Raw genomic sequence first — 204,434 nt, 5'->3', positions numbered from 1 at the left:
CAACTGTGAAGCAACCAAATGAAATGTAGTGAAAGAAATTGCTCAGGTCCATTTGAGAATGCTCTCCGTTTTACAGTGTGGTGTCCTGGGAGCATGTGCTTGCAGGGAGCAGGAAATGTCTCTTGCTGTGTTTGCATGGTGCCTGCAGCTATGAGGCCTCACCTGAGTGACAGTCATGATACTGACAACCAGACTGCCACCTCATCCAATTCAGTCTGACATTAATGGGGAATTCATTCTTATTATTGTTATTATTATAACAGTAATATTATCATGGGTTATAACAGTAAAATTACAGTGCTCAGAGGGGCATTCAGTCCCCTGGGGGCCTGGGCCAAGACAGCTTTTTTCCAGGTATTTTAAGAGACCCATTTGTACATGACAAGTGGTCCTGCTGCCAGGTAGTGCCACTTTGGCAGGTGTCCAACCACTTTGCTGTTCCTAGGAAACTCCTTCTGGTTTTGGGTTTGAATCAAGGTTGAATTTCCTTTTTCACAGGCACAGCAGTGTGCTGCTGTAAGGAGAGAAAATATGGCCAAGAAGTGTAACCAGAAAAACATTAACGCAAGTTTTCTCTGAAGCAAGCCCACTTCAAGATCTAGGATAACATTATCAAGTAAGGGTCAGTTACAAGGAATCAAAATTGCTACTCAGGAAGAATCCTGAACCATGGCTGGAGTAACCAAGTATTTTTGGTTAGAGTTTGAACTCTTAAGAAGAATCCCAAGAAGACTTTTAGTTTAATGCAGAAAATTAACATAGTATAAGCTTTGAATAAAGAGGAAGTATGACTGGTGCACAAATGTCTGCTCCTTTTTAAGAACACATTTGCATATTGATGAAGGAAGCACAACTCTGCAGGGAACTTCCATGGAAAGCATCCTTCAGAGGTGTAGGTTCAGCTAGAAATATATGTGTTGTTCCATCTTGTTGAACAAGATGATCAAATCAGGCGTATGTTTGATTCCATTTGAATGATTACATTAAAGGTAAGGTGTCTTCAGTGAGTCTGTTAACTAGGGTTCTTCATTCTGGATTTCCAGGCAAAAATGTAGCCACAGGGAGATCCATCTCAGGGGTTCATCATAGTCCAAAGAGTCTCAATCTGTTCATATCATTACTACTGTCAGCACAGTTTACCTAGGTGATTACAAGTTCCTTTGTGTATTTGTCTTATCATGCAGGTTTATGTTATTTTTCTTCATGTGGTACCTTTTTCATTGAGGGCAATGACTAAGTCTTCCCTAGGAATGTGTTAGGATGTTTTTACCAGAAGAGATTACTCCTTCCCCCAAGCTCTTGAAGAAGGGGGCACCAATGTGATCACTACAAGGCAGAGTTTAGAGCATGAAAGAACCTGTGTCATGGTTGTGGTATCTGAAATGGTTTGCTGTAAATGCTATAGATCCTTCTCCCCACATCTGTCAAAGCTGCCTTTGACTGTTCCTTGTGTTCTGGCTTTTTGGCTGAGACCCAGTCCCTTTTGCAGCTGGGGGTGCTCTGGGGTTGCACATGCAAGCCTGTGGGAGCTGTTGGACATGTGGGCTCTGCACTAGGAAAGTCACCAGGGGTAGTGTTTCCAGGTGCTGACCTGCCTGCTCTGCAAAATCACTAACACAGCTATGGCCCAAGGCAGCTGCAGTCTTCCTGCAACTCCCCCAGCACAGCTGAAGAGCTGACCGGGGTCAGATGATGCTCCTAAGGGCAGTGGGATGCTATCAGCCAGCTTTAGAGGGCAAGAGGCTTTCCTAGCACGGGGTTGGGCAGTTTCTTGCCAGCTGGAGTTCTCAGATTCAGCAAACTGCTCCAGGCATGGTTAATTTACTAGCACAGACATGGGCGCAGAGCCAGCAGGGGCTGGAAAATTGGGCTCACCCCAAAGTGATGGGTGTGTATACTGCAATGTCTCTGTGCTGTTGTCCTCTGGCCATAAGATAATACAAACACAGCGTTTGTGCAGTAGCTGTTTAGGAAAGCATGATGCTGAGCTCTGCTGTAGGGGTTGTGGGAGCATCTCTGGGGGCTCCCAGAGGTTTGGCCGCCAGGTCTGGGAGCCAGCTCTGCGCTGGTGCAGCCACAGGCAGCCCCTTCCCCGTGGAGACCCTAGGGGCAGGCTCCCAGACACTGCAGGGCCAAACCCTGGCCAGGGGAGCTGCTCCTTACTGAAGCTCCCGCCTTGCCCCTGCCTGAGCTGCAGCTCCCCACAGCTGTGTGCCCGGCCAGGGATCCCTCTCAGCCACCACCACCTGCGGGCTGATGTCCCAGCCTGGCCTGTCCCCATCCCTGGGGATCCACACACATCCAAGGCTGCGGCTGTCCCTGGCTGCCTCCCACCTTCTGCCCTGACCTAAATATGGTGTTTTACTTTAAATTAAGGTCAGGTTGAAACGATTTATTGGCAATGCTCCAAAGTAAAATGGAATCAGTACATATTTTCACTGCCATTTGGCAAATCTACTGTAAGTGACTGTGATTCCCTATTTGTTATTAACAGGATTTGGACTAAATAAGTGCCATAACATGATTTGCCCTAATGAAGTTTTTCCATACATGATGCATTTGTGGCAAAAGTAATGATGAGATAGGAAAGAAAGTAACTTCAAGAGAGCACAGATTTCCTTTAAACAAAGAAAAGACAATGCAGGAGGGTATTTCAAAATTATTACTAATCCCTTAAATAAACACTCAGACTTGTCAGAGCGGGGTAAAACTGCAGCAGTGAGAATACTGTGAATGCTGAGATCAAGCCCTGCTTGCTGGCTGAGCAGGAGGGCTAAGTCACCAGGGATACAAATAAACTGTGGGTCCCATGTCACGTTACAGTCTTTGACATGACTTCCCTTATGGCTTCCAAACACTCTGGTAATGCTGTAAACTAAAAATTGCTGAATTATCAGGTGTGAAACTATGGTTGCACAAAAACAAATGAGTATTTGGAGACTCTCTAAAATGAGTGGGATTCTCTTCACAAACATCTCACTACAACTATAATTACTATAGCTACTCAGTATTGCCATTTAAAATCTCTAAAACAGAACATTAACTACTTTTGCTTAGGTTTCCCAATGAATTGTATAGCTTTTTATGTTTTATGGCTGGCTTAGTGGTTTTGATCACCTGGATTTGATGAGATTAGTGTTATGAACGTAGTGCATGTCTTCCAGATTTTGAATTGCTTTCCATAGCTTGCGTTTGGCACCATTAAAGTACTTTGAGATATAAATTATTTATGTAAAGGGAAAATTCACTTTGCACTGTAACCTCAGATTTTAGCAGAGGGGTAAGCACGACCTCCCATGAGAAAATGCTCAGGAAAGGCTGAAGAGCTGAGCTGAGCATGCAGAGAGCATCACTGTGCCCCCAAAACTGACTTGCCTTAATATGCCAAATTCATACCATAGGATGCGTGAGGGCTCTCCTAGGATTAATAAATTCTTCTCTAATATGGTAATGTGACATCACCAGCTGATTCGGGTATCCTTGTGATCAGTTAGTAGGTTTAAAGAAGACTAAATCTCTTTCTTCTTGTCCAGCGAAGTTATGCCTTAAAAAACATGGGCATGTCAGTGAGGCTGGTTATAAAGGGTCTGTACCAGAAATGGTCCTTTCCTCTTGGAAAGGAGAAAAATAAAACTTGGAAGTACACAGAATCTGAAGCACCAGTTACCCTCATTTTTCTGTGTTAGCTTTGTCTATTCAAGCAGTGTTCTTAGCACATAAATCAAATGCCACTTATCCTTAAAAAAAGAAATAACCAAGTGAACGTTCTCACATGTGTGGGCATGGACCCAAGCTGGCTTCTCCCACTGGAGTTCAAGGAGGGAACAGCTGTGTAAGGACACCAGTAAGCACAGGGAGAGAAGTTGTTCCCTTTAAAGCTCGGCATATGCACCTGCAGCATCCCTTGCTAGAGCCAAGAAGTTAGGTTGAAGGTGTTTCCTCAGCCAGCTGTACAGCAGGGCAAAGTACCTTCCATACTGAATCCTCTTTTTAATTTCATGTTCCCAACCGAAATATTTCTATATAACCTCCTGAAAGATAATTCACCAAAAAGAGTCAGTCTTACTCATATCAAGGTATGCCATGAGAACCATACTGACATCAATAGGATGTATTGTAACACTCAGCAGAAGCAAAACAGGCAGAATTTTGGCTTTCAAGGTATAATAATTGGTTAAGAAACTGTCATTACCTTCTTTGGGTACAGGATCAGCCTGTCAATAACTCCAGTACTTCTGTCTCATTTTCATAGAACATCAGGAAGAAAAGTACTACATAGCATAAGCGAGGATGGCAAAAACTGATGAGGGAAAAAAAGGGAAAAGAAATACAGAGCATTTCCCCACACAGCCAAATGCTCAGGTTGGTGTCACTCCCTGGGTGTACTTTGTAAAAGTATTTTTCTCTCTCAGCAAACAAAACAAGCCCTAGTACATTTAACGTTAGTGATGCTGTAGTAGAGATGTAACAAGGCTTACAAGGAGCGGTGATAACTTTTATCAGACAGACATTACAAGGGCGAAAAAAGCTGAAGAAGCTGCCAGGCAAACATGCTCCTTTTAAGGTCTGAAATTAGAGCTGCAATCACAAATCTTTTGTCTCTGGATGCTCCTGAGTCTAATTTCAAAATACCTTCCCCTCTAAACTATTTGCCCCTCTGTGTTTTCCATAATGAAAAGAGTCTCCTGTGGATACAGTTATCAATCTCTGCAGTCAGCATGAAACCCTTAATGCTATTTAGAGAATGAAAATGGTTCCTAAGAAAAAAAACAAACAAAAAACAAACAAAAAAACCAAGCAAAACAAAACAAGTCCCTCCTGATTAATTTTAAATTTGATTATTTGTCTGGTTCTCCCTCCCTCAGGGAGGGAGAATTAAAGCACAGTTTTAAAGATGGTTTAGGTACTGTTTGATTTTGAGGCATTTCTAAATGATTGCTCTTTATTTTGTCCTTATTTATTCAGCTCTTGCTGATGTGTAGCTATTTAGGATGGATTCATCTCCATTTCATTTCCTGGTAGCATCACTAGAAGAAAATGATTACCCTGGGATGAAGGTAAAGGGCTGTGAAAGCCAAATGACATTACAACATTTCACAGGCAGGCCACGCATGGTCTGCATTCAGATTAGCAAACGGGTGATGGAGTCATGAACCCTCTAATCCTGGTCTGCAGGCTGAAGGGCTCTGCCCATGTTTTTAAATCCAAATAGGATTTAATCATTAGGGTGGAGACTTCTTTATCTGTGAACTTCTTTGCAAGATAGGGTAATAGAAACCAAATGTCTTTGATCTCAACAGAGGTGATGTGTGCAGCATAAGCCACAGTGAAAGGGAAGGAACCAGAGCATACAGAGCATTCCCCTACACAACAGAGTGTTCAGGTTGGTATTACTCTCTGGATGTATTTTGTAAAAACATTTTTCTCTCTCAGCAAACAAAAGAGCTCTCCTGTCCTAGTACATTTAACATTAGTAATGCTGTAGTAGAGATGTAACAAGGCTTATGGAGAGTGGTGATAGCTTTTGTCAGACAGACAACCAGGGGAAAAAGGCTGAAGAAGCTGTCAGGCAAACAAAGCCTAGGCTGCTATGTACTGTTATAACATCAGATACTGAGAGCCTTTCCTCCTGGTGGCTGGGGTATATAGAAGTTAGATGGAAAGTACCTCCAAGCAACTTAAAAGGGATGGGCTGGAGTCAGCAGAGCACTCATCCACGGTTTTATGTGCTTAACTGATAGAGCTATCTCCAGTGACAGCCAGAAGCCAGACATAATTTTCAAGACTTAATGTGTTTCCGTCTTATCTTGATGATCAGTATACATGCCACAGACAACGAAAGCATCAGGGGGAGCAGACAAGATGACCCTGTTTACTTTCTCAATGGACTACAAATAGTTGGTATGTACTTGCTGTTTACTTGTAGCCCAAACAGCTGTTCCCCTTCTACTTACAGAACAGCCTTGAGTCTACTTGTACTCCCTTTTGTTCACACAGGTTTGGAAATGATTTGGTGTGCTCTCCATTTAGCCTCAGTTTATATTTCATTTAGAGCTGCTCATTATGGAGCTGTACGAGGGGCACTCAGCTATGATAGAAATTTGATAGAGAAAAAAACAGCACCAGCCCAGTTGCCAAAAGACTGCCCAAACTGCTGAAGTCTAAAAGACACAGGAGCTTTTCTGCAGAGCAAGAATTGTGCCTGAAATATGTGAAACTCCATTTGTCAAATGGTTCTTCTTCCACAAAATGAAATCAGAGCAAAACTAAATTGAAACCTGGTAAAACTGACTAAAAACTAAAAAGACAAATAGGCAGAGTCAGCCCTACCAGCAAATCAATACCAATTGAAAAGAAAAATCCTAAGAATTTTAATTTTTTACCTGGGGTTAAACAGAGAAGAGTGGCTATTACTACTGGCTCTCTGTGGAAGGTGCTCACCTGGTACATGATCAATAGTGTAAAACCCTAAATGCAGACAGATTTTGCTCCCACATGAAAGCCATCATTTGGAATTTGCTTGCCCCTGGATCAAAACCAACACCATTGAGCCTGCTGCACTGCTCATGATTGAAGAGCAAAATTCCACTTTCTTAATGACCACCATGTCAGGGCTTCTCTCCCCCTTTCAGCTGCTTTGAACAGCTTCACACAGCATTCAGCCAATACAGTGTTTACCATAAGGCCCTGCTGTGCAGCACACCGGGTATGGCTTGAATGCAGTTTTGTGAGCCACTAGTAAGTTAATACAGGATTTCAGTTCTTCCCCTGAAGTCACTTTACACAACTTGCCCTGCTCTGCAGTGACAAAAGCGTTGCTGAGCTGGAGACCTGAAAGCTGAATGGGTCAATGAATATTGTAATGGCAAAACTCAAGAGTTGTATGCCTGTGTTAGCTGCTAGCTGGTTAGCAAGTCTTCTAATCTCCCTATGCCCTTCTTCCATCCCTGACTTACTTGGCCTGCTTAGGAAATGTTACTTACCCAGGTTTTGTATAGTATTCAGGACACTCTTATGCCTTTAGGTGACACTGATGGAATCTTCGTGGGCACTCACATGCCTCATCCCTGCTCTTGTAGCATCTGGATACTTTATATTCAAGCACATTTAATTTCCAGCATGCCTCTGGCACTGTTAACCAGGACAGGCTGTATGTGGGGGAGTACAATGCAGTGGGGTTAAAGCTTCCACAGCAAGCTTCTGGCAGGGTCAAAAACTAAGTCTGGGATACTCAAAGCACTGACTTTCTCTTTAACTATTAAAATAAACTTCCCTGTCAGTTAATCGATTGACAGTAATAAGGACAGAGCTCAGCATGCCAGAGAAGTGAGCCTTTAACAATTTGCATTACAGATTTATAAGAAAATACATTATTCCTGTCCTTTAAAAATTAAAGCAACGCTAAAGCCATTGAGACAAATTAACAAGGCCTCTTCAAAACCATTTTATGACTTTTCATCTGCTGTTTTACACATACCATCGTGGCCTAATTGTTTTTTCATAAAGCAAAGGGCACGTTATGAAATAAACCCTGCCCTGCTGCATAAGGATGCTGGTGCAGCAAAGCTGTCATCAGAGTGAGACCTTCTCTCCACAGTCTTCTTTTGTGACCTTCTTTTGTGGGGACATGGTTATGGGCTTTGATCCTTGTCTGAGAGCTTTGCACCTCTGCAATTAGACTCCAGATTAAAATGACTCCAGCTGAATATTGCAACAGATGTCAATAATGCTTAGATTAAAACCAAAAATGCCTACATCTGCTAGTTGGCTCTCAAACCCCTACTTTCTTTGAAGAAAAAATCAGTCCCATTTCTTACTGGTGTCTGATGGGTGGCTCCTGCTTAATCTCTCTCTGTCTCTCTGGTAACAGTAAAAGGAGTCAGCACAGAGGTGGTGGGCAGGGAGTGAGCCTCCAGCTGCTCTTCCTGTTATCAGAGTCCATCAGCAGGTGACTGTTGCTCATACCCAGGAACAATAAATGCAGCCAGTGGTCAGGGGAACAACCACACAGCTTTCTTCAGAAGCCTCAAAGGGCATTAGCTGGACTCCCTCTTTCCATTTTCTCTAAACCTCAGGTCTTATATTATATGCTGTCTGTGCAAAACGTATGCAGAGGTTGCAATTTTTGTGATAGTTTGCTAAACTAGTCTTTTTTTTGTCAGTTTAGACAGTCTTTATTCAGGCAACCCTCTACACACATATATCACTATGACTAGAAATACTGTGTCCCCACCAGCTTTTGTGTAATATGAATGTTTAGCTGGTGTGGCAACAATAAATCAGTTTACTGTTCCCAAGAGCGAGCTGTGTGCATATTTGCCCAATGTTTTTTTCCACACCATGTCAATGAGCAGCTGAGAGTTTGCAAAAAAGGTGACTCTATGGCACAGCAACATGTGTGCTGCAGCTCATGCCCTGCTGAGGAGATAGTATCTGACTGAATTGAAGCAATGGCAACCTACTTTACATGTTCATTTTTAATAACTGCTCTGCAAGACTCCTGCTAAAAATGATAAATGACTTGCTTCAAACAAAGCTTCAAGGTAACATCTGCTTATGAAGAACATTGAAATAATTAAGCCTAAACAGAAGCACAGCCAAAGTCTTTCCCATGCTTAAAAGTGTTTATGAGTGTAGCAATGTCAAATCGCCAGATTCCTTGGTAAATGATGACACAGAAAATGGCACAGGGAAAGGTATGCAACCCAGCTAACATCTGGAACCCAGCAACTGTCAGAAAAGAAAAGGATCAGAAGCTCCCATAAATGATGTTCTTTCCTGACAAAAAAAAAACTAACAAAAATGACTGACTGACAGGTAATGCTCTGGTTTCAGCTCCAGCTTAGCCCAATGCACTCACAGGTGTCCAGCAAAGGCCTTTGTGCACATTTTGTTCTCAGAGTTGGTGTTGATTCTTGAGCCCTCAAGTGAGCCTCGGAATTCCTGACAAATGCATAGTCTTGCTGTTGCTGGGTGAATGGCTACTCTGGTCAAAACTGCAAGGAAACAAGAAAAACAGAAGCAAAGCCATTCAGAAGACTTGCCATTCTTCTGATAGCCTTCACACCCTCGAGTCCTCTAGGCTCTCCACTGAAGCACCATGCCAGACATGGCCCAGCAGTAGCGTGCACCTCCTTCCTGACCCACTGGTCCAAGGAGGGTCTTTGAAGGCCTCAAGCCTCCAAAGATACCACTGTACTCATATGGAGATTCTCCTTAACATTACAAAATGATGACCCAGTGAAAGTCAGCTCACCAAAAGCAAAACACCAAAAAATAGCTGACCTTCTTTGAGACCTAAAAAAATCTTTAAGGTACAGCTCTGCAGTGGCTCATAAATGACCTAGCCCCTGTGAAGCCCTGGTAGGAAACTGACTCAGATACACGGTTATTTATTTCTAAGACAGTTCCTATGGAGACCAATTTGTCAGGAGAGGCATTAGCTCTTATTAGATCATTTTCATCTCACACTCTCTAGTTTGAGACGTGTCTCTTTCTGTCCATCAGTGGTGGCCTAGAGGGAGATCTCAGAGTCAAATCTGCTGTGTCACAAGGCAGCACTCCTGGTCTGGGGTACAGCCAGAGCTTGACCTGGCACAGGGTGGTTTGCAAGGCATGCCATGGTGGGAAGTGGCACAGCAAGGCCCTCAGCAGCACAATACCACCTCATTATTTGGAGTAATAGAGCTGACTCAGGTTTTAGGATCAATCAAGTTTTCTTGTAGGCTGTGAAGCAGTGACAGAGAAAAACATCTAAATAATTGAGAGACCATATACTCTTTCTTAGTATATATTTTATACCACTTGGGAATGTGCATGCAATACCATGTCCTACATGCAGCAGAAGGGTTTCCTTCTCCAAAGATCTTGCTTTCAGACAGCAATCAGATGAGAAAAGTATTACAAAAGAATACTCTTAGGGTCAGAGAGGAATTTGATTAACTTCATAGAATTGCGAGGTGACCTGGTAAAGATGTCAGCAATGTAAATGGATGCAGAAGCCTGCTGGAGAAGGGGGATGGAGACCTGTTTCACTCCATTGGAGTCAATGCTGAAGTGACGCTCAGGTGAGAGACATCAGGGTGTCTGCTCTGGAGCCTGTGAGAGCTGAGCTCTGCGCCCTGGGCAGCCATGCCTGTGCATAGGAGGTGAGGCTTACGGTTTCGCTCTGACTGTGGTGAGAACCAGATGACACCAGGCAGCCATTCAAAGCAGCTGCTCAGCTGGCTGGGCATGAGGGTCTGCCCTCTCGCTGTGCTGAATAGCTTCGTGCCATCACTTTGTTGCAGAGTGGTAGCAAGGGCAGCTATGCGAAATTGTGTCCCCCAGGGATACCTGCATAGACTTAGCAAGAACAGGGCTTTTACTGAGTTTTAGTCAGGCTCTTCAACTTCTTACGGAATACATTGAGCACCTGGCAAAGGGATGCTACCATAAGGCCTAAATTGGCCTGGTATTCAGTTCCTTTGCTTTGAAGTGAGATAACAGATACAGAGAAACCACATTTATAGGAAAAAATACAGAGCTGGCAACAAAAGATGAAAATAAAAACTAACAATTCTCTTAAATACAGCTTTACTGTATACTGGAACCTTGCATGCTGTCATTTTTTCTGACTTAAACATAATTTTCCCATACATAATTTAAACTATAATTTCCCCAGTAGCTTAGAGTAAAGAAAACAGCTAAGGAGTCATTGGCGGGGCTTTGTCATTTGTTTCGAAGATGCTAGGATTAATAATCTAACATTTAGGTATAAACATTTACATGATATGTAGCACATTGCTAAATGTGCTACATCTAGGTATAAGCACAAAAAGGTGCTGTTTCTGAAAACCTGTATTTCAATCAAGCATCAGTAATACTGGCTGATACACTACTATGAACATACTCATTTTAGTCTAATAGTCAAGCCAGGTATTTTACAGTTTACATTTAATATCTGAACATTTCTGTTAATAAAAATGTAATAAGAAATGGAAATAAAAATTAACATCCACAGCCAACTGGAAAACTGTTTTCATCAAATGAGAAATTTTCCACAAAATGTTTTGTTTAAATATTCAACTATTTTAACTCATGATCTGACTTTTCTATTCACAATAGGCAAACTGCATATTACCTCTGTCACCTTAAGTGATTGCAAAGCTTGTAGCAGAACTGTTTGTCAGTACTATATTAAGAACAGTAGTGAAGTACTCAGTAATTCTGTTAACTTTTCATTAAGAAACTGAACACTACTTTTTTTTTGTTTGTTTGCTTCTGTACACTTCTGGTATAGGTGCTTTCACACAGCTGGATATAATAATAATTTATTAATAAATAGGTGAAACACTGCATTATTTGAGTAATTTTAGTGTAGCCAGTTTAATTTGAAATAATAATAGTGTTTTTCCGTATGTATACTGCCTTTTCACGCTGAACATATACTGATAGCCGCAAGAGTCCTACAATATTAAATCCACACTGAACTTGGATAAATAAAAGATGTAAGCTCTGTAGCCATCTGGTAGGCACATACCCCAATCAGTAAAACAATTCTCTGTTTTCAGGTCTATTAAAATTAATACAAGTTAGGACCTTTAGGTTAGGCATGTAACAGGATAGGGATCCAAATTTCCAGACAAAACACTTGGTTAGTAGTGGGAGGCTACCTCTTTTATAGTGCTTGACCAGAGAAAGTATCTCTTCTACATTGTAAAACAGTGGAAGAGACACAGGCAATTAGCACAAGCAAAACATTTTCACTTGATAAGTCACTCTACACTGTTTTTTTCTGCCCTGTCAGCAGTGTCTGAAAACAAAGGAGACACAGCAGCCCCAGGAGACAGCTTGTCTGCCCAACCATTTTTCTGGGGATCTCTTAATTTGTATTAGAAAACACATAGCAAAGCTTCTAGGTGTCAAAATTTAATATGCCACATAGCATGCTGCAGCCATTGACACCATGGGACACGTGAAAGTCTATACCAAATCTGCGTCTTTAGGGAATATACTCTATACCTTGTCTCCACCTCCCTGGTTATCACAACAACCCCTTGAATAGGCAATAAGACCTGGTCTTGTCTCAAGTGATTTGATAAGCAGTTGATAACCACAGTTCATTAAACTCTTGGGATATATAAGCCACAAGGTTTCAACATACCCTGGAGCTTAGAGGCTTGACAGCTGCCTGCTCAGCAGCCCAGGAGTCACTGGAAGATGTTCTTGACTGCAAAAATACTTGTTTTTACTGTGAATGGTTTATTCAGAGTGGCAATGGGCTTTGACATTGGATTATCCACGAAATGCGTAGTGATACCCAAGGAGATGGGCATGTGCCACAAGATTGGATACTCTGAAATGAGGCTTCCCAACCTGATGGGACACACCAGCATGGCCGAGGTTATCCTAAAATCCACCACCTGGCAGCACCTTGCACACACGGACTGTCACCCTCACGTGAGGACATTCCTGTGCTCCCTGTTCGCACCCATCTGTTTAGATACGTAAGTACCACAGCACAGTACAGAACTCCAGCTTTTATTTGCCAGAACGGGGATCAAATGAAATGAATGTTTATCATAATCCAAAGGCACTCTCCACTTTTTCTAAAGTAATTCTAACTTTTCTGTACTTATCAGAAAGACAAGTACTGAAAGCATGTTCTACTTCCACTTCAGTTTTCCTTCGGAAAATGAATGTTGTTGTCAAGGGATATCATGTTTTATTCTGTTATAGTTGAAACTTTATTCTTGTTAATTTAGGGTTGAAGCACCTATTGTGAATAGAATCAGCCTCACGCTGACACTTTGCCCAGGTTGTAATAAAAAGAACTTTAAAAACTGTGACTTAATCCTGTAAGCTCAGTGAAGTCCATATTACAAACCACTCACATAGTTTGCACAGTTGCCATTTCTTGAACTATAGTATTATTGAAAGATGCTAAATATCAGTGCAGATGTTGCACTTTGCACAAAAACCACTGTTGAAATAGTTTCTGTTATCACTGAGCGAGTTTAAGTGATTCAGCCTAGTATTTCCTCTGGCCACAGGTTCATTCATCCTTGTAGGAGTATGTGTGTTGCCGTCCGTGACAGCTGTGCCCCTGTGCTTGCCTGCCATGGACACCTCTGGCCTGGCAGTCTGGACTGCGATCGATTCCCTGCAGATGAGGACATGTGCCTGGCATCTCTCACAAAGGAATACAAATACTCACACAAAGGTAGCTGGAAAATGGTGGAGGAGAGCGTGGTGCTCTTCTGTGTTCCTGGGAATCATGTTCATACAAGGAACACTGTTCCCAGGCAGTCTGTGATTTTATAAGTGGTCATGTCTATCTGTACGGTTCATGCAGATGGCAGGGGAAAGTGCTAGTACTTGTAGCATGAGCTGCAGCAGAGCTCAGATGGGGTAAATCAGCATCACTTCAAAAAAAGAAAGTGTAGATAGTCTATGCTCAGATAGTGGAGGAAGGCACTTATCACCCTGCACTCCAATGGGCAGTATCATACCCATGGCAGCACACTGATTTATTCTGAAGTCTATAGAGACTTAGCAATGGCTCTTATCACAAATAATTTTACATATACAATAAACTGATTCTCAGATCATCTTAGAAAAGTTGGAATGATTTATTATCTGATTTTTAATATTTTTTTAGGGGAACCGGAGATCTCATGATAACAGCGTTCAACTATTCAGATACTCAGGCTTGTTAACTTCTATGGAAAAGAATAGGATTCAGTTGCTACTAGCACACCCAAATTCATGTGTTCACAATCCTAATGCAGCTGCATCCAGAATCAGACAAAATCAGCCACCTAACCCCTTTCCCACCCACTGTAGCGGTATTAAAAATAATACTGTATTTGTTACTGTATTTGATGTTGATAATTGAAATTGTCAGTTCAAACAAGACTGAATGCACACGGAAAATGAAACTTTTTCATCCCTTGCCAAGTTTTCAGAGGAGTGTGTAGACTTTCTGTGTTATCACTGACCAGTTGTGTATTTTCTCTGTCATCCCTGTGGTTAAACAGTAGGCTCTTAGGCTTTGACAGCAGAAAATTAAACCAAAAGTTTTTAAAACATAACCATGATTTTATCATTTCTCAGCAGTCCTACCAAAGCCTGCCTGCCAGACCTGCCCAGCAGTGGAGGAATTCTTTACACACAAAAGAGTTCTTGAAGTTTTCTGTGACAGTAACTTTGGTAAGTCCTTGCTAATATGGCTGCTATTAAAGAGAATAACAACTCTCCTTCTAAAATGCTTTGAAATTAGGATTACAATAATGACAGTTTCTGCTGTAATTTCAAAGGATTAAGAGTTTGGCTCTTAACTTTGAATTGTTTTTCAGAATATGTTCTTTCAAATCATAATATAAGGAGGATTTATTTTGCATGAAAGATTCATCAATGATCTAGTTTACAACTAAACAGCTCTTCTGTTCTTGTTTAGTTGGCTACACTGTAGAAAAACATGCTTTATGGAAAATATTTCTGGCAAAAGCTGCCAAATAAGCAGGTTTGCCTTTTATTAGTGGTTAAACCACAACTAAAGCTTTGGTATTTCACTAGTGAACAGTATGTCGTTGATATTTGTGTGTATGAGTTTTTCATAACACAAAGCTCACTGAGGAGACTCAGAAAATCAAATCAGTAAAAGAAATTCTTACTTGTGATACAAAACCAACACCAACAGCTTTCAATATCTAATTACCCAGAAAGCCTGACATACAAGGTGATGGTAAAAATAAATTACTTCTGTGAAAATATTTTTGCTAGTTGCCTAATTCAACAAAAAAGATCTTTACTGCACACCTTTATTTTTAAACATTTTAAAATGTATACCGCTGCTAGAGAAGGCCTTGCCATACTCTATCAGCATAAATTATGACAGTATTTTTAAGGAATCATCCTGCTTTCATTGGTAGTGTTTCTTTTGGCATGCAAACAAATGGAGTTACTCACGTGTTTCCTTTTTTTCCTTAGCAGTGAAAGTAAAGCTGTCCAAGAAGAGAACAGTATTTGACGACCAAGAGTATAACATTGAATGCCAAGTGGAATTCATTACCCAGGGCTCACTCTTGCCTTATGAAACTCAGAATATGATACAGCAGTGGCTGCTTATCAATGAAAACTGTACACAGAGGATGACTCCAACCCATCGTCCCATGGTGTATCTCCTTGTGGGGAATATTGAAGAGGGCATCATTTTAGTAAAACAGGTTTATCGATGGCAGAGGAGGGACTCCCAGCTGACTTTGGCCACTCAGAAATGGAGATACCATAAATGCCTGTAAATACTTATCACATTATTTGTAAAAAGATGATTATGCTTCTCATAACAAACTTATCTTGTAAATAGGAATGTATTATAAGTGGAATGTAAAGTCTTAATGTCTTTTAAAATGGTATTATAAGTTGAACTTAAAGCCCAGTGTTATCAGGCCTCCTTTCTGTAGTGTTACAGCTAATCACATGAAGTTTGAACTTAGCCAATCATGTATAAATGTTTATCGCAAAAAAAATTTTTACTATGCGCAAAACCTAGCATAAAACACTTGTAATCCAGCTGACTATCTTAAATATATATTTCTATACCATCTGTTCTGCCATTTTCTCCAGTTACCTAAATTTTCCCTTGCTTAATGTTTCATTAATCCACATCATTTTCTCACATTATTTTAAAGTAAGGCAGCCCTCTGCTGGTCGCTTTTGCCAGGATCAAAGTAAAATAAATAGGAATAAGTAACTAAACACGATGTAGATGGCCCCAGCCACAAGATTTGATCATTGTGTGTCATTTTACAATGACAGAGCTGATAGTGCTCCACTGGAATCACAGTCAGGTACCTGTTACCTGAAGGTCCTTTTCGTTTTCAGACATATTACAAAAGCCAACGTATAAACTTTACCAGTTGTCTAAGTGGTCTGCAGGGAACTAATGGAGTAATAATATTCAATAAATGAGAAATATTACAGGTGCCACATGATTAGCATCCTTATTGTCAGTGCAGTACACTTATACTAAAGACTGCATGAAGATGGCCAGACCTTGACTCAATTTTAGTTTTATAAATGTGTATAATAGACACAAAACCAGGTAATTGATAATACTCAAATTAGAAGCTGTTTCAGCAATACAGTGTCTATTATGGTAATATTTTCTTGAAACAAATATGGCAATGTTTATGGTCAGTAGCTTTCTAAAAGTCCCATCTGTACTGATCTGGGGTCCTGCTATGTCCTCTGTAAGTGCAGATTTGTATGCATGCTCCTGAAGGCACTTGCTCCATCACTTTCTACTATGAACTGTAAGACTAGAAGAAAGCTAGGGGAAAAAAAAGTTGACACAGTCTATGTTCAGTTTATACTGTATAATGAAGTCACTGCTTAGCAAAAAGTGGGTTGTTCCAAAGCACAGTTCATTTGATCCTGCTGCGTCTGGCCTGGTCCCTGCAGGAAAAGTGGTAAATATTTAAAGGCAGCTGGCTGCTAGGCACATGCCGGCTGTTGCTGAAGGGCCCTCCCGAGGCTCCTCCTCAGCAGCCCCCTGGGCTGTGAAGCCTCCCCCCGCTGACAGGCTGAGATAATCAGGCTTGTTCAGCTTGGAGAAGGCCCCAGGGACACCTTAGAGCAGCCCCAGTGTCTAAAGGGGGCCTACAAGAAACCTTGAGAGGGACTTTTTACAAGGGCATGTAGTGACAGGACAAGGGGGAATGGCTTTACACTGAAAGAGGGGAGATTTAGGCTAGACATTAGGAAGAAATTCTTCACTATGAGGGTGCTAAGGCACTGGCACAGGTTGCCCAGAGAAGCTGTGGCTGCCCCATCCCTGGCAGTGTTCAAGGGCAGGTAGGACAGGGCTTGCAGCAACCTGGTCCTAGTGGGAGGTCTCCCTGCCCATGGCAGAGGATTGGAACTGGATGATCTTAAGGTCCTTTGCAACCAAACCATTCTGTGATGACCTGCTCAGAACTGGCAGGAGAAGCATTGGCACCTGGGCTTGGTGCAGAGAGGTTTGGGCTCTGGTGCTGCCTGCTGGGAATGGGAGTCTGGCTGCTCTGCGAAAACGAAGGAGCAATCAGTTAAAGTTTTTATTTTATTTATATTAAAGGACAGCCTGCAGGCCAGGGGTGGTGGGTTTTTTTGGTTTTTGGTTTTGTTTGGTTTTTTTTTTTGCTTGCTTTGTTGCTGTTGTTGTTTTGGTAGGTTGGTTGGGTTTGTATTTCTCTTGGATTTGTTACATACTAAAACCCAGCTCCCGTGGTTGAACCAGCCTTGGCATGACAACACAATCCAGCCCGCCAGGCACACTTCACAGCGCTCTGGCAAAGTGAACGTTTCTTTGGTGTGTACTTCAGGGCCCCCCGGGACGCAGCGATGTGAGGAACAGCGGCACTACTGAGGCCGAAAGCCAGGCTCAGGGGCTCCCATCCCGCTCCCGCCGCTCTCAGAGCCGGCAGCAGGGCGGGGACTCCCGCCGGCACTCCCAGAGTCGCCGCCGCGGGAGGAGCGTTCGGCCGAGCTGCGGCGCTCCCGGCGGCCGGGCCCAGGCGGCGGCTGAAGCGTGCCGGCTTCCCGCCCTCACCGGCTCCGGAGGCTGGACCTGCCGCGGCCTGCGAGGTGGCCCGGGCGCGGCAGTCCCACCGGGAGGGCGCCTGGGGCTGCCGGGCTTCCTCGGCAGGCGGGCGGCGAGGAGCAGAACGGGCCCGCTGTAACGCGCCCTCCGGCGGCTCCAGGGCTTCGGTGAGGCGGCCTGGCGGCCCAGTGTGCACCTTAACCCTCTTTTTCACACCGGTTTCTTTGTTTCTCTTAAATGCTTCGGGGGTTTTGGAAGACCGATAGAGTTTTGAACCCAGCAGACCCCTATAACTGTGTCGTCCGCGGTGTACAGGATCCTGTTTTTCAACTTCGTGGCTTTATAACTTAAGTTTTCACAAGTAGCTGTTTCCCTTCCCGTCAGCCGTGTCAGGTAAGTATCTCTGTGTAATGGCAGATGAGGAGGCCGGTGCTCAGGTCCTCAGCAGTCTTTGCGAAGCTGAGCGTGGACTAGAGGGGCTTGGAGGGGTGACATAGCCCCTTCACCTACACCACAAAGCCCTGCACCCAGGTCTCCAAAAGGCAGGTAATCTTGAATCCTGCCTTCATGCATCCGGTTTCGAGTTCGCATTGCTGCCTGGCTCCTCCAGGAGGAGTGCTCAATGATTTTCTTTGATTTTGTTCTGTAAGTACAAAGCCTAAAGTGCAGAATTGTCCTGCAGCAGATATGATGTGTGCATATAGTCTCACTAGCCTAATATAATAGATTTGTTTGAAGAGATTTTCTTTCCTGCCTGAAACACATGTCTTGGGATTTTTGTTTTGGTTATGTCTGTAGTAATGGCTTCGGGAACAGCGCTGATTTATGATGAGGAGATGACCACTCACAAACTACTTTGGAGAGAGTAAGTCACTGCCTTCGTTTTCATTAATAGATTCTTACCAGGACTTCTGAGAGAAGTACCAAGTAAATGCAGGTTTTGTAAATGTAATAGGAAACACCCAGTGGTAGATAACACTGTAATTTTCCTAGTAAATGGGAAGTCTTTCCTTTTGTAGAAAAGTTTTTATTTTATTCCCAGTTTGCATCCAGGTGCTGTGATGATAGTCTGAAACTGGATTTGAGAAGCTTTAGGTCTCCAGGCTGGCAGGCCTTAACAAGAAGTGTTAGGTTTAGGCATCTGAGTAGCCCCCTAAATAAAGTATTTTAAGCTAATTAAATAGTTTATAAACCTAAAGGATCATTTATCTTGTAGATGTGATATATGTTTATGAGCATATGTGGATATACTCAGATAAAAGCTGACAATTAAATTCAGTTAGAGATTGGTATATGACACTTGCCTAAATTTACATAGATTAGGCTAATACCTTTGCAGTGCCAGAGTACCAGCCCATTGTTGTCTTCCCTCCCAAACCCACTTCTCCCCTGTTCACCTTCATTGTAATCTACAGCTTTTCATTTCAGCATTCCTGTGTCTGTAGTTAAGCATTGCTACTTTCAGTGGTGAGAGGGCAAACAAAAAATGATGCCATGGTGTTTCTTTTTGATTTAAGAACCATACATATTTTTCAGCTTGCATATTTTAGAAGCAATTTTTGGCTCAATTCCAAAGCAAAAAGTGTTTAAAGACTGTATTTCTCTTTTAATCCCACATATCACTCTATGAGGGTAATGAATGTTCTTACAATGCGAAATTAAAAGCTAGGCATTATGAAGTGTATTTGTTAGCTGTGGTAGTATGATTTTATAGTGATACTATTATTGCTTATTTTTAGTCCTGTTTGCGATATTGAAGTGCCAGAAAGGCTGTCTTCCTCTTATACGCAGCTGAAGTGTTATCATTTGTTGGAAAGATGTGTCCATGTGCCTGCCAGAGAAGGAAGCGAGGAGGAGATCCTGTTGGTTCACAGGTCTGAAACATACTTTCATCACCATTCAGGTTAATTCAATGAAGTAACAAATCTCATACTTCTAGGTCATACTTCACTCCATTTGAAAAGATCTGCTCCAGAACTTCCAGTGACTTCCAGTAATTTCAATGGAAAATGCATCACACTCAAAGTTAGACAGATGATGTTCAGTATGGTGCTGAAGTATGAATCTGCTATTCCACTGAATCCCCATTCTCACTCTTTGGGTTCTTAAGCAATGAATGCTGATTTATACATAGGATCAGAAGTAAACTTCTAATCAAAATTGTGAAGAGACTTCAAAATGTGTAGAAAAATTACTATTTTTTTAGAAAGATAATAACCTTATGTTTCTTCCAAGTGTCTTTGAGATAGAGCAAACTGAACAGAGAAACTTCACAGCTAATTCTGTCGGGGAACAGCAGCTTGCCCATTCTGAAGTCATAGCAATGAAATCTGCTCTAGTATTTTTCATTTCAGTGTGATGATTTTGCAGCCAACTGCATATGGTTCTGTGTGCTGCTTGTACACTCATTTGCGGTTGTCAGGGAGTGTGAGGGCAGCCTTCTGAGAGGCAAGGGGAGCCGGGAGCAGAGCATGATGACATATAAGAACCCTTACTTTCAAAGCGCTCCTTACTTTTTTCACTACACCCTGCAACTGGCATTCCAGAGTATCTATTGGACTTGCAAAATATCACAGCCCTTTTAAACATACATTCTGCTACTTTTCATTGCATTTCACATTTAAAAAACCCTTTTTAATTGCTTAGTGAAGTGTTGCAACTTTCTGTCCTCTGCAGTTCGGAATACTTAGAAGTGGCAAAAAGCACCCAAACAATGAATGAAGAGGAACTGAAAAAAGTCTCTGGAAATTACGATGCTTTCTTCTTTCATCCGGTGTGTAAGTTAAATTGCTTCCTCTGTGGGAGTATTTGTGTTACTGCATCCATCCAATTGACACTTTCCTAAGTAGGGCAAAATTTGCAATACATTTTTTTGCTATTTAAATAGACTTGCATTTATGATGTTATCTGTTTCAAGTTTAGTATAATGCTATAATTTAAATTGGCTAAGTGTCCTGTCATCTGTTCTTTAATTATATCATGCCAGTATAGCTCACTACCCAAATTTTAGCTCTATTTTTGTCACTTAATGTCACTGTAGACCATTAGTGAGCTACAAATCCTATCTTGGTAACAGTTGCTCTTGAATGTTTGGCTAGATAATGCAGGTGAGGTCCTTCACGTTTTGCCTCTGTAAGGTTTCATTCCTTACTCTCAAAGAGTTATTCCATTAGTCAGTTCAGTATGTCCATCCCATGTTTCTTAACTGCTCCAGAGAGAGCATCCTTATAAAGGATAAGGTTATCACAGGTAAATCTAGTCAAAAGCATATTGGAATCTGTGTTGTAAAATAATGCTTTCAACTATCTGCATACAACTTCAGTTGGGTAGAATTATCTCCAGACAATTTGCTGTTGGGGTACAAAAGCATGTCATGTGTAATTACTTTAAATAAGCTGATTAGTGATTGATGGCAACTATGAGTTTCTTTCAGAACACTTACCGCTGTGCCAAGCTAGCGGTAGGAGCAACTTTGCAGCTGGTGGATGCTCTGATGTCAGGAAAAGTGTGCAATGGAATGGCATTAGTAAGGTAAGAAAATAGGTGAGAAAGTTTTCACTTCTTACCAAAAATTCTTTTGTTGTAACTATTTAAAACTTTGGTTTAGACCTCCAGGTCACCACAGCCAGAGAAGTGCAGCTAATGGGTTCTGTTTGTTCAACAATGTTGCTATTGCAGCAGAATATGCAAAACTGAAATACAGTCTACACAGGTAAGTGCATGGTTGGCTCTAGAGAAGCTTTTCATACCCCAATTTGTCATTTAGATAACTCTGACATTGTACTGTTTTAGATTAATTTCTAGAGCTTTCTGGGCATCATATATGTTTTAGGTCAGAAAAACATATTAATCTATACCTATACCTCCTCTAGATTAAGATGCTGTGGTGGTTCTGCTGAATGTTTTCTTTTACTGATCTATGCAGAATCCTGATTGTTGACTGGGATGTGCATCATGGGCAAGGAACTCAGTATATATTTGAAGAGGATCCAAGGTTTGAACAATTTTAGTTTTTTTATATTAGCTGGTAAAAGATTGCTTATCTCTGGAGAGAATAAGATTTCTTAAATTTCTAAAACTATAATTTTACAAAACATTCTCCTTGCTATTTTAGTCGTTGTTTTCTACTTGTTATAGAGGGGGAAATATAACAAAAAGAAAAATATGTAAATATACTCTACTGTAAAGAGTAGCAAACACAAAATGACTGATATGATTACCTTGGTTTGCCAGTAATAAGATCTCTTCATGTCAGTATTCAGGCAGTACATCTATTCTCTGTATTCACAGACCTCTCAGTTGAAGTATTCAAGTAGTAGTTGGATACAATACATGAGCTTTATATTGTTTTCAGAAAAGCCACAGAAGTAAGTTCTAGAAACAAGTCTGCTCTTCTAAAAATGCCCTGTCTTTGAGCTGAATGGACTGCATGCATCCAAGAAATTTTTAGCAGGTTAATTTTGCCACAGGACCTACTATGCTAAGTTTCACAGTCCAAGTCCCTTAAGAAAACTAAGGAGAAAAGACAATTCTATTTTATTACTTTCAATCAATGCAGTCACCAGGTTCAGGATATAAAGTCAGTTCCACAATAATTTGTCAAGTTGGATTTGTTATGTATATCTTTCAGTGTTTTGTATTTTTCCTGGCATCGCTATGAACATCAGGAATTCTGGCCATCACTCAAAGAATCTGATTATGATGCTGTGGGTCGGGGAAGAGGAAAAGGTTTTAACATAAATTTGCCTTGGAATAAGGTAAATGTTGTTTACAGCACAACAAAGCAAATGCAGTAGCTTTGTATCTCATGCTTTACATAACGCTTTCTGAGAAGTGTACTGCTTTTCATCCGTGGCAGATGTCTTAGCATAGTGTACATCCTTCCTGTCATTGGAATGTCTGCAGAGAAATATGGCTAAGAATGTGATAATGCTTTTTTCATTATTTTAGTTTTTTTTTTTGTTTGGTTTTTGTTTTGTTTTAAAGAGGAAGATGTGCAAATATGTGCATATTTGTTTTTTCTATAATATCTTGCCATCAAATCAGAAAGTGTTTCAGGAGATGATTACATCCATCCTTGCTCAGCAGAGAACTGAAGCTCATACTTCAGTGGATATTAATGCACCTTACTTGAATTTTTGTTTTACCTGACCTCATAATAAGGTTCCCTTAACTTTTGATACTATCATTCCTTAAAGTCTTAAAGATACCTTAGAAAGTTTGTTATTACAACAGGAAAATATGACCTTATTTCTGATATTTTGCAGGTTGGGATGGGAAATTCAGATTACCTTGCTGCATTCTTCCATGTGTTGCTTCCAGTGGCTTTTGAGGTATTTTTTTTTTCTTCTCTGCTATATGAATAGCAAAACCAAAACCTCCTTCCTAAGTACTTCTTAAGCAGACACCTTTGAATGTTGTAGAAACACAGGAATTGCCAGTAGCATAGTTAACACCTTATTTCCGCTGGTATGACTGATGTCCTGATCAACTGAATAGTGTTTGAGGAATGTTAGCTTTTAGATATTCAATACTATGATCTGCAACTTCTCTGGGAGGAATGAAAATAGTGTAAAAGTGTGATCTTAGTGTTTATTCAAGGAGAATCTTTGTGTTCATATTGTAGCTGAAATACCAGCTGAACATGGTACTGTTGAATTCCAGTACAAAATTGAAAACAGGGCATAAGAATGTGCTACAACTCTCTCTGTTTTATAACAGTTTGATCCTGAGCTGGTCATTGTCTCTTCTGGATATGATTCTGGAATTGGTGACCCCGAAGTAAGTAACTTGTGGCCTTTCTGTTGTCAGACATAAATCTGTTTTGATCTACCTCTTCAATGTCCTATGAATATCACTTTCTCTGAGCTATAGATACATGTTTGAGTCTTTAAGTTGACTCAAACTCATTAAATACTACAACAAAACATGTAAAGGCAGATTATTCAATAGGCATAATTATAGTGGGGGGGTTGCACCTTTAAAGCGGTTGGTTCAGCATTTTGTTATATACAATAAAAGGCAAGTGTTCCAGTATTCCAACTCAGACTCATGTTTTTCAGATTGTATGGGGATTTTTTACCAATGTTTTGGTTCAGGGTTTCATCTCAAAATGTTTTCTTTGATTTAGGGTCAGATGAATGCCACTCCCGAAGTTTTTGCCCACCTTACCCATTTCCTGATGCAGTTGGCTAATGGCAAGCTGTGTGTCATCCTAGAGGTAATGACTTGTAAAATGTACCCCCAGGGGAAGGGTCTTTGTATTAGAGCCATGTAGGGCAAGATAGAAGCTAGGAAGTAAAAGTTCTTGACAAAATAATTTATTCTTTTTATCTTTTGAGAATCAGGAATGCTAAAATGGCTAAGGTTTGCCAGTACTGTTATACATTAAAAGAAATACATGTCTTAAAAACTGGGTTTGTTTTGTTTTTTTTTAACTTAACATTTTGAAAAAGGAGCATATGGTCATTGTCAAAAAAATCCATATCCTCCACAAATATGTTCAGTTCTTGTAAACAGTGACTAGCCTGCTGCTCTGGACAGTCCCACACTCATTAAAATGTATTTAGTGAATAAGCTGCATTACCATTACAATTTATGTCTTAACTCCAGGAGTGCTTAAAAAGCCCTTAACCTAAATATACTTTTAACTTAGTAATGGAGCCTTTACTAAATTCCCCTCCTAATGCCGATGGTGTGACTGCTCCACAGATGGTGTGCAGGAAGTCTGTCATCTGCAATCTAGCAGTTTTCAGTCTGTCTTCAGTTGTTCTCCAAATTCTGCAAAACCATTAGGACAATCATGTCTTAAAAGTGTCAGGCTGAGGGAGATTTCCCATACACAGACATTTTAGAAGACAGTGATAATATTTGCTTTCTAAGGAGTCTTCCATCAGAATTGATGAAAATAGCATATCACGGATAGGAAAGGAGAAGGCATGTTTCCAGGGTTTGCATCAAAAAGTCATGTCTGATTTCAGAAATTAATTGAATCATGATAAAATGAGTCAAACCATGGGATGCCAGTGAATTTCAGAAAACAGCCTCTAACTTAACTGGTCTTATATTGGAAGTCATTGACTTAGATGTACTTGCGTATCATCTTCCATTTCTATAATTTCAGATATATTTCAAAAGTTTAATTGTTTTCCATGATGATATTCAGAAGGATGTTACAAGTACTTGTTCCTTAAGTGACATGAAATACCTTTTTTCTAGGGTGGGTACCATTTGAAGTCATTGTCTGAATCCGTCTGCATGACTGTAAGGACTTTGCTTGGAGATCCTATACCTCAGATAACTGGAGAAATGGCACCTTGCCTAAGGTAAGCATATGAAGAATTTTAGAACCACTCATGTATTTATCAGAGAGGTAAAGATGTGCATGCTTTGAACATTTTGCTGAAGCAAGGTTTTAATGTGATGCTTTATACCATGCTTCAGGAAGTGGTACACCTGGTTTGGTGGTATATTAAGGTTTTAATATGATGGTTTATATTATATTATTTTCTGCTCTGGATAACTTAAAAAAAAAAAGTCATCCAAGGTACAGTTTTGTATACTTCTGTTTCTGAAATTACTTCAAGTTGCGAGAATTTAGTGGCTTATAATTTTGGACCTTGTTATCCTGTAGAGATCTATCTCACTCAAGGCTGACACAATCCTATTGTAATCAAGGCAATGCCAGTTAATAAGAGCCAGCATTTGGGAAAGAATGTATTAGCAAGGATTAGTTCTTCAGACTTCAAAGCCATTTCATTGCTGTAGTACAGCAATAGCTGGAGCTGACCTTTCTCTTGTCAGTGAGAGCTTATTCTGTGTGGAGCCAGTTGTGGTGACTCCTCCTGTTTCTGGAATTTGGAGCATCACAGCTTGGGGTGCAAAAGCACTTGACCTGAACCAAGATAATTAAACTTTTGAGTCTAACTTCTTTTTGGAGACAGTAGGACTGTGTTTGCACAGTGGTGAATCTGACCTAGGAAAGCATTCTGAACCTTGGGCCTCAATCAGTCCCAGATCTAAACAGCACCTCTCTGTACTATCTCCCCTACATCTCCAAGTTCCATCCTCAGTCCCTCTCCCACCTCAATAGTTGTCCTGAGTTTTTTCCAGTAGTAATGCTTCTTATGCATTCTGGTGGCAGCTCCTACCAGTTGGCTGCATTGGTTAAAACTTGGATCTCAGATCAGTCAGGGAAGTGGTGTAATATACACAGGCTGTGTATAAACTCTGATGGAGCAAAGGTGGTTATTTTGCTCCAAGCACATCCCATACCCCCTGTATCACTTTTTCTCTACCAGTTCCAGCATCTGTTTGCTGTCATCATAGGTAATACAGAGTTGATTACATATTTATCCATTATATTAGTCAAGCACCTGAACACCTTACAAATAATCTCCAAGTACACAGAATTTCTCCTGGGTTTAACATGATCTTAATTATGTTTGTAGGAGAGCTGACATAATAGGACCGTTTTCCAGTAGTTCTGCAAATAACCAGTGATAAAAGGGATTTCAACACAAAGAATAGCAGGGAATGCAATTTGCTTGGTTACTGAACAGATAGGCTTGCTTTTGAGTGAATCCAATGACATCTTTACATTGTGTAGATAAAATGTCTGACAAAGACAGGTGAAACCCTGCCTCTCCTGAAGTCAGGCACAGGTGTGCTTCCTCCAAGGTAGGGTTGGGATTTCACTCCGTGTGTGTAAATGTGTGCACATACTGCATGTGTTGTTCTTCACTTTTCTTTTTCTGACTTTTGAATCTAATCTTTCCAAGCAGTCTGCCCACTGGCTCTCATTCTGTTCTATATTCTCAGAGGAGACCAGAGCTTGTTCATTTTCAGTTGGATTTTTTTTGGTTTTGCTTTTTCTTTGAGGTACATTTGTTTCCTTTATTTTCATTACTGCTGATACTGTTTATCCTGTTTCCTTTGTAGTGCTGTTGAGTCTATTCAAAATGTGAGAGCAGCCCACAAACCCTACTGGAAGTGGTTGATGTATGAAGGTAACTGCTTCTCTTTCCTCAAGCAAATGTGATTAGTAAATGGATTCATACAGAAATTCAAAATGATTAAGATTAATACCAATGGATTAAAATAATTGAACTACCAGTTATTCATCAACTGGCTGATGAAGCAGTTTGAGGTTTCATTCAAGGCCATGTCTTCAGCTGGTCTGAAAAGAACTTCTGAAGCTGATGTTTAGCTTGATGATTATGTTTGCATCATGCCAAAAACTAGCACTTTGATATCTTTGTTTGAGAGTGCTGTTTTTTGTGTTGGAAGTATGGGCATAAGGTTATTGTAATTTATGACCTTTTGCTAGATTAAAACAAATGTAGCAGCACTGAAAAGTAACATCTGTGGCAGGAAACATTGTAGCTGGTGCATAGAAATAAATATGCATATTACGAATACAGATGTACTGTTTTGTAATCTACATCTGTACATTAATAATAAATATAATTATTGCAATATATGTAGCCAAATGTTAATACACTGCTCAGGGATTAATACATGTTAAACCCCTCTTTTTTTTTTTTTTTTCTCTCTCTAGACGTATCATTTTTACCAAACTTGAGCACCAAATCACACCTACTAACAAAAGCTGATCCAAATCCCATCACAGAGCATGAATCTAAGATAACTAACAACAACAAAACTGTTGAAGTAGAAAGGTTTTTGGAACTGCACATGAAAAACATTCTATTTCCAGTGCCTCCCATCAAAACAGCAACAACAATTGACTCTAAAGGGTCAGCACATTTTCTCCCTGGACCTGTTCATTTGGTGAAGGAAATGGACAAAAGTGAAATCAAAGCCCTTGTCAGGTTGGTCCTATTTATTTAATTTTCAACCTAATTATGAGGATGAGAGGTCTCTGTGCAGACTGCCACCTAGCTCTGTCTCTGCCATGGCCATCTTTTAGGCTTTAGTCTACTCAGTTATAGTCAGAGTTTCTTCTTTTGAAAAATTAAGACATTGGTGTTAGTTATCACTCACAGCCTTTAGTTTAGTTCTTTGAAGTACTTAATCAAAATACTTTCAGATAAAACTATTTCAGTGGAGATATATAGATAAAACTGTTAGATAATTAGATAATATTAGATAACAGATAAAACTATTTCAGTGTTATCATCCTCCTGATAGAGCTGGGGTTTTGAGAATCAATGTGTAGCACCTATATAAATATTACAGCATCAGTACTAACTGCAAAATACTGTTAACTGTGTCCTTGTTGAACATATTGCCTCTAACCTAAGTTTTCTTCATATCATTTATTTTACAGCGGCTTTTACATAGACATTGTGAAAGAGGACAAAACTCTGTTCTCTCTTGGCAGTGTGTTGGCTGTCCTAGATAAAATACTTAAGAAGGAGGTAATAATAAACTGTTTCAGTCTTGGGGGTGGAGGAGCCTAGGAGGAGAGTTAGCTTCCTCTGACTTTTCCTTCTACTGTATTGTTGTCCAGATATTAGTTACTGTGTAGTTCACAACCCTCCTATCCTCATCTAGAATGTGCTTAACTACAAGAATATTCAAGATGAAAAAAAATTATGTAGGGATTGTGGTTAACCCAAAGACATCTTTCTGATGATCTTTGGGCAAGACATTGTGTGAGTCTTGCATTCTGTCTTCCAGCTGAAGGGAGCAGAAGCTGGTGTGTCAAGCACTAGTGAGCAGCAGCAAGAAATCTGAACATGAAATGTAAAAAAAATTTCCTCTCTTAATGCACAGTTTTGCCTCCTGTCTTTAGGGGAGACTTCTGCATCACTTTTCAGTACAAGATGCCATGCTGTGTGCAGCTGCACCCATTTGCCATTATCTGTACAACAGCTTACTCATAGTAAATTTTGATTTATACATGCACACACCTGCTGCCAGCTAGTGGAGCTGTTAAAACCCCCACTGTGTGCTGTGATTTTGAACAGAGTAATTCCAGCTCGGCATTCTGATTCTTGCAGGGTCAGGAATGAAGAGGAGGCAGGCCAGGAGGGTACATGTTTGTATTTATGTATAAAAAGTTGGAGAAGCAAAGAGGAAAAATTGCAAACAAGTTAAGAATACTACATCATAATAAATTAGTCTTTCCCTTTGAAGAAAAAGCTCTTTCTAAAGTACCAGGCCAGCAAGTAAGAGTAACTGCCAGAATGGCCTCTTTCTTGTAAGCCACCTTCTTGTTGTTGGAACGGATATATGTAGATCTCAAGGACAAACTTCTAATGTTGTAGACTGCTCATACCTCCGGGAAAGACTATAAATAGACAGAAAAAAAAAAGTAAAGAAATAGAACATCCCATGAGCTACAGAAGCTAAGCTGAGCTTTTTGTGTTGACATATACAAAGAGGAGTGAGCAGAGAGAGCATGCATTATCTTTTTGCTTAGCTTTCATGTGGAGTTCAAAGCACTACACAACATAAATGAAACATGAAAGGCTGAGTGAGTAATACTGCCATTGAATTTTCCAGAAAGGAATAGCTTGCCTAGGTTAAAGGAAGAGTCAGAATTAGAATTCAGGGATGACCTCCTTTACATAGGATGTATATTTCTGATGCAGTTTGCCTACTGGCACACTGAGTGTATCTAATCTGCAGGCTATCTAAGAGAACCAGTAAATATGACCTTCTCCTGCAAAAGCTATTTTTACAGTTGCCTTTTAGCACAGCACCATACTTACGAAGTTATAGAACAGCCCTTGGCATAACAATCAACTATGGCCTTTCTGTAGGAAATGAATAACATTTTCTTAACCCTACTATGATAGATCAATAAGATTCTTTTCATACAGCAGTAGCTTTGTTTGAATGTCACATCTAAACAAGAAAAAAGACAGTTGATACAAAAGGCATCATCTTGTGCAGCATTAATTCTGAATGAGAAATCTATTTTGCAGGTATGCAATGGAATTGCAGTATCCCCCACTGCTGTGTCTGTTCCTGTTGCACTAAGACATTCTGTTCAGTTTGGATTTCAAAGGTGAATTTGTATCTTTTGTATTTGGGGATGTTTGACAAAATGTAAAAATAAGATACTGGGTGTTTGAAGTATGGCAAACAGCCTTCAAAGCCTTAATTTTAAAACAAATAGCATCTCCATATGCAAAGCATTTTCAGTATCTAGTTAGGCAATATTGTAAATGCCAGCAAACCCCTTTTGCCTTACCAAAGGCAAAATGCTTGTAAGGATGACTGCTGTGCTAGCCTATGTTTTGTCAGATTTTTATTGTCTTTGGCCCAAGTACATTATCTTGGTTTCATTTTTTTCTAGAAAGTATTTGGTGGGAGAAAAGAACTTCCCCTGAGCTGTCATAAATGTTTTTTCTTTGTACTTTTAATGGATCAAATTCAGAAACAATATACATTATTTTTATGCATGTAATCTACATGCAAACTCTTTAAACAAATTGCACTAATAGAAAAAAATACCTTTGGATATAAATGTATGCATATTTTTCTTTGTTTTCTGCAGAGTGCTTTGTATATTTGTTGGAGACATGCAAATCAGACCAAATACAGAAGATGGGTGAGATTTCTCTTTACTTTGTAGAATCAGAATGTTTAGGTTGGAAAGGACCTTAAGATCATCTAGTTCCAACCCCCCTGCCATGGGCAGGGACACCTCACACTAAACAGTGTTGCTTAAGGCTCTGTCCAGCCTGGTCTTGAACACTGCTAGGGATGGAGCATTTACCACTTCTTTGGGCAACCTGTTCCACTGCCTCACCACCCTCACAGTAAAGAACTTCCTCCTTACATCCAATCTAAACTTCCCCCGTTTAAGTTTTAACCTGTTACCCCTTGTCCTGTCACTACAGTCCTTAGAGTCCCTCTCCAGCATCCCTATAGGCCCCCTTCAGATACTGGAAGGCTGCTATGAGGTCTCCACGCAGCCTTCTCTTCTCCAGGCTGAACAGCCCCAACTTTCTCAGCCTGTCTTCATACGGGAGGTGCTCCAGTCCCCTGATCATCCTTGTGGCCCTCCTCTGGACTTGTTCCAACAGTTCCATGTCCTTTTTATGTTGAGGACACCAGAACTGCCCACAGTACTCCACGTGGGGTCTCATGAGAGCAGAGTAGAGGGGCAGGATCACCTCCTTCGACCTGCTGGTCACGCTCCTTTTGATGCAGGCCAGGATACAGTTGGCTTTCCGGGCTGCAAGCGCACACTGAAGCCAGCTCATGTTCAGTTTTTCATCGACCAACTTCAGGGATTCACATCCCAAAGGCTTTATAAATGTTTATGAGTTGTCGATATGTATGATGAAATCTGCACCAAGGATTCAGTTGTGAGATGTTGTTCATTAAGTTTAGCATAAGACAAAATACAGAACATCCCCAAATATATCTCTGAAGAGAAACTGCTATCTCTAAATGCCACTTTAAGATTTAGGTTTAAAGAATAATCCCTCTATATTATGTGAAAATTAGATTGTTACTGACATAGAATATTGAAAATATAAAGTAATAAAGAAGACATGTAATTTGCCCTAATATAATAACTAACATTATTGTTAGTATCGAATTGTATATAACAAAAACCCCAACCCCCCAGAGATTTGGTAGTGGCCTAAAGCTGACATCATGTCAATTCTCAAAATGAAATAAACATCCCTAGGCAATAGCCACAGTCTGCTCTGTTTGCAGCATTCCAGATTGTGATTTAGGGCTCATTTTTTAAAGCACGTTTCTGTGTGATTGGGACTTCAATAATGTGACCTTTTTATTTCAGACACTAAAATGACTAAAAGCCATGTGCACAGTCTTCCTATAACTGTAGGGGGCACATGCTGTAGATGCAGAGTTCCTTATTGGAAGTAATCTTTACTTATCTATAACTTTTTTTTGCCACTTCCCCTTTTTCTTAAAAGTAATTTACCCATAGTTTTCAATACTCTTCTTTAAAAACTACCTTAAAAATTATTTCCATTTTAATTAGTGTTTACATTAAGGCATGTACTAATGCAAACAGTTACTTGCTCCTCTGTTATGAATTTGTATTTAAAGAATGATGAAAGAAAAATTCTGTCTCATTGGAAGTTGTTGATTAAATACTCAGATATGGTGTTTATTTACAGAAAAGTACTTATGGTACATATTTGTGAGAAAGAAGAGTTTGGAAAGACCAGCTCCAAACACTATATTTCTCTAAGCTGGAAAGAGGTAAGATTCACTTTCTGGAAACAACATTAGAGAAAAATGTTTTAAACAGTAGAATGTATTTACAGATTCATAAAATGTCACTGAGAATCACACCTCTCACTGCAATTTGGACCTCTGAAAATACTTCCTTTTCTTGCCCTTGCCAGGGTACTACTCCTTCACAGATCTGTAGAGTATATTAGAATGCACAGGGCTGTGGAAACCTTCAGTAGCTACTGGGGTTCATCTTCAAGAAGGCAGAGTTAAAGTGTGAAGACATTAAAGAAAAGATAAATAATCTGCATGCTTAATGTAAAAACTGCTGTGAGAATAGATGAATGTCCAATTTCCTAGGTCAATCAAAAGCTTTTTGAGATTCACCTTACTGTTTTGGTTTATATCTGGGAATCTGGGGCTTTACCTGTGTGCTAAACAGTTTCTTGTTGTTAAAGGATGCCAAAGGAAATGATTTCTTTTCTGCTGTACTTGGAGTAATTCTTCCTGTAGCATACAGTTATCAACCAAACTTGACAGTAATAGCTGTTGGACCAAACAGGAGCCTTGGAATAAGTGGGATTTCTCTGCTTTTTGCTTTGCTACAAGGATTAGCTGAATCTCGCATTTTTGCAGTGATTGAGGTAAGAAATAGTGCTAAGCTGTGGTATTTCAAAGTGGCTGGGACAGAACTGAAATCAAACAGCAGCATGTGTAGTATGAACTGCTTCCAGGCTGCCTAGTAGAAGATATTGGCATACAGCCTTTGGTATCCCTGAGTTCATGATGCAAGCAGCCTAAATTTCTTTCTGTCCTGAGAACAAGACACAGCTGAGTACTGGGCTGTAGGCAGCCTCCATGACTGAGAAGCTGAGGTATGAATGCAAGCCCATGGTTATGTCTATGAACAGTAGATGTTCTGACAATTTGCTACAACTTCCCTTTCCACCTGGGATTCATTCCTCAAAGCTGTCTCTCAGATGCTTGTGTCTGTTAACTGTATGGCCTCTTTCCATGAAATGTGACCCATTGGCCTGTTTATCATAAACCACTAAATTTCCTCTCCTTCTCTCCCCCATGCTGTACTTTATCACACACGATTTCAGTCATGCAGAAGGTAAATCAGAATGGCACATACCCTTTAAGTGGCCTTAACTGCCGTAATACATAACTGAGTCCCAATATGTTTCTGGTAGAGAGGATGGCAAAGGAAATGAAGATTATACGGATTTTTCCCTAGTCTAGTTTTTCCACACATCACCACCTTAAAGATTTCTAAATTTAGGAAGTCAGAGGCTGTATCCAGACCTGTGTGTGATAAGTGTGAGTGAGCGTATTTTCCATGAATTTATCTAATCTCTTAAAGAACTCAGTTTACACTCTTGGCCCCTGCAGCATCCTGTGGCTGTGAGTAACACGATTGCTGTCTGTGTTCTGTGAAACAGTAACTTTTGATTGCTTTTGTGCCTTCTAGCTCTTCTTTAATGAGAAACAACGAGTAATTGTTCACATATTCTTATCTGTTCCCCAGCAAGTATCCACTTAAAGATACACTATTCATTTAGTTGCCAGTTAAGTGGGTTTTGACATACTTAATTCTGTAGTGTTCTCAAATGTCATTTTTTTTTAATTTGCAGTGCTGATATGTCAGCTGTCCAAGCTACAATAATTTGTACATTGATATGCAGTAGACATGAATAGTGTATTTGCATGTTACTAATTAGGAATATGAAATGGAAAGAATTATTGGTATTCTAAAGGGAAACTGGGAGGTAAAAAGGAAGTTAGGTATGCATCATTTCAAAATGGCTGGTACTTTTATACTGGTACCGTGCAGGTAGCTCCATAACAAGTTTATGTAATTTTTGGGGAGTTTCTAATGCATGTGTTTGGCTTTTTAGAATAATTGAAAAATACTTCTGTCTCTTAAAATAGTGTTGCAGTCTTCCAAATTAAATGATCTTCACATGCTATCAACATTTCACGATAGAATTTCTGTGAGCAAATGATATTGATTTAAACTGTTGGAGTCCAGAAAAGTCACTTCTTGATGAAGGAAAATATATCTCTATATTCTACCTATAGAAAGTAAATGGTGCACGAAATAAACAAGCTGCATGGCCCCCTTCCTGCCTAATATTTCCTGTCTTTAACCCAGCATTATTTCTTTTCAGTCACTAAAGGAAAACTGGGATTACTTCTCTATCTGAAAGAAACAAATTTTACAGGAGATAAAAAATAATTTGCCTTTATCAGTAAAACTTCTCCATTTTGACACATTTTTATTTGAAAAAGGAAAGTTCCTCATTCTTGCTACTAATACTAGTAACTTAATTACAAAAGCTTGTTTTAAAGTACTCCATGTATTACTGAAACAAAGAAAGTTTGGTTACCAGAAGTATTTTTTTTCTTCTTAAATAGGATACGGAGATAAACTTAATGCAAAGTGTAGCCAAAGCATTAGTGGGTACTTCTACACCTCACTTTGGAGTTTTTGTACCTCCTACCCAGGAAAAAGTAAAACAAATAAAAATATTAAGAGACCAATTTCAGCAGGAATGGAAAATGCTTCAGTGTTCAGGTAAGCTGTCTGGTTTTATCTTTAGATATGCAAGTTTCTGAAAAGATGGTTAAAAAAAACAGCTGGATCCTTGTAGTCAGTGGGATATTGAAGTCAGTGGGAACAATTGATCTAATGTGAAAAGCATGAAATTCTGAATGCTTTAATTCTGCCACTTCAGCCAGAAAGCACCAAAATTCATAGCATAGTAAGTGTACCCTTAGGAACTTTGAATACTGTTACTCCAAAATCTTGAAGTGAAACTACCAAAATGTTAAATGCTTAAAGAACAGTTAGTAAGATGTGAGATGTGCACTGGCTCTGACTCCTAATGTGTTTTCTGAATATAGTGCCAAATCAGGTGACACTTTCATGCATTCATCCCATCCACAAATGACTTCACTGAACAGACTACTACCCGCTGCTGGTCTTCCAGACAGGTGAGGGGGAAGCTGCTTCCCGCAGTCTGAGGGAGATGAAGAAAGACTACAGGGCCTTGGGGCAGATGGTGAAAGAGTCTGGGGCTCAAGTGATCTTCTCGTCACTCCTTCCATCTTCCACTGATGATGTGGGACGGAATGGGAAGATTCAGTTCATAAACGATTGGCTTCGAGACTGGTGCTGCAGGCAGGGCTTTGGATTCTTTGATAACAGCTGGTTTTATAGGGCACCAGTCTGGACAATGACAAGTGGGAAAGGTTTGTCTCACAGAGGCAAAAGGATGCTGGGCCACGAATTAGCAGGGCTCATTTGGAGAGCTGTAAACTAGATTCGAAGGGGGATGGGGCTGTAGCTGGGCTTGCCCCAGTGGGGCAGCGCTCCAGAATTAATGAAGACTGGGAGGCCTCCTATAATCCTAGGGTGAAATCGGTGTGCTCAGCTCGCTCCCTGGAATGTCTGTACACCAATGCGCGCAGCATGGGAAATAAGCAGGAGGAGTTAGAAACCTGTGTTAAGTCAGGAGATTATGATCTGGTGGCAATTACAGAGACGTGGTGGGACAGCTCACATGACTGGAATATAGTCATGGAGGGCTATGTCCTTTTCAGGAAAGACAGGCCAGCGAGGAGGGGTGGTGGGGTTGTTCTTTATGTGCAAGAGCAACTACAATGCACTGAGTTCTGTCCAGGGACAGATGACGAGCGAGTTGAGAGTCTGTGGGTGAGAATTAAGGGGCAGGCTGGCAGGGGGGATACTGCTGTGGGTGTCTGTTACAGGCCACCAGATCAGGGTGAGGAAGTTGACGAGGCCTTCTACAGGCAGCTGAGAGCGGCCTCACAGTCACAGGCTGTGGTCGTTGTGGGGGATTTTAACTTCCCTGATGTTTGCTGGAAGGACCATCAGCAACCCAGCCACAGTCCAGGAGGTTCCTCCAGTGTATGGATGATAACTTCCTCCTGCAAATGGTGGATGAGCCAACCAGGAGAGGAGCGCTGCTGGATCTCATCCTCACTAACAAGGAGGATCTGGTCGAAGCAGTAAGGGTTGAGGGCTGCCTTGGTTGCAGAGACCACAAGATGGTGGAATTCAGGATCTTGTGTGGTGTAGGACCAGTAGAATAGCAAGTAGAATTGCAACCCTGGACTTTAGCAGGGCAAACTTTGGCCTTTTCAAGCAATTGCTAGGGGAAATCCCATGGGCAAGGCTGTTTGAAGGTAAAGGGGCCCAAGATAGTTGGTTGGCATTCAAGGACTGCTTTTTCCGAGCTCAAGATCGGAGCATCCCAACACGTAGGAAGTCAAGGAAGAGGGCCAGGAGACCTGCGTAGCTAAATAGGGAATTGCTGGGTATGCTCAAGTGGAAGAGGAGAGTTTACAGGTCATGGAAGGAGGGGCTGGCCACTTGGGAGGAATATAAGGCTGCTGCTAGAGGATGTAGGAAGGCAGCTAGGAGGACTAAGGCATCCTTAGAATTAAACCTGGCGAGAAGGGTCAAGGACAGCAAAAAGAGCTGTTTCAAATACACGGCAGATAAAACTAACACCAGAGGCAATGTAGGCCCACTGATGAACGGGATGGGTGCCCTGGTGACAGAAGATACAGAGATGGCAGAGTTACTGAATGCCTTCTTTGTCTCTGTCTACTCTGCTGCAGGCAGTCCTGAAGAGCCCTGTACCCCTGAGACCTTAGATGAAGTCAGGTCAACGGAGCGGTTTGCCTTAGTCGATGAGGAATGGGTTAGAGACCAGTTGAGCAATCTGGACATCCATAAATCCATGGGTCCAGATGGGATGCACCCGCGGGTGCTGAGGGAACTGGCGGAAGTCATTGCTAGACCACTCTCCATCATCTTTACCAAGTCTTGGGAAATGGGAGAGGTGCCTGAGGACTGGAGGAAAGCAAATGTCACTCCAGTCTTCAAAAAGGGCAAGAAGGAGGACCCAGGTAACTATAGACCGGTCAGCCTCACCTCCATCCCCGGGAAATTGATGGAACACCTTATTCTTGGTGCCATCTTAAGGCATATCAAGGATAAGAGGGTTACGAGGAGCAGTCAACATGGCTTCACCAAGGGGAAATCATGCTTGACCAATCTCTTAGCCTTTTGTGAGGAAATAACACGGTGGATGGATGATGGCAGAGCGGTGGATGTGGTCTACCTTGACTTCAGCAAAGCCTTTGACACAGTCTCCCACAGCATCCTCACAGCTAAATTGAGGAAGTGTGGTCTGGATGATCAGGTAGTGAGGTGGACTGTGAACTGGCTGAAGGAGAGAAGCCAGAGAGTTGTAGTCTATGGGGCGGAGTCTACTTGGAGGCCTGTAACTAGTGGAGTGCCTCAAGGGTCAGTACTGGGACCAGTATTATTTAATATATTCATCAACGATTTAGATGAGGGAATTGAGTGTACTATCAGCAAGTTTGCTGATGACACTAAGCTGGGAGGAGTGGCTGACACGCCAGAAGGCTGTGCTGCCATCCAGCGAGACCTGGACAGGCTGGAGAGTTGGGCAGGGAATAACGGGATGAAATATAACAAGGGAAAGTGTAGAGTCCTGCATCTGGGCAGGAACAACCCCAGGTTCCAGTATAGGTTGGGAAACGACCTGCTAGAGAGCAGTGTAGGGGAGAGGGACCTGGGGGTCCTAGTGGACGACAGGATGACCATGAGCCAACACTGTGCCCTTGTGGCCAAGAAGGCCAATGGCATCCTGGGGTGTATTAGAAGGGGGGTGGTTAGTAGGTCGAGAGAGGTCCTCCTTCCCCTCTACTCTGCCCTGGTGAGACCCCATCTGGAATATTGTGTCCAGTTCTGGGCCCCTCAGTTCAAGAAGGACAAGGACCTGCTGGAGAGAGTCCAGCGCAGGGCAACGAAGATGATGAAGGGAGTGGAGCATCTCCCTTATGAGGAAAGACTGAGGGAGCTGGGTCTCTGTAGTTTAGAGAAGAGGAGACTGAGGGGTGACCTTATTAGTGTATATAAATATGTAAAGGGGGAGTGTCATGAGGATGGAGCCAGGCTCTACTCAGTAGCAAACGATAGGACAAGGGGTAATGGGTACAAACTGGAACACAAGAGGTTCCACTTAAACTTGAGAAGAAACTTCTTCTCAGTGAGGGTGGCGGAACACTGGAACAGGCTGCCCAGGGAGGTTGTGGAGTCTCCTTCCCTGGAGACATTCAAAACCCGCCTGGACACGTTCCTGTGTAACATTATCTAGGTGTTCCTGCTCTGGCAGGGGGATTGGACTAGATGATCTTTTGAGGTCCCTTCCAATCTCTAGCATACTGTGATACTGTGTAACTCAGTAGTTATTAGTCATGCTGAGGTACTGCAGATAAACTTTTGTTTTTCAACAGAAAAAGCAATGATAAAGGTGGGCATCTCTCTGAAGGAGAATGCCCGTCTCTCCTTCAGAAGAAATGGCGAAGAGCAGTGTTCTGGTTCCAATAAAAATGTTCTTATTGGGTTGGGAATTGGGGTATGATCTTTGATTAACAGTTCTTCTTACTGGTCTTTTCAGTGAAGGATGGGATTTCAAGAAGTTGACTTCAGAATCATTTTACACAGCAGAAGAAAATGTGTTGCTGTTCATGTTGCCTTTTAAATCACCAGGAAAAGAGCTGGTCAATCTCTAAACAGAGTGAGGGTCATTCACAATTATCTTCTGTTTTTAAAACTGTTTAAATGAGTATTTTCAGCTGGAGAACTCTGCAAATTCTATATCGGCACTAGTTATTTGGGACTGATGCCTGAAACAATTCCTGTACTTCATGACTGCAAACTGGGGCCTGTGTCGTTTGTGACATTGTAAAGCAGGCTTGTATGCAGTAGCTTGACTCAAGTTCAAGAATTCCAGAAGACAGGCATCTGAAATGAGCAATCATAACAGCCAAACCATTTTAGTACTATTCAACATTATGCAAAAGTGCTTACACTGCTGCCACTACCAATGCTTAATTGGGAGTTTAAGCTTAACAACCATTATCATCACAAGTGTGATACAGGACATGCACACACTGTAGGTGTTCAGCTGCTTTTCTTTCTTTTTACAACTGACAACTGCCCATTAGAAAAATTAAAAGAACAGACAATGTTAGGTGAATCCTTTGTATCAGATTATGAAATAAAATTTCACTTGTGATGATAATGGGCATGGGCATGAGAGAAAAAAGAAAAATTGCATTTATAACCTGATATAATTGAATAGAGCAGTGTAGAGGGGACTTCACTCACCCTTCTTTCCAAACGTAACTTGTTTCTGTAACAGATAAAAACCCCAAACCCCCAGAGGTTTGGTAGTGGTCTAAGGCTGACATCATGTCAATTCTCAAAATTAAATAACATCCTGAGGCAATAGCCACAGCCTGCCCTATTTTGCAGCATTCCAGATTGTAACTGAGGGCTCATGTTTAAGAGCACTTCTCTGTGTGACTGGGACTTCAATAATGTGACCTTTTAATTTTAAACACTAAAAATGATGTTTATACTGGTGTTGCTGCTGGGATCAGCTTGACATTATTTTAGTAACTAAATCTGTCTTTGCAATTTTCTGTTCTCACTGATACCCTTCTCATTGGCACTGCTTTCCAATGCCAATCCTTGAACATTTTGAAATGAAAATCTATTTCAAAAGAAACTAAAAGCCTTGTCAAGCATTTTCACAAATGAAAGTTGAAGACAATTAAGATTCCGCTTTAAACTCAACTTCAAATTCCAAAAAGTAATTACTTTAAATTGGAAGCTGTGCAATGACAAATGTTAGCTTCAGAACTTTTCAGAACAGGAGATTTTTTTTTGTTAATTATTCTCTCTCCACTGGAAAAAAGAAATAAATAAATAGATAAATAAAACTGACAGTTCAGCATTTTCAAGGGTAAAAACAACAAACCCAAACATTTTCTCAGAAATAGCTCTTTTACTTGCCTTCATTCAGCTGAATTTTTACATGGTTTGAATTATGAAATGTCGTGTTTTGCTATGTATTTTTCTAAGATCTTGATGCATTTTATTAAAACATGAATTAAGATGAAAACCGTGTACTCTTGGTAGAACGAGTTTGTAAGTGTGGTCAGCAGGCTGCAGCCACAGTGTGCAGCCCGGGCCCCCACCGTGGTTTATTGCTCTCTGTTACCGCTGTGTTATTTCGCGTACGCTGGGCTCACCCCATACATGCCCGCACCGCAGGGATGGCTTGCAACCCGCCAGCTCTGCAGCCCGGCGCTGTTGGACCGCGCCGTGCTCTCGGCGGCACCGCAGCACCGCTGCGAGGCCACGGGACCTTGCACGTGCGTGTCCAGCACCGCCCTTAGCCAGGCCCGGGGCCTCTTCGCGGCTCGTCGCGCTGGCGTGACGTCAGCGCCGTGTTTGTCGGCCCGCGAAGGGGGAAGGAGCGGCTGAGGCGGCTCCGGCAGCCGCCGCAGGTACGGCGGGAGCGGGCCGGGAACGGGGCAGGGGCAGGGGCAGGGTGCTGTCAGCGTGCGTTGCTGGGAGCGAGCAGGGGCGGCAGGGCTGGGCCCAGTGGATCCCCAGCGATTCAGCCCCGCCGCGGGAGCTGCTCCGGGTGGTGCTGTCAACCCCCGCGCGTTTTCTGCGGGTACTCCGGAGCCGCCCCGGGGGCGGCCGCTGCCGATGCAGCCCTGCCCTGCCCTGCCCTGCGCTGCCCGTCACCATCAGCACCCGTGCTTCTTTGCCCTCATCTTCTCGGCCGCTCTCTTCGTGGCCCCGTGGCTTCTGCGGCGGGCGCTGCGCTGGGGAGAGCGGGGTGGTGGTGTCTCCTGAGAGGGTACGGGGTGGTAAAGCTCTGGAGGTGTTCCCACAGGAAATCCTGTATTAGATCAGGGCAGTCTTCTCTCTTCTATTTCAGTGTGCCGAGCAAAATCAGGCGCTTGGAATTAAGCTTGCACCACCATCAGTATGCTTGTGATCAAAGTCATGCTGTTATTTTTATAGCTTGTGTCCTAAATATGTGCTAGGTCAGTTTTCTTCTCTCTAGTTTTGGGCTGTCTTAGTTTAAGTTAAAGTACACTCATCTGTTTTATACACATCACGAGTGTTTCTTCCTGGTATTTTTCAGATCTGTGCATGAAACCAGAGCCCTGGACTGTAACTGCTGTAACCTAACAGTTTGATTTGAAATGGAGAGCATCACCCAGTTGTTCAGTGATTTGTGTGAAGCACACTTGACAGGTTTGCCATGGAAGGTCCACCTGGGCAGGCAGAAGATCAGCAAGAGAAGGGCTAAGCACAGTCTGAAAAGGGTTGCTTATAATGCCCTGTTCATGAACCTTTTTCAAGAAGAGGCTCGTAAGCTGCAGTCAAACGCTTCCAGGCTGCCAGTAAAAAACAAAATCTTGATGCTGTCTTTCAACTTAAGAGTTGCTGGCCTCGGTGCTCAGGCAGATAGACTGGAGAATCTTGTGGAGGAACTGGAAACAGCTGAATGCTTACCATTTACTGAAGTTAGTGCTGTCTTAGATCTCCTGGTACAGCTTGCTGGAACAGGGCCTCCCCAGCTTGTAACACAAAAAAAGGACTATTTTCTGAACAACAAATACGTTGGTAGAAATGTCAAGTATCAAGGTTATGACTATTATGATGTAAGTGTATTTGAAGCTGATATACAATCTCTAATAACAAACGAAGAATGTCAGTTCAATGACACAATTCAGAAGACTCTTCAGATCATGGAAGCTGCCCCTGGCACTGGGCTCCCTGCCATAGGGCTCTTCTCACGGGACTGTCTGGTTGGGGACAGGTTTGAGAAAGAAACACGGGTCTCACTCTTCGGTGCCCTTGTCCACAGCCGTACCTATGACATGGACATCAAACTGGATTTACCGCCAGTGCCTGACAATGCAGATTTGTCTGGACTTGCAATTAAAGTATGGTATCATTTGTTTTGGACTTGAATGTATGCATGCTTTCAATACGCCACTTTGAAACTATAGTTCAAACTATAGGTAGTTGTTTAATTTGTAAGAGAAGCATACAGTGTTGGAATTAAAAATGAAGCAGGTATCCTTTTCTGTACTCCTAATCCTCATTTTGTTCCTTCTGCTTAACATATGGATAGCTTTTGCAGTTCCCTTAACTCAGGATTTTAAATGAAACTTGAAGGTAGAGAGATTAAAAAGGAAAACCCCTGTGGCACATAATGGATGCAAGTTGTAACTTAGGGGAGGCAAAACCTTTCTGAGTAAGTGCTGCACTCTTTCCATCAGACTGGAAAATTTGTGATTTCTTGAAGAACGTGCTGCTTTTTACATGGGTACGATTGTCTTTTACTGAAGTTGAATAGTGTTCTGCACATACAACTCCTGCTGAGTGGGAGCTGAGGATATGGCAAATACACTGTTTGGAAACCTGCAGGTTTTCCGCATATGAATAAGCATAAGGGAACAAACTATGTTAGTCAGAGTTAACAAAATGTTTACAAATTTTAATAATTAGGGCCTGGATCACTTGCTCAAATGAAGTACCTAGCAGGATGATTTTGTTTGTGTAACATATTGAATATGCAGACATCAAGTTCTCAACTTGTAGAACTATATGCTTACCAAAGGAGTAAGTTTAGAGTTTAATACCCACAAATTTAGTGTATGATTTTGGTGGTGATTGTTGTTTTATGTATGGGCATTAGTACCAGTAGAGGCTTACCAAATGGAAAGAGTGCCTACAGGGAAAAAATCAAAACAGATGTAAAGGGAGGGCTCACAACACAGGCTTTGTTATGTAGAGTCCTTTGATCATGAGTGATAGCAGGAAATCATCTTTATTAGCATATATTTCTTCAGTAAAATGTTTCAATGTATAACATTTGAACTCTCTCACAGGTTCCCCAAAGTATAGACCAGTCAGAAGATGAGGGATTCCAGTCAGCATCCAATCTGACTCCAGATTCTCAGTCAGAGCCAAGCATGACTCCAGACATAGACTTGTGGGATGCAGTGCTTACATATGGACCCAGCAAACGAAGATGTTGGGAAAGAATTGGATAGTATGTGTCTGCACTTAATGGCAAATTTGTTATGCTTCACATGCAAATGTATGGAGATGCATTTCATCTTAGTTCCAAATGACCTCAGTATAAATGATGAAATATTAATGTTTAATTCACAACATTCAATATACTGCATTAATGATTGAGAAAGGAATAGCGGTCATGCAGTTTCAACAGGCTAGTTCTTGGATTGCAGCTGTTTCATAGGAAGAGAGAAAATCGTCTTTGTCAAAACCGCTGAAGGGATTATGGGAGTGCTTGCTGTTTGTGCGAAATGCAACATTTTTGTAACTAATCTGACTTCTTTTGCACTATACAATTTATCTCAGTCTAAAATGGTCCCATATTTTCAGTTTCAAAAGAGAAAGTGGTAATTGTAGAGCGCTAGGATAATCAAACCCGTATCTCCCAGTACTGTACGCTATTGTATTAATTTTCCCTGTCTATAACCAAAACAGAAATTATTACTGTGGATTTCTTGATGGTGTAGTTAGAGTTGTAGTTCTTTTGGCTGTTGAGTAGAAGATGAATCCCCTGAGAGGACACTGTATAGCACTGTTAAAGCTTCCTGGCTTCCCTAAAATGGAAGAAAAAAGGAAAAGGAAGGTATGGCAAGGATCCTCCTTATAGACAGTATTGTGCCTGATTCCCGGAGACACATCTAGTGATGTGTCTGTGGTATTGTTGCATACTGTTTTTTCAGCTCTGAGCCTGAGAAGCTCACAAGTTTCCTAATGTGATTTTTTAAAGCCCCTCTAGCATGCTCAAGCTTTGTTTCTAATTATGACAGGTTTTTTTGCTACCATTGAGACTGCAAGGATCTTAGAGTCATATACAGACCATATGCCTGGCAGCTTTCGTGTAATGCATGCTACTAGAATTCAGAAATTTTTGAGTAATTGGAAGGAGACATTGGTTTGGAGGGCACAGTAATCATCACTGGGAAGATACCAAATATATTAATACAAGTTACTACAGCATTTTGAGTATATTGCTCTTGAACATATTTGAATATTGATATTACATGTACCCTGGAAATCTGGTATATATTGACTCCATTTTCTTAATGTGAAAACTGCATCAGGGAAGGCCACAGAAGGGGCTGGTAGTTATCTATCATGATTTCTGTCTCTGATGTTCAAATTATCTACCTGTTTCTTCATTGTACTGAGTCTGGGCTACAGTTTCATTGATGGAATACACATTCCCTTGAAAATGTCTACTTTTCTGTGGTCACTACTGGTCATTACATTCTGAAATGCTGGTTTTGATTTAGGAGTTATATTTCCTTCTTTTCATATAAACACATTGTAACATTGTGTTTGCTCCGACACAGTCCACCTGGTAAGAAAGAGGAACCCTATCTTACTGAAGCTGGGAGAGAAGCTTTTGATAAATTTTACAAACTTCGAGAAGGGGAGTTACAACTGTTCAGCAATACCGTGCTTCAGTTTCCACAGCTTGTACTAATGAAAGAACCTGAACTGGTTAAGGATGTCTTGAATGTCCTCATTGGTGTGGTATCTACTACATTTTCACTCAATCAGGTATGAAAGATTTTTAACTGTGCTTCTTAGTCGAATCTTTTTTCTTGTAGAGGTCTCCTTTTCAATACATTTATTTCTTTCGAGGTCTTGCAGTTGTGAATACTATTAAAAAGTTGAATGTGACCTAATGGCAATAAGGCAGTATTTATATAATGTAATAGGGATGTTATTGCAGTGAGCTAAGAGTATTTGTAAACCTGTAAGTGAAAACAGGTTTATGAATACTTGAAAATAGATGTGTAGTTTTGTAGATTGGGTTTTCTTGAAGGAATTAGATGACTTTTATTCTGTACATTTGCAAATACCATTCATATTCCTGAAATTTTGCTACAGTTTAATGTTTATCACACTGTTCTAGCTGTATAGTCTCAGTTACCAGAGTATCTAAACTGAAAATGTGTTTTTTTGTGAATGTTTGCTATTTTAAGTCAGAATAAAGCTATGAAATATCTGTATCTGCTTTTTTTCCCCTCTCTATATCCTTTCAGGCTGCTCAGACATTTGTGATAAAGGAGGGGGTATATGTATCTGGAACTTCACCAGAGACAATGCACAACCTGCTCTCAGAAGTTGCAGAGTATGGAACCTATTACACACGACTAAGTTGGTTTTCTCTTCAACCAGTTTTAGATTCTTCATACAGCAAAGGACTTGTGTTTCAGGTAAAACAATTGTATCAAATCATCTAGATTTAACGGGCCAGTTATCTTAGGTAGAGAAGGTAACTTCCATTTTGTGTGAAGCTGAAATTTCTGCATTCTGCAAAACTGCAAGGCATGTCGAGTGTAATGCTCATCCCAGGTTGCAGTGAACAGTGCTACTGCGTTTTAATCACAGCTCTGTGTGTGTAGGGCTTGCTTGCACTGAAACACATGGTAAAAGGTCTTCATTATCTCAAGTATGATTTGTTTAGTCATGTTGTTCTTTTGAGCACTAAAGGAATATAATTTTTAGATGTTAAAACCATCACATATTTATACATTAAGTTGCCTAAAATTAAAATACAATAACCTTCTTAACACAGTACGTATATATATAAATATATATTTAAACATATAAATTTAAATATATAAATATATTTAAATATATATTTTTATATATAATTTATATATTATATATATTATATATATTTAAATATATGTATTTAAAAAAGAAAAACTAAAATAGAGAAATGTTGTATTTAATAGCTTTAATTACTTTTTCTCAGTTCAGAATTAAGTGCAAATTTTCCCTGTCAGACATCTGTATATTATGCTGAACTGTATGTACACTGTGAAATATCTTTCTGATGCGTAGAATTAAGCTAGGATTGGTTATGAAAACAATGAAAGTGTATTCCTATGAAAATGCATTCCAGTGAAAATGTATTGAAGACAATGAAAATGTATTCCTTTTGAATGTTTGATTTACAGCAATGTTAATAAACATAGAATAGAAAAATCTCTCTCCTTGTCTTGTTAGAAAAAGTTCTAGATGAGATTTTTCCGTATCCAGTTTAGGCATGAAAGTAAGGGAACTGTTTTCCCACGTGCATATTATAGCTGTTCGAGAGCAAAGAGCTCCTCAAAGGGCAATTCAAAGAAGCTGAATCAAGATGCTTTGATATACACTGCGTGGGTACAGGCTCTGTGCATTGGATATATAAGGAGTGTAGAGGAGTCATCTGGCTAATTTGAATATCTGCTGCTGCACGGACTCTTACCTCCCTCTTACTTCAGTATACAGGCCCCTCTTACCTAATATGCAGATTATTTTAGTAAGACATTTGTTTTCATGGTGGTGCAATTAATGTGAGACACAGACAAACTGTTAACAACTTGAATATTTTCTGTTGGTACTAGGCGTTCACAAGTGGGCTGAGAAAGTATCTTCAATACTACCGAGCCTGTGTTTTGTCAACTCCTCCTACTTTAAGTCTTCTAACAATCAGCTTTCTCTTCAGAAAATTAGGTCGTCAGTTGAGGTAAGAGAATAATATTAAATATTTAAGCTTTTCATAGCAGAAAAGATGCAATCTATTTCTTCATATTCACTAAACCAGACAATACTACATGGGCATTCTTACATAGTTTTTCAGTATTTTCCATCTATTTTAACAGATTTCTTTCTATCCAGAAGATTCTAGGGAAAACATATAAGGTGTTTATATTCAATTTCTTTGTTACCCTGTTACCATTCAGTTGGTACAGTAGGGTTGTTGTATGATACTAAGCTTTAGTAAAGTTCATCAAAGTGGTCTCAGAGACTTCTCGTTAAAATTGTTACATGTATTTTAATATTGTTTTTTAGGTATTTAGCTGAACTTTGTGGCATAGGAACAGCAGCCCTGGGGATCAGTAGTGGAGCTGGTGCTTCTTTTCCTACGGTGATAATTCATTTGATATATTTATGTTTGGTTTTGGTTACATTGTTAATATTCTTCAAAATTAGGTAGGATTTTACATGCAATTATTAGTGGTCGCTTTGCTATGAAAGACATGGCCTTGGACCTCCAGTTAGAGTGCCATGATCCTTTCTCCAGGTATTTTAAAATTGGTAATTTTGTTTACTTCCTAAAGTAAATGAAGGACCCAAAATAATCCTTAGAGTGCATTTCATTTAATTTAATTCTAAAGGAGGTGTTTGTAGCAAGTCAAATGGATCCAAGTCTAAACATACATGTTTCCCTCCATTGACTAGGAAGTGAATTTGAGATAACTAGCTCACGTAAAGTGATCTTAGTTGCAGAGAACTAGAGGACATGCATCTGATAGAGGATAGAGGACGTCCTGCATTCTGTGTCTAGTGAAACATGTAAAGCTATGCATTTATGAATCTGTCGTTATTATAGTTAAGTTTGTGGCCTAATATTAGAATATTTTTCCATTTTCTTAGGGTGTTAAATTGCTTTCATACCTGTACAAAGAGGCTCTCAACAACTGTAGCAATGAGCATTATCCAGTTCTTCTGTCTCTGTTGAAGACAAGCTGTGAACCATATACAAGGTGCGTCCATACTGTTCTCTGCATAATTGTGTTTAAGAGCAGTTCTGAATTGCTAATCTGGTGAGTAATTTAACAATGGCTTTTCACATTCTCAGAGAAAATATAAGATGTATCTGCAAATACGTACTAAATTAATTTTGCTGAATCCTTCTTTTGCTCTCTTTTGCAGCTCAGTAGCAACATAAGGGTTTTATGTGTGACTAGATTAGTAAATAAATACATGTAAGTAAGATTTCTTTCTTGCTGCTGGTCCCGGAAATTCATACTGAAACATGAGAGTTGGATAAATGTTTATTTTTTTTTTCCTTCTCATACTTGTAGTAAAATCCTGAAACTGGCAACTAACAAGTTCCTTTTGATCTTGCACAAACTGGAAAAGTTCATGTTTATTTCCACTGTCTTAATTCTTGTGGGCTTTCAGTAAGGAAAAGTAATAATAATAAAAATTAATAGATCTGTTGTTCATTAATTAGATGCAACTAACTGACAGTTGGAAGTGGAGTTCCTTGGATTGCAGCAGTTTTGTTGACAGTGATACTTAATAGACGTAATGATACTAGAAAGAGAAAACCAAACTTTGTCAAAATGCTCTAAATTGAAGATTCCTCCCAAGGCCCCCTTCTTGTTTTTTCTTCCTTCTACATAAAATGTTCTCTGGAGAAATTTAATTTCAGATTTACTGGAAGACTCACTGAAATATCTTCACAGCTCCCACCCTGCAATTTATAGAAGGGAGCCATATTTCTGAAATAACAAGGGCAGGAACCTAAAAAAATACGAAAGTACGCTCACTAATATGTGCTACTTACAGTATTGACCCCTGAATTTGTTGCAGATCTCTACTGAAGCATCAGTCATGTTCAGTCAGGGCTGCTGCGGAAGGAGGTCTCATCTGCAGAAAATGTTATCTCACTCATTTATTAACCTGAAAGAAATTAAGTAATAGTTTTTGCTCAAATAAATCATAGAAACATCAGATTTAACACTTTATTAACTTTTTACTTGCAACCTTAAAATTGAACAGTGGTTCCTCTAATGCTAAATGCTTCCTGCCTTTTACACTGACCCAATGTCTAGAGACAGTGTTAGTACTGCAGCTAGTAAGAAAAGAAAGTATCTCTAAGGTGCTCTGAGCTTTTTTTTACCTATAGCTTCAGATAATTGTATTTTTTATTTCTTCTTTGGTTTCACACAGAGGAAATAAGAAAAAGCATGAATAAATATTCCAAAGCAGTAGATCTCATTACTGTATGTATATTAAAAATGGCTCTAGATCAAGGGTAAAAGTGTTTAATATTGCATCTTTGTTTTGTAGCTTTTCAGTTTCTGCCTGCTTGAGTTACCTCTCTTTAAAATAAATTCTTCCTTCTTATTTCTCCCTATGCTTTTGATATGCTGCAAAGATTTATTGAAATTTTTGACATAGTAAATTTACAGAAGTAGAAAGATTGTTTTAATTAAGGCAGTGTTCTTGCATCTTAACTAATCACTGAAATGTTCTATATAAAAATGGTTTATGAAAAATGCAGTGTCATAATCCTGCCTGTATCTTTAAATATCACTGTGACAGCACTTAATTGCTGGGTTTTATCCTGCCTATAGCTTGTTTGTTTTGATGTTTTAGAGAATATTCTTACTGTTTGGTTATTATAAAGTTGAGAAGAGGAGAGGATTGATTCTCAATGTTGTACAATTATATTTTTTTTAGATTTATCTATGATTGGGTATACAGTGGTGTGTTCAGAGATGTTTATGGAGAATTTATGATCCAGGTGAATGAGGATTATCTTTGTTTCAGAGGTACAGTATGTATATGGAGCATTTCTAATTTATATAATTTGTATAGTTAATGAAATAATTAAAAATACATGCTTTCATCTTTTTGTTTGGTATGTAGATAAACATTACTGGACTCATGGTTATGTTTTGATTTCAAAAGAAGTAGAAGACTGTGTTCCTGTATTTCTTAAACATATCGCTAATGATGTATACATATGTGGGAAAACCATAAATTTGCTGAAGTTGTGCTGTCCTAGGGTAAGTTTTGGTTTGGTTCCTTCCTATTCCATTGAGAAAATCATGTCTCTTTAGAGCAAGAGTCTAGGATTTTAGCAAGTTTGTTTCTTTATTGAAAGACGGTTATCGCCTAAGTAGGACGTTGATTCATGAAAGGCAATTACTTGCTCACAGATGCTTGTGGGCTGATTATCCACTCTTACTTGCTAACACCTCACTGCAGAAATATACATTTTTAACAGCATCCAATTAATTGTATCCAAGACACATGCTATAGTTCTTACTTTCCTTGGTATTCAAAGCAGATATGTTTTAGGCTTCCAAGCAAGTGCCTTCCATTTTTCACCCAACTCATAGTCCTGTTTTTTTTGTTGAAAGGTGCCTCACTTACCAGATGTTGACTCAGTTCATGTTGAACTACTTTGTGTTTTCCCTCTTCTCTATGCATGTCTAACAAAGAAACGACCACAGAGATGTCTAAAGGCACTCTTTCCATTCTCTTCAAGATCAGAGTTGCCTAGTTTAGACAGAGCTGAGCAGCTCATTATAAGTTAACTTGACATCAGGTATCAGTCATAAGCCTGATACCTCAAGATGGCCCTCTGCTAGTTCTCCTAGCATTCTCTAACCACAACTCAGATGTGCCCAGTAGTACTGGGCTTTCTGTAAAACAGCATCAGCCATCATTTCCTTTATAAATTACAGCTTTATCAGTCACTATCACAGTATCATAATAGATAGAACATTCCCCCAGGATGTGGAGCACCCAGGTTCAATCATCTTCCATCTGTCAGCGTGCCAGACACATTTCATCCCTTTCCATGATAATGCTCTGAACAGCTGGCTGTTCCCTTTTGATTTGGCTAACAAAGTCCCAGGAACGCAGCTCTGGGCTTTAACCAGACTGAGGACTGCAGTGTGAGCATACTTGTGTGCTCTTGGTTTTTTACCTGTTTTCTGCACTAAGTAGAACAGCTTGAGAAATCTAGGAAAGCTGAGGGAGCAGAAAGTCCTAAGATATTCAGCTTACAGAACAGGTATGCTGTGATGTGCACTGTCCATATTTTTGAGAGTTATGTCTTGTGTAGATCTCTTTCCTGTAGGTGTGTGTTAGTTGTGTCCCAGACAATTCCAGTTAAGTGGGGATCTGTGGGGGATGTAAGTAAACAAGCACTAACTTTTGATAGAAGGGATGCATTCAAGTGCTGCATTACTCAGCCTTAGTTAATTTGAATGTTCAGAAAAACAAAGCTTTAGGCATTTAGAACACAAGTAGTATAAATGTAGTATCAGACTTTAGATTCCTATCCAATTAATTGGGAAAAAATGGGACTCTGAGAATTTCCCCTGTGATCCAAGTTCTGGAACATTATACCTCTGTCTCCTAGTTTGAATTATATAAATGCTAAAAACAGTGATATTAATAAAGGTTATAGATCCTGTGTGGAGGCTTCTTTCAGTGCCTTGAAGCAGTGCTAAGTTAAAAAATACATAATTTGAGTTCATAATGTAACATTTTACACTTAGAAGTGTATATAAAAGGACATTTCTCATTTTTCAGCACTATATATGCTGGTCAGATATTCCTGTTCCCCGGATTTCAGTTATTTTTTCGCTTGAGGAGCTGAAAGAAATAGAGAGAGATTGTGCAGTGTATGTGGGTCGAATGGAAAGAATTGCCCGGTACAGTTCCATAAGCAAGGAGGAAAAGGTAAATGAATAAAAGAATGAAGACCTTATTGTTGGGATTTATTATTTTTTAAATACTAATTTTTCTTTTTTTTTTTTATAACTCTGAAATAATTTGTATTTATGGTCAGAATCTTTTCATTGGTCAGTTGCTGTTTGAATTATTATCACAACACATAAACTTACTTACTATACCTTATAAAAGTATAGGTGGTGTGTTGACATTTTCATGTATCAAATGAGTTTTGGACTTCCATTTTATTCCTTGCAGCAGCAGATTTGCCCTTCTACTGAAAAGTAGCAAAAAGATGGTTAAATTTTAATGCAACAGATGTGACAAGCTAGTTAGTAAGAAAGATGAGACTCTTTGTAATTTGCATAGCTACTTGTTTTTTCAGAACTCTTCTAGTTACAAAGAGACTTCTAACTTTCAGATGCCACCAATATGGTGGATACATGACAGATTTAGCTTGTGGAAAGGCCTGCAGTATTAACTTTTAAAATTAGCTCAGAGACTTTCTGTACAATTAATTGCTTTATTAATATTTCTATACCGTAGCCATAAATTAATAACCTTGATAAAGTGTGTGCCTGTCTTTTCAACAGTGTATTTTCAAGTCTAAAATGATAGAGAAAATTACCATGTGTGTTTTTGTTTGGGTTCTTTTTAGGACTTACGCATGGAAATAGCCAAACAAGAATTAATTGTTCATGCTAGAGAAACTGCTAGTAAAGTGCTAAAAGCCATTAATGGTAAGTTGCAGTAGTGTTTCATGTGTTTTCTAGTGGGTTTGTTAATATAAACTAACAATATCCATTTTAATACAGACCGACAAATGTCAGAACGAATGGCTTTGGATGCAAAGAAACGGGAACAGTTTCAGAAGCTGAAAGACCAATTTGCAAAGGACCAGGAGGTATTTCTCTGTGTTTCTAAAGGCCAATTTTATTTCTTAGGCAAATAATTGAAAGGGTATCCTGATCTATTGTACTAAAGTTGAATGAATTGAATGAGTGGGATACAAATACAAACTTCTCGCAGGTGTGTGTATTACAGCTGGTATTGAGAGTGGCTTTTAAAAGTGTTAAATATTTATGCAGCGTCGTCTTGCAATAAAGCAAGAAGAGATTGATGATGATTTCAGCTATGCCCGAGAGCTCAGAGAGAGAGAAAAAAGACTGAAAGCTTTAGAAGAAGAACTGGAAAAAAAGGCAAGGTAAATGCTTCTGAGTAGTCTCCCAAAGCTTGGATACTCCAAAACCATCATAACCATAAAAGCCTCAGGAAAAATTACTGTGTATTAAAATCTGTGGTACTAACAGTTCCCAGATGTTGCTGTACAAGGGTAATATTTGCAGTTAAAAGGTGGATGTAAGGATTTTTTGGTAATCTGTGAGCAATTTTGTCATTTGGGAGTGGTTAGTGGCCTAAAAGTCTGGGAGCCACTGATTCATGCCAGCCCTCTCCAGTCTGGGTTTTGTTATCATCAGAATTTCAGGAAAAAATGTAACTACATCTTACAATTAAAAGCTGAGCCCACAGCAAAAATGGTCACATATATTTCAAAGCAGAAGTAAAAAGCACAGGAGTTAGATCAATAATTATTTGAATTGCTGTTGTTCTGCATATAGTTATGTTTCACTGTCTTTTGTTATATCTAAAAATACTTAAGATAAATGAGTGACCTACTATAGAAATACATATTGACTAAGAACACTTTGTCATACATAATGATTAAGAATAATTCCTTTGTTTTCTCCACTGTTTATTCTCTGGGATTAAAGCCTCTGGCGTCTACTTTTAAGTAATTGTTTCTCAGTTCTAAACTGCTGAAAGGTCTTATTCTTTAGAGATGAAGAGGAAAATAAGTATGTGAAAATCTGTAACTTAGCTTTGTTTTTATCTTCTTAGGCAGGAATTAATTGACCATTATAGCAAACTTTCTGATGATGCAGCCCGTAGGGAACAAAGAGCCCTATGGAAAATCCAGCGACACAAGTTGGAAACAGCCCGTCTTAAGTTTCTGTTAGAAGATCAGAAACGCATCGAGGTATCTTCTGAAAAGATTTAAGAAATGTAATTTAGAGAATTTGGCTTTTGGTACTTAAAGACTTGGTTTTGTCTTTTTTACTTACAGGAAATGCTTGAAAAACTTCCAGATGGAAGCTATAGGAGAAAATTAGATATTATTCCTTATAAACAGTGCCAGTTGGCTTTAGATAAAACCCCTGCTGTGAAAGATCCACATTCACAGGTCAGTTTATTTTCTTGCATCAGCTCCAGGTTGCTGTTCCAGGTGTCCCTGCAGGGAGTTCATTTCGTGGTTCATTTCAATTCAGTAACCACGAGGTTCACTGTAACAGCAGGGTGACTGGTTACCGCACTATTTGTAGTACATCAGAAAAAATGGTGATAAAGTGTGTCTAAAAAGTAGCTTGATTATGTGACTAGCCATACACTGTAATAATTATTTCTTTTTTAGGTGTCTTCTCTGAAACCTCCACATGTCAATGAGACAGTTGGCCAGAAAGAGTCTGACCCTGGACTGGAATATGCTACTTCTGCTGACAAGGCACTGCCAGAGCCAACAAATAATAACCCTGATCATCATTTTCAGCCTAAAGTAGCTGGATCTGAAAGCAGTCCCCAGAGTTCAGAGAAAGCATGCAGTTCTCTCTGCAGTGCTGATTCGCTGCCTGAATCCAGTGTGAATATAGAAGATTTCTTACCAAAGCCACAGGATGAACAACCTGTTGCTATTAGCGTACAAGGGTCTTTGCTGGATGAAGCATTCCGAAATATTAACTCGGATCTTTCTGAGACTCCTCAAGTAAGTGAAAATCAGCCTGTCTTGAGAAGAGCACTGGAAGGGGAAGACAGTGCACCATCGCATCAGCAAAACGAGTATGATTTTAATACAGTTCTCAGACCGTCTGCAGCTTGGCAGGGATATGTTAGAGTTGGAGAAAATGAATTTGATATAGAGTACAGAAGGCCTCGGTGGAATATTCATGGACATGCATCTGATTCCAGCATTAGAGTGGGAGAGTATGTACCTCATGTGGAGACTTACCAGCCACATGCAAGTCCTTATGGGCATTCTTCCGACTCACATATAAAAATCAGCAGCTATACTTCTGAAGTTGAATCCAGCCGACCCCGATGGAATATTCATGGACATGTTTCTGAAGCTCATATCAAAATTGGGGAATATGCTTCAGAGGTAGAGCCCTCAAGGCCCAGGTGGAATATTCATGGACATGCTTCAGAAGCCAATATTAAGATTGGAGAGTATGCGTCAAATGTAGCTCCTACAAGGCCTCGATGGAACATCCATGGTCATGCATCTGATGCCAATATCAAGATTGGTGAAAATGTGTCAGAGGTGGTATCAGCTAGGCCTCGGTGGAGCATCCATGGGCATGCTTCACAGTCACACATCAAAATCGGAGAACTGGTTTCGGATACAGAGCCTTTGAAATCTCGTTGGAGCCCATTTGGTCATGCATCGCAGTCAAGCATCCAGATAGGGAAATGGGCCCCATCTACAGAAGATGATCCAATACCTCATCGTAAAATCATTTCGAGTCCTTCGACTGACTCCACAGTTCAGACACTTCTGTACAGTGAAGAAGCATCTCCCACTGAAGGGAGCAGAAAGGAAGCAAAAACATCACAAATGAAGAAAAAGACTTCACCACAGTTGCAGTCATCTGACAGTGTTCCAGTCCTTCCTGATGCTATTATTAAAGATGACAAAAAAGAAAATACGATGGAAGAGAAAGAAGGTAAATTAAAACTAAGTTTATTCAGTCAGCATTTGTTTAAGGGCTCATGAAATTTAACTGTAGATGTCTACATTCAAAATGGGTATTTATTACTTAATTCCTTGCATAACTTTTTGGACATCTCAGATTCCTCTGTTAGAATTCAGAGGAAAGAATTTGAGCTAAGTCTTTCTCCTATATAGAAGAAACAGCATTAAAATATTCTGTTCTGAAACTTGAACAGGATCTCTTGTGAGCTGGAGTAGAAAACAGGCATAAAACTGCCTGCGTGGGACTGTTATTGAGGTGGTTGTACCTGTGATAGTCTATAGAAAAATCTTGAAGAACTTCGGGAGCAGATCTGAAGTGTGAACTAAGTATTTAGTGTTGTCTTTAATTTACTTCTAATTACAGAAATGGCAGATGTGGTCAACAAGGACCCTTCTCCAGATTCCTCCCAGATTGTACAGGTAAGAAAAGTAGTTGCTGCAGAGATTTCCTTTTCCTTTGAAGATTAAACACACTGGTAGTTAAGACAGTAAGTTTCTGTCCTAATCTAGTAATCACTGTAATATTGAATTAAAAAAATCACTGTTTTGCATGTCAGAAAAGTGCAGGTGAGTAAGCTCTTTTATTTTCAGTTGGAACAACCAGTAAAGTACCTGTAAGAACATCTTAAGTGTGAGTAGACAGATACAGCATCTCTCATGAAATTTGTCCAATTTTTTTTTGCTTTAGGCTCAAGAACCTGAAAAAGCAAGTCCACAAGATACTGTGCCTCAAGAAACTTTGTCTTCTGAAGCTAATACTCCAAAGACTAAGGAGGAGGAAGGGGAAGAGGAAGATACATGGAAGAAAGAACAAGCTTATTTGAAAGCCTTATCGGATCAGTATTGCATTGAAAAATATCAAGATAGTTATGATTTGATGTGTGAGTATAACTGTTGGAACAGAGATCAACAGCAAATGTGGGAAACTTCAGCAAGAAAGCTGAGTGCCAAAAAAATTACCTAAATTGCCAGCAAATTGCCAGTCTTAAGAACTGCAGTAGCCAAACACTTTGCTTCTGGGCACAGAGATGAGAAATTCATCTTGACACGTTATGATTTTCTAACCTAGAGGGGTTTGTAAAGGTAAACAGAAACAGATTATTGAATTGCTTAATTAGAGTAGCTTACAATGCTCATATGTTTTTAAATTTAGCAGAACTACCAGTTTCTCATCTCTTGCATCATGTGATACCAAGATCCTACACTTTTCCTGTGGATCCTATGGTACAGTCAGCGACAGATGAAACGGCTGTACAGCTGAGTGAGCTCTTATCCCTGCCAGTGCTGATGAAACGGTCTATTACTGCTCCACTTGTATCTCAGTGAGTGTTTGTTAGAAATAGTGAATCAATAATTTAGCCATTAGTGTTGTATTCTTTATTAGTTCTTTTTTGAGAGAAGAGTTGTGCATAGATCTGTTCCCTTAGTTTTTCTCTTTGCTCCCAGAAGTGGTTCAGTGGGTGGTCCATAACTAACTAAACCATTCATATTTACATTTAATGTAAATAGTAACATAAACTTACCTATATTTTTATTAGTAAATTAAAGCTTTGAAGGTCCGTTTGAAATACCAGGGCTTAGAGGGAACTGTTTGCTCTCAGACTCGTGGATTATGCAGCAATGGGTTTGACACCATTGGTTTCCTTCTTTTAAAAAGAAGGTGTATTATTTATAATGTTTGTGCTAGTTTTTATTTGGCAGATGAAAGATAAGAGGAGAAAGAAAAATCTTTTGATGATGTGAAAGCTCATGCATAGTGATCAGAATATATTTTATGTTTCTATTGAACTTTAATAGAAGCTGTTCTTGTTACTTTTGGAATATATAGGGAAAACATGTATGTTGGACCATTTTCTTAATAAATCTAATGGTATTTTAAAGAAAAGTTTCTGTTATTATGTACAAGTTCAGCTTCTGGCATGAAAGCAGTTATTCACAGATGTGTTGACATGCTTCCTGTGTGGAAATCTACTTTCTTGTAAGTCTGGATTTCCATTTACCAGCTCAAAGTATACTAGGCTCAAAGTTTGGCGCAATGTAGAAAGATGTAATTATCTAACTTAGTTTTAAACGTCCAGATTGATATCCATCAGAACAATCTCTATACAGATTCATGTGTTCAGCAAAGCAAAGTGAGCAGGCCTGAGCTGTGTGCTGGCAGATTTAGCCTATGCCTGGTATGCAAGTTAAATTATTTAAAGCTGGCTTGAATACCTACACTGTACTGAAAATTGTAGTATAGACCTATATTGCTTATAGACCTGCCCTTAGTATCTAGTGTCAGAGCTTTACCAATTAGGATATTCTTCTCAGGGATTTAATAGTCTTTCTTAATCTGTGTGTGTCGGTGACAGAGATAGAAGCCTATTGACAAAAATGTTGCTCCAGGTGTAGCAGCATGTTCTAAAGACCATTATACGTAGCCAGTCTTAAAATAATTCCCCAGTACTGTTCAAAATACAGTTAGCTGAAGTGGTAGGTTTTAATTCTGCTATATTCTGGATGAAGATTTTATTTGTTTCATTTTTTTTGCTTATATGAATATCATCCTGTCTTGGAGTTAAGTACTGGAGCATTGAACCCATGTAGCCACACCTGAATATTAACAGTAAGGAGGGAGTTGCTTGTAAATACCTTTTCTTTGTTCTTATTCTTAGTGTTTCTCTTGTGAACAAAGCAATAGTCGATTACTACTTTGTGGAACTTAATGTGGAGAAGCATTTTGAAGCACTGAGACACTTTTTGTTGATGGAAGATGGGGAGTTTGCTCAGTCACTCAGTGACCTTTTGTTTGAGAAGGTATTTGCTTTGTTGTCTTAACTGCTGGTTTTGAATTGCCTGCTTTAGCTTGGGAATGAGGGAATAGTGTGAATTAGAATCCTGCCTGCCTGATTTCCTCTTTTGTGCTGTGTCAAGAAACCTTGTAGTAAGGAACTCTTAACATTGTTAGGACTGAGGTAAAAGAAGGTCCTTTGCATGGAAGGGATGCCCAGGCCCAAGGAAGTCCCAGGGACGAGAGCAGTATTTCCTACTGCTAATCCCAGGAATAGAGAGAGTACAAGGATTTGACACATAATAATTTCAAACTGTCAGATAAGTAGTCATGGAAGGGCATTTCACACTTTCCTGTGAAAACTACTGCACTATTGCAGCAAGGCTGGAAGAGCCCATTGCCATTTGGCTAAAATCCAGTAGAAAGGCTTGTGTTGCAGAATACCTACTCTTACCTCAGATATACTACAGAGCAGAGGGGAGAGCATCTGAAGAGGGTGCTGGGCCTTCTGATGAGACAGTATTTTAATGACTTACCCCTGTGTTCATGGGGAAGAGAGCAAGGTGGGAGGGATAGCATTGGTTAGTATAGCTGGTTGCCAGTGGAGCTATGTGGCTGTAGGTGTTCAGGAGCCGAGACTCTTTGTTAATACTGTGTAATTAGGATTGGTTTGTTTTGTTGGTATCTTTTCCCTAGCTTGGATCAGGACAAACACCTGGTGAACTGCTGAATCCACTGGTTCTTAATTCCATCCTAAATAAAGCATTACAGTACAGCCTCCATGGTGACACCCAGCTTGCTTCCAATCTCTCTTTTGCCCTCAAGTATCTTCCGGAAGTATTCAAGCCCAATGCGCCTGATGCTCTGAGTTGCTTAGAGCTAAGGTACAAGGTAAGACAGCATGGAAAAAGGTAGAATACTGCAGTTATACCATGGTTCTTATGGTGATAGTGTGAATATGTTCTTAATAATGGAATACCTTTAAGAATGGAGTAAAAAAATTGTGTAATGGTAATTATATGATTGACTTAGCCTGGCCACTGCACTGCATTATTAAAATGCATATACTAATTTGTATGTCTCTGAAATACTTGTATCTGAAATATTCTTATAATTTCTAAAACAAAATGTAGTAAGATCAGCACTGTTGTTGTTTCTTTCAGGTTGACTGGCCTCTGAACATTGTCATTACTGAGAGCTGCATGAATAAATACAACAAGATCTTTTCCTTTTTGCTTCAGCTGAAGCACATGGTGTGGACTCTCAAGGATGTTTGGTTTCACTTGAAACGCACTGGTATGTATAATGAGTGAAGTAGAGAGTGTCCTGTATGAAGTTCTTTTGCCACCCTGTGCTTGACAATCACTTATAAATAGTCATGTCAAGCTTCAAAAGGCACAGTTTCTTAAAGAAACTTCCCTGGCATTTTAAATAGACTCTGCTAACAAAAACCTTAATTCCTTTGCAAATCCTGATTTTAGATGGCCTCCTTGGGTGCTGATGGTAATGTATTTCTGTTTTTGTTTTCAGCTTTAGTCAGTCACGCATCAAATTCTGTTCAGTTTCGACAGCTCCAGCTGTATAAACATGAAATGCAGCATTTTGTGAAGGTTATTCAAGGCTACATTGCTAATCAGATTCTTCATGTTACCTGGTGTGAATTTGGAAACAAACTGTCTTCTGTAGGTAACCTGGAAGAAATTCACAGAACACATGCTGAATACCTCAACAAAGCAATCTTCAGGCAAGCTGCCGTGTTTATCTTTACTTCAGATCTTTAAGTGAATGAAGCAGCCAGTCTAGTCTAACTTTTGTGTGCAAAACTGACTTCTACCTGACACACTAAATAGTCTTTACATATAAATGTGTTCTTATGTAAGGGAAACAAACTTCATGGCATGTTATGAGGTCCATACTTTGATGCTTTTCCTCAGCTACCCATCGCCAGACTCCCTGGAGTTGGCTGCAGCTCCTGTTTACCCTGCCTCTGCAAGTTTTAGCTCTACTCAGGACAGCTCTAACCTGAACACTAAAAGGCACACTTGCCACAGTTCTGTTTTTCTTTCGCCCCATCCTTGTCGTAGCCTTTGTAAATGCATGCTGTTTCATTCAGCATGAGTAATGTGCACAAGTAAGCCTAGCTGAAGTAAAACACTTCTCTAAACATTGTACATGCCTTTAATATATGTGCAGTGACCAGGGCTGGACTTTGAAGGAACAAATGTGACCTGATGCCTTTGTGCAGACATCTGTCTTTCAGGAACCACAAGCGTTTAGCCCTTTGGTTGGCATATATGAGGCTGAAGGGCGGTCTGAATAAGAGGAGAGGAGCAATGGTTGTTTGGTTTCTTAAAAAGGATACACTGGAATAATGAAGTGGGGAGATGGAGGGAGAGGAGATGATAAAGAACAGAACGTATGAGCAAGAAAAGAAACCCATCCTTTTATGTCTCTCTTTTTCAGTTTTAATGGGAAGAAACTTCCCTAAAGCTGCTGTTTGGGTACCAGGGATGAGAGGGGATTAAAGCTGAAGAAGACTCAGAGCATGATAACATTTTTAAATGTCAACTACACCTCTGAATTTGTTTTTGTTCTGTTGTTAGGGGTCTGTTGACAGAGAAGGCAGCCCCTGTGATGAACATTATACACAGCATCTTCAGCCTTATTTTGAAGTTCCGCAGCCAGCTGATCTCTCAGTCCTGGAGCTTCGATGCAGGGAAGCAAATGGCTGTTCATCCCAACTTTGGTCTGATGCAGCAGTCATACAACACCTTCAAGTATTACTCCCACTTCTTATTCAAAGGTAAGAAATGGAATAAATTCTAGATGGAGGAAAATGTCAACTGACAACTGAAAAAAATTACAAAGGGGTTTTGGAATTACACTGCCCTAGTAGGAAGATGTGTGTACTTAGCGTGTGTTAGAACATGTATTTCCCAAATGAAAACTGCATTCCTGTGGCTTGCAAAGCTCTGCATATCCGTCTGTTAAAATGTCCACACAAGAAATCTAACAGGTATCCCCAAACTGACCATAAGGTTTTGCTAATTTGCAAAGTGAGTGTTTGGTATTTAGCTCTGTGTACATGCTTACATTTTCCTTTCTTTGGAATTGATTTCTGGCACTTTTTATTGGCGGCAGTGAGAGGTAGATAGTACTTAGAAGTAATTTTAGATACATCCGCATTAGTTGAGTATTACCCGTGTCATGAGGTTCTAAAATTCTGACTCTTGTGTTGGACTAAAGCTCAGAGAAGCTCCAAGCAGTAGTTGGAGCTTATATCCAGTGCCCCAGTGTGTTTTCAACTGCACAGATAATTTGGCAGATGTTCTCTGCTGTAACATAATAAAGTTTCTCATCACTATCAGCTTATAATGTGAAGAAATGGTTATCTGCCTTTCCATTTCTCTTTCAGATCTTGCTTGTGTTTTTAGTAGAAGTTACTTAACCTGCTCCTGAGTATAAAAGGTGGTGCATGAGATTTTGGTGGTTGCTTTTTTTTTTAAAAAATCCTTAATTCCTGACGGAAGTGCAACTGTTTTCCTTGGATCTATTTTTCGGGAATATTTTCTAGTCAGACTGTATTCTTGAGGAAATGAGCTGCCCTTTTTATTCTTTAAGGGTGTCCAAAAATGGTGTCAAAGGACCAAACCCAGATATTTCAGGATGAGTTAGAATGGCTGCTTCCAAATTCCACAGGAAGCCAGAACACCTCTGGGAGCCACCTAAGCCCATACTACGAGATCTATGGTTGCTTCATGGACAGAGATTAATAGACCATTCTGTAAGGAAATTTGCTGAGTGACCTGGTTCTTTACACCCTCTCTATTAAGCACTACAGAACAAATACGTGCTTGTTCATCTACACTTGTACCTTCAGTCACTGTGTATGGTAAAATGCTGTCACAATGGGTTGATCCAGAATCCATTGAAAGCCAATACAAAGTAGTCTGGACTTCAATGGCTTTGGCTCAGGTCCTAACTTCTAACTATACACTTTCCCTTCCTCCTTGCATGGTACTGCTGCTTGCTAATTCCCTTTCTGCTACTGCATGGGATGTTTGTGAGCTTAGGGAGTTTCTAGTGCCTTTTCCCTTTGTTACTAAGGGTGTTTAGAGCAGTCTGTTCATTCATAGAGCTTGAGGGGTATGTCCAGGAATATCGCTTTGGTTTTTCTCTCGCAATGGATTATGCTCAAGAAAACTTTAGCAGAGCTGCTTCTTTCACATCCAGAGGACCTAAACATGCTTCCTGGTCAGTCGAGATTATGATAAGAACACACTATCTTACTGTGAAGGCAACTTAAGAAGGCATTTCCTTCTTATTGGAGTAACAGTTTAACTTACAACTGACACGTAATCTTTCTTTCACAACTTACTTGAAATACTTTGTAATGCCAGAAAGAGACATTGGACCTTTCCTATGCAAAAATCATAATTTGTTTCTGTTGTCTTCAGATTTCTACATTAGGCTGCTGTTTTGTTTCAGTTAAAATGCACAGGAGCTGCCAAGGCTGACTTTAGAATGTTCTTAGTTGAAGCCTGTTTTATGTTTTGTTTTTCTTCCAGTGGTAACAAAGCTTGTAAATAGAGGATACCAACCCCACTTGGAGGACTTTCTGCTGCGAATCAACTTCAATAACTACTACAAGGATAACTGACCTCCCTAGAGTAGGATCACTGATAATAGCATGGTAAACCACAAAAAGATAATCCTATATGCTTATTATTTATAGAAGCTTATGCAAATGCCATGCAAGAGGCATTTGTCTTCAGTGAAATAACCTGCCATCTAATAGTTTGAAGAATATAACCACCAGCTTAAAGAATATAACCACCGCATATGGAGAATGATGCATCTTAAAATCCACCACACCTACCAGTTATTTAATCTGCTGAGATTTGATGTTGTCATTATTGCCAAGACAGAAGAGCTGAGTGCCTGATTTTAACAGGGGAGAGAGTGCAAACCTGTATATCTGTGAATGTGTAAATGTTCTATTTTCAGTGTTGTGAATTTCTTGCAATGTAAATATATGTATGTGAAATAAATTAACAGATACTTTCTAGAACTGAGCATGAGGTACAAGTTTTCAAAGAGACATAAGTACCTATTTGATGAGTTTTATTTTCAAGGTGATGATACTGATTTTCAATCTGAACATAACCAATTCCTTCAAGGCTGCTAGTCACAGTGGAAGAGGGCATCATAAAAAACACATTGTGCTAAGGGAGGAGATACGGTATTTGACTATTCAAGCAGTTGATAATTGTTAGGTCACTCATGCCAGACTTAGTTTCCTTATCACTGATCTAAGCTATCCACCTTTTGTGGTGAATATGTAAAACACCTAAATCAGAAATTCAGCATCCCTAAAGTGTAACAAAGCTCAAATTCCAAATATGTTCCAACTGCTGCTCTCAGCTGCAGGATCACATTTTCAATTTACTAATAATTTTTCTGTTCCTTGTCTTTTTTTCCCTATATAGTGAAAAGAGACTATTGCACTTACAACTTCATCGTATGAGAATGCAGTCTGCTTTGAAATATATTCATTTTGAGATCCTGGCGTCTCAGTTGCTTAAAACATGGATACATTATCTGATCAGTGATGACTTACGTAGAAGTACAGGCACAGGCAACATGTTACCAGTACTATGGACCAGTGAATATGATTATTTTCTGATGATGTGTAGGTAGTTTTACAATTTTTATTTTTCTGAAATAGAAATTAAGCATTAGAGTCAGAATATTCCAAGTGTAAACTTGACCTGAGTTTCTGCGCCTGCCCTGGTACCAAAGTCAGTATAAAGATTTGTCAGTGCACAGTTGTAACATACATCTTCTATGCTGTTTATCTGTGCTATATTTAATTAACTAGCTTCTTTCTGCTCTGCAGAACAGTACATTGAAAGAGCACGTGGCTTGCAGAGTGAGCTGTCTGTTGCCTGGACAGGCAGAGAGCTGTTTCTCTGCCAGACTTGCTCTTCAGGAAAGTGTAAGGCCAGGTGTGCACTTGTGAGCTTACCTTCTGTTGCAGGTGCCTTGTCCTGACACCCCACTCCCACTAGGGAGCGCAGCGGTACCTGATGTGTAGGACCTTTGGCGTTATGGTGTATCTATAGAAAGATAGTTTTAGCTTTTCCATGAGCCCAGTGTAGCTCCTGGAGGAAGATCACGCTGCCAACCTGCAGTCTCCTCTCTGGAATGCCTCAGGTGCCTCAGCTGGCCATTGACAGAGGCAGCAAAGAGAGGACAGTAAGAAGAAAGAGAGAAAAAGAGATTCAGAGCACCTAAATTAACCTGGTACCATTATACAAAAGGAGAAGCTCTCTCCCTGTTGACTTCTGAAGGACTCCTCTATGATGAAGGAAAAGAGCAGCAAGATTAGCAATAGCTAAAAATCAGACTTCTCAAATGGAAACCCTGAGCACTGCTGCACATCAGCTCACTGTATACTAACTAACCCAGGATTTACTTCTCTGGTGTTACAAAACTAGCCTATTATTGCTACATTTGTCGCATACTTTCCTTTTGTGAAAGATAACACTAAACCAACACAGAACAAATAGTTTCTCTTACATTTTATCATTTTAAGTGCTTTATTTTTTTTTCTCTTAATCCCTTACACCCTCACCATTGTCATACTTTTAATTTTCAAACATTTATAAATATAGGGATTTTGGGGGGGGGTGGAATTTGGATTGGACTATTGGCTGAGACCTGTTCCAACGTCAACTCTTCTGTGATCTGACTCAGCTTAAACGCTGCTGCTTGAATTTGCATCATATCTCAGGCCTCACCCTGAGCTCTTTAATGCTGATCATTTCACCAAAGTCATCCTTCTTAAAAAAGGCTAACAGCAAAGTTTGGGCTTCAGGCACAGTGTTACAGCGATGACCTGCTTCCTTAGGGACAAGTGTCTTTCTTTACAAACACAAAAAGGGAGCAAACTATGGAAATGAAGGAACCCTCCCTCCCTCCTCCCCCCTTATTTATTGCTGAGCATGATGCTGTATGGCATGGACCAGCCCTTTGGCCAGTTCATGTTGGCTATGTCTCCTTCCCAGCTTCTCCCCTACCCCCCAGGCAGGGGCAGAGCAGAGGAAGAGGCAGCCTTGATGCTGTGCAAACACTGCTTAGCAAGAGCCAAGACACAGCTGTGTTATCAGCCCAAGGTTTAGTTGCCAATCCAAAACACAACCCCACACAGGCTGCTATGAAGAACATTAACTCTGTCCTGTCCAGAGCCTGCACAAAGTAAAATCAGTTCACGTTTGGAAAACACTGCTTGTTTAGAAAGGACATACCAAGAATTACCTCAAATGAGAAAAACTAATGTGTATTTTCAACTCATCTGAGCACTTCAGTATGGAAATGGCTGTAGTAGCTTTTTGGGAAAAAAATAATCTGCATCAATTACTCAGTTTGAACAAACAAAATGCATCTTCACTTGCTATCCTATGGTCTGTTTCTATAAGAAGTTTGAAATCACATCCTGTATCTGTTGACATAAGTTTAATTCCAGTGATGTCAGGAAGAATAAAAGAGGTGTCAGCATAGGTCTCATGGCCAAGTAACTAAGAAGGAGGTGTCTCTTTGTAAAAGGTGAGGTTCCTTACCTTGCCCCAAGCACACTGCCAGGATCCCTGGCGAGGCAGGATTCTGTACCTGCGATGATCTGCTTCTCAGAAAACACTGCAAAAATACAAAGGTGTCTGTGATACAGTCTGGCCATCAGATGTTAACATGGAGTGAATTCTTATAAGAAAGTGAAGTCTGCAAACTGTGGCTAAGAGCAAAACTCTTTCAGAAAACAGGCATGAGAAAGAATATTAAAATTGAATTTTTAATTTTTTTTTAGAAAAGATTCCAAGAAAGCTACTGCGCTTGTTTGGGAAAATTACTAACAAAACCAAAAGAAAAACATCCCACAAAACATTCCAAAGTAAGAGCTGACAGAAAACATTTGGGAATTACAGATTTACAGGCTCATCAAGCAGAGTTATAGTGAGATCTTAAGAGAGTCATGAGAGGACGTGACACCATCCTCTACCAAGTGAGACCATCCAGAGATGTCCCCAGGAGCTTTGCAGTTCATTTTTGTGACCTGGTACCACCTGCTTTGATGCAAGGGTCCTTCCAGCTCCACAGCCACAGACTGTCTGATCACGTGTTTCCATAGAAAGCTGTTGATGCAAGGAGTCACAAATTCATTTTTCATTGTGAGCACAAGTCCATGGCTTTTATACAAGCAGAATATTTGACCAATAAGTATTGCTATTTTCAGGTTTACCTACTGCAAATACAAGCTGTAAAAATCAAGCAGCAATTTATGATTCAAGTATTTAGACTCCCAAATGTCTAAAGCTGTAGTCCCTTCTCTCTGACGAACTGAGCTAAGAGATAAAGTTCTTGCCTGGACAAAATTTGGTCTAACTCTCCTCAACCTCCTGCTTCCATCCTGCTCCAGAAGAACAGAAGAATCAGAGCTGAAACTACTACCTGCATGTTGCAATGAGTGTGCAGGAAGAGCACAAGCTTTCCACTTGGTTTCTTCAGGCACAAACCATCAACATTACTGTTTGCACCACCAAATCAAGCAATTGAGTATCAGTGCAGTTAGACTATGTGCAGTCAGACCCTCTTCATATTCCTACCCACCAGTGAACACACTTCACCTATACAAATATAACATCACTGAGTGGCACACCAAAGCAGTCACACCAAGGGTCTGAATTCATCATTAAAAGCTTTCAAAACCTGTTGCACTTCATCTATCAGCAAAGAATGTACTTAGCAGGAAACACCACCACATTTTCATTTCTCACACTTATGTTCAATTTCTCTTTTTAAAATTGCTATTTCAAAGTATTCCTCTCTCCAGGATTTTAGCTTTAGAGGTACACCATAATTTGTATTTTATATGCAAAATAACCTGGTAGTTAATGCTCAAACTCCTACAGAAATGGGTTATTTCTAGAAGGCAATCAGCTGCATGGGCCAGCACTAGTTGTTGCCCACTTCTCCAAGGTACTTCCTCTTTCAACTATATCATCCTTCCATGTACTAAGCAAATACACCTTCAAGCTTGTCCTTTTCTGCAAGGGTTCCAAAACATTACAGAAAGTGCCATCAAAGATTCTAGCTTGTCACAAGTCATTATTCAGCATCAGTTTCTCCAGGTCTAAGGCAAGACACAACAATGTTTACATTCAAAACATCATCTGCTCTGTTGTAGCTAGGAGGACAAGTCAGTTATCAGTGCAGATTATAAGCACATCCCAACTGTTCTCCCTGTTTTTCAGTAGCTTGTATTTTGAGGAAGACTTAGAAGAGCACAAATCAACCTGAGCTAATACTAAGTTTGCACAGGGCTGGAAGAGGAATTTAGTAGACTTAAACTCACAGTGTAAGATGGTGGTCTCTTTGGAAAAGAGAAAACTTTGCATTAAACCAAACTTTCCCAAGATTTCAGGTACCTGAACCAGTAATAGAGTCCTTTACACAGCAGTTCAGAAAGCCAAGTAGTAACTAACTATGGAACAACCGGTTTTGGCTGATGTGGCAATAATGATGTGGCAAGCAACCTTCCGCTGAAACCTCAACTGAAACATTACTGACAAGTAATTTGCAAGCAAGTCAGCTCCCATCTCCTCCCATATCCTTTATGATCTTTAACACAGGCTCAAATAACATGTCCTGAATGACAACTGACAGTGCCAAGCTTCTCAAAGACTGAATGGTGCAAGACCAGAGAGGGAATGGAAGAATCTCACTGACCAGTGTGAACAAACAGGTACCCCACCTGCACACTTCTTGTACAAGAAGACTCTGTCAAGAGCACATGAATAGCAAAGGAACCTGGATTTGAGTACTGGGGTAGTTTAAGGTTCACACTGATTCAGCTAATTGGCCTTGCCCAAGTCAACTGGCTTACAAACTCACCCATGATTTTAGTAAATATTTACACATGTTGTATGTGAACATACTGAACCTGAATAAACCTTACCACCAGGACTTGCCAGTGCAAATGCATATGATCTCCCTTCATTCTGCTCTTAATGTATTAAACAAAAATAAAATCCCATTGCTCCCCCAAGCCCCGGCCTGCACAAATTCTCTGAAAATAGATAATGATTAAATATCAATCTGAAGGTTCACAAGAAATGAACTTAATTAAATGAAACATAGCTTCAACAAGCAACACTGAATCTATTCCTCCATTAAAGAGAACTAATAGTTCCTGCATAGAGAAAGCAGTAAATAAATATTAGAAGTACTATTAGTTAAGACATCAGACAAAAACAGATCAGATTCCTGACTTGCTCTTTTTGTCTTCACATAACAACTCCATTTGGATGTCTGAAACTCAGCCTGCCTCAACAAAAAATATTGCTTTCTACTTGCAGTGTATGAATACTTGTGGTATGAATAAAGGAAAAACTTTCAGTTTCAAAACATTTAAATTACTGGTATACGGAGACTGTTGATTGTCATCGGTTTGTTCCAATGATCCATGATTGCTTCAAATAAGCACAGGTGAAGACTGCTACAGATGCATCCAAATGCAGGGTTGTTTCAGTAACTTAATAGCACTCTGATGTTTGCCTTGCTGCATTCTTCACTGCTGAAGGAGGGTCAGTCTTCAATTTACAGCAAAAAACAAAACAAGGCAGTTACGAAGATCATGTAACACAGAGCTCTGAAGCCCACAGTGGAGGTTTACTGCTATAGGGTAGTCTGCTTCTGGTCTCTTGGGCACAAGCAGCTGCTGCAGCAGTTGCTCCCTCCTCTTCTGCATCCTCCTTTACCTCCCTGAAATCTTCTGCTTCTTGGAATGGATTCTCCAATAGTTTCAGTACATTTCTTACCTGAAAAGAAAACATTGCATGGTTATGAGAATTCAGAAAGTAAAGGCAAAATGATGTAGAAAAGAACCTCACACCAAATAATGATCGAGTGCATTGTATTTAATACGCAAACCTCAGACAAACCAAATGTTAAATAGATTAACAATATGCATATCAAATAAGCTGAAAACTGTAAAATTGTAGGTGGCTGAGTTTGTATCTGTACAGGACTCAAGCTCAAGTAACTTGAAATACAAGCATCAAATACAAGTCCTTGTGTCATTTCTCACAATTCATTTTCCCATATTCTGCATGTAACAATCCCCCAGCTGAACTCCACAGGTGAAAACCAAAGTTTTAAAAGACAACAGCACAGCAAGAAATGAGTGTACATTAATTCCTAACTCCTTCTCAAGGAAAGCACCATTCTGAAGACATCAAAAGCAGGGTAAGTGTCTTATCCTGGGATCCTTCCCCAAAGGTGGTGAAGTTCAGATTCAGATTTTTAATTCCTTTCTTCATTCTGCAGTCATTAAAACTACAGCTCCCTCAAAAATACCACAGGCCTTTTGAACCATAAATTCCCAATCCCCTTACTGCCCAAGATGCCAGAAGGAATTTCACCAGCATTTCAGTTATCAATAGTACCACTACACATCCATGCAAGCCCAGAGATATATTAAGGAGTAAGAGCATACCTCTGAGAAATCCCCATTTTCAGCTGCTTCTATGGCATTCTGGGCAATATAATTTCTCAGGATATATTTTGGATTGTTGGAATTCATAACCTTCACACGATGAGTGTGCCAAGCATCAGCATCACTAACACTTTCTATTTCTTTTTGCAAACGGTCTCTGAAATCAAGCAGTGAAAACAATGGTTGGGATCAAGAATCACACATAAAAGTTGAAATGTTTCCTTGCCTTGAGATCCTTAGTTTGTAGGTTTTAATAAACATTACATCACCAATAATCCCCTCAGTTTATAAAATGCAGCATGATAACAGATAAAACCCCTTCATTTAAAAGCAGCATTACAGACATCAGCAGGTCCTGACTAGGCTTGAGGAAGCGGCACACCTTGCATATTCTCTGACAAGTCAGACTGAGACACTGGTGCACAGTGTTCTGCACTGCTCCACAAAGACCATCACATTTAGATCTTGTCTTTAAGGATTTCTATGCTTGTTTATTGGTTAAAGCTTTTGACATTCTGTCCAAGGGGATGCAATACAGCTGAGGCAGTCTGAGCTACCTTTTAGCTGGAACACTTGCTAAAACTTTCAGCCCCACTGGAAAACATGATCACAGGCAGCCAGGTGAGGAAGAGAGTCCTGACCTAACCAACTAATGCTCTACTAACAAGGGGTTCTTTGTTAAAAAAAAGAAACATAAAACAACAACAAAAAAACAAAACCCAAACCAAAATAAACAAACAAACCAACCAAACAAACCAACCAAAACCAAACACATTCCCCCCCCCCCCGCCCAAGCTGACACTCAGTTTTTAGGCTTTTAAGTTAGGTCTATTACAACAGTCTGGCCATTCTTTTCCTTCTAATGATTTATTTTAGAGTTACTCCTAGATTAAGAATACTTCTACTTGATTTCTGTATTAATAAATAGACCTTTCTTTCTTTCAGAAAAGAATTATAAGGATAAAAAGCAGACAGGTCAGTCACTTGTAGTTAGTGAGAATTTAACAGCTCACAACTGGAATTACTCTGCTAGAATGTAATGTAAATGTTCTTGAAACATGTTAATACTAGATTTGACACCAGGTGATTCCTATACCCCCAATCCTCCCCAAAATCTAGCATACATAATACAAACATTCACAGCAACACAGATGTAGTTAATATCCAGAGCTGCATGGTCCCACATCTCTCCCAGACTATATACTTTGAGACACTGCATTTTTTGTGAGACAGGCATGTCATTCTCAAATAAAATGAGGAAATGAAATACACTGCTCTGAACAGTGGGAAACCTCACCTGTATTTCTCCAGCCATTCTTTCCAGTGTCTTTTATTTCTGCTGAGTAAATCATCTTCTGTTAACTGCTGCAGTTTGGAGAACTGTTCAATTCGTTCTAGCTCTTTGTTTATATTGGCTTTTGTTCCAATTAGTGCAAACAGCTGAGGATTAGACTGAGCCAGCATCAGCATCATTGACAGTTGTCTGGGAACAAAAGGAACAAACACATTACATACTAACCTTGGGCTGCCCATCAAGAACCATCTTTTTGCAACCATAAAGTAGATATTAAAACATTCACAATAATCAATGATTTCACTGGGGATCTTAAATAACAGCACTTCATTAACAGAACAATTTTAAAATGATAAATTATGCTAATTTTACTGTTTCTCCCCTATTCTTCAGTGTGTGTGTTTGCATTCCTGTCATACTTAAAGTGCAGATTTCCAGAATTCCCAGTGGGTACTGTGCAATTCTCATCAGAATACCCTTGGAACCTTGAAAGGACTTTGGAATAAGGAATTTGAACTTACTTAGGTATCAAGATAATACAGAGTCCATAGATTCTGTGTGTTTTCTATTTCTTTTCCTGACATTAACACTGTATGAGCATGCAGAACAAGGATCCGGTGCCTACGATTTTACCAGATGACATGGGGGAAGGTACCCCATGTAAGCCATATGAGATAACAGTTTGTTTATCTAATTTCTTTTTAGTTAGCCAGTCTAAACCACAGAATGAGAAGTGCTCTGTGGTAATAAATTCCTAACATATCCAGGCTATTTTGCTGTGAGTTTGACTAGGGTCGATTCTTTTCCAGTCTGACTGTGTTAGCTGGTGCTGTACAGCAGCTTTCAATAGTATGCTATGCTTTCATTTTTCCTGGATTCATAACTGCACTACAGGATAAAGTAAACTGAATAAAAACCCCAAAGAGTATAAGTTCGAGCATATCAAACTACTGAATTTTTTTGTTTCCTTCTATAATGTATTTATAAACAAAGGAGAAGAATGCTATTCCCTGGCCCCAAAACAGACAACTCATTATATCAGATACTTCCCTGCTTTTAGTAAGCAAAGATAAGATAGGTGCTTTGATTTCTGAATTTATGTAATAGTATCCAAATCTGATTTACACATCTGACACACCCAGCTCTACAATATCCAAGTGCTTTGATGAAAGTAATTCTGCACGCAATTTAACACAGTGCTATTCCCCTCCAAAGCTTTACGTCCATATCATGATGATTTCACGTTCCTCCAAGCCTGAATGCAGTGTTTAATGAAATACTGTCTTGTCTCTGTCACAGGAGCTACCTTCATATTGCATGGTATCTTCTTACAATACCAAAGTGGCTGAAAACTGGAACTTAAATAAATAAAGGTGGTGGATACCGCTTATTTAATTATCTTTCATTTTAGTGTATCACCTCAAAACTTAAATAACCCATAATACCTCCAAAATAATAAATGGCTACAGCCAACCACAACCCCAAATTTATTCATACAAGTTTCACCCCAATCCATGTTCTCAGCTCCCTGCTTTATGCAAATTATTAACAACACACCAAATTTTTCAGCTATTTCTGTAGATTCATTACTTCATGGAGCACATATTGACCAGAGAGAGGGGAAAAAACATGAACAAAATACTCCCCACTTGAATTTTTTTCCCCATCTGGGAAGATACTAGGAAAAATATGATAAATGAATGGGTCACACTCACTCCTTGGTTTCCACTGCTCCATAAAGTGAAAAACTGCCACAGTCACTGTTATAAAGCAGTTGAACAAAACTGACTCTTTCCACACTCAAAGTAGCTGGACTGCAGAATATGTCCCATCAAATGGGACATGGATGGTACCACACAGTTTTCAGAGCCTGAAGTGTGCATTTAGGTTATACTCAGCTCAGTATACTGGTGGCTGAAAGTGATTTGCTGTCAGTACATCGGCAGAACATGGTACCATTGTTGTTCAAATCCATTTCTTCTATAAAATATTTCTGCATCACTTCACTATCTGGCACTCTCATGGCCTTAGCAGAGACAGATGAGAAAAAGAAAATAAAGGACCAAGCAAAATCTCAGACAATTTTAGCCCTAGAGCCAACTGCTGCAAGTCACTGCCGAGCATCCGCCAGTCACAAAACACACAAGAATTGGCACTGCTGTAGATCATGATGCATCCAGTTAACAGTGAAATAGCAAAATCTAAAATCAGTCAAATATTACACAGCATGCAGGGTTCATTATGGTTATAATGAAACTAAAAGCACAGGCCAAAGTGTTTAAGCAAAGAAGAGTATTACCTTGGATCCATCTGTGGTCTGAAAGCAACTTTCAGTTCATCCACAGAAGCACACTGACTTGTAACCTCTTTTAAGAAGTCTTCCAGTTTTGAAGGATCAGAATCCACCACTGAGAATGAACTCAGCAAGTAGAAAACATTTGTGAAGTCTCCACCTGAAAAGGTGAATTCTATGAATAATACAACTAATGAATCAGCAGGAAAACAGGTCCCACACCTCCTTCCTGACTCCCCCCACAGCAGTACCACTCAGGTCACCACTGTGAAGAGGTTATTTGCCTCTTTCATACACACACATATATATATATATACACACACACACTATAAATGTAGTATAAACTATATTTTGGTTTGACTACAGATACTGATGGGCAGCTAAACAATAACCTTCTGTGCTCTTCACCAACCTGTGAGATGCATGGTTTCGAGGAGTTCTGATACTAGTTTACTATCTTCTTCCAGTTCCAGCTGGATCAGGCCTAGCTTCTTCCTCATCTTCTGTAAATAATGTTTCTCAAATTCTGCATCATATTCCTCTTCCAGGATGAGTTCACTTATTTCCAGGGGCAGCTCTGGAACTAGAGCTTCAGCAAGCTTCCCCAGGTTCCACTTGCAAATCTCTGGCTGCTTGTTGTAAGCATAGCGCCCTGTGTTATCAGAACCATTGCAAATGTGCTCAGGGTCGTATCTACAAATGAAGAAATAGTTAGCATTCTTCTAGTTATCTGGACACCAGCAGAGTGAGAAATATTATTTTTATTACTTTAAGTCTCCCCTAGGAAATTGAAAGATTTTGAAAGAGACTACTCCTTGGTTCTTTTCTCCCAGTCACCTCATTAGATAATTTCCTGCCCTCTCAAACACTGAGAAACCCCACAGGCTACAAGAACAGTCTAACACTTCGATATGTGAATATGGTTAAAAAGAAGTTGAAAAGAAGAATTACAAGGCAACTAGAACTAACTTAACCTATCTTGCCATACAGAAGGTTCATAAATCTGCTTTAGAGTTAACATATTAAAGTAATCGTGAACATCAAGATAGCTCTACACAGCAAATACATAACACACATTTCAAATAATTATGCCACACTGACCTGTCCATAAATCCAAAAGGGCCATAGTCAATGGTTAGTCCAACTATGCTCATGTTATCTGTATTCAGCACGCCATGGCAAAACCCAACACACTGCCATTCAGCTACCAGCCTCGCTGTCCGTTTCGTTATCTAAAAGAAAGTACATTTTTTTCCCCGTTTATCAACACAATATATTTCCAATACATTCTTGTATTTCCCATCATTTCCTAGTCTGAACTGATGTTTCTACAGCTCCAGCAGAAGCAGATTCTGGCAGTATGCCACACACAATTATCTTAAGAACAGCTTGCTTCTCTCCTTCTGTTTCTCAGTCCCCCTTTTCTGTTTGCCTCGTCTTCTTCCCCCTCTACTTGACTGTAAGTCAACCGACAGCTTTAAAATGCACTAGACAGAACACTGAAATTGGGTAAATTGTTTGACAACAGACTTGCCCACTACTGTAGTCATTATACAAATATATTGGTTTGTTCACCACAAATTAAAGACTCTTTAACTACAGGTAGAAGAAAACATAAGCAAAGTCTAAGAAATAAAATTAACTTTATGCAACAAAGCCCAGCATAAGGTCAGCCTTTTGATTTACCTGGTATGTAGGAGTGATCTACAGGAAGGCAAGTGGTTTGCACAAAAGAAAAGATGCCCTGCTATCAAGTTTTAGCACTGATAAGTACTTCCCTCAATTTGCTGAGAGTGGAAAAAAGCTACAAGGTTAAGAAAACCTATTCAAAGAACAACAATTTGATTTAAATGCCACTCTTCACTGAATGCATGTTTCATCAGAGCTCTTCCATTGCCTGACTGAAACTTACTGCTGTGGAATCCTTGACTGCAGTCACAGTGGCCCATTCTTCACAGAAATAGCATAATATTTTAAAGCACTTCTAGTTATTGAATTATATCAGCCCAACTGTCAACTACAACTAGATATGCCCTACAGAATCTAAAATTCAGGAAGCTAACCTGGTTTTCAGGTAAACCTAGCTATTTACTGAATTGCTGCAAATACAAATTTTATGCTGCCATTAGCTAAAACTTTCAAATCAAACTATTTATACAGCTAAAATCACTCACCTTCCCAAACAGTTATCAATGTACAGAAATTTAAAGCTCTCCAGACTGCAGTATATTTTATTAAGGTTTAGAAATTATTTAGTTAACAGAGGAAACATCAGTTCTATGCCTCTGTATTCAAACCCAGAATTTTCCCTTTTTTAAGAGTGTGCAGTTAGGTAAGGAAGAATAAATGGAAAAATCTTGTCCTGGGATAATGTGACAAGGAGTAAAACCCACAAATGACGCCTGGAACAGAAATTTTTGATTCACCTTGAGATGTCATGCTTCCACTTTTTACAACATTCTGATGTTACGAACTTCACCCATTTTTGCTGAACCGGGCAGTCAGCTCCATGTGTCCATAACTGATTACTGGCACACCATGAGCCAGTAATGGGGACACACCCTGCACAAGGGCTCTGTGCCAGGGAGGTGGTAAAACTTAAAACCAAAAGAAGTCTTGGCAATCAGCACTGGAATGCAAGCATTCCAGCAGTAAGGCAATATGCTGATGTCTTTGTATGAATCCACCACACTCTGCCAGAGCAAAAGAGAAATCCCACTAATGATAACACCTAAAAGTAATTAAAGCTTGGGTGCTACTCACAGATGGATATATTGGTTAGAAAGACAGCTTTGCACTCACTTTGACCTTTACTCTTCTTGATCATGTTTTCCTACTACTAGCCATACTAGTAAACAAGTACTGTGTATAGATAAGTAACAGCACTATCTCAAGGGCACAATCATTTAAATTTAAACACACCTCCTACAAATTATTTGAGAAGTACAGATAATGGTTTTTGCATTTGACAGCACTGTCTAGAAAGCAAACACTTGTACTTTTTTCTCCATTTCTTCCACAGTGCATAAAGAAAGATAAAACACATTACAGCTGAGCTGACAGCACATCACCATTACTAAAAAGAGAGATGTGCTGCTCAAATTAGGTAAGGAACTGGGATGCTTTTCAGTATGGAAAATCTCCACTCAGGAGAAAGTGTGAGGATGCAATGCCAGCGCAGGTACCAAGCACGACAGCCACAGGCAGGAGCACAACAAATAAACAAAGAAATGGAAACAGGGGCAATAAAAAAGGATGCCAGGATGGGGGGCAGTAAAGCATTTGCTTCTGAAGAACTATTGCAAGTAGGCTCAGGCTGTGTTAAAGGAAAATAAACCAAACATAACAACGCCCCCCCAACAACAAAAATCAAAACAAGAAAACCCCAAGAAAAGCAAACCAAAACACCCCCCAAACCTAACCAAACCACAAAACAAACACCACCTCCACACCCCCAAAATCAAACCCCACAAAATCCAGAGAATGTCAGATTTTAAGTGTGCCTTTTGACCTCTTACTGGGCTGTTCTGAACATGCATTTCAAACATTTCAATACTAAAACCTGGAGTTAGTGATTTGCAGTCAACATTCCTGTTTGTTTTTTTGCAGTTTGACATTCCTGTAATCTGGAACATAAGAGACAGAAAGGGACTCAATGTTCTCAGTATTTCATAAAATGATGCCTTGCAAGTGGTGTCTTGGTACCATCAACTCGCCATCTGTCAGGGCCAGAATTCCCCCTTGCAGTCTAGGACACTCTCAGAAAATGGAGACAAGCCGTGGGAAGCACTTGCAGAGCAGAGAAACCACTTTCACAGGTGTGATCAATATCAACATTGCTTTCATCAATACACAGTCCTATTAAGAGTGTTTTCTTCAAAGGCAATCAGAGGATACAAGGTATTAACCAACTCCAGTCATCTGTGCTTGCAGATGAAGTTCATAAAGATGACCACTATGGATTTAGGAAGAGACTCTGATCTTTCTTACCTCTTTGAAGAAAGCAGCATTTCTCTGAATACTGTTGTCTGAATAAGCCTCCTGGATTTCTGGATAGAAAGTGCTGATCACATAATCAAGCATCTGTATTCGAATATCATTGCGGTTAACACTGGGACCTTTGCGTCCTGTGTATTCATCAGGAGGTTTGAAAATTTCAAATGAACCAAATCTGGTTTTAAAATAATAAAAACATGTTTAAGTATTATCTGGTACTATTAACGTCATATTACATGCAATAAAACCATCTACTGTTGTAACCCTAACACCACATCATCTCCAGCTTAATGTCAATCCTTCAAATGACCTAGAGAAAAGACCCAAAAGAAGAAAAGATTCCTGCACTGAACCTACCAAGGCTCAGTGAGTCAACACAAGGAAGCATATACATACAACTAAACTGACAGATCAGGATGTACAGTACTGAAAACCAGCTTGTTAAAGTCTCTTACAACCACTTCTACAGAAAAATTCTTTCCCTGAGTAAAGATACAGGAATGGGACTTACTAAAATACCAGACTGTACAGCAAGCATGTAAAATAAGTTTTTCCACAGATATATATATATAAATACACACACACACATATGGATATATTCCTTATGTCTCACCTTCCTCTGATTCTAAGGTTCTATTACCTTATAAGAAGCAATGCAACTTCCTGAAACTCCTAATGTTGTGTGTCAGAGCGGGGACGTTGAACACTTCTCAGGCAGGGAAAGAACACCCAAACTGTGACAGCACAGTATTAGAATAGCTTTGAATTAAGGGTACAGTTAAACCCAACTACCAGCATCAAAACCTCCCATGTATTCTGTGCAGGCACAAATGTGAAAAAACTCGCTGAGGTCTGCAGAACTCAGTTATTCTTCCTACTGGGCTAGCATCTTTAGTGTTTATCTGTCTCTGTGCTATGAAGCCAGCTCATCCCATTCACTGGACAAGAGCAGTAGCTTCCTACATCCCACCAAAAGAGTTCCAAGCCCCCATTGAGGAGGTTTGCAAGAAACAGGCAAGTGTTTTGGAAACATTAAAAATGGTGTTTTAAAAGACTGATGTGCTTGGCTTTAAAGGAATACAAAACCTCAACAAAAAATGCTTCTACCTTATAAATGTAGAAGCTATCCGCAGAACAACTGTACACCTTTCATTTTTTGGATTCCCATCGTAAAATATGTCACGGACAACTTTCGAGTCTGATGTCACACATGTTCCAGCCCTCGTTGTTGGTATTCCGAGGTGAAACATCGCCTCGCTGCACAGAAACTCCCGTATGCTCGACCGCAGGACCTTCCGGCCATCAGCTTGTCTGCAACAAGAGGACATGGACAGTTTTCAGGCTATAAAGGCAGGAACTCCTGTCTACCCCTTAGCAGTGGAGAAACGAAAGCCTAGAAGTGGCACACAGTGTCCATGGGCATATGACAAAGTAGCGGCAGATCCGAAGATAAAAGCTGGACCTTCCAACTTCTGTTAAAGTTCAATTTAGATGGACGCAACACACCTGCAATGAAGACCACAAGTAACAGAAGAAAATAAACCTTTCTGTTACACATATCTCTTCTAATCATTAACTCTGTTGTTTCTATTGACCCAATAGAACCTTTAAAAAAATAATTGGGCAAGTAGAGCTACTTTATTATATAAAAAGAGACTGGCTACTGTTATGGCACTTAAAAAGTAGTATTAGCTGGATCTCTCTGGATAAATAATGTAGAAATGGGGTGTTAAATAGGGGTATGCATGGCAGTTGCATTTAAAAAGCACACAGTCAGCAAACAGCAAACTAGTTTATTCAATAGAGAACAAGTAAACAGCACAGGTGCCAGTGGTTCTGAGCCCACACTCCCAGCACTTCAGGAGCTGCAGGCAAGCAGGAGAGCTGCCCATGGCAGACCTCCAACGCTACGACCATATCTGAGGTTTTCAGTGTGAGTTCCTTAACTTCACTGGAGAAGACCTTCAGAGCACCACATGTATGAAACTGAGGTGTTACTGAGCCTGTGCACAGCCGGAACATAAAATATAGCAAATGCAAGCAGAAAAAATGACCTGAAAGATTAAAAGCAGTGCAGGGTAAACTGACTAAAGCAGACACACATCCCCTGCAGGGATCTGGACAGCATGCCATTTCTGGGGCTTTTCTACCACTCCCTCCCACAGGAAGGACAGAAGAAAGGAAGGATGGAGAAAAAGCACTGCTAGCAGAAGGACCAGCAGCCACAAGACAGGGCTTTAAGCAATCTGGTCTAGTGGAAGGTGTTCCTGCCCATGGAAAGTGGGTTGGAATTGTATGATCTTTAAGGTCCCTTCCAACACAAACCGTTCTATGATTTTAAATACCATTCTTGGGGGGCATAGGATAACACAGCAGCAAGCACTTTTGGCAGCTATTACACACTGCTGGCCCGACTTCCACCACGGTCTGCATCCTCCTCAAAGGGGAGACTCAGAGGAGGATAACCCAGGACAGAAGTAATGCACCATCTGAGGGAGAAGCTGTTACAGTCTTATTTTCCAGAGGAAATTTTGCCACCTTCTGCTTTGGCATCTAAGCATTACACTTGCTGCAGCGAAATAACGAGGAACTCGACGGCTTAAGAGGCGACCTCTGCCCCGGGAAGCGATCCTCAGTACGGAACCACCTGCACCAGCACCTGCCGGTCTCCGGCCCGGCCTTCCCTCACGGCGGGCTGCGGGGTGCCGCTCCCCCAAAACCCAGCTCCACCGGGATCCTCCGGCACCGCCCCTCCCCGCCGGCCCGGGCCGCGGGGCCTTACCGGGAGAAAGGTGTGAGGCCGGCGCCCTTGAGCTGGATCTCCCAGCGCTCGCCCCGCGGGCCCAGCACCTCGCCGAGGTACATGGCTGCGCCGTCGCCCAGCTGCCCCGCGAAGCTGCCGAACTGGTGCCCGCAGTAGCAGTGCGCTGCGGGCTCCGAGCCCTCCAGCAGCCGGTTCCCGCTGAAGTACAACGCCGCCTCGGCCTCCGCCGCCTCACGGTCGCCCGCGGGCTCCTCGAGCCCCAGCAGCGCCAGCGCCGGCAGCGACATGGCCACCAGCCGTGGGTTCTGCAGCGGGCTGGGCCGCACGCGGGAGAAGCAAGCGCCGGGCACGGCCCGCGGCCCGCCGGCCTCCGAGGCGTCCACCGGCAGCGAGCGCAGCGCAAGGTTGTCGAAGCGCAGGGCCCCCAGCCAGCCCGCGCCACCCTCGGGAGCGGCACCCTGCTGCATGGCGGCACCCGCGGGGCCGCGTCGGCACGGGCCTGCCGCCGGCCGCAGCTGCAGCAGCGCGGGGAAGCGGCGGCCGCCGAGCAGCGCCACCGCCATCCGCCTGCCCGCGGGGAGGGCGGGGACAGGGGCGGGCACAGCGGGTCCCAAGGTCTGGGCGGGAGGCGGGCGGCGGGAAACGGTGCACTAGCACCGGGGCGGACGGCGGTAACAGCCGGCCCCGTGAGGGGTGGCCCCCTTTCGTCTGGAGGCATCGCTGAGGGGCTGCTGGCTGCAGCCCACAGGAGCTCGCGGGAGGTGGCTGCTCGCTGCCCCTTTGCTAGTGCCTTGCTACCCGTTATTCAGGGCGCGGAGCGTTCGCCTCTGGTGCGCCTCGGCTGTGAGGAGGGAGCGCCCCTGCGCGGCACGCGTCCCGGCTCGGCGCTGGCCTGGCTGGCGTTAAGATGTCCTGGCTGACGAGGGGAGGGAAGTCAAAGGAGAAGGAGAATTTGGAGAGCTCCCCGAGCCGCGAGGAGAGGGGTGCGCTGGTGCAGGCCATGCTGGAGCACGGCGGGGACCCGTGGGATTATAAAGTCATCGGGCAGGACCCGACCCTGAAAGGTGCGGAGCGGCAGTGGCTGAACTACGTGTCGGTGTACCACCCCAAGGGCGAGAAGAAGTGCTCGGCCCTGCAGTGGCTGTTGTTCGACCTGGCGCGGGCCTTGCAGGCGGCGGTGGAGGAGAAGGAGCAGCGCATCCGGAGCCTGCAGAGCAACTTGCAGGTGGCTCGGAACGAAGTGCTGGCGCTGCGGGGCGACAGCTCGCTGCTGAGCGAGCAGGCTGAGCAGCTGCGCCGGCTGCGGGACGAGCTGCGGGACGAGGCGGCGGAGAACGCCCGCCTGAGGAGGAGGGTGCACTGCTTGGGCACCCTGCTGACGCTGGGGAACGGCTGGGACCAGAAGAAGGTGGCGGCTCTCAGTAAGGCAGACTGGGACCCAGAAGTGTGGGATGGGGATGGCTGGAGTGTGGAAGCGCAGGAAGAGTTATCGGTGCAAGGAGTGGGTGCTGCGGCAGCTAGGAAAGTAAAGCCGGCGGAGGGAGATGGAGACCAGGGAGAGGGGGATATGTCCGGGAAAGAGAAGGTTTGGAGGAAACAGAAGGAGGGGTGGCCCGTGTGGGTGAACCGAATGTGGGCCCTGGAGCGGTGCTCTGCCTTCACGCAGGAGGTGGCGAAGCGGTTGGTGACCGCCATCGGGCTGCCGTGGCCCAAGGTGGGGGCCATCGTTAGAGCCCTGCCTGCTGAGGAGGTGTCAGGGGGAGAGATCTTGCGGCTGGTGGTCAGGAACCTGGGAGAGTACGAGCCCCTCAGGGATAACATGGACGGGGCACCCTGGAAGGATGTCCAGGAGGCGTCAGCCTACGTGTGCGGGAATGTCTTACTGCGGGTGCTAAAGCAGAGGGAGAAGCCAGTGCCCCCTGACTTTGATGTGTTTGGGGTGACCGTGGAGCAGGGGGATGTGGCGGTGCTGGCCTGCCGTGCCCCCGAGCTGCACAAGGGGATTTCCATCAGCCTGGGGGCTAGGTTAATTGGCCGCCCCCTCGGTGAGTGCATGGCTGCCTTGGAGAACATGGGGACCCTGATAGAAGCCGAGGGGCAAGGGGTGGCAAAGAAGGACAGGATGGGGGTGAAGGGGAGGAAGTACATTCCTAGAGGGACAATTTGGAGATATTTAATAAGCCAGGGGATGAATGAAGGAGAGCTAGATAGCCAGCCCACAAGAGTTTTACTTGCCAAAATGAAGAAAATCTTTCAGGAAAAGGGAGTGAAGCAAGAGGAGATTTGGGAAAAACTGAAGCAGATGAATGCATCGGCTCCTCCCCCTATCCCAAACAGAAAGGTATACCCAGCCTTAGGGGACTTTAAAGATTAAGAGCTGCGTCCCCTGGTGTCAGTGGGATTAGCCTCCGCCACACTGACCTGGTGTGCAGGGGGTACATGGGGGTATGATGTCTGTTGAAGGGTAGGGAAATTACTTTCTTAATTGCTATGGGATCAGAAACAATATTGTTAGATAATCAGGGTCCTGCCTAAATCTGTTTGGGTATTGGTAGTGGGAAAGGGCAAAGTAGAAGCCCATTTGTGGATGGGTGGATAAAGAGGGGAGGGAGGTTGGGCAGGAAACATTTTAGGAATTAATTTCCTGTATGAGTTTAAGGTAGATCTGTACAGAGGGAAACTGTATTGCTTTGCTACCTAGAAGTGAAGTGATTGCAGGAGCTCCCAATTCAGCAAAGTGCCAGTCTAAAAGTAAAACAGAATCAGGGGTAGTAAATGTAGTATGGAGAGTATGAGGTGCTTCCAGCCAGAGACACCCCCTCTTCCTGTTCCAGTACCCATAGAGTACTGAAGCACAAAGGGTTATGAGGAGGCTCGGGGGTGCACTGAAGGGTGACTGGACAGGGATCTAAAATATCTGTTTTCACAGTTAGTGTGAAATTCACATACCCCGGGACTGTGGGCTGTGTGAATGGTGGAAGCCCCTTGCAACCCCGGGGGTTACACTAGGTGATCTGTAAAGGTCCCTTCCAACTCAAACCATTCTGTGAACTGTAAATCCACAACGGGTTATGCTTCTGACCCCTGGGAGTGGGCACCACTTGAACAGTGGCAAATCAATTGTGTGGGTCCCTTTAAGGGGGGTTGTGTCTGTTTGTATTTGCTGTTACTGGTAGAATAGCAAGATGGACAGAGGCAGTGGCAGCATCCGAGGCTACTGCTAACATCACTGTTTGATGACTATGTGAAGTATTGAACAGATGCAGTCCTTCAGTCTTAACTGATTCAGATACAGGAAACCACTTTGCAGGTGCTTCAGTCCCCAAGTCCTCTAAGGAGTGAATCAGTTAACTGATTTCTGCCATCCACAGCCCTCCAGGGTACTGGAGGGAGCTCATAGGTGCATCAAGGTGAGGCGGAAGCTAATTGCTGAAGAAAGAAGACTAAGCTGGAGCATTCCTGTTTCTGTGCTGGGCCATGGGAACAAAGAGTTCACCAGGCACCACTGTGGTCCTGCCCCACAGACATGGGAAACGTGGTCCTATCCACGCCCTGGGTATGAAGGGGAGGGCCCAGAGAAAATTTAGGGGTGGCTGTGTTTTGTGGGTTGGGAAACACAAAACTAAATGGAAACAAAAAGGGGGTGGGGTGAGTGTTGTATGTTTTGTTTGTAGATGGGGCCCACTGCCCTGAAACCAAAGGGAATGTTTCCAACATGTTGGTAAGACTGGTCTTCAGGATCACACGTGGCTGTGGGATTGATCATGGGGGTGGAGCACAGTGTCACCAAGAACCATCTTCAAGATGCTCATTGTTGTGCTTAAACATCAACAAGAATATTGTAAAAGCATTGCAGGCCCCGTTCATGTGTTCTTGTGGCTTCTGGGGGTGTAACTCGTGTTGTTTGGTAACTGTGCAGACTGTATATGCATTGCTTCACCTGTGAGGAGAGCGGGAGGATAAGGTGATCTCTGTGGCTCCAGGAGATGTGATGTTACACCTGGTGGCATTACATTCATTTGCCTGTTCTCAAAAGTGGAGTTTTGTTCCAGACTGAGGGACTAACGAAGTCTATGGGCTGAGCAGCCTCGCTGGGATGGGGTGGTCAGACAACATGACAGCATACAGAAGGGAGCTGAGAAGCTGGAGAACAGGTTGCAAGCCTGAGACCACCTTGGCGAGTAAGGAACTGTCAGAACTGGAGACTGAAACTGTGAGCTGCATGTTGTTGCTATGTTGTATCATGAGTTGGTTTCCACAACTACAGTTATATAGCACTTAATCCTGTACAACTGCTATGCAGCACTTAATGCACTTAATCCTGTACTTGTTGGTTATGATAGAAGTCATGTTGTTCTTTATTCTTCTGTATATGCTCTGTTTGTTTCAAAAGGGAAGAATGTGCTCATGTGCCCAATTGAACACCTTGTGTGCATTGCCAGCCTTAACAGTTATGGTGGCCTCCAGCTGGAAGGGATTGTGTTTATCAGCATCCGGAGTGGTCTGTCTGTCCTTGGAGGAGGTCAGCAGACCAGGGGGTGGCTTGTGAGCAAGGTGTCCTGCTGGAGCATGCAGCCCCACAGAGCCAAGGCCCCGGCAGCGCTGGCAGAAGGGTGACAAACAGGTGCCCCTGCTGCTGCCTCCAATATGTAAACTGACAGATAAGGTCCTGCTAGTACTTGGGCAGCTTGCACGGGAATCAAGGCTAATGTGGAATAGTTGTGTCTGATAACTGCAGGAGGTAAACTAAGCCTAATGGGACAACCATGGGGGAGTTGTGGGGAGCCAGGCTGCCTGCGGTCGGTATTTCTGCCAGTAACATTGTGTAAGGCTGCAACTGCCTGAGTTGATGGCACTTGAAATGCCACAGTTACGTGTGGCTGTAACAAAACCAGGACCAGTGGGGAGGAAGTAATTGGAAGCAGGTTGTTTATCTGGGAGGGATTTAGGTGGAGGAGAAGAGGTGTCAGAAAGGCGGCTTCTGATGCTGAGGGATTAAGTCAACTGAAGAAGACCAGAGGGCTCCTGCTGATAGAGGGAGTGTGGGTGCCTACACCTGACAGTGACAGTCACCTGCAGACTCAAGCCCTGGGGGCATTGCCTGGGATAAGCTGCTGAACTGGCTCCATCAGGTCTCTGGCTTCGTGGTGTAGTGTGGGCATGAACCTGCACCTTGGGACTTGCAAAACTGCCATGGAGGGGTGGCTGTGCGTGAGGTGCATTAGATCTGAGATGAAGAGCTCATAGCTTCATAGATGTGCCTTACGATTTGCATAAGCATGTAACTTGGTCACTATTATGATACTTAAGTTCTGGTTATTTTTGTTTCTCTACTTTTCTCATGTGTATTCAGCAGTCAATAAACAGTGTGCCTCAGTTATGTCTTGGGATAACTGGTCTGAGGAGCGGCGTCACACTTCATCACAGGAGTGGTCCCTACTGTGGGAGTGTTACTTCCTACAAGTCTTCCTCTAACAGACCTGGGCATCCTGGAGAGGGATGACCTTACGGGTCCGGCCCAGGAATGCTGCTGTTGGCTGGCTGCCTGTACACAGTCAGACAGGTAGCAATCCATGTATGTAATGGCCAGGCAGAAACTGACGATGACCATGATGAACCATCAAGGCTGCTGTGGGCTTCCCAAGTCCTCCCACTTTGCCACATGCTAAAGAGCAGCACCAAAAGCCTGACAGGGTGGTCACGGTGGGTTTGGGTGAGAAGCCTGCTGAATCTCCAGCTACCTGAGAAGAGCAGCAGTCCCTCAATGTGACAAACAAAATACGTTAACCTTTTAGAAGAATGAGAGTAAAGGTCTGCTGGGACTGGGCCTTCCATGATGGGCAAATTAAGTCTATCCTTGAGATGTTACAAATGAAGCAATCTGTGCTAATTTCAAGTGTTTTAAAACCCATGATTCTTACAACAGTAAAATTCAGGTGTACTAAGGTTGTTCTTCTCTAGCAATGCAATTCTCTATTTACCGTGGAGGCAATGTCATGTTGTTTGGCAGATTTTTAAATTTTTTAAGTGGTGATTAATATATTATTGCTGATTCATCAAGAACCTGCCCCTCAAGCTTCAATACAATCACAGCAACAAGAAATGGGTATACTGCAAGTCGGTAACTATGCAGGCTGCTCCTCTTTGGTGTTTACTTAGTGAATGCCAGGTACCACATCTGTGAGTCAAACCCCAACATCTCCAAGGTTAACACCTGCCTCCTTTCAAGAACAGTTTAGGGGCTGTTAAACACAGATGCACCACGTAAAACCACCTGCAGTCAGTAGATGGCACTAAATTATTACTATTACTCATGTTTTCCAGCTACTGCAGAAGGCAAAATAAAAATGCAACAGGGTCCCAGCTGGCAAGAGAACACAGGGATGGAAGCAGGGAGACAGCTGCAGGGATGTGGAGAGAAGATGCTAACGGGCAGGTGGTGCACACTGAGAAGTCTTCTGGACTGCTTGAGGGTAAAGGACCAAGTGGTCTTAACCAGTCTGGTCTGCACACAGCTCCAGGGGCTGTACGAACACTCCTGCTGGCCATGGAGGCAGGCAGAGATGCAGTTCATTGATAACCACCAAAATCAAAACATCATTCCTAATTTTTTTTTACCTGGTTTATGAATTTTACCACTGAAAACACCTCACTTAGCCAGGAGGAGATACAACCTATTGAAACAGGTAAGTATGTAACAGCTTTTTATTCTGACTCTTTCCACTTTCCCGCATCTTGATGCATCAGCACTGAGTATCATGGTAGTGTACATCTTCTCACACACACCCTCTTTCCCCCCCCAGACTAACACCACTAGACTTTCCACATACAATATCAAATGAACCAACATTAAACAAGCAAAGTGAGCATTTTCTCATGTTGCACCACAGCTCCTCCAGCATGGAGCTACTGGAGGAGCCAGGGCCCAAGGGCAAGGTCTTGTGCTGGTGCAAGAGCACATGTTCTCAGTTGCCACCTTTTTCCCTACTGGAAGTGAGGATAAGGCTATCCTCATCTTTGCTGCTGTCACCTCCCTGGAGTATAGAAAGCTTCATTTGCTCCAGGTCAGTAAGACAGCAACATGTGGAAGGCAGGGACTAGGAGGGGGATACTTCAGCAGGTCCCAACTGAACAGGACAGCTGCTCCACCTATTCCCCATCCCCTTCCTCAACAGACACAGAAGTGGGAATAAGCTGTGGAATAAGCATGCTAGTTGTATCTTTTTCACTTGAATGGTCAATAGATCCATTTCAGCTTTGGATCTTTGGAGCTACTTGTGTCCTGTGTTTCACACATATCCGACCCAAGAGCTCAGCACCATGCTGGTCTGTACATCAATTGGAGCTGAAAGTGATCCTTCTCCTCCAAATTCTTATGACACACACCCCCCCCCGCCCAAATCATGCAATAAAATCAGTCTCAACACATTAAAATCTAAAATTAAAGTTTATTTCAGTTTTAGAAAGAAACAGGAAAATACATACAGGAGTAGCTTAGAGTTACACAAGTGACAGTGTGTTGTTTCTTTTCCACATGTGGCTCCCACTATTGCCCGGCACTTTGAGATAACTTGATATATTTCTCAGCACCTTTTAGGTATTTGACAATACACACACAGAAAAACAGCTTCCAGTGGAAATCCAGGCAGTGTTAGTCACCTTCAGACACAGACTTTTAAATTTGGTTCAGTATTCGGTATAGGAAAGAGACATCATGAACACAACCCTGGCCAGCAGCATGCTGGTGGACAGTTCACTCAGAGCAGGCAGCTGCCCTCTGGGTATGCAAGCTGAGGCTGCCTGACTGAACAGTGCTTGACAGCTCACGCGCTGTGCAGGTCATCTGCTGGTCCCATGGACAGTATGTGACTAGAGCAACAGTTTACTTTGCAGATGCAGCTCCAAGTGCTGAAGGGAACTTTGCCTGATCAAGGAAAACAGGACTGCACTCTGCTGCACACACAACCAAAAAGTATGGACCACGGGTTGACAAAGCGTAAAAAGAGCAGAGTATGCAGCTGGTACATTACCTGTATGGAATGCAGCTTATCTATCCAGTATGAATACTTCATTAATAGTTTTTTTTTAAGTAATGGTAATATTAATTTACGTGGCTCAGTTTGAAAGATTAAACGCTTTTTGCCATTAGTTCAACACCCTTTCCACTTAACGATTCTGTAATTCCCATGCAGAAGGCAGCACTTTTAACACAAGCGATTGCGCCTGATGTTCGGCCAGGGTTTGAGCACTTTGCTGGGCTGGGACTAAGGCCGTCAGCTCCTTGCATGACTGAGCACTGGAGAGATGTTAAAAGCAGCAACAACAACAGTCAACTCACCATGCCTAACTCTGGACTCTGAATTTAGGTACTCACATTGAGAGGTCACTCTCCCTGCATGTTCAGTACGGCAGGGAAACTCATCATTTCCTCTCTTAACCAGTAACATATGGCAACATACCAGTAACATATGGAAACCAGTTTCCCTACTTCAGCATTCAACTCAGATGCCCTTCACTGGGAGGTATTTACTCCACCTGACGTTCTTGTTCAGCCAAATGCGTCAGATGGTGAAATTAAAATGTCCTAGACCTAGCTAACCAGTGTTTGTTCTCAATGCAAATACTGATGAATAAGGAAAATAAATGCCTTCAACAGAAAGGGTGGTTAAAATATTTTATTCTTTATATCATAGAACATACCGCTGTTTACTTTAAATCACTTTGGAGTAAAGGCACGCATTGTTAAAAATACTTCAAATTTACATCACATGTACAAATGCATAAAACAAATGTACATGTCACCAAACGAATACAATATGGCTTCATAGGGTTGAGATGGGGCTGGGACAATTCAACATGTATTTAAATTTTACAGAATGCTGTTAAGACTGAAAGGACTGACTAGAACAGAAAAGAATGGACCTGAACCACTGATAATGTTACATAAAGAGTACAGCACATTGAATATACAACACTGAGCATTCATGTATGGATTCATAGGATTGTTAGCTCTGCAAATTCATCAGGCTTTCCAGTGCCATTGAGTAAATCCTGCATGCACATGATCTGCCAGTTTGCAACAGCAGGAAGGTAAACTGCAAATTCTCCATCCACTAACAGGTTCCTTGAAGAATCTGCTGATATGCTTTGTAAAAAAAAAGTAAAACAATTGACTTAAGGTATTAACTGAAGAAAATGACTGAGTAATGAACGGACGACTTACAGGGTGATTACTTCTGGCTAAAAAGCATAAAGTCTGCAAGAATACTCTGCGACAATCATTCAGCATTAGTCCCACCCAAGTTTAAGGCTCATACCTAAAATTTACCTTAATTTGTTTTCGTTTGTGTAAAATTACCTGAGCACAGAAATCCAAGATCTACAGAGCTTTTAAAATACCTGTGGATACCTTAAAAAGCTGTAGATAACTTAAAGCAAAACATCAATATATCGATTTTTACCAGCTAGAAAGTCTCAAAAAGAAAAGCAACCAACAAAACAGTATTTTGGTATGTCTAGTCTCTTCAATTTACAATACTGAATCCAGCAGGATTTGGCTAAATAATACAGTTTAAATAAGCTAATCTAAAGGAACAGAGTGTCCTGTAAACATCTGACACAAACCACATTGCATTATGATAGTGTGGCTATACCTTCTCTATGCGGGAGAAAAACAATCCAAGTGGTGGTGGTAATGAGGGGTGCAATCTAAAGGCAACGCTCCTGTTCTTCAGTAAGGCTTGTAAAAAATTGGAGCAGTGTACGTATGACAGCCTGTACAGTTCTGAAATTGTTTGAAAGCTCTCAAGTTTAAAAAAGCCTAAATGTTTGAAGTATAAAACACACATTGAGAAGACGTCCTTGTAAGTTATGTGTAAAAGTGTCTGGCACCAGAAACGATCACTAGGTATTACTATACCCAAGGGAAAAAAAGCAAAGAATCACTCAAGTGTCCCTGAACTTCGGAGCAGATGCAGCCGATTAGGTTACTTCGTGTTGTTCTGTTCCTCTGGAAAAGAAGCCATGAACAAACACTCCTTAAGCTGTACTACATCATCAGTAATATATATTATATATACAATATGCATATATATAATATATATATTTGCGTATGTATTTCTTCAATCTGGAATCATGTGGTTTCATGCAACACACCAGGAATCAAACCTACTCATTAGATCATAGCTGGTGTAATTTTAGCATCAAATCTTTTATTATACAGTGATTCAGCGTTGCCCAATGCGAGTCATCCATGACTAGGATCCTCATACCGCTCTTCTTTCAGTTCAGCTCCCATCTGTTGCCTGTCACCCTTTTTCAGCCACCTTCTTACAGTTCCTCCACTTGATGTTCAATGATGAGACCTTATTTCTGTCAGCTTCTGAAGATAGTTCTGTGCTGCTGGCATCGAGAGAATAAACTGCACTGTCCTTTGACCTATTCGATAGCAGCCATATCCCATCAATCCAAAAACTGTTGCTTTTATGACAAATTTGAAAATCTTATTTGAAGCTGATGGAGGAGGCACACTGAAGCAAAAGATACGAAATAGTGTTAACATCTCTGTAGCTGGAAACAACAGGCATTTTCCAACCAAAACAAGGATCTTTTCTCCCTTTCCCCCTTATAGTGCACAAAGCTTTCAGGTAACAGATGTGTCATGAACCAACAACATTCCTTCACATTCAAGGGACACACCCTAATTGATTAACAACAAAAATAACAATAAAGCCTTTTCCACTTACATACAATGCCACTCTTAATGGCTATGGACTTTAACTTGCCCATCACCCTATCAAAGTAACTAAGAAACATCAAGACTTCTTGAAGAATAGTAGAAGTTAATATTGTTTGTCATACTATATATTACTATACATACTGTAGGCATATATTACTATGCCTGTCTCTGCACAGAGATAAAAGTCAGAAGAAATGCAGGACACAGCTCAAGTCTAACAGTCAATTCACTGTCATTCAGGATAGTGGAGAAAACCAGCTTGGATATTCTGGATAATTTGTGTCAGGACCTGGTCAGACTTGTGCAGCCAGAGGGGTAGGACTGGAGCCAGGCTGGCCTCTTCAGACTTGGAGGCGAGGCTGTTTCAGCAAGGTGCACCCTGGATGCCAGGGCAGGCTTCCCAGCCTAGCTGCGGGCTCCTAACAAGAGCACTCTAGCGCTTTGCAGGAGATCGTATGGAAAAACCAGAGAGGCTTCGCATGAAGTTGTCTCCAGCCTGGCAGGTTTTGCTGGCTTTGAGATCTTCACAGAGCCACCTCTTCTCTGCAATGGCCACACAGAACCAGGAGGGCAGAGGACAACAGACACACCAGGTCTATCCCACCCTCAAACAGTCTTACTAACTTGTGTACTAAGTGAACAGCTAATACTACTTTCAAAATAAAGCCGTCTTTGAAAGCACAGCCACATACACAAGTAGCCCTGCACCTTCACTAACAAGCTCTGCAGTAGCTCAGCTGACCCTACACCCACAGCATGCCTACAGTGCAACTCGGGTAATCCTCTTGCAGGTGACAGAGGTCTCTGTGTGTCACTTCAAAACAGCCACAAGTTCTCATTTATCTAGAAAATGTTTCTAATGTACTCAGATGCAATCAGTTACAACAGTGCAAAAGCACGGGCACACTCAAACCTGGTTAGACACACTGGTATTAGAATAGAACTAGATGCAGTTTAGATCCATATGCTTGAAGTAAGGCAAAGGTGTTCCCTTATGAGATTTTCAGATTAAAGGAAATGCACAGGAAGAGTTTCAAAAAGGTGCACACCCTGAACAGAAGATGGGGTAAAGAGATGCCTTCACATCTTCTTTCCTGCTTTTCTACCCCTTCTCAATCAGAGCTCCTCAGTGCAACTAAAAATCAATTTGTGATAATCTGAAACAAACAGCAAGGTCTGCTCAGGGTCTGGTTTAATGCATGAACCTTAAAAAGTGGAACTCTGAGAAACATGTGTGTTTCTATACAGACAATTTCCAAGATCACTGCAACTCATACAACCTAACTAAATAACCTGTGGAAGTCTGAAAAACTTTTCACTTTAGAGAAGTAAGAACCACTAACACACAAAAAGCCCTGCAACTCTGCTCTGCAACTGCAGTGCAACAGCACAAGGGGTAAAAATGTTTGATGAGAAATGAGCCTCAAGTATAGTAATCTTTAGAATATAATTTGCTTCGTATTATTTCAGAAAGTCAAACTAATGCAATATTATTGTCTTATGAAAGATACTGGTAACCCTTCCACTTAGTTATGGCACTGGCACGGTACAGACAATTACATCAAAGAGCTTAAAACTTTGATGGAAAAGACCCCCTCTGCAACCTTGAAGACATGTAATCAGGCTTTGGGCTATTCAGAATCATAGAATAATTAGGGTTGGAAAGGACCTTAAGATCATTTAGTTCCAACACCCCTGCCATGGACAGGGACACCTCACACTAAACCATGTCACCCGAGGCTCTGTCCAACCTGGCCTTGAACACCGCCAGGGATGGAGCATTCACAACTTCCCTGGGCAACCCATTCCAGTGCCTCACCACCCTCACAGTAAAGAACTTCCTCCTTATACCCAATCTAAACTTCCCCTGTTTAAGTTTGAACCCGTTACCCCTTGTCTTGTCACTACAGTCCCTAATGAAGAGTCCCTCCCCAGCATCCCTATAGGCCCCCTTCAGATACTGGAAGGCTGCTATGAGGTCTCCATGCAGCCTTCTCTTCTCCAGGCTGAACAGCCCCAACTTTCTCAGCCTGTCTTCATACAGGAGGTGCTCCAGTCCCCCGATCACCCTCATGGCCCCCTTCTGGACTTGTTCCAACAGTTCCATGTCCTTTTTATGTTGAAGACACCAGAACTGCACACAGTACTCCAAGTGAGGTCTCTGTCATGTCAGTTCTGTAGTTCTGTAATGTCAGTGATGCAACCAACATTAGCCATACAATTACATGGATTTGGGCAACCTCATTTTACAGGTTATTTGCAACGGAATATGGACATCTAGTTCATGACTCCAGGCAAGGCTTAGCCTTAAAAGAGACTTACAAATGGCTAGGCAGGGCTTCTGTACATTGCATTATCAGATCCAGACACTGAAAATCTGTCTAAATTGTATTTTAATGCCTAACTGCACCAGTTAGGTGCGGCATAGCCATTTCTGTTTTTCAGAGATCCTGAAGAGATGAGTGAGGCACGTGCATAAACACAGTAAACTGATGTGGTAAGACAGAGTGCCAGTATTTGAAAGGCTCTATCATCCTGAACCACTGCAACCAGCACTACCAGGTTGTATTATAATCCTGCCTACATTTCTAAAGTCTTGACCTTAGTGGCTTTATAGGATACACAGTCTGAACATTTTGGTTCTCCAATTCCTTCTTTTTAAAAGTACATACTATTTTAATAGGTACTCTGAAGCAGAGTTCACCAGATTCATCATTTAAATCAACCTATATTTAGGTATACACATTAGAACATATTATTACTTTATATATATATATATATATATACACACACAGCTAAAAATAGGCTATGTGCAACTGTGAGAGTAAGCTTGTCAGAGCTAGTAGTGTCCTGACACAACAAAAGCTCTGAATACTACAAATACTATATATAAATAATTTGTATAACATTATACAAAAACTAGACTGGAAGCCTGGTTCTGTTTTCATCATCTGCTACAGCCCTCATCTGAATTCTTGATTTAAAAGACTGAAATGTGAATCAATGCATTTTCTTTCTAGACAAGGGCATCTTCTCATCTCCACTTCCCTTGATATCCAACTATTTAGTTTTTCCCCTTGGATATTTTCTTTTCCTTTCCAGTAAGCACAATCTGTGAGCGCTGCAAGTCAATGAGCTGACAAGATGACAACAGTGATGCTTCTTCAAGCTGTGATGAAGAACTAAAAAAAAAACCCCAAACAAACCAATTACTGCTGTCTTTCAGCAAGAGAACCTGCTGTGTCAACACATAGGAAGTGATGACTGTTACCTCATTATTTCCTGGATGTTTAAGTCAGAGTTCCAGTTCTTTTCAATTCCAGGTACATGACCCATCCCAACAACACCAACTACAACAGCTGGGATATATTTTCTAGGTTCACCTGAGAAAGAGAGATGGAGAGAAAAGATTAGTAAAAGAACTAATTCCTAGCTATAAATAAATAGGTAATGTGTGAGATTACAAAATTTGATTCTCCAAGTGGTAGGGACTCTTACTACTAGATATTAAAACTCTGTTACGTACCAGAAGTAAACGCTCATCTTACCTACTGTCTCTTATTTTACAAGCTGGAAAAAAAGAATGCATCAGTATGGTTTTTGGATTTTCAGGACATACTGGTTTTGGTAAACAGACCCAGCCAGGGCTCATGCTCCAGCCTCAGGGCAGGACAGTCAGCACATGCAAGCCAAATTAGTTTCTTTCCTTCTCTGTGTAGGTCATATTTCTGTATTGCCGATCAGGCACAGCCCTGGTCTTTGCCGTCTCCTGAAAAGAGAGCTCTCTCCACCACTTTGGGCAGTGGCATCTGGCACACATCCAAATTGTGACAAGACCTGGGCTAACAGTGAGCAAACAGCACTTGAGCCTACGCTTGCCCCTGTTAAATTTATTGGTAACAGACCCAGCCTCAGCACGTAACAGCAAACCCCATCCATTTGTGTGGGTAGCCAGTCACTATCTGACCACTGCAACACCTGCCAGCTCTCACCCTCACCTCCCATCTACCATCCAAATTCCACAACACCCAGTGGAAGTTAAAATGTTGTTCCTGAAAGTTGCAGGATTACCTCTCCCCCCAGTGAAAAAATGGTACTGGGCCACAATAAAAATAATTCACAGAAAACTTTCTAAATAATAGTAACCAGGCTGCTTTCCTATGAGAGAAGTTAGACATAAATGTAATACATAAATATGTATGTATGTCTGTTCCACTGTCTTGCTTTAGGTACCCACTCTTGATTTTTCCAGAAATAATAACCGAAAATTAAAAGCAGCCCCTCAAAATCAAACAAAACTGCACTGAGAAAACCAAAACCATTATATACATTTTCAAAATAATTTCTTTGGACTTGTCTCTTCTCAGCCTATTTTAGGGTTATTCTAAATCAGAGCTGCAACTACAGAGGCAGAACACAGTGCTTCAGCAGAATGGGCTGTCCAAAGCACATCGCATCTACTTCAACCTCACCCACGTGTTCCTGTCTGCTTCTGGGCAGGACTCAGCAATGCTCAGCATCCTGCCTGAAACTTAGTCCTCAGAGAAACTTTCATCCCCCTCTCAGAATATGCTGTGTGGAGTAAAGACAGAATGAAAAACTAAATGCGCAAGTTACATTTGCAAGCTCTTTGGAAGAGGTCCCCCAAGCAAATAGTCAGACAAAGGCTAGAAACTAATCAGACCTAGTTTAGCAATGTATCAGACTTAAAGTATATTTGATTCCTGCAAATAGTGTCCAGGAATTTCCCCTTATTATGTCCCTACAATAGCAAATGATTTGGACAATGGTGGTGATGTCATATTTCTGCTCATCTGAATTGTGGGCATCTTAATTATCTAATTTGTCTCTGTTTTTTCCCCCCTTTTTTTGCCTCTTGCAAGCGTGAACACACAGAAAGGATTACATGTATATAATATAAATGCACAACTTCTAAACAAAACTGGCATTGTCTCTTGTTAACTAAGAGACAATGACTATCAATCAGGTAGTCGCTCACATTGTTGTCTTTTATGGTCCCATCTTGTAAAGTCCTTCATAACGTACACAAACCCCTTCCAATTTCATAGGCATTCACTAAACCAGTGTTCCAGAGACTAAGCTTTTAAGAAGGTAGATTTAAGGGGGGGGGGAGGAAATCAAAGAGCAATTCCTCTTGCGGCTCATGACCAGCCAGGACCAACAATAAATTTTCAGCCTGCTCTTTGGACCATCTGAACGCATCTGTGTCTCTCAGTCATACCATCTGAGCTAACAGGATATAGTGTATATTTGGACAAACTTTATGAAGGCAGCACTAAGATAATATTAGGTATGGGAGATGCAAGAACACAAGTGCAATCCCCCTTGCTATTTTTTCAACCGCAAAATAGTGCCAGAGGTCTGCACTGAAGTGATGACAAAGAGTATCTTCTTAAGACAGTAAATGAGAGGTAACTTGTACCTCAGTATATTTATATCTAAAAAGGGCATGCAGATCACATGTGGCAGCAAAATACTTCCAAAGGCTAGAGAAATTCAATTATGCTTGCTGAAATATGCAGAGTAACATGTTTCATTATCATTGCCACATCTTCAGGGTTCCTAACAGCCCAATTTATAACAGGCAAAGTACAAAGAAGTCTGAAGTTAGAAATAATTAAGTAAGAAATGCGTTCCTGAGCAGCTAGTGATGACAATAATGAATTTGTTGAGATAACAGGATGGCAGTGAGGTGGACATAAGCGTAGACTGCCCCATCTTGTGCTGTAATACCAGATGCCTGTCAGGCTAATTAGTATTTTCCAGTTTCATTTAAATAGCACAGTGAGAAAGGCATCATAATTTGGAGTCACTGCTCTAGGTGGCTGCAACAGCTGGGTAACATCCCTTTTTAATTTTAAGCACTGTAATCTTACATGACACATGGCACACATGAACAGAACATCCCAGATTTCCTGAGAGCTGAACACACGAGTGCACAAAGAACACTTTGCTGGTTATAACATGTGCATTAAAACAATTACTTTCTGAAGCTCGAGGTAGTTCTATCTGCTTTGCTGCTTGCTTCAGCATGTAGGTCAAGTAAATATCTCGTTCTGAGACAATTGTCCGATGAAGATCAGGGAATTCTCCAATCATTTCTGCCATCATCTGCTCCAGTAAATCCTTCTGTTTGCATTTCTCCACATCATCCTTACTGAAAGAAAGGAAAGTTTTCTCAGTATCTGTTATGCTTTTGGAGCCCAATAAAGACAAACCAACGAGTCAAAACAATTGGGTATTATACACATCATTCACCTAAACCCATTCTCTACAGTTCTCCTCCAACCAGTTCTTTTCTCCGAAAAAGAAAACAGTCTCTATAAACTTGCAGAACTGGATACCTAACAATGCCTCTACAGTGAGGGAAAGGGAGAGAGGTCACTTGCCTCTAGCCAGTTCAACTGGATTTTCACCCTTGCCAGTTTAAAAGCTGACAACTCAACTGAGCAAAGCACCAGGGCTTCAAAGGACCCTGTTATTGTGGTGCCCCACTTTCAGTATATATTAGTAAGCTTAGAAGAGCCAACATAGAACCCTCTGGAGGAAGCAGATCTCATCACTGAACACACAGAAGCTGTATTTAAGGAACAGAAAAAGCACAGCCTAAGGGAGTCTGAGGGGACGGAAAGAGTTCTGCAGGTTCCTAGTGTCAATCACAGGTCTTCAGCAAGGAAGTCAAAGTTGTAAATCAATTACCTGAACAGAAGAATAGGAAATAGGCAGAAAATAAATAGAAGCTGCAGGAACAAATGTAATGAGCTTTTTTATTTTTATAGGTGCTGTTAACCTTCTGTTTGTGCCCACAGCTGTAGTACAGTCATAGTTTGTGGCAATAGAAACATCTGTTTTCACATCTCTTGTCTACTGAAGAATGATGTCGAATATGCTTTCTTTGGTTTCCAAGATCAAAAGGACACTACAAATGTCACCAGGGCAACAAAAAAAACTGATGTTGAATTATCACTCCATTTTCCATAGAATCTCACATTGATGACTGGGTGCACAACACCTACACCCAACAACTCCCCAATTATAACCACTTTTTCTTTTCAACCTCTACCCACGTTTATTTGTAAAAATCAACGTAGCAGATCAATCAATTGTATGACAACAACTGAGATTATGGCCAAACTTCAGTGGGAAGCTAGTGTGCATATACTATAATTATCTTGATATTCCAGTTGAAAACCAAAATGTTCTTAGGATGGATAAAAGAATGCAAGAAGCCATAGAGAAATATATCCTTCAATGCCCCCCCCAAAGCCTGCAAACAGTTTCATGCTGGTATTAGATTAGTAAGAAAACTTACTTTTTGCACATGAACTGTAGTTATGGCTTGAAAGAGAGTAAAACTCATTTTAGAAATTATTGTAAAAGCAAATATTTACAGGAAATGACAATTAAGTACAGAAAAACAGCAGGTTTGATTTATACAACTACAGCTTGAGCCCTGGACCAATTTTAAACGCCTATAAGAAAAGCCATGGATCATTTCCTGAGTACAGCAAAGTTGAAGTCACAGGGCATGACAGAGGCACTGAGATTCAGAGGATACATTTCTGGCAAGCCTCCCACCACTGCAAGTCTGGTAGGAACAGACTGAATTTAGAACAGCTGTGCATATGTTCTCACCCAGTTCAAGTAAGTTACACACACCTTGTGGGAAGAGGAAGCAAACTTAGTGCAGGGATGTCTCTAAAGGGCAGGGAAACCAAACTAAGAAAGAGAAGAGCTGTCTGGGAAATATTACTGTAAGGCAAATGTTCCTAACAATATGCCTTTATAAAGGCAATAATCACTAACAGTCCACATGTTGTTCATAAATTTAAACGTTTTCTCTTGTTTCAAACAAAACATCTGCTCAGGCAGCAGATTCAGCTCTCATGCTGCCCTGATCTACACGTCAATTAGCACAACAGGCCCAAGCCCTTTGGAAATCTTAAGGAGGTATAAATCAGCATACTGAGGCCCTACTCTCTACAATATTCACACACAGTAGTAGGAAGGATTATTTTCAGCATAGAAATAAATAAAAATAAATAAATACCTAAAAGCTTAAAAAAGGTTTTTCTTAAGCACATTAGGAATTCTCCAGCACTAAATCTTTCACTTTACCTGGCAATAACGTATCAAAAAGCAATTAAAGAGCAGGAACAGGACCAGAAAGCCAGCTTTCTTTTCAGAAAATATGGTTTATTGCAGCAGGCTGGGTACCTTCTCATTAACTTCAAGTTTAATTGCAGCAGGCTGGGTACCAAAGACTTCCAGCTTGTACTTGAAGTCAAACTGAAGAGCTGAGCAATTCACCACAATTAACATATGGGATGCTTATTCATACCTGATTGGGTCAGACAAGAAGCAAAGGCCCCAGGCAAGCTTGACTTTTTGCCAGAAAGAAAGTGCAGCAATTGCTCTCTTAAATGTAACAGGGATGGGCCGGTCTCCAAGATGGAATTTACAGAAAGGTACTTTACTGGCCTGAAAAAGAAGATACAAATTAAGAGAATGTTTGTTATATTGTTCTATACAAGGTAACTTAAAATAAATGGCAAATAGTGTCATATTTCAACATCCAAAACATGTTTTGGTTTTGCAGTAAAGTTTCTAAAATACTGCTTCATAGCTACAAGATGCAGTAGGTATTACAGTAACAACATTAAGTTGTAATGCCACCCTCTTTAGGTTAATTTCACCTACGCACAAAGCTTCTGCTTATGACCAAAGCTAAACAGAAGGGGCTCAGTATCTGTCTGGGTCTGAATAAAGTCTAACAACAACTGTGGACATTTTGCTTTTACTTAGGATTTGTCAGGATCAGTAACCTATCAGTTTCTCATGGTAAAATATATTCAAGAAGGAGCTTATGAAAGAAGAACTGATGTCAGATACCACACAACAATGTGAGGTGAGACTTCACTGTAGCCCAGACTGACAAATTTTAGCACAGTACAGGATTTATAGAAAGCTCTTCCCTATGCATGCTTCTTTAAAAATATCGAACAACCACTTCAGAACAGGACAGAGCTAATATAGATGTATTTTTTCTTTCCCACTTAAATGTTTCACTGTGGCCTGGAAAGCTCAGGAAACTAAGCCTTGAAATAGTTCTCTTTTTGTTACAGATAAACCAACCGAATAATTTCAGATTTGTTAACAACTATGTTATCTCAGATTTCCTTACTAATATGTAACTTAAAAAACAGCAAGCTCCATTCTGCAAGGTGGATACATAGAGGAGAAATAGTGCCTCAGGATACCCTGACAAAAAAAAAACCAACAGAGTAGCTGTGATACACAGCAGAAGTTCAGCTGTTTACTTCCCAGTATCAGAGCTGGCAGTACATTAAAAGGGAATGTTAACAGACCAGATGTGACTAGCAGAAGAGTCACATACTTCATTTCCCTAACAATCTTTCTAGATGAATGTGTTAGATCCCATTAATGCTTTAGAGCTGGTTTTCACAACCTGAAATCCTGACACAACCAACAGCAGGATCAGGATCCATATCCAGAATTCAAAACCAGTTATTTAGCAGGAAGAAGCAGCAATAAATTATTAATGAAATAGAAACAAAAGCCACCAGAAATACCACCAGAAAAAACCCTTATCATCTGAAGCCTTTGTGGAGTTTCTTTCATGCCACTTAGGGCTACAAACATCTGTACTTTCAAGTACACTTTGAAGCTGAAACTGATTCTTAGACCTTCACAGGCTTCAGCACAAGCATGGCCAGAGTGCTCCTTTCCAGTCACTAAAAATTGGTTTTATTTAGTTCAACTCTGGGGGCAAAAGGCCAATACCTTAACCTCAGAAAAAACATTTCAAGTTTGCACCTCTTTGAAAGCCTCCCTGAATTCTCCTCCTGGGGCCATTCCCAGCTGTTCTGTGATGTGAGCAGAGACCTTCAGAAGCAGCATTTGCATCAATCCAGACATGACTCCATTCTGGCGGAAGAGGGAGAAAAACATTATTATAACTTAAAAAAATAAATTAACAAGCTGTGTGGATTTCTAAGCAGAATACACTGCTCACAGTCATGAAAAATCCTTATCAATTATCTTAGTGAAGAAGCAGCACTGAAGCTATCTTTTGGAGCTAGTGAACAGTACCAGCTCTTCTATCAATTTTTGTATCAGTTGTGAAGTAGCTTTTCACTTCAGTGTGGCCAAGGTATTCTCACTTTCAACAAAAATGCATGGCAGAGTTAAGAAAATAAAGGAGGGCAGGCAGTCTATATTACTTCACTTGCCCGAAGAAAGCATCTGAATAACTGAAAGGTCAAACAGCCCATACTGTGCATTTAACTGTTCTTGATCCATCTGGTTACAAAAAAACCACCCCAAACACAGGAGTATATTGCACTGGCTGTAGAGTGAATGCCATGTTCTATAGATACTGAAAGGGAAATAGCTAATGGTCTAATCATAAACACTTCCACAACCCTGGGAAAAAATAGGCTGAGGACCAGTTAGGTTAACTGACACAGAAACAGAATCTCACATTGTGCAAGAAACAGCAATGCATGGCTTCAGCACATAACACCTTTGCAAAAGCCTCACAAACCCAAGTGTGACTCACTCCCAACAAGCAGACTGAAGGCCCCTCCTTGCACAGTCTATAACTTTCTGAACAAAGATCTAAAATAAGGATTCTTCTTTCTAAGAAGAAAAGGAAACCTCAAATATACTTATGCAGAATTTCCCTTCCCCATCCTTTTACAAAAAAAAAAAAAAAAAAAAAAAATCCATTCATAGCTGTTCCTTCTGTCCAGCTCTGGCTGTTCTCAACCAGTTATTTTTACAACTAAGACCTGGTGGGTGAGTGTTAGCTGTCCCAGAGTGAAACCTGTACCTTAGTTACATATCTGCTCCAATTTAGCATCAGCCCACGCCACTACCAGTAGAGGCATTCCCCCCTCCCTCACCAAAGGCTCATTTCCTGTTGTATTACAAGCTTCACATAACCAAAAATGAGGTTACAAAGGATAGCCTAAATTAATATAAGTGCTTGAAGTTACCAGAGGAAGGTCCTGGTCTCCATTCATTGCATTTAGGGCCACGCTCAAATGACCCACCCTGTGCCACATCTGATAATTGTGTGACCTCTCCAAAGGCTATAGGCAGTTTCTACAATTAAATGGACTGAAGAGCCACAGAGGACCAGAGCTGGCAAAAGAGGGCCTGTTTTCAAAACCAGTTGATTATCTGTTTTGTCATGCTACAAACTAGCAAGCATGGCAGAAAAACAGGGCACTGGGTTCCTGGGGAGAGATGAGGAAGAAAGGGCAGCAAGATAAAGGGTTTTCAGCATCCTTGAGATACAGTTCCAAAGCCTGGGGGACAAGGGTTTCCAAAAGTTCAGAAAAGATGCCCACAAAGAAAACTGGGATAATGCAGCCTGAGGGTATCTGCTGGCTGCTCTCCCCTTCAGGATTGATGTATTTGAAGTTTCATTTCTACACAGCGACAGAAAGATTCATGCTGCTGGCTAACAGAGGAATGCATCTTTGAAGTGTGTCCCAGTTATCTGTGTTCAACCTGCATGGATCTCAGGGCCTGCCGTATTTGCTCAGCATCAAAGAGATAAAAGGTGACAAGCAGCCTATGCAGAAACCAGCAACAACTGGCCAGCCAGATAGTGTCAGGGGATAAAGAGCAAAATGTACAAAAAACAACAGGAGCAAGACAGTAAATGAGGTTTTTACTGATATCAGATTATTCCATGTCAGATAAAGGAAAGGTGATCACAAAAGAACATTAAATATGAGTGGCTGGCAATAGTTTCACAAGCTAGATGCAACAGCCATAAACCAAAGCAAGCACAAGTAAGAAAAAACTTAACTACACAGGCAGAGGGATGCAGAGCTGTTAGCACACAAGAGAGAGAATGTGAAATACCAATTTTATCAGCCCAGTGTTCAATAGCAGTCAAAAAGCAAGAATAAAAAGAGGGATTACCAGAAAAAGAACAAAATAAAAATCTCAGTATCAATGGGCTGCTGTACAACCTTTAGCGAACAGCTGTCTTGAAAACAAGATACCTGAACTAAAAAATGTGCAAAGAAATACCAAACATATGAGAAGAGATTAAACATATTAAATACTCATGAGGCTTGGGAAAGGATGTCTGAGGAAGATGCAATCTATCAGACATCATGACTAGCATGGAGAGAGTGAAAAGGACAGGAAGAGAGAGGAATACCCAGGCAAATTACAACTGCAGGTTCTAATGCCTTTCCCCAAACATCTGTTATTGGCAGCTGCCAGAGGGCTTCTGAAGCAGACTCAGCACAGAAATGCTTACACTACATATGGGAACACAGCCAAAGAAGGAAGCCGTGGGGCTACTTTTTAACTGTATAACACGTCACAGATCCAGCAGTAACTGCACAACTGTGGACAGAAACAAACCGTGTGAATTTTAGTCCTCTGGATTTCTTCTTTTAAAAACCCTAATTCCCCTGGACACAGTCCTATACAAACACAGCCTTGCCACCTGGAGCCTGAACTGGTTTTCTACTGCTTCAAGTGCACTGGAGGTTTGACTTTAAAGTGCAAGTGAAGTAACAAGTGACAGCAGCCTGCTCCTGTCCACGTGAATGTACCAGTCATCTACTGATTCACACCATATCCATCTTACTAAATAAGACAATCCTGCAGGTTATTTAAACATAGAGGGCTGTATTACACTGTGCAAATTGAGACCTTTTTAACTGGCCAGAAGCATTAAAAAAGTTACATACAATATAACAATATATTCGTGCACAGGTAACTTCAGCCTAAAAGAGTAGGCTAAAAAAGTGAGGCTAAGCTAAGATTTTGCTGCCACCAGGCCACTTTCTCTTCTGCCCCAGAAGAAAGTTTCTCAACTCCTCTTATGTCAGGACTAGCAATCACACAGCCACAGAGGGACATGACGCAGCTAAAAAGCAAGCCCTGTTCAGATTAACATGTGGTATGGTCACTGAAGGGACAGTGGAAACAGTGAGACAGGGGAGAACGTAAGACAAAACCTGTCTCACCAGTTTGGTTTAAGCCAATTGTTACTGTGTATCTTCAGGTAATTCACATCTGAGCCAGATACCAGCCTGCACTGCGTTGCTTTGCTTAATGAAAGCAAGCAGGTAGTTCTCTGCAAACAACTATAAGGGTTTTCAAATTCAAGGAGGGTCTGGAGGAAGAAGGCTGTTTTTAACCTGCAACAGTTACTTGGTAAGCTGTGAGTACCAGTGACCCATTGTGAGTGCATAATAGTTGCATGTTAACATTCTGCTCAGTTTCCAATTAAGACTGATGAAATGCAATTTTACTGCTTTTACATTTTATACAAGTGATTATAATGAGACAGTTTTCCTCACTTGATACTCAAGGATGAAAGTTGCAAGTAATTTTGACTTTTGGTGTAGCTTTTGGGCCTGAATGCATGTTCCAATGAGAAGACAACTGAAGCATGAGCAAGCAACCTACCAGCTGGCTTGATTTTTACCAGACACGATCATTTAACATGAGACAGTTGGACTCTTTTTCCTGGTTCTCCCTATATAACCCATACTGCTACTGAATCAAAGCAGTAAGGCTGGGTTGAGACTATAGATGGAGAAATACATTATTTAGAAGGTGCAATGACCAAATGTTATTATTTGCATTATACATGGTAACAAAAGTTAAGATTAAGCTGTAACAATAGGAAGGACCTTCATGTTACTCTCTGGCTTTGAAGCCAACACAGTCTAAAGCCTACAGTCTGCACACAAGATCACTTCAAGCCCTAGTAGGAAGTGATAATTACAAAGCTGCCAACACAAATTTACACCACAAAGTCTGCTGTTTGATTTTAATTGCCCTTTTGCTTTTAACAAGGAAGCACAGCAAAAATTGTTGCATTTAGCTTTGATATTAAAAATAGGCTTCTGTGCCTGTTGACGAGGTCAGAAGATCCCCAGCTATGCTGCTCTGGTCATTGTGAGCATGCATTCTTTTGGCTACATGCATCACAACAATTTACCTTACCCAAAATAAAGAGATGCAGTAATTCATGCAATATGCAAGTGTTTTGCAATGTCCTTTCCTTTAACCGGACATAAGGAAAACAGGAAAGACACATTACTGCCTGTGAGTCAGAAAGCCTGCACTAAGACACTATACACACAGTAGACTATCCCCCAGCCGCTACGAGTGCTTCTGTATGGATGCAGATGATAGTCTTGTGAGGGGTGCAATCCTACAAATTCCCCAATTTATAAAACAATTCCAATATATAATTACCATACAGCCAAATAATAATCTATTAATCTGTTCATTCAGCTGGACACTGGAACCTCTCTTTACTATCGACCACATATTGCCGTTCTAATCTAATGTCCTGTCATTTTTAAGTCACCTTTGTGCTGTTTCACTGTGCCTAGCTTAAAATTACTTAAATACAAGCTAACTGGGTGAAACTGAAAAAATGCAGGACAGTACTTGTTTTGCACACACATCCCAGATGGCACCAAACTGAAGGAGTAGCTATAACATGAACAGAATCCCACTTTCAGCCCAGATTTTTCAGAAACCTCCCTCAAGGGCTACTATCAATTAGAAACTACCCAAAAGACAAGTGGATGAGAATTCAAAAGAACAATGCACTAGGATGACAAAGGAAAGCAGCTAAACAGATAGCAACAGACAATACTAAAATTAAGTGATCCCCAAACAGCTGCGATACAGACAGAGATTGCCAGAGTAATAATATTTAATATATTAGCAGAGCATTACAATTATGAAATTAGACTTGCATCCTGCAAACGGAGTAACTGTTAAACCCAGGAGGATTCCTGGTGAGGTCAACAACTGTCCAAACCACCCCACTGTGGAACAGAAGCCCTCAATATTCCTCCTGAAAAGAAAAATACTAAACCTAACTTTGCCACTGTAATGGTACTCTCACCTAGGTCAATAGTATTAGGTTCCTAGCTAATGGTAACACTAGTTTTGGTTGCAGCTTGACAAATTATTCTTAGCAGAAACTCTTACTTCTCTCTGTGGGATTCATACCTGCTTTATAGCTTGTTGAAGTTTTTCCAGATTTATTTCTTTGGCTTCTTTTAGTAATGTCTTCTCATCCATCTTTAACATCGAAACTCTGTACTGGCACAGTTCCACCACAACTACATCAGGCTGCACGTCTTGTATTGTCTGAAAAAGATGAATTTATTTACACCAGTTTAGGAAGGATTAAAAAGAAATGCAGCTAATATCAACACTTCCGTGAGAAAAGGGACTTAATAAAAAGCACATTCCAGTAATCATTTTCAATTAAAAGAACAGTGAAAGAGTAAATAAGAGTTCCCCAAGTAACTATATATTGAGAAATATTTTAAGGAGGATAACAGTGAAATGCTTACATACTGACATTTCGGGACAGGGAGGTGCAAAATACATTATGCAGGGGAGGAGGAAATTAAAACTTGATGTTAAACATTCTACATTCACAAAGTTCCTTTGACCATACTCCGCAATTATTTGCAATTTGAGTTAAAATAAGCTTTATAAGAACTAGGGTTAATGATTCTGGCCCAAGATTCCTCCCCCTCTAGCTCCTGGAAAACAAAGCCTCTCTAAATTGCAGACTTTGCATGAGGTAGAGTATGAACTAGTTCCTACTTTCACTAGAGCTTCAGAACTATTTGCATCTTGAGAATGGAATCCAAATTTGGGATGGCATGGTTTTACAGCTTAGTATTACACACCCCAAGCGGAGAAAAGCTGTAAACTACAGCCTGTGTGCTAGGCTTTGCATTTTCTCACAGCATGTCCCCATCACAGCAACTATTACAACAACCACAGTATGCACTGTCAGCACGACGTGATGCTATACCGCAACAGGCAATGTAAGTTCCCTAGCCAGACTTCTACTTGTTACACTGGCACTGTAACTGCATTATTTAAGACAAATAAAAATATTTGAGATGGGAAAGCAATGTATTGCATCAAAAAATTATTAAGGTAATGCGTCTGCCTCCTAGCTCATGCCACAGCGCTGTTAGCCCTCCAACAGCTAATAAGAAAGAACAGAGTCTGGAGGTTACAGCACAGAACCAAGTCAAAGCTGGACTGCCTTCTACCTAATGCTAAATTGACAACATTATAAACATCCTGCCAAAGGGCTCCCACCTAGTATTTACCTTCACTACATCCTTTTTGCTGCTGTCACTAAAGTGGGCTGTTCCAACCACATATACTTTAGAACCATCCTCAGCATCAAGCTCAGTCACAGTGCTTGGTAAAGTAGGCTTTTTCTGCCTCTTCTTAATCTTCATCTCCAGGAGAATTTTAAATGCATCTGCATCAGCTATAAATGTAAAGAAAAGCAGAAAAGAAAAGCACACTTGACTATAAAGTGCAAGTAAGTAAAACAGAAAAAAATGTCACCACTGAACAGCAGAGCAGAGCTAAAAGGCCATTGATTTACCACTGTAATCTTACATTCAATTCTGAGGCTACATCATTGAGAGTGCCACCACTGGAGAGGCTGCCTCCAAGCATGGGTCTCAGTCCAGGTTTCCTACCCTGTGGACACTGGGACAGGTTGTCCACGCAGTTCAGTAAGGGAAAGAGAGAAGCTGTGTGGCAGGTGAGGTGGACAGAGAAGCAAAGAATACTTAGAAAAGGTATACACTAAATTGAAGGAAAAAAAAAAAAAAGAAGAGCATTTTTTAAATTCTAGAACAAAAGCATTCCCTTTTGGGATTTTACCTGTATAAAATAGCAACACAAGTACACTGGTGTGAATGTGCTGGTAAAGTCACCTGCACATATTGGCACATATAGGATACCTACAGTACCAGTCTTAGTCTTTTCTGTGATTAACACACCATGGATCAGTATACAATCGACAATTAAACCTTAAGAGGTATTCACGTCAGGAAACCAATCATTCTTCTCTACTTTTAACAATGAACTATTTACAACGGAATAGTACAACAGGAGTTTAGCCCATCTATGTCAAGCTTGCCATGGCAAATAGGAAGAGCTATCATGTCCATTACAATTGCTTGTTAAAGCCTCATTAACTGAGATAGAAGAGCTTCATTTCTGCATCAATGGGAAATACAATAACTTTCAGTAAATCATCTTTAAGCTGTAATGAATCTTAGGGAGAAAAAAAAAAAGCCATCAAGAGTTTTGTTTCCAACCAACTCTCTCTCTCTGGCAAGCTGCTGCACAAGTTAGCAGAGGTCTCAAGTGGTCCAGAAGCCTGGAATAAGATCATAATCCCAGGGAAAAAATAAAGGTTAGTGAACAGTTTGCAGGCAGGATGTCAAAGATGCACATAAATTACAGCCTCCTACCATACAATTCACTTAATGCATCAGGTTTAACTGTGTGGCTCTGGCCCCAGATCTGTCCCACAAATACTCATCTCAAGATTTCATGTCAAAACCAACACAAACCCAAACAAAAACCACAAAACAAAAGCCACCCTCCAACACCCTTCTTAGTTAGCATTTTAGTAGCCTACTACTTCATGGTCAATACCCAAGAATATGGTGTGCTGCAGTCAGTATGGTCTGATCTAAGACCATGCTCCTAAGGAAGGGTTGGGGAGAACTTATGGTAAAAGCAAGAAGAGGTAGAGCTGTTGCATTTGTAGCTCTCAGTCACATAATCATAAAAGTAGCCACAGCAGATCAACCGAAATCTACCTAAGCAAATATCCTCCCCCCACAATGGTCAAAAGTAGATATCTAAGGAAGAATATAAGAAATGGGAAGTGTGCACAACACCTTCTCCAAATACTCTCCTAGCCTAAGACCATTTATAGCTCAGATTCCGACAGTTGAAAGTGGTTTCTACGTATTCAGTAACCCTTAAAGGATTTAATCTCTATTCATTTTCAGGGCTTCACACCTCATACATATATTCAGAACTGGACTGAATAATGTTTCAGGTGAAGAAAAACTGCTGTATCAGTGCAGTACCAGATGTTATCATTCCTTGACATAATCAAAGAAAACATTCTCAGGAGCAGCTATGGTTTTTATTAAACCAACTTCCATATCTGGAGTAAAAAGCAGCATAAAAAATTAATCTGCTTCTTTAGGTCTGAATGGTTTTCCCATTGCTTAGTCAAGGCTCTGTTTGCTCCCATGATTGCTATTTCTGAAAGCTGCAGTCCTTAGGGATTATTGAGCAACTTCAACATTACAGCAATGTTGCTGTTACCAACTAATTCACCCTAAGGTGGTTCAGAGCTTAGTATTTGCCAGAAAGCACAATCTAAATGTTCCTATTGTTCATAATGAGCACCATGTGCATTAACATGACAACAGCGTATCACAAAACATAAAGCAAATCTTAAGAAGCTTTAGATTTTTCTCCTCCTGAGAAAGGACTGTCATTATCTGATCCTTGCCACTAAAAGGTAAGGACTGATGCTCTTCCTGGGCTTCACAAGACAGTTTTGGCTGGAATAATACTTCTATTCCTGAAGGCTTGGCTTTCATATCAAAATATCATGCTAGCAAGGGGAAAATATTCCACTTGGAACAAGTTATTCAACATCACAACACTAAATGCCAGAATGTTTAAGGAAATACATACTTATACATCTCTGGCTTAGAGAGCAAAAACTGAGCTTAAAACAATAGCCAAATAGATCTATTAAATCACAAGCCATTTACTTCCTTTTGAGAGCATGGGAGCACCAAACTGACAATTGATATGTTATTGCTCTTTCCAAATTTGGTTTACGCAACTGGGCTTTTCCACAAATCAAGAACAGATTAAGTCAGATATGACCTCACTCACATCTCCCTTGTGTGCCAACAGCCACATCCTTATTAGGAAAGGAAAAGGCATGGATGTTCAGTTTAATAAACTTCCAATGTGATACACCCTCCCCAGTCAAACCAGAAACATACTGATATTCTGCGATACACTTGATGTTTCCTTTGGGCCATCTTCTGGTGCATCAGAGGAAGACATTGGATCTGCAGCAGCCTGTATGAAACAAATTCAAAAAGAGGCTGGGAATTATAATGAAATGCTTTAATACATCTTTCCCCTTGTGAGTCTGCTCAATTTGAACCTACGTATAATATTCAAGCAAGTAAATAATTTAAGCAGTGTGAACAGTTCAAAACATCTGTGGTTTTACAACTGTTTTTCTCCTAGCTGGGTAAGTATGAGGAATAACATATTAAAAACTATTACATGCCTATTTTAGAAGATAATATTTATACCTGGCATGGCATTAAAAACCAAAATCTGATTCTAGAATAAAAAGAACGAGTTTATCTCTAACACTACTACAGCAGTATATTTCTGTGCTGGAAGCCAAAATGTGCACTGATTATTATAACACCATCGCCATTTATAAGATGGCATACTTGACTCAACTATCGGTAAGCATTAGTCTGCCAAGAGTCTGACAAAGTTAATCAGTTCTCACAAGAATACACACATCCATTCTAGAAGAGTCTGCTCAAGTATTTTATTCTCTTGGAATATTTACAATACACACACCCAACTTAAAGTTAATGGGTATGTTGGCTTTACATATACCATATATCAGAAATCAAAGTCAAAAGGATGCAAAGCATCTGCCTAGTTTTGCTCTCTGAAGCATCAGACAGTAATTTAAAAGATTCCCAAGGCCTGACTTGGGATTAATATTAAATATTATCACTAGAAGTACATGAGTCAGGTCATTGGTTAACAAAACTTTTCTTATTTTTAACTAACAGGCAGGCTTTAAAACCCATGCATAGAACTGAAACAATCCCAGTCATTCAGACTATGTCATCCATGTCAAAAAGGCAGGATTAATGCAGAAGAGAGTTAAGAATCAGGGAAAGCTCAACTCTAAACTGTCTTTAGGCAGCAATATTAATTCAAAGTTGAATCAGGATGATCACTGGGAGAATCTGGAATTCTTGAACACATTAAGTCAAAAAGTTAGACAGGATGTGAATCTACCATCATTCAAGTGCTTTCCAAATGAAAGTCAGTATTAATGAGTCAGCAAGCAAGCAGCCAAGCTTTCCTGAAGGATGTCAGATTTTGAGCTAGAACCACTGGTTTATTTACTTTGTACTTAACCTGGTGAGATTTAAAACAGGACTGTACATAGAACATCCAACTGTTAAAAGCTTTCAATAAGAGCAATTAATTTCTTCTTGCATTCCATTACGTCAAACAGTAATTTTCAGACAATAACTCCTGGTGTCTTACCTTGGCCCCACTGAAGGCAAGGCAAAACTTACCACACATTTCACAGAGTAAGACCAAAAAGTACAACAGCTTTACAGTGCAAAGTTTAAAACATTCACAGTCACATATTACCCATTCACTACAACGCAGAAGTCTGTTCAGTGACAACTGCAAACTGCAATTATACTGCAAATGCAATTACATTCACAAATATAATTTAACACCAGCTCAGCTTTTGATCACAACATATGGCTTGACTTTACTGCTTGCATACGTAACTCTAGTCACAAAAATATTTTGGAAAAATCTATCCATCTGTAACATATGGAATTAATCCTGTCACTTATGCTGGCTTTGTCATCACAACAACATCGCAGTGGGAAAAGCACTAAGCACCACATTAAGTCTGCCGTTCCTTTCTTCATTTTTTAATTAACAGGACACAGGAACCAGCATTCTTTTGGCTCATAATGAAACATTCCTGAGCTTCACCACAAAAAGGTTTTGAAATACACGGATGTGAAAGGAGACAAGGAAGAACCTAAATGTGGCAAAAAAAATAGCACTTTAGCCCCCCACCCCATTTTAAAAGGGGTCTCACACGGGTGGTCTCAGCCCTCAGACTTCGCAGGCTTTCCCTGAGGATGAGTGGAAGAACCTGGCTGACTGAGAGTCTCAACTGTCCCTGCAGTTGTACTGAAAAACAAACTTCAGCTCCAAGCCATACCTCAGGCTGTTGCTCCTCTTGTATCCCTGCAGCGTAGGCTTATTTTCACCAATCACACAAGAACTGCAAGAAGTAAACGGAATGGAAGAGTATTAAAAATTTATAACTCAGAATATTTGTTTAAGAACTGTAGGGGATGGGGGGAGAGCCAGTAATGTCTCTACGATCTTAATGAAAGTTGAAGTACTAAAAGCAGCAAACTGAAGATGCAAAAACGCCACCTTGTCAACTCTGCTGCTGTTAACCACCCCACCCCCCAACAATAGGATATAATTAGCCTGTTTCAACCCAGTTCTTGAGTTGGCTCTAAATCAAGAGCATAGTCCTGGTCTCACACACACTGCGCATCTCTTGATAAACACGGGTGGATTTCATGGGAACTCAGAATTTGTGCTTTTGCTGTCTCAGATTCTACAAAAATGCCTTTTCCCTCCAGATCGCTCGTAAGTAATAGAAGATACAAGATGGCTGCCAAAAAGGTTTCAGCAACAGCAAAAAACTTGCTCTACTACATTAATAGTGCTGTCTTGTCCAAACAAACTACAGCAAGACAATTTTTTGGCAAATTTTAGGAATCTTCCACATTTACAGGATTTCACTGCTCCAAGGAATAGGAGAGCAGTTGCGGTCTTAATACGCAACTAGAGAGCCACACACATTGTTATTTGATCTGCATCATGTTATTATGTATATATTTACAAATATGCCAGGGTCAGAACATCAGCAGGATTATGTGTGAAAAACCCTGGGAAGTGTGGTTTCAAATGCTTAATGGTTTCCATCTCCCGATTTTAATAGACCTTCTTCCACTCATATTGTTCAAGTCCAGAAGCTCTCCCTGAAGGTGGCAGAGTGGTGTGATTTGACTTTGATGGTACTCCAAGGGGATTGCACAAGACGCTGAACACATGACTTTGTGCTCAGTCTTCTTATTCTCACTGCTATCCCACTAAAAGCAAAGCACTCCAAGAAAGCACTGCTTCTTCACTACAGTCCTTTGGCTTACCTCCCTCTAACCTGTTTCACAGCACATGTGAGGTCTGCTTGATTTTATTAGGCTGGAGATCAATCCTGACCACATTTGCTGCTCTGCTTCAAAGAGACGAGGGATAAGTCAGGCTCCTGCCTTACACCCAGGAGGCTGGAGGCAAATTGGCTGGGTGCTGGCATAGTCCAGCACACGATGGCAAAAGCTCCCATTTCCCCAAATGCAACACTCTGCATGCTGGTTTTTAGCCTTTGTTTTCAAGTGAGTTGTTTTGCTTTCTAGCTTTGCTTAAAATACATTTCTATAAAAAGAACATTTGCATGGGAAGTGTGAAGGTATGGAGGGACTTCAGCAATTCATGCCTTGAAGTTGTCCACTGCTAGTGACCAGCCAGCGAACTGGAGATCACAGCTGCAGGCTGGGCAAGAGAAACATGGAGTGGCCAGAAGTGTAGCTTCTGTGGGCTCCTTGGAGCAAAATCCCCATAAAACCCAACAGAGCCTCATGACCCAAGCAGGCATCAGCTACAGATGCAGCTCCCAAGCTGCAGGTTAAATACCTTGTTAAAACAAGAACTACACACTGCAAACACTCCAAGAGGTTCAGCAACAAACTGTTTATTCAAAAACAGGCAACAAAAGTACTCCACTGGTTTTGCTATGATGCATAATTCAAAACCAGGACCGTGCCTTCCCGCTTTCTGAGGGGTCAAGTCAAGGGAACTTGGATGTGTGAGTAAGCTAAAATGGCAGATGAAGCTGAACTGCTCTTTTCTGCTTCAGTGTTTCCAGGCTTTACATGTGGTGTGGACAGCTCTAAATAAGCACAGCAGAAGGAAACCCTTGCTCTGAGACATGCAACCTGAATGCGACCTGGCAGCTCACTAACACCTCAGCCAGCCTGACCAGGAGCTGCCTGGTGGCATTGTGTGCTTAAGTGAATCCAACACCTGTTTTCATCCTCTCCTGCCTCTGACAAACTGGTTTAACTATTTGTTGACTTGTGCAGTAAACCAGACTGGAAAGCAGATTCAGGTTAAAAAATAACCTTATCAAGGCATTACAAGCTCAGACAATCAAACTGCTGCAGGAACAACTGTTGACAGTATGAACTGGAGATGCTGAAGCCAACACTGGCCTCTGAGAAAATATTTGTCTAACTACAGCATCAGTCAGGGGTATGCCAGTACCCTGATGCTGAGCTCTGGGCTTGGTTCTCAATTGTTTTATGTGCAAAATACCAGTGTTTTTTCTGCCAGTACATCAACTAGCCCTAAATACAAACCAAAGTTGTAAGCTTGCTGAATGTCTGCTGGGGTTTGAAAACATGTCTCTTATCTATGGGAATGCTCTTAAAAATAGCGAACTGCAAGTTTCAGTTAAAGGACAGACTTCTACACAGAAGCACCAAGTGATTTCTTTTCCACCAAGTCACATTTTAGAAAATCTCATCCCATTCTCCCCAAACGACGTTTCTGATATTGGAGCAAGAGAGATCTTCAATGAAGTTTACCCATGCCGACTTGTTTCTGGATTTAATCCCCCACCTCTTTGAACATGCCCACGAATTCCAGTTATTCAGTTAACATTAAGAATATCTTATAACTGGTTGCCAACAGTAAACAAACTCAGCTGAACAACTGTCATGAAAAGCTGCATGTGTTCAAACTCTTGTTTAGTGTGAGTGACAAAAAGCACAAAACACACACGTCAACAGAGTAAAGACAAGGCTGGCTGCTCAGCTGGCCAGCATCCTCATCAACAACATAGGAAAAAGTACATACATCCTGGGAACTAGTCAAATATCTTGGACTCCAAGAAGACCAAGCTCATCCATGTGGAAAAGTCACCATCCTGTACATCTGCGTATTCACAGAAGAACCACGATACTCGATATAGTAATCCTGAAACCTCTGAAGAAGGACTGAACATGACTCGCTGTTATACAGATAAAAGGAACCGAAGCATAAGAATCTGTACGCATTTCCTCTCACTGTATCCAACAGCAAGAAAAGGTGCTGATCTAGATCAATTCCTGACAAGCATCAAGGCAACTTGAATCACAGCGTTTCCAAATATGTTAGAGCTTGTTTTTTTTCAGCCTTGCATTTATTTATTTAAATAAAGTTCAGCTTCCTAAAGAAATGAGACAAGGTAATAAGGCAGAGCTTCTTTGTGCTTGCTAAACCTTAGGTGAATTTTAAACAAACTTGGCAGGGAGATGAGTCTCTGTCATTCTGAGATGAAATGCAGAGCACTGCAAAGATTACTGAAGATTACAGGGGGTGGTACACATGCATGTGAAAAAGAGGTCAGCAGAACCTGCCAGGGAACAGAAGGAAATTCAGCCCCTAGTTGTAAAGCCATTGGCAAAAGAAGCTGTTCAGACAATTACGGTGTTCCATTATACATATACCACAACATCTCATAACCTCAAGTCCTACTTACAACGGAACTTGGCCCAAACATGCGAAACTAATCAAATCCCTCTCCTCCAGCTACATCAAAGGCATGCAAGAGGCCCTCAGGAGATAAATCGCATACTGAAAATCTCGGCTATGACAGTGCATTTCTTTCAGGCAAACTGGGAGACGCAGCTTTCTAAGCACTCATAAAGATCAGAGATTAGAAAGTATTGCTGTTCTCTAATCTGCCAGGAGACTGTCTTGATCCGGAGTTCACTCTTCCTGCCCAGAGTGCTGCCAAGAAAATTCCTGGAGAAGAAACAAGGAGTCTGGCTCCTTATGATCCAGCAAGAGCAGGTTCTGCCTCTGGAATTTTCTTGAAAGGACTCCTTGATGACTGAATCCCAATTCAGTCCCCAATTCAATCACCTTTTTCCCCATCAAGTGGAATACTTGTTCTTGCTTCATCTTTGCTAGTCTAAGGGAGCCTGCCATTCACTGGGTGATTAAAAATTGTTCTTTATGTGTACCCATATGAACAAATTAAGCCCTTCCCCCAGCTCTCAAGATACCTAGGCAACCAAACAGGAATTTTTGAGACCACCCAATGAACTGCAAGCCTGAAATTTAGCCATTATTCATCTCACTGATATTCACCTATTTCCTTTCAAGGTCTTCTTGTCCTGACAGCACATGCAGGGCAACCATTCACACCCACAACAGCACTGTGGAAAAGGGGCTATATTTTTCTCCTACACTTTGGGGATTATTCTCTTCCCCTCAACACAAATTCAGAAAGGAACACACAGGTAAGTGCAACACCTTCTAGCAAGGCTTACCCTACACAGTGGCTGACAAAAGCAGTGCGAGAAAAACCTCCCTGCCGTGCTATTTGACATCAGTCCTCCAGCTTTCCTAATGCAGAACAGTTTCAGCAGAGCTTCCTCTTTGGGTGAAATCTTCTCATAAACCACTGGCTCACTTTTCACACTGCGTAGTCTTAGCTGACCAAAATGTTTCAGTTCTAGCTGCATATTTAGGCATCTGAAACTGAGCTTGCCGTCTTAAGGACGCAAGAGGCACACTCACAAGTCAGGGGTTCTAGCAAGGCAAGTTACAGGCACTAGAACACGAGCTACCACTGAAGAACAAATGTCCTTTCTTGTTTTATTTCAATAAGGTGATTCAGTCAGAAAATCCAAGCACACCACAGTGGGTAGACAGGTATCCTCCTACAGCATGGCTGAACTTCTTCCTTTATTATCTTGTTTAAATTTGCCTCCTTCAGACAGCGAGTGATTCAGTTGAATCAATAACAAAAAAAAGCTCTCATGCCATACCTATATCAAACAGACTCAGCTGTTCTTTAAAAATACTTTTATTGAATGTTTTCTTCCTTTGGAGCTATACAGAAATTTAGAAGCAGCACTTGCTATCTTTAACATGTTGACACTGCAAGAGAGAAATAAAGTTCTACTAATTGCTCCGTATTTTCTACGCGCTGCACACACATCAGAAAAACTAGTAAGAAGCTAGGAGTCATACTGTTTCACCTCTTATTGAAACAGAAAGTCAATTTTTGTGCTTGACCCCTCCCCCGGATCTGAGTATATGCATTACTGCTTTCCACAGTTACAACATTCACTAGTGTTGAAGAAGGTATGAACAACTGTCATACTCAGAGTCTTAACCATGCAGCCTCTGAGATAAGTTTGTATGTACTTCTGTCTTTCACAAATAAGGAACTGAGGTGAATGAATACTTCAATACATCTAGAAACCTGACCTCTGGTATCTAAACAAATAGTCAGGAGGCTGCTGGAGCTTTCAAAGCATTTCAATTTTGTCATGTGCACTGTCCTTTGTTTTCAATCATTGGCCCTTTGGAAGATCTCTCCATACCTCCTCCCCCAAGACAGCACTTCCTCACAGTACCTGCCAACATACCTCATCCTTGTTCCTTTAGAGTCATTGTGGGAAGGACAAGAGGTAGGCTGAGGACTTGAATTTGATTCAAGGTCTTTAATTATCAAGTGGGTGTTCTCCTGTGAGAACACAGCACAGCTCACACAGGTCATGCCACAACTGAACCAGAACTGACCCGTGCTGTATGTAAGCCAGAGGCACACACAAACAGCTATTTTGTGATGAGCCTTCTGACCCAGCACTCCAGCAACAGCATCCCTGGCCAGAATACAGCCTCAGTCTGCTCAGCGTGAGATGCAGCAATAAAAATTTACTTACACCCACATGCACTAAATGTGCCATGCTCCTTTAATACTCTAAACCTGCAATTTCTCTAGCAATGGTTATTCAGTTTAGCTGGCACAGCATAAGCATATATCATACTTACCAATTAACAGGACTTACTTTATGTAAACAGAAGAGGCATATTAGTACTTCAAAAAATTAAAGACACAACTGTTCTCCCACTGAAAAACCATTGTATTTTTTACCCATTGTCTGGAATACCTAACAAAGTACCTTCCATGCCTACCATTTAACCTCCAAGAAGGTAAAAATCAAATCAACAGATACTCACTTAAGTCTCAGCACTGCCCTCTGCAATGGTATTTAAGGTTGATGAGGCTTTTTCCATGATTCTGCACAGAAACCTCACAAGTATTTACAAACAACCAGCTCCAAATGGTGTCTCTCCTTTGCTGACAGACTGCTTATACTCTGAAGGATGCATCAGTTGAAACCTGCCAATTAATGCAGCAGCCACAAATTCAGAAATTGGAATATATTTCAAAACCCTCACCAAGGTGACCTACTCTATATATTGCACGTATCTCTTTGACACAACCCACGCCTTTCAAACTTAACTGAGCAACTGGTTCTGTGATCACAGATAGTTGTAGATTGTGGCTCTGGTTTCTCATGACTCAGAAGTTCATAAACTCCAAAACACATATTTCTTTTTTCTTTACCCTGTGAGCATCAGCAAGATGTTCCTGCAACACAAACTGTGCTGATGTATGCAGCCTAAACTCAGAGACCTACACTCTGTAGCCAACATTCATTTGCATACTTCGGAAGTTAAAAAAGTCACAGACAACTAAATTAATTTTGTGAGAAAGGAGGTGTTGGAACATGAGAATATCTGGCCTGGGACAACAATGCACTGAGAGCACAGTCACCTTTATCAGTGGAACACAAGATGGCATTCTCATATATGTTTTGGTTTTTGACATTATTGCTATTACATTGATTAGGGATACTAAAAGAAATGAGTAAGCATGAGGTGAATCAGGATGCTAACACACAGCAGAATTGAGAACAAACAACAGGCTAAATCCTTACGTTTTAAGAGGCTGTAAAGAGGTTGCTATATTTAGAAACATGGGACAGAAAGACCAAAGTGATGTGGCCCAAAGTCAGGCCAGCTACTCAGAAACTCACTCTGTTTTAGAACCTACATAACTACCCAAGCCACATTCCTATTTTATTTCAACATAAATCACATGAATTCAGGGATGATTTGGAACCAAAATACTTTTACAACTCTCCTGCGATCAGGAGTTTGGGGTAAGATACCCACTCAGCACATCTCTCTCCAGGCCATTAAAAGCTATGAACCAAATGATACTTCTGATGCTGGGTAACCCTCTCCAAAACACTCCTAAGTAGAGCAACAGCAAAAGAGCACACAGCTGCTGCATACACAGTTTCTATGGAGTTCTGCAAGACTTGCTATTATCTGTTCACTACCTACAAGCAGCCAGCAAAGGAGATGGGTAGAGAAGTTCTGCCATGGACAACTAACTATTGGCTTGTAAGATATCTGACTGTGGTCCACAGAATTGCTGCAGAACTCCATATACACAATTATTCCACGCGTCAATGGCTGTCTGCTGATGCACGCAGAAGCTGGGTCTCAGGAGTACTGGCAGACACTCGCATTCATTCCTTTTGTTATGAACACTTTTAAATGCAACCCTTATGATGGCAAAATTGGGATTTTGTAAGACAAAATTCTGCCCAACTGTCAAACGCATTATTTACAGTGCTCTTCTGCCTGCGCCTTCGACTGCTAGCCTCCAGACAGTAGCAGGGAACAAGCTGATCTCTCTGAAAATCATACAGCCATCACAGAAGCTGAAAACATTGTTACACTACACGGGTGCACATGCTGGCAGCAGGCAAAGACACACAGCCCTGATGTGGCAGGGACCTGAAGACAGAGGGTCATGTTTCAAGACAGAGCTAACAAGAGACAAAGCTCCAGGAAAGCAAGCCTATTCCAGCCTGCTGGCCTGCAGACACAGAAGCCAGAGGTTAGCGCTGACCATTCAGTGCTACAGACGCACACCAACCAGGAAAGTTGTCCTGCATGCTACTCCATCCAGCTGCACCACTCATTTAATGTGTGGAACACCCTGCACCTGACAAGCTCAGTAGTTTAAAAAAAAAGGTATTCCCCTCAAAAGTTCATCCCTATTTCCATTCCTGTCTGCTGCCCTCTAAAGAAATGAGAGAATCCCTCAACAACTCCTGATCCTGGTTCCTCACACAGGCCTTCTTTATCAGTTACCCTGTAACTACCTGTCTTATCACCCTTCCAAAGGATGGCTCCCAGTTGTGCAACACACCAGATACGTGTCCTGCCTGGGCAGGACCAGGAACCAGATGTACTGCACAGGTGACTGGAGACCTTCAACTTCATCAGCATTCGTATTGCTGCTAAGCTGTGGTGCAGACTCTTGCTCCCTCCTGCAAGTGTGCACACCCTTCCTGCACAGAGACACAGCCCTCAACACATGTGCCCAGCGTTGCCTGTCCTTACAGACAAGGTTATTTTGCAGACAGCCTGCAGGGATTAACTACATGAAAACATGAACCCCTAGAGCTCCAGTGTAGTCTCTCCTACAGCTTGGTACATGGTGTCATCAGGACACTTAAATGCTGTGTGTGGACATGCAAAGCCTCTGCATCTCAATCAAACTGCACAGCATATCAGCTAAAGGCAGGATAGGGCTAGGAAGGAGGCAGGAGGAGAAAACAGCCCCTCTAGCTACCTTTACTACTTTTTTTAAGAAAAAGAGGTGGAAAGGAAGAGAGCTGGTCACTGAGTGCATGCATGTTTTCATGCAAATCTATCAGCTGCAGTTAATATTAAAGTTATATGCCCCAACTCATTTTGGAGGCAGGGAAAAACTTAGGAGTTTCTATGTTCAAATGCAAAACCACAGTATTAACTAACATGTTTGCAGCATCTCAAATTTGAATGGCCTTTTACAAAAACCTTCTGTAATTGAAGGCCTCACCTCAGAAATAACTCACACTGGAAACCTATTTGCAAATATTTATCTAGTAACAACCATTACCAACAGAATATAATGCTACTAATTGTAAATCCTCTGTGACAGGCACCCGCTGCTGCTAACCAGCCTGGTCACTTCCTGGCAGGGCAAGGAGAGCTGCAGAATCCCTCCTTCCTCCTGACCCTGCCTGGCAAGTGATACTCAAAGTATCACTGATACTGAAGTGATACAGGATCGCTTCAGACAGCTGTAGTTATGCACCACTCCCATTAAATCTGGAGCACACTTAGCTCCGGCCTGCTTTCATTTTTTCATTTTCTAAGACTGCCCCAAATCTCTTTCCCCATATTTTCCCAGCAGCAAATATGGAAAAAGAAGATGCTTTCCAAAAAGTGCTTTTTTACAAAAAGCAACTGGATGACTCTCCCACAAGTAAGATGCCAACACCACTGTGTTTTACTCACAAGCTGTGGTGCCAGCAGCAGCAATGTTTCACCATATTTTGCCATATGGAAGAAAGAATGCACTGCAAAATATGCATAACTCTCCTAGCACTGAATTAAGCAATATCTCAGTCTATAGTTAAGACAAAAGTGCCAGACACTGCAATGGCCGACAAATTTACCATCAGCAACTCAAGTTACTGAAACCTGAAAGTCTACCAAAAGCCACAAAGAACAGGGCACAAACCAGAGCTACAGCTATAAGCCAGTACCTAATAAACTCACTTAGCTTAGGCTTGTTAAACGTACTTGTGGTTTACCTCTGCTGCATAAGATCTGTTCCCTGCTAAAATACAGCAGGAAAACCTTTGAAATCTTTTAGTTTAGGTTTTTTTCTTTACTCTGATAGCTTTCCAAGAAGGAATATGTGCATAATTGAGCTGAACAGTAGGTTCAGCTGATACACATCACTACAGCACTGATACACATCTCTACAAAATGGAGAAATGAGGCCACTTCAAGCACCTTTGATATTCCTTAGGACAACCTACTAACACCACACATGTAAAACAGCATTTAACTTTTTAAAGCACATCCTCTTGCTTTTCCAGCCCAGCAGCAACCACTCAGCAGCTGCAAGTTTCTGCAAAGTTTGACCAAATAAAAACAGTCTCTCTCTCCCTGAAAGCCAGCAAAAATTAAACACTTTTTTTGTGCGCATACCCGCATACACGATCATCAGTAGGTGTATTTCCCTCAAGAGCCCAGCACAGGTTATGGGACACGAGATCTTTTTGAGACCTGGGTTAATCAGAACTGCTTTCAGATCAAAATCCTGATTTCACAGTTTATTGCACGTGATGCACAACGCGGCGTCTGAAGAGTCACAACTGTTTAGAGACCAAAAAAAGAAGTGAGAAAAACTACTTTTCTGTTCTTCCGCTCACCATCGCAACCAACCCCACGCTCTTACCACCAACCACCGCGAACACAGCACAGCGCGCAGCGCTCTGCCCGCGCCCCGCTGCCACCTCCATCACCCCCCACGCCAGGAACCGGCCCTAACGCAGAGAGCGGAAAGCGCGGGCGCTGCTGTAACCGCACAGGGGGCCGCACCCCGACGGACGCGTTTCCCAGTTCCGGGCCCTCTCGGAGCTGGAGGGCCGGCAGCGCCAGCCTCCGCGCAGGGCTCCGGGGGAGAGGGGACGGGCAGCGGCCTCCGGCTTCCCCTTCCCTGCCGGTTCTGGGATTTACGCCTCAGCCTCCCCGCTGCGAGCCCGAGGAAGAGCTCGCCCCGGCCCGGAGAGGCCCCTCAGCCTCGCCGCCAGCAGATTCACCGGCGGGGCAGCGCCGGACTGGCCGCGGCCGCTCTGCCCCGCCGGCGCTGTGGGGCGCCGACCGCAGCCCTCTCGGTTCGCCTGCCACAGGCGCAAGGCCCAGGGAGCGCGTTCAGCGGCGAGAGCGGGCGGCCCCAGCCCACGTCCCGGCCGCCTCCCGCCCGAACGGGCGCTGCCTGGCGGCACCTGGAAGGGCAGGGGGCATACGCGAAGGGAAGGCGGCAAGAGGGAACGGAGTGCCGCTCACAGCAAACCCCCTCCCGAGGGTCTCTGGGCGCGGGGAGAAACGCAACAGTCCCCCTGCAACACACACTTGGCCGCACACGGGCTTCGCCCTAACATGGCACCGCCAAGGCCCCACGGCCCGGCAGGAAGCGAGCACCGCGGCCGGCTTTTCCCCCGCCTCCCCTCGCTCACTTGCCGTGCTCGGTGGTGGCGGCGCTGCGGAAGAAGGCGTCGGCAGCGCCACGGATCTCCGGCGGCCGGGCACGCTATCCGGACAACATGCTGCACTAGTCATTCACGGACGGGGCGGGACCGGCGACGCTGGGCAGCCTGGGCCTTGTAGTCCTCTGCTGCCGGGGGGCCCGGAAGCGACGGTGGGCAGCGGGCGCAGCGGACTACGGCTCCCAGGGCGCACGGGCGTTCGCATGGGCCGCGGGGCCCGGCAGCCGTGGAATCCCGCTTGCCTCCTCCCCTCCGTACACCCGCTTGGCTGCCTTGCGCCGCCTAGCGCAGTGCGTTAGAGGGCAGGAGTTGTGCGCCCCGGTGTCTGTGCGTGCCCATGTGGTCGGTCGGGTCTGTGCAGTGAAGGGGACTCCCGGGGTTTGCTGGTGTCTCTGCGGGAGCCCCAGACGAGAAAGGCTAGGCGGGGGCCGCGGGGGTGCTGGCAGCGGGTACCGAGCCCCTTCAGCCGCTCTCGGGAGCCTGTGGCGGGGAGTAGAGCAGCATTCCCTTTGAGGCTGCTGCTCCCAGGCCGGCCGAAGCAGTGCTCGGGGCCCCAGTGACCTCCCTGACGCCTAAGCCAGGCTCGGCGGGCATCGGAGGTCTAGTTCGGTACCGATCTTCAAGTTCTGGACTTTAACTCTGGAGCACTCTCCAGGGCTGTTCCCATTGTGGCTGCTATCATAAAGTTCCTGCTCTGCTGGGCGTTGCATAGCCACTGTTGCAAGCAGGGTGGAAATGTGTAGAGGTGTAAGGGGTAAGAACCCCCTTAGGCGTGGGACTGCATGAGCTGTCCATGTGGAAACACGACTTGGTCGTGGATCTGCCGAATATGAAAAATGCAGGGAGGTCAAACTGTGTCGTCTCTGCGCCTACCTGTTGGTGCCTTCCACTCCATGCAGTCCTGCTCTGCTTACTGCTGCTGTGCTGTCTGTTCTCTTTCCTCTTGAGCTGGATAATAGTTAATGTTTCATCCACGAAATCTGAGAGATAGGTGTTGCACCACCTGCTTAAGCACAAGGGGTATTTGATAATACTTCCTATTACTAGGCTGACACATTTTATTGGTCAAGAAAACTTCAAGAAAGGTGTGTCAAGAGTTTATTATAGCTACTGATCATTTTCTGAAATTGTCTCCTTCCCTTTGAGTGTTTCTCTGTTCTGTTTCTGACAGGTCACAGTTCAGTGGCGGTGTGACTAAAGCACCCATTTAGTCTGAGCACACGTTTATTACCTAAATAGAGTTTCATTAGAACAAATTTGAGGGCACATTTTATGTTCTTTTCTTACTATCTCTGGCTGTACTTCACAGCCAGAGTTAGTTTAGGATTGGGAAGTATGTGGTATGTAGAAATCAAGTACGGACATATTGAGACAGTTGGGAATTTCACTTTCCATTTTGGGTAATAATAGTTTCAACTTGCTATAAAAGCACGAAGCAGGCACTTCATGTGTGAACATCCAGAATACATATAATCAAGTAAAGGTATAAGCTATGCAGACCTTCTGGGGAAAAAAGCCATTTAGTGTCTGACAGATAAGGAAGAAAATGTCACTTTGGGCATTTTAACCTACTGCTTTACACTGATTTGAAATACATTTTGTTTCCCCACAGCTGATGGGTGAAGGCCACTGATGAAGATGGGACACTACACTGGACAAGAGCAAGTTGGTTGTGTTTCTTGGGGATTGCACCACACAGCTTTTTTTGTCATCTGGGGACATTCCCACTCCAAATGCTGTTTTCCAGATTGTCGTGGTTTAAGCCCAGACGGCAACCCAGAACCATGCAGCTCGCTCACTCCTCCCTTTCCTCCCCCCACTCCCAGAGGGATGGGGAGGAGAATCAAAAGAATGTAACTCCCATGGGTTGAGATAAGAACAGTCCAGTAACTAAGGTATAACACAAATCACTGCTGCTGCCACCAATAATAATAATGATAAGGAAATAACAAGGGGAGAGAATGCAACCGCTCACCACCTCCCAACCAATACCCAGCCAGACCCAAGCAGTAATTTAGCCCTTCCGGGTAACTGTCCCCAGTTTATATACTGGGCATGACATGCAAAGAGGAATACCTCTTTGGCTAGTTTGGGTCTGGTGTCCTGTCTCTGCTTCCTCCCGGCTTCCTCTCCTCCCTGGCAGAGCATGAGACTCAGAGTATCCTTGGTCAGAGTAAACATTACTGAGCAACAACTGAAAACATCGGTGTTACCAGCGCTATTCCCAGGCTGAAAGTCAAAAACACAGCACTGCACCAGCTACTGAGAAGGAGAAAAATGACTGCTGCTGCTGAACTCAGGACACAGATGCAGCTGCTCTCCACTGACCACAGCTGCTTGCTTCTGAGTCTGTTTCTAATCCCTCCTCTTCTAGACATGGTTTTTTCCTGGCAGTGAATCTGCTGCGGGACTGTAGTGTAGCAGGTGGCAGGTATTACATTGTATAGCAGCATGTGTTGAAGTCCTGCTGCTCAGCAACCCCAATCTTAGGTCACAGCAGTGTCCCTTACACAGCGGTCATGTTGTATTGTCGCTTACTCAGATTTGCTCAACTATTGGCATGTGCCAGGCTCAAGCCCTGGTTACTTGCAGTGTAATGTGTTTGGTTCAAGCTGTGCATCCTGAGTGTCAGTTCAGCATTTCTGGAGCTGCAGCTCCTCCTGCTACACCATCACTGGTGTATTGTGCAAACCTGATGAGCCCTTTGATGGACTATAGATGTGTTCCCAAGTTTCCCACTGTTTCAGCTGCAAAGGTTCAATGATTTTTGGTCAGAGCTAGGAAGCACTGCCTTAGCCTGCAGGGAAGACCTCACCTGATGTGATCTGATCTAATTGGCAAGCCCTCTGCTTGTGGGAATACTGTGAACCTTGCTAGCCTGTTTTTCCTTTAGCTCATGATGCTGCACTCTGATTATGTCAGCAGTTGGATTACTTCAGGCAGTGTTTCTTTTGCTGGCTCAGCGAGATCTGCAGTGGTTGAACATGCCTTTACAAGGACCAAGGTAAGACGCAGGTTTCTACTGACAAGAAAGTATGGCTGGAGGTTCTGACTGTGCTGCTTCAGCCTGATCTGTGGTACACAATACTTATGAAAGTGGAGAGGGAGCACTGAAATGAGAGGAAGTTCATCAAACTGAAAAGACCCTGGCATTTCCATGCCTGCTGGTCCCAGGGGCGCAGGATCTCTCTCTCCCCCCTTCTTTTCTGCTCTCCCTCCCTCCTGCCCTCATCCTTCCATCCCTTCCTCTCTCTCCTTTCTCCCTTGACAAGTTACTTTTACATCACATTTCTCAGGAACTGCTAGCAGTGATGGTGATATTAGTTAGAGTTGCTTAATTGTCTTCAGCAATCTCTGGTTTGTAGAAAATAGAGACCCAGTGTGACATTTGAGTTGGCCCCTGAACAGATTGCCAGAGAAGTCACCAGGCTGCTTCCTGGACAGGCATATGTCTATCCCTGCCACACTACATTCTTAAGAACTTGCAATCACAAACGATTAACCACTACCAACCAAACCAATCCTACCATTTAAACCCATGTGTTAGGAAGGTTGTTCAAGTGTCCAGTCTGAACTAGTGTTTGGTTGCATCCAAGCCCAGTAGCTTGTGCCTTATTCCCAGCAGGTCTGGAGGACAGCCTTCTCCCTCTGCCTTTTGTAGCAGCCTTCACCTCTTTAAACACTGTCATGCATGTCTCCTTTTGCCTTCTCTAGACTAGTGAGTGGTAAGGTTTCTCTGCAAGTCCCAGCCTCTGGCCTGTGGAGGTGGGTGCTGGTCGTAGGACACACTTGCTCTCCCCTCAGCAGGGCCCTTTCTCACCACCTCTGGTGTTTCAAGCACAGGAGGAGTGGGGTGGTGGGGTGGCTGCTGCTGTCTGCTCTGCAGGGACCTGGACAAGTGACCTGTGCGGAATGCAGGCCAGGAAGCAAACTTAGTGGCCTTTGGTGACCCTTGCTTCATGATTGCTGGGTAATCCTGACTTCAGGAAGCATGTGCCGTATTTGTGTTCATTGTGAAGGGCAAGATCTTAAAAATGCTTATTTGATAACAAAAGGGGTTCTGCCCCTCCCTCCCTCCCAAACCACAGCTTTCTCCCAAGGGCCGGGGCCGCGGCCACCGCGCTGGGGCAGCCCCGGCGCTGCTGCCCAAGCCCAAGCCGGGCCGGGGCCGCGCAGGCCTGCAGCCTCCGGAGCGAGGGGCGGCTGGCAAGCAGGCATGGGGCTCATCCGAGCGGCGGGCAGGGCGCTGCGCGGGGCTGCGGCGCCCTCTGGCGGCCTCCCTACGTTAGCGCCCGTCGGGGTTTCTGCGGGCGGCAGCGTGCGGCTCTCCCAAAACTTCGTGTCATTTCTGACGTGGTTTTCGGAGACACCATCCATTTCGGAGTGCGAGTGAGAAGCAGAAAGGACATGAGGATTGGTTAATCGCTCCGCAGAATGTATGTGACCGGCTTCCCCGGAAGAGAGGCAGGTTTATGTCTTTTCAATCTCACTTGCTGTGTTTTTGTTATCATTCAGAAAAAACACCTGCAGGCCAGATCTGGTGATATACTTGACTCCCTAAAGTCAAGAGCATGGAGTATATGTACGTTGCTCCAGAATAACATCATCTAAACTGCATGCAAAGTGCTGATAGGGAAATATAAGTGCAATTCTGCTGTGACCAGGGGGGATATGGCCTTCCTATTCATCATGCAGGGGTGGCCGGGGAAGGGCAGGGATTGCAGGGATTGCAGTATCCAGGCTGCCAGCCAGCCCCAGAGCCCTGCATGGGATCTGGGTTATCTGCTTCTGAAGGCTACAACCCACAGCAGTGCTGGGAAGGTCCCCACTGTTGAAGTGTTCCTTCAACACTGCTTTGCTGAGTGAGCTGCTGCATGTGGCTTGAACTGGCTTCAACAAAACTGATTTGATAAATCAGAAGAGCCAAACTACACACTGCTCTAACTCGAATGCCTCTGGACTTTACAATTTACCCTTAAAACTCACATGGTGCTTGCAGCCTGTCACGAGTGGTTGCTGTTAAGGGAAGCTGATGACTGTGAGCAAGGCTTTGGTGCTCCAGGCCCAGCTCTGGTTGCTCTGCTGGAGGCAGCAGTGGGTGCTGGCAGGCTGCAACCTGCAGAGGATGTGCATCAGGATGCTGCTCATGGCAAGGGGGCGGAGGGCTACACTCCCTTTGTTCTTTCTCTGCATTGTCCTCTTCCTCTCCCCCTTTCCATTAAATTCACAGCTGGCCTGCACAGCACAACACTGTGCACCATAGAGGCACTGCACTCCAAGTAGCTGTGAGTGACAGCCTGGATAGCAGGAGCTGTGTCAGCACAGGAGTGTTTTGGGGATCAGTTGGGAGTCATGCAGAGTGAACAATGTGACAGTGAGGTGGATGTGAGTGACACACTCTGGGCTTTCCTTGTCCAGGGAGAAGGCTCACCCAGGAAGCAAATCAGAGCTAGGCAAGACTGGAAAAGAAGGCAAAGCAGAGATGTGCCCCTGTGAGGAAGCCTAGGATTGTGCAAGGTAATCTTTCTGTTCACTGGAGGAAACCAGGAGTCCTGCAAAGAGCCTAACACCCATAGGCTTTGAAAGACAAGGAGAGACAATGAAGCAATTTGTTCCTACACAGGAACAATTAAACCACACAGTGCTTTCTTCAACTAATAACAGGTTGGATTAGAGCTACAGAGCAGAAAAGCCTGGGCTAAAGCCAGTTTGCAATCCTTAATGCACTCAGATTTGAAAGCTGTATGGCTTTATGGGAGGCTTTGGGTGTAATCCCTGTAAATAAATAAACAAATGAATTGAAGATAAAGGCTGGATTATGAAGCATTGAAAATCATTGCTGATATCAGTGCAAGATGTAGACACAAGGAGTAAAGGATAGTTCCAGAATCTTACTTTAAAGGTGTACTAAAACCCCTGGTTTAGCAATGGGACTTTTCTGTTAAATTCCTCCCTTCTCACGAGTCTTGGGGCATACATAAGAACTAATAGCTTGTCCTGCACTAATTGAGCTAGGGTTTGAAAGAGCAGAGTGAAGCCTGCTTTCCACTGACTCCCTGGGGGATCACTCAAAGCAAACAGTAAATTGATTTGGAGTAGGTGGTGCAGTGGCTTCCTCACATGGCCATATGGGAATTACTCAAAAGTGCTGTGATCAGCCTGACTGCTCATCAACTCCCCTGTTTGCATGAGCTCTAAGACTCCTTTTGTGTGCATGTGTTCATTTAAGGACAAGTCTTGCACATCTGAAGTCCCTGGCAAAGTTCTGTCATACTTCAGTGTCTACAGGACCTAGATCCAGGAGCTTTCTGTGAGTGGACTAAGGCTGGAGACCATCTTTAACATGGTTAATATTGTTAACATTGCATTTCCTTCAACTGTGTCATTTGATTAAAAAAATCAAGCCTGACATAGGATTGCAATGCCTTTATTGCTATTAGCTAGAAATACTCTGATTCACAAATCCCAGCTGCTTTTGCAGTTTTGGGGATATTTTAGATTGGAAAAGCGCTTAACTCATGAAAGGTCCCTTCATAATGCCTTTCTCCTGAAAAAAAAATAAGTTGCTGATAAAATCATTAGGCCACCTTAATGCTAGCTTGGTTTGTGTATGTGTTTCAGTAGTAAGGAATAGTTGTATGATGCAGAATCAGAACCTAAAATCCAAAGTTGTACCTATTTCAGATCAGAATATTCAATTACCTCACATGGATTTGAGTCAGAATGTCAGTTCCTGTGCCTGTGTCCTCTAATAGACCTTGAAATGAGGAGGTGCACACTCCAAGAAATAAAACTTGTTCAATTTTTCTGCAGAAAATCCTGGGGCATGCACCTAAGGATAAGAGTGAGGAGAAGTAGATAAAATCAAGAAAGAGAAATGCTCCTTATTTGCTTTGTTGAGCTTAAGCTGAAGTGTGGAACAGAGGGGTCATGAACATGCATTTGATGATCTGGACACAAAAATTTCACCTTAAGCCAAATGTTTTCTGAGAAAATGAAGAACTTAATGGGAAAACAAGGGCAATGAGTTTGAAAAGGACTTTTAGGGAAAGAAGGTGAAAACTACCCTATGACCACAACGGACAGCTTCCTTCCACGTGCACATGGGCTTGTGGTCCTGGTAGAGTGGTTTAAAGAGTTTAGTGCCCCTGAGGAACTTGTGAAGATTTATGCAAATGTATGCTATCAGGCATGACAGTGGCCTGGAAGCATTCTTATAATCTGTCTGTCCATCTCTGATGAGAATCTAGGAACTAACAGCAATAACTTCCTAAACCACTTGCTGAAGGGCTACCTTTGCCCTGCAACAAAATTCCTCCATCTGAAAATCTGAGTAGTTCCCAGCCAGGTTACTGCCTAAATTTCCTGCTCTTCTTAGGAAAACAAAACAAAACTACAACCTTATAGATGTGTATGATACCTATGACTTGAGCATCATTCAAAATAAACTGGTTTAAAGCAGTGTTCACAAATGGCACACTGGAGTTACCAAACATGTTTTGTAGGTGTTGTAATATACATATTGACCTCAGGCTCCTTTTCTTGTGTAGCTAATCCTACTGTCAGCAGAAGACCCTGAAATAATACTACTTAGCTGTGAAAGAAGTAGATGAGACACACTAAGGTCTTGGCAAGCCTACAGATGGTAAATATTGAGTACGAAGAGCTTTACCTGGGGACATGCCTCAGAACTGTCATTACACAGCAAAACCATTTGTGATACAAAATATTTACAAACAATTATAAATGTGACTTAGCCCAATTTAAGTCATAGAATCATAGAATGGTCTGGGTTGGAAGGGATCTTAAAGATCATCTACCCTGGGCCATGGGCAGGGACACCTCCCATTAGACCAGGTTACTCAAAATCCTATCCAGCCTGGCCTTGAACACTTCCAGGGATGAGGCACCCACAGCTTCTCTGGACAACCTGTTCCAGTGTCTCTCCACCCTCACAGTAAAGAATTTCTTCTTTATACCTAATCTAAATCTCCCCTCTTTCAGTTTAAAGCTATTCCCCCTTGTCCTGACGCTACATGCCTGTGTAAAAAATGCCTTGTAAAAAAAACCAGGAACTTACTTTCACACATATGGAGATTCCTTACCAAAAGTGAAGTTCTTCACAAGTAAACTTATCTTGGGGATGGTAATAATGGCCAGCATTGTGTTAGAGAGCTGTGATCTGCTAGCTAAATCTGCTTTTTCTCCTAAGTACTTTAAAGAATTGATTAAGAAGATTAAGGGGGTGGGTTACCTGGTTGTCTGAACTTCTCCTGACACAGCTCCATTCCATTTCCTCATATCCTACTGCTGGTCACCAGAGAAGGGAGATCAGCACCTCTCACTCCACTGCACCACTTAAGGAAGCTGTAGATTGCGATGGGGTTCTCCCCCAGCCTTCTCTTCTCTAAGCTGAACAAACCAAGAGACTCAGCTGCTCCTCTTGTCTTGCTCTCAAAACATTCCACCAGCTTGGTCTCCCTCCTCAGTACACACTCTAATAGCCTGATATCCTTCTTGTATTGAGGAACAAAAACTGCACACAGTGCTTGAGGTGGGGCAGCAGGAGTGCAGCGTAGAGTGGGCTGATTACCTCCCTCGACTGACAGGCTATGCTGTGCTTGATGCACCCCAGGACATGGTTGGCTTTTTTGCTGCCAGGGCACACTGTTGACTCATATTCAACTTGCTGTCACCCCAAACCCCCAGATCTCTTTCTGCAGGGCTGCTTTCCAGCCTCTCATTCCCCAGTTTGTAGGTATAACCAGGATTACCCTGTCCTGGGTGGAGAAACTTGCACTTCATCTTGTTCTGGTTGGTGACTGCCCAGCTCTCTGGTCTATCTAGATGTCTCTGTAAGTGAATCTCTACCCTTCAGGGAGTCCACACTCCTCCTAATTTAGTATCATCAGCAAACTTAATGTACATATGATTACTGCATCCAGATCATTTATAAAACCATTAAAGAGTATTGGCCCTAAACCTGAGCCCTAGGGAATGCCACTGGCTGCCAGCGGGATGTAACCCTATTTGCTATAACTCTTTAAGCCGACCCGTCAGCCAGTTGTTCACCCAACATATTATGGACTTGTCTAGCTGTGTGCTGGACATTCTGACAGAATGATACTGAGAGAGGCAGTATCAAATGCTTTGATATAACCAAAAATCCCAGAAATATCTACATTTAGATGGGTGACTATGTCATAAAGAGAAATTAATTCAGTTAAGCAGGACTTTCCCCTCCCAAACCCATGAAGACCAATAACCTTAAAAGTTCATGAAAATTGTCTCAAAAAACCCACAAACCCCAAACAATCCAAAAAGGAAAGTAGTCATCAGTCCTTCCTATAGGGAATTCCAGGAAAACTGTCTGTAATTCTCATGTTCACTATCATGCTTATTAATGCTGTATTGCATACAGGCAAGCTATACAATTTAATGAGTAGTGCAGCAGGCTTTTTTCAAAGAAAATCATGGTAAGAATGTTTAAGGCTTTAACATCACAGGAGAGCTAAAAAAGAGTCTTCATATCTGAGAGTATCAGAGAAGACAGGCAGGCTGACAAATTATTGCCCTGATTAAGGTGATGATGCCAGTGTGATGCGTTGCTTGCACACAGACTGTTTTCTTTAAATGAGTCTTTCCTGACCTCTATATATACCCTCTGTCTATATATATGTGTGTGTGTATATAAACACACACTCTCTCCATATATTTTCCTATACTCTATAGCAGGCAAGAGTGATGCTTGCTTGAGGACAGGACACTATGTGAGCAATTCAAGGAAGTTGTAAAGGTCCATGGATCTGGACCCCAAGGCTCGGAAAATCTTCTGGTGCTCTAATGTTGTTGTATTATAGAAATGCCCTAACTGTTCACCTCAGCAAGGACACAGGTTTCATTGACTCCAGGGTAACAGTCTGTGCCCCAGAGTGTTCTTTAACCAGTCCACAGAGAGTGTGTGGTCACCTTGCCCTCCACCTCTGATGGCATTATCTATCAAAACCTGGCAACATGGCAGAGATAAAGAAGATACATGTGCAGGTGTGACTTAGCTGGTGCATGTGAAATACCTCCCTCTTTATTGGACCTTAATTTTCTGTTAGGTGCTTCAGCTGTGGCAGTTGTCCATAGGATTCCCCAATTCCTGTCCCAGAGACCCAGAAAACATGAAGCTTTCTTGTAACCGAATATTTCTTCTCCCCACTAACCTTGCACCAACTACTTGTAGATATTTGTTGATACATATATGTTACAGGCAACATATTGATCACCTCTATGTATCAGCTGTGAACACCGTAATTTTAATATAATCAGCAATGGCAGATGTTCATTCTGTAAAGCTACACTTACAATATCAGTAAAAAGTCTGCTGTCCACTGATTAACATGTCAAAATAATATTAAATGGTGTACTGTGGTCTATTGTATCCATCCACAGAGGAATGGTTTTCTCACTTAAAGCACTGCCCAGCATCAACATTTGTGAACTGGAAGGCTCCACTGTTGTGATAAAATTAGATGGTAGTTGTACTGTGCAATGTTACTCCCTCATTTACCCTGATTCAGTTTCAGATTGGCTAGTCCACAATTAGTATGATGGCATTTGTTTGAAGTATGATAGGAAAAGAAAAGGGGTTTCAAGGAAGCAAGGTCTTTAATTTTCAAACTAGCAAAGGTGATACAAAATTATACCAACCAAGTGAAAAACAGAATAGATTTTTGCTACAGCAGATCTTGGAAATCTCCCTCATATAAAACCCCATATTGACAAGTGTAGGCAAGTGTTATATGAATGACTTGCTAAGTACACTCAGCTGCTGTTGGTATGCAAAATACATAGATCTCAATACGTGAAATACTTAATACCCTCAGCTCCTAACACAACAAGCAGAAAATGAGTATTTCTAGTAATATATTCAGATCTTTTAAAGATCAAGCATAAAATTTGGCAATGTTTAACCTTGTCTTGTCTTCCCATTCCTCCCTGAAATGAAAAGCCTAAAAACCTACTTCTTTATGAATTCCTCTGACATGGTATATTGGCAGTCTTTCTCACCTGTCTAGCTTTTCTGCTATTTTGATATACTAGTGTTCAAACATATCTAATGTTCAGCACATAATAATTTTTCCATGGGCTAACTGGAAAGTGCATTGAATTTTCCTTTAGAGACTTGCTCAAGGCATGGATCATATTATCCTCTGTAGCTATAGGGAAGCTACAGCTAAAAATAAATTTTGTGCTTTATTTTAAGGTTAAAAAATACATTACAAGTAAATCATTAATCCAAAGGAGCTCTGACTGTTGCTATTTATAGTACAGTAACTGATCTATAATAGAGATTGTATACCCAAGTTCCTAAATAAACTCAGTGTGAAAAAAATAGTACTTGTGATAATGCTGTTGTGCAGTACATTACAAGACACAGCAGGTTGAGTTCTGCCTTAGGACTGTACTTGCCGCAGGGGAAGACGTCTCCTGCTCAGCTACACAAGTTGGTGGGAATCCCATCCCGATGCCACTCTGGTCTGCTCAGGCTGCATCCCTCAGTCTTGCTGATAGAGAAGACACAGTTTTCCCAATATTTCCTCTTGGATCAAGGGTTTGCAAAGGGACCATGAGTAAGTGGGATTCCATGATGTATTAATTTTTCCAGAAGCGACTTGCAGCTGGAAGTGAGCTGTGTTATGAAATGTTAAGACTTCCACATCCCAGAGTTAATGGGAAGATTAACGGGAAATTCTTTTTTCCTGCAAGGCCATCTTCATTTCCCATCCAGCCTGGACTTGCACCACATGCATATTGCACAGCCCTGAGAGAGTGTAGAACTATGACATCTGTTCAATTTGATTCAATTTAGAATAAAGATATCATTCAGTTTTACGTAAAAATAATTTGGATCAATTGGATTTTGGTAACTTTCCTTACACTGGATAACTGCTTTTCCTGTTAACAGTTCTATTGAATTCAATGCAATTGAATTTATGGTGTAAGAGGTCACTGAACATGACAAAGCACCACAAAACCAGGTTTTAGTATAAGAGAGCTTTTTGTTTTGTATTTACAAGGATCCCACCCAGTAGGCATCATGTCCATGTGAGCAGCTCTTAAGAAAATCTCCAGAGAAGAAAATACCAATACTAAATAGTTATAACATCAAAAATACACAGGTATAACATCAGCAGAACACTATGGTGGCATCACAGGTGTTCTGGTTTCCCCCAGGGTAAGTAAAGGGAGGTACTTTGGCAGCTATAGTAGCTCTCCATGCATCATGACATGAAAATCTCATTCAGGTGTCTAAGGAAAGCACACTTGTGAATGCTAAAGTAACAACTGCTGTTTTGGAAGCTACCCTTGCTACCCATATTTTCACAGTAAAGCTCCTAACTACCTGATCTTACTTTCTGTGCCAGTGTTGCCACTGGTTCTTGTAGCCAGAGCTACCTTAAATAGCTGTGAACTGGAGACCACAAAAGGACTCAGTTTCCTTGAGAAACCATGAAGAATCAATCCCTGCATTGTTTTTCTGTCTGTATGGACTGATTGGAAAGAGTCACTTCAGAATTCCAAGTGTAAACTCAGGCAAAAAAAAACCACAGAAAGTGGAGCTGGAAAACTGTATGGTGTATGAACATCATCATACCTCTGCCAGGGAAGAGACGTAACACCTCAGGCATGCCCAAACTGAAACAGTAAGAAAGAGGAGAATTCGTGCTTCAAGCAGACTGCTTTCCTTCCCAAATAGCATTGCAAAGCACTAATTAGCTATCTGCTATCACCCACATATCCTTCAGAGGCACTGTTTGGCAGGCTCTTTCCTGACACCAAGCACCGGTTTTCTCTGAGATATATTGGTTTGCATTTCAGTCTCACTGTATTTGCTGCCTATGCCTGTAAGCACTCTTTAATCGGAATTGCTGCTCTTACTAGTGGGTTAGGCACTTTTGAATCCTCACTTCTTATGGTGACACTTTGCTTTCCAAAAAGACATGTAAAAGAATATCACTTCTCTTTCATCAAATTGTCAATCCACATATTGCATGCAGCATCATGAACATTTATTCACTAGTATGATTTCATGAGTGTCTGTAACAGTTTTCATGCTAAGATGCAAACATATTTTATGACTCTGCCAATGTCTGAAAAATCAAGCTAGTCTATTTCCAGACACTGAAGCTGTTTCATTGTTTATAGCTTCCCATATGCTCAAGGAGCTCAATCCTACCTTCTCTACTTACCCAAACAGTTCTAGTGGCACAGCTTACAAGAATGGGCAGAATTTGTCCCTGTAAACCCATTTCACCCTGGTTAAAAAGATCACAAATGTTGGTATCATCTGCCATCTACCAACACGGAATGCTTAACATGATGTTTGGAGGAAGTTCAGTACTTAACTGCCAGTGAAACCGGTAGTTATTATGTGCCAAATGCTTCACAACAGTACCAATAAATCATAAAGCATATCTATGGAGATACTTTTAGATTTCTGCACCCTTAGCACCATCCTTCATCTCTGACACATGCTGGAGGAACTTGGCTGACAACAGAGCTGCCCATATGCAGCATATATTTTGACTACTCCTAGCAGGCATAATGCATCCCAAGATACCTGTACAAGCCTGTTCTAAAGCTATTTCACCTAGCTGCTTTCAGTGCAAGGAAGAGCAAGGGTAACAGAAAACACCACTTGCTGGTGTTCTTTATTGGTGTTGAAGCCAAATGTGGCTTCAAATTTGAGACAGTATCCAGAGAGAGCATTCAGAGGTTTGTCCTGCAAAAACGGGCAGCAGCCCCTCATAGGCACTGCCCAGCATGGCTAGTCCAGCCGTTCTCAGCTGACTGCAACTCAAGACCCAGTTCTGATAGCATTAGCTCCAAAAAACTATGAGAAAGCATACAGAGGTAAGAAACATCTGCTGCAAAATGGCAGCAGGTAGTTTTGAGGTGTGGGTAGTTATCGGTTCAAGAATTCAAAAGGAAAAAGCACTGCTATGAAAGGGGTAAAATCTAAGAAAAATAGCAGGTTGGAAGATGCAGCAATGATCAGCACATTCCAAGGACAGGCAGTTTAAACCTGGGCTGCGGTAATCTCGAGCTTTCAGCATGCAGAACCTTTTCATCTGAGGGTGCCCAGTGCTGCGGACAGCGGGAACCGCCCGTCCACACACATTCACCCGTTTGCTACACCCCAAACCTCGGAAAGGAGCGCTAAGGACTGCGTGGGTGCGTGTGTGCGTATGCTTCTCCCTCCGGGTATCGCTGGATACACACTAGCGTAAGAGGGCAGCTCGCTTAAAAGAGGACGGCACAGGGAGAGGGGAGGGGACCCCCGTCCCGGGCCGTTCCGTCCCTTCTGGCCCCCAGCCGGGGCCGCCCCGTCCCTCCCCGCCGGGCCCCGCACCGCGGACAAGCGGCGCCGCCGGGGCCGCGCCCCCCCGCCGGGCACTGAAAAGGGACAGCAGGGGCGGCACAGCGGAGCCACTGGCACCAGTCGCCGAGGGGGGAGGCAGCTGTCGGCTCCGCACCTAGGGAGAGCTCGAACACCGCTCGCCAAGGCGCCCTCTCCTCCGTCAACCTCGGGGAACAGCGGCACCGACGGCCGCGGGACCCCCTCACCGCCCCAGGGCACTATGACCATGCTCAAGCTGTCCCTCATGGCCTTCAGCATCGTCTTCTGGGCAGCGGGGCTGACCATGTTCATTATCGGCCTCTGGGCCACGGTGTTTCTGGGGAGCTACCTGGAGCTGTCAGCCAACAGCAGCCCCAGTGCCCCTGCCATCCTCTTGGCCACCGGCGCTGTTGTCATCATCTGGGGCTTCCTGGGCTGCTTCGGTGCTGCCACGGAGCACCGGGGCCTCCTGCGTGCCTACATCGCCTTCCTGACCACTGTGATGGCAGCCGGGCTGGCGGCGGGGCTGTCGGCGCTCCTCTACCGCCAGAACATTGCACAGGGATTCCAGGAAGGACTGCACCAGGCCCTGCTTACCTACGGGAAGGACGAGGGGATGGCAGATGCCCTGGATGCGTTGCAGCGCTCCTTGTCCTGCTGCGGTGTGCAGAGCTACCGGGACTGGCTCACCACACCCTGGGGGCTGGAGCAGAACGGCTCCGTGCCCTTCAGCTGCTGCCAGGCCCGCCAGGGCTGCCACCGCAGCCCGCCTGACACGCGCGGGCTGCACCACGACGGGTGCTTCCCCAAGGTACTGGCCTTCATCAGCAGCAACATGTTCTGTATTGCCACGGCTGCCCTGGGGCTGACGCTGCTGCAGCTCATAGGCATCTTGCTGGCTTGCCTGCTGGCTGCCAGCATCCCTTCCCGACTGATGGGCATCACCACCCTGCACTGAGATCCTCCTGGTCCTGCCTCTTATCCCCTCTGGTTCTCTTCTTTCCCACAGACCTTGGTGTATCCCACTGGGAAAATCATCTCTTTGTGTTCCCCACTTCCACCTGACCTTCCTCCTCCAGACTCCGTTCCTCCTCTGGAGCCTGTGTCAGGTGCATCCGTGCTACAGGCATCTCACAGTCCCTTGGAGGGCAGCAGGTCCCCACTGCCCCTCCCCGGAGTCTCGACTGCTTCTGGAGGGAGGGGTGACAGCATGGGCGGACATCACCCCCTGGGGCAGGAGGGACCCCTGAGTCAAAGCTGACCAGTCTTCTAGGTGATGCAAAACATCCCAAGGCACTGAAGTGCGGGCCAGGGAAGGAGGAAAGAGGAGGCGGTCTGGGAATGCAAGGAAGGTGTCTCTCAGCATTACACCACATGAGTGTGCGGCTGAGACTGGAAAATGATGTGACTGGAAAATGGTGTTACTGGGAAACTGCTGGAGCACACAAGGTCTGCTCTGGGGGCACTCACGTAGCCCTGCCAGCAGCTGCCAATGGGGGCTGCTTGAGAGACTGCCCAGTGGCGAGCACTCCGCCGCCGAAAGATGTCCTACCTCTGCTGTGTTCGAACTGTCCGGCTGCCGCTGGGGCTTTTCCTGCTGGGCTGTTTCCAATGCTGATCTCCATCTGAAGATGGAGCTGCAGCTCCAAGTACAGCTCCCTCCTTCAGTACGTGCCTGTACTCGTAGCCAGGGCATTGCTGGCTATGTCTTTGTAGTGCTAAGAGCTTAAACCCGAGTCCCCATAGTACAAGAGGATGGCAAAAGCTGTATGATCAGACCGGACTAGGGGTGGCAAGAGGGGGGAAGGGTGCATTGTCCTTCAGAAGTTTCTTTGGGGCTTTTGCTGTTAACTTCAGAATGAGTGGAATGGGCTTTCTGTTTCTGAAGCCAGGTCTCTACAACCAGAGTGTAAACAGACCCCAGGACTTGCTCTGTTGCCTGTGGCGTCTGCAGGTCAGACAGCACTGCAAATCTACAGGATTTTGGTTCTCCCAGCAGTTCTGACTGGTATTTGGAGCTTTAGGAAAAACGAGCCCCGCACTTTAGAGGGTCTTGAACTTTCACAGCTTCACCTCTGCTTCTTCCCACTTCTTTAAAACCTGTGAACAGGACTTGTATGTGTTTCTCTGCCTCACAGCACAAAGACATGCTGAACACTCCCCTCACCCAGCAAACTGGGGAGGGAGGATTTCAGGAAAGAACCAAGAACCACAGAGGAGATCCAGGATGTGGTGTCTTTTAGGAGCATGGCTAGCAAAGCTGTGGAGAATGCTCAAATGCCAACAATAGGAGCAGGACAGGAATCTTCAGTGAAGAAGATGGCTGATACAGATGGTGAGCAGAGTAACTGTGGGGGAAAGGGGATTAACAGTGAAGCTCTAATGCCTGGGCAATGAATGCATGAGGTGAGGGGTGAGGAAAGCTTGGTTCATTTTCTTCCTTGCTTGCCTTTACTGCCTTTGACTACATGTCTAGCTTTCTCTCTTCCTTCCACTGAAGAGCAAGTGCTTGGCTGCAAGTATGAGCTAGGCAGAGCCTTTGTCCCACTGCTCCTGCTCACGCTGGGAGATGGAGCTGGCCTTGCTGTGCCCACTCACCCTGGTGAGGCAGGCAATGGGAGAGCAAATCTGTTGCTGACTCGTCATGGAGAGCCGGATCAAATTGCAGATCTAACTCTCCTCCTGCTGTTTAAATAATACCAGTTTCTCTACCTAAGAGAACCCTGCTTTGCTATTTCTGTGCTTTCTCCCTGCTGAAAATAAGCTTCTAGAATTTTTTTTGACAATGCCTCTGGGGGGGGGGGGGGTGAAACCAGGGCAAAATGTGTATTCACTTAGAAAGATTGTTATCCTTGCTGCTTTAAATGGTTTATACCATTTTAAAATAGCTGGAAATGCTACTGCTTCCCTGTCTTCTGTGATAATTAAGCCCTTTTTGGTTTTTTTATTTTCCCACCAGCCTTCTTTTTTGGTAGAGGGGTGGCTCAATCCTACAGTGAATTTGTTCCACCTGCAGGACTGTAACTATTTCTGACCTGGGCATATTGCTGCAATAACAGGGGGCTAATAACAGCCCCTGACTTGTTGGACTGCCCTCATAGAGCTGCAGTGTTCTGGCAGAGCACAGCAGGCTTGTCAAGGGAATATAAAGAAAATTTCCTTAACTTACATTAACTATTGCTCAAGCTTGAGGGTACTTGAGAACATAAAGAAAAACCAAACCAAACCAATGTAAATAGGTATTTCCATGGAAAGAGATGTTATACTCCCCAGAGATGCAAAACGGTCTAAAGTTTAAATGAAGTTTTAGTTGAAGGCTGCTGAATTGGAATGGTATTTATAAGCAAAAATCTACAAGGATCAATAGGGAGTATCCAGTACTCGCTTATGGAAATAATTCCCTTGGGGTCAGTGCTCTCAACCAAAGCTCACAAAATCAAAAGTGTAAAAAGAGAATCTGGGTTTTCCTTTCTGGAGAGTGATTCTAGCCCGCACGGATGGAGCTTATGATTCTGGAAGGACAGTTATGTTGTGCTTGGGTGTTAGCTGTGGCTTGATCTTGACTGTCCCTTTTTTCAGGTATTGTATTTTTTCACGTGGCTATGTAATTATGATAGTCACATTCCAGTTGGAGAGTGCAATGTGAATAAGCTTCTCAGTCATTTTACTGCTCATCTGCACAGGTGATCTCTGGAAGTGTGTTGGGAATCTCTTTTTGAGGAGAAAACAGCGCTTCATTTTTTAGTGCTGATGTTTATTGTTCATTGTTTTGCATCATGTAATTTTTTATTTTTGTTAGTAAATAACCCTGTACTTACACCCCTTTTTTGGAGTTATGAACTAGCGGAATTCCTGTTATGTTCTGGAAATCAATATTGTGGGGCAGAAAGTCTATTTTGTATGGGAAGTGGTACTTCATAAATAAAGTATAGCAAGTGCTGTGAGCAAACCAGGTCACTGTTTGAAATCCAATTCACTATTTGCATTTCTGTATGTCTCCACATGGTTTGATTAAGTGCAAGTGAAATGAAGTGTATGCTGAAGTGTACAGACAGATTCATATTGTGGTTTTTTGTATTGAGAAGATCCATTAAAGGAGTAATAAAAGCTATTGTGGAGTGTGTTGGGAAGGGACATGGATTTGCACTGTTTATTATAATGGTCTTCTTTACTGGAATCAATAAGCTCTGAAAATCTATGAGAATATGGCATTGCTCTTTTTTTTTGATCCACTGATTACAAAAATTATTTCCTATCCTGATGGTGACACATAGATGCTGTTAAAACACATTAAACCAAAAACCTTGTGTAGATATTTACTTCAGTGGATTTGTTGTGTTTTTAAGTTGCTGGGAATACCAAAATAGGAATGATAAGAGTAAGTTTTAAGCATACCAGTGCATGTTTATATGGTGGCCAGGCTTGAATCTCAGGACACCAACTAAATGTAATGAATAATTCAAAATGTAAACCATCATGCTGCACTCTTGGCCTGTGCTCACTGAAATAGAATGAACTGTGGCAGTGAACATGTAAATGTTAAGTGTACTTATATCACTGAAGTTTTCATGGACTGGCTCTTTTAATTGAATGTTTATTGCCCAGCGCCTAGAATAATCATTAACAACATTAACTTTTGTAGATGTATGGAAGAAACTTCATTCTTTGCTAAATAATTCCCAGATTAGCAGACTCTCAGTAGGTGTTTCACTTGTCTTGAATTCTTTGTGCTCAGTGATTAAATTTTAATTTAGTTTAAAATATTACCTAATTCACTGTTAATTTAGTTCCGGGTGGTCAGAATGGCTGCAATATGTAACACTGGTCAGCACCATCTACCCCTTGCTGGAACATGTGTTTGTTTTCTGTCATCCTCTTCAGTATAAAGTCACTCATCAAAATTTCATAAAAGCTGATCCCTTCTCTTACAAAAACCTAATCTCAATTTTAACATGTTGGTTATTTAATCAATTAAAAATCATACCAAATTAAGCATAGAAGCAGGCTGTGTTGCAGTTGTAGAAACAATAGAGCTGTTGTTTGGACAAACTGAGATTTAGAATTACCAGGGTGGTAAAATTAGACCCTTGTTTCGTAACAAGACCCTTGTTTTATAATATTGAACTAGAATGCCAAGAATATAACTCTTTCAAACCCCAAAAGTGTGTTGATGTTTTGTCCAACATGAGTTATTTACTGTACTTTTGTGTAGCTGAACTTCACATCACATAACCAAAACTAAAAAAGGCCTTTATAACAGATCATACATTTTTAGAGAAGAGATGGCTTTCCTGGGGTCGGAAAACTTAAACAGTAGCAGTAAAATCACACAAGAAAGAATTTTGATGACTGCCTTGGTGACTTTCACTGGTAGCAGCTGATATTATATAAAGCCCTTGACATGAATACTCATCTATTATTTCCACAGATAATAACAGTAAAGATGCCCTTTTTAATAAATCCAGCGAACTACAGGAGATTTTGATAAATAGATAACATGGGAACTGAGCTAGAAATTCAGTGTTTCAAATATTGTGGGTGCCAATAAAAAAGGCATGTCCATGGAAGGTTTTGGGCAGTCAAGTTAAGAAGCCTTATCACAGTCTTGCTCTGAAGGACCACAAAATATTGGTCAGAAACACATAAGTCACACAACTAAGAGAGTTCGAGACATTTAATCTCAAATCTCTCTAGCCCAGAACCTAGCAGATGTCATCAGGAAGGTGGCACTGGCTGTCATACCGTATTTGTTTGAGGTGTGCTGGTGTCAGCGTGGAACAGGGATACTCCTATCTTTAAAAGAGCTCTGTAGTTTCTGAAAGTATCTGTAAGCATCAGGGGAATATCTGTAAAGATGTTTTATGTCCATGCATCTCTACCTGAGGGAGCTTATCAAAGCCACCATCACGTCCCCATAATCCCCATAACATTCCAGATTCTGTCTTAAACAGTTAAAGAAAGTATTTGTTTGTAGGAAGAGACTTTTTTTTTCTTTCACTAGGAAAGCAGACACTTGTTCATTTATTTTTCAGACAGTTCACACTGCTTTATTTTGTCCCCATACTGTTTTCTGGGCTTTTTGGTCCAGTGCAGGGGCATGAAGGAAGAGCTCCAGATAGCAGTACAGCTAAAAGAATGGTGAAGGTAGATGGGGTGGCTGTGAAACTGCAAAGGAGAAAACAGTGGTAAATTCTGCACTGACACAAAGAAACTTTTCTGAGCAGAGTTTAAGCATTAACTGTGAAAAGGATTTAACTGTGGGTGAATCCCTTTTGCCATTAACCTTGCGATACATGTAGCGTTTACTTTTCAATTCCACCGTTTGTGCAACTTGAAAAAGCAATGAGTCACATCATATCCTTGAATTTTAAGCTTTTCAGGTTGATACTATGGGAAGACATGCAAAGCAAACTGGAGTGCAAAACAGCTTAGTGGTTGGATCTTCTGTGGTTCTTCTCCATTTCCTTCAGTGTCAGAGAATGACTATCTTTGTAAAGTAAGAATTTTACACCGGTATGTTAACTGGTCATGCACCCATTATGCTTTGAAGTGGTAAAAATAAATGCTTCTTCCCAAATTGATTTGATTGAAAACCATATGCATTTCAATCTGTTCAATAGACCATTGCAGTTTGCTGAGGAGTATCACAATTTAGCCTTGTTTTCTTGTGCCCTCTACTATCCCGATGTATTTTCTGGGCCAGTAAAATTAAAACATCAAAGGGTGTAGTGTCCCCTGTTATCAAAGAGAGCACAAATACACATGCATTTTTCAGTAGCTCTGTGCTTATTGGTCAGATATGTGGATTTGCTTGCGGATGAGCCATTAACATTAAAAAAAAAGGAGCTATCTAAGGAACATATTGTTCCATCCTTAACATTAGCTTTCATTTGCAACGAACACTCAGTACTGTCTATTGTAGAGAGGAAATATTTTGTTAATTGTTTTAATCCATATAATAGAATTTACTAGAGAATGTTATCTGGGCCATAGGATCAAAATTAAACACTATTTCAAATGCTCTAATTCTATAAAGATTTCTCTAATCTGCTTGAAGTGATTTCTGTGAAGCCTCACTTCTCCTGTTCGCTCATTCTGCAGATGTCTGGAGTCACCCATAGGCTGGCTGCACATCATCAGGTACTTCGTGGAGAAAGCAGAGGTAGAATTCAGGTCTCTCTTCCAGATAGGCTCCCAGAAAATGAGCTTCATGGTTTGAAAGCAGAACTGAGACATACGCCTGGTTAACACAGAGCTCCCTAACAAGTAGAAATGGAGATGTGAGTGCTGTTTTGAAGCCAGCTTTCTAGCATCTGTTGTATGTGCCATACTTCCAGTGTGTCAGGGATGTTCTCCTTTGTTTCCATTCTGTATAATGTTCCTTATCTGCTTATGACTTCAAGTTTATTTATTGCTCCATTTTTGGCTCTAGACACTTTTCATCCTGTTCTTTTCCTTTTGCAGAAGGCTCAGCAGCAGTGTTGAAACACCATCCTGTCCCTGCAAGTTAATCCAGTAAGATTTCTCCAGTGCTTCCTACGTATTTCACCCTTTAAAAAAAGACAGAACTATTTTTCCACTGAATTTTCACTGTGCAATGTCTTGTTTGCTTCAAATATAATATGAAACACAGATTAATCTTTGTGTCCACAGAGCCATCTAGCATATAAAAAGCATTGCTTGCCTTTAAGCTATTTATTTTTCTGAGTTTGCTCAATGGTATCATCTAAGCATTACTAATGTAATTGCCCTGATGCTGCTTCCTCTCCATCTTTTAATTGTGACATTGTGGTACAATCAGCAGGCTGCTGGTCAGGTCCTTAGCTGTTACATTTTTGGGAACTGCATTTCTTTTGTCCTTCACCCTGGCTTTTATCATATTGATTATTTCTAGCACCTATTGACATGTTTTCAGGACACACTGTTCTGCTTCAAATGAGATTTAAAAAGCATTTGACACCCTAAATGTCAGATCACGTATTTCATATTTAACTTGATTCATGTTTAACTTCTTACAGTACTGAGTCCTGGGACTCGTTTCCAGAGCTGCTTGTCACAAAGCTGGAAGCCATCGGAAACTTCCTTAGGAGAAGATTTTCATTCTGCAAAAGTAGGGTCCTTAGGTGCTTTTCTTTCATAGCCTTGTTGATGGAGACCTACATACATGAGCATAGAAAGTATAACTCTGCAACCTGTACAACAGTGTGTGCACATATCCATGCATCATTTGCCCAAGGCCCAGCCATTAGTCATTAAGACTGGGCTGGCAGAAATAGATACCACCTTCCAGAGTGTCAAACCAGCTCTGCCCTTTTTCCACAGTAGAGCCAGGACAGACACTGGACACTGAATGGTTCCACCAAGGATGGTGCCAATTCAGATTAAAACACAAGGAACCAGCATCAGCCACTGTTGCTTTGTGGGTTTTCTGAGGGCACTCATCCTCCCGTGGCCATATGAACCAGCTCAATGCAGTGAAGGGTGTGTGGTCAGGGCAGCTGGCACTAACCCGTAAGATATCAGCCCACAGTTTGTGGTGTGCTCTGTTATCAGTGGTTTGTGCACTGCTGATTGCAGAAAGGTCAGACACTGCTTAATGAAACCATGAAGCCCAAAGCACAAGTGAACATGTGAACTCCAGTATGGCAACAGGGAAGATGGCATTGCTGCTATGTGTTCCTACACTGCGTGCTGTGGAAATCTGTGAGCTCTGTGCGCTCGTTGATCAGACAGACCTCACATTATGGAAAGCAGTATCTCTGTAGCATTTACTGCCTGGATCCATTAAGGTGCCTGCTTCTGATCGGGATGTAGACTGTGACTGAAAGGAGGTTGTAGCCAGGTGGGCATCAATCTCTTCTTCCAGGTAACAAGTGACAAGGCAAGGGAAAATGGCCTCAAGTTGTGCTAGGGGAGGTTTAAATTGAGTATTAGCAAAGATTTCTTCAACAAGCATAGGAACAGGGTGCCCGGGAAAGTGGTGGAGTCACCATCCCTGGAGGTATTTAAAAGACACATAGATGTGGCGCTTAAGGCCATGGTTTATTGGTGGACTTGGCAGTGCTGGGTTAATGGTTGGACTCAATGATCTTAAAGGTCTTTTCCAACCTAAATGATTCTATGAGGATGTAGGAAGTTGAACATGACACACAGCATTTCCTGTGATGCTGACTCCAAGCTTATGACAACAGATGTCAACCTGACTGGCTGGTATGTCTAAAAGTGGGCAGCTATGGTATAATGTAGGAGCAAGAGAAGAAGGAAAGAAAAGGAAAGGGAGAAGCACCCTTTACTTACTGTATCACTGCTGGTGCTGGTCAAATCAAAGTGCTCTTTTCAGTCATTCTTCCTAATTCAGTCAGTGCAGTGCAGTGCTACTGAACTGTACATAGTAGTAACAGGAAGAGTTGTTTGCATTTGTCCTGATGTACAGCAATTGAGTTGGACAGACAGCTTCTGTGAAGAACGCATCCCCATGTGCTGGACATCAAAGAGAAATCAGACCTCAGTGTCTATCCCACCACATCTGCTCCAAAGCAGCTGATTTATGGAAGGCTTGTGGGAGCAGTATTGTCCAGGCAATCTTACATCTTTTTGTGCTTTATTCTTATAGTCTGTATAAACAGATACTTCCATATGGAGTGAGTCAATGCACTGTTAGCTGTGCCATGCTGGCAGTGATTGTAGCTGATGAAGGGGAGGTTCGCTGAGGTGGGTGAGCATATATTCAGAAATAAGGAGCTAATGGGAAATGGAAATGTCAACTGAGGATATTAATTCATCCAAGTGTAGACATTAGGGACGAGAAGAAGCCGAATCATTCTCCGAAGAAGCCGAATCATTCTCACTTTTGAAGTCCACAGCTCCAGAAGACTGTCCTTTTTTTGGCTTTGCAGAAAAGGGCCTGGCAGCCATGGAGGATTTGATGAACAAGAGCCACCAGAGCGCTCTTGCAGCAAATGTGGTCAGCTACTTTCTCTGCTGTTTAACAAAAACACTAGGCAGCAGGACCAGAGGAAAGATTAATTCTCTGTTTCTGTCACCCATGAGGTTGCATCTGTTCAGTTTGGGACAAGAAACAGTCACCAGCTGGAACTCATCTGGTAGAGGGCCACCAAGCTTGTTTGGGAGCTGGTGACCATGATATATGAGGAGAGGGTAAGTGAGCAGGGTTTGTTCAGCCTGGGAAAGAAAAGGCTTGGTGGAGAATCAAAATGCTGTCTTCTTCTGTTTCATGGTGTGATTTTAGGATGTCCAATATGCCGTTCTTTGGGTGTAAGAGCTGTCTACGTCTGCAGACCCTGCACTCTGGTGTTTAATCACACAGAGTTCACTTGTAGGAACTGAGACACATGGTAGTCACACTTGAGGTCTGAGGTAAAACTGAGAGGGAAAGAACAGCTGTTACATGAACAAACACAGTGTGTAGGATATTGCCACTGGGCAGTCACTGCGTTGCACCTCCAGATAAATCCTGGCAATCTATCTTTACTTGCAAGGAAGATGGATGCTAAATTTCAGTCCCACTATAATAGAGACAAGAAGCAGTGATTATTTCTTTTTCACTACCTTATCCAGCCATTTCAGGACAACTCAGTCAATATTTATGGTTGGAGATTTTGTACATCGTTCATCATCTCCTATTCTTATTCTCAGGCTGGGTGGACTGATCTGAAGCTGTGCTGAGTGGAGGCACTTGGGATGAAGTGGTATGAGTTCCTATTGTGCAGTTGTCCTTCCCTCACCCATTCTTGAGGAAGTTTTCCACTTACGAAAGAAGAGCTATGGCATAGCCAAGAGCAGAGACCCAGAGGAAGCCAGGACAGACACCCCAGCTGGTGACCTATGGCTCAGTGGAGCACCATGTAACTCCCAGCCTGGGTTGTGAAGCGCCCCGGCAGGTCTGTCCAGCTGGGGTAGAACGCACACTGGCGTGGCTAACCCTGCTCCTGGTTGCAGTGATGGCTCCCACAGAGCTAACTGAAGCATCTCTGCTTGCCACTGCTGGGGTTTACTCACTGTGGTTACCAGCCTGGATGAGCCTGTACTCATTGTATACACTAGTCAAACCGCTGGTTCATAGAAGGATTGAATGAAACCTCTTGAAAAACATAATCAAATGTTAAACAATACTCACTGAGTAGTAACAGATGTGACTAGACCAGTCAAGTGCTCTTGAGGCTTCGCCTTGGCATGCAGCAGCTTCTGGACTAGGATATGGCTAAGCAGTCCTGCATTTTTATTTTCTGTATCATGAGAATGTATCACACAGCCTGAAGAGGTCAGGATAAATGCCAGTTACAAATACGTTACAGATTCTAACCTGATAAAAGAAACTTCATCTTGAAAATACGCTACAGGGCTTTTTAGCACATTTCATCTATGCGTTGTTTACAGTAAGCTTCAGTAGAATGATTGGATGCTCATATCAAGGTACTGTACTTACTGAACAGCATGTCTTGAGGTAATAGCTGGGTACTTTTATTCATGCAGGAACATTTTAGAAAGCAGGAGAGCACAAGTATCACCTCGGAAGGTTCCCTGGGCATCTCTGCTGAAGAACACTGCCTGCTGGGCAATGGTGCTTTTTGGAAATAGGGATATTACAGACACAGCAGGTGGGTTTCCTTTCAGTTGAATCCTTTGTGCAGCAGTAGGCTGCAGACAAATTCAGGGAGTAATATTATTGTTGGACACTGACCTGAAGCTTGACCCTGTGAAGGCAAGTGTTGCTCTGCAGAGATTCATACCTCTCATCTCTACATTTGCGTACATGTACAAAATAGGAGGCAGAGATGCAGTTGCCTTTGCTCACGTGTTCAGTGCTAGGCACTTCAAATAGCTGTCATGGGCACATGCCCATGCCTCATGTAGACTCCAGCTGTTGTGGACTATAAAGAAGAGGCTGAGAATGCAAGAGGGAATGGTTTGGCTGTTCTGGGCCACAGATCTCCCTGTGATGAAGAGGCTGAAAATCAGAGTTGTTCTGGTAGACTTGTTCTCATTGGTGACATGTCATCTGATACAATGCTTGAAAATCTGGGATGCTTAAAAATGAAACCAGCTCAGAGTACAAGGCAGCATATTCCTAATTCCTTTACTGCCAGACAGTGCCCTGCTGCATTCACTGACCGTGAGTAAAGCTAAATTGTGAAATCCAGTTAGCACCTTTTTGGTAGGAAAGAAGAAGCAGGAGAAGATAAATATTTTAGCTCACTATTTAAGATTCAGAACAAAGAGAGTAATTCAATAGGTTAGTGGAAGATGATTATAGAATACTAGAGAAAATATCATTATTGTGTAACTTAAGTTTACCATATGAATGCCCAGGATATTTTCATAATGCCCTTATGTAATGATTTCCTGGTTTATTGCTTGTATTTTAAACAAACTTCTGCATTTAAAACATGCAATTACCAGCTTCAAAAAATATTTTTAAATAAGTAGGGCACATACTTATATAAAGGGCAGACAAAAAGCCATTTGTTCACCTCATGCCAGGCATCTAATTGCTGGGCAGATGTATCTTATGTGGTTTTTAAAGCTGACTGTAAGAAAATGTTTGCACTTTGAGATGGCAGGTATGTCACTGCTACTAATGACATTGCTGGCAACGAGAACCTTACTACACAGTTTCATATCAAGCTGTTTTTCCTTCCCCTGCAAATCTCATCTTGTACCCTCTGGTGATACCATGAATATAACTGAAGGCTCAAAATACCAAGCAAGGTGTGATTGATAGGTTGAAGAAATCACTGCGATGCCTGGCAACACTGTTTGTCTCTCAGATTAAAATCATGCACGGGCATGTTTTGATAAAGGGACATTTTCACACAGTAAGAAAAAGGTTAGTGCTTGACATGAATTTTTTGCTTGATGCAAACATCAGTCATCTCCTGCAGATTTTGTGATTGAAAAGTAATTCTTGTCTCCCTTTTTGGAGACCATCAAGCTGGCTAATTTTTGGTCACCCAGTGACTGCACAACCTTTGGTATTTATCTAATGGGCTGTTACAGCTTGATGCTGTTACATTGATTTTCTGAAAATGTATTTATTAGTACTACTAAAAAGACAGAAAGGCCTATACAGCTGTAGGCACTCCAGCAGGTTTTTAACAATGTAGTGGACATAGTGAAATTCAAAAAGTGGTGGATATCAAGCTGATTTTCAATAGGCAGATAGGGTAGCTGGGTACCATACCATATCCTTTGGGTGTTCTGGGAAGCCCCTCCAAAACTCTGTATAACAGAGGCAGACCCTAACTGTCTTGTGTAGACCCTCTCTCAGTGCATCACCAAATCTAGATGGTTTCAGATTCAGAGGGTAGCAGACCTGTATGGCTCCAAGACCTCACAGTAAACAGTCTTGGATTCTATACTAAAGGGGAAGTATCAGAGGAGCTCCTCTGTGACCACAGCTGTGGAAAGAGGTGATTCCTCACAGGTCGGCCCCTTCTTGCAAAGATCTGGATGACTGAAATCCTTGCCAAGGCCTAGGCAACAGCCAGATCCTGCAGTGCTGTTGTGCAGTGCTCCCTATAAGCTGCCCTAATCACTGATGCTATACTATATATATATATACACACACTATATCAGTTCCTTAAATATTTTAAGATATAGCACAGCTATAGAATTATTTTTCATTCCTTGTTTTGTATTTTGTTCTCTGGTGTGAAAAAAATCCAACAACCAGTCCCAAACCACCACCACTTTTCTGTTTCATTGGACCCAAGTTAGGCTTTTCTTGCTTATGTACTTTTACTTCACGTATTTCTTCCACCTAAAGATGAATATCTTTTTGCTGTTGCTAGGACTTTCCAGGGTGATCAGTCATTGGGAAACTTGAGCTGTCCTGAGTGAATGCTAGAAAATGCTCTTTAATTTCATGGGTCACTTACACTTACGTTTGGGTGGATACGATCCAATACCCATCATTTCAGAGACTGACCTTGCCCATCAGAAAATATACAAGTAAAAAATGTTTAATCCCTCTTGCAGCCAGAGACACAGAGACCTGAGGGAAAGACTGGCTCAGGCAGTAACCAATGTGTTTGCTGCATGCTGTGGATGCATCCTGCGCATGGGCTGAGCTGCTGGCTGTGCTCAGTTACCTTACGTGGAGCCACATATGCCGGTTGTGAAACTGTTCTCCTGGCACTTTGGTGTAAATTTGGTTTGTACAAAGTCAATATTCTTGAAAAAAAGAGTTTAACTTTTGACTGATTCAACAAATTCTGCCTAGGCAAACAGAAGCTGTTTGACTTCCCTGGGAACTGCTGGGGTCCCTCACTATCTGTAAATGTACTTAGATACTGCAGAGCATAAGACTGTATGGAGACACTGAAACGCCTGAGTAAGCACTGGCTTGGACTGCTGTGGTCAAGTGGGGACCCATGGGGCCACACAGAGATGGGCTTGGGCTTAAGAGCACACCAACCCCCAGCTGCAGTTACCCTGCCTCAGTGCCTGCATTATGACTGCCCACATCCATCATTCCTGGCCCTTCAGTAGAGCTGGTCTTGTCTGTCTGTTCCACATCATCTACTCCCATCCCATGATGGGCATTCTCTGCTGCCTTCAGTCCTTTAAGCATTCCCTTGGGACTTAAAAAGAGGTGCCCTATTAGCCTTCAATCCCAGGTAATTTTCACCAGGTATAATTACAGCCTGACTTCTCTCCATTCCTCCTGAAAACTTGCTTTGAAATTGGCTGTCACTGCTTCCTATTAGAAAAGCCATTTCACCTCACTCGGGGTGATGGCACTTCAGAAATGAGTATAGTGATTTCTAAATGCAGCTTGTAAATGCTTTCAGCTGAAGGTTACTCTGTTTTGTTTTTTTTCTCAGACAGAAGGCAGTAAAATTGTTAGTCAACTAAGGAGATGGGAATTGGAGCTTCATGTGTACACACTGGAGAGGGGGCTGGCTGATGAAGGGAAAGGTATAGTAATTCCTTCTTCTTTGAACACTGACCTTTCCTCTGGCAAGGTAAATCCAATTACAATAACTGCACTGATTTCATCGCAGTACCACCGGGAGCACTCTAAATCCATAAAACAAATTAGCATAAACACAAAACACACACTATGGGTATATGGAAAACTGTTCCAAGTTCTTTTTGTGCAATATAAATATGTTATCAAAGCCGTGAGTGAGTGATGAATGGTTTTAGCTACATGTGACTTATGACAGTGAAAGAATAAACATTGCTGCTTACTGCTAGGAGGGTGTCTCTTTGCACAGGGTTTAGCAAAAGAAGAATTTCTACTCCCTGTCCATCACTGAGACCAATTTGGATCCTATTACACAAGCTTTGTGGAAACATTTATTTTCTCTATTTTTCGCATCTGCAGTTGTGACAGTTTTGGATTTAATGTTGTAATTTAAAAAATCAAATTTCTTCCTGACAAACTGATTATAAACCTCTTGATAGACAAAATTGTACAACACGTGCAAAGATGTGTAAGCACATTGAATGATAACACATGGCTAATAACAAAAAAGGGGTATGTATGAAAAGAAATTCAGATAAATAGCTGTCTGCAAGTCACTTGCAAGTCCAGTATTGTGATTAAGTCTTAATAAGAAGTTATACAAAAGGTGACTTTAGCTTTAAGCTGTTAAAAATGTATTTGTTGATTCTTAAGTCTACCTTCAGGCAAGACTTGAATTTTAATCGCTGTTGCTGGATGAATGTATAATTAATGCAATATGCAATTAAGGTATTAACTGGTTAATTGCTCTTAAAGTTCATTTAGGAAGCCTGTTATGGATGCTGGTTACCAGGATAGCTGCTGAGATTGTTACAAATACTTGTACTAAATGCTAAAATCACTCAATCAATTTAATGGATTATAATACTTTATCAACCCTAATGAAATTAGTAATGGATTCTGAGGGAGTATTAACCAACAAAGATGGACATTTACGAGTCTATTCAAGACGGGTTAAATCATGTATGAAATGTCAGCTTTTGGATTATCAGAGGGAATAGAAAGTGGCTCCTTTCTGAATCTTCCGTTTCCATCTCAGCCCATGACTGTGATCAAAGGCTATTCTGAAGTTAATGGAGACGTTTCTACGCAGGTACTGAAGGTAGTTCCTGTTGACACTATTCAAGTCTCCTGGGAAGAGGGGGAGGGTGGGAGGCACTGGCATAAGCTAATTGGAAGTGCTTGTTGTGTACTGTATAGAAGTGCTGTTATGTGTACTCACCACATGCACAGAGCTTTGGTCGGTCAGCCTGTGCTTGAGCAGACCTGTCAGGCTCCTGCCAGGGGGCAAGTGAATATTGAACAGCACCTTACAGCTCAGTACAATTCATACTGCAGATCATCAGCTTACTCTCTGGTGTAGAAAGGTATCAGATTTACTGGCTAGAAATCCTTCTTATTGCAAGATTCTTAATGATCAGGGCAGTTTTGACAGTAAAGCAGAGCTGGTGCTGGGAGAACGAACCCGCTCCACAGCACTGGACTCTTAAGAAAAGGGGAGAAAATCCCTCTACTTCAGTGCTTTTGTCCCCTGATCCAAAATTGGCAAGTACATTTGAATTGTATATTTTGCATGAACCTACTGCCCTCTCTCTTTCAGTCTTGTACATCCCTCCTTCTGTATGCGTGTCAGGTGTTTTCACCCCAACATTTTTGCAGGAGATGGAGAAGAGCACTACTTGAGAAAACATTTCACAACTGTGGTTTTAGTTATTTTTTCCCCTGACATGCGCCAAAGTAACAAGCTCTCCAAACCCTCTGCCTGACCTTGATAAATAAATAATGCAAATAATTTAGATTATGAAAGATGTCCTGTGCCAGTTGTGTCTGAATAAAGCAGTTTATATTAAATTCCATGTGGATTTCTATGGGCTGGGGATAGTGGTTCCATTATGCCACTGAAGTACAGGCTTGCTGTGGTGAAGTGCACTCGACAGGGAGGACATTTGCTGCCTCTGACTTGCTGAAGACAAGCGATCCCATCCTGCCTGCCCAGCAGGACTCACACCTGGCAAGACAGCAGGATCAGCCCAAGTGACTGCAAAATAAATGGTCCAGGCTAATGTGGAGGTGAGTTGACTCCATTTTATTTGTAAAGCTTTTGTCTTTGAATGCTCCAATTAAAAGAAAAGGATTTAATATATCAACGCAAGGGCAGGTACCCGGTAACATTTCAGAAGGCAATTAAGGGAGTATCAAAGGGAAGATATTTTAACAGAAACATTTGGAGGTAATGTATCATCCGAATAACAGTGCTGCTAAATATTAGCAATCATTTCCCCAGGAGTAAGGGATAATTGGACCCGCACATACACATTACCTCGTGCACAGAAAAAGTCACTTAGCTGTTTGGCAGCCTGCTAACAGAATCAGTGTTACCTTGTTCATACATTTGCTGCTTGATTAACATTCCAGGGAAGAAAATGGCAATGTTACGAAAAAGTCCTCAGTTTGCATTCAGGTATAGCAACCTCTCTGCTATAAAATCTGTATGTATCAGACATCCGTGTCAAACAAGTGTTGTCAGTGCTCCTCAGGACCCAAATGCTTTGGGTCTTTATTTCTGCAGAGGAAACATCATTAAGGCCAGCTCTTTGTATAGTCATTTATTACTCTGAACCTGATAGATTGCTCAGCACAATCATAGCTCATTTAGACACATTTGGTATCACTTATCACATCAGTTTTGGCTTTTTAGGCAAAATCAACAAATGAATATTTAAAATTTCAACACTGCAATGGAGGAATTAGTGTTCCTGTCTCTAAGGAGTTTCCTAATGGAGTCAACTCCCCAGAATACAAGAAGCTGGTGGGGAAGGCTAGGGCATGGATTTAGGAGGTGTTAGGTACTTTGGGGTAACAAGTCTTGTATACGTGCCCATCTGATGGTAAAGCAAAGCTTGCTCTTAGGTAGAATGGGGGATTTATTTAGCATTTAGCATGGGGCAAGAGTGAGCACATGCATAATAGCCACACCGAGGTAGTTCATACACGATAAATCCATAGTTTAATTCTACTTCATGGTAGCTGAATGTTACCACATTCAAGGGGCAAAGCTGAACATGATGATGGCTCATGCATAATCCTACCCTCTGGGCAGAATTCACCTCGCACATGAACTGATAAATTCCACTGATTTTGGCTCTCCAGATCCAGCAGTCAGCATTAGCACCTGCTGGTCCTCCCTGTTTTCTCATTGCTGGTAGGGGAAATGCATCCTCTTCTGTGCCCACTGTGGTGGTGTGTTGCACTGGGTGGGTGCTCAGGGATGTCAAGAGATCTCTCCTGTGTGGGAGCAGTACCACGGCTGTGGGCCTGGGGCTTCTTGGCTGGAGCTGCTGTTGTGTTGCTGGTCTATGACAGCAGCTCCCAAGTGCTGCCCAGACGCTAAGTAGTAACTTATAATAAATTAGCAAGTTATCTCATCGAAGTCTCTTGCCTTGATTTTGCACATGAAACCTGTCATCAAGTGTCTTGCAATTTGCTGCTAGCCCAAACAAGAAACATTAAAAAAAACCCACCCTAGTGATTTGTACATCTTAATTAACTGCACAACTTACAAAACTCAATTGTGCAACTTAAAACTTGCCGAAATTAGATAATCTTTTATGGACTTTGGTTTCCATGCTTAGGGTAAAAATCAAAAAGCAGATTCCCATTTGTAGTGAAAATGACATTCCTATTTTAATAAGTATTTGCTGAGGAAGTTAGCACAATATAAAACCATAAAGTTTTAATTAGAACTGTATAAAACCCAGGGCCAGAACCTCCAGAGGAGATACTTGGTCTGCTGGGAGAAAGAGGAGTGTGCTTGCAGAGGGCATTTCATGGGCCAGCCCATATTTCCCCTAATGTTTCCCAGAGATTCAGGGGAACATAAACCTGCAGTTAGATGGTAAAAGGGAAAACAAGACAAAGAAATTGCTCTTTCTTTAGGTCCAAGTGTCTCTTTCCAAGACTTTGGTTTTGGATCTGTTCTTGGTTCCCATCCTGTGGTTACTTTAATATGAGCCTTTGTTTAAACAAAAGAACTTATGGCAGAAGACCAGGCCTTCCCAGCACTTGAGTAGAAACTGATGATTTAGAGCAAATTAGGTAGTGGCAGGCCAAGACAGCAGCTCTTATAAGTAAAGACAGGCTTGCAGAGAAACACTTTGCTGCTGTGGGACATTCTGACAATTCTGTGGAAAAAAAGAATTAAAAAGGCTTTTGCAAAGACCTCATAGCAGCCTTCCAGTATCTGAAGGGGGCCTACAAGGATGCTGGGGAGGGACTCTTCATCAGGGACTGTAGTGATAGGATAAGGGGTAACGGGTTAAAACTTAAACGGGAGATTTAGATTGGATATAAGGAAGAAGTTCTTTCCTGTGAGGGTGGTGAGGCACTGGAATGGGTTGCCCAGGGAGGTTGTGAATGCTCCATCCCTGGCAGTGTTCAAGGCCAGGTTGGACGATGCCTCGGGTGATATGATTTAGTGTGAGCTGTCCCTGCCCATGGCAGGGCGGTTGGAACTAGATGAGCTTAAGGTCCTTTCCAACACTAACTATTCTATGATTCTATGATTCTTTAAGATCCTGGAATATAGAAGGGAAAGTACATATCTGCATGTATCTTTTATTGATGGCTTTTCCCAGGCTGATGGCCTCTTTCCACAGCTGAGAGTCCCTTGGTTTCATGTGGGCTGCAAGGAGTTTTCATGAGAGCAGCCTGGCTGCTTGGGTGCCTGGAGACAGGCATCTGCAGGATGGCACACACCTTAGTGTGTTGGATGCTGTTCCTTTGCAACCACCACCTGCCTAGCTGAAAGGTTATATACATTGTCCCATCTCTCTCAGCTTTTCCTTATAAGAGAGGTGCTCAGTACCTCCATTATCTTTGTGGCCCTTCACTCAGTGTCTTCTTCCTAGGCATTACAGTATCCTCTGCCATTGCCTTGGAGTCATTGTCATGATACTTAGAGCTCTTCCAGAAGCTCCTTTGACTCTTCTGCTGCTCTTGTTATGTGAAGCATCCCTTTACTCCACTGGATACCTGGTCCCTCAGGCTCTCAGCTTTGTTGTTTTGGACTCTTCCTTCCTTATATCTGGTCTTTTTAGCTTAAAATTATTACCCCTGTCCTATCACTACAGGTCTTATTAAATAGTCTCCATTTTTCTTGTAAGCCCCCTCTAACATTGATAGGCTTAAATAATAAGGTCTCCCTGGAGCCTTCTCTTCTCCAGGCTATTAATTTCTTCTATACATCTCATCACTCCTTTACATTGTTTAGGCCTTTCCAATAGCAGGATAAATCTGTCAATGTGAAATCCGCAGGACACAAGAGGACAAATAGCACAGAGTTTTCTTAGCCCCCATTGTGACACATCCTGTTTCCAAGTTTGTGTGGAAGAACACATCCATCACTTTGCAAAAGAGGTTCCTGGACCGCTCTCAGAGGCTCTTTAACTCAGCAACAAAACTACCCCCTTCTGCTGTGCGCCCCAGGGCCTGGGCACAGGCTTGTTATCCCAGAGCTGTAACTGCAGTAAACTGCCGGGGCTCTATTGACATGGTACAAAAGCTCTAAGAGCAAAACCCAGCATAATCTTTAAAGCATGTAATTTTTCTTTACAGGCAGGCATCTGCAGTGGAGAATATGGAGTGGTTTCTGTCTCCTTTCATGCAGGACATCAGATTTCGCTTGTGAATCATGCATTCCTCTTCCAGGGATTTATTGTAGTCTGTGCACTCCATGGATGTGTTTTTGGAAAGCTAGGCTGGTGAGTGCTATGAGCCCTGAGATTATAAAGCAAAATATTTCTAGTTAACCAAAAGAGTCAGTAAATTATTTGCCCTCAAGCCCAGCAGGAGGCCCAAGAACTTCTTCTTTCAGCTTAAACTGGGTCGGACTCCTGGCAGATTCATTCGGTGGAAAAACAGCAAGTCAATAAAGCCTTGAGTCAAAAGCATCAATAGCCACTGAGGACAACAGGATTGGTGGGCCAGAATTCCCTTGATCCTGACCTGCCAGGCTCCGAGACCCTCATTGGTGTCGCTGAGTTATTCATAAATTTTTCTGTTTGTACAATGCTGCAAAATCAGCTCAGAAACACTCGAAAGCGGCTCAGAGAACAGCGAAAGCTGACAGTTTGTTGCTTGTAAATAATGTACATAGAATGTTTTCTCATTAGTTGCAGTCTGTTTACTCATGGAGTGGAATATTCCTCATTAAAAGCTAGAAAATATTGGAAGGTGCCTGAAAAATAATGGTCCTGTTTCAAACTCCCACTGTGCTCCGTGGCTTGCATTTTAGCAGAATGATTTTAATATGAAAACCCATTGTTTCTTTAAAGCAAAACATTCCTTTGTCAGCATTCCACAATGCTTCTGGAATTATTATTATTATTAATAATAATTATATAATAATTAGAATAGTATAACGAGAATGTATAATAATAATAATAATAATAATAATAATAATGTGTTTCCAGCTAGCAGAAGAATTCAGAAAGCTTTCCTGCAGCACTCAACACCATCCTCACTTGCTTATGCTGGCAGGTAGGGTAGTGCCCTATCTATGGCACGTTCTCTAGATAGATAATTTAGACACAGCCTCAGTAGCTTTGGGACAAATTGTTTCCCTTTCCTGTGCTTCAGTGCCTGCAACCATAAGCTTGGGAGGGACAACACTGGTGAGCTCCTCTAAGATCTTCTTGAACCTTCTGACTGGAAGGTTAAAGCTGGGTTTTCACTACCACTGTGAATACTCTTCTAGGACTGTGATGCGAGGGGAAGAATTCTCCCCTCTGCAGTGCTAGGTCAAGTGTGTTTAAGGCTGTCTTCAGTTTTCAATGAATCAGCATAAATCCAGTTTCAGAGCCTGGGCTCATGCTCTCAGACTTCGTTTTTCATTAGTGCTCCCTCTGATGCAAGCCTGAAAGGGCAGTGACAAGATTTCTTAAAGCCAGAGATGAAATACTCTCAGTGCAGCACTTCTCTCTTACAGACATAGATCCTGCGAGCACCATCCCTGCTGTACTCTTAACTGGCAGATAACCTGATTGCTGGTAACCAGGAACAAGTGAGAGGAGCCCCAGCTCTGCTTTTCTTGCCTCAGTGTCCAACACTGGCTTTGTATCCCAGTTCTGGAGATACAAAGGATGTGCAAAACAGCTGTCAGCTACGCTAACTGCATCCCCAGCACAAATTCTGTCCTCTTGTTTTTGTTCCAAGGAGTCATAGGAAGCACTACACAGAAAAGGGCTCCAATATCAGGGGTTGACTCGCTGTCAATATCAAAATATAACCTACCCAGCACACCTAACTCTGCAGGGAACAGAGCATCCTCAGCAGCATTCTGAGCACCAGAAAACCTCAGTGGAGCCAGAAATATGCATAACATGTTGCTGGGTTGGGCCTACTGCATGATAATGGGAAATTAAAAGAAATGACTAAATATGGCTTGTTTACAAAACAAAGTAGAGACGAACATTTCTATGCAACAGATACACATTTACATGTAATATAGATAGAATTTGTAGGTATACAGTTGGTATATATAAATTTGTATGTGTGTATGTGTACATTCACTCAGTACAGCTAAAAGTTAGCAACATCAGTACTAAAAAGCATTGCCCTTAAAAAACCCTCACAGAAGCGCTTCTCTAGCTGGCTGTGAGATAGAAATGGCTGATTTCCTGCTGGGTTTGGACTGCCTAAATTTAGCTCAAAAGATGCTTCTGACAGGCTTGTCTCTCCTGTTTGGTTGTCAAATGTACTCTGAATAAGAGTACCCTGAAGAAAGAGGGTTCTGTGTTCTCTCAACATGCGGTCCTTTTCCCAGTGAAGCAAATGGGAAAGCAGCTTTGGAGACTGTGAATCATCTAATCTGTCAAACTAAAACCATTAGGCAGAGACAAGGCAGATGGAGATGCTAGTGCAATTCAGGCTAAAGAGACATTTAAAAATGAGGCTGTGTCTCATTCTGTCTCATCTTTGATCGTTCAGTTTAGGTAAATTCCTCTCAGTGGGTAGGCCACTAACATTTTGCTTTCAGTTCAGCAAGGTGGTGTTTGCTATGTGCCTGCATCAGTTACCTACACCAGCCAAGACTAAGCTGCCCTCACTCACTGCTTGCATGGTGGGTGAAATACCATGTCTGGGCCACCATCCTGCCCTTAGCAAGTAGTTAACCTGTTAACACACAGAACTGGGTGCCTGACACCTGCAGCCTTCGCCTTGTGAAAGGGTGGTGCAATGGTCCTGTAGCACAACAGGTAAAGGTGAGTTAAAGTGTGTGTTCTCTGAGTTTAACTTGCCCAGGGATGAGGAAAGCTACATGAGGAAAGCTTTCCTTTCTTTACATTGGTCCAGTCAAGACTACTGATTTTGACAAGGGCACCAACAGATCCTAAATCAGTTAACCAGCAGTATCACACTACAGTGCATCCACACAGACTTGAGTCCTACTCTTGAATGAACAGGGATAATGTGTACCATAGTGGGCAGCCCTTCGTAGGAAACAGCACTCTCATTAGTTCCGTACATATTCCTGCCCGAGAACCCAGCCCTGCATTTTCTGCATAATGAAAACCCCTCTAGTTAATGAATGAATGAATGCTGCTGTTTTCAATGTATTACACAAAGTTTGGACCCTTAATTTTTAGACAGAGTGTGCTATGCCTGGCACTGGTGTATATGTATATTGGTATATCATTTTAGCTCAGAACTGTGTGGTTGACATACTGCTCAATGTGTGATACCAAGTGGACAGCAAAGAGGCCACCCCAAGGATTTCCCTTTGCATTTGTAACCTTGTCAGTTGAGCTGCTGCACTCAGGAAGAACTTCACCCTGCTGCTTTCTGGCAATTGAAAATACAGGGGCATAAGGTAGTTACATCTCTTTAAATCCGGCCTCAGGGTCCTGTTCTTTCACCCTGCTTTTATTAACAGGTTTCTGATTTTCTTAAGGTGGTTTTCCATACTTTTTCTTATTATTTATTGTTTTTTTTAACAAGCACTGAACTATTAATTTTCCCAAAAAATTAATTCTAACTACAGCATACATCTAAATGAATAGGATGCAGTGGGGCATTTAGCTCACCTCTGAAGTGGTTATGTGTCACTGCTGTCGGGTGACTCTCGATGGATGGCAGTTTCCCATCAGGTGAGGCAGAGACCTCGCCTGCAGTCCCATCACTGGTGATCCTCCACTCCCAGGCTGCTCACTGCAGAAGGCTTCCTCCTGTGCCTGGGGCAGAATGAGGCCCTGGCTACACAGACGCAGAGCTGTTATTTAAAGCCACCACAGTTTGTCAGTCACGCAGGCAGTGGTGACAGACACCCTGCAGCTTGTGCTCAGGGGGGTTAGCAGAGGGGTGACCAACCTATGGCCCTGAAGCCACAGGCAGAGCATGAACTGTTCAGATCTTTGCTCATTGCATCCTGCCTCATACAGACAGCTCTGCTGCAGGCTGTGGGGGGACACTGATGTCCCCAGAGCAGGAAGGAGACAAACCAGCAGGAGCTGTTCAGCCATCATCGCCCAGCTGCTGTGGATCAAGCTCCATGTCCTCCATCAGCTCCATGCCATCCTGCACTAAGACCTCAGCAACCTGTTATAACCAGGTCCTTCAGCTGTCCCTGGTGCCCCACCCCAGCTATAGTACATGTCCTCTGGCTTGCTGCCTTTGTGGTATTTGGCTGTTCAGGCCAAAAAGAGTGGGAATAAGTGAAGTAATGCAGGGGGGAACGGAGGCTTTACCTATCCCACCTACTGCTTATAGTAAAATCCCACTTGCACATAACTGAGCTAGGAAGTAGTACACATTAAACTATTCAGAATAACAGGTATTTATTTTCAGTGCTATTTTCATTAAATATTGGTATAATATATCCATGTCTGAGGTAATAAATTAAAAATAAATTCAAGGTTTCAGTCCCTTATTTGTGCTGCATATTTTTTTCTACCATTATACATAATTTTGAAGCAAACACACATAGTCCATAATTCTGAATGCAGCTAGGAATATTATTTTAACACAGTCACTTTTTGTTTCACTATAATTTTGCTGAGAACGATTATTGCATGATGCACTTTTAATAGATGTTTTAGTTATCCTAGAGTTTTCTATTAAATCACACATACCGTAGTTATAGGAAGATGGGCATGAAGATGTGCTTTGAGCCAAGGACCGCAAATATTGAATCAGAGTAATAGCACATACTGCAGGGTTATTGTCTGCCTGCACTAGAGCCCAGATCCAGCAAAGACATTTCAGTGTGTGCTTAGCTTTAGATGGATGAGTTGTTTCACTTCCATCCATGGCCTTAAGTGTTTGCTGAATCAAGGACTAGCCAAGTCTGCAGATCTGAATTCATACACTTCTTTAAATGTGTGTTATTTGAAAACAGTCTTGCTGGTTTCATATTTTGTAAGATATTTTGTAATGACCTTTCCTTACAAAATACAGCCTTTTGTCATGTTTTTTTCGTATCAGTGAAGCACCCATGAAAGTTTCTAACCTGGTTCATAGACTATGAAAAAATAAGCAGCTACAATAATTTGCTTCTAAGTATTTTGTTAAAATGAACACCTGGTTTGAAAAGTTACTAAAGTAATTCTTCCTATGGTAAAATATATTTAAAAAAATAAACTCTTCATTTCATCATCTTCCATCAAACATATAAGCTAGGTAAAGGGCAGGGCACACCTCAGGTATTTTCATTTATACATGCAAGAGATCGAGTGTATCAATCTGTTTGCACTTAAATGCTGGTGGTAGTAAGGCCCTTTCAGCTAGGTCTCCATCAAGCCCAACAGCAGTGAGCTAAAGAAAGAAACAAAAATTTTGCTTGCATATAACATTTCATAATCCTGAATCGAAAGGAAAATCCTCTCTGCTTAGAAAAAAACCTCATATTTAATTGCTGCCATTAAAACAGTATAACCTCACCTCCAAGTTTTAACTTTAGTCAATGATTCTGAAAACAAAGAATTTAAACACTCACTAAAATTACTGTAGTATTCCATCAGACTCTTAATGTTCATAAATTGTGCTAAACTCCATTTAAATCAGGAAGCTATAGTTTAGAGCTAACAGTTATCTTGGTGTTAAAGGTCTATTTCCACCAGATTTTCTTTATCCTATTTTGCAAATGACTGACAGTGCTCATGATGTGAACCTGAAAAACCTTCTGGTGTTATTACCAAAAGCTACAGTCTGTGTGAAAACTCTCCATGCTCATGCAGTGAATTGCATCCTTGGGGGACCATGGTCCACACTGCAGTTGTCTTGGCCCTGGTACTGAGGGCAGAGCTGTGCAGCCCGTGGTCCTCAGTACTCCACGGAGCTCACAATTGCCATTGGTTCATCAAATGTTGCCAATCTTATCTGCTTTGGGGTAGGGATGGAGAGAATTTCCCCGGTGTCAGTTGGTGAGTGAATACCATTGTCTATTATGTTTGAAACTTCCTCCTCATGATCCTCGTACAGCGTGTTGATGTGCAGCAAAGGGTGGGCTGGGTTGCAGTTCAGTGCAGGAGTTGGCTCTGCCTTGACTTGGTTCAAAGTCATAGTCGATGCAGCAGCGGTGGTGGCTATATGATTGTGGACAAAAGCCCCAGCAGCAGGCACAGTTCTGCATGTTTCAGATGAGTATAGGATCTCTTTTGCAGGATGAGGGGTGTCTAAAAGAAAACAAAACAGGCAGTTAAAAGACAGGTCATCTCTTTCACCCTTCCGGTCCGTAAGAGAGGAGTGTTCTGAACCAGTAAAGTCTTTGGCAGTTTTGCCACTGATTTCAGTGGGAGCAGGAGTGGACCCACAAATTAATGTTTCTGGGACCCTTTGAGAAATCCGACAAGACTGAGTCAAAACAATGGGGTTGGAAGCTCCAGGAAATAGGACAAACAACAAATGGGTTTTGTAAATCTCGCTCTTTTTTACGCATGCTCATGCTTCCTTATGTGAATGGTATTTTCATAAAATGAACAAAAAACAACTGAAAAGTATCTTTTATTCTCCTCTACAGTCTGGCAGGTGTTTCAGATTATAAATGTTATGGTTTAATGTTTTGATAAATTTTATCACTGTTGAAATCCACAAGATAGAATACAAAACCACTGATCTTTTCAATGGGAAAAACTAGTGGTTACACACTGTAAGCCACTTGTCTTTAGAAAGAACTTTGTAATTTGGCATTAACTGATGTCTCTTTCCAGAAATTATGAGTCTGCCTTACCTGATGGACTGCAATGTGGGTCTAACTCAAAAGCAAAGCTGAAAACTTTTAATGGGAATGGGGAGTAACAGAGCCCCAAAACTACAGTAATTATATTTTGCCCTTAAAATATTCAAGCACTAATTTAGATGAAAGTAATTGAGTCCAGAAAACCCCAGTAGTTTTGAGGAGTTGTAATCAGAGCAGGTGACTGGATAAGGAATGCTGTAGAATAGCTCACATGCACATTGGGGAGTTGGAGGGCTCTAAGGAGCATAGGGATTTGGAAGTGACAGAAACTTTTATACCTCAAATCACTTCTTTGCTGGGCAGTGGGGTGACGGTAGCTGTCAGTCTGTCGGAGCCCAGAGGGAGGTCTTAGCTTGTAATGAGATGAGAGCCATTGCTTTAAGTACATACAAGTCCTTCTGTAACTTCAACTGCATAATGCTTTTTCTTATGTCAGTAGCTTGCAAAAATAAGACGATATCTATCTATCTGTCTATCTATCTATCTATCTATCTATCTATCTATCTATCTATCTATCTATCTATCTACCTATCAGTTTATCTACTGGTCTATCGCTTTTCTTAACGCTCACATGGCTTTCCTCATCACTCAAGTGTCTAACAATTACTGGTATATTTGAAACACTCCTTTATGGTAAGAAAGGGGCAGGATTTTCAAGACATACCAAGGAAACTGAGGCATACAAATAGCATCTCCTGTGAGACCTTATGGGAAGGGAATGGTAGAATTCCTGAATCCCTGACCAGCATCCACACTTCAGACCATTCATCCTCTGGTCCACATAAGACAAAGGGCAATTTAAAACATCTCTTGTGTGAAGAACAGTAACAATGAGCTGAGTTGTGATTTCCCAGGTGACAAACGTATGCCAACCCCTAGGAATTGGTAGTTAAAGAGATTTTTTTTTTTTACAGGCAGCTTTAACTGCCATCAGCACAGTTCCTCACACACTCCTAAGTGACTATTACTGGTCAGAGTACTGGTCATCTACCATGGCAGTTTCCACACAACTTGGAAAATAAGGCATGTTTGAAACATGCCAGGTGCCGGTGGAGCAGGAAGGGCATCATGGAGGCCAAACTCTCCTCCTTTCCTTGGCAAGGCATGACCACATTGTGAGAATCTGCTTACATTTGAAAAATTACCTGCTGTTTACAGCTCTACCCTAATAATCCTTATCCTCCATATAGGTGTTAAAGAGAGAAAACCTCTAGTTCTAAGGCCTGCAAGCCCTAATATTATTAGCTATCCAAAAATCTAGCAAGATAGTTCAAACAGTTCAGATAAGCTTTGAGTTCCTGAAGATCACTATGCAAACTATGGTCTATGGAGGTGGTACGGGCATTACAGCATACTGTACCTTTGAGAGAGGAGGTAACGTGTACTACGACATTTTCTTCCTGGTTTAAAAATCCACTCTCTTGGCTTTTGGATGTAGGCATTGAGGGGATGGCTTGAATCTCTGGCTTGTTTTTTTTGCTACTGAGTATATATGGATGAACATCCAAGGAAAAGTGCCGTGTGTGTTTTTTTTCACTGCTTGTGCTTGGCATGGCATTAGGCTCAGTTTTATGAGTGGATGATTGCTGTGAGGTTTTTGCAGCAGACTCTAACAAAGGAGCTATAAGGCTGTCTGTTGCTGTTTTTCTCCGCACAGGCTTCGGTTTTTCAGGTTTATGGTTTTCAATTTTCATAATGGCTAATTGTTCCTTGAATGGCTGAGGAAGAGGATTGGTAGTTGGGATCCATTTCATCTTCTTCCTTGGCCTCTTAATGATGAGCTGCTCGTTAGCATCAATGTCTGCTGGATCAATGCTTGGGTCTATTGTTTGGATCCCTGAATCACGCATGGTTGGGGTGGCATCATGATTGGACTGGGCCAAGGCTGCAAGCAGCTGGCGTACCACATTGTCATACATCAGATCACTTTCATTTGTAATAAAATCCAGACGGTTCAATGATTTTATGTGGTCCCGATTTTCATTGCAAAACATGGCCAAAATATTGATATCACAAAACTGGGACTTCTGCCACTGTTTCTTGGTCTTTATTCCAACTTTGTTCAGTTTATCAAATATGAAGTTAGACTTGCGAAATATGAAGAGGTGAATTAAGTTGATAAGGATTATCAAGTTCATGAAGCAGAGGAGAACGATATCTACACCAGCAATAATTCGCTGGAGCTGGACAGATGGCAGTTTGCAGTTCACTCTGATGTGCAATTTGGAGCTGCTTGTTTTATCTGGAGGCTCTCCTAGTGCACATGTAAATTCATTTTGCTTCTGTGTAGCATAGTAGGTGGATAAATATGTAATTGGTATGATACTTAAGAAGATGATGAACAAATGTCTCGCAAGATAAAGCTTAGCCAGGAAGTTGCTTCGTCCTCTTCTTTCCAGGTATTTCTCAAACAAGTTCTGTTCAGGGCTTTTTTCCTTCTCTGCGTTCTCAATGATTTCCCTCTTCTCTCTCTCGGTGATCCCTGGACCTTTGGACTGAATCTGTTTCTCTATTTTTGGTGCCCGCCCTTCAGCTGCACGGTGGTAGCAGTTATCAATCTCCTGAAGCAAAAAATTAAGCTCTGAAGTCAGTCGGGTAGAGGCCAGAAATTCCCAGCCCAGAGCTGGAATGTACATTATCCCAGCAAAAGCCAGCAGTGCATAAGGTAGGAACTTATGCTCAAACAAGGAGGGCCAGTGGCTGGCATCAACTCCTGGCAAGGCATCTTTTAATTCTGTCCAACAATATCCTCTGGCATACAAGGCTTGATCGCGGGTGAAGTTGTGTGGTGTATAACAGTATATTGGCTCCTCTGTATAACAGAGAGAAAAGTCACTGCTGTGCATTTAACCTACAAAAGGAGCTCTGGAAAAATAAACATTTTGAATTACATCAATTTTATTTTACTGCATCTTTACATGACTGATAAGTCCTCCACACCTATTAGTTAGCTCAGCCTGCACATGTCTTCACAAACCCCCAGGCAAAACTATTTACCTGGTAATTTTAGGATGAACCTGAGCTATAAATGTCAGCAAGAAATACATATTCTGGTTTAATTACGTCTCTGAGAACAATATCCTAAGCAACCGTGACCCGAACTATGTGAAGCTGAAGAACCGATATCCACTACAGAGTAGCTGAGGATATTATGTGCAAATGCTGAAAGATTCAGGTGAAATTTAAGGTTCATCCCAGCTAAATATTCTTCTAAATAGAAAAAAAGTTAGATGTAGCTGAAGGCAATGTTTTTAATCCTCACTAACAAAGTCTACTCATTGCATATGGTAGAAAAAAATGAAACTTTAAGATATGAAAGCATTTAGTCAACTGTATCCTTTCCAGCTACCACTCTTGAATTCAAGTGTGACTGATCAGGACAGAATCTGGAATGTTAACTGTATTTATCACTATGAAAATTTGTTTCTCCATTTGAAACATTGGTTTTTTTACACAGTGCGCAGTTAAATGGTGGAACTTGCCATCATACAGTATTATGGAAGAAACAAATACTGTGGATCAAGAAAGCAACCAGACAAATAGAATAGAAAGCACAGCAAGGATTATTAAATACGCAGATAGTGATGCAATATTTCTCTCAGCCTAGAGCTGCTGGAGGGTGGAAGGGTTTATCAAAGGAAGTAACACCATATGCATGTCTATTTTAACACTCCTTTCTAATCATTTGCTTTTTGCCATCTTCAGAAGCAGGATAGTGGTCTAAACGGGCTTTTGTCTTGACCCAGTAGATAAATTATGTTCTAATACAATTACATTTTTCTAGCAATATAAGAAATTAAGACAGAAAAACTTGTGAAAGCTAGAACAATATTAATTGCCCAAAGAACAACGACCATTATCAAATCACCCTCTTCAAAGAGAAAGAGTATTTTCAAGTTTTGGCATGTAGAACAAAGGGATTATATTTTACAGTGTTCTGGTATACCTTAAAAAAACTTCCTAAAATGCATGTTCTCTTGAATTGAAAACTGGTCGAGAATGCTAACTTTGCTCCAGTTCTACAGTTCGGACCAAGATCAAGAACAGCTCAAAATACATCAAGAACAGAGTTGTGGTACTATTTTCTTAATAACACAAACCATGAAGTAATAAAATATTATGTTGTTTGATAACAATAAATAAAGTATTAAAAGTTAACAGGCATGCAAAACCGCCCAGTCCTTTTGGCTTAACAGAGGACTCCTTACTTGATCAACTACTTCTCTAATGCAAGGAAATGAAAAACATTTCCTAATTCTTTGGTAAAATGTTGAAGTGTAAATCTCTTCTGTGACCTGCAGAGATCCACACGCTGAGGACTGCACTTTTTTCTTTTTATTGAAAGTGATTCAGTGAGGATTCTTTTCTAAAAATACAACCAATTTAAGCAGAGTTGATAGAACAGATGATACTACCCAAGACAGCATGTGCGGTGAGTCAGCCCTGCAATTTCTTTAAAATCACTTTTCATGACTATTTTAGAATGATCTAACTCCAATCTCAGAAGAGAGCTTAAAGCACTCTAGTGTTAAAGTTTCCCATTTAGGTTATTTCTGTGCATTTACAGCCATGTGTTACAACATAAATGCTCACTGACTCTTGGGTTTGCTAATTACATGCCCTCCTGACCAGATCCATGAAAGGATACATACGAAAAATTCAACTCCTACTATCAAAAAGCTACTGTATGATTCCCCAGGATACAAAGTAGATTCCTATGTGAAAATGATCCCGGGGGGGGGGGGGGGGGGGGAAGGCAAATAGTGGCAAGTTTCTCAGAAGCAGAAATAATTTGAATCAGGTGCCCCTAAATTCAGTAGAACCTGCCAATATGAAACCTAGTTTCCTGTGACATACATGGGCTCCTTTCTCCTAGTTCACACCATCATGAATACCTGGAAGACAGCAACAAGTATTCATACAATTAATCCATAAGGATTATTTTTGGATTCAGGTATCAGTTGCTACTACCGAATGAAGTGTGAATAGTTCTCTTCAGTTCTTTTCACTGCGACCTGAAAGCTAAGGTGACTCCTGCCAAAATTGCACATATATAACAGCAATCAAATATATATATAAATTAAAAAAGGAAGCAAACCAAAGTGCCTTAAGATTTACATTCCTGTTAGACAGATCACTTGGAGACTCTTATCCATTGCCACTGCTTCAGGGAAAAAAGACTGAAGAGCTTTGCAGCTTGAGTTTGGACTGAACAACTTCATTAGAGGCTAGTTCAAAAATGAGGCTGCCCAGCCAAGTAGAGAAAGCAGCTGAAATTTTGCAGGAATTTATTTGCTTTTCCTCTCTTAAACATTTTTATCTGTTCCCATTGTTTGGTAAATTGTGAGAGATCTCTAATTTATTGGAATAGATGAACATCGTGTCCCGTTCTTATTCAATGTTACATTCTTGGTGCTAGTCTAGTATTTTCTTTGCATATTTATTAAATTGACATGATTTTCATGATATGCGATGTAAACCCCAAGACCTTTCAGATGAAACTCAATCCTCGGTGAAGTCAGTGGGACTTCTGATAACTGATTGAAGTGTGGGCATGGAGTTACAATGCAGTTTTATGCAAAAGGTATTTTCTAATATGTTTGAGCCATACTCATGTTCAGTGTATGCCACTAATGTTGGTAAAGTTATTCCTACAGGGGATTTAGCTTAAGCTTCTCAGCATACGACTTGACTCACAAAGCATAGCATCAGCTTTAGGAAGCTCATGCATCTAGGAAATGGTCCAGACCATGGAGAAGACAGGAAATGTTTTTTTTTGCATAATTTTGAATAGACTAAGTACTCCATGCTAATGCTGTGCAGAAATAATTACTACATTGGAAAAACCCCTTGATGTTAATAAAGTTATATTTTACTTATATACATTATGCTATGAAATATACTTTATCTTATACTGACTTGAATATAAAGATGCATACTAAGAAGCTTAGCTTCCCCTTTTTTAATACTGTTAGATGATCACAGGAGCACTGCATTAGATGTTTTCAACAGCTGTACATAAATACATTTTATCCTGCTCACCTATGCATATAAGTAGCTTCTAGAAGTCCACAAAACTATTCTCATAGGTAAGGTATGAGAGAGATCTCATTGAATTTTTTTGACATTCAAAGAAGATGAAGTAATCAACACAGAATTACTTAGTTGAATTACAATATAATTGATTGTGTTATGTCACTTGAAAAATTAAAATCCCTTGGCAGCTAAGTTTTTTCACATGCTCCATTCTGTACCATCTCATCCCATCAGTTTAAGCACTACCTAAATGGAGAAAAATTACTTGCAGGAGGTACTGTGGTATAAAAGGCATACTTTAGGGGAATTAAAGAGAGTGCGTGGTTGTGAGATGATAGCCAAGGTAAAGAGAAAGAGAAAGGAAGGGACTGTGCTGAAAAAACTTCAGAAAGAATCCAAGTAGTATGGAATGAAGGAATGAAGGCAAAGCATGGAAGCTAGAAGCTGCAGAGGCTGCTGCCTTTTAGCAAAGGCTCCAAGAAATGCTTGTGGGCTTTCTCCAGGCACAGGCTCCCACTCCTGTTCCCAATCCAAGGTCAGCCACCTTCTTTCAGTGGTTCCACAATCTCTATATACTTCAGTATCCATTCACCTTGCTCTCTTCAAGAGGCCCTGAACTGAAAACGATTTCTCAGGCTGCAAGTACTAGGCATGAAAATACATTAAGTAAAAAAATCTCTTGCTTAACTTCAACCATGAGATACAACACTGCTAAGTTCTGAAATTCCTCAAGCAAGGGGCTGCAGAGCTGAGGCTTGGGGCTGGAACCCCTGTGAACTTTCCCACTGCAAAAGTGAATCTCAGATCTGGAAATGGAGTTACCAATGGAAAAACATGGTAACTGCTGTTCTAGGCCATTCCCTGAAGTTATCCCCAGTACAGACTCATGGAAACACTCGAAGGAACCTCAGAAGTTACTGGTTCACACATCCTGCTCAAAGCAGGGCCAAGACTATGTTCAGACCAGCTTATTAGGGCTTTGTCAGTCTGAAAACCTCCAAATATGGGGATTATACAAGCTGTGCAACATGCTCCAATGCTTGATTGTCTTCAGGGTGAACTTTTCTTTAGGTTGTGTCTAGCAAGAATGGCTGATTCATACAAGTGTGATTTTTTTACACTATTGAGAAACAGCCATCTCCAAAACCAAATGCAATGGCCAGCTGCACTACGAACACATTAGGTAAAGTATGGCTAGAAGGCTATCATTGAAACCCAAGTGGCTAGAGCTCAGGCCTCAGTATTTCATCTCAGTCGAAGGAAGAGGTATCATCAGCACAGTTCACCAAGGAGGTGTGTGTGTTTTGCCTATCTATATATAAAAAAAATCTTTGAAAAAGAAAAAGGGAGCTGGTGTTCAGTACACAGAAATGAGACTGTTAAGAATACATGGTGAAGCTGTAGATATGTATCACTCCATTATCTTTGCAAAGTAGAGTTTTAACAAGTCTTCCTGGGAAAGTGAGTGAATTGCATCCAACAGAAACATTCACTTGCCCCTTCAAAAATAAAGGTAAAAATGCCAATCTCTTACTATTCAACACTGCAAAAATTAGACCTGCTTCTAAAAGGACTTAAGTGATGTCATGCATTGGGCAGTTTCTTTAAAGGCAATGGGATTACTCACGCCGCATAAAATTTGGCATGTGCATCTCTCTTTGAAGAACTGATGCTGTAGGGGGAGCAATTGCAAGCTCGTAAAATTTTATTATAAGCAAAATTATTTAAATAAATATGAACAACACTTTTATAATGCTGTTGGTAGACATTAACAAGTAAGAAAGGAAAATATTAGTAATAAACAGTATATATCCCTATATAAAAGGGCAAATGACTTTCACACCTACCGTATTCCCAGTGAAATAAAATATATTCACCCAAAGCAAAATATAAACCACGATAACAAACTATGTCTCCTGTGACACCCAGCTTTTAGAATTTATTCTGGAAAAAGAAATCACACCTTATTAATCTTCCAACTGAATTGCATGATTTAAGCATTCTAGTGCAGTAATTCAGTAATGCAGAAGGAACAGAACAATTTTATAACAGCTGACAGAAAAAAAAAAGAAAAAAGGAATCCATTTCTCAGAAAATGTAATTAAGAAATGAAAAAAGAAAAGAATTGTTGTGGCTGCTACACCAGACAAAGGTAAGTATGCCTCTTGTGAAAAAGAATCTGCAAGGATCTAGAAGTAAGCATTCAGCCTGACCACCGTGACCCTGCATTGGGTACAGGCAGGAGAAGTGGTGCTTAGATGCTGCTGAGCAGGCTGGATCTCCCAGCTCCTGGGCAAGTGCCTAAACCCTGATGCTGGAGACCTGAATTAAGTGTCAGGTAAGTACACCACTGATAAGTACACTCACTGAGTTAAACATATTACAGACTCACCATGGGCCTAGTGCCTCCTACCAATTGGCCTACAGCCCTCTTGAAGACGGCTGCTAAATCATCCTCATGCTGGTGCCCAACCTGCCTCGGAAGAAAAGCTGGAATTCCAGCCAAGTTCTCTGAAGCACTCCCTGTACAGTCTCTCCACTTGACTCTAAGAAGAAATTCAGTGTTTAGGTAGAATCTCTGAATCTCCCTGCCCATCAGATGCCAGAACACAAGTTTCTATCAGCTAAGATAAATGACAAACACCCTGAATTCAGCAATAAATGCCAGTACTTGACAAGGGCAGTCCTTATAATACTGCTCTCCTTACATTGTGTCACATACGTGTAAGCAATCAGACATGCCTCATTCATCATGGCTACTAAAAGGATTTCACAAGAAAGCAAGTATCAAACTGTTTATTTTGAGAATCAGAAATAATTTATTTAGTCGTATTTCAGCAGTTTTTAAAGGAAAAGAATAAATGTCCTGGGTCCTCTTCTCTCTGGAAAAAAAAAAAAGAACAAAAACCATCCATGTTACTGAAGTTGAAAATGTAGTCTAAGGAATTATAATATTACCTGAACAGTATAAAGGTTTTCCATCTCAGACACAGTCTACAAGGAATACGTAACTCTCTGCTTTGAGTGTGATTTTAACAAATGCTGGCTAATACCCAAACTAATTCACAGCTAAAGGAAAACCTCCCTTAATTTAACTGGTTTACTTCAACTACTTCATTTAAAGGGTATTTAAAGGTTAGAAATTAGTACGGCATGAGGATGGACTCCTGAAATTACTTTTGTTTATCAACTGTGTCATACAATCCTATTTAACTCACCAAGTTTATTCATATGAATAAGAAAACATTCATCAAACTAAGACTTAGCAAGCTAACTATTACTTTAGCCAAACAAAAAGACAATACTTTTACCTTCTTTCTTAGGGAATATTCTTTCCAAATCTGAATATAGGTTCCACGCCCATGAAGTCTTTCTAAGGTACAAATTTCTCCATGATCAACAAGTACAGCCTTTTTTGCCCACTCTCTGAAACCACTTGTCCTGTTTAAGAAAAATATCTTGAAAAGAAAGTCCCTGAAGAAATGAGTCAGGAAACCACTGTTGCTAGCAAGTTTTACTGGCCTGTCCTCTACAAGGATTAGTCACAATGGGTGAGATGTAGATAAGCAGTTTTAAAAACTGACAGGTAATGGGTTACTCACAGGGGTAACTGCAGTGTAAGGGCAGCAGCAGGTGTCCCTGTATTTACAATTTGGGACATTTTCCTTGCAGGTCTACTGCCTGAACTATATATTTTGGATATGCAGAATCAGTAAATTAATAACACACTTTCTTAGTGCATATATATTTACAGAACCATATTCCCTGTACGTAATAAACATTTGCTCTTCTAAAACTGGCTGGTACGTTGAAGTTCACTTACCAGCAATCTGAGGCTTAAAGACTTGTAACACCTGCCCAGGTTATTCAGGAGAGAAAGATACCTATTCCTACATGGCTGATATGTTGAAGCCTGTTGGAAAAGTTATTCCAGAAATGGCAGCTGTTATGCAGAAGGCGCAGAAATACCTAAATGAAACCCCTTAGGGTGCTTCTCCTATAGAGGAATGGTTCCTCAATAATGAGTTACCATCCACCATGTGATGATGGCTGTGCAGTATAGTGGTAATGTCACTGGAAAAAAAAGCTTATTTTATAGTGACTGTACTGCTGAACATCATTAGAAGCATTTCTTCCTGTGCTCAAGAGAGCTCTGTGAGAACACAGAAAACACCTGAAAACATATGACAATGCTTGTATTTGTACATAGAGGTGTGTTCCTGTATTGTAATGTTGCTTTGTATTATGTTAAGATTTGAGGGAAGGTTAGAGCTGAATGTGAAAGAATGTATTCATCAAAATACAATTAATGAAATTCATCCACACAGACAGTTCTACAAAAGAGATCTGAGTAATATTTACTTCTAAATTTAGCACTTACATGAGGAGGTGAGTGGAATTTTAGTGATGCACAGATTTTCTGCATAGGAGGTATAATGTGTGAAAGTAAGAGTTTTAATGTTTTCCAAAGATCAAAACAATACTTTGGGGCAATTCAAAAATTCCCCTCTAGAGATGGAACCCCAAAGCAACTGCACAAGAACCCAGACACGATGATAACGTAGATTACATAACACCTAAAGTAAACTGCAAGAACATGTAGATGCCAAAGTGAAATGAATTGTGAAAATCTAATGAAGCTGATGATACATAGACAAGGGTGGCTTCTTAAGTCAAGAGTCAGGCACAAAATACAAACACAGAAGCAATAGGAAACAGCAGGTTTGCCCTTACTGCATCATTGTTACTTAATGACTAGAAATGAAAAAGATGGCTCATATTTTGGCATAAACACAGCATCCAGAAAAAAAGAAGAAAAACACCAACAGTTAGCTCATTAGGTAACAATGTTATGTTAACAACATAGTATTAAGGAAGCAGAGATGGCCAGTCCACTGCCTTTCTGAACAGGTCATGGATCTCATACAAGACAAGATACATCAACCTCAAAATGATGAAATACTTACTTCAGCATATAACTAAAATTCTCTAGAAATAGTCACTGAGCTCTAAGCTTCAAAAACCAATATGCATCCCAGGACCTGGCTGCATCACTGCTCTGGTAACTTTGAATCTGCACAACAGGCATGGTGCCAGTAAAGGAAAGCAAACAAACACCCAAACCTTCCTATCACAATGAACTGCTGTGTTTCCCCGTTCAAATGCAAGAGTATAGTACACGCCTGGGACAAAATCCCCAATGACATCAATATCTGCACTGACTTCAATGTTGGTTTTTTTTTAGAATAAATCTTCTATCGTGAAACAAAGGGAACCTCTACAAGAACCATGCCAGTCTACTGCAGAATTAATAGTCTTTTGTAATTAAATGTGTATACCTACTGGAGGTGCCCACTGCAGACATTTTTAATACTGGCAGAACCCAAGGAACTCTGTGGTGATGCAGATTCTTCTTGAAGAGTTTTACAGCTCTAAGAAACAATACAAGCTGAGATTTCTTCTAGATCATGGATGCATAATTTCTGTCTAGTTTAGGGACAAAAAAAAATGCCTCAAATACTTCAGGGTAGCTTTGAAAAACAGTCTCAACCCTACTTATATTTATTCACAAGGCTTCTTCTTGACAAAAATATTTTTGACCATCTGTTCAAATTGTTGAAGTTATCTGAAAGCATGTGGTAAGCTAAATCTCATCCACATTTTGGACCTTTTCACATACATGACACTTGAAGATGAAGGGGTTAACAGTGCCTACAGGGTTATCAATGTTCCACATGAAAAAAAAATGATGCATATGTGTCAGTGAAGCTTAAGAAATGGATTTCATGCAGAAAAGCATCTGTAGCAGCTAGGGCCTGCAGTGGAATTGATTACATATGTGAAATGCATAAACTGATTACAAATGCTCATGCATTTCTTCAAGAATACCTTTTTATTTAACATTGAGATGTGTAAATGCAGATCTTTAAATGATCAAAACTCAGAGTTTTGTGAGTTATGTGAGCACCAGCTCGCACATGTTGTGCACACCTCGTGTTTGTGTGTGAACTGCCCTTCTCCTTTTGGGAAAATCCTCATTGGCAGTGCAAACAGCCAGCAGCTGAACTGAAGCCAGCCTTTGGTTGCCTGTACTATTTCATTCCTTTTAAAAAAATGTGATTTGAAAGCACTTAAATACAAGTGGTACTGAGACACTCCTTACATTCTTTTTTTGCTGCTGTTTATGCACTGGCGTCGTAATGCACATAAAACAACCTGTCCCTGTACTCTTAACACTAACAATAATCACTTGGAAAAATATAATCTTCACTTTCTTACTGTATGTGGCTTTAAATACAGTTGAAGAGAAAAACTGGAAAATTAGATCAAAGGCCATCTATCAGATGTCACCTAAGTAAACATATGTAAATATCCTGCTCACAACTTGAAACAAAGACACAAATTCTGAAAGTTGACCAGCAATACAAAATAAAACTCCATCTCGTAATACAGAAATCTTCAACATACACTATTTCAAACATACTGTTTGCTGAAATGCATAAAAAGACACTGAACTCAAGCATATATTGTATTACACAGTAAAGTAAGCAAGACTTATGCAAATGATTACAAATCGGAAAATAAAAGACAAAAACTTGAACTGACCCTTCAGTCACTTAACTTACTGTCTCCTTCCATTACTTTCTCATGAGAATTTTCTAGCAGAAGGGTGGTAGAGGCTGAGCTATGTAACTGCTAGGAGACAGAAATACAGTATTTATGAGCAATTTGGGGGGATTTTGTAGGCACTGTTTTATAAACATAGCAAGAAAATTGATGCCAAAGCTTAGCTTTTGACTAAAATATAAAAATCAACTGGATTATTGTTTTGCTTTATTTCAATAAAGTATTGGTATTTAACGGCTTCTGAGAGAAAAGCAAACAGGATTGCAATATGGAAACAATAATTCGCTGTGAATAGAAAGCGTGAGGCACTAAACAAGACGGATAAGACTTAGCAATCCCTGTAATAGACCACATCAGTCCTAAAGTTTTTCAAAGTTTGGAAATCAAATTATTTCAATAAGTTGAAGATAACACAAAACAGAAACATCAATGTATCTTCCTCTGGGGGTCACCACTCTCTGGTCCCTTACACAAAGAACCTCCCACAGATATTGCTTCTGAACACAATACAACACTGAACTGGAATATTTAAACCATTTACTTAATAAAAACATTAAATAACACAAACAAACTAAGCAGCACTTCATAAAAAACAAGTATCTCTTCATCTACTCTATTGTAGAACAGTGTCTTAGAAATTCAGCACATGCCGTGAGATGCTTTGCTACAAAAGGTTGCCACTCACTGCCAGCAGCATCACTGCCAGTTGCAGAGGACAGAATACAGCACTTGCTGACCAAGCGGCATCCTACTTGTGGATGTGGTTTCTGTGTACTAGTTCCATTGTTAAAACAAGGAGAGCAGAGGTAAAAATTAAAACCACACGGAACATCAAACAGACCCACTTCAAACTGGTAATGAATATTGTAGTCTAATGCTCCCCATTCTGTACATTTTAATAAAGAAGTGGAAATGGAAAGGTGGTATATTAAAGGACTAATCCCTTTTTATCCAGATCCATACCACACCAGACTGACTATGCCTTGACAGAAGATACTGAAACATCATAACTAAAAACAACTGCTGAACACCAGCATGAACTATAGCTGGACTAGAACTATGTATCTTGGAGGCTTACCTACTAACATTTAAATAAAGTTTGGTGGTTTACCATTTTTTTCACTAAATATTAGTCTAAGGTTAGTCTGCTTCAACAAGGAAACACTTCAAATACTTTCTTTAAAAATAAATAACTAAAAAAAACACAACTAAACCTTTATCATAGAAAAGGGAACAATTCATCAGGCTCCAATGCAGCTAAAACGGAAGTATAGAAGTCACAACCTATACCTCCAGGCTTACAATTTGCTTCTCCACCAGCCAGTACCTCGTTTAGTCATATATTCCTGCACTGGGACAGTGCTGTACTACCAAATCTGAACTCTACATTCATACTGGTTGCATTTTACTTCCAGTTTGCACAGGAATAACAAAGTGTTCAAGCTGCTAGGGAAAAGACAGGCTTATGGATCTTCAGGTATGGGAAATAAATCTATAATGAGTCAAATACAAGCATGGACCTTTGCAAAGCACTGCATATACATGTGCATGAGTGCTCTAGAAATGTCAAGGAATATACTGGGTGTGATGCGGGTTGTCACTATTCTGACAGAAATTCAAATATACTGGTATTCATATTTAAATAAATAATTAAAAAAAATTGCTATATTTAAAGTAGCAATTTCCAAACAAAATCAAAGCAAACTTAAGTAAGTTCCCTTGGGACTCCCAACTGCACACATTGTTATTCCTAACGAATACACTGCCACATGAGAGGTTTCCTTTAGCCTGTGTTGCTTTCTGTAGGCATCTTCACAAGTGCTGAGAGCCCTATGACTCCAGAAAACCAATTATGCTTAAACACAGATCCATTCACTGGGTCAGAGACACATGTCTCCAAAACTTTCCTTATTATCCTTAAGGTCAACATACACTGGCCCCTAACTGCAGGATGTCTGGGTTTTATATGAAGTCTGTCCATGAGGAGTTTTAGAAGGGGAAACAATATTCATTTTTCTTTTGTGGGTGCTCATGTAGGCTTTCTTTGGTGGCATGGCTGACTATTGCTCCTAAATGACTTTATGATGATCTTATGCTTAGTATAAATATAGCACATGGGTTTATTTTAATTAACTTTCTAGGGGTGTTCTTTCTGGCATCACTGGTTTGCTTGAAAAACATCAGAGAATTGGGAGACTCGGTAATCATAATCTAAAAGGTTAGCTGAGTGACTTTCTTTTCTCTTATGAGAGAAAGTTTAGGAAGAGCAAAGGAAGGCTTTATTTCTCGGCAGAAGGGCCAGGGCAAGAACTGCATCATACTTTGGCCGTAAGAGTGAAGTCCTGTTCCCACTGAAATCAATAATAAAACTCTCACTGACTCCTTTGCAGCCTAAATTTAACTCTTGGGAACACATACTAGCCATGTGTGTGCCCTATGCCTTCCCTCTGCAGAGAGCTCAATTTCACTCAAAATGCACCGCCATCTATTAGTGAAGTTTGGGAACAAAATTTTAAATTAATTTATAGGGCAAAAGCAAGCCAAGGATGACAGCCCATTTTTCTGCATCAAGTCAGACTGGAAGGACACTAAGTACCCAGGGCTGTGTAACAAGGAGTGTGGCCAGCAGGCTGAGAGGCCCTCTCCTCTCCCTAGTCTCACAAAAAGTACTGCATCAGCTCTGGGGGTCCCAGTACAACTTTCTGCTCGAGTGAGTCCAGAGGAGGCCACAAAGATGATCAGAGGGTGGGAGCACCTCTCCTGTGAAGACAGGCTGACAGGTGGAGCTGCTCAGCTCTGCAAGACCTTACAGCAGACTTTCAGTCTTTAAAGGGGGGTTTTAAGAAAGACAGAGACTTTTCATCAGGGCCTATAGGGATAAGACAAGGGGCGACGTTTTTTAAACTGAAAGAGGATAGATTTAGATTAGATATTAGGAAGACGTTCTTCCCTATGAGGATGCTGAGGCACTGGCACAGGTTGCCCAGAGCAGCTGTGGATGCCACATCCCCGGAAGTGTTCAAACCAGGTGGGATGGGGCTTGGAGCAACCTGGCTCTAGCACGACGTGTCCCTGCCCATGGCAGGGGGCTGGAACTAGATGAGCTGAGCTTTAAGGTCCCTTCCAACCCAAACCAGTCTACAATTCTATGATACATGCAACAGAAGAAAAGCATAATACCTAATTCAAAGCCTTTTGTAAGACATTAAGTGATTTATCCAGAAAATTGGCATAGTACCTGCTAAACAATTACATCTTGCCTTGTATGCTACAAAACAGTAATTTGTCATTTAATTTTTTGAAACTAAAGCAAAGATCAGTCCAGTAGGAGGACAAACAAATCACATGAATAGCAAAAGCAACCCAAACAACAACTTTGCCCTTGGCACTAAACCAACATAATTAACTAAGTAACTTTATCTTCACTTGCAAGCAAACCACAGTATGGAATATATTATGCTACACACATAATAATATTTAAGGTTTATTTATAAGATGTTACTTAACAATTAACACACTTTGTGTTGTGTTGTGGGGTTGAACTCTGCCTCCATACATGCTTCAAACCTCTGGCTCCAGAAGGCTTAGTGCTACGCTTTAAGCTACACTTGATCCCACACACTTAAACTCAAAGGTAGATCAGAGAGATAAGAGGCTCTCATCTCCTCCATGCACACATCATGCAGATTCTTCCAATTCTCAGCAAAAGGTTTGGAGAAACCACTTCTTTTTTGATAACTACACTTTTATGTCTGGAGTACACACACTACTGTTCCATGATCTTCACCAACAATGATTAAATAAAATGGTACAGACCCTAGAAAAGGGGGTGGTTCTCAGTTTAGTGACATGATGACAGCTTTTTGCACTGCATATCATTAACAGAATGAGGAATAATGGAAAGTTTCAGATAAGCACACAAAGGCCCAAAGCAAAGTTTGGAAAGCTGCTATGATATTCACTACCAAAGGGGCAGCGGGATCCTTACTCAATTTTGTCACAAAAGTTAGTACTTTCACACCTATTATTTAAATTGCACACAGGGACAGTATCCAAAGCAAGCAAATGATGTTATTTCTTGTTTTTCAAGTGGCAGTGCATGGATGAAATATAACACAAACAGCAGAATCAGTAGTAAGCATGTGTCCACCTGGACTACTGCTATTACGAGGGTTAATATCTATGGACAAGCTTGACTTTGCAAAGAAGTCTGAGCAAGTATTGTTTTGCTAACAGAGTAACATCTGATTCAGGATACATTAAATTAATGGAAGTTTTGCTCTTGAACACTGTGAAAACATAACTGAATCCACTAACCCTGAATTCTTCGACTCCACACCCAAAAAAAAGAATCTATTTATTTTCATCAAACTCTTAACAGTGTTTCTATTACATTGTCCTGTATTATTTTTTTCGCATATTATTTTTCTAACTGCATCTGAACAAACTAGCCATCTGAACAAACACATAACATCATATGAAAGGAAACTGTTATCCCGTATTTTTCCAAAGACATATGGTGTTTTCTGTATTGTCTTGTAAGCTTTGCCCTGGCAGGACACAACAGGTTACTGTTCTATACATTACTGGATTCAATCTGCATCCATGGTCCCTAGGTAGACACAAATGATTCTGCTGTCATCCTAGAGAAGAGTGGTCCACAGCACACAATAAATTCAACTGCAGAAATATAGGCAGATGCAAGCAAATTCAGTAGACCCCCCTCTATTCCATGTGCATGTGTGGACCTTGTATAAATCTGAATCTCTTAGACTTGAGGCGTCCTCCGCAATTTACAGTTCCAGAGGACTTGTTCATATGGAGCAAGTTACGGCTACCTGCACAAGCAGTGAGTCATCAAAGGGCTTCTGCTAGGAAACATGCACTATTTAAGGAACACACAGGAAGGGGCATTACATTTTCTGCACCCAAGGTCATCTTTAGGCCTACTGAGGTTCAAACCTGTACATCTCACACAGTATGGAAGCACATATGTAATTACGTGCTCTTGTGATCTTCTGTAGGATTGCTTTTGCATTAAGTTTACTTCTCTACAAATCAAACTGAGGAAGGCATCCCAAACCTTTTGTATTCTACAGAGGAATTCCTCAGTGGTGACCTCGAATCCTGCCTTTCAGTCACTATGAAGATACAGCTTTCAGATACTCAGCAAGCTTAGCATGCCCTGAAAATACGGTCTCTCTGAGATAGCTCCAGATGACCACTCAAAAATGGATGGCCATTAACTGTGCCTGAAGATCTTGAGCTATATAACTGTATAAAAACTATGTAACAGAATATAGCATGTATAAAAACTATATAACAGTTTAAAAACCGAGGTAGACTGAAAAAGCTTTAACTATAATTAAGGAAAATCTCAAGACTCCATTTGTAAGCAGTTATTCTTCTAAGTGATTTAACTTTATCTCATAATGAAAACAAATATTAAGGACATTAAGTGTTGGAAGTCAATCCCAAAGCAGTGTGCAAAGCAAGAACCTGATTCTGGTATGTTTATACTGATTGAATACAGCCAGTTTTCACTAACCTTACAAGCTACAGAGCGCCAGTGTGTACGAAAGTGCAAATAATTTAATGTCGATCTTCAGTATGGAGCTTCAGGGGCCCTTAAAAGCAGTCATGCTGGCAGCTGCACTCATCAAGCTTAAATTTCACAACATAAAACAGTGTTTACATACGTGCTAATGGCCTGAAAGGTGTCATAACAGTACACTGGGTCAGTAATCTTCAAGGCTCATCAAAACTTGACCTTCCTACAAGGACTCCATACCAATGGTGACAGGCAATCAAACCTGGCTGTATGCAAGATAATATGTGCTTAACAAGAACAGACATCAGTGATTTCCACTACCACAACATGGCAAAGCACAGTGTGCATATGTCTCCACACATTGTACCACTCTCCACGAAAGCATTGCCTTTCTCTCCCTAGGAGGCCAGTTTAACAGTCATGATGTAGGCATGAATTAACGTCAGGACAAGTGCTTGAAGTCAGCCGGGATCCAGCTCAGGACTGCTCCCGGATCCAATTCACGCAGTGGAACACCGCACCGCGTGTCCCCCTGCCAGCAGCAGGCACCTCTCCGCGCGCTGCTGCCTGCAGGCCCCGAGCGGGACAGCGGGGTCCCCTCCCCACCGGCGGGGAGAGCCGCTCACCCGCCCCTCAAGGTGCCGCCGCCTCAGCACGGGTGACCGTTAGGGAGTGGCTGCCGCCGCGACGCTGCTGCCCCTGCCTGCCAGGGCGAGGGGTGGCAGTCGCGCTCCGAGCACCAGTGTTCGCGCTCTGCGGCCGTGAGGCACGGCCCTGCCCGCCCCGCCTGCGGCCGCTGTCCCACCGCCCTTACCGGCGAAGTTCTTGGTGAAGACGAGCGTGACGAGGAGGATGGGGATGAGGACGGTGCCGATGGTGACCACGCGGTCGAAGGGCAGCTCCAGCTTCAGCTGGATGAGCAAAGCTGCCAGCGCGCCCGCCTTGTCATCCTGCTGCCCCGGCAGGATGAGCTCCTTCAGCTTTTCGCCCGCCAGCAGCGCGGTGGCCATGTCGGGGTGGTTATCGATGATGTGTTGCATAAGCGGCAGCGGCGGGCGGCCTCACGCCGCCGGGCCTCCCCGGGGACGGGCGTCGCGCTGCGGAGGGCTGGTTGCGGGCGGCGCCCGCCGGCCTGCGGAGAGAACACCGACAGCGGTGACAGCGGTAACGGCGGGGGCGCGGCTGGACCCTTTGCCGCAGCGGCACCGTGCCCGGAACGGCAGCCCCCCGGGCCACCCCCGAAAACCCTTCACCCAGGGAGAAGGGTGCAAACGGGCCGGCACAACGATGCAGCCGGGCAACCGCAATGCCAGCAGCCGTGCAGGGCAAGGCAGCCTCCCTCTCCCCAGAGCCGCGCTGAGAAATGTCACGAGAGGCGGGCAACAAGAGCTGCACGGTGACAGCTCTGCCATTAAACGCTGACTCCGTTCTGCAGTTCATGCAGTACAAAGGCGGCGGAGCAGCCATGCAACAAGGCAGACTGGAGCTGCCTCTCCTGAAGTGCTGCAGACAAGGAAGAGGGCATTTACCTGTCAGCTTCGGCTCGCGCGGTTCCCAGGGGATGGTGAGCAAACCCGATGGCTTGTAAATAACAGCGGAAGCCGCGAGTAAACTTACACTGGACCTCTCTGCCGGAAAAAGGGTCCCTGCACCTCCGCGAGTAACAAAATCGCTCCGAATTCGGAGCGGGAGGCGAGTGATGTGTTGATGCTTGGTATTGCCGCGGGCGGGTGGCGCTTGCATGGAAATGCCCGCCCGCACCGAGAGGCAGTAACGTGCAGAGCAATTCAAGAAGGGGCTTGCAGCAACCGTGGGGAGGAGGAGGAGCACCGGAATGAATTGCGGGAACGGAGAGGTCCTGTGAGGTGTTAAAGCGAGCGGCTGTAGCCCGCTGAGGCGGGAGTAGCCGCAGCAGGCGGCAGCGGTACGGGCGCACACACACACACGAGCCTACACGGTGCAGCCGCGGCCTCGGGCGGCGGCGGCCGCTTCCCCGCAAGAGGCAGCGCGCATGCGCCAGCGCGGCTCGGCAGCGCGCCGCGCCCGTTGGTCCCCGTTTGAGGGCCGCCGAGGCAGGCGAGGGACAAGTGGTCCGCGGGTACGGAGGACCCCGGCAGGAGCAGGCCCCGCCTCCCCTCTCTCCCCTCTCCCCCCTATCCCTCCTATCCCTCCTCTCCCGCTGCACGGACGGGGAGCTCCGGCCCGGGTACGGCGGCGCCTGCCGCAGCGCAGTGGGTTGTGAGGGGACAGTAGACCTTCACCCCGGCATGTTGTGCCCTGAAGGTCTGGAACCTGCGGGCACCTCAGGATGTAGGTGCTGCCATGAGAAACCCTTGCAGATGCTTGCTAATTAAAGCTCATGTGGGGTTAGCCACACCTGATAAAAAAGCCAAAGGAGTTTTATGCCAGAAGTGCAGAGGACAGCTTTCAGCTTGCCTCAGCATAATGGGGTTCAGGCCTGTATCTTCACAGAGGTCACCAGACCTTGCTGTCCACCTCTGGAGCAGGCTGGGAATGGAGCACTCTTTAGGTAAAAGCTGGACCACACAGCACCAAAGGAGGACAGTGCTGCATCATAGTTAGCAGTCATGGTATTCAAACAAAAGCTCTGGGTCACAGTTCCTCCTTCTCAAGTTGTTTATGGATTTTATATTTAGCAGTACTTAGATGAAAACCAGAGATACGCTTAAACAATGTTGCTGACATTTCTCTCAAAGATTTGCAGTTGTCATCTGCAGCGCTGCATGAGTAAGGCAGAGATTTTCATTTTTGCCTTGAAGTTTCTCCAGTCGCTGTGAACAATGCGGTGGTGCTACTTGTTAATCCGGTTTAAATGTTGGGTGCAAGCTTTAAATAATACCGCTTGGCAGGGGTCCTTCCATCCAGTCAGGGGTGTAATGAGCAAGGCAAGAGCGATGTCCGGATGGTGACAGCTGTTATGGAGGATCCCTGGCAGCAGACACAAGCTGTCAGTGCCACTTGCTCCTCAAGAGCATTGAGAATGAGAAGGCAGGAGAGATGAAACCTGAAGCTGTCACCATCACTCATTTCATTTTCCTTTGCTCCTCACCCTCTGTAGGGTCTTAGGGTCTGTGGCTCTGTATTTTATCAGCCACTAGTACACAATCTTTCCATTCCAACAACAGACAACTGAAACTCCGTGTGCACCAGTTACTGCTGTTACGCAAGGGGTGATGCTGAGCAAGGTGGACTACAGTAATGGTCCACTGCTAGTAGACTAGCAGTACAACTGATCATCTGCACAGCTTTTGCCCAGACTTACATCATCATAATCATTTTGCCACGCTTTTCTCTGTCGTTGGCAATCTTGTCCTGCACATTGAGAATGTTGCTGAAAGACCAATTTACTAATCCTTACTTTGTCTTCTCCTTTCTGAATACTGTCTTTTGCCCATCCAGTTACTTAGTTCAAAACAAGCTGCTTGCTTTTTGTTTTTGCAGGCTTCCCGTGGTATTTCTCCTACCTTCCCCTGCCTAAGCCCTTGCCATGTCTGGATGCTTCCTCATGTTTTCCCATGAGAAGATAATGCCAGCCTTTAGTGACCATTTCCGAGGAAGCTTGGTGTACACATCTACAAACTTTAAGAATATAGGAGCAACTATCCTGGGTCCTTCTAGTCCCTTATATCTTCAAGTGTGGCTATAACTGGACAATTAAAGAAGTATGAAAATGAGGCAGCCTCTGTTGATGCCTTTTCCCTAACACTGTCCCAGCTTCCAACTATGTTTGGGAAATTTCCTCAGCTTGTGACTGTGTAATAACCCCCAAAAGGTTTCTTCTCACAGTATTTTTTCTGCTCTCCTGTTGGGATTGTGCAAATTTCTGGCCTCCACAGCCTGTTTTGTTAAGGAATTCCACAGGCTTGCAATCTGTTGTATAAAAACCACCATACACTGTTTGTTTCAAACATAATTTAATTTTATGTGCTTTAGTTATGAGTAGGTATTTGGATCAATCCCTGTCCATCTTTTCCATGATGCATATGCTTTTGTAGATATCCGTTGCATCTTCCCCTAAATTATATCTAGTTCCACATTTAGTGTGCAAAAAGTCCTACCGGCATAAAAAAAAAATAATAAATCAGACACTCTATTTTTAAATTAAATGATATCCATGAGTAATTTATACTTCTCTTTTGAAGCTTGCTTCATTATAATGCCATTATTTGATTTAATCATATCGATTTTGTAATCCTGCTTGGCAATGTTATGTCTGTAGCAAGCCAAAAGAGGCAGTCAAGATGGAGCAGTGCTGTCAGACCAAAACAGTCTGTAGTAGGACAGAGAGTGGGACATGGAAAATTACTGTCATAATTTACGGACAAACACTGTAGCCAAGTGTCTCAGTAATAACATGCTGGCATGTATGCTGCTGGGTAATCTAGACAGTGATCGGGCTGTGATAAAAATCCTGTGCTAATAAATATTTCACAAGCTGCTGGTAGGGTCAGAAATTGATTTACAGATCAAAGTGGAAAGTCATGTGTATGTATTCTAATGAATTCTAACAAAAGATCAAAAAAGGAGTATTATTTTTAGACAGTTTGAAGAAATTGGTTGGTGTTATCATACCAAATATATTGATTCCTGAAGGGAAAGTGTGTGTGGCTTTTTAAAATCTTGTTTTCTGAAGTTCTGCAAGTTCATAAATTTAAAAGCAAATGAGTAGAAGTGAGGGATTGATTGCAAATTCTGACCCATAGCATTCATAATTTGCTTCTAAGCAAAGGGTACGCCACATCTAGATGTAAGGTGAGATTTATCTATTTGAACATGAAAGCATCTGAGCTAAACACTGCAGAGCACTATTCCTGAATCATGTAGGAGGAGGAATAACTAAATGTAACGGTGCAGTTCATGTGACTAAATGCAGAGGTCCCCTTCCAAATGTGATGAATCATTTCCACATTGTAGGTGTCCAGAGCTTACACATGAATCCCACTTAACTGTCTATTACAGCTTGTCCCAGCTTAGGCATTTCCTCAAGGGTGACTGCGAGCTCTCCTTGTACTTGTCAGTTCATAGTCACTTGGCAATTGCTGTCTTTTAATCTGGTGGTTTTAGTGTCAGTCACACTACCATGAACCTCTCATGCAGTCCTCCAGACTGTCTTTATGGAAAAGATGCAGTTTCCCTGATAACACTGCTGAGGAACAGAAGAACTGGAAAGTGTGGGGTGTTTCTTGCCTTTAGCCAAGGCTGTGACTGTCATCCATACAGCCACTACCCCATCAGCCCTCCTTGGGAATGGCATTCTTCACTGAGCAGTGGCATGGCATCAGGGTGGTCTTCACAGACCAGTTACTTCCGTGGTTGCCCAGTTGTTCTCACTAGGCTAGGTCTGAAGTTAGTGCTGCCACAGCTCTGCAGGTACTGCTGTCTGCCTGCATGAGCAGCACCCTTCCTTTGGTGAGAGCAGTCATGCCTTTGCAGATGCACCCAGTGAGGCGAGACTATGTAGGGTTAGCAGTGGGAACTGGCAGATGGCAGCGAGCTGTGACAGTATGTCTTGGCACTGAGGTGAGAGTTTGGCAGTAAAGTGAAGTCAGATGCCAGAAGATAGTGAAAAGTGGCAACTGGCAATCACTGCTGGCATGGCGATAAGGCTTTGGCAGTAAGAGGAGGTTCTGTGCTCCCTGTTAAGAAAAAATGACTCTTAACAGTAAGATGTGATACTGTTGCTGACATTGGTGAAGTATTTTTTTTGGCAGTGCAGGTCTCCTTGCAAATAGGTCTCTTCTGGGGTTACTTAGAATAGAATAGACTATTTCACTTTGAATGATCATCTAGTCCAACTGCTTGGCTACTTCAGGGCTGACCAAAAGTTAAAACATGTTACTAAAGGCATTGTCAAAATGCTTTTTAAACACTGACGGCTGTGAGGCATCCGCTACTTCTCTAGGAAACCTGTTCTGGTGTTTGACCACTCTCTTGGTAAAGAAATGCTTCATAAAGCCCAGTCTGAACCTCCCCTGGTGCAGTTCTGAGCCATTCCCATATGTCCTATCACTGGATACCAGGGAAAAGAGATCAGCACCTCCCTTCTCACTTCCCCTCCTCAGGAAGCTGCTGAGAGTAATGAGGTCTCAGCCTCCTTTTCTTTGAACTAGACAAGCCCACAGTCTTCAGCTGCTCTGCAGGACATTCTGTTTGGCCCATTCACCAGCTTTGTTGCCCTGCCCAGCACTACGCACAGCACTCAAAGTGAGGCTGCCTCAACGATGAATACAGTAGGATAATCACCTCTTTTGGTCTGCTGTTTATGCTGTGTTTAATGCACCCCAGGATGTGGTTTGCCCTGTTGGTTGCCAGGGCACAGTGCTGACTCCTACTGAGACTGCTGCTGACCAGCACCACAGATCCCTTTCTGCAGGGCTGATCTCCAGCTACTCCTCTCCCAGTTTACACTTGTGCCCAGTATTACTTCATCCAAGGTGCAGAATCCAGCATTTCAACTTGTCAAATTTCATCCTGTTAAACATAGTCCAATGCTTCAGTCTATCTAGGTGCCTCTTCAAGGCCTCCTGTCCCTCAAGAGAGTCAACAGCACCTCCTGGTCTGGTATCACCAGCAGACTGGCTAGTGATGCACTCAACTCCTGCATCCAGATCATTGATAAGCACTTTGAAAAGAGCTGGCTGTAGAATTGAACCCTGAAGAACATGGCTGATGACTGGCCACCTGCTTGAAGCAGCCCCATTCACTGCAACCCACTGAGCCCTGCCTTTCAGCCATTTTCCATTCCACACATTGTAAACCTGCATGTCCCATAGCTAGATGGATGTTGTGAGGGACAATATCAAAGATCTTGCAAAAATCCAGAAAAGCTACATCCACTGCCTTACCTTCACCCGGGAGGTGGGTAACCTTATCATTAAAGGATATCAAATTAATTATACAGCACTTCTGTGAACCCGCATTGACTGTGCCTGGTGGTTGCACTACTCTTTAAATGCCTTTCAATTGTACCCCGGATAATCTCCAGGAATTGAGGTAGGACTAACAAGTCTGTAGTTCCCTAAAGTCTTTCCTCACACCCTTTTGTATATTGGAATAACACCGGCTAGCTTCCAGACAGCGGGGAGCTCCCCAGGCACCCAAGACCTTTGATAGATGATTGAAAGGTGTCCTGCCACAACATCCACCAGTTCCTTCAGAACTCTGGGGTGAATCCCATCAGGCAGGCGAACATTCAGCTCATACAGATGGTCCCTTATGATTTCAGTGTCCATAAATGGAAAGTCACAGTTCCACTCATGTTCTAAGTCGGGGCTTGTGCTCTAATGCTAAGTGGAGAAGACATTTGTTCATCAGCTAGTTGAGGTATTATCAGTCTTGGAGGTATATTGATTAATCAGTAAACATCATAACTGTTAATCAGTTACATCTTAGGCCTCCAATCTAAAGGAGAAGTCAGACACATAATAAACTATAATTATTTTAAAAGCTATTTTATATGCAAAAAGCTAAAACTATTTCCCAGAGACTTTCCAAAGAGTTATCTACAACAACCAAGAAAAATAAACAGGAAGTACTTCTGCATCCTGCGATGTGGGACTTTTCCAGCATTGACCTAGTGCTTTTCTTCTAATGTCATTATGGCGTTGACTGTGGAGTCAAGGGAGCTTACAGTGGTGCAAGCCAAAAGGCTGTATGGAGCCTGAATGTGGATGTTTTGTGGGGCCTCAGTACTGCAGCTGAAGACAGCGAGACACTGTTCTGAAATGCTTCAGTAGCAGAGACTGCAGCTGCAAACAGATTGCTCATGCCAGGAAATGCACAGTGTTAGGAAGTCTGGGCATGTCAGTGCATGGGGCTTGGAGGTGAAATTACCAGTGTGAGACTGAAGAGACATTCAGGCAGAGCCCACTGAAAGACAGAAACTAACAGCAAGGGAAAAATGAAGAAAAGAGCATCTTAAAAATTAATTTGAATTTCATTTTGGAAGTTTGTATTAATTTCAGGGGAGACTAAATATGAGGATGTGTTGTGTATTATGCTGGTTTTTGCTGGGGTAGAGTTAATGTTCTTCATAGTAGCTGCTATGGGCTGTGTTTTGGATTTGCTCTGGAAACAGTGCTAATAACATGGGGATGTTTTCGTTGCTGCTGAGCCATGCTTTCACAGAGCCAAGGCCTTTTCTGCTCCTCACACCACTGCACCAGTGAGCAGGCTGGGGGTGAACAAGGAGCTGGGATGGGACACAGGTGGGACAGCTGACCCCAACTGACCCAAGGGATATTCCACCCCATATGGTGTCATGCTCAGCATAAAAGCTGGGGGAAGGAGGAAAGGGAGGACGTTAGGAGTGATGGCTTTTTTCTTCCCAAGTAACCATTATGTGTGTTAGAGCCCTGCTGCCCTGGAGATGGCTGAACACCTGCCTGAATGTGGAAGTGTTGAGTGAATTCCTTGTCTTGCTTTGCTTGTGGACACAGCTTTTGCTCTACCTATTCAAGTGTCTTTATCTCAACGCACAAGTTTTCTCACTTTTCTCACTTTCTCACTTTTACTCTCAGTTGCTGGCTGGCGTTAAATCATGACAACATTGAGTTGATGATGACTTTATATTTGTATCTTTCTGTTGCCAGAAGACAGCTTGTTTCTTGTTTTAGTCTCTTGCTCCAAAATTCCAAATTCTGACAAAAGAAAGCAAGGCACATGCTTAACTGCTTTGCTGGGTACAGATTGCAATCAGCAACATTTTTTCAAACTCCACTCTGAAGCTTGCAAAGTAAAGGCTTCATCCTGCCAAACAGCGGTATTAAATATCACATGGGGGCCATCATAATTCAGTTCAGAGTAGCAAGCAGCATTTAAAGTTGAAGTAAACTCGTGATGCAAATGCACAAGTAAGTACAGATGAGATGGTGATGGCTTTTTTGTCATTAAACCCCAAGTGAAGGAGTGAGAGTCCTGACTTCTGCTAGTCCTGCTTGTTTGAGCATCACAAGCTAAAATATATAAGTATCATTTGGAGCAAGGAACAGAACTTTCTAGGACTCATAAACTGCTGGGAGCCCTTATCTTACTATGCTACACATGGGTTGCTGATTGCTTGTCCCTTCTCCCTGGTCCCATTAATCTTGCACTCTCTGCTGCACATTGGCACTACTTCAGCAGGATGGATGGAGAATACTATTGCTATAGCCTATTTTGTAGCATGAGTTGGCATTTTACTGAGAAGTACAATTCAAATTCTTCTCTGAAGAGGGCCTAAAGCTCAGATTTCTCACATCCTGGAGAAGTGCTGTAACCCTAGGAAGTATCACGTTGTCTCCTCTGCTGCAGGATGTCAGAATTTTCTTTAATGAAAAATAAAGGAAAACGCTAATGTTGTAATTTTACAGTTGCTCAGAGCATTCAGTTATGCTTAGTCTTGTTATTTCTGTGCATCAGCCTTCACATAAATGGTATGTTAAGAGGGAAGTTTTAACCCTACATCTTGACATACAGAAGAGGGTTTCCTTCTCTTGCATGTTTGTTAAGGAATTCTAGCTGGGTTCTGCACTGAGCTCCAGGTCTGCAAGGTAAGCTGTGCTGCCAGCAGGCTGAATGTACTGCTGTTACCCTGGAGGGAGTTCAGGAAGAGAGATTGCTGCAGAGGCAAAAGAGAGGCTGTGTTCCAGGAGGTAGAAAATGCAGGATGAACAGAGCAGAGAACTTGGCACAGGTTTGTGGAATAAGGAGAGTTGGGGTGAGGGACAACAGTGCTGGTTCACAACCACCCAGCAACTTCCAGCATGTTTGCTTGTGGGTCTTTGATTCTGTACAGGGTTATGAATATGCAGCTCTCCAGTCCCTGCAGCATTGGCCAGACCTGTGTCTGGTTCTGGAGAGGTGCACATGCCCTTCCCTGCAAAGATTCCTTTGCAGATGCTTAACAGGGAGTGAATGTGGTCTTCCCATTTTTGCTGCCACAGAGTGAAGACGATTCCAGGGAGATGGACAGCTCAAGCAAATGAAGGGGAGAAACAGCCCTCATCCAGATGGTCTCTAGCCAGCTCTGCAAGTAAAGATGTGGAAGGGAAAAGAAACAGGGAGAGGTAAGGAGGTAAGTGAAACTCCTGCATTTTTCTGGAGTTTCTGTTCATGCAGTTTGCAGTCTTTTTGATAGTGACCGTTAACTGCTACAATCAGTCAGCTCTTCTCACTACACAACTATTTTAACCCTGTTGCATACACTTGCAAAAATAATACAGATCATTGTTTTTAACACTGGTATTGTCCATTTAATTGTAAGGAAATGAGAAGGAGCAGCTGTGCCAACATATTATTATTAATGTATTTGAAACCAGTGGGTAATCTACACAGTTCAATTATAGGGATTCCTACGTCCCCAAGCCAGCAATCTCAGAGATTTACATTTTAATTGACATTTTATTCTGTAAAGGAAAATAAAAGCCCTCAGCTACCTAAGTCCTTGCAATTAATTAGACACAAAATACTCCATAAAGATTAACAGTGCCCTTATCCCAGGAGTGCTCAAAAAAAAAAAAAAAGGCACTTTAAAATCTGTAAGATATCAGTACAACATGTGTAACAACTGCTCACAGTCCACAAAACAACACAATGCATTTGCACAGTAAGTAATTACTCATTAGAACTGTCGGGTGTGGTACGTATTTGCGCACATATGGCATCCCTAATTTCTGTTGCCTGCTTTAAGTGCATAGTTCTTATGAGGGCACACTGTTTGGTTAAGGGATCTATCAGTATCTAGGTTCTGCTCCATAAAACAATATTCATGTCTAGTTTTCCAGTTACAGACTGACAGAAGCAAGTCACGGCTGTATGTACATTCTTTTGCAATCTTGACATCCAGGTGATTTTCAAGCCAGTGCCATTTTGCTTTTGTGTTCCGCGTGCATGAGTCAGTCCTACCCTAAATCTTCTAAATGTACTGAACTGCAAAGTAAAATTGCTGAGAGCTTGCTTCAGTACCTGAATGGATTTCTTCAGTCATGTATCATGGCCATGGAAGCCTGGAGTACCTCCCTTAGAGCCATGAGATCCTCCAGACATTGTGGAGCCATCACTGGTCATCCCATGTCAGCGAGGCAGTATAGTCCCACCTACCATGCTGTGTCTTGTTCTGTTGCTCCTTAAGTGTTGATGGATGAGAATGCAGCATTCATCTTGTTTGTCAGATTTATCATATGCTCTGTGTTCAGTCTCCATACTCAATGCCTTTACATAATGATGAGCTGTCTCTGTGATCCAGTGTCCCAAACCACAACTGCCAGCAAACACAGAACCAAACAGTGTGCAGGCCCTGCAAAGCCATATGCTTTGGCAGAATAACACAGCTTCTGCCCTTGAGCCTGCTAAGAAAAAGCAAAGTCTCACAATGCACTCCAGGGGAGTGACCTCCTGGAAGGAGCTCTGCATTCCCATGGAGAGGATGGATTTGCCCCTACCAGCTGCAATAAGACTGTTTGCACAGCATGAGCTCCAATAACAGTTGATTTGAGCCTGTTAGGCATGGGAGCAAAGGGCGTTGACTGTCTCAACATGCCATCCACATGTGCGGATGTGTGCATACTTTCTAATATGTACCTGCCTCATACAGATAGTTATTTTTGTACATTGCATTGGGGGGGGGTTCAGGCAGCCTTTGGCACAGCCTTTGGCAGATGCTGTTGTGTGTGCATTTGGGTATCTGCCTACCCCCTTAAGATGTTCCAGTGTAAACTGAACTACACTGGAAGGACTGAGTGTCCAGATTTCAGTTGGTGACATTCTTCATTGTTAGAAGGAAATACCACAGAAAAGGTAACGAAGAACCAGAATACCATCTTCAGTAGGACCTCCTGTCTAATGTTTGCAAATGGCCATGTAAAAATGGGGATTTCCTGCACTTATTTCCAGGCGTGGGCATATCTTCTCAAGGATGCCAAAACATGAATTTCTGGATGAGCACAATTGGATGAAAACTCCTAATAGAACCAGCGCCTTGCCTAGTTAATAAAAAATCTGGTCTTAATAATAACATAGCAACAAAGAGTATGAATTAAATTAGAGAATCATCTGGGTTTACTATTCAAGAACTGACACATAATCATCTTTTCCTCTTTGAATGAGCTTTGACTATAGCCTGTACATGAATACTTTGGCTTAATTTCAGATCACAGATTTAGAAGTGACTGAAGTAAAGAGCTGAGAAGGGAAAAATTCTTGCAGCATTTCTCAAAAAAAACCCCACAACAAACCAAACCCCAAATATACGTGAGAAGTAGAGGCATTTCTCAAGAGGAACGATAAGTATTGGTGCCACAGATGATATTGCCTTATGCAGCACAGTAAAACTTTTTTTTGCCCATGTCCAGAATGAGCCCAAGTCCAGCAAAACTAGGCAGCATCTGCATTGCACCCTGCGTTATGGCTGCTGCATTCCAATGAGTCCCCTAACAGAAGTGCTTGCAATCTGGCTCAGATGAGACTCCTCATAACTTCACAACATGCACACCTTGCCTACTACCTGCCCAGTCCTGCATGTCCTGAGTCAGTCAGGTTTGCTGGCTGCTGCAGCAGTGTTTGCAGACTCATAGTGTCCCCAGTCAGATCTGATCTGCACGTGTCCAGTAGTCTTTTCCTCAGGATATCCAGTGGCTGGGTCTGAACCATCATGGCAACCAAACTGCCCAACGCTTAGAAGTAAACAAAAAAACTGAAAGTCAAGCCCTTTGAACCCACCCAGCAGCCCTGTCCCAGCCCTCCACAGGGCTTGGTAGCTCAGGTCTAGTGTGGGACAAAGGCAAGAAACCTGCCTGAGCTGAGGAGGAACCAGAACTCATTCTCCAGGAATCCAGAGTGCTGGCCAATGCCATGCAGGGTTGTTAGTGTGACTGTCATTTTTGCTGTCTACATCTGTGTTATCTAGATTTTAGGGCTATCCACCTTGAGTAAGAAAAACAATTATGGTAATGGTCAAGCACTGGAAGAGGTTACCCAGGGAAGCTGTAGACTCTCCGACCTCAAAGCTATCAAAACCCCAACTGTATATGGCCCCCAGCAACCTGACCCTGCTGGAGGGGCTCAGAGCAGGGGGGTTGACTAGATGATCTCCAGAGGTCCCTTCCAAGCTATACCTATTCTATAGCCTCATGTTACATTGGCAGCATTTCACATCTCCAGTATGTCTGGAAAGATGCCCAAATCTGTGAAGAAAATACACCCTTGGGAGCTACTGTGGTGCCAGTGCTGTATCAGTGCTGCAAATCATGTCCCTCCAGTGCTGGCTGCAAACATTTTGCTCTGTAAGCCATGTCACCCCTAAGAGCTATTAGGGTAGAATTACATGCAACACATCTACAGAAAAGCTGGATTCTCATCTATCAACACAACAGGTTTTTCTTGTAATTCTACAGATGTAACTGATGTGGCCTTGGGGAAAACATTTTTAATTCCTGTGCTGTTAGTTCTGGCAAACCTTCATATTCTGCTGCTTTGTGGCCCTGGTTCTGTAAGACCTGACACTCTTTATTTTATTGTCCTACAGTCAGCTATGTTAAAAAAGTGGAAATACATTAGTAAGGTTGAGCCACTGCACACGTGTTTGCAGTGTTTGGTATCTGTATGTCATTTCACACAAACGGGCTCCGGTCCAGCCGAGCTCTCGCTGGGTGCTGCTGTAGTATAGGTGTCATCGTGTGGAGGTCTCCAATACTGACTGGGCTGCACTGAGCCACTCACCTTGGAACAGAAGAACATCAGTGACTGATTGAGTGGTTGAGTGATTTCCTACAGTGCAGAATTTGTATTATGAAAGAATACTGATTTTGGCATAAGCCTCTACTGCTAAAGTTTAAGTATGCCTAAAACTGTAAGCTGAAGTTAATGGTCATACCCCTTTGTTTGTGGGATAAAGACAAGTGGTGAAGCTCATGATATAAACTTGGAAGAGATAAAACCCCAACAGCCAAACAGATCAGATAGCAGACAAGGAGGCTAAAGCTGTCAGTCATAATGCACAAAATGGAGTTACACTAAATTAGCATTTTCCTTGGAAAGAATCAGGAAGATAAAATTAGTATAGGGGGAGATAACTTATGTATCACCATTATCTACTAGAGCTTGTTAAAAAATGACTAGTCATGTGAAAAAAACACCCACTGAGGGAGCCAGTTAATCTGCAGACAATTTAAGGAGCTAATTAAAAAAAAATCTGAATAATTTTGAACTCAAACAACTGCTTGAACCCTGAAGAAGTTCTATGTAGTCTGAAAATCCCCTATCATTTTACCCATAATTAAAATGGGTGAGTGACATGACAGGGGAACTACAGGCTCTGTAGTCTGCCCTGAGGAGGAACTGCAGAGAAGATGCGGTGTATGGTACCATACCTAGTGCCAATCAACAGGATCAGGGCAGATGCTGCCCCAGTAGGAGGGTTGTGGGGTGGATGTGGCTTCTTCCTAACCCTGCGTATGTCAGGTCACGTAGTATTTCCTGCTGGCAGGAACCGAAGGCTTTCCAGCTCTGCACAGTGCTGAAAAGTCTCTGTAGCTTCTTACACCTGATACATTTTGCTGAGAAGCCAAAGAGAAGACCAAGTGTTACATCGGGAACCCCAAAATCTACATCTGAAACAAATTATATCAAATACATTTGGACAAAATTACAGATTAGGTTGCTAAACTGAAATAATTTCTTGACGTGACAGACTTTTGGAAGGCATTTATAAGATATTAAATATGTATTCATTACCTTTGATACAGAAAATTACAGCACGAGAACCTTTCATGCTGATTCACAAGCTGCTCTATATGATTGATGGCTTGGCTTCTTGAACAAAGATCTGGGAAGGGCTTTACCCACGCTTGCTACAAGCATGATGACCAAAGGCAAGTGGGATATGAAAATCTGGTTGGAAAAAAGGCAGCTTAGGCAATCAGGAAGTGTTCGATCAGGACCAGCATCGCCTGGGCAATCACAAGCAACCCATGCCCTAGTCCGCCCGTACGCAAGGTTGGATCTGCAGCTTCCCATGCACCTTGTCACCTACTGTTTCAACTCTCTCTTGTCCATACAGACAAGTGAAAATAAGCCCTTCCAGCCTGTGCAGTGGATTTTTTAGGTGAGGGCAGTGTGTGCGGAACTGGCCCCACCCTTTACACCTGAGGTTTAACTGCCACAGCCTAGCTGGCTAGGATGGTGACAGCAAAGTCCTCAAGTCGTAGGTTTTATAAGAGTGTCCTTCTCTTAGACGGAAGACCATACAAGGCTAGGCGAGCTCCATCTGCCCGGGTTTGGAGATAGGAGTTTTCCTTCTCCTGTGAGGAAGACCTGTCTTCGCTAACAAAGATTCAGGAAGGGCTTTAACCCACGCATTCTGAACAAGACCGCACAGGTTCAGACCCCTGGTGCGACCGCTTGGCTGAGGAGCCACTGGCGAAGGTTACCATCTGCGGGCTTATGACTGAACGCCTCTAAGTCAGAATCACGCCTTGACACTTGATGTTGTGCTGTTGCGTCATCGGTCGCTCGAGATTGACCTGGGAGATGACAGTCTTGTTCAGAATGCTGCTCTATATATGACACTAACAACAGCACAGATATTTGGTGGAAAAAAATTATAAGCTTAGGTTATTCAGTAAAGCTTTTGCTGGAGCAGAATTATATTAGTATATAATGACATTTTCACATTAGAAGAAAAAGTCAAATAAAAACCAGCCAAGTCAGGCAAGACAGGTAATATCTGCAGAAAATGTGATGCTGCCCTTCAGTTATTCAGCTTAGTATCTGTGGGCTGTAGCTGTTCATCAGGATCCTAGAGCCACAAAGGGAAAACTAGTCTTTGTAATAGTATCATAGAATAGTTTGGATTAGAAGGGACCTTCAAATGTAACCTAGTCCAACCCCCCTGCAATGAGCAGGAACACCTTCACCTAGATCAGGTTGCCCAGAACCACATGCAGCCTGGCCTTGAACATCTTGAAGGACAGTGCATCCACAACCTCTCTGGGCAACTACTCCAGTGCTTCGCCACCCTCATTGTAAAGAGTTTTTCCCTCACATCCAGCCTGAACTTCCCTTCTTTATCTTAAAACCATTACCCCACATCCTATTGCAACTATTAGATTATGTTTTCTTATCTAGATGCAAGGTAAATACACAGACATTTTCAACTCGTGAAAGAAATGCAACTAGAAAAACCTATTAAAGGAATGTCACAGTGGCAACAATCTTTAACAGTTATCATGATTAAACCTGCAAAAACCTAGCTATTACCTGAAGAAAGAAACAAGGTGCCTGTATAAACCTTGCTCTGCATTGCACAACAGGAAACAGGAGTAACTCCACCAAAGTCTAAAATACACGGCATGAGTTAAAGCAGGCTACACAGTTTCTTTAAAGGCAATAGATGTGACCAGCCTGAGGCACTGCAGAGGGCAGGGTGTAATTTCTTCCTTTGTGAGGGAGAGGGAGAGGGAGGTGTGTGCCTCCATGGCACTGCCAGTGCAGTCTATGTCAGTGAGGTGGAAGAATTGCTGAGGTTCCCATCTCGTCCCATCAGTGCTAATGGAACCACTCAGGTGTTAATGGATTATTGCACCACACACACCTAACACAGCACATACAGGCAGCTGTTCAGAAATTCACAGTAAATCTGTAATATTCTGTTAAAAGGGGAGAAAGAGATTTGACAAGTACCTGATGGGAGATAATAATTTAAAGGTTGTCAGCCCTAATGCATGCAGATACACACCGATGTAAAGACTATACACTTGCTGATTATTGTTTCTTTTTTATTATATTACCTCCTGAGCTTGTAACAGGATTCTTTCCTTTGCAGTACATGGGGATTGGATATATCCTTACACAGAGCCTGTCTCCACACTGCATAAAGCAGTTCTTTCAAAGCAGCAAAACTGCTCAGTAAGGACTTGACTTTGCAGATGCAAACAGTACACTGGTATTTATAAAAGTTAGTGTTTGGGATAACCTTTAATTGGGATGCTTTAATTTCTCATGTTCTTAACCAGTTCTTGCAGTTCCCAACCTTTAAAATAAGTAACCTGACAGCCCCGCAGGTCTGACTGCACCAAAGCTGAGGGTTTGTTCATGCTTTTAATGTATACTGGTTGTCCACATTAACATTCTGACAGGACACTGAGTCAGCATCTTCCTCAAATATGGCCAGGCTTTCTGCATACACCCCTAACCTGCTGCACAGAAAAGAGATGTGGAAACAAAAAATTGAAACTCTTGAAATAAATAGGCCTGCAGTTTCCCTTTGCTTCTCAAAGCACATTCAAAAAGTCTGTGAGGTCCCAGAGGTTACTCAAGAGCTTCAATTACATCATCTTCCAGCACAAGAGTGCTCAGCGCCATCTAGGAAAATGCCCAGTTTTCAATGGCATTACTAACATGACTGAATTGACTAGTTTGTGTTTAGGCCCTATCTTCAGCTGACATCAGGAAATCTCTCAAGGAGTTGTTCTGTCATTCAGTGGAAGGCTTGCTGACATCAATTTTAATTGGAATTCTGGCTGAACCTGCTACCTCAGGCTTATGGATTACAAGGTTTATTACAGGTTTCCAGCCACAAGTCCAATGGAAAAACTTTCAGTGCAAAAACCTAGGAAAAGTGAATTCCTTTCCCAGTAGAAGCACAAGGAATTACTAAAATAGACAATTTTGGAGCACAGTGTGTCCCAGGATCTCAAATGTAACCTTACTTTGTAGGACATAACAATGAGCTTGATTCACTGGGGACTAACAAAGGAAAGGAGAATGTACTTTTAAAGCACTTCATTGTCTTCAGGAAGTTTTTTAATTGGATGTACTGTGCCAGGTAAGAGTTGATTTCCAGCCGGTTCCTTTGAGTTATTTACTCTTAAAATGTCCAAAACATCATTTACAAAAGGAACATGCCCAGATCAGATTTTGTTTAGTCCCAGGCAGATCTGCAGTGTTATCTGCATCAAGAGTACACAGCAACTTACAAGCAACAGCATTAATGTGCCTGTAATGGATTTATGTTTATTTCTACTATTAACCGATGATGTCAAAATAAATTACACTTTTCTGTAGTCCTTCTTCCCATGTGCAGTGAGAGCTGCTGGTGAAAAACATCTATTCTTTACATTTTCCCTTGCTAGATTTTTCTGTGGTAGCAATGACTCCATACACAAATGAGGGTCATGTACAGGACACTACCATAAAGGCCACATACGCTTATGTACAATCATTTTGAAGACTTAATTTCAGGATGTGCTGGAGTATAAAGGGGTGATACTGCAGTTACAGGTACTGCACTCATTTTCAGTGCAAACAGGATGGTAGCATCAACTGGGAATGTATTTGGGATGACTTATTGCCTAGTTAGCAGTACCTAGCACAACACACTTGAAATAAAAGCTTGATAGCATTATACTGGATGAAGAAATCTGCCTGAAGACTGGCAAAGAATTTGCTTTTAAAAATGGGCAGTGGCTTAAGCAAAATGGATGAACAGCCTGAGCAAGTGAATTGCACACTATTCACTAGCCTATTACTAGCAATTCCTTGGGTCTGAAGTTAAACATCGCCACATACATCTGACAAAGGTCAAGTCTTAAGGCAGGTGACTCCAGCACAACCTCAAGACTGCAGAAATCTGGAGGGGTCAGACAAATTGTACTGCACTGGCTGTGCCCACGCTAGCTACCTGCCCCTCCAGCATGGGCTGCTGGGGTGCCTCTGAGAGCCAGCTACTGCAGGGATAGAAATACATATACGGAGGGTAGACAGGGCTGAGTTACTGTCACTGTCCTTGTCTGACCAGCCTGCAGAGAGCTCTCCTGAAACAGAAAGAATATAGGTGAAAATGCCTTTTAGTCGCTGTGCTGTTCCACACAAAGAATGTCTTCATTTGAGGCATTCTACAGGGAATGTTTATGCTGGATTTCTTCTTCTGCCTCACTTGTCCCATCTGTGCTGTTTGCTCATTAATTTAAGAGAAGCCAAAAGGGAAATTTTCACTACCCTTCTGTCCTCGCTGTGTTGTCCCCTTCACTGCCCCAGGGCACGGCTGTTAGCAGCAGAATGGAACACCACGAGGCCCTTGACTTCCCACAGAGCATTTTCAGCAAACGACCAAGAGCTGACAATAAGCATATTTCTGTGCTTCTCCCCTCCACCCCCGCTGCTGCAGGGGTCTGCATGGTGCTGCTCTGCCCAGCCCTGGTGCACCCACTCTTGCTGTGCCCAGGGCAGCACTTATCTGCCCCTCACTCAGGCAACGCTGCCCTGTGGGGCCATGCTGTGGGCTGCAGCCCGGCCACCCTCCCTCACTCCAGGACCAAGTGAAGTAACAAAGGCTGCAGCATTTGGGCTTTCCTTTGAAACACAACTTTCTCTTCTGGTCAACATGGTACATCTGATTGCTTACAAAGCCCTGCTATTAGGGACAACACAGCTTCTCGTTTGCCCCTGACACTAGCAGGGCTGCTCTTCTGGTTGCTGTGAGCCCTATAAGGGCACTCAGATATTGTGATGATGATCACCTGACTGGGATCATCTGTTCTGTTCCTCTTCAGGGACACACTGGGTTGCTCTTCAGACGTGTTATTAGGAATATACAGATTTTTTACAGAAGCAGGCACTTCTGTTAAGCATCATTAGGCTAGAACCACATTAAGGAAGAGCATCCCATTCACAAAAAAGGTAAACAAATACCCCAGCTTTTACTGAAGCAAAGTGGATTTTGGGACCCCAACTTTACTGCAGGGCACTAAAGAAGTGCCCAAGCATGTTAAAACTTGACACACAGGCCACGTTTCATGGACCGCCCTCTGCATCATCACCTACATTGCTTTATAAAAGAACTGAGAAGGCACAAACCATGACATGTGCAGCTTTGCTCCTTCAGCCACCAGTCAGAACAGTACCAGTTGTACCTCCAGATACCCACATCCAGACTCAACCTTGCTGCTGGATACCACTCCTTAAAGAGTGCAGTCATAGAAGTATTTCTCCATTATTCATCTCTTCTATCCTTCCTACACTGAATTTCCAGTACTTCTCACCTTCCCTTGCTTTTGCTGTTGTTTGGATACACTTTATTCCCAGCTGAAAGAATCACAATGAGCAAACCATGAACCAGTGTTTACATACTTTTACATTGTGCACTCTCTTCTGGCTCTTAATTTTTTCTTCCTTGACATTAGTACTCCTTAAAGGAACCATTAGTTTTAGACTAGATCTATTCATTTGTGCATTTTGGACAATTTCCAAGCCTTTTCAAATGTAACATTTCAACAGCACTTGGTCCTCTCCTTACCTACAGTTCTTCATTCCCAGGGTCTGCAGTTTGACTTCTGTCCTACAGCATGTCACCCCTCGCTGTACTTCTGTGAGACATCGCAGTGGAAGCATTTCCTTTGGCTCTTGCAGAGCAATTATCAAGAAGCCAGTACTGAAACATCTTTAAAGAGCTATTGAGACATAACGCTGTAAGGAAACTGAAGCAGTTTAAAAAGATTACTTTACCCTCCCACTCTTCAGCATGTGCTGCAAGAACACCCTTCCCCACAGCTTGGAGGCATACTGCATTTGCCTTACCATTACTACCTAAAACAAAAGCAGCCAATTGTTTAAATAATCAGAGTACATAGATTTTAACAAGCCTGGTAAAAGATAAATGAATTGTTCCTTCATCTGTGAATGAATGCTGATGTTGTCTTTTTTTGTTGCAGTACAACAATATTAATTTTTAAAAGGGTCTGTTTTTTATTACAATTTAGAATACTCATTATTCTGGTTTCTGAGCTCCTCAATGTGCAGCACAATGTTCCTTGACACCTTGAAGCTAGTTTATTTGAAGGAGAAAAGTCTATTTAACTTTTGTAATGCTGTCAAATTGAGGTTGCAGAAGACAGTAAATAGCAGGTGCAGGTTTCCCACGTTCTGGGTTGTTTCTTGTCCCATTGATTTAATGGTCCTTACTGGGATAACAGCCCCTATGGAAAACCCACTGTCGTGGTTCAAGCCCAGCTGGTAATTCAGTACCATGCAGGCATTCACTCACTTCCCCCCGCCTCCCCCTGCTCCCAGAGGGATGGGGAGGAGAATTGGAAGAATGTAACTCCCACAGGTTGAGGTAAGAACAGTCCAGTAACTAAGGTATAACACAAATCACTGCTGCTGCCACCAATAATAATGATAAGGGAAATAACAAGGGAAGAAAATGCAACCGCTCACCACCTACCGACCAATACCCAGCCTGACCTGAGCAGTGATCTGGCCCTTCCAGGTAACTGCCCCCAGTTCATATACTGGGCATGACGTGCTGTGATATGGAATACCTCTTTGGTCAGTTTGGGTCAGGTGTCCTGTCCCTGCTTCCTCCCGGCTTTCCCTCCTCCCTGGCAGAGCGTGAGACTCAGAATATCCTTGGTCAGAGTAAGCATTACTGAACAGCAACTAAAAACATCGGTGTTATCAGCGCTGTTCCCAGGCCGAAAGTCAAAACCACAGCACTGCACCAGCTACTAAGAAGGAGAAAAATGACTGCTACTGCTGAACCCAGGACACCCATGATTACACAAGCTGTTGAATACAGGCTGTAACTACAGCCTCAGCGTTTTTTTTCTGTTCAGGTGTTGACCGCCCATTTTTCAGGAAGAGAGAGGACAGAAAGGGTTAACAAGGCTCCCACCCCACATTAGGTGGAAAAGTACACACAGCCTATTCCTGCAGCCTGGGCAGCAGCATCCACCCATGCACCAGACTTGGCACTATTGAGCTGGTACAACCTGAATGATAAGGCTTGTGTCAGAGACTCACAGTCTGATCTTCAAGGTGTTGCTGTGTAGTTGGTAGAGGTGCAACTTTGATTGGGTACCGTGCAGTTAAACTGCTGTTATGAAAATACATGGAACTAATACAAATAACACATGAAACATAAAAAATTACTTGCCCAGCAACTCCTGCATCTATTAGGGATTTAATGTGACCTTACCCACACTGCACCAGCCTGGACAGATGAACAAAAGCAATGTAATGGGAACTTAAACACATAAGAAATACTCAGTAAAGACTGTAATAAGCAATATGACGGATCACAACTCTAATAAAGCCTTCCTATTCTAAATTACTGTTAGAAGTATGTACTTTTTCTTTCACTTGTGATCTAAATGCAGGCACCTACAAGTTAAGGGACTCCCTTCAAAAAGGCAAAGACCATCCGTTGAGGGAACTCCTGTTGCCACAGCACAGAATTCAGCTGTTGGGACCACCACAATGCAGGAACCACTTCACAGAACGTTGTTACTGTTTGAAAGATACTGAGGAAACACCAAGAACCTGTTCAGTGTTCAGTATAGCACTGTGTGCTTTGATTCTGCAAAAAAACCTCCAGGGGTTTCTGAGAGTTTGACTTGTTCTCTCAAAAGTAGTTTTAAAATTTAAACTCTTAACTACTTATGTTTTCTTCCCTTCAGTCCAGCTCATCAGGCCACAAGACTGCAGGAAAGACACGACTAGAATACTGAAGCTAACACCTCTGGAACCAGCACTGCAGGCACATCAAGCTGCCAGAAGTAACTGTTGTAAAGCTGCAAACACTGTTAATGCTGTACAGTTCCCATGGGAAG

General features: G+C 42.1%; 7 protein-coding genes across 19 annotated transcripts; 4 read left to right on the top strand and 3 right to left on the bottom strand.

Annotated features, from left to right (window-relative positions):
• The first annotated feature begins 12,135 nt into the window (after positions 1-12,135).
• LOC134171709 (secreted frizzled-related protein 2-like) lies at positions 12,136-15,493 on the top strand. The gene is made up of 4 exons (XM_062634184.1): positions 12,136-12,488; positions 13,035-13,204; positions 14,098-14,193; positions 14,974-15,493. The coding sequence occupies exons 1-4, from the start codon at positions 12,202-12,204 to the stop codon at positions 15,282-15,284; spliced, it is 864 nt and encodes a 287-aa protein (XP_062490168.1). The 5' UTR covers positions 12,136-12,201; the 3' UTR covers positions 15,285-15,493.
• Positions 15,494-17,612: 2,119 nt separating this feature from the next.
• On the top strand, positions 17,613-39,013 carry HDAC10 (histone deacetylase 10). 4 transcript variants are annotated; one of them, XM_062634244.1, is made up of 21 exons: positions 17,613-17,959; positions 18,365-18,431; positions 19,306-19,440; positions 20,243-20,339; positions 21,000-21,097; positions 21,174-21,278; positions 21,492-21,560; positions 22,197-22,323; positions 22,834-22,899; positions 23,288-23,347; positions 23,697-23,786; positions 24,785-24,891; positions 26,507-26,574; positions 27,126-27,399; positions 27,858-27,948; positions 29,464-29,546; positions 30,039-30,092; positions 31,645-31,729; positions 32,161-32,346; positions 34,124-34,283; positions 38,227-39,013. In XM_062634244.1, exons 2-21 carry the CDS (start codon positions 18,367-18,369, stop codon positions 38,250-38,252), a joined length of 2,046 nt encoding a protein of 681 aa, XP_062490228.1. In that variant the 5' UTR covers positions 17,613-17,959; positions 18,365-18,366; the 3' UTR covers positions 38,253-39,013. The 4 variants fall into 4 exon arrangements, with proteins under 4 accessions (XP_062490228.1, XP_062490229.1, XP_062490227.1 ...); XM_062634245.1 differs by having other exon boundaries at positions 17,620-17,733; XM_062634243.1 differs by lacking the exon at positions 17,613-17,959 and having other exon boundaries at positions 18,330-18,431.
• A 1,007-nt stretch (positions 39,014-40,020) lies between these two features.
• TUBGCP6 (tubulin gamma complex component 6) lies at positions 40,021-62,607 on the top strand. Its single transcript, XM_062634247.1, has 26 exons — positions 40,021-40,126; positions 40,780-41,587; positions 42,539-42,702; positions 44,042-44,252; positions 44,741-44,914; positions 46,094-46,215; positions 46,542-46,617; positions 47,127-47,236; positions 48,945-49,036; positions 49,134-49,273; positions 50,814-50,963; positions 51,613-51,694; positions 51,770-51,858; positions 52,043-52,158; positions 52,854-52,992; positions 53,080-53,196; positions 53,425-54,730; positions 55,124-55,179; positions 55,448-55,640; positions 55,913-56,081; positions 57,417-57,558; positions 58,229-58,423; positions 58,696-58,828; positions 59,063-59,276; positions 60,136-60,335; positions 62,101-62,607. Exons 2-26 carry the CDS (start codon positions 40,841-40,843, stop codon positions 62,190-62,192), a joined length of 5,229 nt encoding a protein of 1,742 aa, XP_062490231.1. The 5' UTR covers positions 40,021-40,126; positions 40,780-40,840; the 3' UTR covers positions 62,193-62,607.
• A 4,067-nt stretch (positions 62,608-66,674) lies between these two features.
• On the bottom strand, positions 66,675-80,002 carry SELENOO (selenoprotein O). The gene is made up of 9 exons (XM_062634234.1): positions 79,449-80,002; positions 77,774-77,977; positions 76,661-76,841; positions 73,772-73,902; positions 73,083-73,363; positions 72,677-72,830; positions 70,381-70,566; positions 69,084-69,240; positions 66,675-68,406 (listed from the first exon to the last, which is right to left on the bottom strand). The coding sequence occupies exons 1-9, from the start codon at positions 79,991-79,993 to the stop codon at positions 68,212-68,214; spliced, it is 2,034 nt and encodes a 677-aa protein (XP_062490218.1). The 5' UTR covers positions 79,994-80,002; the 3' UTR covers positions 66,675-68,211.
• Positions 80,003-86,858: 6,856 nt separating this feature from the next.
• Positions 86,859-122,164, bottom strand: TRABD (TraB domain containing). 5 transcript variants are annotated; one of them, XM_062634230.1, is made up of 10 exons: positions 121,971-122,105; positions 111,116-111,178; positions 109,098-109,176; positions 106,359-106,525; positions 105,229-105,369; positions 100,027-100,137; positions 98,531-98,670; positions 96,174-96,346; positions 93,440-93,551; positions 86,859-89,959 (listed from the first exon to the last, which is right to left on the bottom strand). In XM_062634230.1, the coding sequence occupies exons 3-10, from the start codon at positions 109,159-109,161 to the stop codon at positions 89,782-89,784; spliced, it is 1,086 nt and encodes a 361-aa protein (XP_062490214.1). In that variant the 5' UTR covers positions 109,162-109,176; positions 111,116-111,178; positions 121,971-122,105; the 3' UTR covers positions 86,859-89,781. The 5 variants fall into 5 exon arrangements, with proteins under 5 accessions (XP_062490214.1, XP_062490215.1, XP_062490217.1 ...); XM_062634231.1 differs by lacking the exon at positions 121,971-122,105 and adding an exon at positions 112,122-112,229; XM_062634233.1 differs by lacking the exon at positions 109,098-109,176.
• Positions 122,165-136,358: 14,194 nt separating this feature from the next.
• LOC134171728 (tetraspanin-7-like) lies at positions 136,359-137,533 on the top strand. Its single transcript, XM_062634221.1, has one exon. The coding sequence runs from the start codon at positions 136,634-136,636 to the stop codon at positions 137,348-137,350; it is 717 nt and encodes a 238-aa protein (XP_062490205.1). The 5' UTR covers positions 136,359-136,633; the 3' UTR covers positions 137,351-137,533.
• Positions 137,534-161,200: 23,667 nt separating this feature from the next.
• On the bottom strand, positions 161,201-183,854 carry PANX2 (pannexin 2). Of its 6 annotated transcripts, XM_062634228.1 has the most exons (5): positions 183,360-183,498; positions 182,645-182,962; positions 164,977-166,428; positions 163,895-163,968; positions 162,916-163,053 (listed from the first exon to the last, which is right to left on the bottom strand). In XM_062634228.1, exons 2-4 carry the CDS (start codon positions 182,868-182,870, stop codon positions 163,937-163,939), a joined length of 1,710 nt encoding a protein of 569 aa, XP_062490212.1. In that variant the 5' UTR covers positions 182,871-182,962; positions 183,360-183,498; the 3' UTR covers positions 162,916-163,053; positions 163,895-163,936. The 6 variants fall into 6 exon arrangements, with proteins under 6 accessions (XP_062490207.1, XP_062490206.1, XP_062490208.1 ...); XM_062634223.1 differs by lacking the exon at positions 163,895-163,968 and having other exon boundaries at positions 161,201-163,053; positions 183,448-183,585; XM_062634222.1 differs by lacking the exon at positions 163,895-163,968 and having other exon boundaries at positions 161,201-163,053.
• Between the last annotated feature and the right edge of the window lie 20,580 nt (positions 183,855-204,434).

This window comes from Pezoporus occidentalis, unplaced genomic scaffold, assembly GCF_034315485.1.
Source record: "Pezoporus occidentalis ecotype Australia unplaced genomic scaffold, CSIRO_AGI_Poc_V1 ctg42, whole genome shotgun sequence".
Lineage (NCBI taxonomy): Eukaryota > Metazoa > Chordata > Aves > Psittaciformes > Psittacidae > Pezoporus > Pezoporus occidentalis.
Note: the sequence above shows the minus strand (reverse complement) of the source record. Positions and strands in the feature narration are given on the sequence as shown.

Coding starts and splice junctions, on each gene's coding strand:
- TRABD (XM_062634229.1), bottom strand. CDS start 122,073: ATGACTAGTGCAGCATGTTGTCCGGATAGCGTGCCCGGCCGCCGGAGA. Junction 105,370..106,358: donor GCAAAAAGGATGTAGTGAAG/GTAAATACTAGG, acceptor CATCTTTTTCAG/ACAATACAAGACGTGCAGCC. Junction 96,347..98,530: donor TTCTTGTCTGACCCAATCAG/GTATGAATAAGC, acceptor CCTTTCTTTCAG/TAAGGATGATGTGGAGAAAT.
- LOC134171728 (XM_062634221.1), top strand. CDS start 136,634: ATGACCATGCTCAAGCTGTCCCTCATGGCCTTCAGCATCGTCTTCTGG.
- PANX2 (XM_062634223.1), bottom strand. CDS start 182,870: ATGCAACACATCATCGATAACCACCCCGACATGGCCACCGCGCTGCTG. Junction 166,429..182,644: donor CTTCACCAAGAACTTCGCCG/GTAAGGGCGGTG, acceptor TCTGTTATACAG/AGGAGCCAATATACTGTTAT. Junction 163,054..164,976: donor CGTTACCTCCTCTCTCAAAG/GTACAGTATGCT, acceptor GTTTTCTTTTAG/ACACCCCTCATCCTGCAAAA.
- TUBGCP6 (XM_062634247.1), top strand. CDS start 40,841: ATGGAGAGCATCACCCAGTTGTTCAGTGATTTGTGTGAAGCACACTTG. Junction 53,197..53,424: donor TGAAAGATCCACATTCACAG/GTCAGTTTATTT, acceptor TTTCTTTTTTAG/GTGTCTTCTCTGAAACCTCC. Junction 59,277..60,135: donor CTCAACAAAGCAATCTTCAG/GCAAGCTGCCGT, acceptor TTCTGTTGTTAG/GGGTCTGTTGACAGAGAAGG.
- HDAC10 (XM_062634243.1), top strand. CDS start 18,355: ATGTCTGTAGTAATGGCTTCGGGAACAGCGCTGATTTATGATGAGGAG. Junction 20,340..20,999: donor ATGCTTTCTTCTTTCATCCG/GTGTGTAAGTTA, acceptor AGTTTCTTTCAG/AACACTTACCGCTGTGCCAA. Junction 22,900..23,287: donor TGCTTCCAGTGGCTTTTGAG/GTATTTTTTTTT, acceptor GTTTTATAACAG/TTTGATCCTGAGCTGGTCAT.
- LOC134171709 (XM_062634184.1), top strand. CDS start 12,202: ATGTTCTTGACTGCAAAAATACTTGTTTTTACTGTGAATGGTTTATTC. Junction 13,205..14,097: donor ATACAAATACTCACACAAAG/GTAGCTGGAAAA, acceptor ATCATTTCTCAG/CAGTCCTACCAAAGCCTGCC. Junction 14,194..14,973: donor TTTCTGTGACAGTAACTTTG/GTAAGTCCTTGC, acceptor TTTTTTCCTTAG/CAGTGAAAGTAAAGCTGTCC.